Source organism: Hyperolius riggenbachi, chromosome 8, assembly GCF_040937935.1.
Source record: "Hyperolius riggenbachi isolate aHypRig1 chromosome 8, aHypRig1.pri, whole genome shotgun sequence".
Classification (NCBI taxonomy): domain Eukaryota; kingdom Metazoa; phylum Chordata; class Amphibia; order Anura; family Hyperoliidae; genus Hyperolius; species Hyperolius riggenbachi.
In genome coordinates this window covers 203,951,999-204,240,356 of record NC_090653.1, presented here as the reverse complement: position 1 = coordinate 204,240,356, position 288,358 = coordinate 203,951,999, and the positions used below count along the sequence as shown (strand labels likewise).

General features: G+C 44.6%; 1 protein-coding gene across 1 annotated transcript; it reads right to left on the bottom strand.

Moving 5' to 3' along the window:
* Positions 1-66,015: 66,015 nt before the first annotated feature.
* On the bottom strand, positions 66,016-202,112 carry TNFSF8 (TNF superfamily member 8). Its single transcript, XM_068247947.1, has 4 exons — positions 201,975-202,112; positions 160,036-160,084; positions 81,896-81,958; positions 66,016-66,458 (listed from the first exon to the last, which is right to left on the bottom strand). The coding sequence occupies exons 1-4, from the start codon at positions 202,110-202,112 to the stop codon at positions 66,058-66,060; spliced, it is 651 nt and encodes a 216-aa protein (XP_068104048.1). The 3' UTR covers positions 66,016-66,057.
* Between the last annotated feature and the right edge of the window lie 86,246 nt (positions 202,113-288,358).

The following is a 288,358-nucleotide window of genomic DNA, read 5'->3' as shown; positions in this document are numbered from 1 at the left end:
TTACGCATCGTAGTTTGCATCTACGCATCGTAGTTCGTAGGTGAAGTTGCAGAACTACGCTTACGAATTTACGCGTAGCGAAGTACCGCTACGCGTAGCTTACGCTTACTATGCGTAGTTAACATGTGTATTGCGTAGTGAACTACGTATGCGTTACTCGTGTCTATTTTTCCGCGTACGATTGTATGCTTACAAATTTACGCATTGGGAAGGGGAATGTACGCATAGAAGAGTTTCCAGGATAAGCATCTAAAGAGGAATTAATGCGTAACATTTTCTGCATAAAGGCATAAGCATCCGCATACAATACGCTTCGTAATTGCGTATTTTAACGCGTATTCTACGAAATGCATACAAAGCGAATATTTGATTTCGAAGCCGTAGTTTGGCGAAGCGTAATTGCGTAAAACTACGCGTAGTTCCAGCGTAGCGAAGTTGGCTGACTACGACCATCCCTGGGTCTGTCCACTATTTCTAACACAAAAAACCTAAGTTGATTGGCCATATGTCCAGCTTCAAAGAAATGTTGGGCTACCGGAGACTCAGCCTCACCATTACTATCCACTCTCTTCCTTAAGAGTACTTTAATCCTAGATTTGTGTTATCTTATCCTATCTTTAACAGGTCTGGTAGTTTGTCCTACATATAGTTTGCCACAAGGGCATTTAATGCCATAAAAAACATACGGGGTGGTACAAGTGGCAAAGTATTGAAAAGGTATCGTATACCCTTTCATTGGATGGTTGATAGTTTTACCTTTTAGGACTAGTTGACAGCAGCTGCAATGGAGACAAGGAAAAGTACCTTTTCTCCAAGGAGCCAACAATCTTTGTTGACTGGAGACTGATGGACCAATATCTGCTTTGACTAACTGATCGCAGACAGAGCGAGCTTTTTTAAAATGTCTTGAAGGATATAATATTGGCATTAGAAGATGCCAAAATATGCCAGTGTTTTCTAACAATTTCTGTAATTTGGGGTGAGAGGGTATTGAACGAGGTAGCAAACATCAAATGACCATCTGTTTTATTGGAACGGTCTGTCTTTGACACGCTAATTTTTCTCTTGGATTGATCATAATGGTACAAGCTAGGCTGGCTTCAGCATGTAGTGTTGGTGGAATAGTGGTTAAGTCAGTTACCTACCACACATTGAGACCTGGGTTCAATTCCCAGCCCAGCCTGGGTTCAATTCCCAGCCACGGTATGTAAGCTGGCTTTTTAAATACTACAATTCCCTGGAAGATGAGACCCTCCTCCCTCGGGGAGGAGGGAGAAAAATAGATAGGTGAGGAAATAAATTTGAATTCCGTAAAATTCTGCGTAATTAAAACATTTTCCGCGGAATTCCGTTTTAAAGCAATAGCAATTCCGTTCCGACCGGCGGAATTGGAATTGGCCCAATTCCGGCCGGAATCACGGAATTTAGAATTCCGCCGAATCCAGCGAGCATCCCTAATATCGATGCAGTATTTTCCCTCCAAGGTTTTTTTTCCCTGCAAATGTTTTATGAATAGAGCCCTAAGACTCACTTTTTCTCCCCCAAAGGTGGGGGAAAAAAGTCACTATGTCTTATAGTCTTAATGCAGGAAGTTCCTGACTTGTGAACGCCTGCCAATATGAACCTCCAACCCGCCCCAATGTCAGGGACTCCCAGTACTCTGCCCATGGAGAGGATGATACAGGGGGACACAAAAGGGCATAGAGGAGAATAAAAGGAAGACAAAGGGGCATGGAGGAGGACACATGGGGACAGAGGCGGGCACATAGGGGGCACAGGAGGACACAAGGGGGACTGAGGAGGACACAGAGATACAAGAGGAAAAAAGGGGGCATGAGGTACAAAAGGGGCATACTCCACAAGATGCTCCTTCACCATGGATGCACCAGGTTTAGTATATATTTTTCCCCCAGGTTTTTGTGCTCTAAATGTAGGTGCGTCTTATGGTCAGGAGCGTCTTATAATACGAAAAATATGGTACGTCAATTCTCACAGACAAGTAAAATAAGGAATTTGTAAACAATGTTTATTAAATTTCAGCTATTCAAAGCATGAGGAGGAGGAGTTACGCATGGAAATTACAGCCAATCAGAACCAGAGATTTAGGGAAATTACAAATTAGGCAGGGATATTGCATCCAATGACTATAAAAATAGGAGCTGAAGCTCATAGTACATCACATCCCGACCAGATCTCTTCTTAAAGACACCTACTCAGCTACAAGCCAGAAGCTACCTTCCCACATGTGGAGATAACAGAGCAAGGATAATATGTTTAAGATTCTGGTGATTTACTTTATTAATTTTTAAGCATTAAGTTCTGTTAAGACGTTAGCAAGAAGTTCTTTTAGAAGCAATTTTTATGTTATTTTTTTCAAGAAGATCACTACAAGTTTACACATCTACTATATATACACATCTATCAATACAGATGAGACTACTTTTGATCCTATTCTACATATCATAATTGTTATAATTTTTTTTGAATGCACTTAGAAGATTGATGATTGCTTAGCTATAAAGGCCTGATGGAATACTGTTAGAAGGAAACGCTACTTAGAACTGTTTATATTTTGTATATATGCTTTATGATAAGCAAATACATGTTTTTAAATAAAATCAAATACTGAGTGTAACAATTGTGGAACTTTCTCCGTGGTCAGCGCACAACGCGTGCGCTGATACGGCGGAAATCCTCCACAAGCGTATAATTGCAGGAACCCAGCAAAAGGTGCTAAGCACCCGTAGAGGGAAATTCCTGTCGGCAGATGGCGCTGAGGAGTGCAGAGAAACCAATCCTCTGTACCTCCACAAATGCCAGACAGGAATTGTACGAAGCGCAGAACGCAATCGCAAGAGAAGCGATTGCGAATGAGAACGAGCAAAGGGACAGGTTGTATGTGTGTGCGCCAATCTAGTCGCCACCCTGCGACAGCGCACACACAACAGCAGATACGAAACAGAAATGCAACCGCAAGAAAGGCGATTGCCAAAAGTGACACAAGGCAGATCAGAACAGAATACGAGGATAGCAAAGGCACAGCAAATCATACAATGAGGAGATATGGAAAATAACAAACGCTAACTGAACGCGAACACCGCACTCATTCGCAACAGTGCACGCGTTCATGTGCGGTCTCCACATGATAAGCACAATAGAGACAAGCACGCCTAACTAACCATCGACAGACAAACATGTAACAGAGGACACGAGCGCTTGCTTAACGGTTACCTCACCGAGCCTCCAGCAAGCGTTCGTAGCAGACAAGACAGACACACGAAAACAGGGACAAGTAAGAGAGAGGATCCACAGCACTAGCGAAAGTGGCTAGCGCGATCCAGGAAGACAGAACAGAAGGATCCACAGTACTAGCGCAGGATGCTAGTGCGATCCAGGTACAGAGTAGCAGAACAGAAGGATCCACAGCACTAGCGCTAGGCGAGTGCAATCCAGGCAGACAGAGTAGCAGAACAGAAGGATTCACAGCACTAGTGATAGTGGCTAGCACGATCCAGGTACAGAGTAGCAGAACAGAAGGATCCACAGCACTAGCGGAAAGTGGCTAGCGCGATCCAAGGAGACCGAACAGAAGGATCCACAGTGCTAGCGCAAGATGCTAGTGCGATCCAAGTGAGACAGATGAGAAGAGATAGCTGGTAGCAACCGCTGCACCAGCTATACTCCAAGAACAGAGATCAGAATGATTTCCTGTCGACCACCGCTGGGACAGGACAATCGCAACAGAACAAACAAAAACAGATAAGCAATCCTAACTGCACTAGGGGAACCTGCCTAGCGCAGTTTCAGAAATTACTCTAAGCTGAACTTCAAACAAAGAGTAAGGCTGACACTCCTCCAGGAGTGTTTCACAGGAAGGAATCCTTATGACCAGCCAAGCATTGTGGGAAACACATAGTACTTATAGTACACGCCTCCAATGAATGTGGCCAGGCAATTTGCATGACAACGTATGCAAATTCCTCAGCAAGCACAAGCTGCAAAACTGACAGAAGCTCTCCATTCCAGAGTCCTGCAGCATGCAAACCTAAACAATGGTCAAAAAGCTGCCTGCCTGCACAGGCAGCTGAGCAGATCATTACACTGAGTGCTCTGATTCATTTTAAGGTATACCGTCAATCTATAATTAATGTTACAGAGGGTTCAGACCCCTCTATGCTGGATTTATTTGATAGCAAATGACTTAATACTAAAGTCTAGACCTGATCCAATTCAAATCAAGCTACATGTTTAGGTACTTTTGACTGAATTAGGCCCCATTCACACTTGCGGTTCGAGTCCGCAAGTGTCCGGGGGCCGCAAAGAGACTGTACGGGTCTCTGCGGTGTCCACAAGTTGCCACCAGTTGCGGATCCGGAATGTATCAGTTCCAGCTACAATAAAGTAGCCGGAACTAGATACATTGCAGTGCCAGAAAGGCACCGCAAGCATGGGGGATACCGGCGTGTAGTCCGGGCCCCCCAAGTGGCATAGGACCTATGCTGGAAGCATCCGGTCCTATTGCCAGTGTGATGAGAAACATCCGTTTCTCATTGCACAGCATGGCCGCATGTTCGGGTCAGGATCCGGCCCGGGTCCGCAGCCACACCGGGACGGACTGAAAAATAGAGCATGTTGGAAAAAAAGCCGGATCGTCCTGGAGCTGTGTTCCCGGATCGGATACGGATCTGGACAGTCGCACGAGTGTGAATGGATACATTGATTAACAATGTATCCATTCACCATCCGCTGTGTACGGAGCGTTCCGGGTCCGGGGAGGCCGGACCTGGAACGCTAATGTGAACCGGGCCTAAACTGGATTTAGTGCAAAACAGAGCTTTAGAAAAATAGAACACTGTAACTGTCATTTTTATTTACTGCTTTTAATTAGGCAAAGAATAAAGAATAATCATAGTAATACATTCATTATTGTGTAGAATAGTTTTCCAGATTATATGACACACATTTCATAGCCTGGGGATATTGTAAGTAGTGAGAGCTGCAGTTTTACTGTCAAACATAAGTCAGATGACAAATCAGTATGGATCTGGCAAAGGGAGGACACACTCCTTCAACCTAATCCTTCAATAAATAATAGCTAGTGAAACAAAAACAGTATCACATAAAGCATTACATCCTCATTTGTTACCGTCAGGCTAAGAAGCACCAGATGATCTTTATCCTCTCAGCAGAATCTCCACTGTAGAAATCATTTCAGACACATTTTCTTTATGTTCAAGTAAGTGTTATAATTTCTGCTTCTGATTTCTTACTTCTAGACAGGCCATTACAAAGGTCACCATTCAATCTTGGGGTCAAAGCAGTCATATAAAGAAGTGAAGAGCAAACTGCAGTATTTAGCTTTTATAGCCAAGCTTGGGGTTTCCATGCTGTACTTTTCACAAGATGGAAATGAACAAAGGCGCCATAAGAATAAATGTAGCTAAAAATGTTTAAAAAAAACGGGGGAGGCAGTGGTGGACTTACCCCCTCCAAGCAGACACAAAAACAGGTTGATATTATATCAACAAGCAAATGTATTTATATATACACTCCAAAGGATCATGGCAGCGCATTTTGCAGCTGTGGCCCCGCTTCATCAGGCAATAGGGGATGGAGCATACAGCTGTGGGCCAGAGACAGAAGGCTCAGAAATAGGTTGCATCGGAACAATATATGTAAATATATGTAAAAGAAATACACATATACATAGTCAGACAGTAAAATTATTTCATTTACCAATATGACAAACATAACACAAATTAGAAAAATAAATATATAAAAAATATATATATAAAAAAATGGGCGGGGGGGGTATTTTGGGTGGGTACAGAGTAGAGGAAGGAAGTAGGGAACAAGTATGGTGTAAATTAAAGAAACAATGGTGGTAATAAAATAGTCACAACATTAAAGTGGACCCAAATTAAAAATACAAGATTTCAGAAACAAAATCTATTTTCTAAACTATAATAATAAATAGCAGCCTTTTTTCAGCTGCATGATGACAAATATAAAATATTTGACATTTATTGGAGGAACCCCCCCCTTCCTTTCATATTGCCGGGACAGAACCCGGCAAACTGGTGGAGTAGGTGGTGTCCAGCAAAGGAGAAATTGCTAATGGCTGCCCCCCTGTATAACCCTATTTATAAAAAGAGAAGGATGAAAAGCATGCACTGAAATGCTCATAGGCTTGAAGGAGTGTTTATTTATCTTTGTATGTGCCCGCTTTAAGTAGAATTATTGGTTTGGGTCCACTTTAAGTAGAATTATTAACAAGAAACAACACAGGGACTTACCAACAAGTGTCTATGTCTCAGCCTAGCGCCTCTGTGAGTGTCCTAGTGAACAGAGGAGCTTTATATACTGTGAGGGGGGTTAATTAATCAATGGGGTGTGGAAACATCATGAGCATGCTCAGTCTCATGCAGAGGCAATGACAGCCATTTTGGAAAGGAACAAATATAAGGGAAACATCATGAGCATGCTCAGTCGTATGTGGAGGCAGTGGCAGCCATTTTGGAAAAGGGCAAATGTAAGGGAAAGAGAAGCGAGTTGTAAAAAACGCATGGGAAGCATACTGCAGGGTTCAGTACGCATGTGAATGTGTGTGAATGGTGTTATGTATGTAATAAGAGGGTTGTGGATGACTTGCAATACGGTGCGCTACGATGCGCAACGCTCCTGGGAAGTGGTGTGTGAGTTAAGTGATGGATGAAAATGCCAAAATTCTTTTCGCATCAATTTCTGCAAAAAACATGTTAAATTGAGTTGTATTATTTTTCCAGTTTATCACAAATTTTTGTGATAAAATATTGTTTTCCACGTTTTTGCGAAAAAAATATACAAAAATATTGTTTTTTGGGTTTTGCCATTTTTGTGGTAAAGATTTTGTGGGGAAAAGCGAAAAATCAAGCCAATATTCATGAAAATCCTCTCAAATCGATGCAAAAATGACTGGCAAAAATTTGCAAGCAAGCATCGTGTGAGGTGAGTGAATGATCGGTTGGGGGAGAGGTGGAGCTAGGTGAATATAACCAAGTACAGTGAATATACACAGAAGTGTACACAATGTATATACATACACAAATAAACACATATACACTTATATATAGGGGAACATATACACACCTGTACACAGGGGCGTATCTAGGTAATATTGCGCCTATGCCAAACACTGAAATTGCGCCCCCCCCCCCCCCTTCTTCAGTCCTTCAGTCAGAGTCCCCTTCCCCTCTAAAAACAGCATATTTTCAAGTACAAGATACAGAGGCGCCAAAACTTATCCCCTCCAAACAGACTCAGGCAAGGACTGCGATTCAGACAGTCAACAATTTATTCGGAACTCCAAAAAACAATGCAACGCGTTTCACGGGCCATACATCCCGCTTCCTCAGGCAAAATACAGTAGGAGTCACAGCATCTGTATTACATCAGCGAGCTCAGCGCCTCTGTTTGGAGGGGGTAAGACCACCGCTGCCTTCTCTGTTTAACCAGTTGTTTTTTTAAGTTCATTTAATTACCTTTTATTCTTTTGGCGCCTCTGTATCTTGTACACTACATTAAGTCCACCCTGGGTGGAGGGTTGTTACCCTATTTTCCTGTCTACAGAGAGCGACTTTTTATTCCTGAGTGGGGTCAGGATTGTTCTCCCCACCTGCCTATACAGTGGTTGCCTATTGGTAACCCTGGTTTGTAAGTATCATTTTAACTTCTCATTTATTTGTTGTCCCCAAGACGCATTACACTATTGGGGCTCTTGGTGTCCCTCTGCTTTATTTTCACGCTTTGTACATGTGTTATGGTGGCCTGTATTTTTTTGGCTCTGGATTTTGCTGAGGTTTTTTTGGGGAAAATGTCTCTTCTTATTCCCTCTCTGTCCTCTTTTCTAACACGGTCTGAATGACAGGGAGGCATGAAGGCAGGCATGGCGGCACAGCGCAGTGGGCAGGCTTGGCGGGGCAGCACAAGGGTAGGAATGGCGCCCATGGTGCTGTGGTGTCCGTGGCACAAGCCATGCCTGCACCCCTCTGGATACGCCTCTGCCTGTACACATAGTATACCAATAGGACTCCGATACACCTATACATAAACAGTAGATAATGATGTCTAAAAAACGATCCCTGCAGGTGAATCTGCTCTGCTAAGTCAATAATAGATGGTATAGCACCATCTGCTAGCTGGCCATTTAAAAGTGCATAAGGTCTGACAACGTTGTTAACAATGTATCCCAAATCATGTAGATGTACAGTCATCATAACAATAGTAAACATAAAAATAAAATTAAAAGTTGAACCTCATAAAACGCATTGATAAAATGATTGATTTACAAGCTGAAGTTTGTTCATTCCACTTTGCTGAAGAAAAATACAGTTGGGGAGCAGGTGCTGATGCAAGTGTAAGCAGATCACTGTTTCCAAAAAATACCAATTTCCTCCTCAACTGAGGATCTATAGATCAGTGATGAGAGAAGCTAGAAAGCAATACTGTATTTAAAGTGTTAATTGAAATTAAGTTACTGGGGGAAGTTGTAAAACTATCCGGCGAGTCTCAATGATACTAGTCCATGGTGCAGAAGAAGTATGTATGAGTGCTCAGTCAGTCCCTCTGTGGCCCAATTTTATTGGACCCTATATACAGTGCACGGTGTATGCTCTTGAAGGAACAGGTACACCTTTCCCAATTTACACTGTAGTGACTGTCTACCCAGGAATTGTACAGGCACAGTCAATTAGCCTGTGCCTGCATGGTAGAGCAAGCCCCTAGAGGGTTAATACACTCGGTACTGGCTCTCCCCTCTTGATTATTGCAGGTGCGGGCCCCAGAGACTGGGGAAGAAGGAGAGGAGCTCCGCTGATTGGCTGCAGCTTCGTGGGCTTGCTAGGAGCAGCCTATAGGAGAGGAGGACCAGATATAAAAGAAGGAAGAAAAGAATCATACCTTTTTCCAGCATGGACGCAATTGTGTCAGCGGTTCTGCGCAGGGCTAGGGCGGATTACGGAGAGCAGTGGCTGCGCAATCTTATGGAGGCAGGCGAACCAGAGGTGGTGGCCGGCCCGTCGGCACCACCTGAAGAAGAAGCCGCATGTGTCTGTCCCCCAGCCTGTCCTCGAGGCTCTGTGAGAGGAAGGAGTTCAAGCCGACAGGAGGAGAAAGGGGCGGGCAGACGTGGATGGGCATACGAGAGGAGAGAGGAGGAGACCGAAGAGAGGGAGGGGGACGCAGGAGGAGCTCTTCGGCATGCTGGGCTAGGAAACGCCCATGGAAAGCTAGGAGAGTGTTCTCACCGCCCTCTCCTCGCTGAAGCACGGGAAAGAGGATTTCTAAGGGAAGCAGAGGCCAGAATACCATGCCTCGGGCAGCCCCTTCAGCCACACAAGCAGCAGCTGCAGCTGGAGATGGAGAGGATGTCACTGCAGGTCCCAGTCAGGAAACTGCACAGCCTTCAGACAGGGAGAACAGGAGCTCAGTTCTGCCCGGTGAGTTGCAAGATTCAGTTTCTGTTCATACCCTCAATGATCGTTTAAATGCATTATTTGAAATGTTTAGCTGCTTAGCTGAGTCTGTTAAAGGTGCACAGCAATTGACTCAGGGGTCAGGGCAACCTGTTGTTATCAGTGGGCCTGTGTCCCCTGCTTCAGTATGGACAACCCCGGTGGTACCCCGAGCTGCAGTAGCTGTACCATCTATTAAAGCCCCAGTTCTTAAAGCTGGTTTGCCAGAAACTCATTATAAAGAGGCCCTGCCATGCTCACTATCCCCCCTGGGATTTCATTTGAGCATGGCTATAAAAGAAAAGATTTGGAATAATGAATTTGTTGACATCCTTACCCTTCTTCCTTCTTACAGGGACTTCAAAGACAAGAAAGAGGGTGAGGAGGACAGAAAGCGCCCAATTGTGCGCACTTTCAGCAATTGGCTCCAAGCTTTTTGCATTTATGCCAGTGTGTTAGGGGAAAGAAAGCCTGAGTACGGGTTTGTTTCAGCATCTAGATATAATTAATGACGCGTATAAGCAGTTCGGAGGTTCCGCTTGGTTTAGTTATGATGAAGCTTTCAGGCAAAGAATGGCGGTACACTCATCTCTGTCTTGGGGTACAAAAGAGGTTGGCCTGTGGCTGGGTTATATGCTTCCGCAGCGCTCTGCAGCACCGAAGCAGGCTTCCACCATGGTAAGTGGTTCCTTTAAAAAGGGGCTATGTTTCGCCTTCAACGAAGGCCAGTGCAAATTTTTGAGTAATTGCCGTTACAAACATGAGTGCAATTTCTGTGGTGTCTCGCATGCGGCGGCTAGGTGTTTTAAAAAGCTGGGTCTGCAGGCGCAGGGTGAGCAAAAAGATCTTTTTCTTAAGGGCTCTGACCCCAGTGAAAATTCAAAAAATGTTACAGTGGCTAAAAAAGTACCCAAGAACGGAGATCAGTAAGCTGCTTATGGAAGGTTTTACTACTGGTTGTAGAATACCTTCTTTTAACAGTCAGGGTTGCGTTGTCGTACCCAACCTGAATTCCGTGGATCTATTTCCTGGCATAGCCTTTCAGAAAATATGCAAGGAAATTGAAGCGGGAAGGGTCGCTGGCCCTTTTGACTCCTCGCCATTTAAAAATTTTCGTATCTCCCCTCTGGGAGTGGTTCCAAAAAAGACCCCTAAAGAATTCCGTATGATCCACCACCTCTCATATCCAAAAGATAATTCCCTTAACGATGCTATCGACAAGGATTTAAGTTCAGTTTCATACGTCTCGTTTGATCACACCCTGACCGTTATTCGCAGTTTTGGTCGGAATGCGTTAATAGCTAAGGCATATATAAAATCTGCTTTTAGATTATTACCTATATGCCCGAAAGCCTTTAATTCCCTGGGTTTTTGTTTTGATGATAAGTTTTATTTCGATAAGTGCCTCCCTATGGGCTGCTCCCTTTCGTGTTTTTATTTTGAAGCCTTCTCTACCTTTTTGGACTGGGTGGTGGCAAGAAAGGTCCCTCAGGGAGCGGTCGTCCATTACTTAGCCGACTTCTTACTAGTGGGCCCAGCAAGCACTGGGATATGTCAAACATTACTAGAGGTTTTTGCTGCTACTATGGCAGACTTTGGTGTGCCAATAGCAGAAGATAAGAAAGTGTACCCAACAACATCGTTAGTTTTTGGGCATTACAATTGACATGTTTAGAATGGAGTTTAGATTGCCAGATGCAAAGGTTAATTCCCTGAAATCACTATTGCATGTCATAATGGCTAAAGAGAAGGCCTCGGTGAGGGAAATACAAACCCTGCTGGGCCATTTAGCTTTCGCATCCAGGGTTATGCCCATGGGGCGAGTTTTCTCTAGAAGAACAGCAAGGCTTATTGCGGGTAAAAAATCCCCAAGGGCGCATGTTCGCCTAGTAAGAGAAGTGAAAGATGATTTATCAGTTTGGTCAGATTTTCTTTCAAGTTATAACGGTAGGTCGATGTGGAACAGGAGTTTGTTTTGGACTCTGAAATGGAGTTTAGTACCGATGCAGCAGGTTCCATAGGTTATGGGGCCTTTTGGAAGGGACATTGGTCGGCTGAGCGTTGGCCCCCTTCTTGGATTAGTGTGGGAGTTACGAGAAACATACTTCTGCTTGAGCTGTTTCCGATGGTAGTGTCGTTAACTATTTGGGGATAGGAATTTGCGAACAAAAGGATTCAGCTTTAAACTGATAATAAGGGTGTGCTATATGCTATAAATTGTTTATCTGCAAAATCGGAGCTGGTGGTCAAGCTGCGTAGGCATGTAGTTCTGTTGTGTCTTAAATACAACATTTGGATAAAAGCTGTCTATTTGCCTGGCAAGGATAATGTTATAGCTGATTTGTTGTCTCGGCAAGAGCTGTTTTCTTTCAGAACGCTAGTTCCGGGAGCAGATATGACAGGAATTGGCTGCCCAGAGCGCTTGTGGAAACTGATATGGGCTTGATTAGAGAGTTTATTAAGAAGTCGGTGTCTTCTCGAACATGGTCGGGTTATGAAGCATCCTGGATCAGGTGGTGTTCATTTTCTGATGCCTATTCTGTTTCCCCTTTTGTTAACTCTCCTGATGTTTTCTTGTCTTTTATTTGTAAGGAGATTGAGGGCGGATCCTTGCGGTCCAAAATTTTGCAGCTTTTAGCCGGAATATCCTTTTATAGGCGCCTGGCAGATGCTCCAGGCCATAGTACCTATCCAGTTGTTAAGCAATCTCTAAAAGGTTTGTGTAGGGACAGCCGCACTCCTGATAGTAGGAGGCCTGTGTCTTTCCTAATGCTATTGGACTTATTCCGAATTTTGCCTGCTGTCTGTTTAGACCCCTATGAGTGTATGTTATTTAAAACTGCTTTCTCCTTAGCGTTCTTCGGAGCTCTTCGGATTTTTGAATTGGTAGCAGTTAATAAAGTAACTGAATCTTTCCTCAAATCGGAGCATGTGTCGGTATCAGACGATTTGTTGAATATTTATATTGCCAGATCCAAAACGGATCAAGGAGGTAAGGGTTCCCGGGTTCAGCTGGCCTCATTACCTGGGTCTGCTGGTTGTCCAGTTAATGCAGTTCGAGATTTCCTTAAGGTGAAGCTGTCTTCCCTTTCCTTTTTAGTGGGTAGGGACAGTTCCCCTTTATCAGCGCTTCAATTTAGAGCAGTTTTTCGAAAATGTTTGACACATCTAGGTCTTCAGCACCACAGGTTTACCTCTCATTCTTTCCGAATCGGAGCTGCTACGGAGGCTAAGTTGGGTCTCCCAGAATCGGCAATCCAGCGGATTAGCCGCTGGGAGTCCCAAAGGTTTTCGTTTATACATTAGACCTAATTTATCTTTATAATTTTTGTTTCAGGTTCGAGAACTGTTATTTGGGTGCTTGGACACTCGTTTGTCTACTGGGCACAAAAGAGAGCCCGTGATAGACCATACACTGAAAATGTATTTCTTAATTCCCACGATTTTCAGGTACATTGGAAAGGTATTAGAGGACTAGGATGGGATGGCTTTGTCCCTTTAATCTGTAAGCAACTCCAGGTCTGGCCGGTCCCAGATATCCTCGTCCTCCATCTAGGTGGCAACGATTTAGGAAAATTCAATACCATTCAACTAATGAGAAGGATGGAGAATGACATTGAACAGATAGCTGTACAGCTGCCTTGGGCAAAAATTATATTTTCATTGATAGTGCCAAGACATATATGGTTTTCTATTGGTTTCACATTCATTGAAAAGATTCGTAAGCGAATAAACAGATTCATGGTAAAAGTATTACAAAGAGTGGGCGGCTTCTCTATCCGCCACTTTGAACTTGAAGATGCTGTGTTTGGCCTTTACAGAAGGGACGGGGTTCACCTGTCAGCAATAGGATTGGGTATCTTCAATGCCATTTGCATACTGGCATTGAAAGGGCCGCGGTTTTGGGGGGCCAGTCCAGTTAAGCTGGCCTGGCTTTGGGTAATGTCACCCTGCGGGTGGACATTTGTTTGTATGCAATGGTATAATTTATTACATTTCTGTATGTTTGGGGTTAATAAACTTGATGACCATCTTTATTTTCAATTTCTGAATGTGGTAATTCAGATACTGGTGTTACCCCAATAAATGGCCGCTGCCTTTTTTGCCAAAGTTATGGTATATGATTTCTTATTAGCTGTTAAGTTATATATGTTATAAGTTCTGGTAAGTGCTTGTTCATAGTATGGGGATGTGCAATACCATGTACAGGCACAGTCAATTAGCCTGTGCCTGCATGGTAGAGCCAGCCCCTAGAGGGTTAATACACTCGGTACTGGCTCTCCCCTCTTGATTATTGCAGGTGCGGGCCCCAGAGACTGGGGAAGAAGGAGAGGAGCTCCGCTGATTGGCTGCAGCTTCGCGGGCTTGCTAGGAGCAGCCTATAGGAGAGGAGGACCAGATATAAAAGAGCCGGCCGCGAGACGCTAGCGCTAGCGGCCGGCTGAAGAAAGAAAAGAATCATACCTTTCCCCCCCCCCCCTTTTTTATTCCTGCGTCGTCCCGTCGTGGCCGTTAATGGGTGGACATTTGTTTGTATGCAATGGTATAATTTATTACATTTCTGTATGTTTGGGTTTAATAAACTTGATGATCATCTTTATTTTCAATTTATTAATGTGGTAATTCAGATACTGGTGTTAGCCCAATTAATGGCTGTGGCCTTTTTTGCCAAAGTAATGGTATATGATTTCTTATTAGCTGTTAAGTTATATATGTTATAAGTTCTGGTAAGTGCTTGTTCATAGTATGGGGATGTGCAATACCATGAGCACTGCATTACTAACCTGTTGTCTAGCCTGTATAGTGTATATGCGATCACAGATGTCCCTGGCTCTGTGCTTTACTTGGTGAGGTAAGGTTAGGGGATTGTAAAATATTGTTAACAATTACTGATATTCTACTACTGTAATTAGCCACCGCCCAATAATTTTACCAATATTCTACTGCAGACTTTTCCCAGTGTCCATATTACCGCAGCACAATTTTCACATGTACACCAGAGGAGAACTCTTCCCAAACTATGCTAGCAAAATAAAGTGTGCTAATGATTTTTCACATCTAGTTTTGAATTTGGTGAGAAAGATAATATATAATAGAAGGACAAATCCAAAAGATCTAGATGTTTTGGACTAAGGAATGAAAGCAGCATCTACCGTATTTAGGCTTAGCAAAATCGTCACCCTGCACGGTAAAGAAATAAGCCCCATAGAGATTATTTGCGTAGTGAAAACAGTTTATTTTATTGATTTGGAAGGAGGGAACTGAAATGAGAATGTTATTTTTTTTTTTATTTCAAGTTTACCTCATGGTACACCAATGAACACTTGAAAGGCTCACTCTGGAGATTACATAAAACTAATTGAGAAGGATATTTAATCTGAAACCTGAAGATAGTAAGATAGTGTAATGGAGTGTGTGTGTGTGTGTGTGTGTGTGGGGGGGGGGGGATGTTTGCCTTATATGGGTGCAATACGATCCTTTTAAACAAACAAAAAAAATATTATTTGTAATCAGACATTTTACTATTCTGAATTACTTATCGTGGTGATTTGAAAAAAAAAAAAGGGGGTCTCGTGTGAGCTGGCAGCAGCTATGCCTCTCTCTGCCTCCCCGGTACTGTCGCCCTGATCCGAGGTCTGATTAGCGGCAGCAGGGGTAGGAGAGGTGAGCAGGGCTTCCTGGCGGCGGTGGGCAGGACTTCAGGACTTGGCCGGCCATGTTAAGTCAACGCGTTCTGGCTGGCCAAAGTTCGAAATTCATAATCGTTTCTCACTTTGGCCACATGAGCCAGGCACTCGCATTCTGACCGGCCAGAACCCAAAGTGGCCAGACTTCGGGTTCTGGCCATAACATATATACTGTAAACCTGCTGAGGCAGAATCACACATTGCCTTACCAAAAAGAAAACGGCTTGATATGTCTGTTCCCCAACTAGATGCTCAGAGTGCGGACTCACAAAGGGTCCATCCTCTTCATGCTGTGCTATGTTCCCCCTTCACAATCAGTCTAATCATGTATTACATCAATGACATTATGGGTTTATGGCCTAGTCTTATGAGGATTAAATCATAACATACACTGCAGTAGATTCTCATAGGATAAAGCTAAGGGGGTCCCCACTCCAAACACTTGTATGCTTGCAAATGTATGGTGCTCTGCCTCAGAAAAATCACGTATGGAAGAAAAAAAAAGTTCAAATTAGAGTCAAGTAACATTGGAGGCCTTGGGCAGCATGGGGGTGTAGTGGAGCGCTGGGTCCCTGGTTCCAATACCACCCAGGGCACTGTCTGCACAGAGTTTGTATGTTTCCCCAGTGTCTGCGGAGGTTTCCTCCCGGAACTCCAGTTTCCTCTCACATCCCAAAAACATACAAATAAGTTAATTGGCTTCCTCCTAAATTGGCCCTAGACTACGATACATACACCACACGATACATACATAGACATATGACTATGGTAGGGAAGGGATTAAATTGTGAGTCCTTCTGAAAAGTAGTTAAGTGACAAAACAATATACTATGTGCAGCGCTGCAGAATAATAATAATAATAATTATAAGGTTATTAGCCTTGCTAGGGCATTAAAGAGACTCCGTAACAAAAATTGCATCCTGTTTTTTATCATCCTACAAGTTCCAAAAGCTATTGTAATGTGTTCTGGCTTACTGCAACACTTTGTACTATCACAGTCTCTGTAATAAATCAATGTATCTTTCCCCTGTCAGACTTGTCGGTCTGTGTCTGGAAGGCTGCCAAGTTCTTCAGTGTTGTGGTTCTGCTATGAAATTCCCCTTCCAGGGCCCTCTATGCACACTGCCTGTGTATTATTTACATTAGGGCAGCTACTCTCTTCTCTCTTATCTTTTACAAGCTGGATAAATCGTCCTCTGAGCTGGCTGGGCGTTCACATACTGAAGAATTACAGACAAGGGCAAAGCTGTTTGCAGGAAGAAAAGAGCAGCCTGAAACTTCAGTGCATGAGAACTGCAGGGGGAAAGAAACACATAAATGATCTCTTGAGATTCAAAAGGAAGGGTGTATATAGCCTGCTTGTGTATGGATGTATTTTCTATGTGTGGACATGCTGTACATCAACCTACTTCCTGTTTTGGTGGCCATTTTGTTTGTTTATAAACAAACTTTTTAAAACTGTTTTTAACCACTTTTAATGCGGCGAGGAGCAGCGAAATTGTGACAGAGGGTAATGGGAGATGTCCCCTAACGCACTGGTATGCTTACTTTTGTGCGATTTTAACAATACAGATTCTCTTTAAGGCATGCTTTACCCCCCTTTTTATAGCCCTAACTAACTTGGCTGAAAAGATTAGTGTCCTGCTGGTGATCATGGGTGCTGTGGAAGTCCAATGTGACCTCCTTCAAAATTTAGTCCCTGGCTTGCGGCCTACTTCAACTTTGCTGGAACGGAGCCTCAGAATTATAATAATGGTGAAGGAAGGTTGCTCAGTGCTCCCCAAAGAGGATGGAGGCTTTTAACAGTTTGGATGGCTATCTGGGAGTGTAGATAGAAGAGGATTGTCATTGTGCCCAAATTCCAAGAGCTCTCTGTAAACCCATCTTGTGGCCATGAAAGGCTTGTTTCTTTTTTAACAAAATAATGCCTAGTGAGGGTAGGTGGATGTCTAGGCTACCAAAAAATATGTTTGTGAACCTGGATGAAAATCCTGGTGTGAGGATGGTGGCAGATTATAATCCTGGAACCAGAGCTCCAGTAAAACAAGTCTGGCTTCACTAAGGCATAAGCCGTGTTTCTATTTAATGTAGAGTATTAAGTTGTTGTGTTTCTTTTTTATCATGACTTAATTTTTACGCTTGGAGAACTTCTGGACCTGTTCCTTATTCACGAACATGCCCATATAATATTTATCTGTGGCACCCAATATGACATCCAATATGACAGGCTGCTTGTAATTCCTCACATTATATTGTATTTTTGGAAAGATTACACCCACTTGCTTTGATTTTTGGTAAAAAAAAAATATGTATTTGTTTCCCAGACAACAAGACAGAGTCAGACTGAATTAGACATAATAATAGTCAGTGTTATGCTTGAATTTTCTAGTTGAATGCGGTCTGGTGTTAGTCATGTAGAACATCCATAGACATAAAAAAAAGTTGTTGCTTGCAAGGAAATCTTGTACAGTTAGTCATTAGAGTTGTTAACTAAACACCTTTTGTTGCTACGTCTTTGGCTTAAATTGGCAAAATAGACACTTTCTCTTTCCAAGACTTTCATTTACATTTTCATACATTGTTTTTACATGAACTGTACCTAATAGATAAGCAAGTGAAATCCAAAAGGAAAATGAAAATGTAAAACACAGAAAGATAGCAGAAAGCAAGAACCAAAACACAGAAAATTGCAGGCTTGGTCTATGAAACTTATCTATGTGACTTTATGAGACCACACCACAAGTTGACCCCCAATTGCTTTGATTTTTGGTAAAAAAAAAAATATGTACCTTATTTGTTTTCCAGAAAACAAGACAGAGTCAAACTGAATTAGATCTAATGAAAGTCAGTGTTATGCTTGAATTTTCTAGTTGTATGCAGTCTGGTGTTAGTCATGTAGAAATTCCAAAGACATAAAAAAAAGTTATTGCTTGCAAGGAAATCTTGTACAGTTAGTCATAACTAGTACAAGAGGCTTAACATAGTACATTAGGCTTAAATTGGCAAAATAGACACTTTCTCTTTCCAAGACTTTCATTTACATTTTCACACAATGTTTTTACATGAACTGTACCTAATAGATAAGCAAATGAAATCCAAAAGGAAAATGAAAATGTAAAATACAGAAAGATAGCAGAAAGCAAGGAGAACTAGAACACAGACAATTTCAGACTTTGTCTATTAAACTTATCTTTGTGACTAAAGGTGGCCACACACGATACAATAAAATGATCCAATTTTACAGTAATTCGTTAAAAACAATCGGATCTCCCGGAAAAATCGAAAGCTTTTTTATTCATTCGACTAAAAAATCCGATCGGACTTCTCCTTTCCTTCTATTTTAATCGATCCGGAAAGCCAGATATTTTTCTTCAATCTTTCTTAAGATTGTATGGTGTGTGTTAGATTGTCAATTTATTAATATACACACCCTAGCAATTTTGTCAGAGTTTCCAATCATTTTTATCATAATTGGGGAAACATTTTACATATGTGTGTGGTATATTGATCATATTTTTGAAATGTTACAATCAGTCAGAAAAATTGATTGCAATTCTTAAATTGAACATATATTTAAAACATTGCATGGTGTGTGCCACCTTTAGAAAGACCACACCAAAAGTTGACACAGTCTAAATAATATATCCGGGGGGGCCTCCACGTGGCGATCCTGGATAAGTGCTAAATGCTGCGCGAACTAATCCCCCGCAGGGCAAAAATGTTGCGGTGAGTTAGTTGGCAAAACCCTGCATATCCTGGCATGCGAAAGCGAATGCAGATTTGCTTGAGCCATGTCTCATGAATAAGCTAATTAGGCCTTATCTGCAAAGCCAGGTATATAAGAGTTCACTTGGTGTTTGATGTACACACCCTTTTTGCAATACGTTTTCAGTTTCTTTCTTCTGGAAACAGGTGGTGGATGACCCTCTTTACATGGACTGTCTGCAACCTGTTTCCTCATTGGGGTGTGGAGCTGTTGAGCTTTACTAGGCTTGGGGTGACCTATACCTTTACTCCCCCCCTCCTGTTGTAGTGCTCCCAAGTCGCACACATTTGGCCTGGCATAATAATGCACTTGGACGTAATACGAAATAAGGTAGGTCCTATCATTTGGGAGGTGGGTGCGAGCGGCCCTCCCTGGCGGTGGCAGCGCTTGGGGGGGCCGCCCCGCACTTCTTAACCTCCCTCCCAGAGGGGCGGCTACAGAGTCTCTGAGCAGTGAGAGTGATTGGAGTGCCCTGTTGGCCCCCCTTTTTACTGGGATCCTGGGGGGGGGGGGGGGGGCTCCACGTGGCGATCCTGGATAAGTGCTAAATGCTGCGCGAGCGCTAACTAATCCCCCGCAGGGCAAAAAATTTGCAGTGAGTTAGTTGGCAAAACCCTGCATATCCTGGCATGCGAACGCGAATGCAGATTTGCTTGAGCAGTGTCTCATGAATAAGCTAAATAGGCCTTATCTGCAAAGCCAGGTATATAAGGGTTCACTTGGTGTTTGATGTACACACCCTTTTTGCAATACGTTTTCAGTTTCTTTCTTCTGGAAACAGGTGGTGGATGACCCTCTTTACATGGGCTGTCTGCAACCTGTTTCCTCATTGGGGTGTGGAGCTGTTGAGCTTTACTAGGCTTGGGGTGACCTATACCTTTACTCCCCCCCTCCTGTTGTAGTGCTCCCAAGTCGCACACATTTGGCCTGGCATAATAATGCACTTGGACGTAATACGAAATAAGGTAGGTCCTATCATTTGGGAGGTGGATGCGAGCGGCCCTCCCTGGCGGTGGCAGCGCTTGGGGGGGCCGCCCCGCACTTCTTAACCTCCCTCCCAGAGGGGCGGCTACCGAGTCTCTGAGCAGTGAGAGTGATTGGAGTGCCCTGTTGGCCCCCCTTTTTACTGGGATCCTGGGGGGGGGGGGGGGCCTCCACGTGGCGATCCTGGATAAGTGCTAAATGCTGCGCGAGCGCTAACTAATCCCCCGCAGGGCAAAAAATTTGCAGTGAGTTAGTTGGCAAAACCCTGCATATCCTGGCATGCGAACGCGAATGCAGATTTGCTTGAGCAGTGTCTCATGAATAAGCTAAATAGGCCTTATCTGCAAAGCCAGGTATATAAGGGTTCACTTGGTGTTTGATGTACACACCCTTTTTGCAATACGTCTAAATAGTATATGTCCTCATTTTACCAGATTTTCCAGAGGCATAATTTACACTTTTTTTATGGCATATAAAATCAAATGCAGGCATGATTTATTAAAAAAAAAAAAGTGTTATTCATATCATTCCAACAATGTTATTATCTGCATGCCATTGATACATTGATACAGTGGCGGACACAGGCAGCAGTGGGCCCCTGTGCAAAATATCAATTGTGGGCCCCCATGACCTGCGGCGCGCAAAGCGCGCCGCGCCCAAAAATGGGCGTGGCTATAACCTACGACGCGCGAAGCACGCCGCAGCAAAAAATGGGTGTGGATAGAACCTGCGGCGCGTAGCGCCGCGGCAAAAAATGGGCGTGGCAATGACCGGATAAGGGCGGAGCTAACTGTAATTTAAAGTGATCCCGGGGTGAGAGTGATATGGAGGCTGCCATATTTATTTCCTTTTAAACAATACTAGTTGCCTGGCGGCCCTGCTGATCTATTTGGCTGCAGTAATAAACTGAATTACACCAGCAACAAGCATGCAGCTTAATCTTCTCAGTTCTGACAATATTGTCAGAAACCCCTGACCTGCTGCATGCTTGTTCAGGGTCTATGGTTGAAAGAATAAGAGGCAGAGGACCAGAACGGCAACCAGGCAACTGGTATTGCTTAAAAGGAGAGAAATATGGCAGCCTCAATATTATTCTCACCTCAGGTTCCCTTGAAAAAGTGCAACGCAAAGACAGTGGGCCCAGGTTTTGGTGACCCTTTCCCCAGAAAATTCACATAATTGTGCAGGTTTTCTCATGAAAATACACATAATGTGAGCAGATATGCCCAGAAAATACGCGCAATCATGTCGGCAGATATGCCCAGAAAATACGCGCAATCATGTCGGCAGATATGCCCAGAAAATACGCGCAATCATGTCGGCAGATATGCCCAGAAAATACGCGCAATCATGTCGGCAGATATGCCCAGAAAATACGCGCAATCATGTCGGCAGATATGCCCAGAAAATACGCGCAATCATGTCGGCAGATATGCCCAGAAAATACGCGCAATCATGTCGGCAGATTTGCCCAGAAAACACATGCAATCATGTAGCAAATTTGCCCAGAACATACATGCAATCATGTGGCAGACCTGCCCAGAACATACACGCAATCATGTGGCAGACCTGCCCAGAACATACACCTGCTAAAATAAATAATAAAAAAAACCATTTACTCACCTGCAGCAGCAGACCTCCTGTCCCAGCCTCCATCCAGCGCGCAGCTCCCATGGGTGGTTGGGTGGATAGGTAGCCTGGTGGGTAGGTAGGTAGGCAGCCCTTAGCCGGGTGGGTAAGTAGCCTGGTGGGTGGCTGGGTAGCCGGGAGGGTGGGTAGCCTGGTGGGTAGGTAGCCTGGTGGGTGGGTAGGTGGGTGGTTAGGTAGCTGGGTGGGTGGGTAGGTAGACTGGTGGGTCTTTAGGTAGGTAGCCTGGTGGGTTGGTAGGTAGCCGGGTGGGTAGGTAGGTAGGTAGCCTGGTGGGTGGGTAGGTAGCCGGGTGGGTGTGTAGGTAGCCGGGTGGGTGGTTAGGTAGCCGGGTAGGTAGCCGGGTGGGTGGTTAGGTAGCCGGGTGAGTGGTTGGGTAGCCGGGTGGGTGGGTAGCCAGGTGGGTAGGTAGCCGGGTGGGTAGGTAGCCGGGTGGGTGGTTAGGTAGCCGGGTGGGTAGGTAGCCGGGTGGGTGGGTAGGTAGCCGGCAGGGTGGTTAGGTAGCCGGGTAGGTAGCCGGGTGGGTGGGTGGGTAGGTAGCCGGCAGGGTGGTTAGGTAGCCAGGTAGGTAGCCGGGTGGGTAGGTAGCCGGGTGGGTGGTTAGGTAGCCGGGTAGGTAGCCGGGTGGGTGTGTGGGTATCCGGGTGGGTAGGTAGCCGGGTGGGTAGGTAGCCGGCAGGGTGGTTAGGTAGCCGGGTAGGTAGCTGGGTGGGTGGTTAGGTAGCCGGGTGGGTGTGTGGGTATCCGGGTGGGTAGGTAGCCGGGTGAGTGTGCGGGTATCCGGGTGGGTAGTTAGCCGGGTGGATGGGTGTGTAGCTATCCGGGTGGGGGGCCCGACTCCTATCCTCCCTCACTCACCTCGGGGCCCCCCTCCCGGTATGCGCGGCGACGGCGGCGGCGGGCGGGAGAGCAGAAAATCCAGGAAGTCTCCGCCGGGGCTGCAGCAGACACTAGAGGCTGCTGCCGCTTGGTCTCCCGTGTCTCCAACTTTGTACACTGCTCGCTACTAAACCAGGAAGTAGCGAGCAGTGTACAAAGTTGGAGACACGGGAGACCAAGCGGCAGCAGCCTCTAGTGTCTGCTGCAGCCCCGGCGGAGACTTCCTGGATTTTCTGCTCTCCCGCCGCATCGCATGAGGGGGAGGGGGGGGGGGGCGATGTGAGGGGGGAGGACAGGAGTCGGGGCCCCCCAGGTTAAAATAAAAGGTAAAATTAAAAAAAAAACCTGCAATACTTAATGGGCCCCTGAAGCAGCGGAACTTCAGGGGCCCTCGTGCGGCGGCACGGCCTGCACGGCCGTATGTCCGCCACTGCATTGATATCTGCCTGTTTCCGATAATATCTGCACATCAACAGAATTTTCATCTCGTGCTTCCTTTGGAAAGTATGTTTTTTTTCTCATTTACATTTATGCAAGTCTACATATTTTTCTTTAGGATCACATACATTTGATATCAGTGTCCAGCAAGCAACATGTTCAAACTAGCTTTAATACTTTTAAGTACTTTTTCACTTGTTTGTTGGAGAACATATTGCATAGCTGAGATAAAAAAAAAAAATCTCTTGAAGAAAAAACTAAGCAGACATTTTACTGAAACAGGGCCTAAATGTGAAAATCATTTCTTGTGGTTGTGGCAGTACAGCCTACATTAAAATCCTTAATGGAATCAATAGCATATGGATCAAGGGAAATGGTTGGGGTAGGAGGCATATGCAACAAAACCTACAGACCTGGAGGATGCCAAGCAGCTGCACCTGGTAGATATTAAAACTTGTGTAGCGGTCGCTCAACTCACTGCCGGAGCTCATGGCTAGGGGAGAGATCTCATGGCTAATAGACTTGGTGTAGCGTGGATCAAGCTAACAAGTAGAGTCCCATCCAAGCACAAATACCTCCGTCAGGGTAACAAGTCAGTGAGTGCCAGCCAACAAAAGCATGGTGTGCGGGAGAGGCCAGCGCAATGTGCGCTGGCGTCGGAGTTCCCTGGAGATCACTGCATCGGCACCAGCATGTGATGTCACAACAGCAGAGTAGAGAACGGTTCGCACGCGAACGTATTCACGCAAACCTAATACGTTATACTACATCATTAGGGTCAACTTTGACTCTTTACATCACAGTCAGCAGGCACAGGGTAGCCAAGCAGGCTACACTCCCTCCTGGAGCCTCCCCCCTTATAAAACGCAGGGAACATCAACCATTTCACTCATTCGTGAAATTAGAGAAGGGAGAGAACCTGGCTGCTGACATTGGGAAAGCTTAATTAGGCTCTTGTGTTAGGCTTGTTAGGTTGCTCCTTCTTGCTGATACTTATTGCTAAAAAGCACTCCTCATCCTCAACAGCTCTTTTATGCAATGTAGTAAACACAGTCAATATATTTTATTTATGAACTCCAAATATGCAACGCGTTTCGCAGGTTTGATCCCGCTTCATCAGGCAATAACAACGGAGCAATAGCATATGTGGTCAGTAGAAGAGCCAAGTACCTCTGTCCCTTCTCTTTTGAGAGCTAATGTTGTTCTTGTGATCTATTTTTTTTTTTGTGTGTGTGTCCCACAGACACTTGTGTTGCATATACAGCCCTGTCAGTCAGTCGCAGCTGCTGGTGGGACCTTGGCCCCTTGGTAATTCCTACTGTGAAACTGCCAGGCCCAGCACATTCAGTGACTACCTGTGTGTGTGTGACAGCTTCACATTTGCAATACCAATCACTGTATACCCACCTGTTCAGTGCACCTACCTACCTACGTGAGCGCACGCAGTTTTATATACCACCAGTCGCTGCACCTGTTCACGGTACCTGTGTGTGAGTATAAGAATATCATACCATAAGAGTTATGGTATGATATTCTACAATCAGTCTACAATCAGGCCTGCTAAGCATAGGCTTATCAGGCTTACTATATAAATGCAACTCTAAGTCGATTAGACCTTCGTCGATTTATGCACCGGTATTTCAAAGTACACCGGTTTCTAAGTACAAAGAGAACGACTGAATTACACCAGAATTAAGACATTCACCATGCTCCTCTACCCTCAATCTATTTCTCTGGACTGACATCATGTTTTTGTGTTACAGGTAGGATATGCGCTTATGTGAACTTTCGATTTTACTGCAATCCTTCTGTGAACGCAATCTAACTCTTATGGTATGATATGCGCCTATGTGAACTTTCGATTTTACTGCAATCCTTCTGTGAACGCAATCTAACTCTTATGGTATGATATGCGCTTATGTGAACTTTCGATTTTACTGCAATACTTCTGTGAATGCAATCTAACTCTTATGGTATGATATGCGCTTATGTGAACTTTTGATTTTACTGCAATCCTTCTGTGAACGCAATCTAACTCTTATGGTATGATATGCGCTTATGTGAACTTTCGATTTTACTGCAATCCTTCTGTGAACGCAATCTAACTCTTATGGTATGATATGCGCTTATGTGAACTTTCGATTTTACTGTAATCCTTCTGTGAACGCAATCTAACTCTTATGGTATGATATGCGCTTATGTGAACTTTCGATTTTTCTGCAATCCTTCTGTGAACGCAATCTAACTCTTATGGTATGATATGCGCTTATGTGAACTTTCGATTTTACTGCAATCTGTGAATATTCTGAAGTGCTGTAATACTTTGAATTTTACTATAGCTAAGTGACTGGCTTTGTATATTCCATGAGTTAGTCTGCTCTCCTCTGGCTCCATGCTAATTTGGCCCCAACACCTATAGACAATTAAGCAGCTTCCTGCTTAATTACCTGAGTTGTACTGTGATCTGCTACAGGCTGAGCTCATTCCCTCACCTGCATCAGTCAGTCTACAATCAGGCCTGCTAAGCATAGGCTTATCAGGCTTACTATATAAATGCAACTCTAAGGGCCCGTTTCCACTAGAGCGAATCCGCATGCGTTCTCTGCATGCGGATTCGCATAACCAATACAAGTGGATGGCCCCGTTTCCACTTGTCAGTTTTTTCCTGCGTTTTTCTGTGCAGGATTTTTCTGCACGGTAGAGCCTGCAGAATTCGCCTGCGTGAGGAATGCAGGCGATTCGCAGGCTATGTATTTAATAGGGAAACCGCGCATGCGTTTTTTGCCGCGATTTCGCGTGCGAATTCGCATGAAAACTAATGCAAATTGAACCAGGCAGTGACATGGTTAAAATCGCATGCGAAATCGCGGCAAAAAACACACGCGGAATCGCATCCGCATGCAATTTCGTCAGCGGTGGAATCCCGGTGATTTGCACCGCACTAGTGGAAACGAGCCCTTAGTCGATTAGACCTTGGTCGATTTATGCACCGGTATTTCAAAGTACACTGGTTTCTAAGTAGAAAGAGAACGACCGAATTACACCAGAATTAAGCCAGAAGAGATCAGAAGGAACAGACACAAGACTTTAGCAATCTGATTCACGGTTAGTGCAATAATGTTGTCTCTGCTCTTCATGATTAGCCTGCTTTCCCCTGCTATTCTCAAATCTGTACACTCACTGCATCCTCCTGCTGTCAGCAACACGCTCTACATTTCTCCCTCTCTTTTATCATCTCCACAGGTTGCTTCTCACGAAACTTTCTTATTCATACAACCGCGCTATACATTTCATACTCCAACTACCCATAAATCTAAATCCCACCCTATCCTCCGCTCTCTCTGCCTCCTATTACTCCTTGCTGCAGGTGACATTTCACCAAACCCCGGACCCTCTCTGCCGGCTCGCTCCTCACTCTTGCACACTAATCGCACTGCAAACAGCCAACCACATGCACACCGAAACTGCCACAACTTAATATTCCTCTTCTCCCCCCTCCTCCCCCACCTATCTCTGCTGCTCTCTGGAATGCCCGCTCAGTCTGCAACAAACTTCCGTTCATCCATGACCTTTTCAATTCCAACACCTTCACCTTCTTTGGGGTCACAGAAACATGGCTGACGCCTTCAGACACGGTCTCACCTGCCGCCCTCTCTTATGGGGGATTCCACTTTAGTCACACGCCTAGAAGTGGGAATAAACATGGCGGTGGTGTGGGCCTTCTTTTCTCTGATAGATGCTCCTTCAAGCCATTCACCCCCATTCCTTCTCTTTCTCTATCTTCCTTTGAAGTCCATGCAGTCCGTCTATACTCTCCCTCTAACCTCCAGATCGCAATAATCTACCGCCCTCCTGGCCCTGCTTCCTTCTTCCTAGATCACTTCTCTGCATGGCTCCTCCAGTTCCTGTCCTCCGATATCCCTACCATCATTATGGGTGACTTTAACATTCATGTTGACACCAACAATTCTGCCGCCACTAAACTTCTGTCACTTACTTCCTCCTACGGCCTGTCTCAGTTGTCCACTGCTCCAACTCACTCTAATGGTCATACACTTGACCTCATATTCACTCGTCTCTGTTCTATCACTGATTTCACTAATAATCCTCTCCCGCTCTCTGATCATAACTTACTAAACTTCTCTCTCTCCTCCTCTCTTCCTACCACCCTGCCTCAAGCACGCTCATATACACGCAGGAACTACCGCAACATAGACATGCAATCTGTCTCTGATGCCTTGGCACCTCACCTCAAACAACCATTCACTGACCCTGACTCAGCAGCTGCACACTATCACTGCTCAATCACGCAAGTCATGGATGAAATCGCACCCCTCACCAATGTCCGCCCACACCGTGTCAGTCGCCAACCCTGGCTGACCAAAGTTACTAAACAGCTAAAGGGGTGCTCTAGGGTAGCTGAACACCGTTGGAGAAAAACTAATACTAATGAGGATTTCATTACTTACAAAAAAGAGTTGAACAAGTTTAAAACCGCTCTCTCTTCTGCAAAACAATCATACTTCTCATCCCTCATATCCTCCCACTTGCACAATCCAAAGCGCCTGTTCAGTACTTTCAACTCCCTTCTCCGTCCACCCCCCCCCCTCCTCCTTCTTCATGCTTATCAGCAGAAGAATTTGCAACATACTTTACAGATAAAATTGCAAAAATCCGTAGTGTGTTTTCCACGCAGACATCATATTATATCTCGATTGGACTATTGCAATATATTGCTTGGTGGACTTCCAACTAACCGACTAACACCGCTCAATTCTGTACTGAACTCTGCTGCTCGACTCATTCATCTCTCCCCTCGCTCTTCCTCTGCTGACCCTCTCTGTCAAGCTCTTCACTGGCTACCAATTAATGAGAGGATTTAGTTCAAACTCTTAACCCTAACCTACAAAGCTCTCCACAATCTCTTTCCCCTGTACATCTCCTCACTAGTCTCCAGATACCAACCCAACCGCAATCTCAGATCTGCACACGAGCTTCTCCTATCCTCTTCTACAATTACCTCCTCACATTCACATGTACAAGACTTCTCACGTGCCTCACCCCTCCTCTGGAATGCCCTTCCACAATACATTCGCCACTCTCCCACCTTTGAAATTTTTAAACGCTCCCTCAAAACCCACCTTTTCCGACAAGCATATTCTCTAGCTTAGGCCATGCACCCACTAAATAACCTAATTGCGCACTGCCTGTACATATACTGTATACATCCCCACCTCTTGTTTCCACCCCATTCCTTTAGATTGTAAGCTCGCAAGGGCAGGGCTCTCATTCTTTTGTGTCATGGACTGTTATTAATTTAATTGCTTGCACACTGTTAGACATTTATACATTTTAGTCATCATGTTAAATCAAATTGTAATCAGCAGTGTTGTATTTTGTATCAGTGTTCATATTTGATGTTTATCATTGTCTGTATCATTATGTATCCCTTGTTTGTTTTCTTACATTGTACAGCGCCACGGAATATGTTGGCGCTTTATAAATAAATAATAATAATAATAAGAACCTTTGACATTACATTATATATTGAGCTTACCAGACAATATTGCACTATTGGGCTCTTGGTGTCCTCTGTTTTGTTTTTACAAATCCAATATGACAGGCTGCTTTTAATTCCTCACATTATATTGTATTTTTGGAAAGATTATCCCCAATTGCTTTGATTTTTGCTAAAACAAAATTTGTATTTGTTTCCCAGACAACAAGACAGAGTCAGACTGAATAAGACATAATAAAAGTCAGTGTTATGCTTGAATTTTCTAGCTGTATGTTGTCTGGTGTTAGTCATGTAGAACCTAGGTTCTCAACGTGTGGTACGCGTACCCCAGGGGGTACTTCTGATGGTTTCAGGGGGTACTCGGGCTTGATATACTTAACCAAGAATAACAAATGTATAGCTTTAGAAAATGATAAATCTTATTTAAAACACCACCAAATTAGTATTTTAGCTAATTCAATAGAAATAGTACATGCTTGGAATTTGTTTAGAACCAACTATAATTTACTATGATTAAATATATATTTGTCAAGGGGTACTTGTGATAATGGGTACTATGCTAGGGGGTACTTGGTGAATACAGGGTTTTAAAAGGGGTGCATACCAATAAAATGTTGAGAAACACTGATGTAGAACATCCAAAGACATAAAAAAAAGTTGTTGCTTGCAAGGAAATCTTGTACAGTTAGTCATTAGAGGTGTTAACTAAACAACTTTTGTTGCTACGTCTTTGGCTTAAATTGGCAAAATAGACACTTTCTCTTTCCAAGACTTTCATTTACATTTTCATACATTGTTTTTACATGAACTGTACCTAATAGATAAGCAAGTGAAATCCAAAAGGAAAATGAAAATGTAAAACACAGAAAGATAGCAGAAAGCAAGAACCAAAACACAGAAAATTGCAGGCTTGGTCTATGAAACTTATCTATGTGACTTAGTGAGACCACACCACAAGTTGACCCCCAATTGCTTTGATTTTTGGTAAAATATATGGTTCTTGTGATCCATTTTTTTGTGTGTGTCCCACAGACACTTGTTTTGCATATACAGCCCTGTCAGTCAGTCACAGCTGCTGGACCTTGGCCCCTTGGTAATCCCTACTGTGCCACTGCCAGGCCCAGCACATTCAGTGACTACCTGTGTGTGTGACAGCTCCACATTTGTAATACCAATCACTGCATACCCACCTATTCAGTGCACCTACCTACCTACCTACCTACGTGAGCGCACGCAGTCTCGCTGCACCTTTTCACGTTTCCTGTGTGGTGACAGTTGCACATTTGTAATACCAATCACTGCATACCCACCTGTTCAGTGCACCTACCTAACTACGTGAGCGCACACAGTGTCACTACACCTGTTCACGGTACCTGTGTGTGTGACAGCTGCACATTTTTAGTACCAATCACTGCATACCCACCTGTTAAGTGCACCTACCTACCTACGTGAGCGCATGCAGTCTCACTGCACCTGTTCACGTTACCTGTGTGTTTGACTGCTGCATATTTTTAATACCAATCACTGCATACCCACCTGTTCAGTGCACCTACCTACCTACATGAGCGCATGCAGTGTCACTGCACCTTTTCACGGTACCTGTGTGTGTGACAGCTGCACATTTGTAATACCAATCACTGCATACCCACCTGTTCAGTGTACCTACCTACGTGAGCGCACACATTGTTTTATACCACCAGTCACTGCACCTGTTCATGGTACCGGTGTGTGTGTGTGTGTGTGTGTGTGTGTGACAGCTGCATATTTGTAATACCAATCACTGCATACCCACCTGTTCAGTGCACCTACCTACCTACCTACGTGAGCGCACGCATTGTTATATACCACCAGTCACTGCACCTGTTCAAGGTACCTGTGTGTGTGACAGCTGCACATTTGTAATACTAGTCAATGCATAATTGTTCACAGTACCTGTGTGTCCGCACGCTGTGTAATATACCAGTCCGTGCATACCTGTTAACTGCACCTGTGTGACAGCTGCACATTGTATTGTTTGTAATACCAGTCACTGCATACCTTTCACTGCACCTGTGTGCCTGCACATTGTATTAGTCAAGTCAGTGCATACCTTTCACTTCACCCCCACCCCGATATGGACAAAACAACAGGCAGAAACAGAGCCAGAGGCAGACCCAGAGGCAGGCCACCTGGCAGGTCTGTTCGAGGTCGTGCTGATGTGATTTCGTGCAGCCCTGGCCCAAAGTATAGTGCTCAGAAGAAGGCACGTCCCATCAACTCCCAAGATTGTCAGGACATGGTTGACTATTTAACACAGAACACCTCATCTTCCGCAGCCACCAGTGCTACTACAAGCACCACATCCACTGCATTTGACACTTTGCAGGAGTTATTTGGTGGGGAATTGATTCACAGGCATTACTGTTACAACAAGATGAAGGCGCTAAGCATGTTACACCACCTCATATGTCTGAGTTAGGCGACACTATGGACGTAACGTGTGAGGAGGAGGATGATGAAGTACCTGCTGTTGGTGAAGTTTATGAGGTGTTTGAGGCAAGCAAAGCTGGGGAGGATGATTATGATGATACGGATGCCACGTGGGATCCTAAGAGACAAGATTACCAAGGGGACAGTTCAGAGGGGGAGTCAGAGAGGAGTAGGAGGAGACGAGTTGCTGAAAGAAGCAGGGGGAGCTTGTCTTCAGAAACAGCTGTTGGCAGTGTCCGGCACCATGTATCGCCACCTATGGACAGCCAGCCAACATGCCCTTCAACACCAGCTGCTGATGCCAACATAGTGCCATCACCTCAGGGGGATTTTTTTGTGTGTGTCTGCCTTAGATCAGAGCAATGCCATCCGTTCTCTCTGCTGCCAAAAATTGAGCCGTGGAAAGGCCAACAGCCGCGTAGGGACAACTGCCTTATGAAGGCACATGGAGAAAAGGCACAAACTTCAATGGGAAGAGCACCAGAGGAAAAGCAGCACACAAGAGCAAAGCCACCCTCCTTCTCCTCTTCCTTCTTCAGGTGCATCGTCTTTAGCCGCTTTCTCCCTTGCACCCTCATAATCACAGCCTCCCTCCTCCACTCCGCCTCTCACCTTGAGCGGTTCCTGCTCCTCTGCACACAGCAGCAGACAGGTGTCCGTAAGGGAAATCTTTGAGTGGAAGAAGCCAATGTATGCCAGTCTCCCCCTTGCCCGGCGTCTGACAGCTGGCTTGGCGGAACTGTTAGCTCACCAGCTGTTACCATACCAGCTGGTGGACTCTGATGCCTTCCAAAAATGTGTGGCCATTGGGACACCGCAGTGGAAGATACCAGGCCGCAATTATTTCTCAAAAAATGCGATACCCAAACTGTACTGTGAAGTTGAAAGGCAAGTGGTGTCATCTCTGGTTTACAGCGTTGGGTCAAGGGTCCATCTGACCATGGATGCCTGGTCTGCCAAGCACGGTCAGGGCAGGTACATTACTTACACAGCCCATTGGGTCAACCTGGTGACCGCTGGCAAGCAGGGAGTACTTGGCTGTGCAGCGGACCTAGTTGTGACACCTCCACAGCTTGCAGGCAGGCCTGCTGCCACCTCCTCTCATCCTGCTACATCCTCTTTGCTGATCCCATATGCTTTCTTCCTGGAGTGTGCCGTGCGTAGAGTGGTGGATCAAGCTGTGGAGGAGCGTGAACAGGAACAAGAACAGGAGGAAGAGTTGTGGGATCAATTCTCATCAGAACCAGATGTTTCCTCAACACCTGCGGCACCACAGAGGGGGGAGGAGAAGGAGGGAGAGTCGTGTGGGGAAGAGGAGTCAGATGATGAGGAAGGTGTTTCTTTGGAGGAGGAGGAGGTTGGAAGATCAACCACAGCAGGCATCGCAGGGGGCTTGTGCTTCTCAACTTTTCCGTGGTATTGTTCATGGCTAGGGGGGGAGGAGAACTTATCTGACATCACTGAGGAAGAGCAAGAGGAGATGGATAGTACGTCTGCATCCAACTTTGTGCAGATGGCGTCTTTCATGCTGTCCAGCCTGTTGAGGGACCCCCGTATAAAAGAACTCAAGGGGAATGAGCTGTACTGGGTCGCCATGCTACTAGACCCTCGGTATAAGCACAAAGTGGCGGAGATGTTTCCAAATCACCAGAAGGCAGAAAGGATGCAGCACTTGCAGAACAAGCTGGCAACAATGCTTTACAGTGTGTTTAAGGGTGATGTCACAGCACAACGGAATAAAGGTACCACTGCCAGTAATTCTTCTCCCATGTCCACGCAGGCAAGGACAGGACGCTCTAGCAATCTCATGGTGATGTCAGACATGCAGACATTCTTTAGTCCAACGCCTCACCTTAGCACTTCCGGATCCACCCTCCACCAACACCTTGATTGGCAGGTAGCCAACTACCTGGCCTTAAGTGTGGATGTAGACACTGTGAGCAGCGATGAACCCTTGGACTACTGGGTGCGCAGGCTTGACCTGTGGCCAGAGCTGTCAAGATTTGCCATCCAACTTCTGTCTTGCCCTGCCTCAAGCGTCCTGTCAGAAAAGACCTTTGCCTAAGTCAAAAAAGTGTTCAGTACCTCACCTTTACCAGAATGAATGAGCCATGGATCCTGGAGGGCTACTTCCCGCCCAAAGACTAAGTCAGTCCCCTCACACAGCATCTCTGCCTGCAGACTGCTTGACTGCCTTCTCTGCCACCACCAACACGGTCCAGGACTCCAGGCGGATTCCTGAATTTTTAAGGCCGCTGCCATCAGCGGCCGCTATAATAATTTTTCTGGTGCGTGTACATGCCTGCCTAATTTTTCTGGCTGCACTGCAGCTGCAACAACAAAACAAAAGGCATGTACATGTGTCAATTCCCCTTTGTGATCATTACCTTGCCGCGGTGAAGGGGCTTGCGTATCACAATGAAGCAATGACTGCCGGCTATATGAGTGTCTTGGGGGCACACCCAAGATAATGAGATCATTGCTTCATTGTGGACAGACAGAATACGATCAACTGGACAGTCCCTGTTGTTCTATCATTGAGCTACCTCAGCCCGGCGACCATATGGGCTTGAAAACCGCCATGGCCTGCACTCTCGCCATGGTGCGCACCAGTCCAGCACGGCCGTCACTACACAAACAGCTGTTTGCGGTGCGTTACACAGTGAGTTTGGTCTGTCAGTGTGAAGCAGTACTCTAATTACACTCCCTGATTGATGTCTGCACATGCAAGATGTTTTAAAGCACTTTAGGCGGAGGCCTAAATGCTGCTGTGCATCAAATCCAGATCTTTCCCCGGGACTTTTGGCGTGTATCCCACTCCTCCATGCAAAAACTCAGATGTTAGACCCCTTGAAACATCTTTTCCATCACTTTTGTGGCCGTAGTAGACGAGTAGTTACAGGCAGCACCCAACCATCTAGATGCGACGTGCTATTGGTCGTTGTCCCTCTGTCTCCAGGAACAGCAAGCAGAAACTCCAAGAGAAGAGACCCAGCACTCAAGTGAGGGCTTGTCAGCTTGAGAAAGAGAGGAGTCTCCTCTCGAAACGTTGCACAGACTTGCCCTTCTTGTCTTTTTGATGCTTTAAATAAATAAAAGAGCTTATAATACACTTGAAGACGGTGCTGGGTCTCTTCTCTTGGAGTTTCAATTTGTGGCCAGCATAAATGTTTTCTAGTTTTTAACTCGACATGTTTTGCCTGGTTCTACCGGCTTCTTCGAGGGGGCTTGGCTTAATGTAATTAAACCTGTGCCATCATTTCTCCCCAAACTTCCCAACACCCTGAGCCATGACCTCTCCACACTTATCCAGCACCCTAAGCCAGACCTGCTTAAACCAGCTCTTTTCTCTACTCACCCTGCGCCCTGTGCAAGTCATTCTCCACAGTCACACATGCACCTTTCCAGGACCCTCAACCAGCCTTTCTTTCACCCATACCACACAACAACATTGGTCAGGCTTTTCACCCACCCCACACCCTCAGCTAGCCTTTCTCGCCACCCACTGAGATTTTATCCCCACCCCTTCAGCATCTTTAGCTAGTCTTTCTCATCATATAGCTCCCCCAGCTAACCATACTCTTCTTCTGGCAACCCCAGCCAGCCTTTCTTCCCAGTCAACCAGCACCCTCAGCCAGCCTTTCTTTTTACCCAAGCACCATCATCCAGCACTTCTTCCAAACCATTCATAACTCTGAGTCAGCTTTCTCTCCACCCAGCACCCTGAGTCAGGAATTCTTCATATCCACCCACGCAACAAGCACCCTAAGTATGCCTGTCTGGAGTTGTTTCCTAACATGAGTAAATGAGTAGAACAGATGATTTTTCCCAATGGATGCCCAACTTCTACTAGGAATCAATGGTGTTTATTGATACAAAGAGTTGAGGGACAGGAATTGGAGTAAACAGGTTTAGATAGCAGAGAAAAAGGGAGTTAAAGTCTCCTATTGAATATGATGTAACAAATGACAGAGCATGGTGTATATACACAGACAAGAGAGAGAAGAGTGTATGAGTGTCTGAGGGAATGTTTATTGTCATGGCAAGATCGGGAAAAAAATGGTTACTTGGTGAGTTAGGAATGTGTGGTGTTTGAAAATGTGTAGACATGGGTGTTCGCATCTGGTTGGTGTTGTGAAGAGTGTGAGTGGAAGGGAGTGTGGCATACACTTAGAACTCTGTATAACAAGTTAACATACACTTGTTTTTTCAGTTAACACACAGTACATAATGGATTTAGTGTTTATTCTCTATTACATACTGTATAACTGTATATATTATTTTTTGTTAATTATATAAAATAAAAACCTCTACAGTTTAAAAAAAAATTCAAACTATGATGACAGCAATGCCCAATGCAGGAGTACAGCAACAAAGCTATTCATACTGTGGGCAATGCAAGAAAGGGGTGAGTTTAAAAACAAATCAAAAACAGATGATTTTTTTCCTCTGCTTCTCTGACAAAAGTATCAATACATTTAACAATAAATATAAATGAGTAGTGATGGCTGAACATCATGATTTTGCATTTGTGATTATGTTTGCATATTTTACAGCGATAGTGCGTGGAGCTGATATCCGGATATTCGCCCTATTAACTTTAATGGCCGTTCGAACTTCTAAAACCTTCAGAGCATCTCTGCAGCCACAATTTATTTTAAAAATGGTGTACAAAGTGTACCGAAACCCAGAAAGTGGCGTGGCCGAGGGGGATCAAGGGTGAATTGTTCCGCAAAAAATATGTATTTTACGCAGAGACATTTTTAATGCATAAATCGCAAAAATCGCATATTGAAGATTTTTCAAATAAAGGTCTTTAGAATGGCCAGCGTGGTTACCTGCCTAAAAGTTGTTATGTGTAGCCGCTTTCTGAGATGCCTGAAAATGTTATATTTATCTGCCTAAACATTTTAAATTGCAGCCACAGGCAGCATGTGAGGCCCGAAAAATGTGGCAATTATCTGCCAAATATTTGAATTTCAGCCTCTGTATGAGACAGAGGACATAACAATTGGGCAATTACCTGCCAAATAAATACTTGCATTCCAGCCTCTGTATGGGACAGAGACCAGAACCAACTAGCATTTGACAGGGTAATAATATTAATATATTTTTTGGGAGTAAAGCCAATATAAATAGGACAATATGGCATACTGGGAGGTGGCAGATGGTGTAGGATAGCTGTGCCTGTGGCCAGAGTGGACATGAGGCCTGGAATAACTGGAAAATGCCAGGGTAGTAACACAGAAAAAAATCCAATTAAAACAGGACTGTATTAATCATCCAGGCTGCAACGCTCTCGCAGGGCCAGTTTAAGGGGCTCTGGGGCCCTGGTGCAAACTGAAGTGGGGGCCCCCTGCCCAAACACCCCGGCCCCCCCTGCAGTGATTACCTCACTGCTCCCTGGGGCCCTTGCATGTGGAGCCTCAGCAGTAGCTATTCACCTGTCCCAGCGGGCGGTGGCTGCACAGTCCATGCACTCTAGCTGCGTTGTCTTCCTCCTTCTCTATAACCTGGCACATTTTTACACATAACATTTGCTGGGTCAAAGAGACGTAGGAGGACAGCGTGGCAAAAGTACCTGGACTGTGCAGCCACTGCCCGCTGGGACAGGTGAGTAACTACTGCTGAGGCTTCACACGCAAGGGCCTGGTGCGAGGTTGACTCAGGGGCCCTGGGGCAATTGCCCCCTTTGCCTCTATGGCAGTGCTGGCCATGCCCCCTCACATCCACGACTCATTCAATTTCATGAATATCAAGTTATCGATTCACCCTGCAGTTTGCTAAGCAACTTCGCTTGTCTGTCCCTCCCGCTGCACTGAATGTCCTTTCTCACAGGACACTTGAGGCAAGCCAAAAGCTCCGTGGCAAATTGTGCTAGCTCTGGCCACAGATCATGCCTGCACACCCAGAAGTCCCAAGGTTCCTCACTCATCAAAGTGTCCACAGTGATCATTAACCCAAGGTTGTCAGGGTGAATCCAGAAGCACCCTGTTGAGGCATTGTACAGAAGAAGGACCTCATGTCAGTCATGACTGGCACATCAAAACACAAGAAGAAACAGCTGAGTGTTTGCAGCACTCACAGATGTAGTAGTGGTGTGATTTGCCTTTTAAAAACAGAAGGTACTTGCGATAATTCAGCTTAAAGTGAATATCTGTGGTTACTCACAATGCAACACTACTGAATATGCAAATTATCTCTTTATACCCCTCTAGCCAGGCTTGCACTCAGAGCAACACCTACACCCTGTTTCAGATTTTCTTGGTCCTCCTCAGTTCATGGCAGGGATAGGGCTTGGCAGGGCCGGTCCGCCCATGAGGTGGGGTGAAACAAATGCCTCAGGCAACACTTCTGGGGGGGCGGCACCCGCCTGTCCGTGGGTGTAGGGGGCCGCCAAGCTGGACACGGTAGCGGGCAGGAAGGGGGTATGGACAAAGCGGGGGGAGGGGGTCGGACCCCCCCTCCCTCACCTGTGTCCCCCGATCTGCGCTCCCCCTCCAGCTTTGAAAAGTTAAGTAGCAGTCGCTACTTGTAAGAGGTAATGGGCAGGGATCACTTACCTCTTCCGAGTTCCAGCGTGCGTTCCACTGACGTCACTTCCTGCAATGCCGTCCACTTACAATACAGTGGGTGGCGTTGCAGGAAGTGACGTCAGTGGAACGCATGCTGGAACGCGGAAGAGGTAAGTGATCCCCGCCCGTTGCCTCTTACGAGCAGCGACTGCTACTTAACTTTTTAAAGCTGGAGGGGGAGCGCAAATCAGGGACCCAGACGAGGGAGGGGGGGCGACCCCCCTCCCCACCGCTTTGCCCATACCCCCTTCCTGTCTGCTACCCCCTCCAGCTCGGTGCCCCCTCACCTACGGCTTGGGGGGGGGGGGGGGCGGCAATTTTTTCAAAGTTTGCCTCAGGCGGCAAAAAGTCTAGGGCCGGCCCTGGGGCTTGGACCTGTACAACACAGTAAGCAAGCACCTCGGGGTGACCTAAAATCACAAGGGAAGTAAAGGGGACTAAAAGAGACCGAAAAGCCCTCCTACTAAAAAGCAATGCTTGGTGTGATTAGCCTTCTTAAAACAAAAGGTACTTGTGATAATTCAGCTTTAAGTGAATATCCATGATTACCCACAATGCACTGCTACTGAATATGCACATTATCTCTTCATGCCCCTGTAGCCTTGCATCTAAAACCACTGGTGTATAGCACGCCTATAGCTTTAAATTTTACAGAGCCACATCAACCCCACATGTAGACAGCCTGTTTCAGACTTTTTGTCTACTTTCCTTGTGGTTTTGGCTCACTCTGAGCTGCTTGGTTACCGTGTTGTATTGGTCTAAGCCATATTCCATAGAGCCATATCAATCCCTGCCATGTACTGAGGAGGACCAAAAGTCGAAAACAGGCTGTCTACATGTGGGGTAACCATTGTAGGTAACCATGGATATTCACTTAAAGCTGAATTATCACAAGTATCTTCTGTTTAAAGGGAATCTGAAGTGAAAATAAACTTATGATATAATGGTTTATATGTGTAGTACAGCAAAGAAATAAAACATTAGGAGCAGAGACATGAGTCTAATATTGTTTCCAGTACAGAAAGAGTTAAGAAACTCCAGTTGTTATCTATGCAAAAGAGCCAGTGATCTCGCCACGACTTTTAAAGTCACAGAAAGCCTTCTGAAGCGTATTATCTCAAGTGTCTTTTGCTGAATTTTTTTTCTGCAGAGGACAGTTCAAAAGTTCACTAGCCTGCTCTGTCAAAATCATTTAGAATGCTGAGTAGTGTGTAAGCTGCAAATATGATGCAATGTTATAAAAAAAAAAACCCCGATATAACTGAAAATAAAAATATGAGAATATTTTCTTTGCTACTAATGTTCTAGTAATTATCCGTACTACACAACTAATTCATTATATCATTTTTTTTTGTTTTGCTTTCGTGTCTCTTTAAGAAGGCAAAGAGCCCCAAGCTGCTTGATTTCTGTGTTGTACAGATGTAGTAGGAAAGTAAAGGAACAACCTCACCATGTTGGTTCTGTCCATGCTGTATGTCCCCCAATTGTGTGCTCCAGGTGTTTATAAAAAGGAAGTGACAAACCTGCAGGTCCTTCCAGTGCCTAGCACCCACCTCCACTCCTATGTATGTGGCACTGTGATATTGTTGTTTACGCATTGCTGACTAACATGCACTACTGTCTAGAAAATTGCTAGATTGTCCAATAAAATTTACTTTGCTGACAGATGGTGCCCGCTTCCTGTCTTTTTGCATGGCAGGATTGGCACATCACCAACAGCAGCAATTGTCCTGTTCTTGTAGGCTGGTGAGTGTTACTGGCACGTCTTTGGGTGGAAATGACTCTTCTTGTGCTACCACCACCCTGATAAGCAGAATACAGCATATGTTTCAGCTCGATATGGAAGTGCTGCATTTTGGCCACCCTTGTTGATTCTGGTAGCATCTCTGTCATGTTACACATGCATAGTTTGCCTTTTCAAGTGTGTCTCCTCTCTCTTCCCTTACCCTGCTCTGATCTCCTTGTCTCCTCCCACACTGCTCCTTCTAGCTCATTCTAGCTTCTACCCTGCATCTCAGCTACATGCTTCTGCTAGCTGCTCACACTATGATTTTTTGACCTATCCATTTGTTCATCGGTGTATGATCTGCACAGTTTGAATAAACTTCTTCACGATCTGCAAGGTGTCGTTTGGATCGAGTCACTGTCCGCCAATCTACCTAAGGCTGCGATTACACACATCTCAACACAACCGTGAGTTACAGAGATCACATTGTAGTGCTTAGACTGGAGAGGCAGAACAGTCAAAAAATCTGTGAAAGGATCTTAAAAGATCAGCTAAACATCTTTCTGAGGATTCTAGCCAGCTTGCATGTGTAGTGAGATGTATATGGACACTGGAATATAGCAGAATATATGTGCAAAGCCTGCATACTCCAGCCAGCCAGCAAATCTCAGCATAAGATTCATCAGTTTGCTGCACAGATTAATGAAGAAACTGTTCATGCAACTGTCATTAATGTGCTCCTAGAATAGACTGTCTGCATTAATTCTGTCTAAGAGTGAATCTAAGTTCTATATGCATTCAAAGTTAACTTTGCAAAGCCATTGCTAAACTGGACTCTTGCTCCCCCTCCCACTGGTTGCTTAGGAAACCAGCTCCCTGGGCCAGAAGATTGATACATTTCTATGCAAACACCACCTTGTGACTCACTCTACCCTCTGTCTAACATCACAATGCACCAGCAAAGCAATGTACAAGCTGAAGAACCTAATGCACAGCAAGAGCCTGAACTTCTTACAGCTCAGGAGTCAGATCCTCAAAGCCACATAACACTAAAACGTTCAGTGAAACCAACTTGGAAAGTTCAAGAGAACTATGAGGCTGACAAGGAGGAGCTGCTGTGTAACATCAGCCACTTATGGTCTAAGACAATTGAATGTATGTCAGCTCTGTCTCAACCAACTCATGAGGTATTGCACCTAGAGGGCGCTGTTAAGCAATTGAACACTGCTTATGAGAACTATCAAAGACTGTCTGACAAATATGCTGATCTCTTAAAGCGGTACAACACAGAAAATTCCTTACAAGAACTAAGGGAATTGAATGAGCTCAATCTTGAAAGAGATGATTTAGTAATGCAAACAAGGGCAAAAACAGATGTAAAAATTGCACGTCTCTATGAATCCAGATCCCATCTCTCCACAACTTCTAAGCACTCCACACGATCTTCAAAAATCCACACGATCTTCCAAATCTTTAAGATCGACATCTTCTACTCTCAGCCAACAACTGATCAAAGCCCGCGCTGATGCTGAAGCTTCTAAAATCCAGGCAGCCTTTGCCCAAGAAAAGGCACAGAAGAAGGCAGAGATGGAAGCTTTAGCTGCACAGAAGAAGGCAGAGATGGAAGCTTTAGCTGCACAGAAGAAGGCAGAGATGGAAGCCTTAGCTGCACAGAAGAAGGCAGAGATGGAAGCTGAGGCTGCATGGAAAAATGCACAGATGGAAGTTTTGGAAAAACAATGTGAGCACGCCAAAGACATGGCAAGACTAAGAGTCTTGGAGCAAGCTGTAAGTGACAATGAAAGAGATGTCGGTAGCAATCGCTCTGTTAAATCCTATGCATCAATTTCATCACAGACCTCGTCAAAACTCCATAGCTCTGTCATAGCAGCCAAAGCACTTAACCAAGGCGTTCTTTCTACATTTTCTGCTCCTACTCAAATGACAGAAACACGTACGGATAGAAAAGGCCTTCCACCTCACTATCCCATCGACCTGTCACCTACTAACCAACCCACTAATTTACAGCTGCAAACCAACACACCCTTGGATTGTACACCAGCTCCGGTGTTAAATGCCTTGGCACCATCTTATGTTCCCAATTCACTCAACATCACTGTACCTGCCATTACAACCAACCCTGTTCCGCCTGCAGTTGTATACCCAAAGTCTGAAAACACAGACATGTCGCAGTTTGCCAAGTACATCCTTCGCAGAGAACTCACTAGAACAGGCCTCACCATGTTTGATGATAAACCGGAAAATTACAGAGGCTGGAAATACACCTTTAAGGCCACGATCAGCGAGTTAGATATCACTGCTGCAGAGGAACTGGACCTACTCATCAGGTGGCTAGGTCCCCAGTCTGCTGAACGTATCAAGAGACTTAAAACAGTTTACACTTCCAATCCTGCTACAGGTCTCGACGCTGCATGGGACAGACTTGAACGCAGCTTTGGCAGTTCTGAAGCCATTGAAGATGCCTTACTCAAAAGGTTGCAAAGTTTTCCAGGGATTACAGCTAAAGACAATCTAAAGTTTCAAGAACTCAGTGATCTTCTACTAGAGCTCCAACTAGCTAAAGCTGACACCCGCCTACCTGGGCTTAGATACCTTGACACCCCTCGTGGCATCAACCCTATTGTCCTTAAGCTACCTTATGGCATCCAAGAAAAATGGGTTAGTCAGGGATCTACTTACAAGAAAAAGTATGGCGTTGCCTTTCCACCCTTCTCCTACTTCTGTAACTTCATAAAGGGAATTGCGGATACTAAGAATGATCCAAGTTTCTTCTACGGTGACTGTAATCCTCTCAGTCCACCATCTCCAGGACTTGCAAACACACGCACAACACACAGAGACCGCAGGGGCCCAGTGTCAGTAAAAAGGACAGATGTTCAACCTGCTCCTGCTACAGTTTTTCAAAAGACTGAACAAAACAAGAAACTTGAGGATCCGAATCGTCAATGCCCCATACATAAGAAGCCACATTCACTTAAGAAGTGCATCGGTTTCAGAAAGAAACCGCTACAGGAACGTAAGGAACTTTTAAAGGAATTTGGAGTTTGTTTCAGATGCTGTGCCTCCACAGAACACCTTGCAAAGGACTGTAAGGCCATCATTAAATGCAAGGATTGTGGTAGTGATAACCACGTACAAGCCCTTCATCTGTACCAAAACAGCACTACTCTGGCATCCACAGACATTCCCCCCAGGGCAAAGCATGGCGGGGAGCATGCTGAACAAACAGCTACCTCCACCCCAGTGTCCTCAACATGCACTGAAGTCTGTGGAGAAGGACTTTGTGAGAAATCCTGTGCTAAGATATGCTTGGTTCATGTATACACAAAGGGCCAACCTGAAAGAGCCATAAGACTATACACCATTCTTGACGATCAGAGCAACCGATCTCTTGCAAGTACAAGGTTCTTTGATCTCTTAGGCATTGCAGGAGAAGCTCTACCTTATACCCTAGGTACTTGTGCAGGAATTACAGAAGTCCTGGGTAGAAGAGCCAGTGACCTTGTAGTTACTCCTCTCAATAGCAATTTGGAAATACCCTTGCCTACCATCCTCGAGTGTAATCAGATCCCAACCAACAAGGATGAGATTCCCACTCCTGAAGCTGCCTTGCACCATGATCACTTGAAGGACATAGCTGATCAAATACCAGCCTTCGATGAAAATGCTGATATCCTGTTGCTACTCGGGAGAGACATCCTAAGGGTGCACAAGGTCCGCGATCAAATTGACAGTCCAAATGATGCACCTTATGCCCAACGTCTGGATCTAGGCTGGGTCATTATAGGCAACGTCTGCCTTAGCAATGGCAAGAAACATCTCTCGGTTTCTTCCTTTAAAACACACATCCTGCCCAATGGACGTACTACTTACTTTCCACGACAACAACATCACTATCATGTGAAAGAAAGGCTGTGTGCCAAAGGTAGACAAGAAAGCATCTTACTAGAGGATGGCAAAGCATTTATCTTTCGGGATGACAACATTGGTAACACAGTGTTTGAGGTAACCACAAAAGACAATGAGTTAGCGGCCACAATAGAAGACAAAGAATTCTTGAGAACCATGAGTAAAGAGTTCTACCAAGATGATTCTAACAGCTGGGTGGCACCGCTACCATTCCGCACTCCTAGGAAGAGAATGCCAAATAATAGACAACATGCAGATTTGCGGTTCAACTCTTTAGAGCGCAGCCTGAACCGGAAACCACAAATGAAGAAACATGTTGTTGACTTTATGCAGAAGGTGTTTGAGAGAGATCATGCTGAACCTGCACCCCCTCTTTCACAAGGAGAAGAATGCTGGTACCTTCCGTGTTTTGGGGTCTACCATCCTCGCAAGCCTGACCAGATTAGAGTGGTCTTTGACTCAAGTGCTCGTTATGAAGGCGTTTCTCTCAATGACAATCTTCTCTCTGGACCTAACCTAAACAACAACTTCCTAGGAGTCCTACTCCGCTTTAGACAAGAGCCAATTGCCATTATGGCAGACATTCAACAAATGTTTCATTGTTTCATCGTCCGTGAAGATAACAGAAACTTCCTCAGATTCCGATGGTATCGCAACAATGATGTCAACGATGAGGTCATTGACTATCGGATGAAGGTTCATGTTTTTGGGAATAGTCCTTCCCCCGCAGTTGCCATTTACGGACTGAGAAAAACTGCCCAAGAAGGCGAACAAGAGTTCGGAACTGATGCACGCCAGTTTGTTGAAAGGAATTTCTACGTGGATGACGGTCTCAAGTCTGTACCATCAGCAGAAGAGGCCATTGACCTTCTCACCAGAACTCAGAACATGCTCGCAACTGCCAACCTCCGACTACATAAAATCATCTCCAACAGCACTAAGGTAATGGAAGCATTTCCTTCTGATGATCATGCTGTTAGTGCTAAGGAATTCCAACCAGAATCTGACCTTTCCCTCACACAGCGCAGCCTTGGGTTGCTGTGGGATGTAAAACAAGACATGTTCACATTTCAAACATCAGTCTGCGAAAAGCCCTTCACAAAAAGAGGAGTACTGTCTGCAGTGAATAGTATCTACGATCCCTTGGGATTCATAGCACCCTTTACCATTCAGGGTAAGATATTACTCAGACAACTCACGACAGAGAACACCGACTGGGATACCCCTTTACCCAAAGAAAAAGAGCAAAGGTGGGAATCCTGGAAGCAGTCCCTCCAGGCATTGGAACAGTTTAAGATATCACGCTCTTACACTCCTGCATCCTTAAAGAATGCTACCAGACTGGAGATCCATGTCTTTTGTGATGCATCCATGGAAGCCATTGCTGCAGTAGCCTATCTCCGAGTTGTACACTCCAACGGTGAAATAGATGTAGGATTCATCATGGGTAAAACCAAGTTAACTCCAAAGCCTGCACATACCATTCCAAGGCTCAAACTCTGTGCAGCCATGTTAGCTGTTGAAATTGCTGAGCTTATTGAGCACGAAACAGACTTTGACATTGATTCATTTGACTTTTACACAGACAGCAAGATAGTGCTAGGATATCTACACAATCGAACAAGACAGTTTCATGTGTATGTTGGTAATCGTGTGGATCGTATTAGGAGATTCTCAACGCCAGAGCAATGGCACTATGTACCCACGGACCAGAACCCTGCTGACCTAGGCAGTCGCGCAGTACCTGCTGCCGCCTTTCTGAATACATCATGGATAAATCCACCAGTACTTTTGAACGAAGAATTCTTCTCAAATCCTGTAGAATCTACCTTTGAACTTATCCATCCAGAGTGTGATAAGGAAATCAAGGCCAGTGCAGTTACACTTAGCACCTCCGTGGAAGCAAAGACAAGACTGAAACCTCACCGATTTGAACGTTTTTCTAGGTGGTCTTCTGCTGTACGAGCGACTGCACGTCTTATTCACGTTGCTCATCACTTCGCAAGCAAAGATGACACTAATCAAGAGTGTCGTAAGTGGCACATCTGTAAAGGGCTTCCCACCATTGCAGAGGTTGCTCAAGCAGAAAGAGTCATCATTCAATGTGTCCAACATGAAGTATATTCGCAAGAGATCCACAACTTGTCAAAAGGACTAAATCTATCCAAAGATAGCCCTCTATACCAGTTGAATCCAACAATTGATCCAAACAAACTACTTCGAGTTGGTGGTCGCATTGCAAGGTCTAATGTGGTTAGCAAAGAGCAAAATCCTCTCATCATTCCAGGCCGTCACCACATTACTGCTCTGATAGTCAGACATTACCACGAGCAAGTTCAACACCAAGGCCGGCACTTCACAGAAGGAGCAGTGAGGGCTGCTGGTTTCTGGATAATCGGGATGAAAAGATGTATATCCTCCATACTTCATAAGTGTGTCAAGTGCCAAAGACTAAGAGGAAAGCATCTCAATCAACAGATGGCAGAGCTTCCAACAGACAGATTGAGTACCGAACCACCCTTCACCAATGTCGGTATTGACGTCTTTGGCCCCTGGAGCATAGTTACACGTAAGACTCGTGGCGGAGTTGTTAATAATAAACGTTGGGCTGTGCTATTCACCTGTTTGAGCATTCGTGCCGTGCACATTGAAGTTATAGAATCAATGGACTCTTCTTGCTTCATTAATGCCTTCCGAAGATTTGTTTCCATTCGTGGACCTGTTAAGTTACTCAGATCTGACTGCGGGACAAATTTTACTGGAGCAGAGAAGATAGAGAACTTCTTTAATACCAACAAGTGTAAATGGGAATTCAACCTGCCTCATTCTTCCCATATGGGAGGCTCTTGGGAACGCATGATTGGGATTTCGAGAAAAATCCTGGACTCTATGTTGCTGGACCACAAATCTTCTCATCTCACACATGAAGTCTTGATCACCTTCCTTGCCGAGGTGTCTGCCATAATCAATGCGAGACCTCTTGTTCCCGTTTCCTCTGACCCAGAGTCTCCAGTATTGCTAACTCCAGCCACCCTTTTAACTCAAAAGATCGGAGTAGATAATATTCCACCTCAGGCCTTTGATTGTACCAATGTTTACAAATACCAATGGAAAAGGGTTCAGCATCTTGCTAATGCATTTTGGAGCCGTTGGAAGATGGAGTACCTTTGCAACCTTCAAAGTCGCAGAAAATGGCAAGTCAGTAAACCCGACCTGCAAATCGGGGACGTTGTTCTCCTCAAGGAAAAAGACGCCCATCGTAACAATTGGCCTGTCGGTCTTGTTACAAAGACTGTTCCAAGTAATGATGGCAAAGTGCGGAAAGCAGAAGTCAAAGTAATGAAAGAAGGTTCTGCAAGACATTACTTCAGACCCATAAATGAACTGGTACTGCTTCTGCCTAAACAGAAAGACTCCTAACTCTGACTTCATAGTACAAAGGGAGGTAAGAAGGATTGGTGCTGTTGCTGCCTTCCCCTCTGAAGACAGACCTTCAAAGCAACTGTGTTAAAGGGAGGTAAGAAGGATTGGTGCTGTTGCTGCCTTCCCCTCTGAAGCCCATGTCTACACTTGAAAAAGTACTTCTACAAGTATTGTAGTAATGTTTTCCTGTTGCCTTTTTTGCTGTTTCTCTTGTGCAGGTGTTCCAAGCAGGAAAATAACTATTATTTGAACTTAAGTTACTATTGTTATTAGAAATCATAGATTTCGACGGGGAGTGTCATGTTACACATGCATAGTTTGCCTTTTCAAGTGTGTCTCCTCTCTCTTCCCTTACCCTGCTCTGATCTCCTTGTCTCCTCCCACACTGCTCCTTCTAGCTCATTCTAGCTTCTACCCTGCATCTCAGCTACATGCTTCTGCTAGCTGCTCACACTATGATTTTTTGACCTATCCATTTGTTCATCGGTGTATGATCTGCACAGTTTGAATAAACTTCTTCACGATCTGCAAGGTGTCGTTTGGATCGAGTCACTGTCCGCCAATCTACCTAAGGCTGCGATTACACACATCTCAACACAACCGTGAGTTACAGAGATCACATTGTAGTGCTTAGACTGGAGAGGCAGAACAATCTCCATCATTTTCTGTTTGTACCAAGAGTCTATTCGAATTAGCACCCCGTACAGACTCATGCAGGGATGGATTTAAAACTCAGAGGCACAGGTAGGCACAAGTGTTCTGGTGCCCTAAGCCTGCTCCTGAACACAGGCTACACCCCCAACTAAAAACATTCCGAACTCTTATTCCTGCTTCATATCACTAACTGTTCTTAGAACATTACACTCTAATCACACTCATCTCATATCATCCTTAGTGACATGAGACAAGAATAAGGGTGCAAGTGCCCGAGGTCAGTGATATGTGGCAGGGATTACACTGTAAATTCAGTGATCTGAGGAGGGGGGCTGCCTCTCCAACATAAGGAGTCTGAAGGCAGGTGCCTACAGTCGCTTACGGAAAATCCTGCCCTGGTCACATGGCACATTTCAGAAAAAAAGATGTAAGGCATGATGTCACTGATTGTGCCTTCATTGTGACTGACCAGATTAGTGGTCTCCTCGAAAGGACACATCAGTCTGCAGTAATTGCATATGAGCACTCATTGCCACAGGCAGGCACGTGCAGAGGGGGGTGCTCTGGGTGCCCAGGCACCCCCCCCCCCCTTTTCAAATACTTCAAAAAAGGCCCCTCTGGCCACGCAAAAGAAACCCCGCCCCCTTTTAAATTCTTCAAAAAAGGCTCCTCTGGCCACCCGCGGGAAGCCCCGCCTCCCCCTGGGCCATTTTGAAATGAAGTGTGGCTATTCCATCAGCTGCACCCACAATGACCTCTACCTCCCCCAAGACCCACAGTGGCCTCCCCCCAAGCACCCACAGTGACCTCCCTTTCCCCCAGCACTCATACTGACTTCTACCTTCCACAGAACCCACAGCTAATTCTCCCCCTCACCCCAGTACCCACAGTGACCTACCCTTCCCCCAGCACCCACACTGACCTCTACCTTCCCCAGCAACCACACTGACCTCTACCTCCCCTAGCAGCAACTATGCCATTCATAGCAGCAACCACAGTGACCTCCCACCCCCTGCACCTACAGCAATCCCACCAATATCCAGTTTGGAGTAAAGAGGCGCCATACAGGAATCCTAGTGTAACCAGCCCCACAGCTGTGTGGGAGCAGGTAAGATAGTGTCTCTCTGACAGCAGTGAACTCTCCCTCCCCCAGCATTCACAGTGACCTCTCCCTCCCCCAGCACCCACACTGACCCCTCTCCCTCCTCCAGCACCTACATTGACTTTTCCCTCCCTCCAGCAGCACCCTTCCTGTCCCCAGCAGTACCCTTCCTGTCTCCAGCAGCACCCACAGTGACCTCCTCCAGCACCTACCGGTACACTGACCTCTCCCTCCCCCAGCACCCCCAATGACCTTCATGCAACACCCACACTGACCTCTACTTCTCCCAACATCCACCCCTTTCCCCCCATAACTGGCACCTAGTACTCACACTCACATGACCTCAAGTACCTGCACCCAGGCCTGACATTGCACCCAGTACTCACACTTGCACACAGCCTCTACATGGCACCCATTGTCTGCACCAAACAACAACTTAACCAGTACCCACACCCAAATTATCTGCATTCAAAACCAATGTGACGCCCAAGGCCACCCATAGCCAGCACCCGGTACAGTATTCACACCAATGTCACATCCAGTACCTGCACTATGCACCCACATGACATCCAGTACATGCACCCAGATCTCACATGGCACTAAGTACTTGCAATCAACACCCGCATGACACTCGATACCCACCCAGAGCCAGAACCCACATGACACTCAGTACTTACACCCATAACCTACATGGCACCCAGCATCTGCATTCAGCACCCACATGACAACCAATACCCCCTAGTCATAAACGAGGAGGGGTGGGTGTGTGGAGGGGCAGAAATGGATCTAGACCGAGTTGCGCCTGGGGCAAGGTCAGGTTTTGTTGCCTAAACTGCCATTCCCCATCCAAATTTTGCTGCCTTTTTTAAGAATTCAACAAACTGAGCCTGGGGCAAGATACCTGCTTGCCCCCCCGATCCGTCCCTGCAGGGGGGGGGAGCGCATTGCAAGGACCCTTTTTTTAAATTTGAGCACCCCCCACTTAAGGACCCTCTGCACGGCCCTGGCCACAGGTATAAATAACCCATCTCTCCAGAGACTTTCCTACTAGTCAGTGCATATACAGATACTCACTCAGTGCATGTTGCTGCTGGTACAACCAATCCAACATACAGTAAGCAATGTCGAATTCCATCTGATTGGACTGTCACAAATGAGATGTCTCACAGGTATTTGTTTTACCACTGAATGTCAGCAAGGCCATCCATGGCTGTGCTGGATTGTTAGAAATGAGCAGCCACTTTCCTACAAATAGCGGCATTGCATGGCGCAATAGTGGCTTTGTGGAAATGCAAATCGTGGCATTGCATTGCAGAATAGCGGCATTGCATTGTGGAAATGCAATGCTGCTACAAAATTTGCATTTCCACAAGCCCCTACATATATTTTTTAAATCACTGCCGCTGATCGAGTGCCTCCAGGTGCCACAATTTACCTTGATTGACACATATCACGGCTAATTATAAAAAATTCCTATTCTAATAGGTGCCTATGACGGCTACATTTTTTCCAAAAGGGCTTCTGCACCCTTTTTCCTGCTTTGCTTTCCCTGGTCAGATAATTTATGGAGCCACTGTGAGGAGTTAGAGTTAAAGAGCAGAGCTACACTAAGCAGTACTAGTTTAGCTAATGTAGTTTTTATTATAGAATTTATAGGGTTGTCTTAGGCTTTAACTGTGTGTTGCACAAGCTCAAGCATAAGGGACAGGGATGTGGGTACTTCCTTCTGTTGTGATTTATTTGATGACTGCTACAGCAAATTTGAAATGGCCAGGGAACAAAAAGTTAGATACTTACCTAGGTAGAGGGAAGCCCCTGGATAGTCCATCCCTCAAAGTGATGGATTACCATATTTTTCTGCTGCCATCCACCGATCCCAGCCGACACGCTCCTCTTTGCCACAGTCACCCTCTGTAGGCTGCAGCCAGCGCATATCCTTCCTCCATCCAGGTCCCGCCGCCGTCCTCCCTGGTTACAGCATCCTGGCACTTCTAGTTACAGTTCCCTATACTGTGAGACATGCAGTGCATGTGCGGCACACATCATGCATGACACCAGCTCTTGTGCACTGTCACGTCACACAGTATAGAGAACTGTAACGTGGAAGTGCCAGAACGCTGTAACCAGGGAGGACGGCAGCAGCGTGTTTATTTCAGTAGGATGTACAGCGGCTGCAATGAGGGAGATTGTGGCGAAGAGGAACAGCTGTGATCATGAAGGACTGCGAATGACCATGAAGAAGAGGAGCGTGGCAGCTGGAAACATGAAGGACTGCGGATCACCGTGAAGAAGAGAAGCATGGAGGCTGGGATTGTGATTGAACAACCGCGGATGACTGGAGAAGAGGAGCGTGGCGGTTGGGATCCTGAAGGACTGCGGATGACTGTGGAGAAGAGGAGTGTGGCGGCTGAGATTGTGAAGGACAGCGGATGACCGGAGCTAGATGAAGGAGGAGAGGATCACGGTAGCAGGGTCAGGTGAGACCTACCCTGCGCACTCTGCCACACTATATTCTGAATGTTCTGCATATGACACACCTACTTTTTCCCCTGCAATTTTGAGGAAGAAAAAGTGTGTCTTATATGCAGAAAAATACAGTATATTAATTTATGATCAAAAGGATGTAAGCCTGCTGCCTCATCCTGTTGTATAACCTGGCTGGGTCTATAGACAATGGTAGAGATGGAGATCGTACGATAACTAAGGAGAAGAGCTTCAACTAGAAAAATTGCTAGAGATTATGGGGTATTCACAGGTCCACTCAATATTCGGGTGATTAAACCAAGCAAAAATGTATTGTAAATCCGAAGATACAAGCTTATGGTACATGGGCAGTGGTGTAGCAATAGGGGTTGCAAAGGTAGCGACTGCATCGCGGCCCTTAGGTCAGAAGGGTCCCGAGGGGCCTCCACTCAAGCACAATATTAGCTCTCTATTGGCCCTGTGCTGGTAATAATCACTTTTATAGATGCCTTTAAATAGTGGTAATCATTAACAAATTGTTTCCCATCCCCTACTTGCACCTCTGACACTGTGGATGTCCTTGGCAGGTTTTGGTACGCCGTATCAATTGTTATGTATAGAGTGCTTGGGGGACCCCATGTAAAACTTGCATCAGGGGCCCATTGCTCCTTATCTACGCCACTGTACATGGGCACAGCACAGTGTAACCCCCCACAAAAACTGTTGACATTTTTCTGAACCTTCTGTGTCCTTAGTCATAGCTATGCTTTTACAGCCTATTAATTTAATGAATTGAACTTGAATGGACGGATGTCTTTTTTTAACCAAACTATGTTACTATGAAATGAGAGTAGCATTAGAGATTGCTGTTCACCCCATTAATATATAGCTAAAGTACACTCTGTATATTTTCTAATTGCTGGCATTATATCATCAATATTTACTTTAGCAACAGCGAACAAATCTGCAGTACGTGGCAATAAAAAATTATGTACAGGAAGTTAAATAACAATTGGGGAGTAACACTAATGAGTACAATCAACAGACAGACGTCAGTACCTAAGGCTTCCTTTGCTCGTAGTTGCTCTGCCAACAGGAAGCTACAAGCAATATCTTTCTTGTAGCTGGATTACTGAGTAATTCCTTAAACATTGGTATGAGTGGGTGTCGATAACATACAGAAACAATCATGAAGGGTATCTCTTTTACTTAAGGTGTTATCCTAACAGTAACAATAATAAAAATATTAATAATGTAAAGTTTAAAAGTCTATAACTTGGTCTCAGCATGGAAAGCCTGTGAAAGTTCATAAGATGTATATACAGAAATGCATAATACATGTAGTTAAATCTGGTACATCTACACAGGATCACTTGTCCTTTCAGAATATATAGCACAAATGATCTGGTGAAAATTCTACATCTAAATATTAAACTGAACCTGAACAAGAATTCTGATACTTACCTAGGTGTATGGATCCCTCCTGTAGCGTGTTCTGTCCGTTGCAGTGGAGATGCAAACAGACAGTTCTGGCTTATCTGCTTGCATTCGGTTGTGCATTCGCAATAAGTCTCATTGTCATTTGCAATTGCTCTGCAGTTCTGGGCAGCTCAGGATGTGGTCATCATTCCACCAATTGCTTGTTGCAGCTGAGCTGCGGCCAGATAGCCCTGGATTTCCTGCATGCATGTTGTTACATAATTCTGCATGTATTTCTTATGGGAGTCCTTTGCATTCACAGCCAGCTTGCAAATGGTAATCATGCCAGCTCAGGATTGAATGATTACCATTCAGCTGTGTGGAAATGTGCATACTTGCATCCATTGGCTGATGCCGGTTTAAAAGTCTGCCTCCCATTTTAGACCCTGCCCATCATAGCGGTCAGTACGCTGGTCTGCTGGGCACCTTGTTACTCTGTATAGTTTTGTTATTGTAGTTCTATGTGACCTTATTACTGTTGTTTCTTGATAAATATATATGCATACTTGCTAATATATATTTATCCGTTAGTTGAGCCGTTTGTTATTTTTCTCATTGCGTATTGCCTAGTTCCATGCTTGATGGACGTTCGCTGCATCCGCGGTGGGTCAGTGAAATCCATTATCCAGATAGCTTGATTTCTGCCATCGCCACGTTGGTGACTGGTAGTATTCCTGCTATTCTAGTTTCTGGGAACGTAACTATAGGCTGCAGTTGCTATTAGTTACATTCTATCCTGTAGTCTTGCCTGGGTGGATGCTTGCTGGTGACAATTGTTAGCCTGCTTGCTCTGCTTCTGTGGACGTGACTGTGAGCTGTGGTTGCTACTAGTTACGCTCCAATCTCTAGTCCTGTCTTGCACCTGTCTGAATGCTTGCTATCGCTAAGGCAACGCAACATCACACTGCGCTGCCATTGTGTTTTATTTGTAGCGATATCGGAAGCCCAGAGCTGCAGTTGCTCTGGGAAGGCTGTGTAGCCTCTTCCATTATTCAGCTACCAGCCTTGTTGCACTGGGTGGTGAAAGTACAGTATAACCCCCAAGCATTACACTAGGTAAAAGGAAGCATCTTTATAGTCCAGAGGCTTCCTGTGTCCTCCTTGACCTTGTTGTTGAGGCACTTGGATCTTCTGATCTGAGGAGAGCTGATCAGATATGTTCTTGTGGTTATGCACCCCGCCATGTACAAGTGACTCCATACTACTGCACAGACACAACTGTACTCGCATAGGCACAGTATGACCACACTCGTTAACCAATGGGTGCAGGGCTGAAACTCCCAGAGAGTCTCTGCCAACAACGATGATGTAGAGTTTACACCTACCTAGTTAAGTCCATCATGACCCTTTCCATGCCGTTTAGATTTAAACACCGAATAACAGACAGAGCCTTCTATGCTACAAAGTACACGCACCATCTGTCTGAATTCACATATGAAGTCACATGAAGGACACTATCCCATAGGACTTGGTTCTAAAACATAAATTACATTTATTATTATCCAGCCAAATTTTCTAAATATTTGTTAAAGAGGAGCTGTTAGGTATAAGGTCTCAGAGAAAATAAACACATATATCAGTAGCTAAATATAGGCTGTACTTACATTACATATGCATTTCACTGTCCACGTTTGGATTTCACAGAATTTTTATATAGTATATGCAGAGAATGATGCTCCTGACAGCTCATGGCAGGTTCCATGTTTGTCTGTCTCCTATGAAGCCACATGTGTCGTCATGTCCTCCCTGCTTCCTGATCACAGAAAAGCTCGTACTGAATAACACTAGTGTGCAGTGAATATTAATTAGCCATGTGGCTAGGAACAATAGCGGACTCCTGCAGTGTACTCTGCCGGGAGATTTATCAGTGCTGTGCGCTGGACTGAGTTACATGCTATTGTTACTTGACCCTGTAACTTCTCATTAGCAGCCGAGGGGAGAGCCCGAGAATGCTTTGCAGTATGGTATGCGGCTTGCGTCTTCTCAAGAGCTTGGGAATAACAGCTTTGCTGATAAGCACACATCAAATGTAAGAGAGATTTTTATCTTCAGTAATGCCTTTTTGGCTTCCTTCTAAACTGTTTAACACAGGAGAATAGAGGTTTAAATTAGCTTTTGTAGCCTGACAGTTACTCTTTAATTTCTCAATAGAGTTGTAATGAACGGTGTAGCACAGAGAGGATCTGATTACTGGTGATCTGCAGTATCACTGGGAATACAGATATATACCAGATTATAGATGATCTGCAGTATCACCGATAATCCGATATACAAGCTAACCTCTGGACACCTGAGTAGAGTGTAGTGATTGGTGTAACTGTAACACTAAGAGGCCTAGGCCTCGAGGCAGTAAGGAGTACTGCACGGATTCCTTCCGAAGGCCTGAATTCTCCTAGGAGGGAGGATTTAAGCTAAGATAGGAAGGACTCTCTGATAGTGACACCCAGGAGGAGGTGTCACTAACAGGACTGGGAACCGCCTCTAACAGTAAGGTCGATTCTCGTGGTCGGACAAGCCAGGTCGTAAACACACAGACAGATAAAGTACAGATTCAGAAGGCAGATGCGGAGTCCGATAAACAGGCAGGGTTCGGCAACAGGGTATCAGAAATATCAAGGTACAGAATCAGGAGACAGAAGCAGAGTCTTAGGGCGAGCCGGGGTTCGGCAACAGAGTATCAGAAATATCGAGGTACAGAATCAGAGTTCAGGAGATAGTTAGGCAAGCCAAAAGGTCATAACAGATATCACAATCAAACTAGTACTTTAAGCTATCAACAGAATCTAGCTAAGTGTAGGATTACAGCTCCAGCTGGTCCCGGCACACTTTAGGATCTGACTAGGGTCTGAGTGCTAGCACGTTGTGTTCGCAACGCCAGACAACCAGCAACTGAACAGCCAGCAGTATATATACACAGGCATCTCTCCAGCACCTCCTCAAGTGCTGGACCAATGAGCTGTGGAGCCAGTGTCAGCTGACCAGCCTGGTCAGCTGACTACCTCTGGCTGTCATAAAATCCCTGCCCCAGTGCGCGCGCGTCACTCTAATCCTAGAGGGACTACGTGTCCCAGCCACACCAGCACCGCTCTGCGGTGCCTCAGCAATGGGGCCATGCGCGCTAACCGCCTCTTCCAACGCGGCGGTTTCTCCGCGCTCCGCAATGCCCCGTATGGAGACAGCCGCCTCACACTGAGTGGAGGCGGCTGCCTCTCCGTGCTCTGCCATGCCATGTACGGAAAGAGCCGCCTCCCGCCGACTCATGGCGGCGGCTCTTCCACGTTTCCTTACAAGAGTCTTATAGAATCGCTGCTCCTCTTTTGTTAATAATATAACAATCCCCTCAGATGTATAGATATCACAAGGGGTTTTCCATACATTATTATCAAATTTGTTGATCTGGTATTACCTGGATAGACAGTCACATACATAACTCAGCCTTCCTACACAGACTGTGATTATTGGGTGTGTCCGATGCTCCTCCAAAGCTGCAGTACTCTAAGAAACGTATGTAACTTTAAATGGGAAATGTGCTATATGTAATGCATGGGAAACATACTGTAAACACAAGTCTCAGGGTTCATACTTACCTGGGCCTTCATTAACCCCCTTGAGGCCGTTTGGTCACTCGTCATCTCTCCAGGTCGTTACTGTCACCCATTGGACACCCTGGCCTAGCCGAGTCATGCTTTGTCACTTTATCTTCCTCTTTGGCTTATGTTTTGCAGCAGTACGTGATTAATATCTTGTGATTACTAATATTCCTCCTTGTCTGTACTTTTTGACTTACTGTGGTATATTCTGTGTTATGCATATCTATATATGTATATTTATTTATCCTATTTCATATGCCTATTTGTATTTTTAATCATTGTAGGTATTCCTTTGTTGAACCATCTGGGGACCGGCTGCCTAACCCCCCTCAAGGACCAGCCAAATTTGCATGTGGGGGGTGCTCGTTTTGGGGGGTCAGGCAGCCGGACCCCCAGTGTTGCTTGCTGGGCTGTTCCCCCCCCCCCCCCCATAGCCAGATGTCCCCCCTGTAGCCAGCAGCCTTTACTCACCTTCCAGGCTCCAGAGATGAGCCACAATGGACCCCTCCACTCCGGCCGGCATCTATGCTCATACTGCTTCTCAGTTCTGGGTCGTGGCTTGATGACGTCATCAAGCCAGGACCCGGCACTGACGTCAGAGCGAGCAGGGATGCCGGCCAGAGCGGAGGGGAGCGCCGATCGCCGGGGGAATGGCAGGAAGGCGAATGGATCCTCTTCTTTCCCCCCTACCGCCGCAGCTCTTACTGGTGATCACTACGATCCGCCGGCGATCGTAGTGATCACGTGATCAGTAGCCATACGTGATGGCTTCTGATCACTGAGGGGAGATGTCAGCTGTCATATGACAGCTTAATCTCCCCTCTCGGGTGCGCACGATCGTGTCAGGAGCAGAAACAACAGGTGGCGTAAATCCTACGCAGCCACAAGTGCAGCGTAGGATTTACTTATGTCGGTCCAGAAAAGCTTAAGCTACTTTCCCTCCCCCCTTAAACAATCATTATAGGCATAAAAACATATTAGCTCTTGGGTGTTGGGATTCAGGCGTACATTAATAAAGGTTCCATTTTGCAACGGGAGTTATACAGAACCTCTCCACTTTTTCGCCAGTACACAAGCATTGTTTGTTAAATAGGCAAAATAATACTGCATATTCAATGTAGTAACTAATATACACAAAGTTAAACATAAAACTGCTATAAGTAGCAAAAATAACTAAAAAAAAAAACTATATCCCTTATCTACCATAGTTCCCTCTTTTATAATGCTTTATAATGCCCCCAGTGATAGTGTTCTCAATTACAGTGCCCACTGTTACTTTGCTCTGAACTAGATGTCCTTATTATAATATCCACAATTAGAGTGCCTTTTATCATTGTACTCTGCATCATAGTATTTCCCCTATTGATGTCACACTTACAATGGTCCCCACTCCAGAATAAGTGCCTCCCTTATAGTGCTTACCCATAAGTATCCCCAAATTGCTCTCACTTGCCACTTGTGCCCCTGCTATTGTGTTTCCTTATAGCATTGCTTCATTAGTGCCCCAATATTATGCTGTACTCCCTTTATAGTGCTACTACATTAGTAACACTCACTAATATGCAGTGTTCTCCTTTAGAGCACTCTTTTTTGCTCCCCAGGTGGGTTGTTATGCAAGAGATTCGGCCCTGCCCCTGAATCTCCGCCCATGGTGTCACATTTTACATAGCAGGCATCCACAGCATGTATGAAAAGGGCATATGAGTGGGCAGAGCATGCCCCCTCCACAGAAGAATGGGGGCCACAGAGCTTACTGGAGCATGCCCCGGGTATAGCAGTGTAAATTTTAATGCACAACATGTAATTTGGGCACAGATATTGCAGATAGTGGAATATAGGTATTGCTACACATATTCTACTAGTGCTTCCCCTAACTTAAAGCCAGCAAGAGAAAGTTTCAGAGAAATGAAACATGCTATGGAGCACAGCAGGCAGAGGCGGCAGCAAGGTTGAGTTAACCCCTCTACTATGGCCCACATATGTGAAGGTTCTGGTTCTATATAGAAGCATTCGGAACAATGTTCTGAGTACGATACGGCTCAGGATGGGGTGAGGGACACCATTGGAAAAAACACAGAGACAACGGGAGCCCAATATAGCAATATGTCACTCAGTTTTTATGTAGAAAAGTTAGGTAATAGGGAATATACCCACAAAGCTAGGTTGCATAGGGGGAAACGTACCACAGAGAGCAGATAGAGATTACAACCCTTTCTCTACTCAGGTACCTCCAGGGATGCAAAATAATAAGCAACGCTCAATGCACAAATATGTTATGTGGCTATCATAAACATTAAGTAACCAAAGTCCAAATGTGACTGTTAACACCCAATACACGGGCGATCGCTCTAGTGAGATATGTGTATATCTTCAAACAGCAATATTGTAATGTTCTAGCAGTGCTCAGTAACAGTTCATCAGATAAATGCTGGCTTAATACCACTTCACAAAACACCATGGGGTCTCCCCCCCTTGGTAGAGCAACTCACCAGAGGATGCGGCCGAACCGGCCCGATATCGCTTCTGTGGTATATGGCCATCCCACTGCCTCCGCCTGGCAACCTCCGCCAGCTCACTGTCATCTGGGGATGAAAAAAAGAGGCCTCCATAGCGTAAAAGTGTATTTTTATTCTTAAAAAAATCAGGCTTGTGCCTTTAAAATGGTCAAACCAATATTGCTACTGGATGACAATCTCTTAAAAAGAATAAGTTACATGTAATGCCCATACAAGTCTTTGCAGGGTTTGCGGAGTATGATCACGCTATGTCCGCACGGGAAAACAATAAAGTGTGCAGTACGCTAAGATACCGCCGCTCACCGCCCGCAATGCGGCGCATAGGTGACACCTCTGTGGACATAGCGTGATCCGGAAACCCTGCAAAGACTTGTATGGGCATTACATGTAACTTATTCTCTTTAAGTGATTGTCATCCAGTAGCAATATTGGTTTGACCATTTTAACAGCACAGGCCTGATTTTTTTAAGAATAAAAATACACTTTTACGCTGTGGAGGCCTCTTTTTTCCACCCCAGACGACAGTGAGCTGTTGGAGGTTGCCAGTTGGAGGCAGTGGGGTGGCCATATACCCCAGAAGCGATATTGGGCCGGTTCGGCTGCATCCTCTGGTGAGTTGCTCTACGAAGGGGGGGGGCAGACCCCATGGTGTTTGGTAAAGTGGTATTAAGCCAGCATTTATCTGATGAACTGTTACTGAGCGCTGCTAGTACATTACAATATTACCTCCAGCGATGACTGGATGCACTCTTGGAAAAAGAGGGACTAGTATAACCAATGGCTTAGCCACTGGACTCTGTCCCTCACTCCCGCTCCGAGTTTTGAGGCTAACTAATTGCAACATGTATTGGCCTAATGAAGTGGGCGAGCACCCACAAAGCACGTTGCCCGTGCAAATAAAATAGTTTAATAAAATAAAAGTTTGTCGTCACTGAGAGGTAATCCACCTCTATTTTTTTCTATTTTATGTGTTTTTAACTTAATTGTATGTGATCCTGGGGACCTCTTCAGTCCTTCTGTGTTCTGAGTGCAAAAGTATTTCCTTAGAATGAATTGTTCCCTTCCTGAGTACCTTGGAAGATTTTCTCTCTCTCACTTCTTGTATCTGAGACCGTTTTAGGGCACCATCTATCTCTATAAATGGTGCACTGAGAGGGTCTCAGATACAAGAAGAGAGAAAAAATACCCCAAGGTACTCAGGAAGGCAACACTTCCCACATACATCATCTACTAATATAGACATCAATGAGGAATGTAGCTATCCATCTTTTGCCCATAATTCAATCTGCAGTTTTATTACAGCCCATATTGCTTTGTTATCTTTACTGTACATAACCAGAATGACTATAAACACTTGAAGAGATGTGAGGCCATATATGTACAAAAGTGATTTCTTGAAAAGATAGAAGACCGAGAGCCCAATATAGTGTAGTATGTATTAGTGGGGGATGGGAATAATGAAAGTAAGTAATATACTCACAAGTCAGGGTTGCCGCAAAAGCAACCACTGAAAATGCAGGTGGGGAGAACAAGCCTGTCCCCACTCAGGAATAAAACGTCGCTCTCTGTGGATAGAAGAAAAGTAGGGCAGAACACCCTTCCACCAAGGGTGGATTTCTGGATACGTCAAGATGTACAGAGGCGCCGAAAGAGTAAAAATGGCTAAAAAGTTAAAATGTTTTGGTCGCGGTGGTGGACCGGCCGACCATCAACGGACAACAAGGCTGTTGTTTTTCAATAAATATATACAAAATTTATTTGGATAGCTCCCAACAAACAGTCGCAACGCGTTTCACGGGTAGCAACCCGCTTCTTCAGGCAATAGGGGGCAGGAGCAACAACACAGCGTGAAGTCTGGACGAAGCACCTCTGGGTGCCAAGCTTCGTCCAGACTTCACGCTGTGTTGTTGCTCCTGCCCCCTATTGCCTGAAGAAGCGGGTTGCTACCCGTGAAACGCGTTGCGACTGTTTGTTGGGAGCTATCCAAATAAATTTTGTATATATTTATTGAAAAACAACAGCCTTGTTGTCCGTTGATGGTCGGCCGGTCCACCACCACGACCAAAACATTTTAACTTTTTAGCCATTTTTACTCTTTCGGCGCCTCTGTACATCTTGACGTATCCAAAAGTGATTTCTTGGCATACGTCACAAATAGTGTACAATGTGTTATGCAAACAGCATGAGTGGATACATGTTTTTATTATCACATGTGATAGCTGACCCGCAAATTACAATGTTAGTGCTGTATGTACTACACTCTTGCACTATTTGTGTAACGCACACACAATTTGGATGAAATCTAAACTCTATGCACACTATCAACACAATGTAGAATTTTATGAATCAGTGCCAGTATCACTTTAACCACTTGATTACCAGCAGTCTCTGGCCTCCTAAGGACCAGAGACTGCTGGTTCAAAAATGTGGGCTCTCTGATGTTTTTGCTTCATGGACCCGTTGCTCTTGCTGTTCACGTCGCTCTCCCATCACTGAAGCCCATTCGCCCTGCCGTCACTACTATGACAATTTCTGATCCTGTAATCATTGTGAGTCAATGTGATCGGCTCACAGAGATCACAGGGTCAGCTCTGCTGTCATAGCGACAGCAGGGCGAGTGGGCTGCAGTGTCGGGAGAGCGGCACAATGTTTTAATCACTCCCGACAAGTTGAAATTCACAGCAACTCACTGTTGTAGTGTGAAAGATAAAATGAAAGTCTATGGACTTTCATGTTACCAAGTAAAACTCACACACCCATCAAAACTCACTGAAATTCACATAGTATGAATGAGCTCTAAGAAATTATTCCAAGAGAAAAACAAACAATGTAGAGTTGAAAGGCTCATGCGTATGACAAGGATATGCATAACATGTAACATTTATTACAAACGTAAAACAAATCTTGCAACATCAACGTATCAATCAGATGCAGTTCTATATTTGTGACATTAGTAGTTAAAATGTACCGTAATATCATAAGATAATACAAATCATGTTCCCCCAGATGCTTTAAGTATCCATTTCTAGTGATTATCCAATTGGATCAGTAGTTGTTCATAAAAATCTAAAGGTATAATTGCTCTAGTGTCTATGCAAATGTAACTGTTCTGTCAGTGTAAAGAGGTCCCCAGAATGAATGTGGCATAAATGGGTAGAAACAGTCTGTCTACCCATTCAGGCCATTTACACCACAATAATGCTGGGGATTCCTGAACACTACAATATACATAGTGTTGTCTACACACAAGGCTTTAAACCTAGCAATGCAGTGGTGTAACAATAGGGGATGCATAGGTTGTGACTGCACTGGGGTCCTTGGGCCAGAGGGTCCCCAGGGGACCTCCTTCAGTTCCAGTATTATCTTTTTATTGGTCCTTTGCACCTCTAATACTTTGGCTGTTCTTGGCAGGTATTGTTGAGCCATATCAGTTGTTGCATATAGAGTGCTTGGTGGACCAAAAGTAAAACTTGCACTTGGGCCCAAAGCTCCTTAGCTACACCACTGCTACAATGTTTGTTTTTCTCTTGGAGCTATCATAAGGATCTTTTGGGGGTGGCCATTTAAGTACTTAATGCAATCATAATATTACTTTAAGAAATTGACAACTGTTTTTAAAATTAGTTCTTTCTGAGCAATTGTTTATTATGGAAGTACTAGTAGGCCTAAGCTTGTTACAATAACGGGCTCTAGGCCTCCCTCACAACCCCCCTCCCCTCCTGCCCCATCACTGCCGCTATCCGCCGCATGTCAGCGCACTCACAAGCCGTGCTCCCCCTGCACCCGTCCTCCTTCTGTCCCAACAGCCGCTTGCGTGCCACATATGTGCAGTTGCGCAAAGGCACGGACATAGGGACAGGAGAGGACGCAGGGACACAGGGGGTTTATTGTATAGGATTTACATTTCCTGTATTTCCTGTAATGGATGCATAGTTCTCATGTGAAGATGACCTTTAGAGGGATCTGACTTCTTCAGTCAGTTTCTGCCATTTGTAGTGACAACTGCTTATTAGATAGCTTATGTTGAGGGTTCCTGTGGTTGTAACAGCCCCAGGCTCATCTAAAAGGACTCATGTAAGATTTGGAAAGCACCTCAACGATAGAGGTGATCATGCTTGCTACATAGCCATAGCTGTTACGGCACCTGTTTTTACACTGAACTGAGGAAGAGGGCAAGCACCCACGAAACACAAAGTCAATTTTATGTGCAAATTCTCTAATAGAAGTAAGATTACCTTTCTGCATATAAGATCAACAGCTTTATTAGCCTATATTTTATTCATTGGGCATCTCCACACCTGTTTTAGCTTCTTATTAGAGAAGCCCAACATAATAGAACAGGCTGGTGAATCAATGCTGCATGATTGTAGGGTTATGGAAGTTGGCCAGGACAATTTATTGATACAGGAGGCTTCACAGCCCGTCACTGTGAACATGAATGGCAGTTGCTGGTAGAGACTGAGGCTGTGCTCTGTTCCAGCAGAGTATCCTCTATTATGAAGTACTATAATGCACTCATTAGTAGTCCATTGTACCCCTGTAATGGTGCATTAAAATAAAAAATTCTTTACAAACTTTCATTTTCTAAAATGACAGCATTCTTTAAATGTCAATAAGTCACTATGAAGTTTTGGTAATTTTGACAAACATGCCTCAGTTTTCCTGAATGAGAAGAAAGTTGAATTTCCTGTTTTGGTCGTCATTGTGGGATGCTGAATCATTAACTCACACAATATATAATTGTGAGAAAAAGGCTTGACTTAACCACTTGGCAACCTCTGCCACGCTCATCTACGCCGCTTTAAAATTCACCTGAGTCACAGGGGCATAGATAAGCAACTCCTGTTTATTTTCCTGCTGTGCGCGATCGAGCACGCGCATGTGCGTACGCGTTGGGCACCCGCTGCTCTGTGATTGGCTGATGTGAACATGTGTTCACATCAGCCAATCAAAGTGCTTGCAAGTTTGAATGAGCACTGCCAAAGCCAATGACAGTGCTCATTCATTCAGAATGTGTATAAACATTGTATCAGTCACTATGCTGTTACAGTTACTGAGATCACTCGGGAGAGGATCTCAGATAACTAACACAGCATTAGTGAGTGAGTGATGAGCACCAGTGAGTTTTTTTTTAAATAAATTATACCCCCATTAAGCCCATTAACCCTTGCCTCCCTGAAATGTGAAAATTGCTGTGATTTTTAGCCGAAAAACCCTGTGGTTGAGAAGTGGTAAAATGATGGCAGACTGACAAAATGGAAGTTTCATTACTGTTCTGTTAAATGTTATTACACATGTTGAGCTGATTGCCATTCCGTACATTTATAAGGGTTAAAATACCAGCACTCTTCTCAGATCACAGCACTACAGACAGATGCTGTGTTTGAGTGATTTCTCCTATAGACTGAAGCACATCGAATAGAACACAAATTGAGAGTGAAAGTTAATCATGCGATTATATAAATGTATAAAACACATAACACAGATTTATATCACAGTTATATAGTGCTGACACATTTCACACATTGCTTTACAGGAAACATCAACAGTTTCACTCACTCACTTCAAGTGTGGCTCACCACCTAGTGACTAATGACTATTCCATATACTAAGGCCATTTTTAGTGGGAAAAAGCTAATCAAACCACCAGTATGTTTTCAGATTGAGGTAAGAAACTGAAGCACACAAAGGATACTCATGCATACATGGGGAGAACATGCAAACTCCATGCAGACATCCTGGCAAGTAATCTAATGCTCCAAGGTGACAGTGTTAGCCACCGTGCGGAAATACTCTTTAATATTTATTTGATAATTTAGGATTTCCTTATCTGAGGCTTCTTCTATCCCCCTGTAGTCATTCAGATTTCTCTCTGTCCTCCCCGTCTGCCACATGTGTCTCCTTAATTGTGCTTCCATGGCAAGCAGCATTCTGTGCATGCACAGTTCATAAAGCTTTCAACCAGGGATGGTTCTCTCATGAATTGTACTATGTTTACACTAACAGCATGCAGTCAGGGTAGGAGGAGAAGCGAGAGAAGAGCAAGGTAAAGAGGACATCATTGGGGAAAAGCAGCTTGTTGCGCTGTGTGAGGAGTCTGACAGTGAGTTAGGAGGGGGGAGGCAGAAGAGCAGCAGTGTTTCATTTGGCTTGCACAGAAGAAGGGAGGAGATGGCTCTGTTGCCCTGACTGAGGAGGAATGGAGGACAGCTGACTGGCTGAGGGTGAGCAGTTTGTTTGTCACAGAATCTCAGCCAGCCAATGTGCTATTGTGTTAATCTGCAGCATGTCATGTGAGAACATTAAATGAAGCAGAGTAAATTGTCGGGTGCTGTGCGATCATTCCAAATCAGGGGGGGGGGGGGGGGACGCATCTTCACAAGTTTGCCTCAGGCAGCAAACAGTCTAGTACCGGCCCTGCTTGCAGCTAGCACAGAATGCTCCCGGCTCTGGGAGCTTGACTGAAGGGGTGCATGGCTGGGCCTGCACACTTGCAGGATCGTGTGACAATTGTTAAGTGGACTTTAGTTGGGGGAACAGAGGCACAATGGTGAAGACTGGGAAGACAGCAAGGGGTCTGATATGGGGGCTGGACTGACCACATAGGATTTCCTTTAACCATTAGTAGTAAGCTAAAAGTGAAAGGCTCAAGATTTTATAATTATCGCTCTTACCAGGGCCAGGACAAGGTTCTCCAGCACTAGAGACTGAGATTCCAAAATACCCCCGCCAAACTGTGCTGCCCTAGTATAGGTAGAAAATGTAGCGCCTCCCCAGGTATATCCAGATGTTGCCAACTGTTTTAGGTAGCCTCCTCCCCTTTATTGGCAGATGTGCCCCTGTTTTAGGTAGTCCCCCCTAGTATAGTCAAATCTGCCCCCAGTATTAGGTAGGCACCCACCCCAGTTTTGATAGCCAGATGTGCTCCCTGTGTTAGGTATCTTCCCCAGTATAACAAGCTATACTACCTCTATTAGGTAGCCCCCTCCCCTGTATGGCCAGATGTGCTTCTAGCATTAGGCAGCTTCCCCCCATATGCAAAGTATGCAGTGTGAACAGAGCAAGATGCCTGCTCCAGCGGTGTATGTGATGAGAAGCACCACTAGAGGGGGTCATAAAGTGAAGGTGCTGCAATTCTGTGACAGCGTGAAGGCGGATCCCGCCGATGCTGATAAAAGTAAATATCCCAGCTCACTGCACTCGGGCTGCATACTCTGCTTATGGCCACGTTAGAGGAGGACACAGGGTTCACAGGCAAATGTGTGTGACTCAAAAACAACAAAAGCCAAGTGCTTAAAATGACAGCCAGGCAACTGCTATTATTTATAAGAGAATGAAGATGGCAGCCTTCATATTCCTTTCACTTCAAGTCCCCTTTAAGAATGACTACACTGTTGCAGGTCGCTTATGGAGATAAAATCCTCATCTGATCTTGCTGATTATTTCAACTCAGCTTTTCTATATCAAGCCAATGTATTATTATACACATTTTGTGATTGTAACAAATCAAGAATATTTTATACATAAAAAGGAGGCAATAAAAGCAAACCTGATACCTTTCTAGGTACTAAAGGTTTATTGAGTAAAAACATGTAACAATGTTCAAAAATATATTATTATTATTCAATACATTTTAAGTTTGTGTTTATTTGCAAAAAAAATGTAAAATTTTCATAATTAAATATTAAGTAAAAATAATATAATATTTCTAAAGTTTTCTTAAAGTTTTAATGCTTCAAACACATTGCTTCGAGCTATAGCATCAGTATTACTATTAAGCCAGAGGGCGTGGCTTGTTGTGATGGACACATTGTCAGCAACCTTAAGGTCAATATGTAAACTTAAGTACTGGTCTCTGTAGATTAAAATTGGTTGAGAACTGTTTAATACAGAATGCATCACCATGTGCTCAACTCTTCCGTTCACATTCAGCTCCGTCACTAAGTCTTCATTTTTCTTTAAGTATTCATTAATATAAAAATGGAGATGACAATGGATGAAATATAAGCCATCAGTTGAAATAGTAAGATTTCCATTGTTGTATTTAATTCCATGAATAGAATGCTTGTGCTTGCTTTCCCATAGAAGTGTTCTGGAGATGTTTCTTGTGTAAGTGTCCCCTAAAGAATACACAAAGTTTGTTAAAATCCTCTTCAATTGAATATGTTATGTAAATCATGTAAAACTTTTGGAGTGTTCAGAATAAAGACATTTCTACATGCTTTTGTATTCAGGCCCCAATCTATATACACATATACAGACAATTCAATGGGTGTATTCGCAAATGGTCCCAAAAAAATTGTGAACAGACAATGTATGTAAATGTTATTGGGTGTTTCGCAAACTGTGTAACGTACATTAAGAAGTTTGTGTAAGTCATACACACAATGCATACGCCCAGTGCAGTTTCTAGGCTAAAATGCACCCAGGGCGAGGGTGTAAAAATTGCGCCCCCCCCCCCCGCAAACAAGGTATGGGTGCCCGCAGTATAGGTTAGCCAGGTCTAGTTGCACTTAGTATAGGTCCCCCCAGTATAGGTAGCCAAGAATAGGTACCCCAGTATAGGTAGCCAGGCATAGGTGAGCCAGTATAGTTGCCCCCGCTATAGGTTAGCCAGGTAGGTGCCTCCAGTATAGGTAGCCAGTATAGTTGCCCCCCGTATAGGTTAGATAGGCAGGCGCCCCCGGTATAAGTTAGATAGGTAGGTGCCCCAGTACAGGTTATTTAGGTAGGTGCCTGCAATATAGGTAGCCAGTATAGTGGCCACCTGTATAGGCTAGCTAGGTAGGTGCCCCCAATACAGGTTAAATAAGTGCCCCCAGTATAGGTTAGATAGGTAGCTGCCCCCCAGTGTAGGTTAGATTAGGTAGCTGCCTCCCAGCGTAGGTTAGATAGGTAGCTGCCCCCCAGCGTAGGTTAGATTAGGTAGGTGCCCCCCAGTATAGGTTAGATAGGTAGCTGCCCCCCAGTATAGGTTAGATTAGGTAGGTGCCCCCCAGCGTAGGTTAGATTAGGTAGCTGCCCCCCAGTATAGGTTAGATTAGGTAGGTGCCCCCCAGTGTAGGTTAGATTAGGTAGGTGCCCCCCAGTATAGGTTAGATTAGTTAGGTGCCCCCCAGTGTATGTTAGATTAGGTAGGTGCCCCCCAGTGTATGTTAGATTAGGTAGGTGCCCCCCAGCGTAGGTTAGATTAGGTAGGTGCCCCCCAGTATAGGTTAGATAGGTAGCTGCCCCCCAGTATAGGTTAGATTAGGTAGGTGCCCCCCAGCGTAGGTTAGATTAGGTAGCTGCCCCCCAGTGTAGGTTAGATTAGGTAGGTGCCCCCCAGTGTAGGTTAGATTAGGTAGGTGCCCCCCAGTATAGGTTAGATTAGGTAGGTGCCCCCCAGTGTATGTTAGATTAGGTAGGTGCCCCCCCAGCGTAGGTTAGATTAGGTAGGTGCCCCCCAGTATAGGTTAGATAGGTAGCTGCCCCCCAGTATAGGTTAGATTAGGTAGGTGCCCCCCAGCGTAGGTTAGATTAGGTAGCTGCCCCCAGCGTAGGTTAGATTAGGTAGCTGCCCCCAGCGTAGGTTAGATGAGGTAGGTGCCCCCAGGATAGGTTAGATAGCTAGCTGTCCCCTATAGTGGAGGGGGGAGCCGGAGCCGCGGGGAGGGCAGCCCGACCTCTCCCTCCCTCTCCCGGGCGCCCTCCGTGCTCCCCCCTCAGATGCAGAGCGAGCAGCCGGGAAGCGCTGTTTGCAACTCACCTGCCTGGCTCCAAGCGCTGCTCTCTCGCCGCTGGTCTGTCTCTTCTCTCTGCATACTGCGGATACACGCGGCTTCCTGTTTAGCCCGAAGCCGCGTGTATCAGCATGTATGCAGAGAGAAGAGACAGACCAGCGGCGAGAGAGCAGCGCTTGGAGCCAGGCAGGTGAGTTGCAAACAGCGCTTCCCGGCTGCTCGCTCTGCATCTGAGGGGGGAGCACGGAGGGCGCCCGGGAGAGGGAGGGAGAGGTCGGGCTGCCCTCCCCGCGGCTCCGGCTCCCCCATCCATTATAGCGCCCCCCTCCTAACAGCGCCCCGGGCGGCGGCACGCCCCGCACGGGGGTAGAAACGGCCCTGCATACGCCGCTTGTATTATTTAGCTTCCTTGACAAGTTAAATAGTCGTATTCCATGTCAAGCAGCTGCAGCTAAAGCAAATAATAAAAAACTTGGGATGCTAGCATAATACTGCCCTGGGAATGGTCCCTTGCAATGCCGTATCTGGAAAATGGAATACAGTTTTGGGCACTGCATTTCAGGAGGGATATGACAGTTTTGGAGGTGCAGAGACAAGCCACAAAATTGATAACAGAAGGATGGAAGGTCTCCTGGCGTAGCCTGGCGATACCGTGGTAGAGGAAATCTAATTAACATGTATAAATACATCAGAGGGCAATATAAAATCTTGGCAGCTGATCTTTTGTTCCTTAGGGTTGTGCAAAAGACAAGGGCACACCACCTGCGTATAAAGGACAAGTGTTTCTGCCACCTATTCCGGCAGGGCTTCTTTACAGTAAGAGTGGTTAAATGTGGAGTGTATTAGCACAGGAAGTCGTTTTGGCTTTGATGCTTTCCTTGCATTAAAGCACATCCATGGCTATAATTACCAGGTAATTCCCATAAGCATTGATCCAGGGATTTTATCTGATTGCCATCTGTAGTTGGGAAGGAATATTTTTTACTTTTAGGACTAATTGGTCCAAGCCTTGCAGAGCTTTCACCTTCCTTAGGATAAACTGGCATATATAAGACTAGTGTTAGTATTAAGCTAGTACTATACTTCTTGTTGAACTCTTTGGATGAATGTCTTTTTTTTTCATCCCAGCTACCAATGTAAATATGTAAAGTGTGTTACACAATTTGCATAATGTGTGTCATATAGGCAACATTTGTGCTGTGTGTATAGTTATAAGTTATGCAAACTAAGTAATGTACATTATGTACTGTGAGTAACACCTGGTAAATGTACGCAGACTGTCTGTATATGTAAAGGTTACTGACCGTTTTGAATACACCCACTGCTTCTTCATTGGTACTCAAAGCATTTAAATGTGTGTATATCATTATCTTAGTGTAAACAACCTTATAACATGTTTGCAAATTGCAGTTTATTGAGCAGCCTTTGGGTGAAGCTGCTTAAAGTCTTGAAAATACATATACATCTGTAGCTCTTGATATAACCACAAGTGGCGTTATCTGAAGGCTGAGAACTGCTATGATAGTTCCTAGCTAGCCAGTTCTTAGAGCATTAACAGTGCTATAGAGTTTACATACTGACAGCCCAGCTGTAAGTCAGGGTTCCTTATTGCTAGGCTCTGTATCTGTAGCATCAGAATCAATTAAGAGGGCCAGCCAGGTATAGTCTGATCACGGAAGCAAGAAAAAAGGGCACCGGCGGCTAGTGGATGTAAAAAGGGAACCGCCATAGACTCTAATGCAATTATCGTTAATGCAGTGAAAAAAACAGAAAAAAAGGTGCCCGATAAATATCGTTAACAACATTAGAATATTAATGTTTTTTAAGTATGTTATAATTTTAGAAGCTTGCAACGTTATAGTTTTTGTCGTATTATTTCATTTGAATGTAAAGATTTTATGTTATCAAAAATATTAACGTTTCCATGTGTTAGGTTGGTTAGGGTTAGGCCCCACCCGGGGGTGGTTAGAGTTAGGCAACATTGGGGGGAGGGGCATGTGACTAAGAGCTAGACACCACCCGGGGTGGAAGGGCACCCCTGGGGTGGGTGGTTAGGAACCACTGGGGGGGGGGGGAGGGGTTAGGGTTAGGAACCACCAGGGGAGTGTTTAGTTTTAGGCACCATCAGGGGAGGGTTCTGTGTGAGAGTAGGATTGGGTTTGGGAATGGAAAGAAATATTCCTGGGTATGGAAGCCTGATCTTTATCCACATTCTGATCCTTAACCACTTAAGGACCAGGGGATTTTCTTCTGATCGGAGCAGCGCCGTATGATGTAAACAATTTACATTACGTGTGCGAGCTGCGATTGGCGGCTTGCACACTGTTCACGGAGACACCCTGCGTGAACTGGCATGGAAAGGCCGCTCGAACGAGCGGCCGTTTCCATGCAAAACCACTAACGACCCGCTGACACCTATCGGAGTGATGCATGCAGCCCTCACAGTGTTGCATCCAGCCTGCACAGTGTTGCATCCAGCCTGCAGAGTGTTGCATCCAGCCTGCAGAGTGTTGCATCCAGCCTGCAGAGTGTTGCACCAAGCCTGCAGAGTGTTGCATCCAGCCTGCAGAGTGTTGCACCAAGCCTGCAGAGTGTTGCATCCAGCCTGCAGAGCTTTGCATCCAACACTCAGAGGCTTGCATCCAGCCCACTGAGCTTTGTATCCAACCCTCAGAGGCTTGCATTCAGCCCACAGAACTTTGCATCCAAACCTCAGAGACTTGCATCCTGCCCGCAGAGCTTTGCATCCAGTCCACAGAGTGTTGCATCCAGCCCGCAGAGTGTTGCATCCAGCCTGCACAGGCTTCACTCCAGCCCACACAGGCTTCGCTCCAGCCCGCACAAGCTTCATTGGTATTTCAGCCAACGGCCCAGCCAACAGCCCAGCCAGGTGTTCAGCCAATGGTCCAGATCCCTGATGTTGTTCAGCCTGCTGCTTCCCTGTCTGAAGCTTACCAGCCTGCTGCCTCCCTGTCTGAAGCTCACCAGCCTGCTGCCTCCCTGTCTGAAGCTTACCAGCCTGCTGCCTCCCTGTCTGAAGTTCACCAGCCTGCTGCCTCCCTGTCTGAAGCTCACCAGCCTGCTGCATCCCTGTCTGAAGCTCATCAGCCTGCTGCTCCACTGTCTGAAGTTGCTCAACCTGCTGCTGTCCTGCCTGAAACTAAGCAGTATGTTTCTTAGCCTGCTGGTCTCCAGGTCATTGTCCAGCCTGATGTTCTGCCGGATGTTTTCCAGCCTCCTGCCATCCAGCTTCCTGATGCTCAGACTTGGATCCAGCCAGTTTCATGGTCCTCTGTTGACCCCCAGTTTATGCAAACTTTGGTTGACATGCATCCTCTAAAGACTTTTTAGGCACCCTGCTCCCGTAAGCTATTGCTGGCATCCTGTTTGCAAAGACTTTTGATGATGCTCAGTTACTACATGTTTGTGCTGGCATTCAGTTTCCTCCTGTTTATGCTGCTATCCAGTTGATACAGACTCTCCTGATGGCTTCCAGTCTGTTGTTCCTGTTCCTGATAACTTCCAGTTTGTTGTTCCTGATGACTTCCAGTCTGCTGTTCCTGCTCCTGATGACTTCCAGTCTGTTGTTCCTGCTCCTGATGACTTCCAGTCTGCTGTTTCTGCTCCTGATGATCTCCAGTCTGCTGCCCCTGCTCCTGATGACTTTCAGTCTGCTGTTCCTGCTCCTGGTGGCATCCAGTCTGCTGTTCCTGCTTCTGATGGCATCCTGTCTGCTGTTTCTACTCCTGATGGCATCCAGTCTGCTGTTCTTCCTAATAGTGCCCAATTCAGTGTTCTTCCTGGTGGTGCTCAAGTTGCTGCCCAGCCTGTGGTTCCATCTGATGATCTCCAGCCTGTTGCCAAGTCTACAGTCATGCCTGGTGGTTTGCAGTCTGATATGAAGGCCATTATTCTGCATGACTCTTTAAGTCACTTACTGTCCAGGTTATCCAGTGTCCAGCAGCAGGTTTTGTTTTAGAATTATATTCATCTCTGCCCACCCAGCATTGGCACCTGTTGCCTGTACTGCCATGATATTTGCTGCATACTGCTTTGCCTGATTATTGGGACCCAGGTGGGTGTAAGTTGGACGTCTGGTGGAGTGTCCAGAGGCCGCTCCTAAAGGTGGTGGTGGTGGTGGGGGGTAATGTCATGCCACTTGCTGTTTGAATTCCTGCTGGTGTCACACTATGGACTTTACATGAACTTCCGCTTTCCACCAGCAGAGGTCTCACCTCATCTCTGGAACTCTGTGAACAGTCAACTCACCATTGTGCAGTATTTAAGGCTACCTCTAGCAGAAGAACATTGCTAGATCATTTTGTGCTGTAGGCCTTGTGCTCTGGTCGCCCATCTTTGCTCCTAGATCCTTGCCTCCTGTATTTGTATTGATCTCCCGGTATTGACCTCTTGCTTTGTCTGACTATTCTCTTGCCCACTGTCTGTATACTTCTGATATTCTGATCATTGATCTTGGCCTGTACGACTTTTCTCCTGTGTGCTGATTCTGCTGATACGTGTCTGTATATATTGTATTATTGTATATATTGTGTGATCTGGGTTCCTGTGCGCTGCTATGAGACCCCCAGGCTTGACTGCCTTCCAAGACCAAGATGGCGCCCACGTAGGTTGCCTCGGTCACATGGCTCCCACTTTTAGGCAGTTTTTATTGTTTTTCTTTTATAGTTTTATTACTTTTATTACTTAGTTTAGTTTCTGTGCTTAGGGGTAGTGTAGGGATTGCTTAGGTTTCTCACATGTGCCTCCGACTGCCGCTCTGGCTCCCTGCCTCCGGACACTGCCTCCAGACACTCGGCAGCTCCCGTCCACAGCCCGGCAGCTCCCGTCCACAGCCCGTCGCCGCTCCCGGCATTGCACCCGGCTCTGCGCCCAGAGATACTTCCCGGCCGACTGCCGCTCTGGCTCCCTGCCTCCAGACACTGTCTTCAGACACTCGGCGGCTCCCCTCCGCAGCCCAGCAAACTTCCCGGCCGCAACTCTCCGGAACCTGGCCGCCGCTGCAACCCTGGCCTCCGGCACCCTTGATGTGGCCCCCGCTGCCCGTTACCCCCCTGGATCGCCCACTCACAGTCTGCCGCTGCATCGGGCGGACGGACCCCTGGCTACACTCTGCCGCCGAATCACCAGCTGGCATCCGGACGCTGCTCCTGGTCCCGGCATCCTGCCCGCTGTTCCCGGCTGCTTCTCGGAGCTACGAACAACTCTGCCGCCACATCACCAGCTTCCTGACGCTGCTCCTGGCATCCTGGTCGCTGCTCCCGGCGGCTTCTCAGCGATACAGTCACCTCCTTGGCCCGCTCTCCTATCCTCCCTTAGTACGCCTACCCTGCTGCACCCACGTGGCCGGGCCTGCATCCACGTGGTCCCGGCCGGCACATCAACAACCTGGTTTCCCGGGGGTAGCACCTCGCCTGTTGAGAAGGTCTCCGGTCTGCCCGGCCTGTATCCCACCAAACCTGGCCCTCCGGGCTGCACCTCGCCCTGAGTGCTCACCGCTGCTGCTGATGAGGATTCCGCTCTGCCTGGCCTGCACCCCACCAATGCTGCTGGAACAAAACAGGACCACTTCCAACTGCATAGCCTGTCCTGTGTCATCCTGGTGAGTTCTGCAGTTCTTCTCCCCACCTCCTACTGGGGATCCTCTGTTGTAAGCTGTGCTGTGCCTGCTCCATACCATCTTCTGTGCCTTAGCCTGTGCTGTGCCGCCATCTCCATGCATGCTCCATGCCATCTATCTGCCATTTGACTGTGCTGTGCTGCCGGCTCCATTCCATCTATCTATCTGTGTCATAGACTGTGCTGGGTTGTCGCTCCATACCATCTAGCCTGCTCCACACCTTCTTATCCGTGCCATTGCTTGACTGTGCTGTGCTGCCTGCTCCATATCATCTAACTGTGCCCTGGTCTGTGCTTTGCTGCCTGCCCCGCATCATCTATATTGGGCCTGTGTCCATGCTGGGCTGCCTGCTCCGCACCACACACCTGGACCACCGTCTGTGATGTGCTGCCTGCCCCAACATCACCTGTTCGGTCCACATTCTGTGCTGCGCTCACCGCACCATCCAATGTGCGACACACTGTGATGTGCCGCCTGCTCCAGTCCATCTATTTGTGCCCCATACCGTGACGTGCTCCCTGACCCTTACCATCTATCTGTGTCTGTCTGTGCTGCGCGCCTCCACACCAGTGCTCCACACCGCCTGCACCATATCTGAGTCACTGAATGCGCACACTGTGCTGCACACTGCACATACCGCGGTAGTTGTGCCATGGCCGGAGAATGGACTGCCACCCTCTCTAGAGAGGCCCTTCTTAGATGGGAACCCACGGACAGTCCCAATCATTCACCGGGTTCTCCCCTGTGGAACACTGTCACCGCTCACATCGAATATCATTCCACCAAGCGAGCCCCAAACAAACGCCACCACAGAGGAAGGAGGGTGGGGGCCCAGGTCCTACTCAAAAGGAAAGGCCTACGCTCCCCTGTCCCTGCCATCCTACTAGCAAACGTCTGCTCACTCCCCAACAAACTGGACGAGCTGCTCCTCCTACTCGGTAGCAAACCCCAGATCAGCAAGTATACCCCTGTTCTCTGTTTCACCGAAACCTGGCTGTGCGACAGCATCCCCGACAACTATCTGCATGTACCAGGCTACAGCCTCCTAAGAGCAGACCGTGACGCAGCCCTCTCTGGGAAAATGAGAGGGGGTGGTATCTGCTTTTACATAAACACCTCCTGGTGCTCCAACACCATCACTCTCCACAAGGCCTGCACCCCAGATGTTGAGATCCTTGCCATAAACTGCAGGCCTCGGTACTCCCTGAGGGAGTTCTCTTCACTTGTCCTCGTTGGGGTCTATATTCCTCCCGACGCATGCTCCAAGACTGCCCTGCAAGTAATCAGTGACTGTATCTCGCGCTGGTAAACAGCCCTCCCGGAGGCCCTGTTCATCATCTTGGGTGACTTCAATAAGGCGAACCTTCGGCACGTGTTGCCCCGTTACAAGCAGCACATCACCTGTCCTACCAGGAACTGTAACATCCTGGACCACTGCTACACGGTCCACAAGTGTGCTTATAAGGCCATCCAAGGAGCCCCCCTTGGGAACTCTGACCACAAAACAATACACCTGATCCCCACCTACAGGAGGCTCCTGGAGACCTCAAAGCCCATCATCAAAACCTCCAAAAAATGGACAGCAGATGTCAAACTGGAGCTCCAAGCTTGCTTTGAAACCATGACTGGTCGACTCTGGAGGCACCCACCCTTGATGAATGGGCCGAGAATGTCACCTCCTACATTAGCTTCTGCGAAGAAGCGTGTATTCCGTCTAAGTCCTTCAGAGTCTATCCCAAACAACAAGCCTTGGTTCAATGACAGGCTTTGCCGGCTTCGGAAACGCAAAGAGGAAGCGCACAGGTCGGGCTCCCCAGAGGAATTCAGAGAGGCCAGGCACGCCCTGAAAAGAGAACTGCATTTGGCAAAGAGGGCCTATGCCGAAAAGCTGGGGCTCTGCCTCCAGTCGACCAACACACGGGAGGTATGGAAGGGCCTGAGAGCAGCCACGAACTTCAAACCGGCACCCCTGTCGGTGACCCCTAGCCCTCGACTGGCGGAGGAGCTCAATGAGTTCTACTGCAGGTTCGAGCAACATCCCAACCAGCCCGTGAGCCACGCAGTTTCGCCCCCCCCCCCCCCCCCCACGGGTGAACTCGTTGTCCTGGCGCCTGGTGCTGTTCGGGAATCAGAGGTACTCCGGCACCTCCGCAAGCTGAACCCCAGGAAATCTTCCTGCCCGGATGGAGTGTCGTCTATCTGCCTGCGAACCTGTGCCGATCAGCTAGCCCCTGTGCTCACCTCCTTATTTGAGCAGTCTTTATCTGGTGGTACAGTCCCCTCCTTTTTAAGAGGTCTATAATTTTACCAGTCCCCAAAAAACCAGGCAGTACTGAGCAATATAACTTCTGACCAGTGGCCTTAACCTCTAATATCATGAAGCTCCTCGAGCGGCTGGTCCTTGCCCACCTGAAGAGGTCCACGGACGCCCTTTTTAGACCCGCTCCAATTTGCATATAGGTCTAATCAATGTCAGCATGGCTCACATCACTGAGCACCTGGACACGACAGCCCTGCCTCCTATGCTAGAATTCTGTTCCTAGACTTTAGCTCAGCGTTCAACACGATCTGCCCAGACATCCTGATCACCAATCTGACGCAGCTTGGAATTGATCCTTCTCTCCGAGCATGGATCAAAGACTTCTTGACTAACAGAACGCAGCGGCTGAAGCTTGGCAACTACTACTCCAGCGTCCGGACCACCAATACAGGGGCTCCTCAAGGCTGTGTTCTATCACCTCTACTGTTCTCCCTCTATACCAACAACTGCATCTCATCCACGGACTCTGTGAAGGTCGTCAAATTTGCAGACGACACCACCATCATCGGCCTTATTGGTAGCAACGGGGAGCATGAGTACCGCAGCGAAGTCGAGAGGATATTAGGGATGGTCGGAATGCCAATTTCCGATTCCGCGGTAAATCCGCATTCCGTCATGTACCGATTACCGATTCTGCTTTCCGCTACCAATTTCCGCATTCCAATGCGGAATTTCCGCCGGAAATCGCTGAAATTCCGCCCAACTTTAACATCGATTTTCTCAAAAACTATAAGGTCTTTTTGAAAACTTTTTTTTGCATCTTGTTCAGAAGATTATGTTTAATAAACCCTGAAAATTTGGTGTTTCTAGGACTTACGGGGGCTGTGCTATTACCCGCTAAATTCGGCGGATTTTTACTGTAATGTAAATGCAGAAAATAGGCAGATGCGGATTTCCTGCATTTTACATTGCAGTAAAAATCCGCCGATTTTAGTGGTTAATAGCAAAGCCCCCTTAAGTCCTAGAAACACCAAATTTTCAGGGTTTATTAAACCGAATCTTGTGAATAAGATGGAAAAAAAAGTTTTCAAAAATACCTTATAGTTTTTGAGAAAATCGATGTTAAAGTCGGGTGGAATTTCCGCGATTTCCGGCGGAAATGTACGCGATTTCCGGCGGAAATCCGCCTACAGCACTTGCATTACCGATTTTCGCATTCCGATGCGGAAATGCAATTTCCGATCGGAATTTCGGAAATTGCATTTCTGCGGAATCCGAATGAGCATCCCTAGAGGATATGCAACTGGTGCAGTGACAACAACCTAGTCCTCAACACAGCAAAGACTTTTGAACTAGTCGTAGACTTCAGGAGAAACCCTCCCCCCCTCCCACCTGTCCTCATTAGGGGGACTGAAGTCTCTAGGGTGTCATCGGTTTGGTTCCTCGGCACGACTCTCACTAACAACCTGAAATGGGGGCAAAACACCACCAAAATTCTGAAGAAATCCCAGCAGTGGTTGTTCTTTCTGCGCCAACTGAAGAGATTTGGCATGCCCAGGGAGCTGCTGACCAGCTTCTATACCGCCACCATAGAATCCATCCTCTGCTCCTCTGTAATTGTCTGGTATGCTGGCACAACGGCAAGCGACAAACACAAGCTGCAGAGAGTCATAACTGACGCGGAGAAGATCATCGGTTCTCTTCTTCCACCTCTTGATCTCCCCCACTCTGCTAGGATGAGGAAGAGGGCCACCATGATCTCCCATGACCCCTCTCACCCAGGCAGCCACCACTTCAGGCTCCTCCCATTGGGCCGCCGCTACAGGACTATACCATCCAAAACTACCAGGCGGAAAAACACCTTCTTCCCCCAAGCTGTTTGGCTACTGAACTCCAACCTTCCCCGGCCCGGCCTGCATTTCTAATTGCTGGGTTGGTCAGCCTGTTCCTGCCGCTGCCTGCCCTGGTTCTTTATCCGTAAATGGACTGGCCTTTTACCAGCACCTTTATATTATTCACCGGACTGTACTGCACAGCAGTGTAATGGCCGATACGAACTGACTACTGCATTTCTATTTTTGTATGTGTTTTGTGCGTCTGTCTATAATCTGTCTGTCTTTACTCTGCCTATGCCATGTGTACCACAAATAATTCCGATTACAGCTCTTGCTGTTTTTGGCGAAATAAATCTGATTCTGATTCTGATATTGTGTGATCCGGGTTCCTGTGTGCAGCTGTTGTGTATACAGTATATTGTGTGACCAGTGTCTGTGCATATTCATTGTAAATATTAGTTAGTTATTCAGGGTGAAATCGGGGCACGGTGGTCATAGTGTACGATTGCATGCACATTGTTTGTATGGGTATATATGTTAATTTGCACTTCTGTAAATAAACACGTTTATTCACCTTCAAATCCAACCTGTGCAGAACTCAGTATTTCCTTACAAGTGATCTCTAATTCTTGTTTTGCCTTGATAAACTTCAATGTTATTTGCCGCAAATGTCGGCTATGAGGTGGTGAAAATGGCACCCACTTTTTTTTCCGGCTATAAAAGGGCACTGGATATAGCCGCAATTTTTTTTTTAGGCTAGAAAAGGGTGCCGGATATAGCCAAGGGTTTTTGCAGCTATTTTGTTTTTCAACTACAAAAGGGCACCAGATATAGCCAAGATTTTTGGGGGGCTATAAAAGGGCACTGAATATACCCAAGATCTTTTCATAGCTATATAAATGCTGCTACAAGATCGGTTATAACAGCAGATGACTAAATTCGGTTATATCAGTTAATTGGGGATTACGATTAAGCATCACTCAGCAGGAGGGTTAGGGTTAGGCAATAGGCATCACAGAAGGGGGGGGGGGGGTTGTAGGTTAGGCACCACCAGGGGGGTCTTAGGGTTAGGCATCACCAGGAGACTCTTTGGGTTGGGCACCACTAGGGGAGGTCTTAGGCAGTGGCATAGCTAACTAGCTATGGGCCGCCGATGCAAATTTTACATGGGGCCCCCAAGCACTCTATACATAACAATTGAGACGGCGCACCAAAACCTGCCAAGGACAACCACAGTGTCAGAGGTGCAAGTAGGTGATGGGAAACAGTTTGTTAATGATTACCACTATTCAAAGCATCTATAGAAGTGATTATTACCAGCACAGGGCCAATAGAGAGCTAATATTGTGCTTGAGGGAAGGCCCCTCAGGGCCCCTCTGACCCAAGGGCCCTGATGCGGGAGCTACCTCTGCAACCCCTATTGCTACGCCACTGGTCTTAGAGTTAGGCACCACTGGGGGCGGCGGGGATCTTAGGGTTTGGCACCACCAGGGATGGGTTCTGCGTGAGAGTTGGGCGAATTTAGGTCATGGTAATTACTTTTCCTGGCTATATGATTTTTCTCATCTGTATCACTTTTCTTGGCTATAACTGGCACCATTTTAAAACTTCCCAAAATCTCGGCTATATCCAGTGATCTTTTATGGCCTAAAAAAAAATCTCAGCTATATCCAATACTCTTTTTTTTATAGCACCCCAAAATTCTCAGCTATATCCAGGGGCGTACCTAGAAATCCCCATGCCCCCTGCAAAAAAAAAAAATCCCCCCACCCCCTAGGGCCCGCTCAGGGACTTTTAGGGGGCAGGAGGGGTCGCAGCATAAGAGGAGAGTGTGGCAGATCGGTGGGAAGGGGGGAAATTCCCCCCTCCCTTACCTCGGGCTCTCCTCTCAGCGCTCCCCCTCCTGCAATCATTGGTGGCAGCGGGCAAGCAGCAGTGATGGCGGCAGGCTGAATACATTACCTCCTTCTCGCTGCAGGTCTTCCGTTCTCTAAGAGCAACTTCCTGTTTACACAGGAAGTTGCATGAAGCTCTTAAAGAACAGAAGAGCTCCGGTGAGAAGGAGGTAATGTATTCAGCCTGCCGCCGCCGCTGCTGCCTGCTGCCACCAATGATTACAGGAGGGGGGGCGCTGAGAGGAGAGCCCGAGGTGAGGGAGGGGGGGAATCTCCCCCCTCCCCACTGATCTGCCACACTTAAGCTCTTACGCTGTGTGACCCCTCCTGCCCCCCAGAAGTCCCTGAGTGGGTCCTAGGGGGGCCCCGGGCCCCCCCACGATGGCAGGGATCGCATCCCCTATTGTTACGCCAGTGGCTATATCCAGGGCCCTTTTATAGCTGAAAAAAACCTTGGCTAAATCCAGCAACCTTTTATACCCGAAAAAAGTCTTGGCTATATCCTGCACCCTTTCATAGCCCCCCCCCCAAAAAAAAATCTTGCTTATATGCGGCAACCTTTTTTCTGGGCGCCCTTTTCAAAGGAATGTGGTAAAAAGGGGATACACAGTGTCTACAGTATGTCTTTTTACAGGCCCTCAACATTTTTTTTTTATGAATACTGCTAATGGTAAGCCTGCATAGGTAAAATGAGCATTTGGATCTAAACTTTTGACTCCACTGACTTCAGCTCCACTGAGTTGTGTCATTCAGACTCTACTGAAGTCAAACTACTAACAACAGGGCAACTGACATATTTAAAAGGAAAAAAACAATGGCAGGCTTTATTTTGCTCTCATAACAGACTTCTTTTAAAGTCAGCTGGTCCAAAGTGCAAAGAGCCAAAGTGAGCCTGGCTGTGGCCATAAGCACTACAGGGTGGATGTGCAGAGGCCCCCAAACGTGGAGACAATGGCAAGGTAAGGAGATAATCAGTAAGAATTGTGCAGGAGATCTAAAGCCACATACACACATGGGGATCCCTGTCACCTGGAAGGGATCCGTACTAAATCCTTTGGGTGAAAGAACACAGCCAACACTGTACATACACATCATTAGCCTCCTCCCTTCTGGCTAGCTCTACATCTGCTGCTATGTGAGGGGGCAAAGGGAGAATGGGCAGCGTAAGGCAGAGAGAATTCACGTGGGAAGGGGAGCATGATAACATTGCGATTCTGCTGTGCTTGGGCATTGGGAATCACTAAAGATCCAGCATGCCGAATCCTTAACAGTCATTGTGTGGGTCATTGTACACATGCTGGTCTGACCCCCGATTCTCGGCCATGGTGATCTTTATCGTCCGCAACGGCCAAGTTCAGACCAGTGTGTGTAGCTTAAAGGAATACTATTGATTCACATATGTTTTTCAATTGACACAGGAATTGTTTGGGAAGTGCTGCTAAGTACTGGTGTATACATTTTAGTAGCAGCTTATTTGTTTACTGTTATCAATATACATTCAAACTTTACTGACGCCAAAACTGACGGCTGACTGAGCCATGAGGAGAGGGGAAATTCCCCTCACACTTGATCAGTTAACTCTATGTGTAGCTCTGTGTGTAGCTCTGTGTGTGACAGAGAAGAGAGCTCCCAACAGCTGCAGCTCCTGTGTCCTGTGTTTCTGACTGACTGTCTGAAGAGAGCAGAGGAAATGTAACTAATTGTCACAGCTTTTCATACTGTTTTTGCTTTCAGAGTTTGATATGTTTGATATTTGCTTTCTGTAGTCTGATATGCAACTCACTGTGCATTGAAGCAGACACCCCTTCTGCAATTGATTTGTCCCAATATAGCTAAATCCTACACTCAATAAATTACAGTTTTTGCCTCTGATATTTAACATGAAAAGTAGGAAAATGTTTACACAGCTACTTAGATATTATTTGTACATTGTCATTTTAGAACATTTGGGTATCGATAGTATTCCTTTAAGATGTCTCAGTTCTTGATATTTCAGGAGTAAGAATGTGTCAAAAAAGCTACTAAAGCCAATGGAAGTCACTGTAATGTAAAGGTCAGTATCATGCTTGAAATTAAATCTATGATTGGTTGGTGGAGAAAGGCAAAGAAATGTGGCAGTAGTCTGAAGACAAGAGACTTGAGTATGTCTGCAGTAGACTAGTAGGAGATTGCATGCTGGGAATATTTCACTGGAGTTCTATACTTACATTTTAAGCGTGCATAATCTGTACTATGAATGGGATAAGGTCTGTAGATCTGTGTTCCATTACCTAAAAAGTAAGAAGGATTTAATTATTAAGCAAATTAAAATTTATGAACACATATTATAAAGTAAAGCCTAGCCCTAGTCACTGTACTAAATATACCATCTGAAATCACATCAGAAATTTCAATGTCTGTTTTAAAATTTTGAATATGCAAGTAATTTAGCCAAAATAGATAATGACGGGTATAAAACCATTAGGCCCAGTTCACACTGATCCGTTTGATCAGTTCAAAAACTGATCCGTTTTAAAAACTGATCCGTTTTAAAAACTGATCCGTGAAATGGATCCATTTTTATTTGACATCAGTTTTTGCTCTGTTCCAGTAATGCGCAGTCAAATGCAACCCGTTTTTTGCTCTGTGATTATTGCAGCCTCCCCAAACTTGCGATCCATTTGGCGGAACATGCCAAATGGATCTGTTCTAATGGAGCAATGTGAATGGATCCTATTGATAAACAAAGGATCATAGAATCTGCTCACCTACGTTAGGATTCGAATGGACGTTTTCTGTGCCCATGTGAACCAGGCCTAACTGTACTGTTGTTGCTGTAGCATTAACTAATCATCACGGTAAAGATCATCATCTTTGAAAAATCATTAAAATGTTTTTCTCTGCAGTGGTCTGGCTTGTGGTTTGGACCTATTCTGACAGCATATTATAGAGCATCTCAGTACATGTGATCTACAATAGAGATAAGTGAAAATGTAAAATGAAGTTTTGCAACATTTCTGCAAAAATTTTGTCAATGCTGTACTTAGCCAAAGCCAATGACATAACAAATATATACACTTTAATGTGTTATAAAATAGTGCAGGTGCTACACCTCCATTTCAACTACAGTGGCTTGCAAATGTATTCGGCCCCCTTGAAGTTTTCCACATTTTGTCACATTACTGCTACAAACATGAATCAATTTGATTGGAATTCCACACGAAAGACCGATACAAAGTGGTGTACAAGTGAGAAATGGAATGAAAATCATACATGATTCCAGACATGTTTTACAAATAAATAACTGCAAAGTGGGGTGTGCGTAATTATTCGGCCCCCTGAGTCAATACTTTGTAGAACCACCTTTTGCTGCAATTACAGCTGTCAGTCTTTTAGGGTATGTCTCTACCAGCGTTGCACATCTAGATAATGAAATCATTGCCCATTCTTCTTTGCAAAACAGCTCCAGCTCAGTCAGATTAGATGGACAGCGTTTGTGAACAACAGTTTTCAGATCTTGCCACAGATTCTTAATTGGATTTAGATCTGGACTTTGACTGGGCCATTCTTACACATGGATATGTTTTGTTTTAAACTATTCCATTGTTGCCCTGGCTTTATGTTTAGGGTCGTTGTCCTGCTGGAAGGTGCACCTCCACCCCAGTCTCAAGTCTTTTGCAGACTCCAAGAAGGTTTCCTCCAAGATTGCCCTGTATTTGGCTCCATCCATCTTCCCATCAACTCTGATCAGCTTCCCTGTCCCTGCTGAAGAGAAGCACCCCCAGAGCATGATGCTGCCACCACCATATTTGACAGTGGGGATGGTGTGTTCAGAGTGATGTGCAGTTTTAGTTTTCCGCCATACATAGCATTTTGAATTTTGGCCAAAAAGTTCCATTTTGGTCCATTTTGGTCTCATCTGACCAGGGCACCTTCTGCTGTGTCCCCCACATGGCTTGTGGCAAACTGCAAACGGGATTTCTTATGCTTTTCTGTTAACAATGGCTTTCTTCTTGACACTCTTCCATAAAGGCCAACTTTGTGCAGTGTACGACTAATAGTTGTCCTATGGACCGATTCCCCCACCTGAGCTGTAGATCTCTGCAGCTCATTCAGAGTCACCATGAGCCTCTTGACTGCATCTCTGATCAGCACTCTCCTTGTTCGGCCTGTGAGTTTAGGTGGACGGCCTTGTCTTGGTAGGTTTACAGTTGTGCCATACTCCTTCTATTTCTGAATGATTGCTTGAACAGTGCTCCGTGGGATGTTCAAGGCTTTGGAAATCTTTTTGTAGCCTAAGCCTACTTTAAATTGCTCAATAACTTTATCCTTGACCTGTCTGGTGTGTTCTTTCGACTTCATGTTGTTGTTGCTCCCAAGATTCTCTTAGACAACCTCTGAGGTAGTCACACAGAGCAGCTGTATTTGTACTGACATTAGATTACACACAGGTGCACTCTATTTAGTCATTAGCACTCATCTGGCAATGTCTATGGGCAACTGACTGCACTCAGACCAAAGGTGGCTGAATAATTACACATACCCCACTTTGCAGTTATTGATTTGTAAAAAAATGTTTGGAATCATGTGTGATTTTCATTCCACTTCTCACGTGTACACCACTTTGTATTGGTCTTTCATGTACAATTCCAATAAAATCGATTCATGTTTGTTCCAGTAATGTGACAAAATGTGGAAAACTTCAAGGGGGCAGAATACTTTTGCAAGCCACTGTATATGAACAATGTTCATGGATAGCTTGGAAGGAAAACAATGGATTGAGATTTGCCCTCCATACTTTTTAGTTAACCACTTAAGTACCAACGGTCTCTCCCCCTTAAGGACCAGAGACTGCTGGTACAGAAATGGTGGAATCTTGAGGAATCGCCGCACATAGCCACTGTCACTGCCGCATGTTGGGAACCTGGTCAACCCACTCTGCCGTCTCTAACAGCAGAGTTCCTGGGAGCTGGTCAGGAGACGCTTTCATGGGCTCCCGACCCTATCTTTCAATGTAAGCCAATGGGAGTTGCTTACATTGAAAGACAGGGCCAGGTGCCAATGAAATTGGCTCCTAACCCGCTCACAGGGCTCTGCCGTCATAGAGACAGGCAGAGCAAGTGAGCTGCAATGGGAGACAGCGGCGAGATCGTCAGGAGTGACGAAAACGGCGGATGCGCGCAGTGGTGGTGAGTTGAACGCTACGCCCTGGCTGCCAGATAGCCATCAAAACAGGGCGTAGTATCAACTACGGCGGCCCTTAAGTAGTTAACAAGTACCACAACTGAAGCCTAATTTGACAGAATCCTGAGAGTTGATATGAGCTTATAGTCTCTCCTTGTAAACCTGTTTGATATTATTGTTCATTTGTTCATCCTCAAACGTGCATCTTATTTGCATTTTCGTGTCATACATGACAACCTCTGCGCAAGTAATTTCCTGTACATGTTGTTATTTTCTAAAAAATTTCAATAGAACTCTTTGAAAAAATATAAACAATGTTCAAATACATAGAATCTTGTAGATATGCACCCTGTCAGTAATTATCGTTGATGTGCCCAGCAATCAAATCACCACTCCATCATGCATAAGATAGATTACGCTGGCACCATCTGTATATAAGCTCTTTTTATTCAGTCATGTCACTTGTAGAAATCCTGACGTTTCGGAGTAACCTCCTTTATCAAGTGTATGACAGACTGACACATAAATTCATTCAAACTCTCAATTTATACCCTCACTCTAGCTAATACAGCCAATCATCTATCTACATTTGAATTATCCAATCATGTTCAATTCATACCTAAGCGGACTAGATGGGGAACTGATGCTGCAAGAGAGGAGCCAATCACTGTGTCTACCATAGCCTCGTGACAAACGAGGAAGTGTAGGAGAATAAGGCGTGACTGCTCCGTTAGGAGCGCACGCCCTTCTGCCGCTCGTCATATCCCTGTCTCCACCTCCAGGTGCGGACCTGATGGGAGACTGGAGAAACCAACACATCAACTCTGGCATTCTGCCAGAGAGAAGCGATCAATCACCGCAGTGCGCGCATACCAGCCACTGGCACGTCATCCGCCGAGGTCCCTCCCAGTTCCTTCGCCCAGCAAGCAGACTGAGCATCACTAGACCGCTTTGCCCGGTCTAACACATGGGATTTACGGATGAGTGAGCCGCAGCGGACAGCGGCATCACCCACAGCACACATCCCCAATTGGGCACTAGGCCACCCATCCCAACAGGGGGGGGGGCTATTCCCAGTGTCCCCAGGGGACACACTGCCGTGGATGATCGTGGAGGCAATTGCACAGCGCGGCGATTGGACAATAACTGACGGTAGTCAGCAGATGGAACATCTATGTTGGGACCAGAGGCAGGGAAGTCCCAAACAACCTGGAGTCACCTATGCTGGAGGAAATAAAGAGACAATAGATCAATCATAAGTCATTACAATAAAGGCAATAAATCATATTCACGATTAAGACCACATGGTTCTAATGCATCCAGTGTTTTTATCCAATATGCCTCATGTTCTAATAATTTCTTGTACCTGTCTCCTCTCCTTCTAAGGGGAGGTACCCCTTCAATGATCTGGCATCTAAGCTGGCTAACATTGTGATTATATAATTTTAAAATGGTTAGAAACTGCTTGTTCTGATAATTTTTTTCTAATAGCATGTTTATGAGAGGACAGACGCACCTTGAATTTGGTGGTCGTCTGTCCCACCTAAACAAGAACACATGGACATTTTAGTAAATATACTATATATTGTGAATCACATGTATAGCAGCCACGGATGTTAAATCGTTTCCCAGTTAAAGGGTGGACAAAATATGGGCTTCTAATTATCGAATTGCAGTGGACACAGTTTAAACATGAATACGTGCCTTTACGTGAGGACTCTGGTGGCCTTACCAGAGTTCTCATTTCTGAATGTGTCAATCGGTCTTATAATGTAGGTGGTCTCTTATACGACATAAGTGGAGGATTTTGCAGTTCAGCCACAGAGGGAAGAGACTGCACCAAAAGTGACCAATGTTTTTTAATACTGTAATTTTATGTATTTTTTCACTATATACATTATATTGTGAGACAAAAGGTAAATGGTTGGCACATCGTCTTCTCCCCCTCCGTCTGCCCTGTCTATGAATAGAAATCTCACATTTAGCTGTCTCTACCAACTTAGCAGGAAAAGCTCTTGCTAAAAAAAATTTGGGTCATTTCATCAAATCTAATCTGTTTGGTATTTATGTTACGGCCAGAACCCGAAGTGTGCCCAGATATAAAGGTAGAAGACCGAGAGCCCAATATAGTGTAGTATATATTAGAAAGGGAGGGGGTGTAATATGAAGTGTAAGTATTATACTCACAAACCAGGGTTACCTCCAAGGCAACCACTGTAAAGGCAGGTGGGGAGAACAAGCCTGTCCCCACTCAGGAATAAGACGTCGCTCTCTGTGGATAGGAGGAAATTGCAGGGTAGATCACCCTTCCACCAAGGGTGGACTTCTAGATGTGCAGAGATGTACAGAGTCTCGCTGCGGCAAAAGGTATTACAACATGGTAAATTTAGTTAAATATAGCCGGCGGCAATGTAATAGATGAAGCCGCCGCCTTTCGCACTGCCCCCTCTCCTCCTCTCCCCGATTCCCCCCCCCCCCCCGCCTCTCTCCTCTCCCTGCCTTCTATGCAATACGGAGCAGCCGGGGACAAGCGTGTCCCCGAGAGTTGTTCGTTGCGGCAGGGGAATCCTGCCGTTCCTGCAGAGCGGGTGCTGGCAGAAGCAATGTCTGCAGCCTCCCCGCTCTGCTTTCCCTGCCGCGACGAACGACCGGTTGCTCCGTATTGTATGGAAGGCAGGGAGAGGAGAGAGGCGGGGGGATCGGGGGGGGGGGGGGGGGGGAGGCAGTGCGAAAGCCAGCGGCTTCATCTATTACATTGCCGCCGGCTATATTTAATTAAATTAACCAAGTTGTAATACATTTGGCCGCAGCAAGACGGCCGTAAAATACATTGAGCTTAGTGTAATCATTACATTTCTAACATTGGCCGCTGCGCTGTGGCCACTTCGCACATTGGCCGGCCAGAACCCGAAGTGGCTGGCCAGAACGCGAAGTGGCCACACTTCGGGTTCTGGCCGTAACATTTACATCACCCACTATTCTATTAACTCTCTGGAACTGGCCCTTGGGGATTGCATCTTTAGTTTGATTTGGATGAAAACTATCATATGACAGTATAGCATTACGATCCAGGGGTTTAACATATAAATCAGATACCAATTTGCCCTCCTGCAAGGAGACCATAGTATCTAAAAAATTGATTTGTTTTGGATCGCAGTGTACTGTCAACTTTATAGAGCCACATTGGGTATGTACATCTGAAATTAACAAGTCAAGGGCCGAACGTGGCCCCGCCCATATGCAAAATATATCATCTATGTATCTCATCCAAGTGATGGCATATTTTTTGAAAAGCTCATTGCTATAGATGAATGTCTCTTCATAGCAGTTCATAAAGATATTTGCATAGGACGGGGCCACGTTCAACCCCATCGCCGTACCGCGGACCTGTAAGAAAAATTTGTCGTCAAGCATGAAATAGTTAGACGTAAGCACCATCTCCAATAGTTGTACCAAAATAGACACCTGTTGTACAGAAAAGTCTGAGCAGGTAATTAGTGTATGTTGTACCGCCTCTACACCCCCATCATGTGGGATGGAGCTATAGAGGCTTTCCACATCCAATGTAACTAAATAGCTATCACTTGGTATATCCTGTAAGGAAGAAATAGCGTTAAGAAACATATCAGTGTCCCTCAAGTATGATTTTTGCGCCACTACATAAGGTCTCAAATGGTAATCCAAATATTTCGCCAATGGAGCAGTCACGCCTTATTCTCCTACACTTCCTGGTTTGTCACGAGGCTTTTCCTATGTTGCTATCACTTACAGTAGGTAGTAGAAATCTGACAGAAGTGACAGGTTTTGGACTAGTCCATCTCTTCATAGAGGATTCTCAGCAAGGCTTTTATTCTTTATTAAGATATTCCCTAAAAAGGATTTAAACAATGATGCTGGCCAGCTTCCCTGCTCACTGCACAGTTTTTTGGCAGTTGGACAGAGAAACTACCATTCACTAAGTGCTTTTGAAAATACAGTGGCTTGCAAAAGTATTCGGCCCCCTTGAAGTTTTCCACATTTTGTCACATTACTGCCACAAACATGAATCAATTTTATTGGAATTTCATATGAAAGACCAATACAAAGTGGTGCACACGTGAGAAGTGGAACGAAAATCATACATGATTCCAAACATTTTTTTTACAAATCAATAACTGCAAAGTGAGGTGTGCGTAATTATTCAGCCCCCTTTGGTCTGAGTGCAGTCAATTGCCCATAGATATTGCCTGATGAGTGCTAATGACTAAATAGAGTGCACCTGTGTGTAATCTATTGTCAGTACAAATACAGCTGCGCTGTGACGACCTCAGAGGTTGTCTAAGAGAATCTTGGGAGCAACAACAACCCTAACAACCATGAAGTCCAAAGAACACAACAGACAGGTCAGGGATAAAGTTATGGAGAAATTTAAAGCAGGCTTAGGCTACAAAAAGATTTCCAAAGCCTTGAACATCCCACGGAGCACTGTTCAAGTGATCATTCAGAAATGGAAGGAGTATGGTACAACTGTACACCTACCAAGACAAGGCCGTCCACCTAAACTCACAGGCCAAACAAGGAGAGCGCTGATCAGAAATGCAGTCAAGAGGCTCATGGTGACTCTGGACGAACTGCAGAGATCTACAGCTCAGGTAAGACAACTATTAGTCGTGCACTGCACAAAATTGGCCTTTATGGAAGAGTGGCAAGGAGAAAGCCATTGTTAACAGAAAAGCATAAGAAGTCCAGTTTGCAGTTTGCCAAAAGCCATGTGGGGGACACAGCAAATATGTGGAAGAAGGTGCTCTCGTCAGATGAGACCAAAACTGAACTTTTTGGCCAAAATGCAAAACGCTATGTGTGACGGAAAACTAACACTGCACATCACTCTGAACACACCATCCCCACTGTCAAATATGGTGGTGGCAGCATCATGCTCTGGGGGTGCTTCTCTTCAGCAGGGACAGGGAAGCTGGTCAGACTTGATGGGAAGATGGATGGAGCCAAATACAGGGCAATCTTGAAAGAAAACCTCTTGGAGTCTGCAAAAGACTTGAGACTGGGGCGGAGGTTCACCTTCCAGCAGGACAACGACTCTAAACATAAAGCCAGGGCAACAATGGAAGGGTTTAAAACAAAACATATCCATGTGTTAGAATAGCCCAGTCAAAGTCCAGATCTAAATCCAATTGAGAATCTGTGGCAAGATCTGAAAACTGTTGTTCACAAACACTGTCCATCTAATCTGACTGAGCTGGAGCTGTTTTGCAAAGAAGAATGGGCAAGGATTTCAGTCTCTAGATGTGCAAAGCTGGTAGAGACACACCCTAAAAGACTGGCAGCTGTAATTGCAGCAAAAGGTGGTTCTACAAAGTATTGATTCAGGGGGCTGAATATTTACGCACACCCCACTTTGCAGTTATTCATTTGTAAAAAATGTTTGGAATGATGTATGATTTTCGTTCCACTTTTCACGTGTAAACCACTTTGTATCAGTCTTTCACGTGGAATTCCAACACAATTGATTCATGTTTGTGGCAGTAATGTGACAAAATGTGGAAAACTTCAAGGGGGCCGAATACTTTTGCAAGTCACTGTATATAAATACCTGAGAATCCCCTATGAAGAGACGGACTAGTCCAAAACCTGTCACTTCTGTCAGATTTCTACTACCTACTGTAAGTGACAGCAACATAGGAGAAAAGTAATTTATGGCTCTTTTTACTCTGGAAAAAACATACTTCTTATTTGTATATGTTTGCACAGATTTTAAATATTACATTTTTTTGCCATAGTGCCCCTTAAATGCCTCTTGCCATCACAGGTCCAGCAAAAACTTGTCTGTTGCTTAATATAGTTGTCTGCTGCTTACATAGGCAGTAGTGTTGTATATATATATATATATATATATATATACTGTATATATATACTAATAGACCTAAGCCCGTTTAAAAGCGGGCTCTAGGTCTGTGTTTAAACCCCACCTCTTTTCCCTCCCCTTCCCTCTCATCCTCCCATGCCCACCGCGCCGCACGCCCGGCTGCCGCCCAGCCACCCGGCCTCCTGCCTGTCCTGCTCCTGTCCAACGGCTGTCCCTGCGGCACATCAGCAGTAGCACGCAGACACACACACATGGACATTGGACGCAGAGACAAAGGGGTTTTATTATAGAGGATATATATATTATATATTGAATGTTGGACATGTTAATAAGATCAAACACATAAAATACACATACTGGCAGGAATAGGCTAGGACATCATGTCCCTTGCCAATGAGCTTATGACCATGCTAAAAGTAACTTTTCAACTGTTGACCTGAATTTAGGAAATCCAAAAGATATACAGTTTGAAGGTCTAAAAAATGCTGATTAAGAAAAATAATATTTAATTAAAAAAAAATAATAATTAGGTGTGTAAAGGAGCAGATACACTTAAAATCTGAAACGTTTGAAATCAGTAAAAATGTATGAAAAGAGATTGTGTGGGGACTGCACATAAGTGTGCTTTTAATCTTAATATAGATACCTTATATTTATATGGTTTGTTCTTGTTATTGATAGACTTGTAAAATGTACAGTTGCACAAGTATGCAGTTGTACAGTTATAATGTTGGTCTGACCCACTACATGCAATTAGGATGCAGGATTATTATGGATGAAACATTATAACACTACATGCCTGAGATATTTACACATTAAATTGGGATTGTTTTATTATTACACTATATAACGGAAGTAGCAAAGGTTGTTAGCATAGGTAGGTTGCTCATTTATATATTGGAAAAGTGTTGTTTTCATTGAAAATTAAACAAATGAAATTAGTTATTTACAAATTTAACACAGTTTCATCTCTTTTCTTAATTGGATTTTCAAGGATTACATACTGCGTTTATTGGAAATATGTAATGATTTAGGATATATTTAAAAAATATACTGTTTTGGCTAAAAGCTGCACAAACACTGCAAAAATGAATATTATTATTAATGCTGTATTTAACTTTTTGCTGGTCCACCTGCAGAAAAGGTTTGTACGCTATTTACCAAACTTAAGTGACAATCCCACTTAGAATTACCTTTGCTTTACTTTTATTTTTCATTGTTATAGTTACCGTAGTTAACCAGATATACAGTATAAATCTGAAGTTGGACAACAGCAGTGGATCTCCGTGGTAGCTAAATAGAGATTATTCAACTTCTGTATGGCTTAAAGTCTGTGATAAATGTTTTACTGCTTTATGTGAAAATACAAAAAAAACTATCAGTCTTTTTGACATTGAAAAATCCTCCTTGTAAGTTATCACTTATACTAAAATCTGTTTCAAAACATAACACGTGCTTCATATTTTTACTATTGCACAGTTTTATGCTTTACCTGTGTATTTACAAAATTGTTGCTACATTTATCCTGCACCAAGATTGGGGCTGATAATTTCAACTGAGACCAAAGCAAAACCTCTGAAGAAATTACCTACAAGCTTTTATGTGAAAACAAGTGTCTTTAACAATAATAAATATCTCCCTCTGCTGGACTGAAATAAGAAAACACAGTACGTCTTTTCTGTCTTTTTTTTTCCTTTCCAGAAATCATAATTGTTATTGTTCTCTTTTGTTCTTTTAGTTTATGAAAAGATTTACACAAAGAAGCCATTAGCTCTCAGAAATTTCAATGGTAGAAAGAAATGAATTGGTAATGTGAGCATGCAGCTGAGCTGAGAAATTGTGCAGCATCATGGGTGATCTTTTTCAAAGTATGATTATCACAGTAAAATTACCCCAATATTATTTCTGACAGACACATTATCAAGGTATGTTTGTAATTAATTGCACTCAATTGCTACTTTGTGCTTGAATGGGTGAAATGATGATTATTTGACAAAGTAATAGCGGTTAAAATGAGAAAGCTGTACAGTTTGAATAATGTGGACTCTTCTCAAACTTAAAACCTGGGTTGCTCTTTATAAAAAAGAAAAGTTACAATAGCTACATTTATATTGTTGCATTTGCTCAGCTTATTTTGTCACTGATCTTGTTTGTTTTCACTAGGGGTAACAGTTTAATATTTTGCTATATTTATTTATTATGTTCAACATTTTGTGAAATTTAAAAATCAGAGTTATGTTTAGAAGTGTATTTTGAAGCTAAAAATGTATGTTGCCTGGAATTAACAGAGGAACACTGCTCCAAAAAGTTTCATCAAGGTAACACAACTCTGAGAAAGTATCATTTAAGGCTTGGTTTAATATATGTGTAAGGAACAGAGAACAAAGGGAACAGAGAGAGGAACTAAGGGAACAGCAGAGGTAGCAGTGTGGAAGCCTTGACTGCAGGAAGATGTAGTCTGAATCTGAATAAATGAAGAAGATGAGAGGAGCAATCGGCTTTCTACTAAAATCTGAGCACGCAGATTGCATCCTAGCAGGAGAAAAGTGTGTGTGAACCCTGCCTGCACCATTCCAGTGTCAGCTATCCTGTGCTGCAGTGCCAACTATTTCCCCCCTCCTCTTGCTTACATGTGAATTTGAATAAAGAAAAGTCCTGGGCCCATATGCAATTAACTTTTTTCTCCTGAGTTTTCTTCCAAGTGACATTTTAAGCTTGTCAATAAAATGCCTTTTAAATTACTAGCAAGCAAGAAAATACTTAAAATAGTTTTGATTGTAGTTTTACATCTACTTGCTGGTACTTTTTCAATTGCAAAGTACTGAAAAGTTATTCTAAATAGAAGATACAAAATGATCTCCTAGGAAAAAACTCTGGAGAAAAAGTTAATTACATATGGGTCATGGGACCTTATTCAATTCACTTTTTCTCCTAAGGTTTCTCCTAGAAAATCATTTTTTTAATCTTATGTTTAAAGTAACTTTTGAGCACTCAGTAATTAAAAAAAGTATCAAAAAGTGGGTGGGAAAGTACTGTCAAAATTATTTTCTTGCTTGTTAGTGGCTGAAAAGGGCATTTTTTTATACATTGAGAAAATATCACCTAGGAGACAATTTAGGAAAAAAAGTGAATTCAGTAACTGACAGAGGCCCATATGCAATTAACTTTTTCACCCGAGTTATCTCCTAGGAGATCATTTTCATCTTCTCTTTAAATTAAATTTTCAGCATTTTACAATTGTAAAAGTACCTAAAAGTTAGTGAAAAAGTACTATCAAATTTATATTGAGTATTTTCTTGCTTGTTAGCGGCTTAAAATACATTTTATGACAATTTGTGAAAATATCACATAGGAGAAAACTTAGGTGAAAAAGGTAATTGCATATGGGCCAGAGTGCTGAAAAGTTTATTGTCAGTGTCATCAGTAATTTGATGCACCTTTGTGTGTTAATGCGGCAAAACACACCGTTTCCATCTTCGGAGGGTAAGACTGAGTTCTGGAACCCAATCTCCCAGTTGGTCTTTCCTGTTAGGTTGTTTCAATTTTAGGTAACATGCTAATGTTGGGGTATATCCCCTACCTGATGGTAGATTTTACAAGTGCAGGCACATAAAGTTTACTGGGATTAACGGAAATTACGAAATGTGTTATGCTATTTGCATAACTTGCTTTATACATGAAAAATCTACATAGTTACAGGTTAAGCTATTTGTGTAACACGCATTCTATAATTTGTGGCAATTACCTGAGTGGGGACAGATATCTTCGGGTGCCCTTATTGAAGTTAATTATGGAATTATGCCTAATGAGTTTATCAGCAGAAGTGAATTCCCAACATAAACAGCTCTACACCCCTAACATGCTCAAGTCAATTAGTTGATTATGCTGGCTAACAGGGATGCTCATTCAGATTCTGTCGAATTGAAACTTCTCCATTTTCGATTGGAAATCAGCAATTGGATTTCTGCGGAAATCAGATTTACTGCAACTCTGTATATATGATAAAGCTTCCTTTGTACGTTGGAATGTTCATGTGTTACAGTCCATTTCTGATTCAGATGATCTGACAAAGGATGTACTTTCAAAAGCTAATTCTACTTAATTTCCTCAAAAATTAGACTGGGTCTTATATTTATTATTGGGGCCATTGACAACTGGGGAGGTTCATGGTGGAACATCAAGTAAAATACAATAAAAAGTAGAATACCCTCCACTGTAGTCATTAAACAGAAACACTTGTAAACACAAAAGTTAGAGTTTTAAAAAAAAATACATAAATAGTAGCCTAAGAGACTCAGCTTTTTAATTTGTATTACATAAGCGTATATTATTGTTATTTTATCAAACAAGGGCGTGTAATTATTGGCAGGGTACAAAAACAAAAACACACAACAGGAAAAATACACCTTTTTTTCAAACAATATAAAGTCATCATACATTGTACAAGGAAAATCATATAAATGCTTTGATAGCCAGGACAAATGGACATCCATCTGTGGTAGCATCAGAAATAAAGTTATTACTGAAAACGAGTATCATCCACAAAAAGCATAATTTGTAGCAAAAAAACAAGATATAGATCATTTAGGTGAAATAAGCAGTTAGTTAAGGCCAAATGAATAGAAGCACTGACAGGTGACAATGTCTCTTGCTGGAAAGGCTAAAATAGCCTGTGGGGTTACGAGGTTAACAAAAAAAAAGCATTTTACTTATCGTAACTTTAAACTCTATTTTCTCAACAACTACAAGGTCTTTTTGAAAATGTGTTTCCTGCTGTTCTCACTGTTCTTCTTAACATACCCTGCCAATTTCGTGATTCTAGCATGTATAGGGGTTCTGCTATTAACCGCTAAAGCCACCGGCCATTGGCATTTCTTAAAAAAATTAAAAAAGCATTTACTGTATGTAAAATTCATATTTTTTAGTGACTATTTTGCCGTTGATTCCCCTATGCCATGGCACGGTCCGGGTTTTTGAACACTGTGTATACCTTTTTTTTAAGAAATTGTGGCTGCAGAAATGCCCTGATGGTTTTAGAAGTTCACCAACCATTAAAGTCAATGGAGCTCATTCGGAACGATCAGTTCACACATTTTCTTAACAAAATTTGTGAACCCTTTAACAAAATCGCAATGTTTGACCATCCCTAGTTAAGGGTCTATCTGCCCTGCTGCATTCTATTGCCAATTGTTTTTACCTTTTTACATGTAGCTGCCTGGACACTACAACTGACTTTTTTATGAACTATAACTATGGCTTATTTTTGAAGTAGGGCTTATTGGGCTTGATTAACTAAGACAAATAGCATGCCTTATCAGAGTAGCATAGCGAACTTATGCTTGCTAATTGGCAGTGACGAGAGCTCCACTCGTCCTGCCCTGAGCCCCTGCGGGTTCGTAGCGCTCGCTGTGCTACTCTGATAAGGCATGTTAACTTTGATAAGGCGCACTAACTGTGATAAGGCATGCTATTTGTCTTAATGAATCAAGCCCATATTTTGAGCATCCTAAAAAATCCTGAAAAAAAAATTAGACTTAAACTCTGCAGAGTACCAAATCTCAGCAAATCGCCCAATTGTACTAAATCCCAGTGAACTTACTTGTACTAAATCTCTTTAGGGTACCACACATCAGTTATTTTCTATTTTGTACAAAGCCACAATGACTCACAATAATGTATTAAATCACAGTAAATCTCTGTAGAGTGCCAAATCTCTGAGGATCTCAAAGTATCACAGTAAATCCCTGTAGAGCATCACATTTTAACCAATTCCCATAGCATTCCAAAACTGGATATGGTGGATTTAGCACAGGGGAATTTAATTTGTATTTCATAAAACACAGTGGATGATGATATATTTATGCATAAAGCATGAGATCTGTGCTCATAACAAATCTGTTCTGCATCCCATAGGATTGTCTATTTTCATGCATGAGTTAAGCCAGTTGCTTTTATCCATGCTGAGAAATAATAAGAATTGCAGAGTACGTCAACAGAAGCATAACATTATTTGCTCTTGTCTTGCAAATGAAAGGATTGCATTGTTTTAGGCTGAGTTAAAAAAAAAGGATCCCCTGTGTCTTTAGCACAAAAAAAGACACTTGATGTTTTAACGTTAAATATGGCAAATGTGTAAATGTATTTCAATTCATAATAAATGAATAAAAACCTACATCAACTGTGTGACATATATTCATTTGTAGTCAATTAGCGTTTGATGTTGCGAGGTTGCAAAAACAATGTAAATTAAGCAGTTGCGACAAATTCCAAACCTCAAAGGAGCGAGAGTGTAGGTCTGCCAATACTCTGTATGTTTTCCTTAACTACATTAGTGGTTTCTTTCCTCCATCGCAACACCACTGGAGATGTCATGAGCTACTCAGCTCAGAACAGACAGACTTTTCTGCAGCTGTCTTTTTATTTCCTTATTCTTATAGAGACAGCATATCAGGTAACGTTTGGGACTGTGATTTGTGACTGCTGGTGGGTCCCGCCCCTAAATGTCTTCAATGCTTTTACTATTTTAAAAGTGCACAGAATAAGTTATAACATTTATTAGGGGTTTCCTGTCTTTGTTAAAGGGACTCCAAGCACCTCTCATGGGCATGCCTTTAAGACAGACAACTTCCAACAAAGTCGTGCTATGACCCCTCTGGAGGAGCCTCTTGCAATGGCCATGCGTGTCACTTCCTCTTCCTGCTTTATTCAGTGATGCACTTCTCTAACTGAGAAGACAGGGGTGACTCGGAAGTTATAACATAGCCAAGATGGCAGTCGCGATTTTTAAATTGAAATCAAACAAAAACGATTTGGTGTAGAGCAGTAATTCAGGCATCAAATGAAAGAGGAGAGTACAAGCTACAGAAAGGTATGCATCTTTAAGTATTTTGCAGTACTGGTCGGAGTCTTAAAGGCATGCCCATGACAGGTGCTCCGAGTCTCTTTAAGACAAAGCTCATTTGTTTAAGTCAATATAAAGTTTTTGAGCTGGTAAGGAATACATACCTAAGGGTCCTTTCACACTTGTGTCACATCACACAAAAAAGTCCCTTGCAGAAGCAGTAAAAAAGATAAGAAAGAAGCACTCCTTGGGCCATATGCAATTCACTTTTTCACCTGAGTTTTCTCCTACGTGATATTTTCATAACTTGTAAATAAAGCACATTTTTATTCAGTGGCAAGCAAGAAAATACTCAAAATAATTTTTATAGTAGTTTTTCAACAATTTTTTGGTACTTTTTCAATTTTAAAATGCTGAAAAGTTATTTTACATATTATATAAGATGAAAAATTATCTCCTAGGAGAAGACTCAGGAGAAAAAGTGAATTGCCAATGGCCCTTTGTGTTTAAAAGTATAAAATAGATCCTCACCTCTGAATGCTGAGTGGTTCACCTTATTAGATGACTGAAAATGCCAGTATTGACAGTTCAGCATATAAGCGCATTATTGGATAAACCACTGTTGATCTTTCCCCCGATTGTCCCATCTGTGTGAAAGCACCGTCCAAGGCCAAGCAGGAAAAAAGGGTGCAGGAGCCCTTGTGGAAAAATCAGCGCAGGGATCCAATATGGAAGCTGTTGAGCTCTCCAGATGAGTCATTGGCTGGATCAGGATATTAGTGAATCACAGGCTATATGCACAAATAGGTAAGTAACAAACATTGAAGCATACTTCAATGAATGTGTCATTGAAAGGGCCGGGCCAAGGTAGAGGCAAGAGAGGCTCCAGCCTCAGGGTGCAGTGTATGAGGGGGGCGCACAACTCGCTCAGCTATCATTCCCCTATTATGTTTAAAGCAGAGAGAAATAAGAAAAGGGCATACATTGGCAGTGACTGCAAACCAGATAACTAGAGATTAAGGATTGAGGGCCCTGGGGTGCGTCTTAAGCCTCATACACACAGTCAACCAAAGTAGTTAGTAACAATTGACTATGCAAATTCTGATGACATTTGCCAAAAATAAAATATGTCTTAACGTTCAAACGACAAGTATACAAAAATAATGATTAGACGAGCGACATGTCGAAAGAGCTGCAATTAACATATCGCGAAAGACAAAAATGGATGGCTGTTACCGACATTCAAAAAGTGTGCACACGCGACAGTTCAACATCTGTACCGTGTGTCTACTTGATAACAAACGTATGAATGAGCTTTAAAGGCAGCTTCCGGAGAGGCAAAACGGCTGTAGTTGAACCAATATCGTTATAGATTTCTGTACACATTATCAAGATAGAAACAACTTCTCCACGTCGTTTCGAAAATCAATCTGACTAGCGGAACGATTCAACCTGTCCTTATCTGTTGTGTAAATGATGTTATCTACTTTCCTTGCTCAGCCGTCCGCACATCTACACATGAAGACTATCATTCGTTTTTTTAAAAATTGTTTGATGTTCGCCTGCTGTAAAAGACGACTGTTGAACATGTGTATGGGGCTTTAGTCTAGTAGCAATCAGTGTGTGATGGCTGGAGTGGGAGGGATGGAGGGGCGCATTTGTCTCAGCCTTGGGTGCTGGAGGATCTTATTCCGGCCCTGGTCATGGAGCAGAGACAATGAAACAGTAAAAACTGAAAAAACTAGATTTAAATATAAAATAAAACGGTGGGGTATCTAAAAAAGTCATTTTTAGGAGAAGGGTGATAAATACAATTGTTTTTCCCATCAGTTTATTTTCACCTCGTATGTCCCTTAACCTGTCCCACTCCACTGGCATCTTTCCGTCCCCATGCAAAAATGCTGTGGTGACACCACTACTTAAAAAACATCTCTAGATCCTACCACACTTACCAATTACTGCACACTGCACAGGGTTACTTTTCCCATTTGCATCCAAATTACTGGTTAAGGGAACTGCCTTTGACATGGAAGACCAGGGTTCGAATCCTGGCTAGGGTCAGTACCCATTCAGTAAGGAGTTCAAAACTCCCTAACACTGGAGAGTGGCCTCTTGGGCGCATCCTTAGTGGCTTCAGCTCTTGAGCGCTTTGAATCCATCAGGAGAAAAACGATATACAAATGTTCAGTTTGTGTTATTAAAAGCCGTAAACATGCTGAATTGAGCCATTATTTATTTGCTAACTCCCTGCTTGATCAGTTACAGTCTGGCTTTTGCTCTAACCACTGCACAAAAACAGCTCTTACTAAATTGGCCAATGAACTTCTTACAGCTAAATCCAAAGCAGGGATGGTCGTAGTCACCAAACTTCGCTACGCTGGAAATACGCGTAGTTTTACGCAATTGCGCTTTGCCAAACTGCGTCTTCAAAATCAAATATTTGCATGCATTTCGTAGACTATGTGTTAAAATACGCAATTACGCGTAGAGCGAAGCATAGTGGGAACTCTTCTATGCGTACATTCCCCTTTCCAATGCGTACATTTGTAAGCATACAATCATATGCGGAAAATTAGAATTGAGTAACGCATTCATAGTTCAGTACGCAATACACATGTTAACTATGCATAGTGGGCGTAAGCTACGCATAGCAGTACTACGCTACCCGTAAATTCGTAAGCGTAGTTTTGAAACTTCACTATGAACTACGATGCGTAGATGCAAACTACGATGCATAAATTTGCACTGGCGTAGTTCCTGCTCATCCCTGATCCAAAGGTCATTTTCCATACTCATCCTTCTTGATCTGTCATCAGCATGTGATACTGTTGACCACACCTTACTCCTACAGATAATTTTGTCTGCAGGAATAAGGGGCCCCACTCTCTCCTGGTTATCTTCCTATCTCTCTGGAAGGTCCTTCACAGTCTCTTACTCGGATCTGATCTCTTCTTCTCATTCTTTGGCCTCAATTCACTAAGCTTAACTCCTGTCTTTAATAACTCTTCTGAGCTGTTTTATAGTTATCACCATGGTGATATAATTGTGATAACTGTAAAACAGCTCTGAAGAGTTATTAAAGAGAACCCGAGGTGGGTTTGAAGAATATTATCTGCATACAGCGGCTGGATCTGCCTATACAGCCCAGCCTCTGTTGCTATCCCAAACCCCCCTAAGGTCCCCCTGCACTCTGCAACCCCTCATAAATCACAGCCACGCTGCTGACAAACAGCTTGTCAGAGCTGGCTGTGTTTATCTCTATAGTGTCTGTCTGCTGCTCTCCCCGCCTCCTGCAGAACTCTGGTCACCGCCTGCATCCCTTCAATCCCTGCTGATTGGAGGGAAGGGACGGGGGCAGGGTCCAGAGCTATGCAGGAGGCGGGGGAGCAGCTGAGACTGACACTACAGATGTAAATACAGCCTCACAGCACGGCTGTGATTTATGAGGGATTGCAGAGTGCAGGGGGACCTTAGTGGGGTTTGGGATAGCAACAGAGGCCGGGCTGTATAAGCAGATCCAGCCTCTGTATGCAGATAACATTCTTTAAACACACCTCGGGTTCTCTTTAAAGACAGGAGTTAAGCTTAGTGAATTGAGGCCCTTGTCTCTGTGGGTACCTCAAGGCTCTGTCCTTGGCAACCTCCTCTTTTCCATCTACATGCACGGTCTTAGCAACTTAATCAACTCATTTGGGTTTTAATACCACAGACCATACACAACTGTACCTCTCGGCCCCAGACCTTAACTCCCTCCTCACACACGTTCCTGACTGCTTGTCTGCTATATCCAACTGCTCCTTCACGACCGCCTTCAATGAGTCCTCATCCACCCCCAACCACCTCTCGGTTCGGTCCTTGGCCCCCTACTGTTCACCCTATACACATCCTCCATTGGCAAGGTTATCTCCTCCATGGGTTTTAACTATCATCTGTATGCAGATGACACCCAGATCTACCTCCACACCCCTGACATATCCACCACTACCATGGACAAGGTCTCCTCCTGTCTATCAGCCATCTCCTCCTGGATGTCCGCTAGGTTCCTGAAACTAAACCTAGACAAAACGGAATTTATGATCTTCCCACCCCGGACATCCATAAACCTCCCAGATGTGCATGTCACTGTTAACCACACTACCATTCACCCTACCTCTCAAGCCCGCTGTCTGAGTGTGACCCTGGACTCCACACTCTCCTTCACTCCCCACATCCAAAACCTCACAAAGTCCTGCAACTTCCACCTTCGTAACATCTGTAAAATTCGCCCTTTCCTGACCTCTGCCACCACCAAACTCCTCATCCATGCTCTCATAATTTCCCGCCTTGACTACTGCAATGCCCTGCTGTCTGGTCTCCCTATGACCCGAACAGCCCCACTGCAGTCCATCATGAATGCAGCAGCCAGAATTATCCACTGCTCCCATCGCTCCACCATGGCGGATCCCCTCCTTGAATCCCTCCACTGGCTTCCTATCCAGTCCAGAATCAGATTCAAGATACTGTGTCTGACCTACAAATCTGTCCACAAAACCTGTCCAACCTACATTTCCGATCTTACTCAGAGGTACACACCTAGCCGCTCACTCCGCTCTTCCAATGAACTTCGCCTAACCGCCCCCCGCATCACCCAGTCCCATGCACACCTCCAGGACTTCTCAAGAGCTGCTCCAACACTATGAAACTCCCTACATCCACCCATTAGGGCAGCCCCCTCCTTCAACATCTTCAAGAAAGCCCTCAAAACTCACCTTTTCACTCTGGCCTACTACCCCTCACAAGTGCTCTAAACCCACAGCCGAACTCCGGTCTCCTACCTCTCGTGTCCCTACCTCTCCCTTTAGATTGTAAGCCTTTGGGCAGGGTCCTCCTCCTTTTGTGTCCAACCTGATCATGCACCTCCATTACTGTGAACCCATGCTATGCATCTGAGTGAACCCGACTTGCCTAATCTCCATGCTCCATCCAGTGACTGACTAAGCATTACCTTGTACTCATACTGTGCTGCATGATCTGATCTTTCTTGTATTCAGGTATTGTCATCTTGCTGTATGTCACCCCTAAATATTGTATGTATCCCTATTTATTGTCCAGCGCTGCGTAATATGTTGGCGCTTTATAAATGCAATAAATAAATAAATAATAAATAAATATATCCTCCTTCATGTCCTCTCGCTTCTTAAAACTTAATATGAGTAAAACAGAACTAACCATTTTTGACCGTCTCTGTCCACCACTCTGCCTGAAATAACAATAAATGTTAATAACACTCCCATAACTTCAGATTGCAAAGCATGGTGCTTAGGGGTAATATTTGACTCATCTCTCTCTTTTATCCCTTACATTTACTCCCTAACCAGCTCCTGTCAACTCTAACTCAAAAACATATCCCGCAACCAACCTTTTCTCACCCAAGACACAACTAAAATGTTAATGTGTGCTCTTATAATATCTCGTCTGGACTATTGTAACATACTGCTTTGTGGATTACCAACCAACAGACTGGCACCGCTCCAATCTGTACTGAATTCAGCTGCTCATCTCATTCATCTTCTTTCTTCTCATTCTTCCTCTGTTGCCCCTCTCTGTCAAGCTCTTCATTGGCTACCAATTAACTAGTTCAAACTTTAACCCTAACCTACAAAGCTCTCCACAATCTCTCTCACCTATAAATCTTCTCCCTAGTTTCCAGATACCAACTCAATCACAATCTCAGATCTGCCTATGACCTTCTTTTGTCCTCCTCTAAAATTACATCCTCGCATTCACGTATAGAAGATTTTGTACGTGCTTCACCCCTTGTCTGTAATGCCCTCCCACAACACACTCTCCAACCTTTGTTACCTTTATGCTCTCTCAAAACTCACTTGTTCCCACAAGCATACACTCTACCTTGGGCCACTTCCCCTGTGTCCTTTGTCATAAGGCCAAGTTACACTCCTACTAGATATCTTATAGCAAACTGCCTACAGGTATGTTTATTGTATACTACCCCACCTCTTGTTTCCCCCTATTCCTTTAGATTGTTAGCTCACAAGGGCAGGGCTATCTGCCCCTTTTCTGTTTTGGAATTCATTATACATTTTATTCATCATGTTACTTTTGTTACTGTCATTACCAATTCTGTATTTTGTGTCAAGTCTGTATTTTGTCACCAATTACTGTATTTTTTGGACTATAAGACTCACTTTTTCTCTCTCTCAAAGTGGGGAAAAAAAGGTCACTGCATCTTATAGTCCGAATGTCCGACACAAAGGGGAATAGAGAAGGACACAAGGAGGACAGAGAAGAACACATGGGGGGCACAGGAGGATACAAAGGGGCATAGAGGAGGACACAAGGGGGCCAGATGAGGACACAGGGAGAAACAAGAGGTACAAGGGGGCATGATCCACAAGATGCCCCTTCACAATGGATGCACCAGGTTTAGTATATATATTTTTCCCCCTGGTTTTTGTCCTCTAAACCTAGGTGCGTCTTATGGTCGGGAGCATCTTATAGTCCGAAAAATATGGTATATATTTTGAATATTGGTGTATTCCATTTGTCTGTATTATTATGTACCCCATGATTGCTTCTTACTTTGTACAGTGCCACAAAATATGTTTGTGCCTTTAATAATAATAATAATAATAATAATAATAATAATAATAATAATAATAATAATAATAAAACATGCTACTACTAATAATAATATTATAGAATTTCGCACAGAAATGTGTCACTTTAAAGGTTATTTTAATCATTTAAAAACTTAAATAAATAAACTTTCCTGTGCTATTTTTTTTCCCAGACCTGCATAAATATGTTCCTGTGTTTAATTCAAGAAGCAAGTACCTTTCAGGAAATAGGTTAAATTATTAGAAATTTCCCCAGAACATAAGAAGATGTGTATAGTGACTATACATTCACTGAGTCCTATGGCATTTCTACTTCTAGGTTATCTTATTTTAACCAGTTAATGACAAAGTAACTTATAACAAAAAGAAAAATCAGTTAAAAAAATACATAAATAGTTGCCTTAGGGACTCAGATTTTTTAATCTATATTTTATGAGGGAAAATTACTACATAGGGGCTTGTAATTATGGACCGGACAAAAAACAAACAAAAAAAAACAGAAAAATAACACCTATATTTCAAAACAATATATTAGTCGCCATACATTGTGATAGGGACATCATTTAAATGGTTTAATAATCGGGCAAATAAAATGTGTTGGTTTTATCCACAGGAGAACGTTTAATTTTAAAACTATAATGGCCAAAAATTGAGAAATATTTTTTTTTTTCATTCTTTTCTTATTTTTCCTGTTAAAACACATTTAGAATAAAAAAATTCTTGGCAGAATGTACTACCCACAGAAAGCCTAATTGGTGGTGAAAACAATGAGGTATAGATCATTTTGTTGTGATAAGTAGTAATAAAGTTATTAGGGAATAAAAGGGAGGAGCACTGACAGGTGAAAATTGATCCGGTCCGTTATGGTAAAAACCCTTGGGGGTGAACTGGCTAATACACTTGCACAAAATGTATATGTGGGCTGCAAATATACCTAATAACATAGCAGAATGTCTACTTTTACTATAGACTAAAATCAGACCTTCTGTTACATTTGTCAATAGCCATGGAGAATTGAAGATACCAAATTTTAAAAGTCTTGGGGCATCCTAGAAAGTCCTTGGTCACTGTGTTCTGTGGCAAATGGGGCTTATTTAAACAATGGGTGTGGTTGTTGTGCAAGGAGGGGTGGAATTGTGACTGCCAGAAGAGTTGGAGTCCATGTGGTGACTGCTTGGAGGGGTGAATGGCTACTTATGGCTGCTGGCGGAGTGATGGGTGGGAATCTGTTGTTGCTAAGAGCCACTCATCAGGGGCGTAGCAATAGGGGGTGCAGAGGTAGCGACAGCATCGGGGCCCTTGGGCCAGAGGGCCCCGAAGGACCCTCCCTTAACTACAATATTGGCTCTCTATTGGTCCTGTGCTCATAATAATCACTTCTATAGATACTTTGAATTGTGGAAATCATTAACAAACTGCTCCCCTTCCCATTCTTGCATCTCTGTCACTGTAGTTGCCATTGGCATGTTTTGGTGAAACAGTATTAATTGTTATGTATACAGTGTTTGGGGGGGGGGGGCATTGTAAAACTTGCATCGGGGCCCACAGCTCCTTAGCTACACCACTGCCACTCGTGACTGCTGGGATAGATGAGAGGCAGCAAAAGTTGCTTGGGAAAAGACAAGGGAGTCATATGTGGCTTCTGAGAGGAATGGATGAGTTACCTGTGACTTTTTGTTGGAATATGATCTGTTACGACTGGTGGTGGGAGGGAATGGAAGGTATTGTTAGAGATGAGCGTAATGACGTAATTACGATTTCGCGAAATTTCGCATAATTAGTGTAATTACGATTATGGTCGTAAGTACATAATCGTAAAGAAGAAGGATTTCGCGAGCTTTCGCGTAAGCGTAATTTTCGCGTAATTTTCGCATTACAATGGGTATTTGTTCATGCCGTAATTTCGCATTAAACGCTACCGTAATTTTGCGTTAAACCGTAACGCTCCGTATAATATAAAAAAGCCGCCGACTTTAAGGGTTAATAGCAAAGCCCCCTTAAATGCTAAGAGCCTCAAATTTGGAGAATATATTAAGGAGATCAGGAGGAATAAGAGGAAAAAATTTTTTTTTTCAAAAAGACCTTATAGTTTTTGAGAAAATCGATTTTAAAGTTTCAAAGTAAAAATGTATACATTTTCAAGGAACCCCATTGGTCTGCTAAGGACCAATGGGGCTCCTTGGAGCCCAAATTCAAAGATGCTTAGAGAGCTCTGAGCTATATAGCTCAGAGCTCTGTCGGGTCTGTGCAGCGCAGACGCGTATGCGGCGGCTGAGCGGCGAGTGACGTCGGGTGCGGCGTACTTACAATGTAACAAAGATGTTACATTGTAATAACTTTGTTACATTGTAACTGATAGAACATTTCCGAGGCTATTTTGAGGGATCATTTATTTAAAGGGACAGGTAAGTATTAATGGTTAATTAAGAATATTAAAGAACTTTTTTCGTGGTTATGTTTTTTGTTCAATTAAAATACTTTTTCTAAGTGTTTGTGTGTTTATTTACGTTTAACTCTTAAAGGAAATGGGTAAGGGGTACAAGTACCTCTATACTCATTTCTCCTGGGAGGGGGGGTGGGCATCTGGGGGACCCCTTTTTAAAGGGGACTCCCAGATTCCACCATGACCCCCCCCCCCCAGGAAATCGCGGCCTCCACCTCCACCGCCCATCGGAGGTGGAGAAGAGCCCCTTGTCCTTGGATTGGACAAGGGCTCGGAGGGGGAGGGGAAAGCTTGGCTGCCCCTCCCCTTCCGAGACCCCCCAATCCATGGACCATGCGGGCTGGTATAGTCAGGGTGCGGAGCCCCACGCGGCCGGTGCTCCGCATTCTGGCTATCCCAGCCTGCATGGGGGACAAGGGGTTAAAGAGGTCTGGGAGGGGGGACCCCACGTCGTTTTTTTTTATATTTCCCACACTCAGAACGAAGTAAGTAAAACTCTTGAAACTTAAAAATCGATTTTCTCAAAAACTATAAGGTCTTTTTGAAAAAAAAAAATTTCCTCTTATTCCCACTGATCCCCTTAATATACCCTGGGAATTTGGTGTTCCTAAACTTTAAGCAGGCTTTGCTATTAACCGTTAAAGTCGGCGGGTTTTTAAATGTATACATTTTTACTTTGAAACTTTAACATCGATTTTCTCAAAAACTATAAGGTCTTTTTGAAAAAAAAAATTTCCTCTTATTCCTCCTGATCTCCTGCTATTAACCCTTAAAGTCGGCGGCTTTTTTACATTATACGGAGCGTTATGGTTTAACGCAAAATTACGGTAGCGTTTAATGCGAAATTACGGCATGAACGAAATGCGAAATTACGCGTTGAAAATTACGCTTACGGTATTTTCAATTACGATTTTAATGGCAATTACGCTACCGTAATTTCGCATCGTAATCGCAAATTTCGCATGCGTAATTATAGTAATGCGAAATTACGAAAATTTCGGCTCAACTCTAGGTATTGTTTTTTTGCTGGGTGGGATATAGATCTGCCTTTGTCAGCTGGGAGGTAGGAGAGAGGGATAAATAACTTATGATTACTGAATGAGATTCAGTTTGGCTCTTACTAATGGGAGGGATGGGGGCTGCTTAGGCTATTAGAGATATGAGGTGTGTGCTGTGACTACTGGTACTGGTGCACTTGAAATATGAGCCAATCAAAATGGGAGAGATGTAGGCTACCTATAACAGTTGGAAGCAATAAGGACGTCATGCTGGGAGGAATTGAAGGGTTCTCTGTGACTATTTGGGGGAATAGCACCACTTGTGACTCTTGAGAAGGATGTAAAGTCCTTTGCGATTGCTGAAAGAGATAGAGGCGCGCCCTTGACTACTAGCTGGGAAAGATTGAGAGGTAACTTATGACTGCAGTGCTGGGAGAGATGCAGGCTGCCTATGACTATAGAGAGGGATCACTGGATCAGGCAGTGCTTGACTGCGGGAAAAGGTGAGGTCCATGCTGTGACTGCTGGAACCAGATGTGACTAACAGGAAAGAGATAGAGGGTCACCTGGGATTGATCAAAAAAGTAGTGGCTCCCTGTGACGTTTGTGTGAGCGACCCTCTGTAACTGATGAGAAGTATTGGGGTACCTGTGACTAATGGGATGGTTGACCGATCACCTGGCTGTAAATGCTGTTGAGTAGAATGATCGGAAAGAACAAATTCTGCTCCGCCGGAATTGCGGAATTCCGCCAGCGCTAAATTCCGTCGCCATTACATTTCGGCGGAATTTTGCAAATTTCCGCGGAATTCTGTATTTCGGCTTAAAAATGTAAGTAATCGCAAATGAAACCTTGTTTATGCTAAATGGTAGCCTATGGGACCTAGTGGCTGTCCCTCCGGTCATTTTTCTGTTCCCCGCCATGGGACCTAGTGGTGGTTCCATGGTGGTCATTTTGACGCCACAGGAGGTGTCGCTTAAGCCATGGGGCCTAGCAGTGGTCCCATGGCGGTCATTTTGGCGGCACAGGAGGTGTCGCGTACGCTATGGGACTGGGCGGTGGTTCCATGGCGGTCATTTTGGCACTGCAGGAGGTGTCGCGTAAGCTATGGGACCTGGTGGTGGTTCCATGGCGGTGGTTTTTGTGCCGCAGGAGGTGTCGCATAAGCTTTGGGACCTGGCGGTGGTCCCATGGCGGTGGTTCTGGCGCCGCGGATGGTGTCGCGTAAGCTATGGGACCTAGCGGTGGTTCCATGGTGGTGGTTTTGGTGCCGCACGTGGTGTCCCGTAAGCTTTTGGACCTGGCAGTGGTCCCATGGCGGGGGTTTTTGTGCCGCAGGAGGTGTCGCCTAAGCTTTGGGACCTGGCGGTGGTCCCATGGCGGCGGTTTTGGCGCCGCAGTAGCTGTCGCGTAAGCTTTGGGACCTGGCGGTGGTTCTTGCGCCGCAGGAGGTGTCGCGTAAGCTTTGGGACCTAGCAGTGGTTCCATGGCAGTGGTTTTTGCGCCGCAGGAGGTGTCACGTAAGCTTTGGGACCTGGCGGTGGTCCCATGGCGGTGGTTTTGGCGCCGCAGGAGGTGTCGCGTAAGCTTTGGGACCTGGCGGTGGTTCTTGCACCGCAGAAGGTGCCGCGTAAGCTTTGGGACCTGGTAGTGGTTCCGTGGTGGTTTTTGCGCCGCAGGAGGTGTCGCGTAAGCTTTGGGACCTGGCGGTGGTTCCATGGCGGTGGTTTTTGCGCTGCAGGAGGTGTCACGTAAGCTATACAAAATGGTTGGGATAGGTGGGATAGCTAGGGAGCTGGTTGCTAACATCGGATTGATTGGTTTTTGTTAACACTGTAATTGGTGCTGAAATAATTCTGATTTTCATGCAGAAATCCGTTTGGGTGGTTTTTGTAAGCCTCTGATTGGTGCAGAAATTCCTATTTTCATGAAGAAATCCTGTTGTTTTCACTTTAAACTTCTTCTAGGGGCTTCCTTGTGATTGGCTTACAAAATTCCGCATTCCGAATTTCCGCTATAGCGCTAAGGCAATTTCGTTCCGATGCGACGGAACGAAATCACCACATTACGGCCGGAATCGCGGAAAAATTATCTCTCACTAGAAGGAAGCGCCTACACAACTAAAAAAGTCCATGCAATGGTTAAAGAGCAATGAAAAAGGTACAGTTCAGTACAGTGGATGTGATTTTCAGAACAAATGTCGTAGATAACTGATAGTCTCATTAATACATGGATCACCACCACCACACCGCAAGGTTCCGGACTCACCAGATGGTAGGACCTATACTAGGCCAAGTTGCACCTTGGGACACTTAGGGCCATCCCTCACCGCCTCTGGGTAGTCCACTTGCTCACGGATCAGTAGTCTTGAGCTTGCCACCATGCATATCAACAGAATTCCTCAAAGGAAGAGACTCCACATAGTGTAACACCATACAGTTTATTAAAATATAAAAAGCAATTGCACTTACAATCTGAAGACGAAATTATGGCACAGTGTTTTTTGGACGGGCTCTCCCCCGTTATGCTGGGCACCGGCTGCCGTCGTGCTCCTGGTGAGTCTTTATGACGATACATGTCGGGCGAGGGCCTAGGCATGGAAGTGAGAGAGTAACCATATTGTGGCAGGCGTTTGTACACGGAATGGCGTCCTGACCGGGCAGAGGTGACCGCAGCGCGCACGGACACAGCTCTCAGCACGGCAGGAGACACACGACTGCAGCCGGGGCCCAGCATAATGGGGGAGAGCCCGTCCAAAAAACTCTGTGCCATAATTTCGTCTTCAGATTTGTGTAGTATGCCCAATATGGTGTAGTATGTCAAAATTGATTGGATAAATGAAACAGTGAGATGGTAATACTCACAAACACGGGTTACCACCTAGGTAACCACTCATTAGGCAGGTGAGGAGATTAGACCTGTCCTCACTCAGGATTAAGAAGTCGCTCTCTGTAGATAGGAAAAAGGGGGTAGATCACCCCTCCACCGGGGGTGGACTCAAGTATATTGGTAGGTGAACAGAGGCGCCAGAAGGATAAAAGTACATAAAATTTTTAATAAAATTGCTGGGAGGAAGTGGTGGACTCGCCTCCGTTAAAGCAGACACCAAGGACTGTAAATATATAGATATACACATTTATTGAAAATACCCCAAAGATGCAACGCGTTTCGCGGGCACATCCCACTTCTTCAGGCAATAAGCAGGGGATAAAAAACTGCAATTCAGTTATAGCAATAATGACAGAGGTGCTCTGCTTGCTATAACTGAATTGCTGTTGTTTATCTCCTGCTTATTGCCTGAAGAAGTGGGCTGTGCCCGCGAAACGCGTTGCATCTTTGGGGCATTTTCAATAAATGTGTATATCTATATATTTACAGTCCTTGGTGTCTGCTTTAACGGAGGCGAGTCCACCACTTCCTCCCAGCAATTTTTTAAAAATGTACTTTTATCCTTCTGGCGCCTCTGTTCACCTACCAATATATTTACAGTAAAGTGGCTCATAGCAAAATGTACCCCCCCAAAAAAGCCAAATTGGTGGCGGAAAAAACGAGATATAGATCAGTTCATTGTGATAAGTAGTGATAAAGTTTTAGGCTAATGAATGGGAGGTGAACATTGCACGGATGCTTAAAGAGAATATGTATTGTTAAAATCGCACAAAAGTAAACATACCAGTGCGTTAGGGGACATCTCCTATTACCCTCTGTCACAATTTCGCCGCTCCTCGCCGCATTAAAAGTGGTTAAAAACAGTTTTAAAAAGTTTGTTTATAAACAAACAAAATGGCCACCAAAACAGGAAGTAGGTTGATGTACAGTATGTCCACACATAGAAAATACATCCATACACAAGCAGGCTGTATACAGCCTTCCTTTTTAATCTCAAGAGATCACTTGTGTGTTTCTTTCCCCCTGCAGCTATCTTCCACTGAAGTGTCAGGCTGTTTCTTCCTGCAGAGTGCAGACAGCTCTGCCTGTATGTAATTCCTCAGTATGTGAAAGCCCACCTAGCTCAGAGGACGATTTATCCAGCTTGTAAAAGATAAGAGAGAAGAGAGAAGCTGCTCTAATCTAAATAACACACAGGCAGTGTGCATAGAGGGGCCTGGAAGGGGGAGTTCATAGCAGAACCACAACACTGAAGAACTTGGCATCCTTCCAGACACAGGCTGACAAGTCTGACAGGGGAAAGATACATTGATTTATTACAGAGACTGTGATAGTACAAAGTGCTGCAGTAAGCCAGAACACATTAGAATAGCTTTTGGAACTTGTAGGATGATAAAAACAGGATGCAATTTTTGTTACGGAGTCTCTTTAAAAAGTGAAAACGACTAAAGGCTGAAATGGTTAAATTGAACCTGAACCGAGTAACATGTGTTGAAATGAACACATGATGTACCTGCAAATTAATATTGCATACTTACCTCGCCGTCAGTTCCTCTCAGTAGCAGAGATGGCCGAATCTCCGATTTTAGGTTCGCAAACCTCCGCAAACGTTCGTGAACCGCCATAGACTTCAATGGGGAGGCGAACTTTAAAAACTAGAAAAAATTATGCTAGCCACAAAAGTGATGGAAAAGATGTTTTAAGGGGTCTAACACTTGGAGGGGGGCATGGATGAGTGGGATAGATGCCAAAAATCCCGGGGGAAAATCTGGTTTTGACGCAAAGCAGCGTTTTAAAGGCAGAAATCACATTGAATGCTAAATTGCAGGACTAAAGTGCTTTCAAACATCTTGCATGTGTATACATCAATCAGGGAGTGTAATTAGAGTATTGCTTCACACTGACACACCAAACTCACTGTGTAATGCACCGCAAGCAGCTGTTTGCGTAGTGACGGCCGTGCTGGACTGGTGCGCACCATGGCGAGAGTGCAGGCCGTTGTCGCCGGGCTATGGTAGCTCAATGATAGAACAACAGTGACTGTTCAGCTGATCAAATTTGGTCTGTCCACAATGAAGCAACAACCTTATTATCTTTGGTGTGCCACCCCTCCCCGAGACACTCATATAGCCGACGGTCATTGCTTCATTGTGATACGCAAGCCCCTTCACCGTGGCAAGGTAATCAAGGATCATAAAGGGGAATGGGCACATGTAAATCCCTTTTGTTTTGTTGTTGCAGCCACAGTGCAGGCAGAAAAATTAGGCAGGCATGTACACGCACCAGAAAAATTATTATAGCAGCCGCTGCTAGCAGCGGCCTTAAAAATTCAGGAATCCGCCTGGAGTCTTGGACCATGTTGGTGGTGGCAGAGAAGGCAAGCGGCCTGCAGGCAGAGATGCGGTGTGTGGGGACTGACTTAGTCTTCGGGCGGGCAGTAGCCCTCCGGGATCCATGCCTCATTCATTTTGATAAAGGTGAGGTACTGAACACTTTTGTGACTTAGGCGACTTCTCTTCTCAGTGACAATGCCAACAGCTGCGCTGAAGGTCCTTTCTGACAGGAGGCTTGAGGCAGGGCAAGACAGTTGGATGGCAAATTGGGACAGCTCTGGCCACAGGTCAAGCTTGTGCACCAGTAGTCCAAGGGTTCATCATCGCTGCTCACAGTGTCTACATCCACACTCAATGCCAGGTAGTCTGGCGAGGCATTGTACTAAAGAATGTCCGCATATCTGACATCACCATGAGATCGCTGGAACGTCCTGTCCTTGCCTGCGTGGACTTGGGAGGAGGATTACTGGCAGTGGTACCTTTGCGTCGTGGTGTGACATCACCCTTAAATGCATTGTAAAGCATAGTTGCCAGCTTGCTCTGCATGTGCTGCATCCTTTCTGCCTTCTGGTGAGTTGGTAACATGTCCGCCACTTTGTGCCTATACCAAGGGTCTAGTAGCGTGGCCACCCAGTACAGCTCATTCCCCTTGAGTTTATTTATACAGGGGTCCCTCAACAGACTGGACAGCATGGAAGACGCCATCTGCACAAAGTTGGATCCAGACGTACTCTCCATCTCCTCTTGCTCTTCCTCAGTGACTTCAGGTAAGTCCTCCTCCCCCCAGCCACGAACAATACCACGAGGACATTGAGCAGCACAAGCCCCCTGCGACGCCTGATGCAGTTGCTCTTCTCCCGCTGCCTCCTCCTCCTCTACAGAAACACATTCCTCATCATCCGAGTTTCACTCCTCTTCCCCACACGACTCTTCGTCCTCCTCCCCACTCTGCAGGTGTTGAGGAAACATCTGGTTCTGATGAAAATTGCTCCCACAACTGTTCCTGCCATAACGGTTCCTCTTCACACTTCTCCACAGCTTGATCTACCACTCTACGCACGGCACGCTCCAGGAAGTAAGCGTAGGGGATCAAGTCACTGATGGTGCCTTCACTGCGACTCACCAGGTTGGTCACCTCCTCAAACGGCCACATAAGCCTGCATGCATTTCGCATCAGTGTCCAGTTCGGGTGCCAGAACATCCCCATCTCCCCAGATTGTGTCCTTCTACTGTAATTGTACAGGTACTGGGTGACGGCTTTCTCCTGTTCTAGCAGACGAGAGAGCATGAGTAGGGTCGAATTCCAGCGAGTCGGGATATCATATTTTAAGCGTCTCACCGGCAACTTGTTTCTCAGCTGAATGTCCGCAAAGCATGCCATGGCCGTGTAAGACCGCCTGAAATGCCCACACAACTTCCTGGCCTGCTTCAGGACGTCCTCTAAGCCTGGGTACTTTGACACAAATCTTTGAATGACTAGATTGAGAACATGTGCCATGCAGGGTACATGTGTCAGCTTTCCCAAATTCAAAGCGGAAAGGAGATTGCTGCCGTTTTCACACACCACGTTGCCGATCTCCAGCTGGTGCGGGGTCAGCCACTGATCCACCTGTTTGTTAAGAGCAGCCAGGAGAGCTGGTCCAGAGTGACTCTCCGTTTTGAGGCAAGACTTGTCTAAGATGGTGTGACACCGCCGTACCTGGAAGGCAGCATATACCCTGGGGAGTTGGGGCTCTGTAGCTGGAGAGGAGATCGGGGCACCAGCCAAGGAGGAGGAGGATGACGACAGCGAAGAGGATGTAGCAGGCGTAGAGGAGGTGGCAGGAGGCCTGCCTGCAAGCCGTGGAGGTGTCACAAGTTGGTCCGCTGCACAGCCACGTACTCCCTGCTTGCCATCGTTCACCAGGTTGACCCAATGGGCTGTGTAAGTAATGTAGCGGCCCTGACCATGCTTGGCAGACCAGGCATCCGTGGTCAGGTGGACCCTTGACCCAACGCTGTGTGCCAGAGATGACACCACTTGCCTCTACACTTCACGGTGCAGTTTGGGTATCGCCTTTTTAGAGAAATAATTGCGGCCTGGCATCTTCCACTGCGGTGTCCCAATGGCCACAAATTTACGGAAGGCCTCAGAGTCCACCAGCTTGTAGGGTAACAGCTGGCGAGCTAACAGTTCCGCCACGCCAGCTGTCAGACGCCGGGCAAGGGGGTGACTGGCAGAAATTGGCTTCTTCCGCTCAAAAATTTCCTTAACGGACACCTGGCTGCTGTGGGCAGAGGAGCAGGAACCGCTCAATGTCAGAGGCAGAGTGGAGGAGGGTGGCTGTGAAGGTGAAAGGGAGAAAGTGGCTGAAGACACTGCACCTGAAGGAGGAAGAGGAGAAGGAGGGTTACTTTTCTTTTGTGTGCTGCTTTTCCTCAGGTGCTCTTCCCATTGCAGTTTGTGCCTTTTCTCCAGGTGTATTCATAAGGCACTTGTCCCTACAGGGGTGTTGGCCTTTCCATGGCTCAATTTTTGCTGGCAGAAAGTACAGATGGCTTTGCTCCCATCTGAGGCACACACACTAAAAAATTTCCAAACCGCTGAGCCCCCTGGGGTGATGGCACTATGGTGGCCTCAGCAGCTGACATGTTGGCTGGCTGTACATAGGTGGCGATACATGGCACCGGACGCTGCCACCAGCTGTTTCTGACGTCGAGCTCCCCCTGCTTCTTTCAGCAACTCGTCTCCTCCTACTCCTCTCTGACTTCCCCTCTGAACTGTCCCCCTGTTCATCTCCTCTATTGGGAGCATACGGCGGATCCATATCATCGTCATCATCATAATCATCCTGCCCAGCTTCGCTTGCCTCAGACACCTCCAAAACTGCACCAACAGCAGGTACTTCATCATCCTCATCCTCACACCTTACGTCCATAGTGTCGTCTAACTCACACATATGAGGTGGTGTAACTTGCTTAGCGCCTTCATCTTGTTGTTGCAGTAGTGGCTGGGAATCAGTGATTTCACCACCAAATAACTCCTGCAAAGTGTCAAATGCAGCGGATGTGGGGCTTGTAGTAGCGCTGGTGACTGTTTTATACATACCTGGGGCTTCCTCCAGCCCCATGCGCTCAGATCGCTCCCACAATGCCGTCGTCCACTGCCTGCAGCTCCGGTATCGGGTCATGTTAGTTCAGCCAGTCACGGCGAGTCTGCGCAAGAGGAAGTGCGCTCTTTACGTATCTCTCCAGCGGCTGCCGAAGAGATACTTAGAGGGCACACTTCTCTTACACAGACTGGCAGAACTAACGGGACCCGATCCCGGAGCAGCAGACAGAAGAGGACAGCGGCGTGGGAGCGATCTGTGCACATGGGGTGGGAGGAAGCCCCAGGTATGTATAAAACGGTAAGTATCAATTATCTCTGGTACACTTTAAGACATTCTTAATAGGAGATCAGCAGCAGCTACAAATTATTAAATTAGGATACACAAAGCTCAAGAAGCTAGGACAAGCAATAAAAAGGGTTAATAAAAAAATCCAGGCTGGAGTGAGCAGAGCAGATGAAAGAGCAGAGGGCAGTGAGACTGAATAGGAAAAGGAAGGGGGATGAGCGATTACACAGAGTATTCCTGACCTCCGTGCAGATTGTTCCTGCGCTTCTTTGTTTCCCTGAGCTGCAGATTGGAGTCAGGGAGTAATAAAAGATTATCCCCTGCCCGCCAATCATCACAATAATGTGGGCGCAGGGTTGTTAGGTCAGTGGGGGAGGTCAGGGGACTCACCGTCTCACACTATAAACAAACATTGCATATACATAAACACATGCTCGGTCTGACACAGGCTGTGTCCTGTGTATGCAGAGAGCTGGGCAACTGGGAGTGGAGACATAAATCACTTGCCTTTTCCTTCACATGTCTCTCCAGCGTGCCCATTGCTTTCATTCATAGATACAAATGCTTGTAGCTGGCCGGGATCACATGGGGCCGGGCAGGCAGTGAGAGTAGAGTGTGCCCCACTCCTCTCTCACTGGCTGCCAGACCCCATGTGATACCCCATCAGGCTACAACTATCTTTATTTCCGCCCCCAGCACACAGCACAGAGGAGATAGAGGAGATGCAGCCATAGTAACAACGGCTGCGCATCTCCAGTCTTCAAGGTACTGCCGGTGGGTACACCGGGACCCCAGATTCCGGGCACCTTGGCCGAGGTTCGGGGCACTAGCCCCGAACCTAAGCCCCTAGCGACGCCGCTGCTTCTTAGGGTAGGAACACACTAGGAAGAATCATATATGCGTCTTCCATAGCACATAGTGGAAAACGCATATGCGAGTCTGCCTAGTGTATTTCTTCCCTCAGTCAGTCAGTGACACGAGTATGACCTTTAGGTGCTGTGATTAGTCTGGCAAGTGGCAATAATAGTTGCATGCTTGTTTCAGGTGTATTATTCAAGATTAACATGACTGCCACTGCCAGGCAATTTGCATTCTTACTCCTACAAACAGGCTAAATACCAGGCTGTCCTGCTGATTCCTTCTCTCCAATACTTTTAGTCAGTATGAGTTTTAGGTGCTGTGATTTAAGTCCGGTAATAATAGCTGCATGCTTGTTTCAGGTGTGTGGTTCAGAATTAACATGACTGCCAGGCAATTTGCACTCTTTAAAAGGAAATAAATATGGCAGCCTCCCTATCCCTCCCTCTACTGTTTCTGTTCCAGGACTGGTTTGCTTTGAGATAACTATAATTACAAAAATTACAGTAATTCTAAGGTAATAATGCAGTGTTAAGCTTTTGCAGATTGGTATTTATTTTACTATAGGAACGCAATAAACATTCTATGTTAGTTTAGGCTCCTGGTTACATAGTAATTCACTGTTTGGCAGATTGGTATTTAGCTTAACATTGGCCACAGACAAACAGATTTTAATGCGCTCACCGTAGGTGATCAGTTCGAAAATAATTGCAAAGGAATCTAATGTATTAATTCAGTGGCTTTATTCCATTAAATGTAATCAAATTATCCCAGCACGTCCTTTGAATACAATAATTACATTTCATTGAAAATTACCACAGTTAATTGTTGCATTCTTAATTCAATTTTCCATAGATTGCAGTTGTGTTAATCAAAACCTTCATCCCTTCATTGAATGATTGCAATCAAAACATGTGTGGCCAGCATTACAGTCATTTATGCATATTTGGGTGATAAAAACATACACAGCAGTTTATAAACTGAACTTTTATCTGCTGTATCTATGGGCCTTCTGCAGGGGGAAGCAGAAAGTTGTCATGCACAGGCAGCACACAGCAGTTTTACCAGTACTGATGTCACCACAATAGAGGTAATGCATGTTGCACTAATAGGTTAATGCTTTGTACCCCAGCTGTTAGTACTGGTAAAATTGTTGTACGCTGCCTGGACACTGCAACTTTACTGCAGCTTCGTTCATCAGGTCCAATGTCTTTAAAGTGTATGTCTTGGGACATTAGTGGTAGATAGTAGAATAAATTAAAAAGAAAAAAAGTGTGAGGCTAGTTCTTCCTGAAGAATGCATGGGCAGATGGTGTTAAAAGCCGAACTGAAGTCCAGGAGTAGTGTTCTGGCATACTTGTCTGGTCTGTCCAGGTGGTCATAGATAAACTCAAGGCAGATATTTACTGCATTGCCAGGGGAACCTGCTTGCCCTGTACGCAAACTGATAGGGGTCTAGAAGGGGTGAGGTGGAGAGCTTGAGGTTGGATAGGGCGGCTTGCTCCAGAGTTTTCATTATGATGGTTGTTAGTGCCACAGGCTTAAAGTTGTTAAGGTTGTAGACCCTCTGTTTCTTAGGGATAGGTATGATGACCTTGACCTTCCCTTACTGACTTGGTGAAGATGGCAGAGTGGATGGGAGCAAGGTGTCTGGTGCAGGTTTTCAGACAGGCTGGAGACATGCCATCAGGTCCAGGGGCTTTTCTGGTGTTTAAGGTTGACAGGAGTTGCAGGACTTCAGCCTCGCTCACCACCAAAGGAGAGGGTGGGCTTGTGATTCTCAGGGCGTGTGCTATTCCAGGTGCTCCCCCAGTTCTTCCTGGCTCTCAAACCTGCCATAGAGTTTGCTGAGTTCTTCGGCTAGTTCTGGGCTGGGCGATGCATGTTGGGGGGGGGGGGGGGAATGTTTGTAGTTGGTGGCAGCCCTAAGCCCCTTCCATATGGCTCATGGGTCGTTTCAGTGCAGGTTTTGTTTCATCCCCCTAGCATATTCCCTTTTGGCAACTCTCAGTTCCCGATTAAGGTCGTTTCTCCCCTCCTGTAGTCCTCCTGGTTACCGGACTTGTATGCGACTTTCATTTACTGCTGCAGTTGCCGTAGCTTGTTGGTGAGCCATGGCTTGTTGTTCGGTTAGACCTTGAAGGATTTGGTTGGTATACAAGAGTCCTCACAGAAACCGATGTACGAGGCAATGTTGTCTGCCCACTCGTCCAGGTTTGGTGCTTCCAGGAACTTCCAGCCGGTGAAGTCAAAACAGGCTTGAAGATGGAGCTTGCCCTTATCTGACCATACTTTGGTGGACTTAAGGGTCAGTTTTGCCGATTCTAGACGCCTTTTATAGGTGGGGAAAAGATGGACAAGACATTGATCAGAGGAGCCAAGAGCTACCCATGGGACTGCCTTGTAAACATCCTTCAGTGCTGTGTAGCAGTGGTCGAGGGTGTTCATGCCCCTGGCGGGGCAAGGTACATACTGGGGGTAATGTGGCATCTCCTGGGCTGGCAAAGATTGGCCTTATTGAAGTCGCCCATGATGATGAATAATGAGTCTAGTAGTACACTAGTATACTTTATAAATGCAGTATACTACAAGCATTACAACACATATTAAACACATAATGTAAAGCTAGCACAACCACATCCTGTGCAGAAATACACAACTATTGCTTTGTCTATTCTAATAAGAAACATTATCTAGTCCAACAGTCTTTTTAAAAGCAAACTCTCTCGCAATTCCAAGTCCTGCTTGACAGTAAATCCCTTCTACTGCATCATTTATACAACTGCAAAAATGTTTTGAAATAAGGGAACAAAATTAAAGTATTAGCGTAATATTTAAAGTCTTTGTGCTATTTAAATATTCATTTTTTTAGATTCATGTCTTCTTATTTATATATTGTGGTTAATATAAGCAACATAAGTACAATTTCATGCAATATCGTTCCTTAAAATGTATACAGCATGAATACTTTGAAGCTAGCTGTGGGATGTTTGTTTATTTTTATTCAAACACCATACTTTTATTGCTAATGATTGTAACATATCTTGCCTTATGTTGCAATGAACACATCATGCTAAAATCACCCCTAAAATTCCAATCCCTATAGTATTAAACATACTCTTGGTTTTGATACACAATAATGGCCATTGTTCCATAGTTTGTATCTGAACATAGCGTTTTTAAGCTTTCTGGTCATTTTGATGTCATGCAGGCCACTGACTGAAGGTCAACCAAATCATTTAACCTCCAAGAACATACATTAAACTATATGGATAGTCATACTCCTCCATGTGCATAATGGAATTAAAGTGAACCTTAAGCCTGTGAAAAAAAATAGATTAACTCACCTGGGGCTTCCCTCAGCCCCCTGCAGCCGATCGGTGCCCTCGCAGCTCCGGTCCGATGCCTCTGGACCCGCCGGCGACGACTTCCGGTTTCGCCGTCACCGGCCGACAGGCATGGGAACGCGAGTGATTGTTCGCGTTCCCAGCCTGTATATCGCCCCCTATGCTGCTATTGCGGCCAGTAGGTCATAGGGGGCGATATACAGGCTGGGAACGCGAACAATCACTCGCGTTCCCATGCCTGTCGGCCGGTGACGGCCAAACCGGAAGTGTTCGCCGGCGGGTCCAGAGGCATCGGACCGGAGCTGCGAAGGCACCGATCAGCTGCAGGGGGTTGAGGGAAGCCCCAGGTGAGTTAATCTCATTTTTTTTCACAGGCTTAAGGTTCACTTTAAGTAAGGAATGTTTACTGCTATACTGACACTCTGAATAGGAAGCATGAGGGTGGAAGGTATCAAGGAGTCCAAAATTTATGTGTACGTGCGTGTGTGCGTAGGGTTAGCAAGAACATAATGTGTTTGTGCACTCATAAATGTCCTCATTCTAGCTGGCTGAGTGACTGAGACGGATGGAGGAGACAGACAGAGGACACTGGATCACTAAAAGCATTTAGTTAGCTGGGAATGTAGTCAGTGTAGATTGCAATGTAGTTAGTGTAGCTAGAAGTGTAGTCAGTGTAGATGGCAGTGTAGCCAGTGTAGCTGGAAGTGTGGTCATTGTAGATGGCAGTGTAATCAGTGTAGCTGGGAGTGAAGTCATTGTAGCTGTGAGTGTAGTGAGACAAGCTGTAAGAGTAGTGAGAGTAACTGGCAGAGTAGCCAGTGTTGCTTTGAGTATAGTGATAGTAGCTGGGAATGTAGTCAGTGTAGCTGAAAGTGTAGTTAGTGTAGCTGGGCAATGCAGCTAGGTTAGAGACAGTTTGGAGGGGAGTGGAGAAGGTTCATAAGATGCTCCAGCGCCATAGACACAACAGGTTGAGTAATGTTCTTTTTTTCCCTGATTTTTGCCCTCTAAACCTAGGCCCATCTCATAGTCTGGAGCATCTTATAGTCTTAAAAATATGGTAAATTTAACCCTGTAGATGCAATAGGAAAAACAATTCAGACAAATAACTCAAGTAGAGATCAGAACACATTGTTTGTTTACTATAAGTATTAACGAAGAGCCACAACTAATACTGTACATGCCAGGATGGTCATGCATGTATGGCACAATCGGTATAAAAGAAATAATGCAAATATATAGCATTTTTAATCAAGATCTCATGTTAAGTAAAGTACATTTGAGTAAAGGGACATCAGCACTTTAACCACTGGTGACGTGCGCTGCCCCTGGCATCAGGCTCCGCCCACCTGCGACGCCATCCCGCCGGTAGTATGCGCCGGCGGGATGTAAACGCTCCATCGCCGCATACAAAGTGTATAATACACTTTGTAATGTATACAAAGTGTATTATACAGGCTGCCTCCTGCCCTGGTGGTCCCAGTGATCGAGGGACCACCAGGGCAGGCTGCAGCCACCCTAAGTCGCACCCAAACACACTGATCTGCCCCCCCCGCCCTCTGATCGCCCACAGCACACCTCAGACCCCCCCCTGCCAACCCCCCAGACCCGTGTTTGCACCCAATCACCCCCCTAATCACCCATCAATCACTCCCTGTCACTATCTGTCAGCGCTATTTTTTTATTAGGTCCTAATCTGCCCTCTGGGGTCTCCTGATCACCCCCCCACACCCTCAGATCCTCCCCAGACCCCCCCCCCCCCCCCGTGTACTGTTTACATCTATTCTCTCCACTAATCACCTGTCAATCACCCATCAATCACCTGTCAATCACCCATCAATCACCCCCTGTCACTAACACTGCCCCCTGGGGGCTCCTGATCACCCCCCCCCACACCCTCAGATTCTCCCCAGACCCCCCCCCCCCCTGTGTACTGTTTACAGGACAGTAAACGCACCCCACAAATGACCCCATTTTGGAAAGTAGACACTTCAAGGTATTCAGAGAGGGGCATGGTGAGTCCGTGGCAGATTTCATTTTTTTTTTTTTTGTCACAAGTTAGCAGAAATGGAAACTTTTTTTTTGTCTCAAAGTGTCATTTTCCGCTAAATTGTGACAAAAAATAAATTCTTCTATGAACTCACCATGCCTCTCAGTGAATACTTTGGGATGTCTTCTTTCCAAAATGGGGTCATTTGGGGGGTATTTATACTAGCCTGGAATTTTAGCACCTCATGAAACATGACAGGTGCTCAGAAAAGTCGGAGATGCTTCAAAATGGGAAAATTCACTTTTTGCACCATAGTTTGTAAACGCTATAACTTTTACCCAAACCAATAAATATACACTGAATGTTTTTTTTTTTTTATCAAAGACATGTAGCACAATAAATTTGGACAATAATGTATACAGAAATTTTACTTTATTTGACACATTTTATCACAGAAAGTTATAAAAATCATTTTTTGACAAAATTCATGTCTTTTTTGATGAATATAATAAAAACTAAAAATTGCAGCAGCAATCAAATAGCACCAAAAGAAAGCTGTATTAGTGACAAGAAAAGGAGGTAAAATTCATTTAGATAGTAGGTTGTATGACCGAGCAATAAACCGTTAAATCTGTAGTGGTCTGAATAGAAAAAAAGGCTCTGGTCCTTAAGGGGTAGAAAGACTGTGGTCCTCAAGTGGTTAAATTAAATTAACCAAAATAGCACTGAAACATTATTGGTGTTTTTTGTACCGACATGTTTTTCAATAATTTTTAAAATTTTTGTGAAGAAAATATCTGAGTAGAAATGGCCTGAACGGTTCGCCGGTGAACGGTTCCCAGCGAACTTCCATGGTTCGCATTCGCGGAGAGCCACAAACTTATCTGGAAGTTGGCTGGGGGGAGGATGGATAATAATGCGTTTAAGGCTCCCTGCACACTGCAAATCCGTTTTCCGATTCCGATTCCGTTTCCGATTCCGATTCCGATTCCGTTTCCGATTTTCCTTGAATACATTCAACAGAAAAACGGATCAAAAAACGCAGCATGCAGTTAAGATTAAAAATCGGAATCGGAATCGGATGTAAAAACAGATTAAAAAGCGGAATCGGAATCTGAAATGCATGCAGTGTGCAAGAGGCCTAATCCGTATCATCATAATCATCCTCCCCAGCTTCGTTTCTATCAAACACCATCAAAACTACACCAACAGCAGGTACTTCATCTCCCTCCTCCTCAAACGCTACGTCCATAGTGTCGCCTAACTCAGACATATGAGGTGGTGTAACTTGCTTAGCACCTTCATATTGTTGTAATAATAATGGCTGTGAATCAGTGATTTCCCCCCCAAATAACTCCTGCGAAGTGGCAAATGTAGCAGATGTGGTACTTGTAGTAGTGCTGGTGGCTGCGGAAGATGAGGTGTTCTGTGTTAAATAGTCAACCACGTCCTGACAATCTTGGGAGTTGATGGGATGTGCCTTCTTCTGAGCACTGTACTTTGGGCCAGGGCCGCACAAAATCACGTCATACGACTTTGAACAAACCTGCCGGGTGGCCTGCCTCTGGGTCTGCCCCTGGCTCTGCCTCTGCCTGTTGTTTTGTCCATATCGGGGGGGGATGAAGTGAAAGGTATGCACTGACTTGACTAATACAATGTGCAGTCACACAGGTGCAGTGAAAGGTATGCAGTGACTAGTATTACAATACAATGTGCAGAAGTCACACAGGTGCAGTTAACAGGTATGCACGGACTGGTATACTAAACAGCGTGCAGTCACACAGGTGCAGTGATCAGGTATGCAGGGATTGGTATTACAAATGTGCAGCTGTCACACACAGGTACCATGAACAGGTGCAGTGACTGGTGGTATATTACACTGTTTGTGCTCACGTAGGTGCACTGAACAGGTTACAGGTATGCACTGCAGTGATTGGTATTACAAATGTGCAGCTGCCTGTCTCTCACACACACACACACACACACACACAGTGCAGTTTCTAGGTTAAATTTCTCCCAGGGCGAGTGTCAAAAAATACGCCCCCCCCCTCTGCTTCCCCCCCCCCCCCCTTCTGGGGCTTATTTCTAGCGAACACGCTGAATCCAGCGAAGGAGATTTGGGCGCAGCCGGCGCCACCATAGGCCGTAATAGAAACTACGGCTACAGCAGAGCACAGGGAGTAACTTCAGCACCGTCAGAAGATGAAGCTTAAGTTACTTTTAAAACACAATAATTCAGCCTCCAGCAATTGCTGGAAGCCGAATTATTTAATTCCCCACCATCCATGGCGACCTGGAGGGGAATAGTATTTAACACGGCCGGGACTTGTGCAGCAGCAGAATCAGCCATACATCGGCTGTATCCTGCGCCCAAGTCTCCCGCGCCATTATCTTTCGTATGCCATCTCTAGGCCATAGGAGTATATAGAGCAGATTCATTATTGATAATGCGCTGCAAAAGTTAAATATTCTTACTTGTGCTAGTGAAGTAGCGTAACTTAATTATCATAGTAGCGGCCATGCTAGTGAAGTATCGTAGTAGTAATACGTTACTATTGCACAGCACTTACAACGATCGGTCGTTGCTAAGGTATGTACACTACGCTGACAGAAGCATGCCCGAGGGATAAATAGGTCACGCAACTTCACTAGCGCACGTAAGAACATTTAACTCACGCGTTAACAATAATGACTCTGCCCCTATATGTGCCAATACGAAACATTTAACTCATGTTAATCAATTGGCTGAGTGCCTGGTTTGAACCCCAGCCAGGACACTATCAGCATGGAGTTTGTATGTTCTCCCCATGTCAGTGTGGGTTTAAAAACATACAGATAAGTTATTGTCTTTCCTCGAAAAATTGGCCCTAGACTACGATACATACACTACACAATACATACATAGACATATGACTATGATAGGGATTAGATTGTGAGCTCCTCCGAGGGACAGTTAAGTGACAAGACAATGTACTAAGTACTGCGCTGCTGAAGATGTCGGCACTAAATAAATACTAAATAATCAATCATTTAAAAACATGTCAGTATTAACACAGTATTAATTTATAAACTATTTAGTCAGTGTTTGCCCATTGAAAAATATTTCCTCACACCAAATTTACAACCTAGAGTGCAAAGGAGGGAATTAGTGCACGACCAAGGGGGCTGGGGAGGAGCTGAGAGTGCGACCGAGGGGGCTGGGGAGAGGCTGAGAGTGCGACCGAGGGGGCTGGGGAGGAGCTGAGAGTGCGACCGAGGGGGCTGGGGAGCAGCTGAGAGTGCGACCGAGGGGGCTGGGGAGCAGCTGAGAGTGCGACCGAGGGGGCTGGGGAGGAGCTGAGAGTGCGACTGAGGGGGCTGGGGAGGAGCTGAGAATGCGACCGAGGGGGCTGGGGAGGAGCTGAGAGTGCAACCGAGGGGGCTGGGGAGGGAATGAGTGCATGACTGAGGGGGCTGGGGAGGGAATAAGTGCAGGACCGAGGAGGCTGGGGAGGAACTGAGGGCACATTAGGGGTGCTGGGAGGGGGAAGAATGAGGGCACATTGAGGGTACTTGGGAGGGGGGCATTCTGGATGCAGGAGGGGGTGAGGGAGAGACTGAGGGCACATTGAGGGTACTTGGGAGGGGGGCATGGATGCAGGAGGGGGTGAGGGAGAGACTGAGGGCACTTTGAGGGTACTTGGGAGGGGGGCATTCTGGATGCAGGAGGGGGTGAGGGAGAGACTCTTACCAGAGTCCCATGTCCAGCCAGGCCCCTGCATAACGTCTCCTACGACGCGGTCACGTGTTCCCGCGCCGGAGGACGACAGCACCATTCCTCTGCACTTTCAATCTCCCACAAGCTTTCTTTCTGTCGCTTGTCCGGGGGACAGGGCTAGTGCATACTTGCCAATCAGATGTGGATTCTTCCCCCTGGCACCAATCGGAAGCCTCCAATGGGGAGGGGCGGAGCTTAAGTTTTAACGTGTACTGCGGGGGAAGATGGAGCCATCAAAACAGCAAGGAGACTGGAGGCGGGGCAGGGAATGGAGCAGCTGGCTGCACCGCGTGTCACCTGTTCAGCTGCTCCCTAGCAGTGTCCTCCATCCTGCGCCCTCCTTCCTTAACCTGCCAGCCTGCGCTCAGTGCGATCGCACGGCCACACGGTGGTAGAAACACACACGCACGCACGCACGCACGCACGCACACACACACACACACACACACTATTAACAATGCGTGTGCTCATGTAGGTATAGGTAAGTAGGTGCATTGAACAGTGAACAGGTGCAGTGATTGGGATTACAAATGTGCAGCTGCCTGTCTTACTCACACACAGGTACCATGAACAGGTGCAATGACTTGTGGTATTAACTATGCGTGCGCTCACGTAGTTATAGGTAGGTAGGTGCACTGAACAGTGAACAGGTGCAGTGATTGGGATTACAAATGTGCAGCTGCCTGTCACACACACAGGTAGTCACTCACTGAATGTGCTGGGCCTGGCAGTGGCACAGTAGGAATCACCACCAAGGGGCCAAAGGTCAGCTGCGACTGACTGACAGGGCTGTATACAATGCAAGTGGGCCACAAAAAAAATAGATCACAAGAACAAGATTATCTCTCAAAAGAGCTGTTGAGGGGTGCTTTTTTAGCAATAAGAATCAGCAAGGAGCAAGCTAACAAGCCTACAAGGGCCTAACTAAGCTTTTCCTATAGCTTTCTCTGCAGCAGCAGCTCTCCCTTCTCTAATTACTGCAGGCACACAAGTGAGTCCAATGCCTGACGCTGCCTGCCTTTTATGAGGGGGTGGGGCTCCAGGAGGGAGTGTAGCCTGATTGGCTACAATGTGCCTGCTGACTGTGATGTAGAGGGTCAAAGCTGACCCTAATGATGCACTATGGGGGTGAATTGAACTTGCGGAAAAGTTTGCGGTTCTCCGCGATCACGAACCCCGGAAGTTCGCCAGTTCCCGTTCGCCGGCGAACCGTTCGGGCCATCTCTAGCCTCTAACAGACCTGGGATTTCCCCCTCTCTTGACAAATCTTTACTTCAAGAGTGAGGGCAGCACCAGTATCAACTACTAATAGAAGCTCATAAATCCAATGAATAATAATGTGTGTGCAGAAGAGGATAATATCTAACAACATGTACATACCACCAAGCAAAATCCTCATGAAACCGCACCACACAGAAGTATCAGAAATATACAATGAACTTTATTGGTTACACAAAAATCAATAAAACCAATTAAAAACAAAGGGTCCAGGTATCACACATGAATAAAAATAACTAAAAATAAATAAATAAAACAATTTTATATTACCTATTCACCTCCTCCACTTATGTGCACTTTACTGTTCATTTGCGCAGACTTTTTGACCCATTCACTTATCAATGAGCACATGTCACTTTTTTTTCTATATCTCACTGCTGCTATATTTATTGTGGGGAAGGGGTTGGGCTCATTGTTTAAATATATTTAATGTATTCATTTATTGTTTAGTGTGATACCTGGACCCTTTGTTTTCAGTTGGTTTTATTCATTTTTGTGTAACCAATAAAGTTCATTGTATATTTCTGATACTTATGTGTGGTGTGGTTTCATGAGGATTTTCTTGGTGGTATGTACCTCTCTTGACTAATGTTAAAGTGAACTTGCCCATTGAGATAGCGCTGATCACCAGTTCTGGTAAACAGACTTGCAACGCACAATATTTCAGGACCATAACATTCAGTTAGTTGGCAATGTCACACTGTCAGATTTATACAAAACGTATTAAACATATTGCTGCTCTATGTAAATCACCCTGACTAAAATCTTTGCTCGGGCTAGGTTAGGTACCAAAAAGACAGATCAGGATGCGGACCAGACAGTAAAGGAAAGTGACTTAATCAGTATGCGCACCTCAATGGAGACAATGATGTCTAAGATGCTTGCAGATTTCTCTTGCGAGATACAGACCTCTTTAAAAGTCTCCATAAAATAAGTAATTGCTGAGAAAAAACCTATAAAAGATGCCATACAAAACCTTACAACAAGGATTGAGGAATTAGAATTAGACTGTATGTGTAGATACGGACTGTAGAATCAAAAATTGTCGAATGAGCAGAGGGAATATAGGATTCTCTCCAATCTCACAAAAAGCAAATATGAGCAATCTGGAGCAAAGTTAATGATCCGGAGAATCGCAGCAGGTGCAGAACATTAAAATCAGAGGAATTCTGACTTCAATAGTCGTGAAACCTTGAAAACTGTGTGAAAGCAATTTTTGCACTACCGGTAATTACAAAAACAGTAAAACAAGAAGAATTTACTAGTGACAGAATTCACAGGATATGTAGAGCTAGAGAACTGCCCCAAGGACCTTGCCCAGATGTTCTCAGTTTTCTGTACCACTACATAAAAAAGGAGTAAATTATGTCTAAAGCAAGAAACTAAATGCATCTCAAGTACAATAATTTTACCACTGAGATATTTAATGACCTTTTGCAATGGACAATCAAGAGGCACATATTCTAAAACAGAAAGGGTGGAGATACAAATGGGGGTTCACACTACCGCTAACTATGCCTAAAGATGGTGAGGACCTACTTCCATTGACACAAAATGTGGACTTCCTAAGATAAAATATTGAGGGCTTGGAATAGTTTAGAGGCACAAAAATGGAATTAGTACAATGCACAGAGACTGTGGAGATACAAATGGGGGTTCACACTACCGCTAACTATGCCTAAAGATGGTGAGGACCTACTTCCATTGACACAAAATGTGGACTTCCTCAGATAAAATATTGAGGGCTTGGAATAGTTTAGAGGCACAAAAATGGAATTAGTACAATGCACAGAGACTGTGGAGATACAAATGGGGGTTCACACTACCGCTAACTATGCCTAAAGATGGTGAGGACCTACTTCCATTGACACAAAATGTGGACTTCCTCAGATAAAATATTGAGGGCTTGGAATAGTTTAGAGGCACAAAAATGGAATTAGTACAATGCACAGAGACTAAGGTCATTGATCATACAAGTTGTTGATCCTTGTAACAAATTGGTGTATTATTTGTAATCTCAAATGAAGAAGTACGTACTAACAAACACCAATGCAAAGACATGGCCATTGGATTCAGGAGCACAGCTATGAAGTTTGTTTTAAACCTTTGACCCCCCCCCCCCCATCTCATCAAAACTTTAAATTGGGATAACTTGGTCATCCTGATCTTTTGTGTCTAAATAGAAGTCAATATACCACTCAAAAAAGAACAGAGACAATGGGAGCCCAAATAGCGCAATATGTAAATAAAGGAGAATGTAGAATTGATAAAGAGTTACTACTCACAAAGGTAGGTTTCCTGAGGGGCAACTAACCGCTTGAGGCAGGTGGAGATGTATAACCTGACCCTATCGGGGTATTCAGCCTGGACTGGATGTGGTCGCTCTCTTGAAGTGAAAACACACTTTTCTGACCACACAGTGTGGGGTTTGGAAATACCCCTCCAACCCTAGGAGGTTGGGGGGGGTGAAGCAGCACAAAAGGGAAGAAAAGGTGCCCAGGGGTATATAAAACTGGGTTAGAATGACTAAATTTGAAAAAAAAAGTGAGGCAAGCCACCTACCTTTTCTTTTGAAAAGAGTCAACAGGAAGTTCTGTTGAACATGTGGAAGTATTAGGAAGATGGAGTGCAGCTTGCAGCGAGTCAATGAAAGGCAACAACATAGGTAAGTTAACACTCTCTGCATCACCTCACCAACATGCAAGTTCAGCTTTGCCACAGTTGAAAATAAATTTTGTAACCACCGGCTCATCTTTACTTGTGAAAGCTAGAAACTGAAAGTTAATTGTGATTAACGGTTTCCTTCCTGTTCAAATAAAGGAAAAGCGGTATCTTGAGAAATGCAAACCCTACTGAAAAGCCCAGTTTCAAGAGTAGTCCTACCCTCCCACCCCCAGTTGTCCCAGCATTCCAAAATCATGTCATGTTACTACTTAGTCTCCTTAAAAACATGTGACACCCATGCTAACCTAGACATTATATATATATATATATATATATATATATATATATATATATATATATTATTATTTATATAGCGCCAACATCTTCCGTAGCGCTATATACAGTGGTTTGCAAAAGTATGCGGCCCCCTTGAAGTTTTCCACATTTTGTCATATTACTACCACAAACGAATCAATTTTATTGGAATTCCACAAGAAAGACCAATACAAAGTGGTGTACACATGAGAAGTGGAACGAAAATCATACATGATTCCACGCATTTAAAAAAAAAATAACTGCAAAGTTGGGTGTGCATAATTATTCAGCCCCCTGAGTCAATACTTTGGAGAACCACCTTTTGCTGCAATTACAGCTGCCAGTCGTTTAGGGTATATCTCAGCTTTGTACATCTAGATACTGAAATCCTCGCCCATTCTTCTTTGCAAAACAGCTCCAGCTCAGTCAGTTTAGATGGACAGCATTTGTGAACAGCAGTTTTCAGATCTTGCCACAGATTCTCGATTGGATTTAGATCTGGACTTTGACTGGGCCATTCTAACACATGGATACTTTATGTTTTGTTTCTAACCATTCCATTGTTGCCCTGGCTTTATGTTTAGGGTTGTTGTCCTGCTGGAAGGTGAACCTCCGCCCCAGTCTCAAGTCTTTTGCAGACTCCAAGAGGTTTTCTTCCAAGATTGCCCTGTATTTGGCTCCATCCACCTTCCCATCAACTGTGACCAGTTTCCCTGTCCCTGCTGAAGAGAAGCACCCCCAGAGAATGATGCTGCCACCACCATATTTGTCAATGGGGATGGTGTGTTCAGAGTGATGAGCAGTGTTAGTTTTCCGCCACACATAGCGTTTTGCATTTTGGCCGAAAAGTTCAATTTTGGTCTCATCTGACCAGAGCCCCTTCTTCCACATGTTTGCTGTGCCCCCCACATGGCTTGTGGCAAACTACAAATGGGACTTCTTATGCTTTTCTGTTAACAATGGCTTTCTTCTTGCCACTCTTCCATAAAGGCCAACTTTATGCAGTGTATGACTAATAGTTGTCCTATGGACAGATTCCACCTGAGCTGTAGATCTCTGCAGCTCGTCCAGAGTCACCATGGGCCTCTTGACTGCATTTCTGATCAGGGCTCTCCTTGTTCGGGCCTGTGAGTTTAGGTGGACGGCCTTGTCTTAGTAGGTTTACGGTTGTGCCATACTTCTTCCATTTCTGAATGATCGCTTGAACAGTGCTCCGTGGGATGTTCAAGGCTTTGGAAATCTTTTTGTAGCCTAAGCCTGCTTTAAATTTCTCAATAACTTTATCCCTGACCTGTCTGGTGTGCTCTTTGGACTTCATGGTGTTGTTGCTCCCAATATTTTCTAAGACAACCTCTGAGGCCATCACAGAGCAGCTGTATTTGTAGTGACATTAGATTACACACAGGTGCACTCTATTTAGTCATTAGCACTCATCAGGCAATGTCTATGGGCCACTGGCTGCACTCAGACCAAAGGGGGCTGAATAATTACGCACACCCCACTTTGCAGTTATTTATTTGTAAAAAATGTTTGGAATCATGTATGATTTTCGTTCCACGTCTCACGTGTCCACCACTTTGTATTGGTGTTTCACGTGGAATTTCAATAAAATTGATTCATGTTTGTGGCAGTAATATGAGAAAATGTGGAAAAATTCAAGGGAGGCTGCATACTTTTGCAAACCACTGTATATATATTAATAGATACAGTGTAAATATATATATATATATATATATATATATATATATATATATATATATATATATATATATATATATATATATGTATATATATATACAAATATATATATATATAGATAGATAGATAGATAGATAGATAGATACTAGTTTTACTAGCATAACAGATGTATTGCACTTTCCACATTATGATTCCTGTGAATTTTATAAAGGAAAAGCAGAGAATCCTATTCTAGGCAGTTTCCATCTTTGTTACCGTTGACCTCCTGACATAATTTCCTCCCTCACTCGTTTTTCTTCTCTTGCTAATTGTGTATTCATTACCTGCCCTCCTCCCAGAGTCTTCAGACACTCCCACTGAGGTCTATCTTAAGAAGTGCACTGTTTTATGTCTTTGGAAGGAGGGGGAACTAAAGGGAAGAGGAGAAATATATTGTAGATAAAAATACCTCTAGCATGCAACTGTTTGGCAATGGAAATTAAAGGGCCAGTGCGCCAAACTCCAAACCATATCAGCAGAAATTTTTTTGAAAGTTTTGAAAGCAGGATTAGCATCTTTATCACTTAATAGATTCAGACCAGTTGGTTTTTTTGAAATTTGATTTTTATGGTGACAATCCTGCTTAAATATACAGGAAGAAGACTGCTGGAAAAGTTAGTATATATTTTCTGTATCTTTGCTCCATAGAAAATAAGGGCACCAATCCTGCCACAAAATGTCTTCTCTAGAGCTGAAACTCTTGAATCCGGATGATACCATTTATTGGCTAACTTAAATAAGAGTAAGCTTTCAGCTGTGCAGCCTTCTTCAGACTTCAATCCTGTTTGCTTACAAGCTGTTGGAACAGACAGCAATGTACAAGCAACATCAAAAGGGGATACATAGATGATTTGCAAGCATACATACATGTTATTAAGATGCCCAATAGGATACCTTTCCTGAGACCCAAAGCAAATTTATAAACAAAGGAGCAGGCATATGTAGTGGGCTCTCCTTATGCCCACCGCTCCCCCATTCTCCCCCGGCACCCTCCGTTACTCTGTACCAACTCACCGAAGCTACTTCTCGGTCAGGAGTGTCGATGAAGACTGCGCAGGTGCTGCCTGGTGACATGTGTCCTTGATCACCTGGCCAGGAGTGCTCTGCGTATGCACACTACATAGTTTTAACCTAGTGCGCATGCACAGAGCACTCTCAGTCGTGGGTGCGCAATCAATAATGTGCGTCGCTGGGCAGCGCCTGTGCAGGCTCACCCGACCCTACTGACCAGGAAGTAGCTTCGCAGGGTTGGTACAGAGTAACGGAGGGCGGCAAAGAATGGGGGGAGCGGTGGGCATGAGGAGAGCCCACTACACATGCCTGCTCCCCATTTTTAAATTTGCTATTTGGCTAAGGTAGCCTTTAAATGAAACCGCTAAATGTTGTGAGACGATGTTAGCTGATTTATGAGTAATGAATAAGACCCCTCTAGAGCTGATCATTAAAGTCATAGAGCTCTACCGGCATTTTAAGAGAACACAGTAAAGCAGACTTTCACATGGTCATAATGCTATATGATATAGCAGCTAGTTATGATGTTGGGATAATACAGAAGCCATATTTCACATTTTCTGTCTGCTGTGTATTATGTCAGATGTGTACTATTGTCACCTGGACTGGCTGCAGTGTGCTTTGATGCAAATCACACCAGCACAAGGAGCCGGAATTTACATATGACAGCCGGCTGGAATGTTAAAGAACTCTAGGCCAGCCAGGAAACCCTTATTCAGAAGTCTTTTTATGTGGGTGTTAAACTACAGTTTTACCTGTGGTCGGAATATTGGGATGGAAGTGTGTAAAGTGTATTGAACTCTATGTGTATAAACAGGATACTTGTTGTTATCCAAGTACAATTAGGACTAATTGAGTCTGCAAAGTTCAAGGTGGGACAGGAAAGCTTTGAAGTTGCATATCACAGCCAGAAAGGATATGACAAGCGTTCTGTGCGAACAATCTGGAAAATTGCATTAGTTTTGGGACTGAACATTAAATGCCCCAGGCCACAAATCTGGCTATAAAACCTCAGCTAGGAAGATTTAGAGTTGTAGTTCCCTGGAGATAGCAAAGACGTTAGAACTGCCCTGACTACTGGTCAGACTGCGTTCTCCCGCAAACAGTGTTCAACCGTCATGCTGGTAATGTTATTCCCATTTTATTTTTATTCAAACTATCTTGTGTGTATCTTTGTTTCTTGTACTTTGTAATTTTTACCTTGTTTTTGTCAATCCTTTTGTATATATTCTTGTCTGCACTGTTCCACTTTTTGGAATATTAAATATTTATTTAATAAGTTTGACTTCTGCTGTACTAAGCCAACGCTCATAGCCTAGAGAAGGTCTGCAGTGTAACTTGCGTTAAAAGTTCAGTGCCTGATTGTGCCTTGCTACTGTGTGTGTGTGTGCGTGGCGTTCCCGTATTTGGGCCTAAAGTGCAAAGCTGACCCAAATACAATAACATGGACTGCGTGCAGGTCACTCGACAGCAGAGTGGGAATTGTTGAAGTGTCTAGCAGCAGCTAGTGGTGGCAGTGAGAAGTGTTTTGAGGGGTTACAGCCTTGTGGTAGCTCGAATAAGGCTGCTTCCCCTCTCGATCTGGTCAAACCCGCAGTCGGGAACCGTATCTGCATGCGTGCCTTGGGGCCGGTTCCTGACACTATACATAATACTAATTAGGAAAAATGTATCACTTTTTTTTGTAGGGTTTGGGAGGTTGGGTGGGCTCATTGGATTAGGGATTATGGTAATAAAAGCAATAAGAAGTTTCATGACTTGTAAGTTTGTAAGATCATTTACTTTGTCCTCTGGTATGTATATGGGAGTATTACAATAATGGATTTTAGTGTTATGGATTTCCCTACTCTAAACTTTGGATTGTTTGGGCATCTTATTGATATTACATTCTTTGTTACTTAGTTTTAGTAGCATCTTTTTTTTTACAAGCTATTTTTTTGTATACTGTATTACAATTGTTTTGAATACACTATTCAGTGAGATTGACAGACAATATAGTTTGGGTAGGAAGCAGAAAACTGATGTGTAGCTATGGTGAATTCCAAAGCAAGTGCATTAAGAATAGGTGATTTTGGATCCACTTCAGAGATAAGACACAAAACAGTGTTAAAGAGAAGCTTAAGTACATGTGACAAGAATAGACATGTGTATATACAGTGCAAAGCAACAAATAAAGATGTTGTGATGCTTACATTTTAATATTCAGCTATGCAATTGACAGTTTTTCTCCAGCCGGGACTCAGTCAGACTATAGCATCCCTTACTGAAACGGAATTACAGCTATAAAATACTTTGCTTTCAGAATCACAGTCCTTTGCCAGGAGAGAATAGATAAAAAGGGTCAATTGTTCATACATTTGAGCAGGGACAGAATGTTTCATTGAGTTAAGACAACACAATAAATCTTTTTTTTAAAGTTTTTAAACATAACATGAAACTATGGGATATCTAAATGTTTTTAGAAGTAGGAGGATCAATACAATTAATCTCATCACTTTGTTTTCACTTAAATTTCACTTTAAGTTGAAGGGTCACATCATGCATCCGCTTAGCTAGGTAAGGGAATATTGTTAGTCATATTATAAGTATGGATATTTTTTCACGTTTGTAACAAAGACCTCTTTCCCTTATGTTCTGAAGCTGGCTAAATAATGATACCTCTCATAAAGGCTTTATTGGAGAGACGTTTCTAGCTTGTATTGAAGCTTTTAAATTGATTTTGTTCAAAGAATGGTTTGAGCTTGTCTAGCATTATATGTGTACTGTCTTGGTTACAGAGCAAGAGCAAGGATTTGTTTAATCGACATTGGGACATGGTATAAAATGTCCTTTAGAACCAGAAAACTCAAAGTACAGGATTTATGTTTTGAACGAATATTTGGAATATGGGAAAAGTAAACCACAAAAGGAGTTATGTTGGCTGGCAATATAATGTCAATTCTAAATATACAAGTTTTATGACAAGGAATACTCCATAATTGTGTAGGAATGTTTTCCAGACATTACTTAATGCTTTTCATTTTTTCAATACGTATTCAGGTTTGTTTCTGTATTAAATTTCACATCTTACTATGTCTAACTGTCATCAAACAGTTAAAGTCTCCTTTGAGCTCAATACAAGTACTCCCTGGTTAGCATGTACCATGCATTACCTACTATGCAGCATAATTCACTATAGCAGCTTCTAATACATCAGAGGTTGTTTAGAACATAAAGATGCCAAACAAACTGCAAATTGGCGATAACTTACAGTAGGTAGTAGAAATCTGACAGAAGTGACAGGTTTTGGACTAGTCCATCTCTTTATAGGGGATTCTCAGCAAGGCTTTTATTCTTTATAAAGATATTCCCTAAAACGGATTTAAACAATGATGCTGGTCAGCTTCCCTGCTCCCTACACAGTTTTTGGCACTTGGACAGAGCAACTTCCATTCACTAAGTGCTTTTGAAAATAAATATATCCCTGAGAATCCCCTATAAAGAGATGGAGTAGTCCAAAACCTGTCATTTCTGTCAGATTTCTACTACCTACTGTAAGTGACAGCAACATAGGAGAAAAGTAATTTATGGCCCATTTTACTCTGGAAAAAATGTACTTCTTATTTGTATATGTTTGCACATATTTTAAATTTTACAGTTTTTCGCTGTAGTGCCCCTTTAGTTATGCAGTTATCATTTTCTCCTGAATAGAAATGAGAAACCCACTGGCTATGGATCTGACTGCTAATCCAAAAGCTTCCCATTTCCCCCTGTTCTGGTTAGTGCCCCACCACCTCCCATTTCCCCACTGACATATGGTTGTGTGACCTTTGATCTGTTATCTGCTCATTAAGTCTAACTATAGGAGATCTGAGACCTGAGTTATTATTTTTTTTATTGCATGCTAACAGCACATGTAACAATTAGTGGTAAGTTACAAAAAGTGCATAACACATGTTACGCAAAGCAGGGAGCTTGTATTTTTGCAGACAAAGTAGCAGCTACTTACATAACTCCAGCTAATCTAATGTGCACTATCAGTGCACAATAAACACTGGTGAATCTAGGCTCTGGACATAAAATGTAGAGAAATGGACTATAAATTGCAATAGTCAGACCTAATATATAAACAACAGATCATAAATAAAATGTACAATATGAATGTCCACAGACTTTGATGGACACCAATAAAATAGGGAAAGTGATAGGTTGCATAGAGACGCAGAAGCATCCAAGCAGTAGGCAGATCCAAAGAAGTGCTAGTTTCCTGTGGCTTATCTTTTTATTTACTTTGTAACTACATTTATTTCTCGACTGGTTTTGATCTGCATAGTGTTACATAATAAGAGAAGACATTATTTCACTGATTTTTCCTAACCCTGTATTCTTTAAAGGACTTCTGAATCTGAGGTCACAAAATAAATGTCGTTTTACTTACCTGGGGAGCCCCAAGAAGTTATTTGTGTCCTTTGCTGCAGCTTCGGTCCTTGCCAGGGTCCTGGTGGTAGCCTCTAAGGATCGCCAACCGATGGGTCAGCATCTTCTGCGCATGTGTGTGCATGAACCCGCCCAGCACGAAACTGTACCCATGTCACTGCGAGGGTACTGCTGCTATGCAGTGGTGCTGCGCAGGTACAATACACTCTCGATGATGTGGGCACATTCGCACACAGGCGCTTGCATGTGTCCATGCATGCGTAAAAGATGCCGACCCATCGGAGTTGCCGATCCTTAGAGGCTACCAGCGGGACCCTGGAGAGGATTGGTCCTGTGGTGGGGGACACAAATAACCTCTAGATGATGGAAGAAGCCCCAAATAAGTAGATTTATTTTGTAGCCTCGGATGTCCTTTAAGTCCTAGAAAGATATACAATGCATCTGATGTTTAATATATAACATTAGTGAAGGTTTGAGGGGAAATAATTCCTGTTGCTTTATGAGATAGTGGTTTCCGCATGGTAATGGTTTGTGGTGGTGGGCTCTGATGAGTAATTGTAAAGTCATTACATGTATCAGGCATACAGCACAATATCAGATTTGTTGGATATGTGTCACAACTTTTCTTCACAAACCTAAATATTGTACTAACAGAACTTTAATATTTAACAAGATGAATAAGAAGGTATGTATAATATGAGAAGCTAGGAGAGTATCATAACAAAATCATCTTATTAAGCCTGTAGAGTCATTAGCCCTTATTCAATTTACTTTTTCTCCTAAATTTTCTTCTAGGAAACAATTTTTCATCTTCTGTTTAAAAGAACTTTTCAGCACTCTGAAATTGAAAAAGTACCACAAAGTAGGGGTATAAGTATTGTTCAAATTTTTATTTTCTTTCTTTCTAGTATTTTCTTGCTTGCTGGTGGATTAAAAGAGACTTTATTGATTAGGTGTGAAAATATCACTTAGGAGAAAAAGTGAATAGAATAAGCGTCACTGAATGATGTTAAGTAGCCATCATATGGTCTCACTATTTCTAGGTCTAACATTTCTCAAGGTCACAGGAAACTGCTCTTTGTATGACTGATCAAAAATGGCTTGGTACATCTGTTATGCCAACAATGGATATCATTTTTAAAGAGAGTCTGAAGCGAGAATAAATCTCGCTTCAGACCTCCTAAATAGCAGGGGCATTTGTGCCCCTGCTAAAACGTCGCTATCCCGCGGCTGCACAAGGGTCCCTGTCCCCCCAAATCCCCTCCGTAATGCGGGGGTGCGCTTCCGCATTGGGGCAGGGCTAACCGCCGCAGCCCTGCCCCACGTGCGTCTGTCAGCGCGTATCTCCGCCTCTCCCCAGCCCCTCTCAGTCTTCCTTCACTGAGAGGGGCGGGGGAGAGGCGGCGATGCGCCGCTGATAGACGCGACTGGAGGCAGGGCTGCAGCCGTTAGCCCTGCCTCCAGGAGCGACCAAATGCACGACCAAGTCGTGCTGGGGTGGGTTTGGGGGTGAAGGGACCCCCTTTGTGCGGCGCGATAGCGGCGATTTAGCAGGGGCACGCATGCCCCTGCTAACTTTGAGCTCTGAAGCGAGATTTATTCTCGCTTCAGAGTCTCTTTAAATGGAATTAAAATTCTACTCCTAACAAATGCTTGAGATTTGTTGCTTTTAATACATCTTTATTATATTAACAAATAACTTGCTTAAGGATAAACTGATCAACAAAATCTGTTAACATGTAGACTTCAAAGGTAGGGGTGAGCAATATCCTTCAATGCTGCCCTGTTGGAATGTCTGCAGAATTTGATGATTTGCAGAACACTCTTGGCAAGGACAGTTCAGAAGTTTTTACCATCTATTCCACCTAATAAGTGCCTCTCCCAGGGAAAATAAGCAGGCATGGCTGAACGTAGTGATTTCCTGCCCGTGAACGTGTTTGCAAATTTTACCATGACCATTCACTGGTGGCTGGATGGTGTAATGGTTAAGGGCTCTGCCTCTGACACAGGAGACCAGGGTTTGAATCTTGGCTCTGCCTGTTAAGTAAGCCAGCACCTATTCAGTAGAAGACCTTAGGCAAGTCTTCCTAACACTGCTACTGCCTATAGAGCGTGTCCTAGTGGCTACAGCTCTGGCGCTTTGAGTCCACCAGGAGAAAAGTCCAATATAAATGTTATTTGTCTTGTCAATCGTTTGCGGCCTACAAACATATTTCCAAATCCTAACAGAGAGTGAAAGGTTGCATTTTCTATCATGTGTAGGGATGGTCGGAAATGCCAATTCCCGATTCTGCGGAAAATCACCTGCAACGCGTATAAAGATACATGCTACCTACCACCCGTGATACCATCCTGCACCAGCGGGAACACCTGCAAAGGTACGCGTAGCAGCCCGCCGACTCCGAATTGGCAAAATCGAAACAGGTGTGTGTGTGTGTGTGGGGGGGGGGGGGCGGAGAAGACGTGACTGACGTTGAGGGCACAGGATGGCTGCAGGGGACTGGTAGATGCACCAGGTAAGTGAAACATATCTTTTTCGGGAGAGTTAAGGTTCCCTTTAATGGGAATAATAGGAAATAAATGGAAAAAAACATTATTTCTCAGTTTTTCGGCCATTATAGTTTTAAAATAAAACGTTCTACTGTGGATAAAACCCACACATTTTATTTGCTCATTCGTCACCAAGTTATTGCAATGTTTAAAATATTTCCCTAGTGCAATGTATGGCGACAATAATTTATTTGCAAATAAAGGTGCATTTTTTTTGTGTCCATCACTAATTACAAGCCCATAATTTAAAAATAATAGTAATATACCCTCTAGACATACATATTCAAAAAGTTCAGTCCCTAAGGTAACTATGTATACTTTTTTAAAAAAAATTATGTTTTTATATTTTATTGCTTTTATGAAAAACTTCTAATTTTAAATTATGTGTAAGTCTTTTTATTAAAATAAGTGTATGTAGGTGTAATGCTACTATTTGGCCGCAAGATGTCCTCACACATTTTTTTCCAGCCGCATACTAATAGTATGTAAACAGGAAGTAGTGTGTGTAAGTGTAACTAAATTTGTTAAGCCCCTTCTACACCATTCAATTCCAGGCACGATTGATCGAATTCGATTGGATCGAATTCGATTGGATCGAATGTGAGTGAGTGAGCCCCACCATCCTTCTCAGCGTGTTCCCCTGTTTCTGCACGAGCCTACAGAGCTCAGTGCACTCTTTCTCCCCTGGAGCCTCCCCCCTAGGGGCACCTCCTCTCTGTTCTCTCCCCTGGAGTCTGGACAGAACAAGCAGCTTTGCCTGTGTGTATCCGCTATCGGGGTACATACCAGGCAGCTTAAGTGTCAAAACGGGTGCCGGCATGGAGCCCGTGATGCTATTGGTGCCCATGGCATTAGCCATGCCTACACCACTCTACATACGCCTCTGCCCCACCCTACCCTGTTTTGCAGCTATTTATTTTGATAACCCCTCCTGTCCCTTCAAAATAGTGAGAGAGTGAGAGATGGTCGGAAATGCCATCCTCCTTATATTAAGGAGGAGAGTGGGAACAAGAGGTCTTTTTTTAAGAAAATTGATTTTTCGTGGAAATTTTTCTGTTTACTGTGAAAATCCGCTTATCGCACTAATATTACCTTTCCGCATCCCGTTGTGGAAATTCTATTTTCGATCAGAAATGCGAAAATTGCATTTCCGCGTATTCCGAATGAGCACCCCTAGCAAGGAGTAAGGTTGATCGAAACAGTCAAATTCCGTGTTCCAAAGGCATTTTCTACTAAAGTCAATGGCCTCAATTTTTGTGGTTAATACCAATGCACCCGTACATGCGATTGTCACCAAATTTACCACGTATATTAGGGAGATCAGTAGGAACATAATAAACATTTTTTTTTTAGAAAAGACCATGTTCTTTTTGAGAAAATACCCGCATGTTGGCAGATGCAAAGAAGAGGAGAGGAAGACGTATAGAAGTAGGACAGGAGCATAGGGGAGAGGAGCACGGCAGCAGAATTCAGTAAGAGATGACCTACTGAAGTGGCAGTATAGAATAATGTAGTTTGTAGTGTAGTGTGTAGCGTAGCTTCGTGGTGGGGGAAGCAGGGGTTAGTAAAGTGTGTAGTGTAGTGTTGTGTGGCTTAGCTGGAAGTGGCAGCAGAGGTTAGTGTAGCGCATTGTAGTGCAGTGTAACTGGTGGGGGCAGTGGGGGTTGGTGTAGAGTAGCTTAGATAGAGTAAGGCCTGGAACCCACTACAAAACGCTATCGCTAATCACAATCGCTAGAGTTTTGTATGAGCGGTTTGCAAGCGATTTCATGAGCACTTTCAGGAGCGATTTTAAAAAGTGTATTTAATTTGCCAGCGGTTGTTTAGCAATTAGCGTTTTCATTCTGATTGGTCCTTTCAATTAATTTTATTTTGTTACAGTGTGCAGTAACTCCAAAACGCTAGCAAAATTGCTCTGTGCAGGTTTTGATGAGCGATTACACCAGCGTTTATATACTTTACATTACAGAAACGCTAACCGCTAAAGCTAAAAATGCTGCATGTCCTGCACTTTGCGATTTGGAATTTGGCAGATCCATTAACATTAGCTGAGCATTTAGGGAAATCGCTAGCGGTTTGAATCGCTCCCTGTTAAGATTGGGGGTGTATTCTCCACAGTCAGCATGCAACACCTAAGCTGACGTGAAGGAGGTACACACACCAACACAAGGAATCAGGATATCCCCAGTTTAGTGGAGGAGAGGACTGACTCCAATAGGAGACTGTGGCGCACAGAGCCGGTGCAGATCCGAACAGCCACAAACAATACTTTCGTAATAACGTCTCAGCGCAAAGTAGCGCCGAGCGCATAAACCAGGACGGAGGAGATCAGGACAGGAGACAGAATGAACGCTTGCTTAACTAGCCACTACTTAGTGACAGCAAGCGTCCACAATAAAACAGACTGGAATGAGGTAGCCAATGCGTTTGCAGCGATGGCGTGCCTCACAAAGACAGGACAGGATAGTCAGGAAATAGCAGGATCAAGATAGATAAACGTAACACAGATAAATATACAATAAGTATGATTTCCTAGCGTATTACAATTACAGCTATCAATGAAACTATTTGTAACGTCTGACTAACATATGTATATATCGGCAATGAACCGATATATGACATAAGCAGGAACTCTGACTAAGACTGGAGTAATACAGGAAACAGGACTCAGAAGGATTCGCTATCTCTTCGCAGAGATGAACGCAATCCACAAACAGGACCAGGAACAGGATAACTAGCTCAGCGTGCTGGAACGCTGACTAACGGAACACAGGATATAAACAGTTCGTGTACGTATATATCAGCGACACTGATGTATCAACGTAACACGAATACAAGGAAAATAATAAACGTGCAAGTATGCGTATATATTGGCGATGAACCAATATATGACACAAGACAAGCAGAGTAACAAATTCTAGAACAAGAGCAGAACTAGGAGGACTCGCTGACCCCTTCGCAGGAGTCAGCGCAGTCCACACGGACTAGGAACGAGGTGGGGCACGAGCAGAGTAACAGACAGAATCTGAGACTATGGTAGCCCATGAGGCATTGCAGGAAGCAGTTCTTTATACTGAGGTCATCCAATGGGAGCAGACCTGCAGATTTCCACACAAGTGAATGGTAATTAATCACAGGCTGACAGCAGGAAAAGGCAGACAATGATATGCAGCCTGCAGGAAAGGGATTGCCCCTCCATTGCAGCAGACAATGTTTGTTTACACAAAAGCATATTAAACTGTCATTAACTTCAGAGCGACTGCAGATGGAATCAGCAACTAGTTTAAGTGCAAACCAAACTATGCAAGCAAATGCATGTAATGACATTAGAACTGCTTGGTTTGCAATACCACTGCAGTCAGCAGTAAACGCTGCAGAAGCGATCATAACACTCCCTAAACACTCATAAAATCGCTCTAGTGGGTTCCAGCCCCAACTTAGAGACAGCTTGGGGGGAAAAGGTACACAAGTCTCCCCTGCACTATATACGCACTAGGTTTATTATTTTTTTCACCCGGATTTTTGAGGTATAAACCTAGGTGTGTCTTATAGTCCGCAGCGTCTTATAGTCTGAAAAATGTGGTATACAAAACGTGTTTAGTTACGATCCCGTTTACAAAAAGATAAGATGCTGTGTTAATGTAAAAAAAAAAAAAATGACATGTCATTTAACCACTTCACCTCCAAGTGTTTTTTCCCTTAAAGTGAACTAGAGATAGAAATACCTAAAGATTTGATACTTACCCAGGGCTTCCTCCAGCCCCATAAGCTTTTCTAAATCCCGCGCCGTCCGAGGGAGGTCCGAGCATGCGTAGAAGACCCAGACTGGACACGATTGAGCTGTTACCAGGGCTGATCGCGGCTGAACGGCAGACCGTGGGAGGACAGCATGGGACTCAGATTAGCTTATGGGACCGGAGGAAGCCTTGGGTAAATATCAAATCTTTAGGTATTTTCATCTCTGGTACATTTTAAAAAAACAGGGCAATGTTCACCTGTCAGCGCTCCTTCCATTCATTCACCTATCCTATAACCTTACTACTACTTGCCAAAATGACAAAATCCATATCTTGTTTTTTTGCCACCAATTAGGCTTTCTTTGGGGGGGGGGGGGGTACTTTTTGCTATGAATTATTTGCATTTTATCGGGAAAAATAAGAAAAAAAATGAAAAAAATTTTTTTCTCAGTTTTCTAGTTTTAAAATAATACATGCTACCGTTATCAAAACCCACACATTTTATTTGCTCATTTGTCCTGGTTATTGCAACATTTAAAATATTTCCCTAGTACAATGTATGGCGCCAATAATTTATTTGGAAATAAAGGTGCATTTTTTTTGTTTAGCATCCATCACTAATTACAATCCCATAACTGTGAAAGTAACAGTAATATACCTTCTTCACAAACATATTAAAAAGTTCAGTCCTTAAATTAACTACTTATGTATTTTGTTTTATTGTATATTTTTTATTTTTTACAAAAAACGTTTTATGGTAACTATTGGGGAGTGTGGGAGGTAAGGGGTTAATTTCAAATGTAAAAAAAGTATTTTCATTAAAAAAAAAAAAAAAAGTTTGCAGATGTCATTTTACTATTAGGCCACAAGATGTCCTCACACATAACTTTCCTATGCGTAGTATTACTACACAAACAGGAAGTAATGCGTGGACATGTACGTATTGGTTTGTGTGAATCACTGTGCCATCTCATTGATGGCCGCGGACGCGGTCATTCACACGGGGACTTAGATCAATGAATAGGAACTGTGTTCCCATTCACTGATCTTCCATCTAGCGATTAGCGGTGGTAACAAGCACGGGGGCGAGCGGTAGTAGCTACTTCCCTGCGAAAAGATATGGTGAAATGCAAGCACGTAGTTGTAACGATTGGTGTCAGCTAAACAGATTTTCTGATTATTGGTGATCTGCAGTATCACCAATAATACAGACGCTATACCTAATTTTGTGGTGATCTGCAGAATCACCAATAATACTAGTATAGCCAGACACAGGACTACCAATGTGAGATAGTGTTTGGTGCAACAGTGTGATGATCCGCTCAGCTGGCTGCACTGGCAGACAACTGTTTGACCATTCCTTTAGTCTGTGGGCTGCAGGTCTCTGGAAGAGAGACCTGTTTTTCCATTGCAAGTTTCTGGTCTGTTCTGCTGCTGAGGAATTTGCATACATTCGTTATGCAAATCGCCTACCTGCCTCCTTTGATGACTGGCACTATAAGAGCTCTCTGCTCCCAGAATGCTTGGCTGGTCATTCCTTCAGGGTTTGTAGTAAACACTCCTAGAGTGTCAGCCATGCTACTTCTTGTTAAAGTTATCTTAGAGTAATTCTTTGGATTGCACTAGGCAGTTTCCCTAGTGCAGTTAGGATTGCATATCTGTTTGTTTGTCTGTTGCGATTGTCCTGTCCCAGCGGTTGTCGACAGGAAATCGTTCTGTTTGTCTGGGGTGCTAACCGGCACTGCGGTAGTTACTGGTAGCCCTTTCTGATCTGTCTTGTCTGGATCGCAGTAGCCTCTAGCGGTAGTGGCTGTGGATCCTTCTGATCCAGTTTCTGGAGTGTAAGCTGGAGCTGCGGTCGCGTCTAGCTACCTCGTCTAATCTGTCTTGCCTGGATCGCAATAGCCTCTAGCGTTAGTGGCTATGGATCCTTCTGATCTAGTTTCTGGAGTGTAAGCTGGAGCTGCGGTCGCTTCTAGCTACCTCGTCTAATCTGTCTTGCCTGGATCGCAATAGCCTCTAGCGTTAGTGGCTGTGGATCCTTCTGACCTAGTTTCTGGAGTGTAAGCTGGAGCTGCGGTTGCTTCCGGCTACCTCATCTGATATGTCTAGTTTAGATCGCACTAGCCGCTAGCGTTAGCGGCTGTGGATCTTTCTGATCTGTGTTCCTGCTTGGATCACACTTGCTCTGGCGGAAGAGCGGTGGATCCTTTCTGCCTAGTTCCTGTTTCTCGTTTGTCTGTCTTGTCTGATACGGGCGCTTGCTGTAGGCTCGGTGAGGTAACCGTTAAGCAAGTGTTCACGTTCTTTGTTTTGTGTTTGTCTGTCGGTGGTTAGTTAGACGTGCTTGTCTCTGTTGTGCTTAACACGCGGAGACCACGTTATAAACGCGTTCGCTGTTGCGAATGAGTGCGGTGTTCGCGTTTAGTTAGCGTTTGTTATTTTCTTTATCATTTTCATTGTATTATTTGCTGTGCCTTTGCTCCTCTTGTGTTCTGTTCTAGTCTGTCTTGTGTCACTTCTGGCGATCGCCTTTCTCGCGATCTCGTTCCTACTTTTGTTTCTGCTGATGTGTGTTCACCGTCGCAGGGTCGCGACTAGATTGGTGAACACACATTCATCCTGTCCCTGTGCTCTTTCTCTTTATGGGCTGTTCAGCCCCGCATTGTCTTGATCTGTACAATCCCCATTGGCATCTGTGGCCGTACAGCAATTGTACTCGTCTGCACTCCACAGCGCCATCTGCCGATGGGAATTGCCCTCTGCTGGTGCATTGCACCTAGCCTGGGTTCACCCAATTATACGCTTGTGGAAGGTTTTTGCTGTGTCAGTGCGCATCTCGTGCGCTGACCACGAAAACGATTCCGCAAACGTTACAAACAGTAATGAGGAATAGGAAGTCTTCCAAAGAGCGGGTGATTCAGACAATGCTGCAGCCAATGACCACCTGAGGAACAGGCGAGTCAGGCTGTACTGTAGTCGGTGGCCACCTGTGGAGCAGGTACCACCAACTGAGCTACAGAGAATGATCACCTGAGGAGCAGGTGATTAAGACTATACTGCAGCCAGTGGACACCTGAGGAGCAGGTGTTACAGACTGTGCTGCAAAGGATATTCACCTGAGGAGCAGGTGAATAAGACTACACTGCAGCCAAGGGACACCTGAGGAGCAGGTGTTACAGGCAGTGCTGCAGTTAGGCTTCACCTGAGGAGCAGGTGAAATGCCCCAGATCCCTCGCCAGTGGCTAGGCCCACTGGTGAGGTAGGAATGGTCAGACAAGCAGAGTAGGCAATGTACGGACAGATAAGGTACCAAGACAGAAGACTGATTCAGTGTTAGATACAGGCAGGGTCGGCAACATGAATCAGATGGGCAGAGGTACAGAGTCAGTAAGCAGGAGAATAGTCAACGGAAGCAGAATGTCATAACAGATAATACAGTGAACTAGTACTTTAAGCTATCAACAGAATCTGGCTAAGTGTAAATTCCCAGCTCCAGCTGGTTCTACCACACTTTGGGATCTGACTAGGTCTGAGCGCTCACACGTTAGCATTTGCAACAGCAGACACGGAGCAACTGACAGACTACCACTATATATACACAGCAGCTCCGCAGCTCCGCCCCAGTCATTCATCCAATCGAGATAGCGTTTGGAGTCAGCTGACCTGGCAGATCAGCTGACTCCCCTTCTATTCGCATAAATGGCCTGTCTCCTGGCGCGCGCGCGTAGCCCTCAATCTATGTACAATAGAAGGACCAGGCAGAGCACCAGCATGTAACTGCGCGGCCGAAGCCGCCGGCTGATACGCGGAGATAGCTGCCATGCCGCTGGTCTTCGCGGCGGCATCTCCGCTATCCATTACAGTAGTTACTCGTCCTGGGGGAGTAGAAGTGGTTAAACCCTTTATTGAACTAAAAATACTACAAATACAATATTTAAACCACTAAGGGCTAATTCACACTGCAAGAGCTTTTTAAGCGCTAGAGATTTTAAAAGCTCTTGCTAATGCAATGCTATGGGGGATTTTTACAAACTCACATCACTTCAGTGTGAACACTCACATAGGATAACATTTTCAAGAGCTTTTAAAATCACAAAGCGATTATAAAAGCTCTTGTAGTGTGAACGAGCCCTAAAAGCTTGTTTTAAGGATATTGGGACAAAACATTAAGAAGGCCCAGACTTTCAGAGCTAAGTATGCACCTTTGGCTGTTTTCTCACTCCATCTTGTGGCCTCAATGTGCTACTGCAGTTTTGTTAGATGAGCCACTGATAGGCCCTGTGCACGCGTACGTTAAAAAGGGGCGCTGGGAAAAAAGGGCGCGGGGTTTTAAACGATAAGCATGGATAACGTTTAAAAATGTATTGTACTGTTTTTCGTTTAAAATTAATGTTTTATAAAGTTATAAATCTTTAAATAATGTACAATAAATCGGCAATTGTAAAAACGTTAATCTTCCGTTTAAATATTGAAACATATAATAACGTTTAAAAAAAAAATTACTAAGTAACCCTCCCTGTACCTACCCCTAACCCCTAGACCCCCCTGTTGGTGCCTAAACCTAAGACCCCCCTGTTGGTGCCTAAACCTAAGACCCCCCTGTTGGTGCCTAAACCTAAGACCCCCCTGTTGGTGCCTAAACCTAAGACCCCCCTGTTGGTGCCTAAACCTAAGACCCCCCTGTTGGTGCCTAAACCTAAGACCCCCCTGTTGGTGCCTAAACCTAAGACCCCCCCTGTTGGTGCCTAAGTAACCCTCCCTGTACCTACCCCTAACCCCTAGACCCCCCTGTTGGAGCCTAAACCTAAGACCCCCCTATTGGTGCCTAAACCTAAGACCCCCCTGTTGGTGCCTAAACCTAAGACCCCCCTGGTGGTGCCTAAACCTAAGACCCCCCTGTTGATACCTAAACCTAAGACACCCCTGATGGTCCCTAAACCTTAGACCCTCCTTAGTGATCACTGTATTGTGTGTAAAATAATGTTTTAAAAACAGTAAGGGATAAAATATATTACAATTTACATTACGTACTGATCGCTTTGTTTCGTGAATAATAATGTTTTACAAACAGTAAGGGATAACATTTAAAATAATGCTTTATTGAAATAAGAAACGTAAATCATCACAAGCAGTTATAAAAACATAAAATCTTCGGGCGCCGTTGGAAAACGTTATTATTCTCGGGTGCCCTTTTTTCCTGTTCGGCGCCCAGTAAACGATAATTATTATGGGAGTCAATGGCAGCGCCCGATTTGTCCACTAGCCTCCTGCGCCCTTTTTTACGGTTACCCCTGTGCACACCAAAAACCTCAGATCTGCAAGACGCTAGAGGTTTTTGAAGCAGATTTCAGAGCGATTCTAGACATGTTTCTAAACATGCCTAGAGTTTTTCGAGGTGGTTTTCCACTTTCCTATACATTAACATTGAGGCAGAAACGCCTCAGAAATCTAAAAAATGCTGCAGCCCCTGAGTTTGAATTTGTGGAAAAAAAACAAACCACTCTGGTGTGCACCATCCCATTCACTTTCATTAGCCAAGCGGTTTTCCCCCTGCAAGCGTTTTATAAAAACGCTCCAGAACCGCTTCGGTGTGAACCAGCCCATAATCAGGGAAAGTCATCATCCCAATCTACACGGTCTGCTGGAAGGAAGATTGTGTCCTGCTACTATCTCTGCAGAACCAGTGCTCGTGATATTTCATTAGATTCAATTAGTTATTGTCACACCTGCTTTTTAAATGGGCTTAGGGCCATGTATGACAATTTTTTTTTTGGACCAATCACAATGTCTCTAGCAACCAATAGGAATGAGGTGAGCTCTGGGCCCACACCTCTCTTCATTACACAAACACCATTTTGGATTAATTCCTCGCTGCTACTCAGTACAGCATGAAGAGGTTGTGTTGGAGAGGGCAGTGCTGTATATTTGGAATTTGCAATTGATTTGTGCTAATTTGAGACTAAATGTACGGTACCTGTAATTGTTAGCTTTGTGATTCAGTTAAGGTGGCCATACATCAGGCGACTTGGTGGCCAATTTACCATCCGATTCGATGATTATAATCCAATCGGCTAAAAATCAGTATGCCCGAAGATGTGACCAATTTCAGGTCAAAATTGGTTGCCTGTATCTATCGGACAAACTGCAAAATCTCAGGCCAATGTGCTTGAACAAGTTCACAGCTGTAACAGGGTGCGATATCGGGCTGAGCGACAACAAACACGATGGAACCCTGGTGCTACCCCCCTAGTGTGAAATGTGCCCCCCTCCATGCACATGCATGCATACTTTACCTGTCAGTGTACGCCACTGTAATGTGACACACCCGCTCATGTGCAATACAACGACAACCCTGTCGGGGCGCGTGTGTGTGAGAAAGAGGATGGAGGCGTGGCAGACACTGACAGGTAAAGTATTCATCCACAGATTGGGGGGGGGGGGAATGTGCACAGGGGTGGGGATATATACACATTTTACACTAGGGGGACATCAGCAGGGACAACAAGGCCTTTGGTTTATGGCAGCCACAGACCTCTCTCCGATCAAAGAGAGATCTGTCTCTTGGTTGATCGGCCACTGAAGTTGCTAGATGTAGAGTTTTAGCTTACTAATTGTTTGCTTCGTGATTCAGTTACAGGGTTATCTTACTGCACTGGTGAAGTGATAGTGTGTAGTCAGTGGTAGTTTAGAGATAGGGATTTCATACAGCAGTAGTAGTAGTTATTAGATGTCCCTAATGCTGGGGATACACGGGCCGAAGCGCCCTTATCAATCGATCATATCCAACAGATCCGATGACCCGCCGGATAGATTTCCCGCTCGATCCCCGTGGGCGGACAATAGCGGGGAATCGAGCGGAAGATAAAGAGCGCCCGTGGGTACACACGGGAATCGATCCGGCCGCCCGCGGGGATGAGCGGGGACGCGGCGGGAGTCGATCCGGTGGCTAATCGAGCCGCCGGATCGACCCGTGCATCCCCAGCATAACAGAGTAGTTAGGGAGAGCTTGATATTTAACTGATCCAAATGCAGGGTCTCCTTTTCCACTACCAAGCAGCACTGTACAGTAATGCTGACATCCTCCTTTGGGTCCTGATCACATCTCAAATCATGATAGTGGAAGCGGAGACCCCTTCCTGTGTCTGAATCAAGTAAAAGTCAAATGCTCCCTGCGCCACTCTGCATTAGGCTGGTGGAGGCAGCCAGAGTATAGCCAGTTGCAGAAACCCTGCCCTGAGTTATCGTACACAAGATAACGCAGGCAGTGCTGCTAAAAGGTTAAATAGTATCATCAGGTGACCATGTGTGCATCCCAGGTAGTAGTATTATGTTTCAGTAAGGGAGAGGAAGGTGAGGGTCTTGGAGAGAAAGAGGCCATGGATGATGGAAATGAGGCTGGGGGGAGGATGCTTGTAGGTGTGTGTATGTGTGTGTGTGTGTGTGTGGGGGGGGGGGGGTTGGAGTGGGTGGTGCAGTGGGGACAGGGGCTAGGTTGGCGTTTTGGTTGTTGGGTGGGGGGGAGTTGGTACAGAGGTGTGCGCCTATGCGGGGGCCGAGGGACCTGGGGCTAAGAAGTGTAGTGGGAAGTGGGCAGGGGATGGAGCCAGAACACAAGGTAGAGGTGGGGGTGAGCGGGTAAGGAGGAGCGGATATGAGGAGGGGACGCATATTGACGTGTAGGGTGTACATGCCGTTACCCTGGGAGTAGTGATGAGCGTAATTACCTAATTACGATTACGCAAAAGTTTGATTACAACTGTAAATTTTGAGAATTTCATGAGGTTACGCAAATTACGCAATATTTTGTGTTGATTTCATAATTACGATAGTTTTTGTAATTACAATCGTTTACATAACACAAACAAATCAGAATTTTGTGTTTAACACAGTTCTGGAAATTGTGTTCCAGTCCAGAGCCTCCTGATACATTTAAAGTGACAGCACGTGCAGGGACCTTTGCATTGTCAGATACTGCAAGGCCCCAAAACCAAGTGTCTTAGCATGCATGACCGCTAAGTGAACCTCAAAAAGAGCACCCTTTTTAGAAGTGGCTGCAGGTAGAGCCTCCTGATACATTTAAAGTGACTGCACGTGCAGGAACCTTTGCATTATCAGACATTGCAAGGTCCAAAACCAAGTGTCTCAACATGACCGCTAAGTGCACCATGGCAAAGAGCATCTGTCTTAGAAATGGCTGCAGATAGAGCCTCCTGATACATTTAAAGTGACAGCATGTGCAGGGGCCTTTGCATTATCAATAATTGCAATCAGTAATTGCAATCAATGAGTGACTTTCCTGAGTTTATTCATTACTATTAGAAACAAAATTACGTCCATTTTCGTAATTAAAATATCTTTGTTGCTATAGAAAACACAAAAATTTGGAAATTTTGCGTTAAACACAAATTTGTGCTGAAAAGCAAAATTATGAAACCAACATTTTACTTCCGGAATTTTGAATTACGTTTTATATGGCAATTATGAAATTATGAATTCATGACGTAGCGGCAAAATTCGCATCCCTAATTAAGGAAATGCGAAATTACGAACATTTTGGCACAAACACTACCTGGGAGCGGTAGTGTGGCTAGTGGGGAAGACAGCAGTAGTGCAGCAGCTGGGGGATATGTGGTGGTGGGATTGACCAAAGCAACAGAGAGCAGCAGCCGGGTGGTCATCAGTGGGGTGGCCAGCAGACAGGGGTCACTTCTTCAGGCTGCGATGGTGTTCAGCAATATAGGTGAATTACAACTTAGAGAAAATTACCTTGGTGTAATGCTGGATTCTGCTGAATTCTGGTAAATTTTTTGTAAGATCCTTAAAAGTGATCCTTTAAATGAGAGCCGACAATCATCAGAGATGACTATAGATAGTTTCTAGGGAGTGTCTGCAACACCTTAACCAGATAACTGTGTGTGCTAGGGCTCAAAAAGAGCAATTATATGGTAGAGGAAAAAAGCCCTTAAAAAATAGCACCTCCCACAGCAAAATTTGAAAAGTATAACAAAAATCTTTATTCAACATTGGGTATATTAATAATCACAGTACTGATGATTCAATAAAGAATAAAACCATTTAAAAACCAAACAAATATTCCAACATGATCCCTGCTGCATATGAAACAATCACTCTGAATGCAATATATTGTATAATGACACAATGCTGCTGTCAGATATAAAACCCCACTGTGGGCTCAATATTGAGCCCAACAGGGGGAGAACCCGGGTTCAGTATACAACCTAATGTGATGCAGGACCAATAAACACCTGTGCAATGAGAAAAAAAAAACAAAAAACAAAAAAAACACACGAATAAATATCGCATATATAAGATTATGAAATAAAGTGCACAATTGCTATCCAAGTATACAGTATTACTAGTGATAAGATGCCTAGTAAAAAAATTAAGGCAAAGGAGCAGCCCATAGGAAAAAGAGCATAAAGTGGAGTAGTGCAAAAAATAGGAGATATTTAGCCCAGAAATGGTAAAGTCAATCTCAGCAGCACAGCAGGGAACAAGGAATCCCCTCAGAGGACAAGATCCTACTAGTTCCGCGAGAGTCACCTCGCTTTATCAAGGAGAGATGACTATAGAGCAACCCTATGGATGTTACAGCCGGAACCCGAAGTCTGGACAAAATGTGAAGCAGCTGTCTTACTGCGACCAATGTGAGGAATGAATTGATTCTGGCGGCTCCGTGCTCCTCTCCTCAGCTCTGGCTCCTCCCCCTGCCCCCTCCTATTTACCTCTGGCAGCTGGACACACACACACACATACAGAGTTGTTTGTCGCTGCAGGGATTCGTGCCATGTGTTCCTATAGGTGGGCACTGCAAAGCAGGTGTTGGTGGAACAAATGTCTGCAGCGTTCCCGCTGTGCTTCCCTGCAGTGACGAACAACTCTGTGTGTGTATGTGTGTGTGTGTGTGTGTGTGTGTGTGTGTGTGTGTGTGTGTGTGTGTGTGTGTGTGTGTGTGTGTGTGTGTGTGTGTGTGGACCTGGCTGCCAGAGGTAAATAGGAGGGGGCAGGGGGAGGAGCCAGAGCCAAGCAGAGGAGCACAGAATCAATTAATTCCTCACATTGGCCGTAGTAAGACGTCCACTTCACAGATTTCGGGTTCTGGCCATAACATATACACAAAGACCAAGTGTCTGGATAAATTGGCCTACACTAGAATCAGCTGTGAGACTATCAGTAAGTTGATATGTCTCTAGTCTCTGCAAGTCTATGCCAATAATCAGGGCAGTGAGGGTGATAACGTGTGAAGCAAACTAACAGATGGATAACAGTAGCAGTAATGGGGATATAAAGGGAAAAGTATGGGAACAAAAGCCTGTGGTTAATTAATCAAAAAGTGATTCGAATGTAAAAATTATACTTAATATTTAGCAGATAAGATGCTCTTTCTTGATTCTTTAATCTAAAATATGTAGTTTTGCCTTCATTCATTTTTGATGCGCTAAGTTGACTGTGAGGGTAATTTTATATTATATTATATATTATAATTTTATATGACTACTACTTTGATTAGATAATAAAATAATAAAGATATAAATACATGTTGTGAATTACTGAAATTGTGTTTTAAGTTCCCCTCAATGCCCAAGTCATTATTATTATTTATACTGTGCTGACATCTTCCGCAGCACTGTACAAAGTATACAGACTTGTCACTTAAAGTGGAATGAAACCCAGCATTTCTTCTTTGCTCTAATAGATTATTTACAGCATATTACTGTATATGCAAGCAGCATTTTTTTTTACTAGAACAGCATTCAAAAGGTTACACACACAGGACTTGAAAGTTCAGTGCAGAGAAATCTGGACGCAGCCGAAGTTGTAGATAATGTTATCTTGTGTTTAATTGTATCAAGTGAGGAATGCAAATAAACACTTCTCCTATACTGCCGGGTTCCCTGAACAAAGTCAGACAATTTAGAAAGCATTTCTGCTTGTTAGAACATGAATAAAGCAGTTATAAATAAAATGCAACGTCAGCTTTGAAAACAAAAAAAGTGCACTTTGGTAACGTATAATTTCTAAATGAATACTAATACTTTTGCACAAAAGCAAATATGATAATAACCGCATGGCATATAAAAAGTAGGAAAACAGTGCACTGATTGGCCAGGCAGCGCACAGGGTCTCGGGGGGGCACCCTCTAATGCGGCTGGTAGCGGCAAATCGGCACGGGGCAGCAGCGATCGTAGGTAACACGCAGCGAGCAAAATGCTAGCTGCGTGTATAAAAAAAAATTATGCAAATCGGCCCAGCGGGGCCTGAGAAATCCTCCGCAGCGGCTTAACCCGTGTCCAGCACGGGTTACCACTAAGGAGGTTAAATAGCTTGCTTGGGTAATTTTATCGACCAAAGAGTTCTTTACACCCTATTCAATTTTCATGCTGCCGGTAAGGGATCCTTTGCCAGTACCACTAGACCTGTCGGCCCCCACCACAGCACCGTTCCTTCCAGCAACCCAGCACTGCACCACTGCCACCTCAATAGTGCTCGCTGGAACTCAGTTACTCTGTAATACTATGGACCCCTGCAAAGTATTTTGAAGCTCCTGCCAGGGCTCTTCAAAGGTCTACGGTCTGGACAAATAAGAATTCTCTAGGTTTTTCATTAGTCTATTAAACTGACAGGGACAATTCTATTTGGTCCAAACCATGAACCAATGGGGATCCCCAGTGGAAAATTAAAAAAATGTTCACAGTATTACAAAGCAACGTAATGCCAGCAAATAGTGGTGAGGAGCGGAGGGTGTTCAGCAATGCTGAATGGTGAGTAGGGATGGGGCAGGGGGTTCCCGGTTGAGCTGCTGGGAGGAGCAGCGGACGGTGCTGAGACAGAGATCGATGGAGTGGTGGGTAGAAACAATCAGCAGCAGTAGTCCGACAAGGAGGTTGTCCAGGAGGAGATCCATTAATCAACATTAAAGGAGAAGACAGAAGAAAAAAGCAAGAACTAAAAGAAGAAAGAAGGGAGAGATGGAAATCAGAAGAATACAGAAAGTTTTTTTCCCAACTTTTAATAAAGTGTATTTTTAAAGTGTATTTTTTTCACTAAACACAGTGGGTATTGAGTCAAAAATACCGATACCTATTTACCTGGAAAGGGGCAGACATCCGGAGGCCTCCTTATTAAAGGGGGGCTCCCAAATTCAAACATAAGTCCCCCAGTACATATCCACCCCCACATCTTGCTTGGCACCTGAGTTGGGAAGAGCCTCTTAAACATAATATGGGCTCTGTAGGAGAGTGGGAGGCTTTATCGCCCCTCTCTAACTGAGACCCCCATATCATGTACCATGTGGGTTGGTATGGTTAGCATAGCAGAGCACTACGCAGAGCAGGTGCAGGGACGAGCAACAAAATTGATACGTGGGATGGAAGGTCTCACTTACCAAGAAAAGGTTAGATAAACTGGGTTTATTTAGTCTAGAGAAAAGACGCCTTAGAGGGGATCTAATTAACATGTATAAATACATCAGAGGGCAATATAATAGCTTGGCGGATGAGCTTTTTGTCCTTAGGCCTTCTCAAAGGACTAGAGGACATGATCTACGCATGGAGGAAAAACGTTTTAGCCATTTATTTAGGAAAGGGTTCTTTACAGTAAGAGTGATTAAGATGTGGAATGCATTGCCATCATTATGGCAAACTCTATACCTGCATTTCAAGGGGGCTTAGATGCTTTCCTTGCGTTGAAAGACATCCATGGCTACAATTACTAGGTAATGCATAATGATGTTGATCCAGGGATTTTATCTGATTGCCATCTGGAGTCGGGAAGGAATTTTTCCCTTTTGGGGCTAATTGGACCATGCCTTGTGAGGGTTTTTTCGCCTTCCTCTGGATCAACCGGGATATGTGAGGGAGCAGGCTGGAGTTGTACTTTATACTGGTTGAACTCGATGGACGTATGTCTTTTTTTCAACCAAAATAACTATGTAACTATGTAACTATGTAACTTGGCTTTACCAGCCTGCATGGGTGTGAAGGGGTGAAAGAAAACTTAAAGAGGGGGGCATGCCTAGGCTTTAATAAAACCATTTTCACCCATGTCATGCAGCATGATATAGGATTGGACGGCTGAGTCTCAGCCTATTCAGTACCTTTGTGCCAATGTTGCCCCAGGAGGCTGTGACTTCTGCAGGCATATACAGGATGTAGAGTCTAAAGAAGGTATTACAATGTACTAATGGCTTACTCCATTACATGCAGTGAAACTTTTTTTTCTTACAACAAAATGAGGAACCAAACTAAAAACAAAGTAACTCCCCCCCCCCCCCCCCCCCCCCCCACACACACACACACACACATAAACCAATGACCACATTGCAACCACAGCACTATTATGGGTAGAAAATAAATACAACTATACTACCTAGCGTTTAAAATATGGGGCAAATTGCCCAAATTCTTGCGTGCCTAATTAAATGTACCTTTAAAGTGTTGCTAGCTTACATTTGTTAGAATTATTCAGATCGGAGTGAGCTGTGGGGTACCTCAGAGTTCACTCTAACCTGAATAATGACAAATAGCTTCTGTTTTAAGAAGGGAAACTTCTGTTCTGCATAGCATTTTAGTTCGCCGACTCTTTGATCTCTTTCAGCACCTTACATACTCCTAGGAGTTATGGTTCACCATGAGCTTGCTGGACAACCTGTCAAAATATTTATTTGATACAATCTTTAAAGCATATCAGTTGACTGAACATTCAGTAAACAAAGATGCGTTTTCAGACACATGTAGTGCTACTGTGTAACGAGAAGCTGGGCAGAGTTTCACTACGTCATGAGGCTAAAGCTGAAGGAAGTGAAAGTGGAAACTGCTGTCTGACTAGTTGGGTAATATGAAACCAGTCAGGCTTTTAGCTATTGCTGATGTAAGAAAGGACCTACCCGAGAAGAGTAAAGATCTGAGACCATTGTTGAGGGCTCATGTTCCCTGTGAACTGCTTGTGTGCATGAGAATTACCAACCACCTCTTGTATGTTCAGCTGAGCACCTGAAGGATTGCCACTTCACTCCTCTAACTTGTTATAGAAACACTGAGCAAAAACCACTATCTCAAAATGTAATATTGACACCTCAGGCAAAAAATAGACTATCTAATTAAAGAAAAGACTGCCCACTAGTGGTGAAAGGTTGTAATAAATATATTGAATAATATTGAGTTTATTTTTTGAAAGATTTGTTTGGAATGATTAATTTATTAAATTTATTACAACCTTTCACCACTAGTGGGCAGTCTTTTCTTTAATTAGATAGTCACTCCTCTAACTTGACACAAGCTGGTTACGTAAAGTGAAATACCAATTTCATGAAATCAAGCGCTATAAACATGTATTATGCTCTATTTTAGTGTAATTTCACCACAGCAAAATTGGACTTCAATGAAAACATAAAAATCTTTACTCTGAATAAAATGTGGCCTATCTTAACCACTTTACCACTTTTCCCCAGAGGCTATTTAACCCTTCCCGCCAAGAGCCATTTTCATCTTTCAGCGTCCCTCCCTTTGGCCATAAGTTTATCAGTGCTTCTCACATCAAAATGATCTGATCTACCCCTGCTGGAGTAGGGAGAAGGCATTGTGGGCTCTGGGGGAGGGAGAGGGCACTGTTGACTCGGGGGGAGGGAGGGAACTGTGGGTGCTGCAGGAAGTAGAGATCAGTGTTGATGCTGGGGGAAGAATAGGTATAGGGTACTGTGAGTGCTGGGGGAGGTAGAGGTAAGTGTGGGTGCTAGGGGAGGGGAGGTCACTGTGGGTACTGGGGAAGGGAGAAGTCACTGTGTGTGCTGTGTGTTGCGTTGGTACAGGTCACTGTGCGTGCTGGCGATGGAAGAGGTCACTGTTGGTGCTGCTGGGGGGAGGTCCCTGTGGGTGCTTCTGGGGAGAGGAGAAGTGCTGCTAGGGTAGGAAGATGTCACTGTGGTGGCTGGGGGAGGTGGAGGTAAATGTGGGTGCTGGATGAAGGGGAGGTCACAGTGCGTGCTGGAGAAGGGGGAGAGCACTGTGAGAACTGGTGGAGGGAGAGGTCATTGTGGGTGTTGGCGGAAAGGGAGGGAGAGATCAGGTAGCGGGGGAGGTAGAGGTCAGTGTGGGTGCTGGGGGGGCATACATTTAAAAAAGCTAATTTAGGTGCAACTATTTAATTGTGGTAAATTTACCGATAATGTTGAACTATAACCTAACCTATCCCTACTCTCACACAGAACCCTTCCCTGGTGGTGCCTAACCCTAAGACCCACCTAGTGGTGCCTAACCTTAACACCCCTGATTCCAATAATACGATAAATTTCAATGTAATTGCAGCCACCCGCTAAATAATGCAACAACTTTCCATATTACGATAAATACCAATTGTGCCCACATATATTGATACATTACAATTGCGCCCATTTTTGGCTGCAACTTTTCCAACTGCTCCTGCTGGGGGAAGGGGAGGTCAATGTGGATGCTGGGGGGAGAGGGAAGTCACTGTGTGTGCTGGATGTTGGTAGGGGTCACTGTGAGTGCTGGCTAACTATCTAGGGAGCACACATGGCTACCTAATACAATCCGGGGGCTCCACATGGATGCCTTCTACTACTATTGGAGTCGGGGGGGGGGGGGGAGAACACATCACTGTGCCTAACACTACTATTTGGGGGGCCTCACATGGCTACCTAATACATCTATCTGGAGGTGGACACCCATGGCTACCTAATACCACTCTCTTGGGTACAGACAAAGCACCCTATACTGATATCTATGAGCACAATGGCTCCCTAATATTTATACCTGGAGTGTACACATAGTTACCTAATAATGATATCTAGAGGCACTATGGCTGCCTCATATTACTATCTAAGGAAACAGATAGCTATCTGGGGTGCAAGGCTACTTGATTTTAAAATCTGGAGGACATTAGGCTACTTAGTTTTTGTACCTGAGGGGCCCATGTCTATTGGGTTCTTTATCTGGGGGAACATGACTAATTTTCTGTTGTATCTGGAGTGTACTGGGCTGTTTGATAATTTTATTTGGGGGGTACTTGGCAGCCATCTTGATGTTAGATAAAAGCAAAAAAAACAAACAAACAAAAACAAAACCCTGTTTATTCTACAAAGGCTAGACAGATTCCTAATATGGTGAATACACTTTACTACTGACCTTGTGTTTGTGTTTGATGTTCTTTTCTCGTCTGTTCTTTAGAAGATTGCTGATGCGACAATGAAAATAATATATTAATCAATCAGTTCAGAATTTAAAGGAATAGAAAATTATTCAGAATCTGTGTAGTAAATCAATATAGCTCTACTTTTATAAGTCATGCTGTCATATACTGTACATGTTATATATCATATATATTATCATATAATTTTACAGTCCATTGAAAAGTCTTTTTTTCAGTGATCCAAACGTTTTAAAAAAAATGGAAAGTCTTACAGCACAGAGGTTAAGACATTAAGTAACTATAAAAACAAAAACAGGTACATACTTACCCATGTCAGAAGGAAAGCCTCCAGTTGCACACCACCACCGTTGTGTAGGACCCCTCCAAACATGACCGGATATGTACTCATGGCCGTGCTCTCCTCTGTCTATGTGTACCTCAATTGACATATGAAGTAAGCTGAGGCTGCTCATGAACCATACTCGTGCCTGGACAGTACGGCCATGCTATACAAGGAAGTGTGTGCTCAAAGTGGACACGGGAAGCCTCTGGACCATACAAGGAACATGGGTAAATATGTGGGTTTTTTTATGTTTTGTTTTTTATGTTACAGGTTTGCTTTAATATCTGGAGAATTAAGCATGCACTTTAGTTTTCTTTTGCACATTTTATTGTTTGTATGTGGGACTGCATAGTAAGTTTCCCAACTGTCTGGAGTTTGGTGTTATCCAGGGTGCTGAAACTCTGTTGTTTCTGATTGCAGAGGTTCAACTCCTAAAACTATTTCTTTAATCAACCTCCCTGGCAGTGCATTCCTGTCTGGAATTTTGAGTCAAAAGCAGTACATTTTTTTTCAAGATTTTTAGGCCTCCAATTCTTAAGTCATAACTCACCAAAATATATCAGAATAAAAGCCTGGTAGACATTCTGCATATAAATAAAACACTGGAACACAAAATTGTTGAAATAATTACATTTATGAATAAACTTAAAACATTGTGAATCTGTGCAAATAAGGTAGGCAGAGATTAGTCAAAATCCAGGCAGAGGTCGGTGCAGGCGGCAGACAGAGAGTAGTCAAAATCCAGGCAGAGACCGGTGCAGGCGGCAGGCTGAGAGTAGTCAAAACTCAAGCAGATGTCGGTACATGCGGCAGGCAATGGGTAGTCAAAATCCATGCAGATATATCGATACAGGCGGCAGGCAGAGAGTAGTCAAAACCTAGGCAGAGGTCGTTGCAGACAGCAGGCAGAGAGTAGTCAAAATCCAGGCAGACGGTGCAGGCGGCAGGCAGAGGGTAGTCAAAATCCAGGCAATAATTTGGTAACAGTAAGGGAGAAGCATATATAGAGTGGCTTGCAAAAGTATTCGGCCCCCTTGAAGTTTTCCACATTTTGTCACATACTGTCACAAACATTAATCAATTTTATTGGAATTCCACGTGAAAGACCAATACAAAGTGGTGTACACGTGAGAAATGGAACAAAAATCATACATTATTCCAAACATTTTTTACAATTCAATAACTGCAAAGTGGGGTGTGCGTAATTATTCAGCCCCCTGAGTCAATACTTTGTAGAACCACCTTTTGCTGCAATTACAGCTGCCAGTCTTTTAGGGTATGTCTCTACCAGCTTTGCACATCTAGAGACTGAAATCCTTGCCCATTCTTCTTTGCAAAACAGCTCCAGCTCAGTCAGATTAGATGGACAGCATTTGTGAACAGCAGTTTTCAGATGTTGCCACAGATTCTCGATTGGATTTAGATCTGGACTTTGACTGGGCCATTCTAACACATGGCTATGTTTTGTTTTAAACCATTCCATTTTTACCCTGGCTTTATCTTTATGGTTGTTGTCCTGCTGGAAGGTGACCCTCCGCCCCAGTCTCAAGTCTTTTGCAGATTCCAAGAGGTTTTTTTCCAAGATTGCCCTGGATTTGGCCCCATCCATCTTCCTATCAACTTTGACCAGCTTCCCTGTCCCTGCTGAAGAGAAGCAACCCAAGAGCATGATGCTGCCACCACCATATTTGATAGTCGGAATGGTGTGTTCTGAGTGATGTGCAATGTTAGTTTTCTGCCACACATAGCGTTTTGCATTTTGGCCAAAAAGTTCCATTTTGGTTTCATCCGATCAGAGCACCTTCTTTCACATGTTTGCTGTGTCCCCCACATGGCTTGTGGCAAACTGCAAACGGGACTTCTTATGCTTTTCTGTTAACAATGGCTTTCTTCTTGTCACTCTTCCATAAGAGCCAACTTTGTGCAGTGCATGACTAATAGTTGTCCTATGGACAGATTCCCCCACCTGAGCTGTAGATCTCTGCTCTGAGTCACCATGGGCCTCTTGACTGCATTTCTGATTAGCGCTCTCCTTGTTCGGCCTGTGAGTTTAGGTGGACGGCCTTGTCTTAGTAGGTTTACAGTTGTGCCATACTCCTTCCATTTCTGAATGATCACTTGAACAGTGCTCTGTGGGATGTTCAAGGCTTTGGAAATCTTTTTGTAGCCTAAGCCTGCTTTACATTTCTCAATAATTTTATTCCTGTGTTCTTTGGACTTCATGGTGTTGTTGCTCCCAATATTCTTTTAGACAACCCCTGAGGCCATCACAGAGCAGCTGTATTTGTACTGACATTAGATTACACACAGGCGCACTCTATTTAGTCATTAGCACTCATCAGGCAATGTCTATGGGCAACTGACTGCACTCAGACCAAAGGGGGCTGAAAAATTACGCACACCCCACTTTGCAGTTATTGATTTGTAAAAAAATGTTTGGAACCATGTATGATTTTCGTTCCACTTCTCACGTGTACACCACTTTGTATTGGTCTTTCACGTGAAATTTCAATAAAATTGATTCATGTTTGTGGCAGTAATGTGACAAAATGTGGAAAACTTCAAGGGGGCCGAATACTTTTGCAAGCCACTGTATATATGTATATATGTATATATGCTTCTCCCTTAAAGCGTAACCAAGAGCTCCTGTCACTGCTTTCCTGTTGTGTGCTGTAGCCCCTCTGTATTTATATATTTCTTATGGAGACTGGGGATCTCCAGGCTGCGTGCATGCTTTGCATATTATTGCATATAATTTGGTTTGTGCTGCTCATCCCTTGGTATTTATTTATAATTTTCCCCTGTGAGCGTGCATAACCACGCCCACCTCTAGCACAGTTAAGCATATCAATGAGCGGAGCTCATAGTTCAGTCAGTAGCTAGTATAAGGTGAGGTGTTTTTAATTTCCTCTCTCCCATCTAGTTGACCATTGGGCTTTTGGCATGTTCCCAGTAGAACGCTGATAAAAGAACTAGCATTTTTGCCTGGTTAGAGTAGGACTCACCAGATTGGGGACACTGACGCAGTTGGTGAGCTTAAACGCGTTAAAGCGTAACCAAGAGGCCCTGTCACTGCTTTCCTGTTGTGTGCTGTAGCCCCTCTGTATTTATATATATATATAATGTATATACGGTATATATATATATATATATATATATATATATATATATATACATGTTTTTCCTTTTCTCTGTAAAAAATTGTGGGGCACCGTAAAAATTTGTTCCGCCCCCTGCCCCTGAGGACTCACCCCACTCCTCTGCTGTCATTGGCCGCCGGCTCCTGGACGGAAGAAGAGAGGACATGGGGATCCCTGCGGCAATAGAGGATGCTGATAGCTGAGGGTAGATGGGAGAAGCCTGGTGGGTCCCCGCAATCAGAGCGGGGAGATGGGGATCCCAGGGGCCAAAGATGATGCAGGTAGAGGGGGGAGAAGGCTGGCCACCAGAGAGGAATAGAAACAACTTGGGAAAGAAGCCTGGGTCCTCCTGCACAGCGCTGATTGTGCGTGGGAACCAGGCAGCCAATAGGAGGGGCGTATTTGGCCAGCCCGACCTGAGCTCGGGCTTACCGCTTCCAGCTCCTAAAACTGAGCCCGAGCTCAGGTCGGGATTACCGCCAGGGAGGTTAAAATATTTATTAAAAGACAGTGCAACCCTTTTCACAGATACAAGCTGAAGCAAGCAACCTACAGTACTTAATAGGGAGAGAGTAACTAAGAGTTCACCTCACCTGCACTGATTCAACAGGTTTCTTTGTCTTTCAGCAAACATTGAAGTTGGTAGGGCATTGCACACATCACTGTATACATCTAGAAGCATGACATACATAGCTTCATGCCACAGCTGGATGCAAGGAGGAGAAAGGGGTCCCTAACAGATTGGCTTTTAAACTATATGCAATCCTTTTACTCCTACACTAGTGGAATATTATTGCGGAAGCTTATATACTAAAGAGGTTACTTAACCATAAAGCGCTTAATTTGTCTCTTTACAGTTCTCCTTTAAAGTACCCCAACTCTACACAATTATTTTCAATTACTCCACTTGGGATGTGGGGAAAGTCTATATTAGACAAAAATATGCTATATAGAAAAATTGAGGGTAACTAATACCTGGATTTACTATCTCATGGGTCAAATAATAGTTCATAATTTGCTATTATTATTAATAATAATAATAATAATAATAAGATTATTATATTATTTTTCTAACACAATGTACCACTACTGCATCATATACTCTAGTGTGATTTATAAAAGTTACAGAAAAGTACAACTATCCAATATTATAATCTCATTTCATTTAAAAATGTGGTTGCTATGAGCCATTCCACATATTACCATTTTCTTTGCTTTAGCTGCAGTTAACATGTGTAGTAATTTTGGTGTCAATAGCATGTATGGGAGCTTTGCTATTAACTGCTAAAGTTGGCAAGAAATTACGCGAAATTTCATGAAATTTTATGTGAAATTATGAATTACTACACTAAATCAATTGAATTTGCAAATCATAATTACGTATAAGCATAATTATGAAAATTTACACGAAATTTAGCGAAATCGTGATTTGTTGATTACGATCATCACTACCCTAGCATAACATTTACAAGAGCACTAAATTTGCTAATATCCTTGCACCCAGCCATCTACGCAACACCACCACCTATACAGACCCAGACCCAGATTTTTCACATCACCTTCATAGAAACAATCCAGAAATGTACTGGATACAGTTAGATAACACTCATTCCAAGCGGTTTAAATGAACAGCTGGAGAAAATGTATTAATCACTTAGTTTATAATATAGTTTTTATCTAGTCCTCGTCTTTATCAAGTTTCTTTTTATTATTTTTATCTTTGACTTCTATCATGTTACTATTATGGTCATGGTATTATTATTTTTATCCCTGATCATATATTTATTTAAGTATTTATATAGCGCCAACATATTACGCAGCCTTGCATAGAGTATATAGTCTTGTCACTAACTGACCCTCAAAGGGCTCACAATCAAGTCCATACCATAGTCATATGTCTATGTATGTATGTATCGTGTAGTGCATGTTTCATAGACTAAGGACAATTTTAGGGGGAAGCCAATTAACTTATCTGTATGTTTTTGGTATGTGGAAGGAAACCTGAGTGCTGGGGGGAAACCCACGTTGACATGCAGAGAATATACAAACTCCTTGCAGATGTTGACCTGGCTGAGATTCAAATAGATTACTTATCCACTAGGTGGCGACTTTCCAGCTGTTTCCCAATCCATTGTCCCAAGAATCCTTCAGTTTTTTTCCACTATATAGTGCACATACACAATACCATCAGCATTTTGTGGATTGCGGTACGAGGACCGCAACTCACCGCATAAGTATACTTATTCTCTTAGGGCCAGTTTCCACTAGCGCGAATAAGCATACATTTTCTGCATGCAGATTCGCATAACCAATACAAGTAAATGGGCCTGTTTCCACTTGTCAGGAAAACTGAGTGTTTTGCTGTGCAGGAAAAATCTGCACAGCAGTGCCATCAGAATTCGCACACCGCGCACACCACTTGCGATTCACATGTAATGTATTTAATAGGAATTCACATTGCGTTTTCTCTATGCGAATTCTCCATGCGAATTCGCATACGTTTTCGTGTAAAAACACAGGCACTGACATGGTTAAAATCGCATACTTACAAAAATACATGAAAACGCATGCAAATTTGCATGAAAATTCGCATAGAAATGCATACCAATTCGCATCCGCATGCAAATTCGTTTATGCGTTTTCCGCAAAGAAATCACACCGTACTAGTGCAAATGAGCACTTACTGTTTCCCTTATGTAAAATGGCTGCTGCCACCTCTAGCGTGCAGCCGCGCTTGACGTCATGAGGTGCGCCCCCCGCACTATAATGACAGATTGATTCTCCACCCCTCCTATTGGTTAATTAACGACCTAAGATGTATATAAAGTGCCCTCTGAAACTATGACAGTTACAGAGGTGCTTGGCTCCTAGATCTGCATTGGTAAATGTTTGTTTGTTCTACATACATTGCTATTTTGTTTATTTCGTCACTTTGACATACATTGTTATTTTGTTTATTTGGTCACTTTGATGTAATCATCTTTATCTTGCTCTCACATCCACTCTATCTTGTTCCTTTTAACTTGTTACCATTACTCCTGCATTTAAATACTTATTGCCCACCTCCCTGGTACATTGGAATAGTCCTCATCCACCACCATACTCTGGCGCATCATGGTGTAATATAATCTTTAATAGTACAGTTATAAAATAATTGCACTTTGTCATACAGCATTAATATGATCATATAACATACCAATTATATATGTATTTTATTTTTATCAACTAATTGTTTAAAACTCAAATCTAATGCTGGGAACATACAATACAACATTTCCTGTCCGATGACAGGTGATCAAACGGGAAGTTGTACTGTGTGTACATGTCCAAACTGCTCCCAATCAATAAAGGGATCCATTTTTTAATAACTTTGCAAAATTGATTCCTTTATCGATCTGAAACAGATTGGACATGTCAACAATAACTGCCCGATTCCCGTCGATTGGGTGGGAAATTGCATTGTGTGTTGCCAGCATAACATCTAGTAATTGAGTATAATGTATGCCCATCCTCGAAGTAGGAAAAACAAATCTGCATTACACCAAGTATAACGATAGTCGAATGATAGTGTTTTACTTAATTAGGTTTTTATTGCATCCACCGAAGAACTAATATTTTCAGTTTCTATGGCATCTGGGTGATGTCACAGTTTCAGTGGTTAGGGTCATAATACAGTCATCTTCTGCAATGTTGTGTTTGCAGTCTTGTGGTTTCCTTTGTTTTTACCTTTTTTTTAACTACTTACAAGGTGTAAAGTAAGTTAATGGAACAATTTATATACATGTCTGTACATGTAATTAGATTTGCGAGTGCTGCGTCTTGACATGAAATGCAATCTAAGGTCGGGAATTATGTAATCGATTATTATCAATAGTAAAGCTAAGTCATCACAAAGTACAAAGTTTCCTCACTAAAACAAGTCACATAAGGGAGAAAAGTAAATATGCATATCTGTGTAAACTGCAAATGTATGTTTCTGTATACCACATGAATGCAGTTCATGTTTTATTGTAACATTCATTTCAAGTTAACTAAAAGACTTGTGATTTGTTCAGCAATGGAATTACCGGGCAGGAAGTCCTTTACACATAGAAGAAACTCTCTTTCCACATACAGCGTGGAGGATTTTCCACACAATCTCTACTGTTGGTTTAGCAAACAAAGAACGACCAAAGAAAAAGCTGCAAAGTCACACTGTGGAGTTGTTTCAAAAGACTTATTTAAAGAACTATCTAAGCTTACTTACTTATCTCTCAGTCCTAAAGCGGTATAAAACTCTGACATAATATTCAATAAAAACATGTTTTCCTACTTTTTATATCCCATACAGTTATCATATTTGCTTTTGTGCATAAGTATTATTATTCATTTAAAAATTACAGGTTCCCGAAGTACATTTTTTTGCTCTGAGAACTGACATTGCATTTTATTCATAACTGGTGTATTCATACTGTAATGCATCCAGAAATGCTTTCTGAGTGTCTGTCTGTGTTCTGGAGTGTCTGCACAGTCAAAGAAGTGTTTACATTCCTCACTTGATGCAATTAAGTAAACACAAGATAATGTTATCTTCAGTTCGGTTGCATCCAGCTTTCCCTGCAGGGAGCTTGTAAGTCCTGTGTTTAACTAGTTGAATGCCGCTCTAGTAAAAAAAAAAAAAAATTGGCGGTAGTACATAATATGCTGTAAATAATCTTTTAAAGCAAAGAACAAATGCTGGGTTTCATACCACTTTAAATCAGGATGTATCTCTCCTTAGCTGTTTATCTTAAAATGTATCTTTCCTTTTGCTAGATTTGGGGGCTATCTTGCCTTAAAGGAAAGGTTCAGGGAGGGTGGGTAAAAAATAAAAATCAATTTCCACTTACCTGGGGCTTCCTCCAGCCCGTGGCAGGCAGGAGGTGCCCTCGCCGCCGCTCCGCAGGCTCCCGGTGGTCTCCGGTGGCCGACCCGACCTGGCCAGGCCGGCTGCCAGGTCGGGCTCTTCTGCGCTCCAAGGCCCGGAACTTCTGCGTCCCACGCCGGCGCGCTGACGTCATCGGACGTCCTCCGGGCTCTACTGCGCATGCGCAGTAGTTCTGCGCCTGCGCAGTAGAGCCCGGAGGACGTCCGATGACGTCAGAGCGCCGGCGTGGGACGCAGAAGTTCCGGGCCTTGGAGCGCAGAAGAGCCCGACCTGGCAGCCGGCCTGGCCAGGTCGGGTCGGCCACCGGAGACCACCGGGAGCCTGCGGAGCGGCGGCGAGGGCACCTCCTGCCTGCCACGGGCTGGAGGAAGCCCCAGGTAAGTGGAAATTGATTTTTATTTTTTACCCACCCTCCCTGAACCTTCCCTTTAAATATCAATACTTATGCCCCAATCTCCTCCACACACTTTACCCTATGTGACACGTCCTTGGGCAGTTGAGGGATGGCCAGTGCATTGTCCCAACACTCGGTTACACACAGGCATTTAAGTGTGCAAGATATATACACTGATGAAATAGAAGGCAGAAGTACCATGAAATAAAGCCAGACAACACAGCAGGCAACAAAACGACAGTCTGGGGTAAAACACAGAGAGTTTAGTTACCAATCCAGGGAATTATTACTATTATTTATTGTATTTATTAGGGATGGGACGAATCCACAATTTTTTCGAATCCGAATCCGAATCTGAAAAGGTTCTCGAATATCTCGAACCTTTCGAATCCCGAATCTAACGAATCCTGCACATAAGAATTGTGCGATCCGTGGTATAGTTGCCCGCAGTATAGGTAGCGAGGTAAAGGTGCCTTCAGTATAGCTAGCTAGGTATGGGTGCCTTCAATATTGGTAGCTTTCAGTATAGGTAGCAAGGTATAGGGGCCTGCAGCATAGGTAGAAAGGTATATGGGCCTTCAGTATAGGTAGCAGGGTATATAGGCCTTCAGTATAGGTAGCAGGGTATATAGGCCTTCAGTATAGGTAGCAGGGTATATGGGCCTTCAGTATAGGTAACAGGGTATATAAAGGCCTTAATTATAGGTAGGTATGTAGGTAGGTATAGGGGCCTTTAGGTAGGTAAAGGGACCTTCAGTATAGGTAGCAGGGTATAGGGCCTTAAGTATAGGTAGGTATGTAGGTAGGTATAGGGGCCTTTAGGTAGGTAGGTAGGTAGGTAGGTACGTATAGGGGGCCTTTAGGTAGGTATAGTGGCCTGTAGGTAGGTAGGTATAGTGGCCAGTAGGTAGGTATAGTGTCCTGTAGGTAGGTAGGTAGTTAAAGGGACCTTCAGTATAGGTAGCAGGGTATAGGGGCTTAAGTATAGGTAGGTTTGTAGTTAGGTAGGTATAGGGGCCTTTAGGTAGGTAGGTAGGTATAGGTGCCTTTAGGTAGGTAGGCACGTATAGGGGGCCTTTAGGTAGGTATAGGGGCCTTTAGGTAGGTAGGTAGGTACATATAGGGGGCCTTTAGGTAGGTATAGGGGCCTGTAGGTAGGTAGGTATAGTGGTAGGTAGGTAGGTAGGTAGGTAGGTACGTATCCTTTAGGTAGGTATAGGGGCCTGTAGGTAGGTAGGTATAGTGGTCGGTAGGTAGGTAGGTACGTATAGGGGGCCTTTAGGTAGGTATAGGGGCCGGTAGGTAGGTAGGTAGGTAGGTAGGTAGGTGTTGCTCCCCCTCCCCCCCCCCCCCCCCGTGCCTCCTCCGCTCACCCCCACGGCCTCCTCCGTCCCCCGTGCCTCCTCGCTCACCCCTGCATAAGTATCAACTCACCTGTCCAGTGGAGCGCAGAGCGGCAGACCTTGTCATTACTTCTCGGTTCCCTCTAGTGGCCGGACCGGCTTTTACTGATGACGTCATTGTAAAAGCCGTCACTAGAGGGAACCATGAAGTGAGCGAGAGGTCTGCCGCTCTGCGCTCCACTGGACAGGTGAGTTGATACAATGTATGCGGGCGGGCGGAGGAGGCGCGGGGCGGGCGGAGGAGACACGGGGGGGGGGGGGGGTCGGAGGAGGACGAGTGCGAGCGGCGGATGCGCGGCAATGCAGCGTCGGGATTCGGCGGATTCGTAAAGTGGAAAATGGCGTCGGGATTCGAATCCACGAATCTCGAATATTTCCCAATATTCGAGGGATTCGTGGATTCGCCGGATTCGTGGATTCGCCGGATTCGTCGTCCCATCCCTAGTATTTATAAAGAACCAACATATTACACAGCCCTAGACAATAAATAGGGATATATACAATGTAAACAAGGGGTGGCAGACAGAGAGGTAGCATACGGCTATACAACATAGCACAAGGTTATCCATGCTGGTGTTACAAGATCAAGAAGGACACACTGGGGGGGGGGGGACCCTGCCAAAGGCTTACAATCTAAAGGGATATCAGAAGAGTGTTAAATCAAGGCAAGGTTTTAGTCCAGGCAGCTATCCATAAGAGTAGTAATGTCCAGACAAGGGGTCGGTCCAGGCAGCAATCAAAGTGAAATAAATTCCAGGCAAAAGGGCCAGTCCAGGCAACAATCAAAAGATTAGTCGGAGAGTCCAAGCAAAAGTGTCACAACTGTAGATAAGATACAGCACACCCAGCAACTAGATAAGCTAACACTATCACAGGGATCACCTGCTGTCAGACCACGCGTAGCTGTAGCTCTGTCTGCCACCCAAATGCCACGGAAACGCCACTGGCATCGGCAACAGGTAAGTTCATGACATCTTATAGCGTAGGTCAAAAATAAGTAAGATAATACCATTCAAACAAAAAGCATTGTGTATCAACCCCAATATAATTGACTCTTATGTAACTGATATGTCTTCTTTGAGAAGATTAATTCCCCTCTTTGGGCGCATTTTAGAAAATGACCCATTTGGAAAGAAGAAAATACTCAATTCCCTAAGAAAGGCCCTCTCTGCTCTCCAATTCTTCGCCTCCAGATCTCCTCTCACATAGCATAGCAGGGAAATCTTCAGAAAAATGTTTGTACTCTGATTTTCAGCTGCTCCCAGTTAAGGGTGTGCTGCTATGTGGGCATACACCCTGTAAATCAACCCCACCCAATCAATTAAAATGGTGTCAAATATTGGAAGGAGCTTGACTAGTGGCCAATCTCATCTTGGAAAATGTAGTAGTGTTCACCTTTGTCACTAGAAGGGATCTACGGCAATAAGAAAAAGAGAACAAAAGACCATAGGGATCCTTCCTGGGAAGATGTATGTAACCTTTTCTCTTCCCAGGTACTTCTTTGAGAATGAGAATTGGGGTATGGCTTCAAATGTGTATGGAGCTGCAATATTTTACTATTGCAATAATTCACTTTAATATAATGTCAGAAAAGCAAAGTTTTCAAGATAGAAGAATAGATCCCTAGAGCAAAGGTAGAACAGTAGCTGACTGCCAACCAATTAGGTGATTACTGTAAAAAATATGCTGACTACTGGCCATGTGCAACTGCTCTGCTTTTCAGATAACTTTGCACTGTCTTAGCTAATGAGAATTTGACATTTTCTCTGACAAAAAGTGAAGCTCTGTGCTACATGATTTATGCTTACTACATACTACAGAGTTGCTTCTTAATGTGACATCGTTAGTTACTGCCAAGGTATTTGTATATGAGAAATTGGTCCATTGTGCCATTTTTTTATGACGATTTACTGATTAGCATCCGTTTTCTGAGGTAGGCCCCATCCCTCTTCCCCTCAGAGTTTCCCATGGCTCCTCCATTGATCAGGTGACACTCCACAAATCTATTGTAGTTTACTAGTTGAAGTGGTTAAAGAAGTCCATCAATTAAGATTGCAATACAAAATACCAAAATACATCAAAAGATGGGGCATGTAATTAAAATACAAAACTATTTAGTAAACAATAATCAAATAAAAATATAAAGTATTTTTCATTCTATTAAAAAGTAATAAATATTCCTAAGAATTCTACACTGATTGCACTTCAACAGGGAACCTATGACATCGTTTTCGTAAAGCTCTATTGCACTGCATGTGTTGAGATCAATGCTTCAGTGCAGAACAAATATTCATTTCCAATTCAAATTCAGGATTTTTGTAGTTCTGAGTACAAGGTTACTGTGAAAAATAATGAGTAGTCTGCTAATAATAACAGTCCTTAATAATACACTCTGAATGAGGATAAGATACATTGAATCTAATTAAAATTCTATCCGTAATTGTTATGGTAATTATAAAACAGTCATTGCAATAAAAGGTAAAAGCTTTTACTGATGGCTAACATGGTACAATACTCTACTGAAATAAAGGTAGAACAGACACATAGCCTACTATAGGCATATACCTGTAGGTCTTTTTGGTGTGAGTGATTTGCTCTTTTCCCTATTTATAATTTTTGACTATTACCTGTAAGCTTCTTTAACATCATGTAACCCTCAATTGTCTAACCTCAAGTATCCTTATTGAAGAAGCACAAATTTTACACATCACAAAGTGGCAACTTTCTAGATACAAGGTCAAAAAGCTCTTGAATCTAGTTGGTTATGAGCAATCTGAAATTACCACAATTCTCCAACTCTCCTAGGCAAAAATATTTCATGCTTTATAGTCCCAGAAACCACTAACTGGAAACACTGAGATGCATGAAACTTAATTCTGATAAAACATAAACACATTAATCACACAAGCACAGGATTGCTTTGTTAGAAGCATGTTATCAGGCATAGGTCCGGGCAACACACTACTCATGTCTTCCAAGGAGAAAATAATTATCTGCCTCTCAGACTCTGTTCAAACGTTTTCCCATAGCAGCCCACATTAATGGTTGCCCAGTACACCTGCATAACTTTAATATCAGCAGAGGTAGTTGTTCCTTGAAACAGAAAAAAAGGGTGCAGGAGCCCTTATGGAAGAAAGAGCCAAAACAGGAAAAAAGGGCATAGGAGCCTTACGAAACAAAGGGCACCCCATAGGCGCAATTGTTAAAAGCTGCGATTAGCGACAGGAAAGGGAAATTTGGGCGCATGGTGGAGGCCAATATCAGGTGCCTGCTGGCACTGAAATTTACACTTTCTGCTGCAAATCAAAGCTTTTACTTTAGGACAAAGCAACTAATTTTGGGCGCCGGAAGGTGACCTATTAGTGGCATTCATTAAAGATTTCCGCATCCGCAGGCGCCTGATGCAATTGTGGGTGCAGGGGGTTTGTGGAAATGCAAATTGCGGCATTGCATAGTAGGCAACTGGTAATTTGGGCGTGAACAGCCCTGTAGAAGTTTGAGAATTGGCATAGGGCCCACAGGAATTTCGGTTATAGAAGGAAATGTGGGTGCTTCCAGCACCCAATAAATAGCCCGCTATTTATTGGCCACTGAAATTTCCTTCTGTAACTAAAATCCCAATGGGTGCCTATGGCAGCTCCCAAAAAATTTCGTTTTTTGTGGTGAATAAAAGGAGGGGAAGGAGGTGGGGTCAGGGATCAGGGGAGACAGGTAAAGGTTACGTTTAGCCATCAGGAATGGGGGGGGGGGGGTTAAGGTTAGGCGTGGGGGGGGGGGTTAAGGTTAGGCATCAGGAATAGGAGTTTTAGGCATGGGAGGGGTGTATAAGGTTAGGCCAGAGCCGGGCCGAGGCTGAGGCGAGAGAGGCTCCAGCCTCAGGGTGCAGTGTAGGAGGGGGCACACAACTCAGTCAGCTATCGTTCCCCTATTGTGTTTGAAGCTTAGAGAAATAAGAAAAGAGGATAGATGGCGGTGACTGCAAGCCAGATAACTAGAGATTAAGGTGTGTGTGTGTGTGTGTGTGTGTGTGTGGGTGGGGTGGGGGGGGGGGGGGGGTTCATGACGCCACTTAGTCTAACAGCAATCAGTGTGTGGTGGCTGCCTGGGATGGGAGGGATGGGGGTGCACTTTGTTGCCTCAGCCTTGTGTGCTGGAGGACCTAATCCTGGCTCTGGGTTAGGCGGGGGGGATGGGATGTGTTAGGTGGGGAAGAGTTTTGTGTGAGAACTATAGTAAAATATTGGTAAAATTTACCGGTATTATTACTATCAGTTATTCTCGGGTGCCCAAATTTCATGGTGCCTTTATTTTGCATAAGCATTTCTGCTAGTATTTTGTGGCTGCATTTATGTTTGTGCTGAAAAAGATTCGTTTCTCTGACCTTCACAAGTGAGAAAGCATTATAGCCACAACTCTTTTTCTGCCTCATTAACAGTGAAACCAGCTGGGCATTTCTTCTTTCTGGGGTGTGCACTGTGGAGCATGGAATATGTCTGCAGAGGAGAGCTGCAGGATCATGTTTATATCAGATAGCTTAATACCTTATCAATAAAATGCCTTTTAAAGGGAACCAGAGGCCCCAGGAAAAAGATTCTATACATACCTGGGGCTTCCTCCAGCCCCATACGCACAGATCGCTCCCACACCGCCGTCATTTTCTGCCTGGATCCGCCGGTACCGGGTCCCGTCATGGCCGCCAGTCGGCCAGTCAGCCGGCAGACGCGGCCAATTGTCCGCATCACACGGGGCTCCCTCCATATACGTACGCGTGAGGCTGCTTACTGCGCAGCCGCATGCGTACGGGTATGGAGGGAGCCCCTGTGATGCGGACAATTGGCCGCGTCCGCTGGAAGTGACTGGACCCGGTACCGCCGATCCAGAAAGCGGAGGATGGCGGCGTGGGAGCGATCCAGGCGTATGGGGCTGGAAGTAGCCCCGGGTATGTATAAAAGCTTTTTCTTTTTTTTTTTTACTTTCCTCTCTGGTTCCCTTTAAGCCATGAGCAAGTTGAATATTTTTATAGTGCTTTTTCACTTACTTTTTATATCTTTTTCAATTGCAGTTTGCTGAAAAGATATTTTAGGCAAGACAAGATGAATATTATCTCCCAGGAGAAAACTTAGGGGGAGAGAAAGTGATTTGAAAAAGGACCAAGATGTTTTGTGGTTTAAAATGCTGGCAACAGAGGAAGGAGCTACATTTTTTGACACACACTGATTATCATTTATTGTCCTTTTCACCTAACTTTAATTCCTTGTTGGCATCTAACTATTATCATCACTGAATAAGAACCAATCTAGACATTAATGTTTCCTAGCCTTTGCTTTCCATTGTGCTTTAAACTTTCATTGCCTTGTTCCCTAATCCTAACCAGCTTCCATATTCCTTCTCATATACAGTATATCTTATATCTGTAAGGCAATAAGTTGTTGTTAAAGCGGATCCAAACCAAACATTTTTTTAATTCAAAATATTTAGTTGCAGCACTCTGACACATACAAATATAAATAAACACTCCTTCAAACCTATGAGCATTTCAGTGCATGCTTTTCACCCTTCTCTTTTCATCATAACTAGGGTTATACAGGTGGCAGCCATTAGCAATTCCTCCTTTGCTGGACAGTGGAAACCATCTACTTCACCAGTTTGCCGGATTATTTGCCGGCAATATGAAAGGAAGGGAGAGGTTTCTCCAATAAATGTAAAATATTGTATATTTGTCATCATGCAGCTGAAAAAGGCTGCTATTTATTATTATAATTTAGAAAATAGATTTTATTTCTGAAATCTTGTATTTTTAGTTCGGGTCCACTGTAAATATTATCTAGACCCAGCTACCTCAGTGCAGGGTATACCCAGGCCCAGGCTGAGGCTACATGTGACTTTCAGTGAGCGGCTGAAAGACTGTTTGGCACGCGAACTACTAAAGCTGCTCCAGCCTATATAATAAAATCCAAGTGTCTCTGCGTCCGTGTGTGTCCCTGTGTGTGTGTGTGTCCCTGCTCATAACGAACTGTAGAGACACTGAGGGGTAGAGACGTGCGGCTTCAAGGGGCGGACGGGGCCAACGGGCGGGAATGTGTGCGCGCAATGGGTATACACGCCGTGGGTGCACGCCACGGGTGCCATGCGGTGACAGACCTAGAGCCCGTTTTTAGGTAAGCTAGTATAGGAATAATTGGCTTGTATTGGATTGCATAATTTCTGTTGTCATTAAGAGATAGATAGGGACCCATGCAGGGCTGGGACTTATGTACAGACACCATCAATAGTATCTTACCAAGAAGGGACTAAGGTGATCTGATAACATTTTCCAAATGCTTGAGTAGAAAACCACCAGCCAATTTGGCAGAGATCCTGCAAAGATGAAATTGTTCTTTAACCACTTGAGGTCCACAGGTTTATACCCCCCTAGTGACCAGGCCATTTTTTTCAGAGGAGAGGGAAAAGGGGAGGTGATGGCCATGCATGACGGAGGACAGAGCAGTGGAAATAAGCTCTACCTCCTCCTAATAACATTATATTCGACCAAACTGGTGAAATATGTATAAATGAGATTTTGGGTGCCAGACTGCAGCAATTTATAAGAAAAGTGGACTAAGCAGCACAGGAGAGAGTGTCAAGGCTGTCTTCTGTACAGCGCTGCGCTAGATTGCAGCACTGTACACATATTTATTTATTTATTTATTTTTGTTGGATTACATCCTGCCAGCTCCGATTTTGGCTGGCAGGCTGTTTGCAGTGTCCTGCACTGTTTATTGCAGGGAATGCGCGTTTGTGCTTGTTCACTGTAAATCTAGGCTCTTGCAAGGTCACTTCATCTGGTGTGACTGAGGAACGAGAAAGCCACTCTACGGCCGCCATTCTGCGTCAGGACAGTCTCAGAGTAGTTAATATGGTAAAAAAACAAAAACAAATGGCCACACTGAGCAACTGTTGTCGATAGATACAATCACTAAGAGCAAAGCACCTTTTTAGAGATTTAGAATTCTATACTTTCTGTGAAAATTTGCAACGGTCAAAGCCAGTTAATAATTACATTGGTATCTATAGTTTTAGAAATGCTAGCCATATTTGTGTCACAAAGTTTAAACCAGTGAAATGCAGCTTATAATACATATGATTAGCGGTTAGCGGTGGCCAGAAATGGCACTTTCCGATTCTGCAGAAATTGCGATTTCCGCCAATGCCGATTAACAATTTCGTGAATTTCCGATAGTTTTCAAGTTCTGATTTCCGAGTAGTATTTTTTGTCATGTTCTGCATTCTCTGATTGGTCCAATGCTTCTGAGTTTTGTAATAGGGCTAAAATTACCGAGATGAGGTAATGTAGTATTTCCACAGAATTCGATTTCCGAGTTCTGTGTTCCGATTTCCAAGTTCTGATCAGAAAATACAGATTTCCGATCGTAAATGAAGACATTTCCATTCTGTGAAATCCGAATGAGCACGAGAAATGCAGATGTCCTGGTATAGCAAATAAATCCATTCTCTTGCGAATTGATGTAGTTCTGGACCTTATTCTTGCCCTTCTGCGCCTTTGAATCACTCTCAGCTGATACATAACCACTTCAAATGGCTCCATCTTCTCTGTCAGCAATGATCTGACAGGAATAACGACAGAGCAGTGAAGGAGATAACTAATCCTAAACTTAACGCTAAACCACTCCCACTTTCATTTTCATGAATTGCACTTTCTTCCGTTTTATCGCATCATTATGTCAAAAACCTGAGCGGTTTTTGCCTTTTTCATGATTGCTAACTCAGTAAAGGACCAGCCCTTAAAGCGTTGCTATCATATAAATCCGGCATAGTGGGGTCTGAACCCTCTATAACAGTAATTATAGATTGACGGTATACCTTGAAATGAATCAGAGCACTCAGTATATGATTTTATATAAAAAATTGTATTTGCTTATCATACAGCATATATACAAAATATGAACAGTTCCAAGTAGTGTTTCCTTATAACAGTATTCCATCTCATCAAGGCTTTATAGCCAAGCAATTATCAATCTTCTAAGTACATTCAAAAAAGAATATAACAGTTGTGTTATGTAGAATAAGATCAAAAGTAGTCTCATCTGTATCAATAGCTATGTATCTAGTAAAATGATTACAGAATGCTCGCTAACTGCTGTAGAAGACTTTGATGAATCCTAAAATCAACTTATTGAGTTCGGTATTTTACCGAGCTGTCAGTAATTGATTCAATAAGTCTTGATGAATCGAGGCCAAAGTGTTTTGTTGCATATGTGTTTGTGCGTTTTAGTGCGTTTCATGTGCATTTTCTGTGTGTTCACGTTTTTTCCCACTTTTCTTGTGTTTTGTGTGCGTTTTAATGCATTTGCGGTTTGCATATATAAATTGCATATGTGTTTTGTATGCACTTTGCATGCATTTTTTATGCGTTTTATACAAATTACTTAGAAGTCAACAGGAAGTGGAAATACATCATCAAACCTGTTTAAAAAAAAAAAAAGCATATAAAAATGCATGCAAAACGCATACAAAACGCACTAAAACGCAATACCTCTGTGTCTCTCTCTCTGTGTTTTTGAATAATGTGCAACAAAACTAGTGTTTTTAAAAAAACACATTACAGAACGCAAGCATATGCATTTTTTCATGTGGCCCATTGACTTGCAATATGTGTGTTTTCGCTGCGTTTTCCGCAACGCTAGCATTAAATTTCTGATTGGTGTGTTCCCAGCCTTCTGATAGCTTAGTAAGCAGAGTGCTCAAATTTGCCTTTTTCTGTTAAAAGTTGCTTATGGAAACAAAAATCCTAGTTTAAATATTTTACTAGGGGACAGTGACATAAAGCAGTACTGTACAACTAAAGGACATAAAAACAGGCTCTGTGGGGAAGATGTCTGCTACTGCTTTCCTTAGCATCGTCATGTTGTTCAAGGGGTGGTTAATTTGAGCTGTGTCAAAAATGAGTGAGGACCTCTGCCCTCGAAGGACTAGTTTGACATCCCTGGTCTAGGGTAAGGCTTATGCTATTTTAGCAGCTATGAAGTGGCATAAGCAATGCATATTTGTGATTACCTCGTCCATGCCTGCTGGTTTGTGTACCAATGATGATGACGTGAACCCTTTTCTCAACAGCATGATCAGTTTCATGTACATTTGCTAACTATGCATTGATGTGTGTTGGGAATCCCCTCTCATGAAAAATAGTAACAACCTGGAATTTGTCAGCTGGGAATTCCCGAAAGCATTCATACCTACAAGCTGAAAAAGCAGTAGATGAACCACAGATAACTTGCACGTTTCAGCATTAACGGTCCACACTTGTCAGGTTGCAGAACAAAATGTGTTTTAAACTGATCAGTTTCTCTAAAAACAGATCCGTTTTTCAAAATGTTGTGCTTTTGCAGCATACGTTTGCAGTCTGTTTAAACATATGTCAAAAACGTGTCCTTCCTTCCTGTGTGTTTCTATTGGCTAAAGATGTCTGCAAAGACGACGCTGAGGGGAGGAGCAGGCAGTAGACAATCTACTTTGTGCGCAAAAGTTCTCTGTGTAGAGGGAAATCCATTGTTGTATTGCCTTTCATTGCCTACGCAGATATCTGGGCTCCGTGAAAATGTGGCAAATCTGGACTCTCCATTCAGTTTTTTTAAAACAGAGCCCACAGGTACGTTTTTTGAAGTGTGAAGATGGCCACTATTTTTATAACATTAGTATCCGTAGCTCTGTTTTTGTTCAGGGCAAAAAAACAGGGCCAAGGATCCAGTTTTGAAACAAGTGTGAACCGACCCTTCGGCTTGGTTCACACAAAAATCTGCACATTTCATTTCCAGTCCAGTCCTGTTTTGTCAGTTTTGCATCAGTTTTCTATCAGTTTTACCTGACAAGAATGGAACTGTACACCTTTGTTGTGTGAACACACCCACTGAACACTAATACAAAACTGACAGGACAGGATAGGACTGGTCCGGAAATGTACACCTTTTTACAGTATGTGTGAACCCAGTAGAAACGCATACAAAACTGACAGGAAAGGACTGGATCAAAAATGTACAGTTTTATGTGTTAACACAACCACAGAAACACAGTCAAAACTGATGCCAACTGTCAAAAACAAACAAGACTCGACACCTTTTTATGTGTAAACCCAGCTTTAATGTATGGAAATGAGGGCGGTTGCCTCTTTGATACCACTTGCATGATGGTTAGCTGGCGTGGCAGCCTAATTCTAACATTTTTCTGACTACCATTACATCTCCTAGTTAGAGATGTCGCAAACATAGAATTTTCTGTTCGGGACCAGCGAATGTCCGCAAAATGTTCGCGAACAGGTGAATCTGACGAACCGCCATAAACTTCAATGGGCAGGCGAATTTTAAAACTAACAAAGACTGTTTCTGGCCACAAAAGTGATGAAAAAGTTGTTTCAAGGGGTCTAACACCTGGACTGTGGTATGCCAGAGTGGGAGCCATGCCAAAAGTCTCACCAAAAAATATGGAGTTGACGCAGTCTGGTTTTAACCACTTCGCATCCAGACCTTGTTTTCCCCTTATTGACCAGAGCAGTTTTGACGCTTTAGCGGTGTCCCTATTTAATCACCTATAACTTCATTTGTACTCGTGCCACATAAATGATCTATATATCTTTTTTTCAAGACAAACTAAGCTTTCATTGGGGGGTATTTGGTCCCAAGTAAAATGTTCCTCTATATGCATGTTAATGGGAAAAAGGGGGGAAAAATAAAAAAAAAATCACTATTTCTCAATTTTGAACAATTTCTGTTTAAAAATTAAAAGTGCGATTGACATAAAAACTGTGCCACCAGTTAAGGTCGCCCCAGTATAGATATCCAGATGTGTCCCCAGTATCACCCCACCCCCCCAGTATAGCCAGATGTGTCCCCAATATCAGCCCCCCAGCATAGCCAGATGAGTGCCCTGTGTTTGCCACCCCCAGAATAGATTGACAGATGCACCCCCAGGAATAGTGCCCCTCTTTATATCCAGAGGTGTCCCCAGATCAGGATTACCCCCATTATGGCCAGATGTACACCCAGGATTAGCGCTGCCGCCCCATTATAGCCAAATGTGCCCCCAGTATTAAGGTATGCCCCCCCCCCCCCAGGTGGCCAGATGCGCAAAATTTGTAAACTCCCCCTCCCCTTGGTTACTCATATGTCCCCCAGTAAGCATGTATGACCCCCTTTGCATATCCCCCTCCCCTCCCCCCAAGAATCTATAGCCAGATGTCCCCCCCCATCAGGCAGCCCCCTCCATGCAGAGATAGTTTAAAAAAATGCACAAGCAAGCAGCCACACTCACCTACCTCGGTCCTGCGACTATCCTGAAGCCTGTTCCTCCGATCACCGCTCTGCAGTCAGCCGCATATTGCCGGTAACCCGGGTCCCGGCTTGATGACATCATCAAGCCGGGACCCGGATTACCGGCAATATGCGGCTGACTTCAGCGCAGTGATCGGAGGATCAGGCTTCAGGATCGTCGCAGGAACGAGGTTGGTGAGTGTGGCTGCTTGCTTGTGCATTTTTATTAACTATTTGTGCGCCGAGGGGGACAGATGAAGGATCGCTGCAGTTCACTACTGCAGCGATCATTCATGGGAGGGAGGTGGACTAATTGGCCAAAAGGGAACATGTTCCCTTCCACCAATTAGTATTGCAGCTGACAGTGCCGGAGGGTGCACTCTAAAGAGCACCCGACCGTGCACAGCAGGGCTGCAGCCAGGTCAGTATATCTACGTCGCTGTGGCTTGGAGGGTGCCACAGCTGACGTAGATATACTGTAGTGGAGGGGAAAGTGGTTAAACCCTAATGGGCAGAAATCACATTATGCACAGCTCTGGGTGTCAGTGGGCTGTGGAGTGTCACACAGAGAAATGCAATAGTGCTATCAGAATACAGTGAAATAATAATGCATTGGAGTGGTTCTGCGCCTGGCAAATTAATGAGGCAACAGCAGTAGTGTGCCCACAGCTCTTTGTGTCAGTAGGCTGTGGAGTGTCACACACACAAAAAAAACACAGGCGACCGATGTGCTAGCCCTCAATAGGGCTGTTTGGAGTACTTTGACAGAAAGTAAGGAACAAGAACACAGACCTAGCTAATATATATTTTCCCTACCTATCTGCAGCTAGTCTGACCCTGCTCTCACTAACAGTCAACAGCCAGCAGAGAATTGATCCAATATAGTCCAACGCAACTGCTTTTTGATAGGTGGGTGAAGTGGTGCTAGCTGATTGGCTGACATGTGTCTGCTGACCTGTGAGGTAAGGGGTCAAAGTTTAGCTCAATGATGATGTATAGGGCGCGAATTGAACACGCCAAATGTTCCCTGTTAGCCGCGAATGCGAACAGACGATGTTTGCAGATTACTGCTCGCCGGCGAACTGTTCAAGCCATCTCTACTCTTAGCCCCCTAACTCTTGTCAGTAGAGTTAGGTAAGTAGTGTGACTACTTGACTAGTATTAGCTGGTACAGCTAGGGAAGTAGATATTTAACCCACCTGGCGTTAATCCTGAACTGAGCTCGGGCTCCATTCTAGGAGCTGAGAGCAGTAAGCCCGAGCTCAGTTTGGGCTGGCCTCTATCCCCACGCGCAGTATTCTCCCCCACAGCCGCCGGGATCCCATTACCTTTATTCTTTTTCCAGGGATCCCGGCGATCAATCAGGGCGGCCGAGCAGTGGTGTGTGGCAGTGCGGCATGAGATCGGTTGGCATGACATCATCGTGGGGCGGGACAAAAATTAAAGTGGACCTGGACCCAGATCTGTATATATATATAGTGGGATGCGAAGGTTTGGGCAACCTTGTTAATCGCCATGATTTTCCTGAATAAATCGTTGGTTGTCACGATAAAAAGTGTCAGTTAAATATATCATGTAGGAGACACACAGTGATATTTGAGAAGTGGAATTAAGTTTATTGGATTTACAGAAAGTGTGCAATATTTGTTTAAACAAAATTAGGCAGGTGCATTAATTTGGGCACCACAAAAAAGAAATGAAATCAATATTTCGTAGATCCTCCTTTTGCAGAAATTACAGCCCCTAAATGCTTCTTGTAGGTTCCAATGAGAGTCTGGATTCTGGTTGAAGGTATTTTGGACCATTCCTCTTTACAATACATCTCTAGTTCATTCAGGTTTGATGGCCTCCAAGCATGGACAGCTCTCTTTAACTCACACCACAGATTTTCAATTATCTTCAAGTCTGGGGACTGAGATGAATGGCCATTCCAGAACATTGTACTTGTTCTTCTGCATGAATGCCTTAGCGGATTTTGAGCAGTGTTATGGGCGTTGTCTAGTTGAAAGATCCAGCCCCGGTGCTGCTTCAGCTTTGTCACTGATTCCTGGACATTGGTCTCTAGAATCTGCTGATACTGAAGGAATCCATGTGCCCCTCAACTTTGACAAGATTCCCAGTCCCTGCACTGGCCAAACAGCCCCACAGCATGATGGAACCACCACCATATTTTACTGTATGTAGCAGGTGTTTTTCTTGGAATGCTGTGTTGTTTTTACTCCATGCTTTACGCTCCTTGTTACGCCCAAATAACTCAATTTTAGTTTCATCACTCCACAGCACCTTATTCCAAAATGATATGCAGGAGAGCAGAGGCGCCAAAAGGATAAAAGGAAGCTAAATGAGCTTAACAACCAAATTCTTGGTAAATAGAGGAGGTAGTGGTGGACTTACCTCCTCCAAGTAGACACACAACGACTGTAGTAAACACAGTCAATATATTTTATTTATGAACTCCAAATATGCAACGCATTTCGCAGGTTTGATCCCGCTTCATCAGGCAATAACAACGGAGCAATAGCATATGTGGTCAGTAGAAGAGCCAGAGGTGCCTGGCTCTTCTACTGACCACATATGCTATTGCTGACATTTTTTATCGTAACAACCAACGATTTATACAGGAAAATCATGATGATTAACAAGGCTGCCCAAACTTTTGCATCCCACTGTATGTATAGATATAGAGAGAGAGAAAGAGAGAGTTTAGCTTGTCCAATTCCCCCATCTGGACCCGATCTGCTGCACATATGTATATATATATATATATATATATATATATATATATACATACATATATATATATATATATATATATATATATATATATATATATATATATATATATATATATATATATGTGCACACACACACATGTAAAGTTTAGCCTGCCTGATCTACCCATCTGGACCCGATCTGCTGCACGGGACAGAAGGTAAACAGAGAAACTCTGCCTGCATGTATATAGAGAGTTTAGCATGCCAATTCCTCCTCATTTATCTCTAATCACAAATTGTAATTTAATCTCTCCCCTGTCACCTGACTGCCATGGCAGATAAGCTAATTTGAAAGCACAGGATGTTAACAATATATAGCCATTTGGTTCCCAACTGCTTCTGAGCTAACTGCTTCTGCCCTACTGTTACATATTTTTGCCTGGATTTTGACTACTCTCTACCTGCCACCTGTACTGACCTCTGCGTGGATTTTGTCTACTCTCTGCTTGCCACCTGTACCAACCTCTGCCTGTATTTTGACTGTTCTCTGCCGGCCGCCTGCACCAACTTCTCCTGGGGTTTTGAGTACTCCCCTGCCTGCCGCCTTCACCGATCTCTGCCTAGATTTTGACTACTCTCTGACGGCCGCCTGCACTGACCTCTGCCTGTATTTTGACTACTTTCTGCCTGCTGCCTAAGACTGATAAAGGGAATAAAGTCCGAAAAGAATCACGCTTCTACTGCCCCGATTGTAATGTCACCCTCTGTGCCATTCCCTGTTTCAAAATGTACCACACACGGGAGGTGTATTAGGTACATATGTACCTGTACACACTGTATAATAATCTGCTGCCTTATTTGTAGCCAGTTTTGTTATTTTTTCAGTTAAATGATACATTTAATTATTTCAACAATTTTGCGTTCCAGACTTTTATTTATTGCAGGATGTCTACCAGGCCTTTATTATTGATTTTGGTGAGTTAAGACTTAGGCCTCGTTCACATCATTTAGCGCAGATGGCTGTGCGATTGGAACGCAACGCGTCCGATCGCACGCCATCTGCGCTCCTATGCGCTGCGCTGCAGATCCCATTCATTACAATGAATGGGATCTGCGCTGCGATTCCCAAAAATGCGTGCAGCACGCGATAGCGCAATCGCGCTGCCACGCAGCGCATATAATGGGAACGGTAGAAGGGCTGTCTATGCCCTTCTACCGTTCTTGCATGTCACACACTATACGCGCTGCCAAAATGCGCACGGCAGCGCGTATAGTCTGAACGAGGCCTTAAGAATTGGAGGCCTAAAATTCTTGAAAAAAATGTACCGCTTAGATTCATAATTCTAGACAGAAATGCATCGCCAGGGAGGTTAACAGATGTCACTTTCTGCGGCTTGTTAGGTCTGGGTTATATAAATTTGAGGAGGACAAGGATGTCCTATTCCCTTTCAGCTTTATACCATTCCCACTGCAAACTATGGTAGTATTTCATGCGATAAGACCTCTCCTCCATGAATGACTTCCCTGTTCCCTTCAACCATTTGCTGATTTACAGGCAACTCAGAAAACATCCAGTCTGAGATTCATTCTCAGCATGACTGCTAAATAAAGGCTTGTATGTGATAGGTGTGTGCACCAACCTAGTTTTGCTGATACATGATGACTGCTGCAACAGATGGGCTCCTCCACTTTTCATGCCTAAAGGAATGTCTTCCTGGGAGCAGTAAAAAAGGCGCCGGCATCTAGTGGACGAAAAGGGCGCTGCCGTTCACTCCCATAATAAATATTGTTTAATGGGAGCTGAACAGGAAAAAAGGGCGCCGGAGATTATTAGCGTTTTATAACTGTAAAGATTTAGGGAAAAACCGGTGCACAGGCCCATTTAAATAACGCAGAGATCACCCCAGAGTTCTGGGGGAAGGCAGGTTGAAAATTGAATACTGCATACATATATAAAAATACAACCGCCACTCAATGATCATTTGCTGCAAAACATATTTATTCAATATAGAAAAAACGTGGAAACCACCCTATAAAACCAAGAACCCCCATAAAAACACGATGTGGGCATCATTTTAGGAGTACTCCTGGAAAACACGCACGCCTCCTCTTCAACTCACACGCACACACACACAGATAGGTCGGCCGACCCTTTTAACTGCTAGCTATGTTTGAATCGGGGGTGCATTCGTGAGCTTGCTTTGTGAAGGAAGAAACTTCCACGTCAGGAACAGTTCTTTTGGTAAAATCCCTAAACGTGCGAACAACAGTTCAATCTTCAGACAAGAAGCCTCACCAGATCATGAGCCAGGAAACGTCACTATGAATCCTGCGTCATACAACTGACATGGATGATATTGCACAAAGTCTCTGTGAGCCACACTTAACTGCTCATTACAAGGTTCAGAACATTCTTGATACCTCTCAGAGTTCTTCTTTTCTCTTCCGCGGCGTCCCGCGGGTGGCAGGTACCTGCTCCGTTATCCGGCTCGCAATAGCGCCTCCCGGCTCACCACGTGTTCAGCGGGAGTGCGTCATGTCTCTACTCCAAGTAGTTCCTCCAGCCCATCATCCTCAAGCCTCGCCCACATACGTTACGCCCACATCACGTGGGCTTCGTCAGTGTGATGCTGCGATGGTGGCTTGCTGGGACAGGTTTCCTCCCTTTTGAGTTCAGCATCAAGCCTCGTTCTAGTGCTACTTCCTGGTTATGCGTTTCAGCAGACAATCCGCTGCTCCTCATCTTCATAGTGGTGTAAACTAGTATGACACTGTCCATTTCTATCAGCATTCACTTAAGAACTTATGGATTTTATGAGACCAAGAAATTCTTCATTTTGATTAATAATCATTTCTTATTTGTAACACCCTTCTTTCTCCGATCATTTAAAGGGGAACCCCAACCCACCCACAGTACATGCAACAAAATCCTGCGATTCCCACGGTAGATGTATCCATATTCCTAATATTATTTGATCAGAATACTTTAATCAGGATCTCCCAGTAGACAAAGGCTAGGATAGCAAGGGTAACATTCATCCCACAGGCGATCATGGATACTCATTCAGGACCCCTGGTTCATCACGTCCATGCATACTGATGCCCAGATCTTTTGCATACATGGTGCTCACACACCCTAGAACAGAGGACCCTGATTTTAAGCAACCTTAAAGAAGGGAGGGGCAACCCAAGCTAACCAAATTATCTTAAAATAGCTGTAAATGTATAAAGAGATCAATGGGCTACCCTGGCCAGGACATAATACCCTAAGGGAGGACCAGAGTTCTCAAAGTTGAGAAGGGGAGTGATCCAAACTTGGACCAATGGAGAGGTAGTCCTTCTCCCCTATTACACCCTTAATATTCCCTTAAAAAATGGACCAAGTTCAAATCAGTATTTAGCCCATTTGGTATGAGCATTCCTAAATTGTAGATCCACCTGTTTTCAATCTGATACAGGAGCTTTTCATGATCTCCTCCCCTATTACTCCTTTTAGGCCTAATAATTCCCTTGAATCTCATACATTCTGGGTCACTATCATGAAAGAGAGCGAAGTGTGTCCCTAGTGGGCTCTTTTCGTCCGCTGTGTTAATGTTCGTCACATGCTCCCCTATACGTTCCTTTAAGGGTCTTTTTGTCTTGCCCACATATTTTAAACCACAAGGGCATGTGATCATATAGATCACTCCCTCAGTGTTACAGTTCACATAATTTCTGATTTCAAATTCTCTTGTCCTTTTGGCATTCTCAAACTTCTTTGTTTTTTCTACTAATCTGCAGTATCTGCATGACCCACATGGGTACATACCTGTAGGAAATGGGCCAAGAAAGCCCCTCCCTTTATCTTTACTTCTTGTTTCAGAATACACCTCTGCTCTAACTAACGAATCCCTTAAATTTGGCGCTCTCCTGGGTGTCAACAACGGGCATGGGCCAACTATTTTCAAAATCTCTGGGTCCATTCTCAAAATGTGCCAGTGCCGCTCAAGCACTTTTCTCAACTGAGGCCAATGAGAACCGTAAGTTGTGATCAACCTTACTTTTTCATTTGCCATTTTGTTGTCCCTCTTTTTCTTTTTGGATTCTAAACACGTTTTCCGTTCTAAACCCGACACTCTTTCCATTGCATCATGGAGGACATCCTCTGGATATCCCCTTTTGCGGAAACGTTCACACATTTTGGCCGCCTCCTGCTCAAAATCATCCTCCTCAGAGCAATTCCGTCGAACCCTAACTAGTTGCCCATATGGTATACCACGTTTTTGACACCCAGGGTGAAAACTGGAATTATGCAAATACGTATTTCCTGCTGTGGCCTTTCTGTATACTGAAGTTTCAAGTTTGTGATCCTTTTTGCGGATCATCACATCCAGAAATGCCATTTGTGTCGATTCTACTGTATATGTGACTCTAAGATTTTTACTGATGTTATTTAGACCCATCAAGAACACATCCAGGGTTTCTCTTGGTCCCCTCCAGACGAGGAAGACGTCGTCAATGTAACGAAGCCAGAGGGCCGCGTGCGCGCCAAATGCCTCCTGGGTGTAGACGTCCTGTCTCTCCCACGCACCCAAATGCAAACATGCATAGGATGGCGCGCACGCTGCCCCCATCGACGTCCCCCTCGTCTGTCGGTACAATTCCCCGTCTGCCATGAAACAGTTGTTAAACAACACCAACTCCAGCAAATCAACCACCACCTGGTTTCTTTTCTCCTTCCATCCCCTGTATTCTCGCAGGAAATATTTTGTAGCTTCTACTCCAACCTCATGAGGTATGGAGGTGTATAATGACTCTATGTCAATACTGACCAACAAGTCATCTTCCTCCACTTTAAACTCCTGTATCAGATTGAGCAACTCTCTCGTATCTTTGATAAATGATGGCAATTCCTCTACCAAGCCCTTTAGGTTTTCATCAACGAAAATCCCTATTTTTTCCAAGGGCCCATCAATGGCCGCTACAATGGGCCGCCCTGGGGGGCTAACACTGATCTTATGAATCTTTGGAATGAGATAAAGGACTGGTTTCCTATAATGTTCAGACTTCATGTATTTTAACTCTGCGGCAGAAATTGCTCCCTCAGCATATGCTTTTTCAATAATTTTATCTCTCCTTGAAACTATGTCTGGGAAGGGGTCCCGCACAAGTCTTTTGTAAGTGTCCTGCATCTCCAACTGTCTCTTCATTTCTGTGAAATATGCCCCTCTGCTCCATAGGACGACATTTCCACCTTTGTCACTCCCACGTATGATGACCTCCTCGGCTTCTTTCAACTCAAGCACTGCCTGTCTCTCTTGGGGGGACAGGTTATCAAACCCCGGTCCCCATCGTATTTTTTCCAAGTCCCGACTTACCAAGTCGGAAAACACTTGTATGTTCTTATCCATAGAGAGAGAAGGCATGTACCGGGAGAATCGCCTGAGGTCAGAGTAAACAACCCCGGTTTTTCTGCCATCCCACGAAGCAGAGGGGCCCCCCTCATCCAACAAACCCTCCAGTTCTCTCAACAACCTCCTCTCTTCTAATGATCTCACCCCCTGTGTCTGTTGCATTTCACTTTCAGGGGAATTGGAGGGTGAATCATGCTTGTCCGAGTACATCTTTTTAAGTAGAACTTTACGCAGGAAAATTGCACATCTTTGTAAGTGTCGAAGGGATCCCCCCCAACCACCGGGGAAAATGACAACCCCTTGTTCAGAACTGATATATGGTGCTCATTTAATACAAAATCCGTCAAATTAAAAATATTGTTTCTATCCTCTGAGTCTCCTTTTTCAGGGTCCTCCTCTAATTCCTGTTGTTTTTCCCTTTCCGGGGGAGAGTCCGGGGGGGCTGGACTCTCTTCTTCAAAATGGACTGTGTTTCTTTCTTTGAGTTGTATCTGGTCTGTTTTCTCTGATGTTTGGACCTCTCTATTTCTTGCCTGTCGCCACCCCTTCTGCTTACTATGGGGGCCTCTTCTTCTTCTTCTTCTTCCCCTTCTGTGTCCCCGCCATCTCCTAAAAAAGAGACCGGTCCTGCAGAAGAGGAAGGAGATCCCCTTAGGTCTTCCTCTTCATCAGAGTCCTTATCTCTCCGCCCTCTGGAGCGAGACCTCGCTCGTCCCTGAAGACAATTATAATATTCCCCTTGGTTCCATTCTTTAACATCTATTTGAAATTTGTTTTGTTTCACCAATTTGATTTTCTTCTGCGTAATCTCTACCTCGCGTTTTACCATCTCATTGAGTCTTACAAACTCACTGTTTGAGCGGTATCCCTAGTCTCGCTATGCTCTCCTTAATTTCTGTCTTAAGTTCCTCCAGCTGTATAGTCTCCTCTTCTATGGTAATGCGCATGACATTTAAGTCATATGCAATAGCCATAGCTTTCCATCTTGGGATGAAACGAGGATTTCTCAGATGACCTGCTGGGACAAACCTATTTCTCATTCCCCAGGGGACAACTCCTTTGTCTACATAGGACTGCATAGTAGAAATACTCCATTTGCGTCTGAGATGTCTCAGTGTTAGTTTCTTATGAACTCTGAACAGTTTCTTTAAATCATTCAAGTCCTCCCGATCAACAATATTAGTCTCATTAATTGTTTGCTGAAACGCATAACCAGGAAGTGGCACTAGAACGAGGCTTGATGCTGAACTCAAAAGGGAGGAAACCTGTCCCAGCAAGCCACCATCGCAGCATCACACTGACGAAGCCCACGTGATGTGGGCGTAACGTATGTGAGCGAGGCTTGAGGATGATGGGCTGGAGGAACTACTTGGAGTAGAGACATGACGCACGCCCGCTGAACACGCGGTGAGCCGGGAGGCGCTGTTGCGAGCCGGATCACGGAGCAGGTACCTGCCACCCGCGGGACGCCGCGGAAGAGAAAAGAAGAACTCTGAGAGGTATCAAGAATGTTCTGAACCTTGTAATGAGCAGTTAAGTGTGGCTCACAGAGACTTTGTGCAATATCATCCATGTCAGTTGTATGACGCAGGATTCATAGTGGCGTTTCCTGGCTCATGATCTGGTGAGGCTTCTTGTCTGAAGATTGAACTGTTGTTCGCACGTTTAGGGATTTTACCAAAAGAACTGTTCCTGACGTGGAAGTTTCTTCCTTCACAAAGCAAGCTCACTAATGCACCCCCGATTCAAACATAGCTAGCAGTTAAAAGGGTCGGCCGACCTATCTGTGTGTGTGTGCGTGTGAGTTGAAGAGGAGGCGTGCGTGTTTTCCAGGAGTACTCCTAAAATGATGCCCACATCGTGTTTTTATGGGGGTTCTTGGTTTTATAGGGTGGTTTCCACGTTTTTTCTATATTGAATAAATATGTTTTGCAGCAAATGATCATTTGAGTGGCGGTTGTATTTTTATATATGTATGCACGTTTTATAACTGTGCCTGGAGATTATTAACGTTTTATAACTGCGCCTGTGACAAATCACGTTTACAAATATACTAAACATATCTATCGTATTTAACTAAACCGTTATTTAAAATGTTATCACTTACTGTTTGTAAAACATTATTATCCACACAATAAAGCGATCATTAAGGGGGGTCTTAGGGTTAGGCACCACCAGGGTGGATTTAGGGTTGGGCACCTCCAGGGGGGTCTTAGGGTTAGGCACCACCAGGGGGGGTGGTTAGGGTTAGGCACCATCAGGGGGGGTCTTAGGGTTGGGCACCACCAGGGGGGGTCTAAGGGTTAGGGATAGGTAGAGGGAGGGTTCTGTGTGAGAGTAGAGTTAGGTTTAGTTGTAGAAAAATGTTAGTAATATTTACTAATGTTTTACTACAGTTATTTTTCATTGTTACAAACAATATTTTCAGATTTGATTATATGAAGAAACGATAAATGAAGGTACACAATATTATACAAGTATAATGATTATACATATATTATCATTTTTTAACAAACGTAATTATAAGTTTCACTTTCAAAACAGGGAAGATTATCGTATTCACAATTTGCGATTTCATAGACATTATTAAATGTTTTCAATTTGTAAAACATTATTGTAAACGAAATACAACAATATTTTTTATAAACGTTATTGACAACTTATCGTTTACACCCCGTGCTCTTTCTTCCCGACGCCCTTTTTGCATGGACGCTGTGTTTCTTTTGGCTGCTATCATACCTGCTGTGATAACTGGTATCTTATCTGCTGATGTTCTGGGGATGGCAGTCAAGGTCTATCCTTGTCATTTTATGTCAAGGATGAAAAGTCTGGCCCCATATCAACATAATCAGCAACTTTTATGCTGGGTACACACGATGCGTTTTTTCGGTCGATTTTCCGTACGATCGATTTTTTATTCTATTTTCCGGTCGATTTCCCACTCGATTCTCTTATCTATTTCCATTCACTTCTATGAGAAATCGATCCGAAATAAGACTGGACATGTCGGAAATTATCTATCAAACTGTAACGATTGTGGAATTCTCTCCGTGATCAGCGCACAGGGCGTGCGCTGACACTGCGGAAATCCTCCACAAGCGTATAATTTGAGGGAACCCAGCAAAAGGTGCAATGCACCTGTAGAGGGAAATTCCTGTCGACAGGTGGAGCTGTGGAGTGCAGAGGAACAGCTCCTCTGCCCTGCCACAGACGCCAGACAGGAATTGTACGAAGGGAAGAAATGCAGGGCAAGATAGCCCTGAAAGAGAGAGATCAAAGCGACAAAGGGTATGTGTGTCCACCAATCTAGTCGCCACCCTGCGACGATGAACACACAACCATGAAGATAAAGTGAGAAGGCAATCGCCAGAGATGGCGATTGCTAACAGCGACACAAGACCGAATAAGCACAGATGAGGAATGTATGTATGTCCACCAATCTAGCCGCCAACCTGCGACGGTGGACACGCAACAGAAGAAGCCAAGTGAGAACGCAATCGCAAGAGAAGCAATTGCGGAAGAGAATGAGCACAGGGACAGAATGTATGTATGTGCCCCAATCTAGTCTCCAACCCGAGACGGTGCACATACAACAGCAGATATGAAGTAGGAACGCAATCGCGCGAGAGGCGATTGCCAGAGGTGACACAAGGCTACAGCAAGGCAGAGCCCGAGAGTAGCAAAGGCACAGCAAATCATACAAAGAGAAGATAAGGAAAATAACAAACGCTAACTAAACGCGAACACCGCACTCATTCGCAACAGTGCACGCGTTTATGCGCGGTCTCCGCGTGTTAAGCACAACAGAGACAAGCACGCCTAACTAACCACCGACAGACAAACATGAAACAGAGGACGCGAGCGCTTGCTTAACGGTTACCTCACCGAGCCTCCAGCAAGCGTTCGTAGCAGACAAGACAGATACACGAAAACAGGAATAAGTGAGAGAGAAGGATCCACAGCACTAGCGCAAGGCGAGTGCGATCCAGGCAAGACAGATTAGATGAGATAGCTGGTAGCAACCGCTGCTCCAGCTATACTCCAAGAACAAAGATCAGAACGACTTCCTGTCGACCACCGCTGGGACAGAACAATCGCAACAGACAAACAAAACAGATATGCAATCCTAACTGCACTAGGGAATCTGCCTAGTGCAGTCCCAGGAATTACTCTAAGCTAATCTTTAAACAATGAGCAAGGCTGACACTCCAGGAGTGTTTCACAGGACTAACCCTTATGACCAGCACAGGTCTGTGATATCACATGGTATTTGTAGTACAAACCTCCAGAGGATATGGCTAGGCAATTTGCATTACAAACGCATGCAAATTCCTCAGCAGCAAGCTGCAAAACTGACAAAAGGTCTCTCTTCCAGAGACCTGCAGAATGCAGACCTGAACAGTGGTCAAAAAGCTGCCTGCCTGCGCAGGCAGCCGAGCAGATCCTCACACGAACCATCTATCTGCGGAAAAAATGTATGGTGTATTACACCTACTGTGCATTACACCTACTGACTTCTGCTCAAGACTTTGCTTTTTTTCAGGAATCAGGATTTTTAAACGAGGCAGTTGTACCTCCCTTTTCATCCACAGGTCTACATCATCTTGGAACAGTACTCTTGAGGAGTACTGTTCTGGGTCTGAGAATCTGTTATGGAGACCGTCTCAGTAGAGATCATTATTGTTTAGATGGAGGTGGTAGTAGTGCCTTGCTACTTTGCAGAAGTTAGTTACTAAGATTTTTGAGTTTGTTGAATTGCAAGTAAATGGCTAAGGATTTATGTTGTAGCTAATTATGTAAATGTTTAGGTAGCTTGGACTGTTTCCATGTAAAGCAACATTTTGGAGGAAGGTGGAGATCTTAACCACTAGGCGACCATATATATGTGATCTCCTGAAATACTCTTGCCTCAAATGTAAAAAAAAGGCCAGGCACACACTTGCATGTGCAATTCTCTTTCAAAAGGCTGAAAGTTATTTTGCAATTTGATTTTGCAGAGATTTCAAGAGCAGTATAAAGGAAAGCAATTTTGAGCCCTGCTCTTCTCTATTAAATCATTACAATAATGTTGAAGGGCCCATAATTGCAATTTTAGCAAACTGAAATCGCTTCTGTGAGCTCATCTCCATTCACTTCCATTAGCCTAGTATTTCAGAATCACTGTGGCAACTTCGTAATTCGGCTAAAAATGCTCTAGCGGGCAATAGGTCTTAGGATGTTTCTGCATTTTTATTCCATTTTTTCACTATTTGTGATTCTGCATTTTTAGATTTTTCACATTTAATTCTCTTATTTTTTGTGAGTTTTTGATGCGAATCTTTACTTTCCGATTTTTCCTTGTATCAATGAAATTAATTTACGTAAATTTGTATGTAATCATTTGCATGGATATGCAAGTTTTTTGCATTTGGGATGCGAAAGTTCAGATTTTCATTCACATGCATTGTTTAAGATGTGCACATCCATTCTGAAGAAAAAAAAAGCACACGTGTGAAACATGTTGGGTTGTATGGGGGAGTGATGTGTGTTTAGGTAAGACACGCCTGGGAAAGAGGGGTTACCTATGGTGTGAGGATTTAGGCCTCTTGCACACTGCACGTGATTCCGATTCCGCTTTTAAATCAGTTTTTACATCCGATTCAAATTCTGATTTGCAGTTTTCTCCCTGCACACTGCAAATCGGAATCTGAATCGGATGTAAAAACTGATTAAAAAGCGGAATCTGAATCGGAATCGCGCGCAGTGTGCAAGAGGCCCTATACAGCCTCACTGACAGCGCTCTGTGAATTTCCTCCCCGTATCTCATTTACTTTTGGAAGGCGATCGGAGGCGCTCGGAGACTGTTAGATGGCAAAATCGCCATCTAGTATACATGTACAGTGCTGCGATCTAAGGCAACGCTGTACTGGGGACACCCATGTGACACAGCTGTCCCCCTGGGGGACAAAGAAGCAATCAGCGGTGATAGGCTGAAGCCTATCACAGCCGATCACAGTGATTGGCTGGCCAGGGGAGGGAAGATGTGGGGAGAGTAAAAAAGATTTAAAAATAAATAAATAACATAAATATGTATTTTAGAAAATAAACACCGGGGGGGGGGGGGGGGGGGTAATCAGACCCCACCAACAGAGAGCTCTGTTGGTGGGGAGAAAAGGGGGGGGGGAAATCACTTTTGTGCCGAGCTGTGCAGCCCTGCAGCTAGGCCTTAAAGTGAACCTTAAGTCATGCCAAAAAAAGGGGAGGCCGCAATAGCAGCATAGCGGGCGATATTTTGGCTGGGAACGCGAAGAATCACTCGCGTTCCCATGCCTGTCAGGTCCTGACGGTGAAACCGGAAGTGGTCGCCGGCGGGGACGGGAGGATCAGAGAGACACGGCGAGGGCACCGATCGGCTGCAGGGGGCTGAGGGAAGCCCCAGGTGAGTAAAACTCATTTTTTTTTTGGCATGACTTAAGTGCCTCTTTAAAGCTGCAGTTGCATGTGAAAATTCACATTAAAATGCACAAGTGTGATGCCATTCATTTGCATTAGATGTGCGGTGAAAGCGAGTTCGGAAAAAGCACAATTCACATACAAATTGTGTTGGCAAGATTTTATTACACCTTTTATGTTGTACCTTACATTATTTTAGGAGCTGAGTCATGAAACAGATGGCAGCCTCAGATGTCACAAGCATCAGCCAGCGTGACCTTCTGAGTGCACAAAAGATATTAAGCATCCATGGCCCAACAATAATCTGTGGAATTAGTACTGGTTCCACTTTTTTGTGATCACAATTTTGAATTGTGATGTCTGGCAGATTGGCCAGTACCTGTCTTTTTGGATCTGAAAGTCTCACAGGACCTTAGCCCTTATATTCTCTACAGCCTTCTGTGGAATGTCCCATCAAGATTTCAGAGGTTCTAGCCCATACACTGTGCAGATGTCCCCATACATGATGCCAGCTATTTGGCTGTGTTGTTCATTGTATGCTATTAATGCTTGTATGTTGCCACTACTGCTGCTGTATTCTGTGGCTGAATACATCTTATCCCTTGCTTAATTTAGGGTCTGTTTTCACTATATCATGTACATTGTACGGTGCACAAAGTATGACTGAATGACTGTGCTGTGTGACTGGATATCAGAAAACAAAGAACTGGCTAGAAAAAAAATGCTAGTCATTTGACAAGTGTTATATTTCATGTGTATTATATTACAAAAATGCACTATACCGTCTGTGTAGAGTTACTATCCTTAGTGACCTCATTACGCGCTGATTAACTGCAGTGCCGATGTGGATAGATAAACAAAGTAACTTGACTCATAAAAAATATAGTAGGGAAGGACAAGGAGAATGAAGATGAATGAGTTAACTCATGGTGAATCCACATTGACCATGGTGCAACAATTATAGCAAATTACGAACTCCTTAACCACTTCACAACTGAGGGGCTTTACCCCTTGAGCACCAGAGCAACTTTCACCTTTTAGCGCTCCTTCCATTCATTCGCCGATAACTTTATCACTAATTATCACAATGAAATGAACTATATCTTGGTTTTTTTTCGCCACCAATTAGGCTTTCTTTGAGTGGTACATTATGCCAAGAATTATTTTATTAATGGGAAAATAAAAAAAAAAATCAGTTTACAGCCATTATTGTTTTTAAATAATTCAAGCTACCGCAATTAAAATCCATGTAATGTATTTGCTTATTTGTCCCGGTTATTACACATTTTATATTTTGTCCCTATCATAATGTATGGTGCCAATATTTTATTTGATGCATCTTTTTCAGTTTTGCATCCATCACTATTTACAAGCCCATGATTTTAAAAATAACACTTATATACCCTTTTGACATACATATTTAAAAAGTTTAGTCCCTAAGATAACTATTTATGTATTTTTTTTTATTGTCAATTATTTTTTATTACAATAAAAAAAGTTGATTACCTTGGGGAGAGAGAGAGAGAGAGAGAGAGAGAGAGAGAGAGAGAGAGAGAGAGAGAGAGAGAGAGTGTGTGTGTGTGTGTGTGTGTGTGTGTGTGGGGGGGGCAATAATTAATTTTAAATATAAAAAATGCTTGTAATTCTTAAAAAAGTATATTGATCTAATTTTACTATTTGGCCACAAGATAGCCTCAGTCATTTTTTTTAATGCGTCCTGTAAGCGTACATAGTATGCTTACAGCAAGTGCACTGTAAATGGGAAACTTTTTTTTCACAATGATCACATGGCTTTTCATAGAAGCCGCAGATCATTGCTTAGGGGACATAGATCAATGAATTCCAATTCATTGATCTCCGGGCGAATGGGTGGCGATGTGACCGAGCACAGGAGTGCACCCACGAGTGAGCGGGAGCACGGACAGCAGCATTAGCAGCGAGGGTGCGTGTATCTATGCTCCGGACAGGGAAGTAAAGTTAAAAGGCGTGTAGATATACTGTACCCGGGTGGGGAAGTGGTTAAATATAGCATATTTTCTCGGCCATATCCTATTAAAAAACTCACCAGCAATAAGCGCTAGTGAGTTCTTAAATTAGGCGATGGGAGTATCTCCTAATCTAATCAAATTTAACACCCCCCGGGCAGTAAAGAACTCGCTTGGGAGATATAATATCTAGCAAGTTCTTTACACCCTATCCAATTGTTTTCATGCTGCTGGGAATGTCAGACATGAGCGTTAGCTTAGACCTGCAAAAAAGCAGGTCTAAACATGCTAACGCACGTCTTCACTGTTGCATCTGGGCATCTCCTTAAATAAAGGAGACTCTGAGAGCTCCCCGCCGGTCCATCCAATGTTGCCCAAAGCCCCCCACAGCTGAGGCAGGCACCCCTGATCAATATACCTGCATGCTGCATCTCCACAACGCACACCTGCCGCAAGTCCTGTCGCTGTAGGCCCTGGCAAAGCATCTTTGAAGCTCCCGCCGGGGTTCCCCATTTATCCACTGTGTGAACCATTTTCAAATGGGGGACAGCAGGTGTTTGGTGCGCAGATACAGCGTGCAGGTATTTTTTTTTCCCCAACAATACATTTTTATTGTTAGCGTTCAGGTAAATTGTTCTTGCTGCAGCAGGATTCGGGCAATGAAGGATGGACCGACGGGGAGCTCTGGGGGTCTCCTTACTAAAGGAGATCCCCAGATGCAGCGGCATTTGGGGAGCGAGGTAGCAGTGCTGTGTTGCTGAAAGACAGCTGTTTTCAATGTAGACAAAGTGTTTGCAAAGTGGCACTCCCCATGTGTGCGTATATATATGACAATATGCAGGTAGCGTGAGGGAAAGAAACGAACAAGGCAAACAGTTTCTCACCCTTCCTCCAGTAACCCTTAAGGCTTGTTCGCACAGGCGTGTGCTCAACGGATCCATTACAGAAAGAGGAATCGCATATGTGATCAAGAAGAAAAAGATTGTATCCGGGCACCTTCCGTCTTATTCTTTATTGCGTTACTCATGCCAAAAGTGGGTAACATACCAAGGGTGTGTTCACCTGTAGGTTCACGTTGGTGGTGGTGAGTTGGAGGTGGGGGTGTCGGGCATCAGTTGGGGCTTGCTACTTGCCCCAACTGATGCCCGACACCCCCACCTCCAACTCACCACCACCAACGTGAACCTACAGGTGAACACACCCTTGGTATGTAATCCACTTTTGGCATGAGTAACGCAATAAAGAATAAGACGGAAGGTGCCCGGATACAATCTTTTTCTTCTTGATCACATTGCTGAAGGACAGCACCACAGCGCAAAACCTCAGCACAAAACTTTGCTCCCTATCGCCCGAAATATGGGAGCATTGCTCAGGCTTTTTATTGCTTCTCCCTTCTATGATATACAGTACCCCATTCTTTTTCTAAATGCATCAGCTCCCTTCTTCAATGTGCAACATGAGTTTCACATCTGTGAGCTGCTCCCCTCTACCTGAAACAGAAATACCCATCCCTATTCCATATGCTGTAGACCCCCATGAGTAACCAGCCTAACGTATTTACATTCCCCACCTTTCATGAGCAACAATTTTAGCCTTACATGTTCAGCATAACATCAGGCTATGTGGCCTCTGCAGAAATGCCTTGCACATCACTTGACAGTGCAAAATAGTGGTTGTGCACTACAGCTCCACTTATCTCAGCACAAATATATGAAGCAGGTATTAATATGAGTTATAAGTTATTGCGCCACTCTGAATCTTGCCCTAAATTAAGTTTCCAATTGCAAAGTCATACACACTATTAAGAATTGATTTTATGATGCAGATCACTTAGTATAGAGTACTATTATACATGTTTTGTTACAATGGTAACAGTGGTTTAGTTTGCCAGTAATACATTAGTCCCTATTCAATTAACTTTTCTCCTGAGTTTTCTCCCAGCAGATGTTTTCACACCTTGGGTCATATGCAATTCGAAGTAATAAGAAGCTCAAAATGTGCAAGCTTCTTATCACCTCACATCACTCAGGATTTACCAGCAAATTCAATTGCCGGTTTTACCTGCTCAGAGAAGGTGAAAAGTTTACACCTATTTTGCTTCCCGGGGGGGAAGGGGGGGGAGGGGCAAGGAACTCGCTGGGCAATTATATCGCCCAATTGAGTTCTTCATCGCCACGGGGGTTGTTAAGTTCAATTGCATTAGGCTTATCACTGTTGAGTTTGTTAATTGCATAGGGCCCCTTAGATCAATAAAACACCTCTTAAAGTGTACCTGAGACAAAAACTGTCTTACCTATACTTACTTACATACTTACCTAGGGCTTCCTTAAGCCCCCTTGAGAGACCGCTCGGTCAGGGAGACGGCGAGGGACCGAGCGGCCTTAACCACTTCACCACTGAGGGGTTTTACCCCCTGACCACCAGAGCAATTTTCACCTTTCAGCGCTCCTTCCATTCATTCGTCTATAACTTTATCATTACTTATCGCAATGAAATGAACTATATCTTGTTTTTTCCGCCACCAATTAGGCTTTCTTTAGGTGGGACATTATGCCAAGAATTATTTTTTTCTAAATGTGTTTTAATGGGAAAATAGGAAAAATGTGGGGAAAAAAAAAATTATTTTTCAGTTTTCGGCCATTATAGTTTTTAAATAATGCATGCTACTGTAATTAAAACCCATGAAATGTATGTGCCCTTTTGTCCCGGTTATAAAACCGTTTAAATTATGTCCCTATCACAATGTTTGGCGCCAATATTTCATTTGGAAATAAAGGTGCATTTTTTTCAGTTTTGCGTCCATCCCTAATTACAAGCCCATAGTTTATAAAGTAACAGTGTTATACCTTCTTGACTTAAATATTTAAAAAGTTCAGTCCCTAAGGTAACTAATTATGTATTTTTTTTAATTGTAAATTTTTGAATTTTTTTTTAATTACAAAAAAAAAAAAAATGGGGAGTGTGGGAGGTAATGAGTTAATTTTTTGTGTAAAAGTCATTTATTTGTATGTGAAAAATGTGTAGGGTGTAGTTTACTATTTGGCCACAAGATGGCCACAGTAACTTTTTGCTTTATTGCGACCTCCAAGCCTCCTTCCGGAAGCTTGGAGGAAGAATAAGGAGGCTGGACACGTGAGTTTCTTCTCACAATGATCGCGCTGCCCATAGGAGAGCAGCGGGTCATTGTGGGGCTTAGATCAACGAACGGGAATGGATTTTCCCGTTCATTGATCTCCGGGCGAGCGGGCGGCGGCGGTTTTACTAGCGGCGGGCGGCGTGTTTACGAGCGGGAGCGCGGACAGCGTCGGGAACGCGGAAAGTACGTGTTTCTCCGTCCCTGGTTTTTAAAGGATGGAAAAAGGGGCGGAGAAATACGTACGCGCGGGGGTAAAGTGGTTAAGGGGGCTTAAGGAAGATCCAGGTAAGTATGGTACCTGAGACTTCTTTCGTCTCTTCTCTTCATCTTTTCATGATTTTTCTGAGATAGTATGGCTCACAGCTCCTCTTTAAACCACCAGCAAGCAAATAAATGCACACAATTAGCTTGGCATAACTTTTTTTTAACCTACTTTTAAATGTCATTCACATTATATATGAATTTCTTTTTAGGATAAGAACACCTTTCACATATTTAAAGAAAGCTATACCTATTACTTTTAGTATCCATTGTTATAGCATTCCTACATAGAATTTAGTGCAGTAGGTCAAATGATTAGAGGGTATAGATAAAATTATTCTCAAAAATTCTATCTATCTATCTATCTATCTATCTACCTACCTGTCTGTCTGTCTGTCTGTCTGTCCATCGATCGTTCACATAAATTAACAGTATGGCAACACAATTTACTGCAGTTTTACACTTATGTTGAAACTCGCCAGTGAACAAACAATGAAAATGACATAAGGTAATGGGGAAATATCTTACCGTTTGATTGCTTAGTACAAGCACCAAAGTTGTAGCTGTACAGACTAGACAGAGTGCACAGGCAGTGCAGCTGATATAGCACAATTGTTTCTTGATGGCACGCAGCTCACTGCTAGCGAGATCTTGTGGTTCCATCATTTTCAGCTTCTGAAGGTTTTCTGTGTCGCAGGAACTGTTTTGCAATACATACAGCTATTCTTGTCTCACCATATAAACTCCCACACTGTACGTTATCTACTCTAGATCTTTTCAGTGCTAGGAAGAAATCAAAGTATCTTTTCCCTCTGCTTCGCACTGTTTATCAAAATTTGTACAAAAAAAAAAAAAAAAAAGGTTTAAACCCAATTTAAAAAGTACCCGACTTACGGATCCAATGACTAAACATACCACAAAAGGAGGAGCTCTTCATGACCAATAAAGTATATATGTTCACAAATAAGTCATCAAAAGTATTTCTTTTTTTATAGTTTAACTGTAGGAAGTTTCTTTTCTGGCTTCTTTAGCATCTGCATTTTTAAAGTTTATCTCCAAGGCACAGCCTATATAAACCACCAGATAGCTTAGTAAGAATATGCCCAAATGTAATGTTTTGTGTCAAATTAGGCACTCAATCTGAATGACTTAACACGCTCTGGGGAAGGGGAACTTTTGCATCATTAGAATCCTGGTCAGATTGTAAGGGGTGGAGTAAAAAAAAAACACCACACTGTTACCTTGCTTTCAAGATGGCAACCTGCAGTTCTAGAGTTTCATGGTGCAGAAAGTGTTAAGTGGAAGAGTTTTGACAAGACACTTTAAAGAGACACTGAAGCGAAAAAAAAAATATGATATAGTGAATTGGTTGTGTACTATGAATAATTACTAGAACATTAGCAGCAAAGAAAATATTCTCATACTTTTATTTTCAGGTATATAGTGTTTTTTCTAACATTGCATCATTCTATAATATGTGCAGATTACACAACACTCAGCATTCAAAATGAGTCTTTCAGAGCAGTCTGTGAAGTAATGACCTCTCCTCTAGCAGAGGAAAAGTAAATAGTCCAGGAACAGTTGAGATAATAAAAGTCAGATAACAGCCCTCTCCAGGACTAACTTAGTCGGAGAGCTTAATGGCTTGTTTGCATAGAGATAACAACTGGAGTTTCTCAACTCTTCCTGTACTGGAAACAATTACACTGATGTATCTGATCTTAATGTTTGATTTCTTAGCTGTGCTACACATACAAATCATATCATCATCATTTTTTTTCGCTTCAGTGTCTCTTTAAAGTGGTTATTTTTAACATGTAATAACAAAATATAGTAAAATAAAAACAAATTCTACTTTGATGTGTCTACAAAGCAATAGGATATGAATTTGTATTAAAATGATGAACACACTTGTAAAACACAGTGCAGTTATTCATTTGTGTATAGGCACTCTGTTTCCAATAGGTTGTTGTAAGTATGGCGAAGGGGCTTAGTATTAAACTGTATGGCCACCCCCAGCCTCCACACTAAGGATGAGTGAGAACATTTTCTCAAAAAGCAAAATGGTCCTGGTGATCACCCACTGTTATGAACTACCAACCCGTTGCAGCGTCGGGCACTCCCTGTTTTGTCCCCCTGTGAGGTCATCTTCCCTTGCCTGTTGCCTCCACTCCATTGTGTAAAATAAATTAGGCTCAGTGCGGCTTACGTCACAAGTGATTCCAGTGGTGATCAGTAGAGATGGCTTGAACCTCCAATTTTCGGTTCGCGAACCTCGCAAGCGAACTTCCGCAAAAGTTCGGTTCGCGCAAACTTTTGCGAACCGCAATAGACTTCAATGGGGATGCAAACTTTGAAAACTAGAAACATTTATGCTGGGCAGAAAAGTGATGGAAAAGCTGTTTCAAGGGGCCTAACATATGAGTTTTTGCATGGATGAGTGGGATAGACGCCAAAAGTCCCGGGGAAAAATCTGAATTTGACACACAGCAGCATTTTAAGCATTTTAAGAGCAGAAATCAGAGTGCATGCTAAATTGGAGGCCTAAAGTGCTTAAAAACATCTTGCATGTGTATACATCAATCAGGGAGTGTAATTAGAGTTCTGTTTCACACTGACACACCAAACTCACTGTGTAACGCACCGCACACAGCTGTTTGTGTAGTGATGGCCGTGCTGGACTGGTGCGCACCATAGCGTGCAGGTCATGGCGTTTTTAAAGCCCATATGGTCGCCGGGCTGAGGTAGCTTAATGACAGAACAACAGTGACTGTCCAGCTGATCGAATTTGGTCTGTCCACAATGAAGCAATGACCTTATTATCTTGGGTTTGACCCCCCCCCCCTGAGACACTCATATAGCCGGTGGTCATTGCTTCATTGTGATACGCAAGCCCCTTGACTGCGGCAAGGTAATGATCACGAAGGGGAATGGCCACATGTACATACCTTTTGTTTAGTTGTTGCAGCTGCAGTGCAGCCAGAAAAATTAGGCAGGCATGTACACGCACCAGAAAAATTATTATAGCGGCCTAAAATTCAGGAGTTCGCCTGGAGTCCTGGACCCTGTTGGTGGTGGAGGCGGAGAAGGCAGTCAGGCGGCCTGCAGGCAGAGATGCTGTATATGGGGACTGACTTAGTCCAGTTGTGCCTGGATGAGTAAATCTGTGAATGCATTTGTTTGAACATTTGCATGCGTGAGTGTGAGGGGTTAATAGATTTTTTGCTGTTTTCTAGCCACACCCCCTTCAGCACCTCCCTTTCCTTAATAACTTATATAATGTCCTAACTAGAGGCGATGTGCCTGGATATATGTATTTTTTCTTGTTACTGACCCCTGTGGCTAGGGTCTAATTTAGTGCACTCCCTCCTTCCCCTGTATGTGTTTGTCAGCATGCACACAGCTTATGCTGGTGTATGTGCATGGTGCACATGGATACATTACGTTAGCTCCCTTGTGCGATTGGTAAGATGCACTATCTGTCCCAGGAGAGGACGTCAGGATGTGTGCTCCAAATCCATTGATAGGTTTGATGCAATGAATGTGTTTGCATGTCTACACTATGCATGTTACAGGGCCAGAGTTAGGACACCTATGTTTACCTGGGTATTTCTGCGCAGTATAGGTGACTAAGCATAAGAATGCATTCTTTTGTGAACTAAGACCCGGCTTTTAACTTAGCTGTAGGGATAACAGTTGTACCTGGATGAGTGAATCTGTGAATGCATTTGTTTGAACATTTGCATGCGTGAGTGCAAGGGGTTAATAGATTTTTTGCTGTTTTCTAGCCACATCCCCTTCAGCACCTACCTTTCCCTAATAACTTATATAATGTCCTAACTAGAGGCGATGTGCCTGGATATATGTATTTTTTTTATATTTTGCCTTAGTCTTCGGGCGGGCAGTAGTCCTCCGGGATCCATGCCTTAAACCATTTTGATAAAGGTGAGGTACTGAACACGTTTGTGACTTAGGCGACTTCTCTTCTCAGTGACAATGCCTCCAGCTGCGCTGAAGGTCCTTTCTGACAGGACGCTTGAGGCAGGGCAAGACAGAAGTTGGATGGCAAGTTGTGACAGCTCTTGCCACAGGTCAAGCCTGTGCACCCAGTAGTCCAAGGGTTCATCGCTGCTCACAGTGTCTACATCCACACTTAAGGCCAGGTAGTCGGCTACCTGCCGGTCGAGGCATTGGTGGAGGGTGGATCCGGAAGGGCTAAGGCGAAGCGTTGGACTAAATAATGTCCGACATCACCATGAGGTCGCTAGAGCATCCTGTCCTTGCCTGCATGGACATTGGAGAAGGATTACTGGCAGTGGTTCCTTTATTCCGTTGTGCTGTGACATCACCCTTAAATGCAGTGTAAAGCATAGTTGCCAGCTTGTTCTGCAAGTGCTGCATCCTTTCTGCCTTCAGGTGAGTTGGTAACATCTCCACCACTTTGTGCCTATACCGAGGATCTAGTAGCATGGCCACTCAGTACAGCTCATTCCCCATGAGTTTTTTTATGCGGGGGTCCCTCAACAGGCCGGACAGCATAAAAGATGCCATCTGCACAAATTTGGATCCAGATGTACTATCCATCTCCTCTTGCTCTTCCTCAGTGACGTCAGGTAAGTTCTCCTCCCCCCACCCAGCCATGAACAATACCACGGGAAAGTTGAGCAGCACAAGCCCCCTGCGACGCCTGCTGCGTTTTTTCTTCTGCCGCTTCCTCCTACTCCTCCAAAAAAAAACCTTCCTCATCATCTGACTCCTCTTCCCCACACGACTCTTCCTCCTCCCCCTCTGTGCTGCCGCAGGTGTTGAGTAAACATCTGGTTCTGAGGAGAATTGATCCCACAACTCTTCCTCCTGTAACTGTACCTGTTCACGCTCCTCCACAGCTTGATCCACCACTCTACGCACGGCACACTCCAGGAAGAAAGCATATGGGATCAAGTCGCTGATGGCGCCTTCACTGCGACTCACCATGTTTGTCACCTCCTCAAACGGCCGCATGAGCCTGCAGGCATTTCAAATAAGTGGCCAGTTCTTCGGTCAGAACATCCCCATCTCCCCAGAGTGTGTCCTTCTACTGTAGTTGTAGAGATACTGGGTGATGGCTTTCTCCTGTTGTAGCAGGCGGTCGACCATCAGGAGGGTCGAATTCCAGCGAGTTGGGATATCGCAAATCAAGCGTCTCACCGGCAAGTTGTTTCTCTGCTGAATATCGGCAAAGCGTGCCATGGCCGTGTAAGACCGCTCGAAACGCCCATACACCTTCCTGGCCTGCTTCAGGACATCCTGTAAGCCTGGGTACTTAGACACAAATTTCTGAATTATGAGATTCAGCAAATGTGCCATGCAGGGTACATGTGTCAACTCTCCCAAATTCAAAGCCGAAATGAGATTGCTGCCGTTGTCACACACCATGTTGCCAATCTCCAGTTGGTGCGGGGTCAGCCACTGATCCACCTGTTTGTTAAGAGCAGCCAGGAGAGCTGCTCCAGTGTGACTCTCTGCTTTGAGGCAAGACATGTCTAAGATGGCGTGACACCGTCGTACCTGGCATGCAGCATAGGCCCTGGGGAGCTAGGGCTGTGTAGCTGGAGAGGAAATCGCAGCACCAGTAGAGTTGAACTGCCACTCAGCCAAGGAGGAGGAGGAGGACGACAGCGAAGAGGATGTAGCAGGAGGAGTAGTAGGAGGAGAAGGAGAGAAGATGGCTGCAGGCCTGCCTGCAAGCCGTGGAGGTGTCACAAGTAGGTCCGCTGCACAGCCAGATACTCCCTACTTGCCAGTGGTCACCATGTTGACCCAATGGGCTGTGTAAGTAATGTAACTGCCCTGACCGTGCTTGGCAGACCAGGCATCCGTGGTCAGATGGACCCTAGACCCAACGCTGTGTGTCAGAGATGACACCACTTGCCTTTCAACTTCACGGTACAGTTTGGGTATCGCCTTTTTTGAGAAATAATTGTGGCCTGGTATCTTCCACTGAGGTGTCCCAATGGCCACAAATTTTCGGAAGGCCTCAGAGTCCAACAGCTGGTATGGCAACAGCTGGCGAGCTAACGGTTCCACCAAGCCAGCTGTCAGACGCCGGGCAAGGGGGTGTCCCCTTGGTCATCTTGTCTCTTAGAAACCCACGTGGCATCCGTATCATCATAATCATCCTCCCCAGCTTTGCTTCCCTCAGACACCTCAGAAACTGCACCAACAGCAGGTACTTCATCATCTTCCTCCTCACACGTTACGTTCATAGTGTCACCTAACTCAGACATATGAGGTGGTGTAACTTGCTTAGCCCTTTCATCTGTTTCTAACAATAATGTCTGTGAATAAGTTAATACCCCACCAAATAACTCCTGCGAAGTGTCAAATGCAGCGGATGTGGTGCTTGTAGTAGCGCTGGTGGCTGCGTAAGATGAGGTGTTCTGTGTTAAATAGTCAACCACGTCCTGACAATCATGGGAGTTGATGGGACATGCATTCTTCTGAGCACTGTACTTTGGTCCAGCACCGCACGAGATCACGTCAGCACAACCTCAAACAGACCTGCCGGGTGGCCTGCCTCTGGGTCTGCCTCTGCCTCTACCTGTTTTGTCCATATCGGGGGGGGGGGGGGGGGGTGATGAAGTGAAAGGTATGCACTGACTTGACTAATACAATGTGCAGGCACACAGGTGCAGTGAAAGGTATGCAGTGACTGGTATTACAATACAATGTGCAGCTGTCACACAGGTGCAGTTAACAGGTATGCACGGACTGGTATATTACACAGCGTGCGGTCACACAGGTACTTTGAACAATTATGCAATGACTGGTATTACAAATTTTCAGCTGTCACACACACAGGTACCGTGAACAGGTGCAGTGACACTGCGTGCGGTCATGTAGTTAGGTAGGTGCACTGAACAACAACAGGTGGATATGCAGTGATTGGTATTACAAATGTGCACCTGTCTCACACACACACACACAGGTACCGTGAACATGTGCAGTGACACTGCGTGTGATAACGTAGGTAGGTAGGTAGGTGCACTGAACAACAACAGGTGGATATGCAGTGATTGGTATTAGAAATGTGCACCTGTCTCACACACACACACACACACAGGTACCGTGAACAGGTGCAGTGACACTGCGTGCAGTCACGTAGGTAGGTAGGTGCACTGAACAACAACAGGTGGGTATGCAGTGATTGGTATTACAAATGTGCACCTGTCACACACACACACACACACACACACACACACACACACACACACACACACACACACACACACACACACACACACACACGTACCATGAACAGGTGCAGTGACACTGCGTGCGGTCACATAGGTAGGTACATAGGTAGGTGCACTGAACAACAACAGATGGGTATGCAGTGATTGGTATTACAAATGTGCAGTTGCCTGTCACACACACAGGTAGTCACTGAAAGTGCTGGGACTGGCAGTGGCACAGTAGGAATTAACAAGGCTGTATATGCAACACAAGTGTCTGTGGGACACACACACACAAAAATAAAAAATAGATCACAAGTACAACATTAGCTCTCAAAAGAGCTGTTGAGTATGAGGGGTGCTTTTTAGCAATAAGATCAGCAAGAAGGAGCAAGCTAACAAGCCAAACAGAAGAGCCTAACTAAGCTTTCCCTATGTCAGCAGCAGAGTGAGTGAAATGGCTGACGCTGCCTGCGTTTTATAAGGAGGGGGTGGTGGTGGCTTCAGGAGGGAGTGTAGCCTGATTAGCTACCCTGTGCCTGCTGACTGTGATGTAGAGGGTCAAAGTTGACCCTAATGATGTAATATAGGGGGCTGATCAAACCGCCATAAAGTTCGCGTTCGATCGCAAACCACCAAAGTTCGCGTGAATAAGTTCGCGGGCGAACCGTTGGGCCATCTTTAGCGATCAGCAGACCTTTTCTTTTCCACACGTCTCCCCCTAGTGAAGACTTATGCTGATGACTAGTGATGACTGATCACTAGGGGGAGCCGCCAGGAGTGGACACAGGGGGCCAGGCAGGGATACAGGGAGACCGGAAGGAACACAGGGGGAACAGGAGGGGACACAGGGGCAACCAGAGGAGACATGTGGGGACCATGAGGGGACACAGGGGATACAGGATGGGACATGGGGAACAGGAGGGGACACAGGGGGAGAGGAGGGGACATGGGGCAGCAGGAGGAGACATGTGGGGGCCATGAGGGGATACAGGGGGAATAGGAGGGGACACAGAGAATACAGGATGGGACATGGGGGAACAGGAGGGGACACAAGCGGAATAGGAGGGGTTACAGAATGGGACACGGGGGACCAAGAGGGAACACAGAGGGAACAGGAGCGGACACAGGGGCAACGGGAGGGGACACATGGGTAACAGGAGTGGACACATGGGTAACAGGAGGGAACACAAGGGGAACGAGAGGAGACATAGGGGCAACAGGAGGGGACACAGCGGGAACAGGAGCAGACACAGGGACAACAGGAGAGGACATAAAGGGAACAGGAGGGGACACAGGGGGGCAGGAATGGACACAGGGATACACAGGAGAACAGAAGGGCACACAAGGGGACATAAGTTAAGTGGGCAAAGAAGCACACAGTGGGGTACACAGGACACCTTTGAGACCATTGCTCCTCTGTGCACCAAATATCTTATTTCACACCATCATGCACAGTGGTTTGATAACGCTATAAAAGAGCTGAAAAGACAAGGCCGAAAACTTGAGAGACTGTGGCGCAAATCTCAGTCCCCAGAAGACAAACATGCCTTAATCCTCCAATTGAAGAACTACCAAAAGGTAATCACGGGAAAAAAATCATCCTTTCGATCACAAGAGATTGCAAATGCAGTTAACAACCCAGCCCAACTGTTCCGCACAGTGGAAAAACTCTGCAACCCGGCATGTCAAAAACTTAATATCGAGTCTTCAAAGGACCTCTGTGACCAATTTGCCCATTTCTTCACAGACAAAGTCTCCGCTATAAGGTCCGCCATCCAACTTATAGCATCTGAGCCTAATATATCGCCCAAGACCATTAGCAGAGACAACGTAACACCTTGGTCAAACTTCAAAGAAATTGATGAAGAAGTCACATCAAGCATCCCCCTTCACCTCCGCCTAACTACCTGTGACCTGGATCCTGGCCCAACACAGTTCATGTTGAACTGCCCCGACCTGTTCGTACCGGTATTCCTCAAAATTGTTAACTGTTCCTTACAATCAGGGATATTTCCTGCTTTACTGAAGGAAGCAATCATCAGGCCTCTCCTCCAAAAACCCTCCCTGGACCCAGATGCAATGACCAGCTACAGACCTGTCTCTAACCTCCCCTTTCTGGGAAAGCTAATTGAAAAAGCTGTTTACCTCCAGCTAGAAGCCAAAATCCTACAAAACAACAGTTATGACCCATTCCAGTCTGGCTTCAGGAAACACCACAGCACTGAAACTGCCCTCATCCAAATATGCAACCACCTGCTCATGGCAAGAGACAGAGGAAAGTGCTCGATCCTCATACTGCTAGACCTTTCTGCAGCCTTTGATACAGTTGACCATGACATCTTGATAAACAGGCTACAGGAATACTGTGGCATTGATGGCATAGTTCTTCAGTGGTTCCAATCCTTCTTGAGTGGCAGAACCCACAAAGTATCTATGGGGCCCTTCCTGTCCACCCCTGTATCACTTAAGTATGGGGTGCCCCAGGTAGGGTTGCCACCCAGCCGGTATCTGGCCGGCCCAGCCGTTAATTCTGCTACAAAGCCGGCGCCGGAATTTTTTTTTTACCTGCAAGTCATTTGCCGGTAAAAGGCTAAACTGACTCCTGCCCTCCTTACTGTGCAGTGGCCGGGCTACGCATTGTACCAGCCTGCTCCGCCCCTTCTCCCTGTCACCTGTGAAGATTCGGACACGCTTAAGCTCCGCCTCCCAGCAAGTTTTGAATGGAGCGTGTTCTTGCTGGGGCTGATGGGGAGCAGAAGCTGCCGCCAAGACTTCAAGGAGAGGGCTGCGGGACCTGGCACTTCACCGCACTGAAGAGGACTCGGAGCGATGGAGCAGAACAGCAAACTGAGGAAGGGGAGAAGAAAGCCAGAGCCAGCAGCAGCGTAATGAAGAATGCATGTCGGGGAGGAGGTCGTATACGCTGTCTGGCTTTCAGTCTGGCTTGTTTACTTTTTGTGTCTCCTCCCCTCCTCTCCCTCCTGAATGTTGTGTGTGGTGTGGGCAGAAAAGGTGTGTATGTGTCTGTGTGTACAGTGTGTGTGTGTACAGTGTGTGTGTGTGTGTGTGTGTGTGTACAGTGTGTGTGTGTACAGTGTGTGTGTGTGTGTGTGTGTGTGTACAGTGTGTGTGTAAATTGTGTACAGTGTGTGTGTGTGTGTGTGTACAGTGTGTGTGTGTGTGTGTGTGTACAGTGTGTGTGTGTGTGTGTGTGTACAGTGTGTGTGTGTGTGTGTGTGTGTGTACAGTGTGTGTGTGTGTGTACAGTGTGTGTGTGTGTGTGGTGTGGGCAGAAAAGGGTGAAGACAGAGATCTGTGTGTCTGTGTGCGTTCGTGCGTGTGTGTTTTTGAGTGGTGTATGTTCGTGTTCTAAATTGGGGTAGTGTTTTGTGTCTCTCTGTTTGTGTCTGTCCTGTGTGTGTCTGTGCCACATCCTCTGCGTGTTTATCTCTCTGTGCCCCTTCCTCTGTGTGTGCGCCTCTCTCTGTCGCCCGTCCTCTGTCCATCTCTCTGTGTGCCCATTCATGTGGCACTGACATTGTCGGCAGCACTTTATAGAGTATATAGTCATGTCACTGACTGTCCCCAGAGGAGCTCACACTCTAATCCTACCATAGTCATAGTCTAATGTCCTACCATATTATTATTATGATGTATTTATATAGCACTGACATCTCCTGCAGCACATTACAGAGTACATAGTCATGTCACTGACTGTCCTCAGAGGAGCTCACAACCTAATCCTACCATAGCCATAGTCTAATGCCCTACCATATTATTAGTATGTATTTATATAGCACTGACATCTCCTGCAGCACATTACAGAGTACAAAGTCATGTCACTGACTGTCCTCAGAGGAGCTCACAATCTAATCCTACCATAGCCATAGTCTAATGCCCTACCATATTATTATTATTATTATTATGTATTTATATAGCACTGACATCTCCTGCAGCACATTACAGAGTACATAGTCATGTCACTGACTGTCCTCAGAGGAGCTCACACTTTAATTCTACCATAGTCATAGTCTAATGCACTACCATATTATTATTATTACTATTATTATTATGTATTTATACAGCACTGGCATCTTCTGCAGCACATTACATAGTACATAGTCATGTCAGGGTCTGTCCTCAGAGGAGCTCACAATCTAATCCTGCCATAGTCCTAGTCTAATGTCCTAACATTATTATATGTATTAATATAGCACTGACCTCTTCTGCAGCACTTTACAGAGTACATTCATGTCACTGACTGTCCTCAGAGGAGCTCACACTCTAATCCTACCATAGTCATAGCCTAATGTCCGACCATATTATTATTATGTATTTATATAGCCCTGACATCTTCTGCAGCACATTACAGAGTACATAGTCATGTCACTGACTGTCCACAGAGGAGCTCACACTCTAATCCTACCATAGTCATAGCCTAATGTCTGACCATATTATTATGTACTTATATAGCACTGACATCTTCTGCAGCACTTTATAGAGTACATAGTCATGTCGCTGATTGTTCACAGAGGAGCTCATAACCCTACCATAGTCATAGTCTAATGTCCTACCATATTATTATTATTGTGTATTTATATAGCACTGACATCTTCCGCAGCACATTACAGAGAACATAGTCACGTCACTGACTGTCCACAGAGGAGCCCACACTCTAATCCTACCATAGTCTAATGTCCTACCATATTATTATTATGTATTTATATAGCACTGACATCTTCTGCAGCACGTTACAGAGTACATAGTCATGTCACTGACTGTCCTCAGAGGGGCTCACAATCTAATCTTACGATAGTCATAGTCTAATGTCCTACCATATTATCATTATGTATTTAAATAGCACTGACATCTGCTGCAGCACATTACAAACTACATAGTCATGTCACTGACTGTCCTCAGAGGAGACCACAATTTAATCTGTATTATAGTGTACCATAAGTCCTAGACTTTTTTTTCCCACTGCATTTTGTTACTTAGCTTCCACTGCACCCTAGCACCTACTGTATGTCTGTCACCCACTACTTGTTAGCATCTTCTCATGCTGGATCCACACCATACAATTTTTTGGCAGATTTACCTGCCAGATCGATTATTTACAGCATGTCCAATCTGAGCATCAATCTTTTTTTTTTAGCAATTTTCTGATCGATTTCTTTTCGTTTCTATGGAAATCTATCAGAAAATGGCTAAAAAAAAATCGATCCTCAGATCGGACATGCTGGAAATAATCGATCTGGTTGGTAAATCTGCCAAAAAATTGAGAATGAGAAGATGCTAACAAGTTGTGGGTGACAGACATGCATGGTGTGCATCCAGCATTACTACTGTCACTTGTCTCCTGCTGCCTGCCTATCACTACCTGCTTTCCACTAAAATATATTAATTAATATCTACCTTTAACTAGAATCTACTGATCACCACAAGCCTCTCATGTGAATCGACCAATCACTACCAACCTGCCACTATCGTCCGATCACTACCAGCCTGCCACTAGAATAGTTGATTAATTAAGGTAATCAAGACGGGTAAGTGTACCTTTCTGAATTTGATTTGCCCCATCCAAAGAAGTGATATAGCCCCTGCGAAAGCTTATACTCTGTGACTGTACTGATAGTAAACTCACTGAAGTGTTGCCTGATCTTTACTCCCTCCAGTATGAACAGTGTAAGCGGTTACTCTGTGCATGTACTGATAGTAAACTAGCCGCAGTGTGTGCTGATCTCTGCTACCCCCAGTATGTACAGTATAAGCTGTTTCTCTGTGCATGTACTTATAGTAAACTAGCTGCAGTGTGTTCTAACCTCTGCTACTTCCAGTATGTACAGTATAAGCTATTACTCTGTGTCTGTACTGAGAGTAAACTAGCTTCAGTGTGTGCTGATCTCTTCTGCCTCCAGTATGTACAGTATAAGCTGTTACTCTGTGCCTGTACTGATAGTAAACTAGTTGCAGTGTGTGCTGATCTCTGCTACCTCCAGTATGTACAGTATAATCTGTTACTCTGTGCATGTACTGATTGTAAACCAGCAGTATTGTATGTACAGCATTAGCTGTAAAGCCTGATTCACACATACAATTTTGATTAGCCAATTTTACTACTTCTAGGTATTATGAGAGCTCAGCTCTGTTCATAGTACTGTATATAAAGTCTGTTGGCTCTCATACTACATGGGGGTGGTAAAATTGGTCAGTGATTGATCAATCAAAATTGAATGTGTGTATGCATCTTTACTCTACGCCTATACTGATAGTAAAATATCTAATTAAAGGATAGGGGCTCCATCCAGCATTTTGCTGGGCAGGCCCTTCATCTTTAGGTTACACGCTGCTAAGTTCATGTACATTTGGCCACGCCCACTCTCTGAATTACCACACCCATTTTTTCCGCTGGTTCTCCCTGCCTGGTGCCCGGATCTCCTGGGATCCTAGCAACGCCCCTGCCTTTCACCCCTCTTCTAAGATTGGCATCAATTCCAGCCAATCACCAGCGAGTGTTGCCGCGCCCCCTGGCTGTGTTATTCACTCGCACAGGCTGGGGTAGGAGGAGGAGTCGGCAGCTGACAGTTCTTGTTGCCTTTGTGAGCTGCACATGTGCCCGGTCTCTGTGCTGGCATGCTCCACTTTACGCAACAATAATGGCTGGCTGTATAATAGATAGGACCTTTTAATTTCTCTTCACCGGCTGGGAGTCCCATCTAAGGGATACCATAAATAGGTCTCTATATTTTAATGTTATGCCTATTATCAACCATAATCTGTTGTAATCATGCCCTCTTCTTACTGTTCTTGTTCAATTTTGGCAGCCATCTTGTGCAATCTTGAAAAAAAGGGCGTAACAGACCACACCCACTTTTAGGCCACACCCCACAGACCACACCCCCAAGCCGGTATTTTTTTACCCAAAAGGTGGCAACCCTAGCCCCAGGGCTCAATCCACTCTCCCCTGCTTTTCACAATTTACATGTTACCGCTTGGAAAACTAATCCAAAAACATGGCCTGACATACTACTGCTATGCAGACGACACCCAACTATATCTTTCCTTCAAGCCTGGTGTGACAGACCCAACTCTAACTATAAACGCCTGCTTACGTGAACTACAGCAATGGATGAATGACAACTGGCTGAAACTAAATGCAGACAAAACTGAAGTCCTTCTGATTGGAGGGCAGAGCATGATAACAAAACAACTTAACTTGCAGTCTTCATCACTGGGAATAGGAGGCACGGATCTACGCAGCTCTGATCATGTGCGTAGCCTGGGAGTTCTAATTGAATTTAAACTTCAGAACTCAAATCTCTGCTGTGGTGATATCATCCTATTTTCACCTGAAGAACATTGCAAAAATCAAGCAACTCATCCCCCCAGATGATCTGCCAACCTTAGTCCATGCCTTCATCACATCCTGACTGGACTACTGTAATGCTCTCTACACTGGCCTTCCAAAAAAGGTCTTGTACCGCCTACAGCTGATACAGAACACTGCTGCCAGACTGCTAACCAACCAACCCCGTCACTGCCACATAACGCCAGTCCTGCACTCCCTTCACTGGCTACCTATAGAATTGAGGGTCCTATTTAAGATCGGCCTACTGACATTTAAATCCCTACATAATCTGGGCCCTGGATACATGAAAGATATGTTGCAGCTGCGTAGCAATCCCCGCATTCTCAGATCCACAGGTTCTAATAATCTAGTCATACCCAGAGTCCACTTGGAAAGTTTGGGTCCCAGAGCCTTCTGTCATGCTGCCCCTACGTTTTGGAACTCCCTACCTCAACAGATCAGGACAGCTCCATCCCTGGCCGTGTTTAAATCCAAACTGAAAACCCAACTGTTCAGTTTGGCATTTGCAGAATTATAACTTTTGTGTGAATACTTCATCCTACTACCAATTACTGAATCTGAGAGAGCCTAAGCGCTTTGAGTCCTATGGGAGAAAAGCGCTATAGAAATGTTATTGTATTGTATTACTGGGGAAAGAAGGGGACACACAAGGGGAGTAAAGGAGGATGCAGTGGGACGCAGGAGGACAAGAGGACAATTATTGGAGGAGAACATCTACAAGACACTCCTGGAACATGGATGCACCAAGTTTAATATACTTTTTTTACCCTGGTTTTTGCCCTCTAAACCTAGGTGCTACTTATATCCCGGAGCATCTTATATTGCAAAAAATGTGGTAACTTTTTCTCCTGAGTTGTCTCCCAGGAGATCATTTTTATATTCTCATCAAAATACGGTAACTTTTAAGCATTTTACAATTGAGAAGGTACCTAAAAGTATGTGAAAAAAGTACTGTCAACATTATTTTGAGTATTTTCTTGCTTGCTTGTGGTTTAACCACTTCACCTCCAAGGGTTTTCCTATTAAGAAACCAGAGCAATTTTCACCTGTCACGGCTCCTTCCATTCATTTGCCAATAACTTTGTTACTACTTATCACAGCGAAACAATCTATATCTTGGGTTTTTTTTTGCTTTCTTTGAGGGGTACTTTTTGCTAAGAATTGTTTTATTCTAACAACATTTTAACAGGAAAAAGAAAAAAGTTTTCTACCATTATAGTTTTAAAATAATACATGCTACGGTAACTAAAACACATTTTATTTGTCCATTTGTTATTGCAACATTTACAATTTTTCCCTAGTGCAATATATGGTGCCAATATTTTATTTGGAATAAAGGTGCATTTTTTCAGTTTTGCATCCATTCCTAATTACAAGCCCCTAATTTATAAATTAACAGTAATATACCCTCTTGACATACATATTAAAAAAAGTTCAGTCCCTAAGGTAACTATTTATGTATTTTGTTTTTGTTTTTCTTAACAACAACATTTTTTGGGTAACTATTGGGGAGTGTGGGAGGTAAGGGGTTAATTTTAGATGTTAAAATATGTCTTTTAATGAAAAAAAGTATGTAGATGTAATTTTACTGTTTGGCCACAAGAAGTCCTCACGCATAACTTCTCTATGCATAGTATTACTGTGCAAAGAGGAAGTAATGTGTGGATGTGTAAGTATTGTTTTTTGTGAATGACGGCGCTGTCTGATAGACAGCTGCAGTCATTCACACGGGGACTTAGGTCAATGAATGGGAGCTATGTTCCCATTCATTGATCTCCCGGCTAATGATTTACAGCGGTAATGATCGCGGGAGCGCGGGGAGGTGAGCAGGGGGTGAGCAGGAAGGGACGTAGTAGCTATGTCCCTGCATGCAAATATGGGATTTTTCAGGGACATAGTTTCTGGTCCCAGGGGAGGGGAAGTGGTTAAAAGGCATTTTATGAAAAGGGCTCATATGCAATTAGCTTTTTCTCCTTTAGTTTTCTCCACCATGATATCTTTTCAACTTGTTAAAAAATCCCTTTTAAACCACCAGAGAACAATATAATATTAAAAATTATTTTGGTAATACCCTTTCACCTACTTTTGATAATTTTTTTTATTGAAAAGTGCTGAAAAGGTATTTAAAACAGAAGATGAAAAAGTATCTCCTAGGAGAAAACTTAAGAGAAAAAGTGAACTGCATAGGCCCCTTTTCAATTCCCTTTTTTTCTCCCTGGTGATATTTGTACACCTTATTAATAAAATGCCTTTTAAGCTACAAGCAATAATTTTTCAGTTGCTAAGTGCAAAACCGATATTGAATAGAGAAGATAAAAAATATCTACCAGGAGAAAAAAAAACATGAGAAAAGGTGAATTGAATAAGGGCCAAAGGACCATACGCAATTCACTTTTTCTCCTCAATTTTCTCCTAGGTGATCATTTTTCATTCTCTATTCGGAATAACTTTCAGCATTTTTCAATTGAAAAAGTACCAAAAAGTAGGTGAAAAAGTACTGTCAACACTATTTTAAGTATTGTATTGCTTGCTGAGGATTTAAAATGCATTCTACAGATGAGTTTGAAAATAACACTTCTCAAGAGAAAAAGTTAATTGCATATGGGCCCGTGGTCTTTTTAAACAATTATTTTGACTTATTCCCTCTATTCCTCTTAACATTTGTAGCAATTTTGCTAAAGTTGGTGAGAAATTACACACAATTATGCACAATTATGGATCCTGATTATGGTTACAAACTAAATTAATAAAGTATTTTTCCCAAAGTTTTGTATTATGATTTTGAATCGGAATTGTGCATTACAATGCAAAATGACATGAAATTATGCAAAATTCATGCTCATAACTATTCCTCATCATCTGTGATATATGATTATCTCACCAGGGCATCCATGTGTTCATAATGGGGCTATCCCAGGGGCTATGACCTGATAACTACTTGTAGCAAAGTAATTCCATGTCAGGTTAACCACCTCTTCCTTATGATTAGAGATGGACCGAACAGTTCGCCGGCGGACAGTTCCCGGCAAACTTGGGCTGTTCGCCTTTCGCGTTTAACGCAATTTTTTAAAAGAAAATTGCATTTGCATTTTACATTTAAGTCAATGGCCGCCAACTTTAGTGGTAGCAAAGCCCTCTTATGTGTTCAGAGTGTGAGGAGGATCTCCATTGGTCTGTTAAGGAACCAATGGGGAGCATTGGAGGGAAATTCAAAGATGCTTTTGCTCTCAGCTATATTTAGTATAGCTTAGAGCTCCGTCCTATGTGGATGCTTCTCTGCCGGGGTCTCACTGTCCTCTCCACCTGCCCACACCTATCACCCTCACCCATGCTGGCATCCAGTGCACCCATAGGTGGTCAAGATTCCAGCATGGGTGGGGGTGACAGGTGGAGTGTTGGGAGGGACAGGGCTCTCAGCTATACGTAGTATAGCTGAGAGCTGTGGTGGAGAACGACGTGTGTGGCGGCGGCCAGTGAAGATCTTTTATTAAGTTCATTAGAGGATATTGGCGTGGTACTTTTCCAAAGATATTGGTGTGGGAACTTTTTTTTAAAGGAGTAGTGAAGTATTTATGGTTAATTAAGAATATTAGAGGACTTTTTTGTTGTTGTGTTTTTATTTCATTTAACCTTTTATTGAAATGGGTAAGCGGTAGGGAGGGGGTGGGTATCTGGGGGTCTCCCAGATGCCACCATGAACACCCCCCCCCAGGACATTGGCGGCCCCCACCTTCTCCTGGGGCACTGGAGGTAAGGAAGAGAACCTTGTCCATGGATTGGACAAGGGCTCTGGGGAGAGGGGGAAGTTTGGCCATCCCCTCTCCCCATTGCCCCCCATACCATGGACCTTGCAGGCTGGCATAGCTAATGGTGGGAAGCCCCATGCGATCAGGGCTCCGCATTCTTGCTATCCCAGCCTGTATGGGGGAAAAGGGGTTAAAGAATCTCGGGAGGGGGACCCCACGTCATTTTTTTAAATATTTCCCACACTCTGAACATATATATAATAAAAAAATAAATACATTTACAGTGGGTTGCAAAAGTATTCGGCCCCCTTGAAGTTTTCCACATTTTGTCACATTACTGCCACAAACATGCATCAATTTTATTGGAATTCCACATGAAAGACCAATACAAAGTGGTGTTCACGTGAGAAGTGGAAAGAAACTCATACATGATTCCAAACATTTTTTACAAATCAATAACTGCAAAGTGGGGTGTGCGTAATTATTCGGCCCCCTGAGTCAATACTTTGTAGAACCACCTTTTGCTGCAATTACAGCTGCCAGTCTTTTAGGGTGTGTCTCTACCAGCTTTGCACATCTAAAGACTGAAATCCTTGCCCATTCTTCTTTGTAAAACAGCTCCAGCTCAGTCAGATTAGATGGACAGCGTTTGTGAACAGCAGTTTTCAGATCTTGCCACAGATTCTCGATTGGATTTAGATCTGGACTTTGACTGGGCCATTCTAACACATAGATATGTTTTGTTTTAAACCATTCCATTGTTGCCCTGGCTTTATGTTTAGGGTCAGTGTCCTGCTGGAAGGTGAACCTCCGCCCCAGTCTCGAGTCTTTTGCAGTCTCCAAGAGAGTTTATGCCAAGTTTGCCCTTTATTTGGCTCCATCCATCTTCCCATCAACTCTGACCAGCTTCCCTGTCCCTAGCCTAAGCCTGCTTTAAATTTCTCAATAACTTGATCCCTGACCTGTCTTGTGTGTTCTTTGGACTTCACGGTGTTGTTGCTCCCAATATTCTCTTAGACAACCTCTGAGGCCCTCACAGAGCAGCTGTATTTGTACTGACATTAGATTACACATAGGTGCACTCTATTTAGTCATTAGCACTCATCAGGCAATGTCTATAGGCAACTGACTGCACTCAGATCAAAGGGGGCCGAATAATTATGCACACACCACTTTGCCGTTATTTATTTGTAAATATGTTTGGAATCATGTATGATTTTCGTTCCACTTCTCATGTGTACACCACTTTGTGTTGGTCTTTCATGTTAAATCCCAATAAAATTGATTCATGTTTGTGGCAGTAATATGACAAAATGTGGAAAACTTCAAGGGGGCCGAATACTTTTGTAACCCACTGTATATACATGTCGATACATTATCTCTCATTTTACAGCAGTAAGTTTGCTACTTTTTTCTTCTAACTTTAACTTTGATTTTCTCAAAAACTATGAGGTCTTTTGGAAAAATGTTTTTGTACTCATTGTCCTCCTCCACATACCCTGCAAATTTGGTTTTCATATCAGGTAAGGGGGCTTTGCTATTAACCGTCTATATTCAGTTTAACAGGAAAGATCTATACCCACAACACAATTTTTCAGGAGACGTTTTCAAGGCATAAAAATGCTTTCACGATATCTCGTAACCACTTAAGCCTTTAGTGTTTTTTCAGCACATCCTCCCATTCATTAGCCAATAACTGTATCACTAATTATCACAACTAAATGATCTATATTTTGTTTTTTTCTGGCACCAATTAGGCTTTCTTTGGGAGGTACATTTTGCTAAGATTTTTGTTTCTCAAATGCATTTTAATGGGAATATTAAGAAAAAAAAATGGAAAAATTCATAATTTTTCAGTTTTCAGGCATTATAGTTTTAAAATAATACATGATACCATGATTAAACCCCACATATTTTATAATAACCAATTTGTCCCAGTTATTACACCATTTTATCACAATAAATAACGCCAATATTTGGCAATAAAGGTGCATTTTTTAAGTTTTGCATCCATCACCATTTATAAACCCCAAATTAAAAAAAAATAACAAATAAATACATTTTTATTGTCATTTTTTTTATTATGCCCAAAATGTTTGGGGGGTACCATGGGAGAGTGTGGGAGGGAAGAAGTTAATTTTATATGTAATTGTGGCTTTTTTTTTTTTATTTATAAATTTATGTACCTGTAATTTTACTATTTGGCCACAAGATGTCCTTAGAATTTTTTTTCTTTTCCTGGATACAGAGATGGCGGCATACTCTTGGGTTAGGCTCCGCCCACTGACCCCCCCCCCCACCCCCCCACCCCCCGGCCTTTCTCTTTTTTTTCTGTCCTCGCATGGACAGGTTTGCTTTTTTTTTTCTCTCTTTTTATCTGCCACTTTTTGTACCGTTTTTTTTTATAAGGCAGTCTTGGGCGGGTTCAGCCTCTCCTGCCCTGCGGGCCGCGGCGAGCATTGCGGCCTCTAAAGGGGGCTTACAGATGCAGGGAGGACCTTCCCTTAGAGCCGCTCCCTGGTGCTGGAAGCAGATTCTTCTGCTTGTAATGGCGGATTCTTCCGCCCTCGCTCCCTCTCGCTACATCCCTCCTGCAGAGTGACGTCACAGGTCTTGCGAGACTTTGGCTGCTTTTTTCTATGGACGGACACCAGAGGAGTCAGAGCATTCCCGGAAGCAGCCAGAGCGGGTGTCAGCGTGTCAGCTGCGGTACCGCTCCGTGAAGCAGTGCAGGAGTCGTGGTGGTCGTTGGCAGCCTGTTCTTCTGTCCACTGTGCCTGGTCCTAGCTGTAGTCTGGTGTATGAAGGTAGGGGGGCACGCAGAGGTCTCTTCAAGACAGGTAATATGCATTATTCTTAGTTATTTATGCCAGTATATGTGTTTTTCTTTTTAAGATGGAGGATTCTCAGGATATTCCTAATGCGCAGGAGAGGTATTTGAGCAAGGTTTTTTCTATTTGTTATTTTCTGGCACCAGGGTGTTTTTATGTAGTGTATATTTGTGCACATGGGAAAAAGAGAGCTATCTCCCTTAGGATATGAGGTGGATGTTTTTAGTGGAAACATATTTTTTTGTGTCTCCACAGTCCGCAAGAGGGAGGAATGAGGAGCGTGGGGTCTAAAAGTCGCCAATCCTCTGATGTGCCTCGTTCTCGGTCAAAGTCTAGAAGAGCGGAGAGAGCATCAAGAAAGAATTCTCCAAGGAAATATGACAAGAAGTCTGATAAGAAAAGACAATCGCCCCAGAGGCGTTACTCTAATAGACGATCTCCAAGTAGGAGCAGGTCTCCTAGGAGATATTATTCTAGTAGACATTATGGTTCCCGCAGGAGCTGTTCACCAAGACGTGGACATTATTATAGAAGATCTCCTTCAAGGGATTATTCTCCAAATTATAGATCTCACAGATATAGATCAAGTAGACATTCACCTAGTCCTTATCAGAGGCATAGGTCTCCAGTAGAGCAAGACCAAGCTACTAGATATGTCCAGCCTGAAAAATCGGCTTGCTGGTCATGTGGTCAACCGGCCATGCCGGATAAAATGGTGTGTGAGTCCTGTTTTATGGAATTAGAAAGGGAGAAGGAATCTGACAAGCAGATAATGTCCTTTATCCAGCAAGCAGTGCAGGAGTCATTTAATAAGTTATCGGCTGCTCAAGCAACTTCTGTAGCACAACAGGCTCAATCTGAAGAAGCGTCAACCTCAGCAGTACCATCGCCAGTGGGGTTTGACTTCGCTTTAATTCCCGCTTTTGTGTCTGAAATTAAATCAGCAATAGGTTGGGAGGAAGACAAAGCAACGCTACAGGAGCCTGATAAATACTATCCTCATTTGGATAGGCAGCCAAGTAACTTTCCCTTTATGAAAGTAATTAAAGAAATCTTTACGAAGGAATGGAGTAAAGTTGATAAGAAGCAATCGCTATCAAATCGCTTTGCAAAATTATATCCATTAAGTGATGAGGACGCAAAAGTAATGGAATCTGCACCAGTGGTGGATGCATCCATCATGAGGCTGGCACGTCATGTAACTCTCCCCATGGATGACGCTGTATCCTTCAGCAACCCTCTTGACAGGAAAGTTGACACAGGTATCAAGAAAGCGTTTCTGGCGGCAGGGGCAGCTTGCAGGCCGGCGGTAGCTTTAACCTCGCTGGCAAAGGCTGCCAAAGTATGCATAGAGAATATCGAATCAGCTTTAAATTCTGGTGCTGACACGCAGGATATAGTGAAGGCATTGGATGAATTAAAATTAACCAGTGACTTTATGGGAGAAGCAGCCATAGACACCATTAGGTCATCGGCTAGAGCAATGCTTCATAATGTGACGGCAAGAAGAGCTCTTTGGCTAAAACCATGGTCAGCAGATCAGTCGTCTAGAAACAATTGGTGCAGGATCCCTTTTGATGGGAAGCATCTCTTTGGCCCAGAAATGGATGAAGCAATATCAAAAGTGACGGGGGGAAAGTCGGGGTTACTACCCCAGGATAGGAAAACCCGTCCTTTTCGTCAGCAAACTTCCAGAAAACAAACCTCAGCAAGATTTCAGCAAGCAAAATCTTATAGGCCAGGAAAGCAGTTTAACAAGAACTGGAAAGGGTCGCAATCATCATTTCTCAAAACAGGAAAACCAAAGTCTACCCTCAGTTCAGGAAATTAGAAGGCATTCTGAAGGTGCGCCCACCCAGTCACCCCCGGTAGGAGCAAGATTGCGCTACTTTTGGAAGAACTGGGTGGAATCAGTAGACGATCCCTGGGTTCTAAGGACCTTGGAAAAGGGGCATTCTTAGAAATTCAAGAAGACTCCTCCGCGAGCAAGGTTTGTGGAAACAAGATTGCCAAGAAATATGCAGAAACATCTGGTTTTGGAGGAGAATGTCGACTCCCTAGTACAAGTGGGGGCAGTACTACGGGTGTCCGCCAGAGACAGGTCCAGAGGAATTTACTCTCCCTTATTCTTAGTGCCAAAAACATCAGGGGGTTTGAGACCGGTCCTAGACCTAAAATTCATGAACAAGTATATAAGAATCCGACATTTCAGGAAGGAGTCTTTGCAAACCATTATAAAAATGGTGAATATAGGAGATTGGATGTCAACGGTCGATCTCTCGGATGCATACCTCCACATACTAATCAGACGCAGCTTTCAGAAGTAGCTGAGATTCTCAATCAACAACAAGCATTGGCAGTTCCAGAGTTTGCCATTCGGTCTCTCGACGGCCCCCAGAACCTTTTCCAAGGTTCTTCTTCCTGTAATAGCATCCTTGAGACAGAGAGGTCTAAGAGTTTTCCACTACCTAGACGACATCCTGCTTGTCAATCAGAGTCGGTCAGTGTTACTGTAACATCAACAGCTGCTTCTAGAGGAATTACAGAGATTAGGATGGTTGGTGAACTTCCAAAAGAGCCAGCTGACTCCTTCACAGGACATGATATTCTTGGGGGCCAGGTTCATCACGAAAGAGAACAAAGTGTGTTTGCCCAAACAGAAGATCATGATGATTCAGCAGAAGGTGAGGGCTAGTGTTGACACAACGCACCATTCTAGCAAAGCAATGCCTACGTCTTTTGGGGACGTTTTCTTTTGTGATCCCGATGGTAAAGTGGGCCCATTGGAATTTGAGGCTGTTCCAGAACTTTTTTCTCAGGGCATGGAACAAGAGGAATCTATTGCAGAAGCTCATCCTGCCTTTGTCAGTAAGGAACTCTCTTTATTGGTGGACTTGCGAACACCATCTGCAGTTATGCCATCAGATTCAGCAGGAAGAAGCTGTGGTAATCACAACAGATGCGAGTTTCAAAAGATGGGGGGCACACTGCAAGGATGTGTGTGTCCTGGAGAAGTGGAGAATCTTTCCTCATCAGATTCCATCAAACATTTTGGAGCTCAGAGCAGCCTTCTTAGCACTCAGAGCCTTCCGCCACTTGATATTAGGCAGGTCAGTTCTACTCCAGATAGACAACACAACAGCGGTCTCCTATGTCAGAAGGCAAGGGGGGACAAGGAGTCAGGCTATGCTACGAGAAGCTACGCACATCATGAATTGGGCACAGAACAATCTTTCCAATCTATCAGCAACTTACCTTCCAGGATGCCGCAATACCCTAGCAGATCAACTCAGCAGTAGTGTTGGGCGAACACCTAGATGTTCGGGTTCGCGAACGTTCGCCGAACATCGCCGCGATGTTCGGGTGTTCGCGCCGAACTCCGAACATAATGGAAGTCAATGGGGACCCGAACTTTCGTGCTTTGTAAAGCTTCCTTACATGCTACATACCCCAAATTTGCAGGGTATGTGCACCTTGGGAGTGGGTACAAGAGGGAAAAAAATATTTGAAAAAGAGCTTATAGTTTTTGAGAAAATTGATTGTAAAGTTTCAAAGGAAAAACTGTCTTTTAAATGTGGAAAATGTCATGTTTCTTTGCACAGGTAACATGCTTTTTGTCGCCATGCAGTCATAAATGTAATACAGAGAAGAGGTTCCAGGAAAAGGGACCGGTAACGCTAACCCAGCACCAGCAGCAGCACACGTGATGGAACAGGAGGAGGAGGCGCAGGAGGAGAAGGCCACGCTTTTTGAGACACCAACAACCCAGGCCTTGCATGAGGACAAGAAGCGTGCGGATAGCATGCTTTTTACCGCCATGCAGTCATAAATGTAATAAAGATGAGAGGTTCCATAAACAGGGACCGGCAACGCTAACCCAGCAGCAGCACACGTGATGGAACAGGAGGAGGCGCAGGAGGAGAAGGCCACGCTTTGAGACACAACAACCCAGGCCTTGCATGAGGACAAGAAGCGTGCGGATAGCATGCTTTTTACCGCTATGCAGTCATAAATGTAATAAAGATGAGAGGTTCCATAAACAGGGACCGGCAACACTAACCCAGCAGCAGCAGCAGCAGCACACGTGATGGAACAGGAGGCGGCGCAGGAGGAGAAGGCCACGCTTTCAGGCGCAACTCAGGCCTTGCATGAGGACAAGAAGCGTGCGGATAGCATGCTTTGTCCAGCCATGCAGTCATAAATGTAAAAAAGATAAGATGTTCAATAAACAGGGACCAGGCGGCAACGCTAACCCAGCAGCAGCAGACGTGATGGAACAGGAGGAGGCGCAGGAGGAGAAGGCCACGCTTTCATGCGCAACTCAGGCCTTGCATGAGGACAAAAAAATGCGTGCGCAAAGCAATGCAATGAGTAGTTTTCAGGACACAATGGGCTATTCGGAGGAGCTATTCCCACCCCCACAATCTTCTACCTGTGAAAGGTCAATGGAACAGCCACAAATGTTGTGCCCGGATTCACAACCTTTTTCTGTGGAAAATGCACCTCGCACTGAAATGCAAGGCGAGGCCGAGGATGAACATGACGTCAACAACTCAACATGACGCAAAATGGGGGCGGAACAGAAAGCTGCTTTTAATGTTTTGAAGGCCTTAATTGCCTCCGGTGGCCAGTTAGATGCATCATTCATCACACCCAAATCCCAGAGCAAAGTGTGCAGGAATTTGAATCGCAGGAGGTGTACCGAGATCATCTGGACAAGTGACCAAGTGACCAAGTGACAAGTGACAAAGTGAAAAGTGACAAAGTGACCAGTGACAAAGTGACAAAGTGACTGACAAAGTGACAAAATGACAAAGTGACAAAATGTCAAAGTGACAAAGTGACAAGTGACAAAGTGACAAGTGACAAAGTGACAAAATGACAAAGTGACCAGTGACAAAGTGACAAGTAAGAGGTTGTTCTGGGGAGCTCTACTCCACTGCACACAGTCACATATGAGGAGAGGTCTCGTCGGGACTGCTGATCCTCCTCAGCTTGCTCAAAGCCTTGAGGGTTCCTGAAGATCCTCTGCTTGGAGTTCGCCGGGGTTCAGCTTGGTGTCGGGGTCGGCGGCGTCCTCCTCACTCCAACGTGGCAGATCTTCTGTTGAAGGAAAAAAAAAATCATTTTTTAAAGTCCAGTACCACTTCTGAAGGACTCACCAAGAGATGCAGGAGCGCTTCAATGTAGCGCACCATCGCTCGCTGGGTGATGTCCCTCCCTACGCGCTGGAATTCTACGCTGCACATGCTAGCACGCTTTTCCGCAGTGCCGAGGCGCATTCCAGCAGCTAGCTACCAAGCTTCTGTGGATCTGATTGTTCCACCATGTTGGATCTCTGCCAAGTCCTACAAAATTTTGAGCAATCCACATTGCTTGTGACTGAGCAGTGACAACTCTACAGTCAGCATTACAATACCACTGCTGTGTTTACTGAAGAAATCAATGTTGAAGATGGAAACCGCTGGCATGATGCAAGTGGGGGATTCTGAAGATGAGAACGATCAGCGTGATGATACCAACATCAGGCAACCTGCCTCAGGAAACGCTGGTCCCAGCTATGACAAAGAACAGGACGAGGAACAGCTGGAGTTGGAGCAGGAATTGGATGCCCCCACTGCCGAGGGACAGAGCGGTGCACGTTGGACTTCCACAATTTAGCGGGAATGGACAGCAGAAGAGGAAGAAAGTGATGCTGGTGACGAATATGGTGCATCACAACAATCACAACGCTCACAAGAACATGAAGACAGAGGAGTCTGACAGGATTCTCTGGCACACATGGCTCAATTCATGCTAGACTGCATTGAACGCGGCCCGCGCATTATTCACTATTCATTATTATTCATTATTCTGGACAACACCAATTACTGGGTTTATACCCAGTTTATACAAACACAATGTTAAAAAACTGATTGAAGAAAGTGTCAGACAGGTCAAAAATGGAACAATTCCAGCAGGCCCTTGAGGATGGAGACTTTAGAGAGGAGATTGACATCCTCCTCCTTCTCTAGCCAGTTGTACGCCGACAGACTGACTTCAGCAAACCCAGGAGGACCAAGAGGGCAGCAAAGAACACAAGCTGCTGCTAGTGCCCAAAAGGGAATGGTATTGGCAGTGTCCTTGGAGTGGTAACATTTTCTGACACCCATGCAGCAGCCCACAGAACAGCAATCGGGCAGTTCCACATCCTCCAACACCAATCGCCTGGAGAAGATGGTCAAGGACTACATGTCAGATGGCGTAGCTGTGTTGAACAATCCATCTGCAGACAGACGGTGAGTGTGACAGCACAGAAGGACCATGGCAACTCACTCATAGTACCACAGTTTGATAGTGCTGCCCAAAAAATTATATGGATCCGTGGACCCGGGCAGTACTGGGAAGTGGGAACGCAGATTTTAGTACCTAAACACACGATACAACATGTTTTCCGGGGTCGGACTCTGAGGCACATACAGATGGTCCCGATCATCATCCTCATCATACAACTCTTCTCCTGAGTCTGACCCACCCACCACCTCTGCCACCCCAACATCCCCAGACACAGACCCCTCATCGTCCTCAACATTAATTTGGGATGCTGGCCTGAGCCCGACCTCCTCCTCCACATCAGGCCCCATCATCTCCTCAATGGCAGCCCTCAATAATCGCTCTGGCGCTGGACCGATGGACACAACGTTCTCCTCCGGGGAGGGCTGCTGCTGACCACTGGCTGCTGGGGTGGATGTTATAGCTTGCGTGGGGCGTTGGCTGTTGCTGTTGTTGGGAGTGCTGCTCACAGCGGAGGTCTCTGAGGAACTCATGGTGAGCTCATATAGTGGTTGACGTTGAGTGGAGTATTACTGATCCCAGCAATATACACACTGACTGGCAGTGTACGGCAGTACGGCAGTGACTGAGTGAGCGGCAGTGTACTACTGTTCCCAGCAGACACAGAGTGGCAGTAAACACAATGCTATATAGTGTGGCTGAGCGAGGTACACAGAGTGGCAGTAAACACAATGCTATATAGTGTGGCTGAGCGAGGTACACAGAGTGGCAGTAAACACAATGCTATATAGTGTGGCTGAGCGAGCAGTGTAGTACTGTTCCCAGCAGACACAGAGTGGCAGTAAACACAATGCTATATAGTGTGGCTGAGCGAGGTACACAGAGTGGCAGTAAACAGAATGCTATATAGTGTGGCTGAGCGAGCGGTGTACTACTATTCCCAGCAGACACAGAGTGGCAGTAAACAGAATGCTATATAGTGTGGCTGAGCGAGGTACACAGATTGGCAGTAAACACAATGCTATATAGTGTGGCTGAGCGAGCGGTGTAGTACTGTTCCCAGCAGACACAGAGTGGCAGTAAACACAATGCTATATAGTGTGGCTGAGCGAGGTACACAGAGTGGCAGTAAACACAATGCTATATAGTGTGGCTGAGCGAGCGGTGTACTACTATTCCCAGCAGACACAAAGTGGCAGTAAACACAATGCTATATAGTGTGGCTGAGCGAGGTACACAGAGTGGCAGTAAACAGAATGCTATATAGTGTGGCTGAGCGAGCGGTGTACTACTATTCCCAGCAGACACAGAGTGGCAGTAAACACAATGCTATATAGTGTGGCTGAGCGAGCAGTGTACTACTATTCCCAGCAGACACAAAGTGGCAGTAAACACAATGCTATATAGTGTGGCTGAGCGAGGTACACAGAGTGGCAGTAAACAGAATGCTATATAGTGTGGCTGAGCGAGCGGTGTACTACTATTCCCAGCAGACACAGAGTGGCAGTAAACACAATGCTATATAGTGTGGCTGAGCAAGGTACACAGAGTGGCAGTAAACAGAATGCTATATAGTGTGGCTGAGCGAGCGGTGTACTACTATTCCCAGCAGACACAGAGTGGCAGTAAACAGAATGCTATATAGTGTGGCTGAGCGAGGTACACAGAGTGGCAGTAAACACAATGCTATATAGTGTGGCTGAGCGAGCGGTGTAGTACTGTTCCCAGCAGACACAGAGTGGCAGTAAACACAATGCTATATAGTGTGGCTGAGCGAGGTACACAGAGTGGCAGTAAACACAATGCTATATAGTGTGGCTGAGCGAGCGGTGTACTACTATTCCCAGCAGACACAAAGTGGCAGTAAACACAATGCTATATAGTGTGGCTGAGCGAGGTACACAGAGTGGAACATGGAATGGTGTCCGCACACTTGAAAGGAAAAGTGTGCTAGGGCTCAAAAAAGCATAACTAGTGACCAAGGAAAAGAAAGCCCATATAACTAGCACCACTTATTTGAAGTCTATTATCATTTATTCAAAACATATTTAGAAATGGTTATATACATCTATGACATATTGGAGTATCAAAAAAGTGTACATAAAAACAATTAAAACCGACCATGTGGTCACAAATGGTAACAGCTGCAAACAATCATGTCCATATAAGTGATCAAAAACGGTTATAATAACACTATATAAATCACAAGAAGTAGCAATATATGCTCAAATAAACACCCCAGTGTGCATCAAAATAGAGCACACTCAAGGTTGAACCCGGGTTCAGTAAAGTGCAAAGCATATAAGTGAAAACATGCATCAATGAATAAAAATATATATAAGTAAAACATACAAATAGCCAAAAATGTTCGTGCAGAAGATATATATATATAAAAAGAACTGCTGTATGCACAATAATCTAGGAGCAGCCTATACCTGGAGTGCACAGTGAAAGAAGAGGTGCAAAAAATATGGAGAATACTTAGCCCGGGAAGACCAAGGAGGCAAGGACAGTGCAGCTGAAGATATAAGGGAGTCCCTTCAAGACAGTCCCGCAAGCTCCGCGGGCGTCACCCCGCTTTGGAAGGAGAGGAGAGGGATACCTATTGCCCCACGCCAGATCGGCGTTTAAATAACAAAGATGGAGAGTGAGCAGGAACGCCCCAGAGATCGCCGCGCGTCCACCGGATGTGACGTCACGGAAGAGGAAGTAGAGCGAAGTGAATAGTCAGGAAGAAAGAGCCACGCTGGAGCGCAAGCCGGAAGGTGAGTAGATACAAGTCAAACCAATACGGAAGAGTGCGCCTGGAGATCAAGAGAGAACAAGCAGCCCAGAGACAGAGAAATGACCACCAGAGGGAGCCAGACCCTACTTTACTGATAATAGCATAATATATCAATGCATTATACCGCATAAGCCTACATAAATACATACACAATCTATCTAACATAATATTGTCATATACCCATAAATGACTTTGAACTGGTAATATTAAGGGTAAAGAGGGGGTTCAGATATATATTACTGGGGTCCAAAAAGGGGGGAACAGTCCAAAGTTCTCTAATGTTCATACAATGACATGTTTAAAGGGGCAGGCAGTCCAAAAAGGAGGAGAAACTGGGGCACAAAAGTTCTCTGTAATCCATGTAAGTCTCATATTCCTCATGTTCAAAAGGTAAGCAATGCAACAGAAATGGATGGTCCACAAACAGAGCCATTTTACAGGAACGATAATCCAAAGGATGTCCACAAACAAACAAACTTGGGTCCATCTCATGGCCATAGGGTCCCAATATACGTAGATGGATAATAGCACAAACAGAAATCCTGGGCAGTGTCCATAGAGTCCATACATCAGATAAGCATATTACAGATATCAAAATGATCTATGTGAAAATATATAAGAAAGGAAAAAATTAAACATTGGTCATTAATCACAGATACATATAATGCCCATAGGAGTACACATACATCTGCACATCCATGCAGAACATCAAAAAACATTTCACATAGTGCATATGACCAAGTCCTAAAGAAACCAAACTCCAAGGTGGCTTCCCTATATGTATATTATTATTGATGGAACAGGATCAGAGGCCAAAAAATATATTAAGGAGGAAGAAAATGATGATGATAATAATGATGGTAAAAATCCAAACCAAAAACGCATATGTAAACATAACTCTTAAGCCAAAAATCCCGTCCAATCAATCTCCTCATTCAGTCCTTGTGGGGCCATACTATTAAGTTGGTAAATCCATCTGGCCTCATGTTTGAGTAGGGTGGCCACCAGGTCACCACCCCTTAAGCCTAATCTGATTTGGTCAATACCACAGACTCGTAAGCCTGCTGTGCTCCCACCATGTTCTAAAAGGAAATGTGATGCCACCGATGTTAATGTTTGATTGTTCTCTAGGTCACGTTTAGCCAATCTGATTTTAGACAAATGCTGCTGGATCCGCGTTTTCAACATATTTTTGGTTTGCCCAACATATATCTTCCCACAGGGACAAGTCAAAGTGTATATCACCCCCCTCGTTTTGCAGTTGATATAACCATATAATTGAAATTGTCTGGTCCCACTGGTGTCATGGATGACTTGTTCAGGATGCATGTGAACACATACATTGCATCCGCCACATGGATAGCTACCTTTTAACGGTCCTCTGCATTTCTTCTTCCCTTCAACAAAATGGCTTGAGCATAATTTATCTTTTAAGCTAGGACATCTCTTGGCTGTAATAGAGGCATTAGGAGTAATAAATCTAGCAATAGTTGTATCAGACAACAAAACAGACCAGGATTTTTTGAGGATCCTGTAAAGGTCTCTCCATTGGTTATTAAAGGTGGTACTCAATCTTACCAGCTGATCCGAAGGTTTGAATGTCTGGTGAAGTAATGATGCTCTGTCCACCACTTTGGCTCTCTGATATGCCTGGGAGATCACTCTCTTAGGATATCCTCTATCCTTGAAACGCTCAGTCAGCCCACGTGCCTGTGTAGAGAAGTCATTAGTATTTGAGCAAACACGGCGTACACGCAAAAATTGACCAGTTGGTATATTATCACGAAGGGATTTGGTATGCGCACTTTGATAATGTAATAGAGAATTCACTGATGTAGGCTTGCGGAAAAGGTCCGTGCTGAGTTGACCCTCCGCACTAATCCTGATCTTGATGTCCAGGAAGTCGATTTCTGTAGATGAAATATGGCTGGTTAGGTGAATATTCATCATATTTGTATTTAAAGCGGCTAGAAATCTAGTACAGTCCTCCTGGGAACCTCCCCACAACATGAATATGTCGTCGATAAATCTGTGCCATCCCAAAATATGGGGCTGGAACTCTTCCAGAGAGGGCCCAAATACTACTTCACGTTCCCAGAATCCTAGGAACAGGTTAGCTATGGACGGAGCACATTTCGCGCCCATAGCTACACCGCATGTCTGTTTAAAGAACTGTCCATTGAAAAGAAAATAATTGTGGCGCAGAACAAAATCTGCTAGACTCACAAGCAAACGTTTCAAATCGCCTTGTTGATTGCTTTCCATATCAAGGAAATATGTCATTGTTTTAAGAGCCCATTGATGTGAGATGTTGGTGTATAGGGACTCAACATCAAATGAGACCAAAAGAGTACCAGGGGCCACTGTTAAGTCCTCTAAAGTCCTTAGAAGGTCAGAACTGTCCTTCAAGTATGAGTCCAGGCTAACCACATGTCTCTGTAAAAAGAAGTCTATAAATTCGCAGGATGGAGCTGTCAAACCCCCAATCCCAGCCACAATTGGCCTGCCAGGTGGACAGGAGGCATTTTTATGAATTTTTGGTAATAAGTAAAAAGTGGGGATCACCGGGTGTTTTACAGATAAAAATTCAAACTCCTTTTTAGTGATTGTACCTGCATACCTAGCCGAGGCTAGGAGTAGTGTTGGGCGAACAGTGTTCGCCACTGTTCGGGTTCTGCAGAACATCACCCTGTTCGGGTGATGTTCGAGTTCGGCCGAACACCTGACGGTGCTCGGCCAAACCGTTCGGCCATATGGCCGAACTAAGAGCGCATGGCCGAACGTTCCCCGAACGTTCGGCTAGCGCTGTGATTGGCCGAACGGGTCACGTGGTTCGGACCCAAACGCGCTCTGATTGGCCGAACGGTCACGTGGTTCGGGTAAATAAATACCCGAACCACGTCATATCTCCGCCATTTGTCTGTGGGTTTAGCTTTGGGTAGGCAGGCAGGGTAGTTCGCGCTCCAGCCACGCTAGCCAGGGTCCCCCCTGTCATTGTGTCACTGCTGGGAACAGTAGTACACCGCTTGCTCAGCCACACTATATAGCATTCTGTTTACTGCCACTCTGTGTACCTCGCTCAGCCACACTATATAGCATTCTGTTTACTGCCACTCTGTGTCTGCTGGGAATAGTAGCACACCGCTTGCTCAGCCACACTATATAGCATTCTGTTTACTGCCACTCTGTGTACCTCGCTCAGCCACACTATATAGCATTCTGTTTACTGCCACTCTGTGTCTGCTGGGAATAGTGGTACACCGCTCGCTCAGCCACACTATATAGCATTCTGTTCACTGTTCTGTGTCTGCTTGGAATAGTGGTACACCGCTCGCTCAGCCACACTATATAGCATTCTGTTTACTGTTCTGTGTCTGCTGGGAATAGTGGTACACCGCTCGCTCAGCCACACTATATAGCATTCTGTTTACTGTTCTGTGTCTGCTGGGAATAGTGGTACACCGCTCGCTCAGCCACACTATATAGCATTCTGTGCACTGTTCTGTGTCTGCTGGGAATAGTGGTACACCGCTCGCTCAGCCACACTATATAGCATTCTGTTCACTGTTCTGTGTCTGCTGGGAATAGTGGTACACCGCTCGCTCAGCCACACTATATAGCATTCTGTTTACTGTTCTGTGTCTGCTGGGAATAGTGGTACACCGCTCGCTCATCCACACTATATAGCATTCTGTTCACTGTTCTGTGTCTGCTGGGAATAGTGGTACACCGCCCGCTCAGCCACACTATATAGCATTCTGTTCACTGTTCTGTGTCTGCTGGGAATAGTGGTACACCGCTCGCTCAGCCACACTATATAGCATTCTGTTCACTGTTCTGTGTCTGCTGGGAACAGTAGTACACCGCTCGCTCAGCCAGAGTATATAGCATTGTGTTTACTGCCACTCTGTGTACACCGCTCAGCCAGACTATATACCATTGTTTACTGACACTCTGTGTACACCGCTCAGCCAGACTATATACCATTGTTTACTGACACTCTGTGTACACCGCTCAGCCAGACTATATACCATTGTTTACTGCCACTCTGATTCTGCTGGGAACAGTAGTACACCGCTCGCTCAGCCAGACTATATAGCATTGTGTTTACTGCCACTCTGTGTACACCGCTCAGCCAGACTATATACCATTGTTTACTGACACTCTGTGTACACCGCTCAGCCAGACTATATACCATTGTTTACTGCCACTCTGATTCTGCTGGGAACAGTAGTACACCGCTCGCTCAGCCAGACTATATACCATTGTTTACTGACACTATATAGCAGACTATATAGCATTGTGTGTACACCGCTCAGCCAGACTATATACCATTGTTTACTGACACTCTGTGTACACCGCTCAGCCAGACTATATACCATTGTTTACTGCCACTCTGATTCTGCTGGGAACAGTAGTACACCGCTCGCTCAGCCAGACTATATACCATTGTTTACTGACACTCTGTGTACACCGCTCAGCCAGACTATATACCATTGTTTACTGCCACTCTGATTCTGCTGGGAACAGTAGTACACCGCTCGCTCAGCCAGACTATATAGCATTGTGTTTACTGCCACTCTGTGTACACCGCTCAGCCACACTATATAGCATTGCGTACTCTGCCAGTCAGTGTGTATATTGCTGGGATCAGTAATACTCCACTCACCGTCAACCACTATATGAGCTCAACATGAGTTCCCCAGAGACCTCCGCTGTGAGCAGCACTCCCAACAACAGCAACAGCCAACGCCCCACGCAAGCTATAACATCCACCCCAGCAGCCAGTGGTCAGCAGCAGCCCTCCCCGGAGGAGAACGTTGTGTCCATCAGTCCGTCGCCAGAGCGATTAATGAGGGCTGCCATTGAGGAGATGATGGGGCCTGATGTGGAGGAGGAGGTCTGGCTCAGGCCAGCATCCCAAGTTAATGTTGAGGACGATGAGGGGTCTGTGTCTGGGGATGTTGGGGTGGCAGAGGTGGTGGGTGGGTCAGACTCAGGAGAAGAGTTGTATGATGAGGATGATGATCGGGACCATCTGTATGTGCCTCAGAGTCCGACCCCGGAAAACATGTTGTATCGTGTGTTTAGGTACTAAAATCTGCGTTCCCTCCCAGTAGTGTTGGGCGAACAGTGTTTGCCACTGTTCGGGTTCTGCAGAACATCACCCTGTTCGGGGTGACTATATAGCAGACTATATAGCATTGTGTTTAATGCCACTCTGTGTACACGGCTCAGCCACACTATATAGCATTGTGTTTACTTCCACTCTGTGTCTGCTGGGAACAGTAGTACACCGCTCACCCGCCACTGTATAGCATTGTGCTCTGTGTCACTGCTGACAATAGTGGTACACCGCTCACCCACCACTGTATAGCATTTCTGTACTGCCACTGTACTGCTGCCAGTCAGCGTGTACTTTAAGGATAAGTGAAATGAGGAAGAAATCCGGTGAAAGAGGGAGGGGCAAGGGAAGAGGTGTTTCCCCTGACGGTTCACGTACAGGCCACAGGGGAGCACCCAAGAAAACCCACTCAATACTGCCCATGTTGTCCAGGACAACAACCCTCACAGATCCAAAAGAACAGGACCAGATAATTACTTGGATGACCTCTCAAGCGTCCAGCAGTGGGTTAAGCAGCACCAGCACATCACGCACGAGGTCCGAGTCCTCAGCCAGTTAAAGTCTGGGCTTTCTTTGAAGACTGCACTGAGGATGTTACCATGGCGATTTGCAAGGTGTGCAAGACCCGCCTGAGCAGGGGGAAAAGTATTAACAACCTCTCCACCACCAGCATGAGCCGCCACATTCTATCCAAACATCCCACTCTGTGGGCAAACGCGGCAGGACAGGGTACCACCAGCAACACTGCCTCCCTTGGGTTCACCAGACTCACCACCAGACCCGCCTCAGCAGCAGCAGTAGCCCAGCCATTGCGTGGTTCACAACATTCACAAACATCAGACGATGCTGACACTGTCACTTTCCGGACTAGTGCTCTTGAGGTCTCCCAGTGTTCATCAAACACAACAACCAACAGCCCTTCGGTGTGCAGCGCTACGGTTGAGTTGTCTGTCTCTGAGATGTTTGAGCACAAGAGGAAATTGCCAGCAAATGACCCCCGGGCCGTGGCAGTAACAGCCAGCCAGCATAGCCAAGCTTCTGGCCTGCGAAATGCTGCCATATCGAGTGGTGGAGACAAACAGCTTCAAGGGCATGATGTCAGTGGCCATCCCACGTTACGTTGTTCCCAGCCGCTACCACTTTGCGCGCTCTGCAGTGCCTGAGTTGCATGAGCACGTGGTCAGCTAAATAACCCGAAGCTTGAAGAATGCCGTTGCCTGCAAGGTTCACCTCACCACTGACACCTGGACGAGTGCGTTCGGCCAGGGTCGATACATCTCCCTTACCGCGCACTGGGTGAACCTTGTGGAGCCTGGCAGCGATTCCTCACCTGCTACGGCGCGGGTGTTGCCCACGCCGCAAACAGCTGGATAACAACAGCAGCACCTACCTCTCTGACTCCTTCTCCTCCAACGCATCTCAAAGCTGTACCTCATCCGGAAATGCTAACCCAGCACCAGCAGCAGTAGGATCGTGGAAGCAGTGCAGCACAGCTGTTGGCATGCGTCAGCAAGCGTTGCTGAAGCTGATCTGCCTTGGGGATAAGCAGCACACAGGGGAGGAAATTTGGAGGGGAATAAAGGAACAGACGGATTTGTGGCTGGCACCGCTGGACCTGAAACCGGGCATGAAGCTAGACACCTGGCACGAACTGGCAATGTACGCAATAGAGGTGCTGGCTTGCCCGGCAGCCAGCGTTATGTCGGAACGCTGTTTCAGTGCTGCCGGAGGCATCATCACAGATCGGCGTATCCGCCTCTCCACAGAAAATGCAGACCGTCTGACTCAAATTAAAATGAATCAATCCTGGATTGGAAACGACTACGCAACACTCCTGGACCCCAACCAAGTAACATGACCGATGAACATCTGGGATGGTTTAGCGTTTCCGGTCCCTGTTTATTGAACCTCTCATCTGTATTACATTTATGACTGCATGGCGGCAAAAAGCATTGCTGCTATATCCGCACGCTTTTTGTCCTCATGCAAGGCCTGGGTTGTTGTGTCTCACAAAGCGTGGCCTTCTCCTCCTGCGCCTCCTCCTGTTCCATCACGTGTGCTGCTGCTGCTGCTGCTGCTGCTGCTGCTGGGTTACCGTTGCCGGTCCCTGTTTATTGAACCTCTTATCTTTATTACATTTATGACTACATGGCGGTACAAAGCATGCTATCCGCACGCTTTTTGTCCTCATGCAAGGCCTGGGTTGTTGTGTCTCACAAAGCGTGGCCTTCTCCTCCTGCGCCTCCTCCTGTTCCATCACGTGTGCTGCTGCTGGGTTAGCGTTGCCGCGTGGTCCCTGTTTATTGAACCACTTATCTTTATTACATTTATGACTGCATGGTGGTACAAAGCATGCTATCCGCACGCTTCTTGTCCTCATGCAAGGCCTGGGTTGTTGTGTCTCAAAGCGTGGCCTTCTCCTCCTGCGCCACCCTCCTCCTGTTCCATCACGTGTGCTGCTGCTGGGTTAGCATTACCGGTCCCTTTTCCTGGAACCTCTTATATGTATTACATTTATGACTGCATGCCGACAAAAAGCATGTTACCTGTGCAAAGAAAACAGACATTTCCCGCATTTAAAAGACAGTTTTCCCTTTGAAACTTTAAAATCGATTTTCTCAAAAACTATAAGCTCTTTTTGCTAAATTTTTTTTTCCTCTTGTACCCACTCCCAAGGTGCACATACCCTGTAAATTTGGGGTATGTAGCATGTAAGGAGGCTTTACAAACCACAAAAGTTCGGGTCCCCATTGACTTCCATTATGTTCGGAGTTCGGGTCGAACACCCGAACATCGCGGCCATGTTCGGCCTGTTCGGCCCGAACCCGAACATCTAGATGTTCGCCCAACACTAGCTAGGAGATCATCAAGCAGAGCTTTATAGTATTCTGTTGGATTGCCTGGCAACAGTACATAGTTGTTTGTGTTTTTCAAAAGGGCTAAGTATTCTCCATATTTTTTGCACCTCTTCTTTCACTGTGCACTCCAGGTATAGGCTGCTCCTAGATTATTGTGCATACAGCAGTTTTTTTTATATATATATATCTTCTGCACGAACATTTTTGGCTATTTGTATGTTTTACTTATATATATTTTTATTCATTGATGCATGTTTTCACTTATATGCTTTGCACTTTACTGAACCCGGGTTCAACCTTGAGTGTGCTCTATTTTGATGCACACTGGGGTGTTTATTTGAGCATATATTGCTACTTCTTGTGATTTATATAGTGTTATTATAACCGTTTTTGATCACTTATATGGACATGATTGTTTGCAGCTGTTACCATTTGTGACCACATGGTCGGTTTTAATTGTTTTTATGTACACTTTTTTGATACTCCAATATGTCATAGATGTATATAACCATTTCTAAATATGTTTTGAATAAATGATAATAGACTTCAAATAAGTGGTGCTAGTTATATAGAGGTACACAGAGTGGCAGTAAACAGAATGCTATATAGTGTGGCTGAGCGAGCGGTGTACTACTATTCCCAGCAGACACAGAGTGGCAGTAAACACAATGCTATATAGTGTGGCTGAGCGAGCGGTGTACTACTATTCCCAGCAGACACAAAGTGGCAGTAAACACAATGCTATATAGTGTGGCTGAGCGAGGTACACAGAGTGGCAGTAAACAGAATGCTATATAGTGTGGCTGAGCGAGCGGTGTACTACTATTCCCAGCAGACACAGAGTGGCAGTAAACACAATGCTATATAGTGTGGCTGAGCAAGGTACACAGAGTGGCAGTAAACAGAATGCTATATAGTGTGGCTGAGCGAGCGGTGTACTACTATTCCCAGCAGACACAGAGTGGCAGTAAACAGAATGCTATATAGTGTGGCTGAGCGAGGTACACAGAGTGGCAGTAAACACAATGCTATATAGTGTGGCTGAGCGAGCGGTGTACTACTATTCCTAGCAGCGACACAATGACTGGGGGGACCTTGGCTAGCGTGGCTGGAGCCTGCCTACCCAAAGCTAAACCCACAGACAAATGGCGGAGATATGACGTGGTTCGGGTATTTATTTACCCGAACCACGTGACAGTTCAGCCAATCAGAGCGCGTTCGGGTCCGAACCACGTGACCCGTTCAGCCAATCACAGCGCTAGCCGAACGTTCGGGGAACGTTCGGCCATGCGCTCTTAGTTCGGCCATGTGGCCGAACGGTTTGGCCGAACACCATCAGGTGTTCGGCCGAACTCGAACATCACCCGAACAGGGTGATGTTCTGCAGAACCCGAACAGTGGCGAACACTGTTCGCCCAACACTACTCAGCAGGCACTTCTCCAATGCTCACGAGTGGGCACTGAGTCCGACTGTGTTTCAGAGGATTGTGCAGAAATGGGGTCTCCCGCAGGTAGACCTCTTTGTGTCTCACGAGAATGCGAAGTTGAAGAACTTTTTTTCTCGGTATTACCACCCAGCTGCTCTAGGGACGGATTGTCTAGCGCACCCTTGGACATTCAAGCTGGGATATGCCTTCCCTCCATTTCCAGTAATTACGAAGTTCCTCCAAAAGCTATTGAAAGAGTCATGCATGATTATAGCTATATTACCTTATTGGCCAAGGAGGCCGTGGTTTACGCTTCTAAGGGAAATTAGTGTGGAGGAACCATGGCAGCTTCCAGCAATACCGGATCTGCTTTGTCAAGGGAATCTGCTATACCCCAACAGCAGCAACCTCAGTTTAATGGCTTGGAGGTTGAGAGGAGGAAATATAGAGACCTAGGGTGTTCAGACGATGTGACCACTACTTTATTGAAGGCAAGGAAAACATTTACCAATACTACGTATCACAGAATATGGGAGAAGTTTGCTTCCTTTGCTATTTTGGGAAACTTTGATATGCTTAAACCAAGGGTACAGGATGTCCTTAACTTCCTTCAAACAGGTGTCGAGAAGCAATTAAGCCTATCAGCCATTAAAGTGCAGATATCGGCCTTGTCGGCATTGACTAGCGAAAAATGGGCCTTTAACCCACTGGTAATGCAGTTTGTTCAGGAAGTACAGAAGATTAGGCCTCCCAGGAAACCTTTTTTCCCGCAGTGGGATTTATGTGTGGTCTTGGACGTGCTGAAGAGTCCTCCCTTTCATCCAGTAGAGTCTGCTTCTTTATTGAATATAACTCTTAAAACAATCTTCCTGGTGGCCATAGCATCTGCGAAGAGGGTTTCGGATTTACAGGCTCTGGGATGTTCTCAGAACCTTCTGCAGTTCTATCCGGATAGACTTGTAATCAGACCAGTTCTTCAATACATCCCGAAAGTAGCATCATCTTTTCACATAAATCAGGAATTAACATTACCAACTTTCCCAGTGGACCATGAGTGTTAACCATTGGATGTGGGAAGAAGTGTGAGAGCTTATCTAGACAAAACGAGGGAATTTAGGGCCTCAGATCGTCTCTTTGTAAATGTGCAGGGCCCTAGGAAAGGGTATCCAGTAACATCTAGAACCATTGCTAACTGGCTTGTAAAGATGATTCAGCAGAGTTACAGAATGAAAGGTTTGGATGTACCAGAGCAAATCCATGCCCATTCAACCAGAGGAATGGCTGCCTCATGGGCATCCTTTGCAAAAGTATCAGTAGAAACCATTTGTAGGGCAGCTAGCTGGTCTTCTTCTCATACTTTCTTAATGCATTATCATGTCGATCCTGCTTCGCTCACTACGCTTGATTTTGGAAAAGCTGTATTGTCTGCAGTTGATAAATAAATTGTTTTCTTTTGCATTCCCTCCCTCTTGTGTGATATTTTATGTCCCAAGAGTATGCTGCCATCTCTGTATCCAGGAAACAGGAAAATTGAATACTCACCTTTCGGTAATTTTCCTTTCCTGGAACAGAAGATGGCGGCATACGAATCCCTCCCTCCTGTCCATTCGAGGACTGATTTTCACGAGAATGGTGGGGGGAGGGGCGGGGTTGTTTAATTTATGCAAATCTGTCCTATGGGGTCAGGGGGCGGAGCCTAACCCAAGAGTATGCCGCCATCTTCTGTTCCAGGAAAGGAAAATTACCGAAAGGTGAGTATTCAATATTCCTGTTTAGTGTCCTGTAAGCTAAGCTTACAGGAAGTGAAGAGAGGACATGTAACTTTTTTTCTGAGTGATTGCAGCTCATTGAAGCCGCTGATTATTGCAACGGGGACTTACAGTGGGTTGCAAAAGTATTCAGCCCCCTTGAAGTTTTCCACATTTTGTCACATTACTGCCACAAACATGCATCAATTTCATTGGAATTCCACGTGAAAGACCAATAGAAAGTGGTGTGCATGTGAGAAGTGGATTGAAAATCATACATCATTCCAAACATTTTTTACAAATAAATAACTGCAAAGTGGGGTGTGCGTAATTATTCGGCCCCCTGAGTCAATACTTTGTAGAACCACCTTTTACTGCAATTACAGCTGCCAGTCTTTTAGGGTATGTCTCTACCAGCTTTGCACATCTAGAGACTGAAATCCTTGCCCATTCTTCTTTGCAAAACAGCTCCAGCTCAGTCAGATTAGATGGACAGTGTTTGTGAACAGCAGTTTTCAGATCTTGCCACAGATTCTCAATTGGATTTAGATCTGGACTTTGACTGGGCCATTCTAACACATAGATATGTTTTGTTTTAAACCATTCCATTGTTGCCCTGGCTTTATGTTTAGGGTTATTGTCCTGCTGGAAGGTGAACCTCCGCCCCAGTCTCAAGTCTTTTGCAGTCTCCAAGAGGTTTTCTTCCAAGTTTGCCCTGTATTTGGCTCCATCCATCTTCCCATCAACTCTGACCAGCTTCCATGTCCCTGCTAAAGAGATGCACCCCCCCCCCCCCCCCCCCCCCGAGCATGATGCTGCCACCACCATATTTGACAGTGGGGATGGTGTGTTCAGAGTGATTGGCAGTGTTAGTTTTCCGCCACACATAGCGTTTTGCATTTTGGCCAAAAAGTTCCATTTTGGTCTCATCTGACCAGAGCACCTTCTTCCACATGGTTGCTGTGTCCCCCACATGGCTTGTGGCAAACTGCAGACGGGACTTCTTATGTTTTTCTGTTAACAATGGCTTTCTTCTTGCCACTCTTCCATAAAGGCCAACTTTGTACAGTGCATGACTAATAGTTGTCCTATGGACAGAGTCTCCCACCTGAGCTGTAGATCTCTGCAGCTCGTCCAGAGTCACCATGGGCCTCTTGACTGCATTTCTGATCAGCGCTCTCCTTGCTCGGCCTGTGAGTTTAGGTGGATGGCCTTGTCTTGGTAGGTTTACAGTTGTGCCATACTCCTTCCATTTCTGAATGATCGCTTGAACAGTGCTCCGTGGGATGTTCAAGGCTTTGGAAATCTTTTTGTAGCCTAAGCCTGCTTTAAATTTCTCATTAACTTGATCCCTGACCTGTCTTGTGTGTTCTTTGGACTTCACAGTGTTGTTGCTCCCAATATTCTCTTAGACAACCTCTGAGGCCCTCACAGAGCAGCTGTATTTGTACTGACATTAGATTACACACAGGTGCACTCTATTTAGTCATTAGCACTCATCAGGCAATGTCTATAGGCAACTGACTGCACTCAGATCAAAGGGGCCGAATAATTAGGGACACACCACTTTGCAGTTATTTATTTGTAAAAAATGTTTGGAATCATGTAGGATTTTTGTTCCACTTGTCACGTGTACACCACTTTGTGTTGGTCTTTCATGTGGAATTCCAATAAAATTGATTCATGTTTGTGGCAGTAATATGACAAAATGTGGAAAACTTCAAGGGGGCCGAATACTTTTGCAACCCACTGTAGATCAATTAATGGGGATTGCATTCCCATTCACTGATCTCCGGGCTAATGAGCAGCAACAAATGCCCCAGCGGGTGAATGTGTGATCGGCCACGGCAACGGGTTTTTTTCATGGACATATCTCCTACGTCCAGCAGGCATTTTTGGATATAGGAGATGCATCCAAAAAGCTAAAAGTACTGCTGACCCGGTTCCCCCCTCTTGTTAAACTTTTATTATTGTTTTATTACTGATGCTGCGACTAGGACACAGCATCATCCTCCCCCTCCTGTGCCCCCTGTAAACCTCGTTCTGCTCCGTCATAGCCTTCGACTGAGGCAGAACGTCAATTATTATGAGCGGGGAGAAAGTAACAGTTCTTCCTCCCCGCTGTGCATCCATAACTCCGCCCCCTCCACCTTCCACTTCAGTTCCTATCTGATTCATTACACACAGTGCGCAGGGGAGCTGCGCTGTGTGCGAGCATGTAGTAACTGAGGTCGGAAGGATATCCGACTTGTGGCTGTTCTAGCCTGATGTGGCGTAGGATCTACACCACCCGATGTTACCGCTCCCCGATGCGATCGAGTGCACCCAAGAGGGGAGATTAAGCTGTCATATGACGGCTTACATCTCCCCTCAGTGATCAGAAGCCATCGCATATGGTTTCTGATCATGTGAACACTATGATCGCCGGCTTACAGAGCTGCGGCGGTAGGGAGAGAAGAAGAGGATCCACTCACCTCCCTGCCGTTCCCCCGACAATTGGCGCTCCCCACTGCTCTGGCCGGCATCTCTGCTCGCTGTGACGTAAGTCCCGGGCCACAGCTTAACGACGACATCAAGCCGTGACCCGGGACTTAGCGTCAGACTGAGAGGGGATGTTGGCGAGAGCGGAGGTGTCCTGTCCACAGCGGCTCATTGCTGGAGCCTGGAAGGTGAGTGAAGGCTACTGGTGAAAAGGGGGACATCTGGCTTCAGGGGGACATCTGGCCCAGCAAGCCCTAACAGGATCCGGCTGCCTGACCCCCCAGACCCCGCAGGCGGCCGGTCCTGAAAGGGTTAAAGACATAAATAAAGAAAGTGAGGCAGTATGCCAGGTGATTACTGCATCTAAAAGGATACCTTCTACCACAAGCCTGTTTTTAAATCACTATGCTCAGCCTTTTTAGCTGATTAGACTGCGTGGGAGGAAGTGCCCCAATTATATAAATATAGTAAATTTGGTTGTACAATAACTGAGGAAAAGTCTTATCTCAGTTTGGAGGGTTTGAAGGTTTAATAGACATTAAAAACAGGTGTTTTGCTGGACTCGTTGCTTCTTTAGGTCAATAACAAGAAGTTTTAAATCAGGAAGATACCATTTATTGGCTAACTAAAAAGAATAAGAAAAAGCGAGCTTTTAGCTTCGCAGCCTTCGTCGGGCTTAAATCCTGTTTGCTTGCAGGCTGATGGTACAGACAGCTTTATACATGCCTTTTGATGTTGCATGTATAAAGCTGTCTGTACCATCAGCCTGCAAGCAAACAGGATTTAAGCCAGACGAAGGCTGCAAAGCCGAAAGCTCGCTTATTCTTATTCTTTTTAGTTAGCCAATAAATGGTATCATCCTGATTTAAAACTTCTTGCTTTTACAGATGGCTAACATGGTACAATACCCTACTGCTACTACTTAGGTCAATAACAAACAGTTTCTGCACTGCTTGAGGTAAGACTGCGTAATATGTTGGCGCTTAATAAATACAATAAATAATAATTAGTCATTGTACAACCAAATTCAATATATCCATACAATTGTGATGCCTCCTCCCACCCAGTCTAGTTCCATCCCTTAAAGAGAACCAGAGACTAAGCACCCTCATGTATTGTATTACATTTATCAGTGGGAACATGACAGTAAACACCTATGTTTGTGACTGTAGAAAAAGACCCAATGGGAGTGGCACTCCCTATTCAATGTACAAGCAGTGGGTTATAAAAGCAAGTAATGATCTCACCATACCATCAGCGGTGACCCCTGTCTCTTGCTGGGACGTGTGCTCTGCGGTCAATTGAAGAAAGCTTGAGTACCGTTATCCAATATGGAGAAAAAGGAGAGGACTCCGGGCACCTTCCGTCCAATGCTTTATTGACAAGTGATGACAGACAGTGTTCTGGGTACCATGTCACAGAGATACCTGCTTCTTGTGGTCCTCAATGGTAATGGTGCCAGTAAACACCTACCCTGCTTTTAGTTTTATTCTTCTCAGTCTAATCTATCTGTTATCAACTGTGATAAGAATCTACCGACTGATTCAGTCTATGTTTGACCTGGAATCATTATAGCTGAGTCACTCTTCTGTGGAGTCTTTTCAAGCCCAAGCCTGCCCCCTCCTGGCTCAGATTTCATACTCAGAGCTGTTGACATGGGAGGGGCTGCTGCTGCCGAGAAAGAAGCTCTGACACACACAAGTGTATCTGTGTGCATTGTGCAGCAAGTCATTATCTACTGTATGCAGTTTAATTTCTATGAGAGACACTTCCTACAGGCAGCCACACAGCATTCCAGAATAATAGTTGAAAGCAGACAGATGAAAGGCTGCAGCAGCCCTGCTTGTCTATAGTCTCATATAGCCTAGACAGCACATCCAGAACAACTCATAACCCGGAAGCAGAACAGGTATGAGCCGGCGGCCATATTGGATATTTCCTGGAGCAATAATGGATAAAAAACACGCAAAAAGGCACACCAGAGTGGCGAAATTATCAGGTAGAGCATTTATTCTTTACAATCTATCAACTGATATGTTTATTTTGTGTAAATCGTTCATCTCTGGTTCCTTTTAATCCTGGGGCAAACCCTGAGATATTGCATCCAGTGGTCCTTTAATTTAATTTTTTGGAACACAACCCACCAGCCTCTTCATATCCATGTGGAGATGTGTTTTTCCTGATGCTTGATTCTGTGGTTGCCTGTAGCAACCGACACTTATAAGTAGTAGCTGTTTCTTTTGTATATCTTAATACCAATGCTACACTATTGGCGCTCCTGGTGCTCTCTCTGTTTTTTCTTTTTCACTGGTTCCTGGAGTTTTTCCACAAATGTCACCCACTTTGATATAAAATAATGGGCGTGCTTTTCACTGCTTATAGCTGCTAATCAAGGCAAAGAACATTTAAGTCTAGTGTAGCACCATTTTTCAACTCATACCACATGGTGGGGGCAAAAGCCACAGTGGCTAGAGCCAGGGGCGTAGCAATAGGGGTTGCAGAGGTAGCGACCGCATCGGGGCCCTTGGGCCAGAGGGGCCCTCCCTCAACTGCAGTATTAGCTCTCTATTGGTCCTGTGCTCATCACTTCTATAGATACTTTAAACAGTGGTAATCATTAACAAACTGTTCCCCATCCCCTTCGCCTCTGACACTGTAGTTGCCATTGGCAGGTGTTGGTGCGTCGTATCAATTGTTATTTATAAAGTGCTTGGGGGGCCCCCAAGTAAAACTTGCACCGGGGCCCACAGCTCCTTAGCTACGCCACTGGCTAGAGCTCATTGTTTTTCCCACTTATTTGTGCTGCAAAAGCCTCAGAAGATGTGCTGGGCGTGAAACAATCACCCAGGTGGTACTTTCCCACATAGGCCCACAGCTTTCCTGTATAAAGCAGGTAAAAAGGGTGCATATAGCCAGAGGTTAAAAAGTGCACCACATAGAGCACAATGTTATTAGTGGCTTTTGCGGTACCAGCAGTATAATAAGCACACATAATGTTTTTTTAACGGCAATAGGAAATCTCAATATGAAAATCATATAGTGGAAGTCTCAACACGAAAAACATAGTGAAATTTATACAGCGCCAACAGGAAGTCTAAATACCAAAATTATATAGTGGAAGTCTCACTACAAAAAAAATTGGGAGATTCATAAAACGACAATAGGAAGTCTCAATACAAAAATTATATAGCGGAAGTCTCAAGACGAAAATCACATAGTGGAAGCTTCAGGGCAACAAAGTTTCCCGGTAATGCCACTAATCACAGCTTTGTGGTGGGGGAGAGGGGCTAAGAGTTAGGAACCACCAGGGGAGAGTTAAGGGTTAGGCACCACCTGGGAGGGGGATAAAGGTTTAACATTGGTTAATAGGTTAATATGTACTAAAGATGTCCAAGGAAAAAGATTTTATATTCGGGAGGACGGCGAGAGACTTCTTACTTGGACATCTCAGGTTTCCTTCAAGGCTTAGGAGTCGGTAGAGGGAAGGTTAAGGGTTACGCATCAGTAGAGGGAGGGTTCTGTGTGAAAATAGGGTTTGGTTAGGTCACAATAAAATGTTGGTAAAGATTATCAATATTTTACTACTGGAATTAAGTAGCATAATATCAATCATTTTACTGATATTCTACTAGCGGCTATTCTACTAGCGGCTATTCTACTAGCGTATATTCTACTAGATTGTGAGCTCCTTTGAGGGACAGTTAGTGACAAGATATATATATACACTGTACAGTGCTGCGTAATATGTCGGCGCTATATAAATACTAAATAATAATAATAATAATAATAGCGGCAATATCCATTGCCTTTTTTTGTAGGTGCCTTTATTACATGTATGCCAGTGGTGATGACGAGTATGTGCAGTTTGTGTTTTACCATGAGTGCCATGTAAAGCTGTATGAAGAGCTGGATCCATTAAAGCTTTAATACATTATTAACAAATGTTTAATTGTACCTACTTGTGTAAATACAGTTATCCTTTAACTCACATTTCCTTTTACAGCAAAAATAGTAATATTGTATTTTTGTTGAAAAGTGTGATGATGAAACTGGTTAGGGTTTGAGCTTTACACAACTGCTCTTGTAATTTCCCTTTTAATGGTTAAGAAATCAACAGATCACTACTTGAGAAAAGGAACTGAAACACTGAATTAATACATTCTCTGGCTCTCTGCCTTACTTTTGTTGACTTTTATTTGATTTTGGAAACATACGTATGTCTGTTTATTTTGTAAACAGTGTCATGAAGCATTTGTCATTTTCCTTTGAAGATATTCTATTAGGTTATATTTTGACGGGGTGCTTAGAGACATTTTGTCACCCCAGGAGAGAAAACCTGTGACCCCCCAACCCCCGCCCCCCGTGGAGCCCCCACATGTAAATAAACTTAATGCGGCAGTGTTTCACCAGAAAATAAATGTAATGCCGCAATGGTCACTAGAAAATAATTGTCATGTGTGCAGCATTTCACCAGAAAATAATCATAATGTAATACCGCCGCAACAGCAAGCTGCATGGCGGCTATCTCCGCGTCACAGCCGGCGGTTTCCGCCGTGCAGTTACACACTGGTGCTTTGACTAGTCCTTCTATTGCTCATAGACTAAGGGCTACGACAGGACCTTTATGCATCTAGAAGGGGAGTCAGCTGATCTGGCGATCAGCTGACTCCAGCTATACTCTGGATTGGCTGAGTGACTGGGGCGGCGCTGTGGAGCGCTTACAGTATATATAGGACAGGTCATTCAGTTGCTCTGCGTCTGCTGTTGCAAATGCTACGTGTTAGCACTCTGACCTAGTCAGATCCCAAAGTGTGCTAGAACCAGCTGGAGCTGGGGATCCACACTTAGCCAGATTCTGTTGATAGCTTAAAGTACTAATTGAATTGTATTATTTGTTATGACCTTCTGCTAGCCTGACTATTCTTCTGTTTACTGATCCTGTGCCTTTGCCTATCTGATATAGTTTCCGACTCTGCCTGAAATACTACTCTTATCTAGCTTTCTGTCTCTGTACTGTATCTGTCCGCTCGTTGCCAAACCTGCTTGTCTGACTCTCCTATCCTCACCAGTGAGCCTAGTCACTGGTGAGGGATTCTCTGCCAGTATCTCCTGCTTCTCAGGAGATCATCAGCTGCAGTACTATTTGAATCACCTGCTCCTCAGGTGGTCAGTAGCTGCAGTATAGTCTGAATCAACTGCTTCTTAGGAGATTACCAGCTGCAGTACTATCTGAATCACTTGCTCCTCAGGTGGTCAGTAGCTGCAGTACAGTCTGAATCACCTGCTCCTCAGGTGAATAGCCACTACTATACTATCCTCTCTACCTGCCCCTCAGGTAATAGTGGCTTCAGTACAGTCTGAATCACCCATTCCTCGGGTGATCAGTACACTTGTTGTACATAGTTCCACCCGCTCCTCGGGTGAACTATCTCACTATTTTCTGTATCTCCATCTTGCTGGAGTCTGTATTCCTGTGTTACTATCTCACTATTTTCTGTATCTCCATCTTGCTGGAGTCTGTATTCCTGTGTTACTTAGAGATAATCCTATCTCCCTGCTCCTCTGGGAATAGCGAGTATCTCTATCATTACTGTTGCACCAAACACATACCCTCACATTGGTTGTCCTGGTCCTGGCTATACCAGTATTATTGGTGATTCTGCAGATCACACATAATCAGGTATAGCGTCTGTATTATTGGTGATACTGCAGATCACCAATAATCAGAGAAATCTGTTCTTGCTGACACCAATCGTTACACATAATATGGGCATCGTTTCACCTGAACATAATCGTAATGCAGAAATTTTTCACTAGAAAATAATCGTAATGTGTGCAGCGTTTCACCAGAAAATATTTGTAATGCAGCAATGTTTCACTGGAAAATAATCATAATGCAGCAATGTTCACTAGAAAATAACCGTAATGTCTGCAGCGTTTGACCAGAAAATAATCGTAATGTGGGTGGCGTTAACTAGAAAATAATCATAATGCAGCAATGTTTCACTAGAAAATAATCATAATGGACTTGATTCACTAAACCGTGATAAGACCAATATCACACCTTATCAAAGTTATCACACGTTATCAAAAGTTATCACACGTTATCAAAGTTATCACACGTTATCAAAATGTATCACACGTTATCAAGGTTAACATGCCATCTCAGAGAGGCATAGCGAGCGCTACCAACTTATGCCTGCTAATTGGCAATGGCACTCGTCCTGCCCTGAGCCCCTGCATGTTCGTAGCGCTTGCTATGCAACTCTGAAAAAAAAAAAACATTTACTCACCTGCAGAAGACTCCTCTCCAGGCATGCAGCTCCCCTAATCATCTTCATAACTCTCACGCAGACACTACAGAGTAGGGCTTCAGGAAGATGCCTTATCTCTGGCTAATCAGCAAATGTAATCATTGCCAGCCAGGACACACACACTACCCATGTCTTCACTCTGCCCCTCCCCCCCTCCTTTTATACTAAAGTGACTCCGCTGTTGGCAGGGTGATGTGTCTATTCAGCAGAGAGAGGGAGGAGGGAGCAGTGGCATAACTAGAAATCACTGGGCCCTCCTGCAAAACTTTGGATGCCCCCCACACACCTCTGTGTGCCCGCGTCTTGTGTGTCTCCAATGCTGCTGACAGGAAGTAGAGTCAGCGGTGTTGGAGACATAGAAGACATAGGCACACAGAGCTCAGTCACCATCTGGAATGTGGAAGTCAGAGGTGAGTTCCCCACCCGCTGTCCCCACCCGCTGCCATCATTTCAGGAAGGGGGAGTCGGGAGGGCTGAAAGGGGGGGCCGAGGTGGGGAGGGGGAAGTTAAGCCCCCCTCCCCACTGCTGTGTGCCCATTGCCCCCTCCCTGTGCTGTGCTCCACCTCCTGCTACTGAAAACTGCCCTAGGTGGGCCCCCACCAGGCTCGGGGCCCCCTGCACCTGCATCCCTTGCAGTGGCTATTGCTATGCCCCTGGGAGGGAGAAGAATCTAGACACAGGCAGATTGTGTCTCCTGGCCGGCAACGATTACATGTTGCCAGGCAAAAGCAAGCCTGCACTGCTCTCTGAAGTGAAAGTAAAAGTTTTTACACATAAGGAATGCTTGGGAAAACTTTCAAATGTTCATTTATGTATGTAAAATTATCTGCTGAAATGTTAGTATTGGGAGTATAATCCCACTTTAAAGGACACCTGAACTGAGAGGGATTTTGAGCCCAGTTGCCTGGCAGTCCTGGTGATCTCTTTGGCTGTAGAAGTGTCTGGATCACACACCTGAAACAAGCATGTGGAGAATCTAGCCGGACTTCCATCAGAAAGATCTGATCTACACGTTTGTTCAGGGTCTGTGCCTAAAAGTATTAGGGGCAAAGGATTAGCAGGACAGCAGGTATTGTTCAAGAGGAAATAAAAATGGCAGCCTTCATATCCCTCTCAGTTCAGGTGTACTTAAAAAGCCTAAACTACTCAAATACGTGTTGGAACAACAATTTGAATATTGACATAAAAAGTATAAAAATGTTATTTAAAATGCAAATTTTCATAAAATCCATTAAAGTCAATGGTAAAGTCAAGGGGTTTATAGAGATTATAAAACGGAATTTATCTTGTAAGAAGCCCAGATCTAAGGCCCAATCACACTTACAATTTCAAAACGCTAGCAATTAGCGCTAGCGTTTTGTGTCTGCGATCTTTTTCAAGTTAATCATGTTTTTTTCTCAGTACTTTTTTACTATTTTTGAGCAACTGCGATTTGCATTCCTTTAACATTAGAAGAATCGCAATTGCTCAAATATCGTCAAAAAGCACTGCATGCACTGCAATTGCATTTACTGATAAGGGTGATTCACCGGGAATCGCAGCAGTGAGATCACTGCCATATACTTTTAATTGCACTAGTGCTCCTGAGATTAGCGGTACATGTCTGATAATTGCCGGAGTGTAAATGGGCCCTTGTAGGGAACCCTGACTGACCTGTGCTCTTACCTCAAAATTAGTTTGTAATGTGTTTTTCCCTTGAAAGGTTAGAGGTAGTCAACTTATACTTTCGTTAGAATGCACTACTTTCATTAGAGTTTATTTTGAATTTTATTATTGTGTGAAACAGAGAAGGTTTAAAATCTAAAGATCAGCAACTGCACTTATTTTTTAACATGTTTCCTTGCAAAGGCTATTTTAAAGCTATTTGTATTGAATTTGCATATAATTAGGATGTATAGAAGGAAACTGACAGATCTTGCTTAATCGTATAGCCTGTGTGTGCTGACAGCTGACATGTCCAGAATTAGTATTATTATTATTCAATTTATCCCTTTGATTTCTAGGAAACTATGACTGACCTGTGCTCTTACCTCAATATTTGAAAAATTATTACATATACTGTGATATAATATGTTTTTTTTTTTACGTCGTTTTTCTCTATACTTTCATTTGTAAAACAGAATTTTGCCTTCTTAGCCTCACTGGTGTTCAATTTATGCAACATTTTTGTACCAAAAGAGGTATGATTTTTTTTATAAGCGTCTCTTCATATCACAAGCATTTGGATGACTGCTTGCAAATTGCGGTCTTGCAAGCTGTCCGCAAGCATGCATACAATATAAAAAAGGGTATATATATAATATATTTATTTATTTTTTTACTTAAATTTTTGCTGCAGTGGTGCTGTCCATAGCTTTTTTTATTTTTTTATTTTTTTTACACTTTTTTATATTGGATCCAATACAGATGTTTGACGTTCCTAGCTAGTTTTTTTATGGACGAGTCAGGCTCGTCCATACCACTAGGAAGGTTATTGTATCCAATACAGATGTTTGACCTTCCTAGCTAGTTTTTTTATGGACGAGTCATGCTCGTCCATACCACTAGGAAGGTTAAAACAAAAGGTATTGGCAATTATGCAGGTTGCAGTGAGCATGAGGTGTCCCACAGTGCTTCACTGCTAAATAGACCGTTTGGTGTCCCCAAAAACTAAACACACCTCCAGAACCACTGGAATGCAATGATGTGGCAGCCTGTTAATATTACAGAGCCATGCTATTCCAGCATGTATACAGACTGCTTTGGACTGGTTGATCCTCATCAGTGCATGGCATAAATTAATATGGTTCTGTGAGGTAGAATTTGAAACACCCAGAGTTACAGATTGCCCAGCAAACTCATGGTGATCCAGAACTCCTAGGAGTGTGTAAGACGCTAAAAAGAACCAAAAAGCCCCCTTACTAAAAATGCTATGTAAAACAGAAGTTTGCCATCTTAAAACGGAAGGTATTTGTGCTTATTGAGGTTGGAGTGAGCATATGAGACATCCCACAGTGCATCACTGCTGAATATTTAATTCATCCATTTGTTGTCCCTGACAGCTAAACACACCTCCAGAACAAGCCTTCTTTGTACACTATAATGTGATACAGTAGAATCCCTTTATAATAAACTCCAAGGGACTGGGCAAAGTAATTTAATATATCAGAAGTGTACTATATCGGAAATGGTCATACTCAAGCTCATAGAGTATAATATAGTACTGTATCTTAATTCATTTGAGTTGCATGCAATAATCATTCAATAGCTTGCACAGGAAGCATAGGTCTCACCAGTTAATGCAGATACAATTCTGATAGTGTGCTCCTCTGTCCCCATGTCTGTTCAGCCTGGATGATACTGTAGCATTGCAGCCATGCACAAGCAAGTTAAAGATGACATGCAATTCCTCAGTAATCAGGAAACAGCTTACACAGGAAGGATAGGTCTGACCAATAGATGCAGCTTGTGGTTGTCAGCCCATGCAACAAGTGACTGCCAGTCCGCCCACCTACCATGGCTCATTTTTCCCCGACTGACGTATGAGGCATGTGCCCGCCCACTTTTCACTATACAGAATACCGCTGGGGTAAAAAAAAAACAGGTATGTTTACTATAACAGAAGTTCTATTATATCAGGATTTACAGTACCAGGTGCTATTCCCATATAATGGTGCTTGGCTGGGCACTGAACATTTAGTTTACTATACACGAATGTTTACTATATCAGAGTATACTATAACACGATTATACTGTATAATACTGTATGTTTTTTCCTTGAAAGGGTGGAGGTAGTCACTATTTTTCTCTCTTTATACTTTCATTAGAATACACTAGTTTCATTAGAGTTTATTTTGAGTTTCATTACTGTGTGAAATAGAGAAGGCTGAAAAATGTTAAGATCAGCAGCAGCAGCACTTTTTTTTTCAACAATTTCCCTCACAAAGGCTATTTTAAAACTATTTGTACTAAATTTGCATATGAATAGGAAGTATAGAACAAAACTTGCTTAACTTTTATAGCCTGTGTGTTCTGACAGGTGACATGTCCAGAATTAGTAGTATTATTATTCAGTTTATTCCTTTGAAAGTTTTGGGTGAATACAATGTCATTATAATGAAGTACTTTTTTATATGCTTTGTCTTTTCTTAGCCTGTGCTTAAATTATATGAATGTGAATGTTTTATTTTTTCTTTAACTCTTAGTGGCCTTTCACACTGGTACAGTGCAGTGGGCCATTTTACTGCACCTCACCGCTATGCCAAAAAAAGCCTATGGGTGCTTTCATATAGTACGTGGTGCGTTGCGCCGGAAGTCGTCGATCTAGGGCAAGCACATACCTACATTGCCAATTGACATATGTGGTGGACTGGAAGTCATATAAATCTATGGCGACGCAGGGGTTTTAAAAAAAAATTTGGTGGCGGCGGCGCACATGCGGTGCGTATTTTTACAATTTTTAAAAACAGGAAGAGAGCGCAAGTGAGCATCACTTCGTGTTTGGAAGTCGGCCAAAGGGGGATTATAGCGTATTAACATGGTAATCTCCAAATACCTGTTTTTGGCGGTGTGGTGCGCTGCCAACAATCCGCAGTCTGACACCGGCCTAAGTCTGTCACTGCCAGTATATTTTTTTAAGTTACACGCCAGCACCAGCTATGTCTTTCCAAAATCTACATGTACCAAAGTATCAAAACAAATCTGAGGGGATTAAGAATTATGCCACTTATTATAATGCAAAAGTATGCTTATTTTTAAGAAACATGTGAAATGTGAGTGGACTAATCAAATCTTGCAGTGGAAGCATTTGATCTATTTTCAAGCTGCATAGATTTGCAGTAACATTTACATTATACTGCATCACCTTGGAATTATTTGCATCTCTCAAACCAAGTACAAACTTTGTAATAATTGCTGTTAGAAGTGTGTAGCACAGGAATATTGGGAAACATAAATGTCTATTCACATCTGCAGCAGGCGGAAATAGTTTTGTACTAAAATGCCTTTAAACATCCACAGTGTATAAATGCGGAAACACAGAAATACCTATAGATGTCTGCGGCAGTCTAAGGGCTCTTTCACACTACAAAATGAGTACACAAATGTGATTTCATACATAAGATCCTGATGCACTGCATACATGTCCCGATACGTTATAGCGTGGATGTTGACAAGAGCAGCACTTGATGGAAAACTGTGTGTGTCTTGCAATAAAATGTTCCTGGCCATGTTGCATCGCAAAGCCCCAGAACGCACAGCTGTGAATGGTAACATGACAGTCTATGGACCGTCATGTTACCAGGCAGATTGGACACTATGTGTAGTGTGTCAAAACTGACAGTGCAGCACATAGTGTGAAAGGGCCATAAGGGTTAACTTTATATAAACAAGAGCATATACTATTTTGCCCTTCCAGGCACTAGCTTTGCTTTTAAATCTTATAGCTCTGCTTTCTGTGGTCCTAGGGTGCTTGTGCAGTCTTGAACTTGCAGGCAACGCAAGCTGTTATCTCATGACCTTGGCTGGTGGTGAGTGCACTCCTTGCGTAATGTCAAGTTTTGTGCTTGCATGGGAGCTAGTGCATTAGCATGAGATCTCACACCAAAGGTAATGATGGCTATTGTTAACACTAGGGATGCTGACCGCATTCCGCGGAATTCCGTTTTCCGCAATTCTGGACGGAATTTGGTGGTTCTGTTCCGTTGCATCGGAACTGAATTGCTATAGCGCTATAGCAGAAATTCCGCAGAACGATGAGTAATTCCGGCGGAATGCGGATTTTTGTAAGCCAATCACAAGAAAGCCCCTAGAAGAAGCTTAAAGTGAAAACAACAGGATTTCTTCATGAAAATAGGAACTTCTGCACCAATCAGAGGCTTACAAAAACCACCCAAACTGATTTATGCATGAAAATAGGAATTATTTCAGCAGCAATTACAGTCTTAACAAAAAACAATCAATCCTTTGGGACCCGCCAGGTCCCAAATCTTACGATACACCTCCTGCGGCACCAAAACCACCTCCATGGGACCACCGCCAGGTCCCAAAGCTTACGCGACACCTCCTGCGGTGCCAAAATGACCGCCAAGGGACCACCGCTAGGTCCCATAGCTTAAGTGACACCTCATGCAGTGACAAAATGACCACCATGAGATCACATCTAGGTCCCACGGCTTAAGTGACACCTCCTGCTGCTGCTGCAAAAAAAAAAAAAAAAATGACCGGGGGAACAGCCACTAGGTCCCATGGGCTACCATTTAGCATAAACAAGGTTTCATTTGCGATTACTTTAATTTTTCTGCCGGAATGCGGATTTCTGCGGAATTCCGCAAAATTCCGCGGAAATGTAATGGCGGCGGAATTCAGCGCTGGTGGAATTCTGGCGGAATGGAATTAGCTCTTTCCAATCGCCCCTAGTTAACACTTGCTTACAGCAGTCAGTACTTTTGTTTCTAAGCAGTTTTGTATTCTTGTTGTAATCTTACCCTATCTGACTACTCCTGGTGTCTGTCTCCTGTTAGAGACCTTGATTAAATGACTACTTATGATATCCTGCTCCTGCTTTAGACCTAACTATTTTTGACCTTCTGCTTCAGTTACTGATCCAGCTTGTCTGACTACTCTCAGTTTGCTACTTGAACACTAAACTTGGCCTGTATTCTCATTGTGCACTATTTGTAGCCTATCTGTATTGTGTCTTCAGCCTGCCTGTCTTCTGCTAACCCATATCTAAGCCAACAACCTGACTTTGGTTTTCCCTATTACGGTAAAGAATTCCATGATCTAGAGGTCACTGATAGCAAAGAATCCATTTGTTCATCAGGAATGATGATCCATTGTCCCTTGTGGGACACTCTGATGAAGATTGGGTGGCCACTTAGACTCTGTGCTTTGAGAGAGGACCAGGCCAACCACTGGTGGCACAGTAAACATAATTGTAACAGCCCTGTTGAGTTAGTGTATATGGCTGTGGATGATTGCTCATTACATCTTTACCTATACCAAGTACTATATTGCTATAATCCAGACTTAGCCACCATGGCCAATACATAGCTTACCAGGGTGGATCTGTGTCCAAATCTGACTGCTCAATTTACCTTGCTGTGAGTGCTCAGTAATGTGTGGCCCTCAGGTGATGCCAAGGGGCTTTATTAAGACCCTCTACATCTAGTGCATTACTTAGCCACCACTGACAAAGCTAGATCTGTATGCTATTTGAATTATCTGATTAGTATTACAGTTATGACACACACAAGCAATAGAACACAGCAATACATGCATGCAGCTACATTTAAGTCGTCAGCAGGTGCTCGTCAGCCAATCAGGATGCACTGTCATACACCCTTTACCTGCCATACCACATCTAGCAGCCATTAGCATTCAGGTGGGAGGCTTCAGTTGGTGGGCCTGGACCTCTCACACCCAGGCTCTGGACCTCTCACATCCAGAAAACCCACCAACACTGCCTCCATACTGAATGCATACTGGGTGTGAGAGGTCCAGGCCCACCTGCACTCCCCTCCAGGTATCGCGCATTGGCCTTGGGGCCCCGGCCAGTGAGAGAGGTCCGGGTCCCCTGGCCATCGTGCGAACCAATCGTGTGTGTTTTTTTTTTTAGTATTACAGTTATGACCTGTATAGCACACCAATGGTCTGGTAGGATGCTAATAATGCTTTTTCTGGTAGACATCTCTGGATCCCAGCTCTGGATCAGCTGAGCTGGATCTACATTTCAATTGTTCAGATGACAAGAATAATTTAGAAAAAGTGCAAAATCAATTTTTTTTCAGACCTTATAATCTGTTAGAAGTAGATTTTCAAAGTTTTAGCTAATTGTTCGATTAGCATAAGGGGTGGGAGTTGGGCACAGACAATGGTTGTTTCACTCATCACTAGTGTTGGGCGAACAGTGTTCGCCACTGTTCGGGTTCTGCAGAACATCACCCTGTTCGGGTGATGTTCGAGTTCGACCGAACACCTAATGGTGTTCGGCCAAACCGTTCGTCCATATGGCCGAACTAAGAGCGCATGGCCGAACGTTCGGCTAGCGCTGTGATTGGCCGAACGGGTCACGTGGTTCAGAACCGAACGCGCTCTGATTGGCCGAACGGGTCACGTGGTTTGGGTAAATAAATACCCGATCCACGTCATTTCTCCGCCATTTGTCTGTGGGTGTAGCTTTGGGTAGGCAGGCAGGGTAGTTCTCTCTCCAGCCAGGCTAGCCAGGGTCCCCATAGTCATTGTGTCGCTGCTGGGAACAGTAGTACATCGCTCACCCACACTATATAGCATTGTGTTTACTGCCACTCTGTGTACACCGCTCACCCACCACTGTATAGCATTGTGTTTACTGCCACTCTGTGTCTCTGCTGGGAACAGTAGTACACCGCTCACCCGCCACTGTATAGCATTGTGCTCTGTGTCGCTGCTGGGAACAGTACTACACCGCTCACCCACCACTGTATAGCATTGTGCTCTGTGTCGCTGCTGGGAATAGTAGTACACCGCTCACCCACCACTATATAGCATTGTGCTCTGTGTCGCTGCTGGGAATAGTAGTACACCGCTCATCCACCATTGTATAGCATTGTGCTCTGTGTCGCTGCTGGGAACAGTAGTACACCGCTCACCCACCACTATATAGCATTGTGCTCTGTGTCGCTGCTGGGAATAGTAGTACACCGCTCATCCACCATTGTATAGCATTGTGCTCTGTGTCGCTGCTGGGAACAGTAGTACACCGCTCACCCACCACTGTATAGCATTGTGCTCTGTGTCGCTGCTGGGAATAGTAGTACACCGCTCACCCACCACTGTATAGCATTGTGCTCTGTGTCGCTGCTGGCAATAGTAGTACACCGCTCACCCACCACTGTATAGCATTGTGCTCTGTGTCGCTGCTGGGAACAGTAGTACACCGCTCACCCACCACTGTATAGCATTGTGCTCTGTGTCGCTGCTGGGAATAGTAGTACACCGCTCACCCACCACTATATAGCATTTCTGTACTGCCACTGTACTGCTGCCAGTCAGCGTGTACTTTAAGGATAAGTGAAATGAAGAAAAAATCCTGTGAAAGAGGGAGGGGCAAGGGAAGAGGTGTTTCCCCTGACGGTTCACGTACAGGCCACAGTGGAGCACCGAAGAAAACCCACTCAATACCGCCCATGTTGTCCAGGAAATCAACCCTCACAAATCCAAAAGAACAGGACCAGATAATTAATTGGATGACCTCTCAAGCATCCAGCAGTGGGTTAAGCAGCACCAGCACATCACGCACGAGGTCCGAGTCCTCAGCCAGTTACAAGGAGCCAGTGGGCACAAAGCTGACACAACCGGCAGCGACACCACGCACACAACTGCCAAATAACCAGTCCGAAGAATTTCCTCAGGACACAATGGGGTATTCGCAGGAGCTATTCCCAGCCCAACAAACTTCCACCTTTCAAAGGTCAATGGAACAGCCAGAAATGTTGTGCCCGGATTCACAACCATTTACTGTGGGAAATGCACCGCGCACTGAAATGCAAGGCGAGTCCGAGGACTTTGAAACCCAAATCCCAGAGCAAGTTGGGCAGGAGGGGTTTCAATTGCAGGAGGTCGGCCGAGAAGATCTGGAAGACGACGTTGGAGTGAGCTGCGCAGAAGTTGTTCTGGGGAGCTCTACTCCACGGCGGCAGCCCACATCACATATGACGAGTTTGAGGAGATGGAAGAGGAGGGTTTGGACAATGTGGACACAGACCCAGATTTTGTATGTGAAGGAGAACATCGCCGTCGTAGAAGCACAGATGAGTCTGTTGAAGAACCCACTGCTGCACGAGGTCGCCTTGTGCCACAAGGTAGGCGGCGCGAAATTTCAGGCACCACAAGCGTGGAAGTTCAAGTGAGACGCAAAAGAGGTGCAAACAGAAATCGCCAGCAAGGCAGGTGCTCCAAAGTCTGGCCTTTCTTTGAAGACTGCAGTGAGGATGGTACCATGGTGATTTGCAAGGTGTGCAAGACCCGCCTGAGCAGGGGGAAAAATATTAACAACCTCTCCACCACCAGCATGACCCGCCACATGGTATCCAAACATCCCACTCTGTGGGCAAACGCGGCAGGACAGGGTACCAGCAACATTGCCTCCCTTGGGGTCACCAGACTCACCACCAGACCCTCCTCAGCAGCAGCAGTAGCCCAGCCATTGCGTGGTTCACAACAACATTCACAAACATCAGACGATGCTGACACTGTCACTTTCCGGAATAGTGCTCTTGAGGTCTCCCAGTCTTCATCAAACACAACAACCAACAGCCCTTCAGTGTGCAGCCCTACGGTTCAGTTGTCTGTCTCGGAGATGTTTGAGCGCAAGAAGAAATTGCCAGCAAATGACCCCCGGGCCGTGGCAGTAACAGCCAGCATAGCCAAGCTTCTGGCCTGCGAAATGCTGCCATATCGAGTGGTGGAGACAAACAGCTTCAAGGGCATGATGTCAGTGGCCATCCCACGTTACGTGGTTCCCAGCCGCTACCACTTTGCGCGCTCTGCAGTGCCTGAGTTGCATGAGCACGTGGTCAGCAAAATAACCCGAAGCTTGAAGAATGCCATTGCCTGCAAGGTTCACCTCACCACTGACACCTGGACGAGTGCGTTCGGCCAGGGTCGATACATCTCCCTTACCGCGCACTGGGTGAACCTTGTGGAGCCTGGCAGCGATTCCTCACCTGCTACGGCGTGGGTGTTGACCACGCCGCAAACAGCTGCACCGCCGTCCCTCCCACTGGATAACAACAGCAGCACCTACCTCTCTGACTCCTTCTCCTCCAACGCATCTCAAAGCTGTACCTCATCCGGAAACGCAAACCCAGCAGCAGTAGGATCGTGGAAGCAGTGCATCACAGCAGGTGGCATGCGTCAGCAAGCGTTGCTGAAGCTGATCTGCCTTGGGGATAAGCAGCACACAGGGGAGGAAATTTGGAGGGGAATAAAGGAACAGACGGATTTGTGGCTGGCACCGCTGGACCTGAAACCGGGCATGGTTGTGTGTGATAATGGGAGTAATCTCATTTGCGCTTTAAGGTTGGCTAAGTTGACACACATCCCTTGCCTGGCGCACGTGATGAACCTAGTAGTTCAGCGGTTCCTGAGGACATACCCAGGTGTGGCCGATCTTCTGTTGAAGGTGCGATGAGTGGCCAAACATTGTAGAAATTCCAGTACTGCTTCGGGGGCACTCGCCAAGATGCAGGAGCGCTTCAATCTCCCCCACCATCACTTGCTGTGTGATGTCCCTACGCGCTGGCATTCTACGCTGCACATGCTAGCCCGCTTTTCCGAGCAGAAGAGTGCAGTGGTTCAGTACATGACGGCGCAGTACCGAGGCGCATCCGGCCAGCTGCCAAGCTTCTGTGGATCCGATTGGGCCAACATGTTGGACCTCTGCCAAGTCCTCCAAAATTTTGAGCAATCCACGTTGCTTGTGAGCAGTGACAACTCTTCAGTCAGCATTACCATACCACTGCTGTGTTTCCTGAAGAAGTCAATGTTGAAAATCAAGGAAACAGCTGTCATGATGCAACTGGGGGAATCTTAAGGAGAAAACGATCAGCGTGATGATACCAACATCAGGCCATCTGCTTTAGGAAACGCTGGCCCCAGCAGCTATGATGAAGAAGAGGAGGAGGAACAGCTGGAGTTGGAGCAGGAATTTCATACCACCACTGACGAGGGCCAGAGCGGTGCACGTTGGACTTCCACAATTCAGCGCGAATGGTCAGCAGAAGCAGACCAGGAAGAAGGTGACGACTATCATGATGCATCACAACTACCACAACGCTCACAAGAGGATGATGAGGATTCTGGTAGGACTCTGGCACATATGGCTCAATTCATGCTAGACTGCATTGAACGCGACCCACGCATTGTGCGCATTCTGGACAACACCAATTACTGGGTTTATACCCTTCTGGATCCACGATACAAACACAATGTTCCAAAACTGCTTGAAGAAAGAGTCAGACAGGTCAAAATGGAAGAATACCAGCAGGCCCTTGTGGAGACTTTAAAGAGGAGATTGACATCCTCCCCCTCCTCTAGCCAGTTGTACGCCGACAGACTGACTTCCGCAAACCCAGGACGACCAGGAGGGCTGCAAACAACACAAGCCGCAGCTAGTGCCCAAAAGGGAATGGTATCGGCAGTGTCCTTGGAGTGGGAAAATTTTTTGACACCCATGCAGCAGCCCACAGAACAGCAAGCGTGCAGATCCACCTCCAACACCGATCGCCTGGAGAAGATGGTCAAGGACTACATGTCAGATGGCGTAGCTGTGTTGAACAATCCATCTGCACCCTTCAACTATTGGGTATCGAAGCTAGACACCTGGCACGAACTGGCAATGTACGCAATAGAGGTGCTGGCTTGCCCGGCAGCCAGCGTTATGTCGGAACGCTGTTTCAGTGCTGCCGGAGGCATCGTCACAGATCGGCGTATCCGCCTCTCCACAGAAAATGCAGTCCGTCTGACTCAAATTAAAATGAATCAATCCTGGATTGGAAACGACTACGCAACACTCCCGGACCCCAACCAAGTAACATGAACAATGAACATCTGTGATGGGTTAGCGTTTCCGGTCCCTGTGTATTGAACCTCTCATCTGTATTACATTTATGATTGCATGGTGACAAAATGCATTGCTATCCGCACGCTTCTTGTCCTCATGCAAGGCCTGGTTTGCGCCTGAAAGCGTGGCCTTCTCCTCCTGCGCCTCCTCCTGTTCCATCACGTGTGCTGCTGCTGGGTTAGCGTTGCCGGTCCCTTTTTACGGAACCTCTTATCTGTATTACATTTATGACTGCATGGCGACAAAATGCATTGCTATCCGCACGCTTCTTGTCCTCATGCAAGGCCTGGGTTGTTGTGTCTCAAAGCGTGGCCTTCTCCTCCTGCGCCGCCCTCCTCCTGTTCCATCACGTGTGCTGCTGCTGGGTTAGCATTACCGGTCCCTTTTCCTGGAACCTCTTATCTGTATTACATTTATGACTGCATGGCGACAAAAAGCATGTTACCTGTGCAAAGAAAAATGACATTTTCCGCATTTAAAAGACATTTTTCCTTTGAAACTTTACAATCAATTTTCTCAAAAACTATAAGCTCTTTTTCAAATATTTTTTTCCTCTTGTACCCACTCCCAAGGTGCACATACCCTGCAAATTTGGGGTATGTAGCATGTAAGGAAGCTTTACAAAGCATGAAAGTTTGGGTCCCCATTGACTTCCATTATGTTCGGAGTTCGGCGCGAACACGCGAACGTTCGCGAACCCGAACATCCAGGTGTTCGCCCAACACTACTCATCACACCATATTATCAGAAATATCCCTTGTACTGAATAGTACAGTGTCTTCCCCAAAACACTTGTCAAGAGACCACGGACCTAATGCCTTATACTGCGGTAAAGTTGCAGTACGGCACACAGCAATTTTATTGTTATTAACGCCGGGGAAGCCACACACATTAACCTTTAGTGCAGTAGCTGTTACTGAGTTAACACATACATTGCTATGGAAATGCACACGTAACACTCTCGGCACTAAAGTGTAAACGTGGTGTGCTCTTCCAACATTAGTAACGGTAAAATTGCTATTCACTTACTGCGTACTGCAACTTTATTGCAGTGTAGTAAATTAGGCCCCATATGAGGTCATGGTATTTCCAATAGTATATTTAGGAGACATGGGGCCTGATGCCTGAAAGAGTGGGCCTAATAATGTAACAGGTAGTGTTTCCCGGTGTTAGTACTGGTAAAATTGCCCAGCGCTACCTGCACATGGCAAATTTACCTGCAGCTTGTGCATGAGGCCCCCGCTCTTCAACACAGCTTTCCTGTAGGCTCTATAATGAACTGCCCCTTATATATGACTGCATGTAACAGATCCACTCATATCCATTGCTCGATTATTTCTATGGCTGGGGAACCCTTATGATTTGTACATCTATGTTACAAGTATTCTGTTTTGCATGAAAAATCTGGTAAAATGTTCTCTTCTACAGGACAGGACTAAAAACCAAAGTAAAATTGTCAAAGTACAAATCAGGAATGATGTCTTCTGAAAGCAGCTCCTCTTATCTGTTGTGCTGGCAGTATCACATCCCACCTATAATTGCAAGCAGGATTAATGGGCTGTAAGGATCGAACAGTAAGCCTGTAAGACATTTCCCCTGTTAATCGGAGCAATTGAGACAAATCATGTCCTTTATGAGAGGGAAAAGTATCGTGTTTAGACCCTTTATAAAACAATTTGCTAGGTTTGAGCATTTTTGATAATTAACTGTTATTGAAGTGATTTTCTGACAGCAAGAATATATAGTTTAGAATGTCTTAAGCAATAATCTTAGCTTAGAAAACTCTGAGCTTTTTCCTAAGCATTAATTTTCCTTCGTTTTCTTCCACCAGACAGAAAATGAATATTATTTAACTTGCAGTTAAAAACAATAAGAAAATTAATACGATACAAATTACGATAATATAAAGTAGTCACATTATTGGTGAATTACCAAATGTCTGCTGTTAAAAAAAATGCTGTGTCATCACTAACATTTACATTGCACTGGTAGTGCACGTGTAGTTTAGCACAAGTTATGTAAGCATAAACAATGTATGCATTACTCTTATTACATCCAGAGAAATCAAGTCTGGACTGGATCTGAATTCAGTAACGTGCTTTATTGCATCCAACATAAGTATCTTTGTTCATCCATACATTAGAAGTTAATGTGGTAGTGGTACGCAGGGTGCAGTAGGTTACCCACATGAGGTATGTGTTACACCAGCCAGTAAATCCCACAATATGGGCAACGCATACATTGTATGTAGAGATGTCGTGAACATAGAATTTTCTGTTCGTGAAGGCGAACACGAACTTCTGCAAATGTTTGCGAACAGACGAATCTGGAGAACTGTCATAGACTTCAATGGGCAGGCGAATTTTAATACCTACAAAGACTGTTTCTGGCCACAAAAGTGATGAAAATGTTGTTTCATGGAGTCAAACACCTGGACAGGGGCATGCCAGAGGGGGATCCATGGCAAAAGTCTAAAAATTACGGAGTCGACGCAAAGTCGGGTTTTAATCCCCAAAGGGCAGGAATCTCATTATGCACAGCTCTGGGTGTCAGTGGGCTGTGGAGTGTCACAATCAGAGAAATGCAATAGTACTATCAGAAGGCAGTAAAATGATAATGCACAGGAGTGGTTCTGTGCCTTAAAGTTAATGAGGCAACACCAGTAGTGTGCACACAGCTCTGGGTGTCAGTGGGCTGTGGAGTGTCACACGCAAAAAAAAAAAACCACAGGAGACCGAAGTGCTAGCCCTCAATAGGGTTGTTTGAAGTGCCTTACCAGCAAGTGAGGAACAAGAACACAGGCCTAGCTAATGCTTTCCCTACCTATCTACAGCAAGTCTGTCCCTGCTCTAATTAACAGTCAGCAACCAGCAGACAATTAATCCAATATGTCCACCGCAACTGCTTTTTGATAGGGGGGTGGGGGGTCCAGGAAAGGGTGCTAGCTGATTGGCTGGCATGTGTCTGCTAACTGTGAGGTAAGGAGTCAAAGTTTAGCTCAATGATGATGTATGGGGCGAATCGAACACGCCAAATGTTCGCTATTCACCGCAAATGCGAACAGCCAATGTTCACACAATACTGCTTGCCGGCGAATTGTTCGGGCAATCTCTAATTGTATGTATAACGTTCCTACACTGTATGTGTAATGCATGTTACACAATGGGCAAAACCCAAATCACTTTTTCTCCCAAGTTTTCTCCCAGGAGATAATTTCTCATCTTCTGTTTAAAATAACTTTTCAGCACTCTGCAATTCAAAAAGTAGGTGAAAAAGTAGGTGAAAAAGTACTGTTCAAATTAAATTATTTTGAGCATTTTCTAGCTTGCTTGTGGCTTTAAAGGCAAGATGTGAAAATATCATCTGGGAGAAAACAATGGAGAAAAAGTGAATTGGATCGGGGTCAATGGACTCAATTCAATTTTCTCCTGAGTTTTCTCTAGAAATGGCCCGAACCTCCGATTTTCAGGTTGCGAACCTCCGCAAACGTTCGCAAATATGCGAACTTTTGCAAACCGCAATAGACTTCAATGGGGAGGCGAACTTTGAAAACTAGAAACATTTATGCTGGCCACAAAAGTGATGGAAAAGATGTTTAAGAGGTCTAACATCTGAGTTTTTGCATGGCGGAGTGGGATACACGGCAAAAGTGCCGGGGAAAAATCTGGATTTGACGCAAAGTAGCATTTTAAGGGCAGAAATCAGATTGCATGCTAAATTGGAGGCCTAAAGTGCTTTAAAACATCTTGCATGTGTATACATCAATCAGGGAGTGTAATTAGAGTACTGCTTCACACTGACAGACCAAACTCACTCTGTAACGCACCGCAAACAGCTGTTTGTTTTGTGACGTCCGTGCTGGACTGGTGTGCACCATGGCGAGAGTGCAGGCGATAGAGGTTTTCAAGCCCATACGGTCGCCAGGCTGAGGTAGCTCAATGACAGAACAATAGTGACTGTCCAGCTGATCGAATTTGGTCTTGTAACGATCGGTGCCAGCACACAGAGAGAATCTGATTATTGGTGATCTGCAGTATCACCAAGAATACAGATATATACCTGATTATTAATAATCTGCAGAATCACCAATAATACAGATATAGCTAACCTCTGGACACCTATGTAATGTGAGTGTTTGGTGCAACAGTAATGACTTTGAGTGGGACCACCCGAGGAGCAGGTGGCCTTAGGCCGTATGGGAGTACCTCCCTCAGATAAGTGCAAAAGACCTTTCAGCAGCCTGAGACGTGCAAAGGGGTGGAGCCCCAGGCCGAAACGCAGAAAGGCCCTAAGGCTGAGTGACACCTAGAAGATGGGCGTCACAAGCAGGTCTGAAGACTAATCTCTCAACGGAGAGGGATAGCTCTCGAGGTCGGGCTAGCCAGGTCGGCAACAAACGGGCAGCTAAGGTACAGAGACAGAAGGCTGATTTGGTAACCAGGAACAGGCAGGATTGGCAACAGGATATCAGATATGCGTAGGTACCGAATCAGAAAGCAGAGGGATAGTCAAGAATGCAATAGGTCATAACAGATATCAAACAATGTCTAGTCTTGGGTGTGAGGTCCGTGGTCTCTACACCCTGGAACTAGTCTGAAGTATAATATGATGGTAACACAGTATCCCTAGTCTTGGGTGTGAGGTCTGTGGTCTCGACACCGTGGAACTAGTCTGGAGTATAACACAATGATAACACAGAATCCCTAGTCTTGGGTGTGAGGTCCGCGGTCTCGACACCCTGGAACTAGTCTGGAGTATAATACAATGAATAATACAGAAGTAATCTGGCTCAGCGTGAATTCCCAGGTCCTCCTGGTTCAAACACACTGTGGGATTTGACTATGGTCTGAGTGCTTTCACGTAAGTGTTCGCAACGGCAAACAACCGGAGACTGACCAGCAATAGGTATATATAGAGCGACGCTCTCTGGCGCCACCCACCGCTGATCAACTAATGGCCACTGGTTCTGGGATCAGCTGACAAACCTGGTCAGCTGATCCCTCCTCGTTTGGCATAAAGGTTCTGCCTCTCAGCGCGCAGTCTGTGTGCACTAACAGGCCCAGCCACCTCAGACGTACGCTGCTGCGTGCAAACCACTGCGCTGGACGCGGAATCAGCCGCCTCACCGCCAGACCACGCGGCGGCTTCTCCGCAATCTCTTACAGGTCTGTCCACAATGAAGCAATGACCTTATCTTTGGTGTTCCACTCTCCGAGACACTCATATAGCCGTCGGTCATTGCTTCATTGTGACACGCAAGCCCCTTCACCGCGGCAAGGTAATGATCACGAAAGGGAATTGACACATGTACATGCCTTTTGTTTTGTTGTTGCAGCCACAGTGCAGCCAGACAAATTAGGCAGGTATGTACATGCACCAGAAAAATTATTATAGCGGCCGCTGCTAGCAGCGGCCTTAAAAATGTAGGAATCCGCCTGGAGTTCAGGACCTTGGTGGTGGTGGCGGAGAAGGCAGTCAAGCGGCCTGCAGGCAGAGATGCTGTGTGGGGAGCGACTTAGTCATGGGACAGGCAGTGGCGTTCCTACTGTAGTGCGCAAGGGGGCGTGGCGCCCTGGGTGACAGACTGCTAGGAGGGTGTCGCCACGACCCCCCACAGCAGCAGAGCAGGAGGGGGAAGCAGCGCTAGAAGGAGGGGCAGTGGGCCAGTGGCGGCAGCGGTGGGGAGGGGGGAAATATCCCCCCCTCCCTCACCTGGGACCCCTCCTTCTGCCTCTCTCCCCCTCCATAGAGTAGCGGTGGCAAGTGCGGGCTCGGTGGCGGGGAGACATGCACAGAATTACTCACCACTTCCGCGTTCCAAGCACCGGCAGCGTCATGTCGTCACAGATCTCCGCCTTCAAAGCCGCCCACTGTGCTTCCTCATTAGCGGAAGCACAGTGGGCGGCATTGAAGGCAGAGATCTGTGATGACATGACGCTGTCGGCGCTTGGAACGTGGCGTGGTAAGTAATTCTGCGCATGTCTCCTCACCGCCGAGCCCGCAATTGCCACCGCTACTCTATGCAGGGGTAGAGAGGCAGAAGGAGGGGTCCCAGGTGAGGGAGGGGGGGATATTTCCCCCCTCCCCACCGCTGCCGCCACTGCCCCTCCTTCTAGCGCTGCTTCTCCTCTCCTGGGGCATCTATACTGGGGGCAACTATACCAGCTATACTGGGGGCAACTATACTGGGGGCAACTAAACTAGCTATACTGGGGGCAACTATACCAGGTATACTGGGGGCAACTATACCAGCTATACTGGGGGCAGCTATACTGGGGGCAACTATACTGGGGTAGCTATACTAGCTATACTGGGGGCAACTAAACTAGCTATACTGGGGGCAACTAACTAGCTATACTGGGGGGCAGCTATACCAGGCCAGCTATACTGGGGGCAACTAAACTAGCTATACTGGGGGGCAGCTATACTAGCTATACTGGGGGCAACTAAACTAGCTATACTGGGGGCAACTAAACTAGCTATATTGGGGGGTAGCTATACTGAGGGCAACTATACCAGCTATACTGGGGCAACTATACCAGCTATACTGGGGGCAGCTATACCAGCTATACTGGGGGCAGCTATACCAGCTATACTGGGGGGCAGCTATACCAGCTATACTGGGGGCAACTATACCAGCTATACTGGGGGCAACTAAACTAGCTATACTGGGGGGCAGCTATACTAGCTATACCGGGGGCAGCTATACTAGCTATACTGGGGGTAACTATACTAGCTATACTGGGTGCAACTATACTAGCTATACTGGGGGCAACTATACTAACTTCATTGAGGCAACTAGTTTCACTGGGGGCAACTATACTAGCTTCACTGGGGGTAGATATACTGGGGGAAACTACTAGCTATACTGGGGCAACTATACTAGCTATACTGGGGTAACTATACTAGCTAATACTTTCAATTACAGTTAGCTCTGCCCTCATCTGGGCATGACCACGCCCATTTTTGCCGCGAAGCACGCCGCAGGTTGTGGCCACGCCCATTTTTTTTAGGGGGGGGGTGCCTTTGTTACCCAGCACCGGGTGCCAAATGCCCTAGGTACGCCACTGGGGACAGGCAGTCTCACGGTGTGCAGGCAGAGATTCTGTGTGCGGGGACTGACTTCGGGCGGGCAGTAGCCCTCCGGGATCCATGCCTCATTCATTTTGATAAAGGTGAGGTACTGAACACTTTTTTGACTTAGGCGACTTCTCTTCCAAGTTCTCACTGACAATGCCTCCAGCTGCACTGAAGGTCCTTTCTGACAGGATGCTTGAGGCGGGGCAAGACAGAAGTTGGATGGCAAATTGTGACAGCTCTGGCCACAGGTCAAGACTGCGCACCAAGTAGTCCAAGGGTTCATCATCGCTGCTCACAGTGTCTACATCCACACTTAAGGCCAGGTAGTCGGCTACCTGCCGGTCCAGGCGTTGGTGGAGGGTGGATACGGAAGTGCTAAGGTAAGGCGTTGGACTAAAAAATGTCCACATGTCCAACATCACCATGAGATTGCTGGAGCGTCCTGTCCTTGCCTGCGTGGACATGGGAGAAGGATTACTGGCAGTGGTACCTTTATTCCGTTGTGCTGTGACATTACCCTTAAACACATTGTAAAGCATAGTAGCCATCTTGTTCTGCAAGTGCTGCATCCTTTCTGCCTTCTGGTGATTTGGAAACATCTCCACCACTTTGTGCCTATACTGAGGGTCTAGTAGCGTGGCCACCCAGTACAGCTCATTCCCCTTGAGTTTTTTTATACGGGGGTCCCTCGACAGGCTGGACAGCATGAAAGACACCATCTGCACAAAGTTGGATGCAGACGTACTATCCATCTCCTCTTGCTTTTCCTCAGTGATGTCAGCTAAATTCTTCTACCCTCAGCCATGAACAATACCACGGGAAAGTTGAGCAGCACAAGCTCCCTGCGACACCTGCTGCGGTTGTTCTTCCGCCTCATCCTCCTCCTCCAAAACGACACCTTCCTCATCATCTGACTCCTCTTCCCCACACGACTCTTCCTCTTCCTCCTCCTCCTCCCCCCTCTGTGCTGCCGCAGGTGTTGAGGAATCATCTGCTTCTGCTGAGAATTGATCCCACAACTCTTCCTCCTGTTCACGCTCCTCCACAGCTTGATCCACCACTCTATGCACGGCACGCTTAGATTAGATTAGCCGCGTTCCCGGCCGCAATAGCGCCCTCTATAATGCTATTGCGGCCGGGAACGCGGCTAATAAGCCGCGTTCCCAGCCTGTCGGCCGGTGACGGCCGAACCGGAAGTGCCCGCTGGCGAGTCCAGGCGCATCGGAGGGACACGGCAAGGGCACCGTTCAGCTGCAGGGGGCTGAGGAGAGCCCCGGGTGAGTAGAAGTCATTTTTTTTGCTGACTTAAGTATTCCTTTAACTGTAGTTGTAGAGATACTGTTTGACTGCTTTCTTCTGTTGTAGCAGGCGGTCGAACATCAGGAGGGTCGAATTCCAGCGGGTCGGGCTAACCCAAATCAAGCGTCTCACCAGCAGGTCGTTTCTCCGCTGAATATTGGCCAAGCGTGCCATGGCCGTGTAAGACCACCTGAAATGCCCACACACCTTCCTGGACTGCTTTAGGACATCCTGTAAGCCTGGTTACGTAGACACAAATCTCTGAATTACGAGATTGAGCACATGTGCCATGCAGGGTACATGTGTCAACTTTCCCAAATTCAAAGCTGAAATGAGATTGCTGCCGTTGTCACACCCTACGTTACCAATCTCCAGTTGGTGCGGGGTCAGCCACTGATCCCCCTGTTTGTTCAGAGCAGCCAGGAGAGCTGCTCCAGTGTGACTCTCCGCTTTGAGGCATGACACCGTCGTACCTGGCATGCAGCATAGGCCCTGGGGAGCTGAGGCTTTGTAGCTGGAGAGGAGATCGCAGCACCAGTAGAGTTGAACTGCCACTCAGCCAAGGAGGAAGAGGAGGACAACAGTGAAGAGGATGTAGCAGGAGGAGAGGAGGTGGCAGCAGGCCTGCTTGCAAGCGGTGGAGGTGTCACTGGGTCCCCTGCACAGCCACATACTCCCTGCTTGCCAGCAGTCACCAGGTTGACCCAATGGGCTGTGAATGTAATGTACCTGCCCTGACCGTGCTTGGCAGACCAGGCATCCGTGGTCAGATGGACCCTTGACCCAACACTGTGTGCCAGAGAGGACACCACTTGCCTCTCAACTTCATAGTACAGTTTGGGTATCGCCTTTTTGGAGAAATAATTGCGGCCTGGTATCTTCCACTGCAGTGTCACAATGGCCACAAATTTACATAGGGCCTCAGAGTCCACCAGCTGGTATGCTAACAGCTGGCAGGATAACAGTTCTGCCAAGCCAGCTGTCAGATGCTGGGCAAGGGGGTGACTGGCAGACATTGGCTTCTTCTGCTCAAAGATTTCCCTCACGGACACCTAGCTACTGCTGTGGGCAGAGGAGCAGGAGCCGCTGAAGGTGAGAGGTGGAGTGGAGGAGGTTGGCTGTGATTGTGAAGGTGCAAGGGAGAAAGCGGCTGAAGAAGAGTATGCACCTGAAGGAGGAAGAGGAAAAGGAGGGTGGCTCTGCTTTTGTGTGCTGTTTTTGCTCAGGTGGTCTTCCCATTGCAGTTTGTGCCTTTTCAGCATTTGCCTTCGTAAGGCAGTTGTCCCTACGTGGGTGTTGGCCTTTCCAAGGCTCAATTATTGGTGGCAGAGAGTACAGATGGCATTGCTCTGATCTTTGGCATACACACTAAAAAATATCCACACTGCTGAGCCATCCTGGGGTGTGGGCACTATGGTGGCGTCAGCAGCTGACATTGAAGGGAATGTTGGCTGGCTGTCCATAGGTGGCCATAAATGGCGCCGGACACTGCTACCAGCTGTTTCTGATGACAGACTCCCCCTGCTTCTTTCAGCAACTCGTCTCCTCCTACTCCTCTCTGACTCCCCCTCTGAACTGTCCCCTTGGTCATCGTGTCTCTTAGGATCCCATGTGGCATCCATGGCACTATCATCATCATAATCATCCTCCAAAGCTTTGCTTGTATCAGACACCTCCAAAACTGCACCAACAGCAGGTACTTCATCCTCCTCCTTCTCACACCTTACGTCCATAGTGTCACCTAACTCAGACATATGAGATGGTGTAACTTGCTTAGCGCCTTCATCTTGTTGTAACAATAATGGCTGTGAATCAGTGAATTGCCCACCAAATAATTCCTGCGAAGTTTCAAATGTAGTGGTTGTGGTACTTGGAGTAGCGCTGGTGGATGTGGAAGATGAGGTGTTCTGTGTTAAATAGTCAACCACGTCCTGACAATCTTGGGAGTTGATGGGACGTGCCTTCTTCTGAGCACTGTACTTTGGGCCAGGGACGCACAAAATCGCGTCAGCACAGCCTCTGCCTCTACCTGTTTTGTCCATATCGGGGGGATGAAGTGAAAGGTATGCACTGACTTGACTAATACAATGTGCAGTCACACAGGTGCAGTGAACAGGTAGAGGTGACTGGTATTACAATACAATGTGCAGCTGTCACACAGGTGTAGTTAACAGGTATGCACGGACTGGTATACCAAACAGTGTGCGGTCACACAGGTGCAGTGAACAGGTATGCAGAGACTGGTATTACAATACAATGTGCAGCTGTCACACAGGTGCAGTTAACAGGTATGCACAGACTGGTATACTAAACAGCATGCGGTCACACAGGTGGAGTGAACAGGTATGCAGCGATTGGTATTACAAATGTGCACCTGTCACACACAGGTACCGTGAACAGGTGCAGTGACTGGTGGTATATTACACTGCTTGTAGGTATAGGTAGGTAGGTGAACTGAACAGTGAACAGGTGCAGTGATTGGGATTACAAATGTGCAGCTGCCTGTCACACACACAGGTAGTCACTGAATGTGCTGGGCCTGGCAGTAGCACAGTAGGAATTACCAAGGCTGTCTATGCAACACAAGTGTCTGTGGGACACACACACAAAAAAAATAGATCACAAGAACAAGATTAGCTCTCAAAAGAGCTGTTGAGGGGTGCTTTTTTAGCAATAAGAATCAGCAAGGAGCAAGCTAACAAGCCTACAAGAGCCTAACAAAGCTTTCCCTATAGCTCTCTCTGCAGCAGCAGCAGCAGCTCTCCCTTCTCTAATTACTGCAGGCACATGAGTAAGTCCAATGCCTGACGCCGCCTGCCTTTTATAAGGGGGGGTGGGGCTCCAGTAGGGAGTGTAGCCTGAATGGCTACCATGTGCCTGCTGACTGTGATGTAGAGGGTCAAAGTTGACCCTAGATGTAGAGGGTCAAAGTTGACCCTAATGATGCACTATGGGGGCAAATTGAACTTCCGGAAAAGTTTGCGGTTCTCTGCGATCGTGAACACCGGAAGTTTGCCGGTTCCCAAATCCTGTTCGCCGGCGAACAGTTCAGGCCATCTCCAGTTTTCTCCCAGCAGACAGTTTTTTTTATCTTATCTAAAAATAACTTTTTCAGCACCTGGCAATTGAAACAGGATTAAAAAGTAGGTAAAAAATGAATATCAAACTTATTTTGAGTATTTTCTCACGTGGTGGTAACTTTAAAGGTAGTGCAGTGCTACTTGAATGTCTAATTATTGCTGGGATTAAATTAGGCTCATGGTATGTTTTATCTGGGCATGGTATGTTTTTACCATGGCATAGGAAAGCCTTTGGATCCTCCTCAAGGCTTCCCTATTCTCCTTATCCTCACTGTTTCAGTGCTAGGGCCCTTTGAAGCCTGTCTACAAGGGCTTGTTGATGGAGCTCGACCACATTGCCCAGGTGCAGCTGGCTAATGGCTTGATTGTGAACTGTTTAATGGCTCTGCCTCTGACACAGCAATCCTAGTTCGGCTGGCACACCAGTAATAATAATCAAGCAGTTTTATTGTATGCACAACATGACAATTGTTTCGGGGCCACGGCGGGTCCCCTTCATCAGATAAAGTGCAGACATACGTATGTCTGCATTTTATCTGATGAAGGGGACCCGCCGTGGCCCCAAAACAATTGTCATGTTGTGCATACAATAAAACTGCTTGATTATTATTACTGGTGTGCCAGCCGAACTAGGATTGCTGTTATTGGATCGATGTTGCTTCTGCATCAAGGCTGAGCACCCAACATCCACGGCAAGGTGTGCCTATCCACAACTAGATACTGCTGCCTCTGACACAGGATACCAGGGTTTGAATCTCAGCTCTTTCTGTTCAGTAAGCCAGCACCTATTCAGTAAGGAGTTCTTGGGCAAGACTCTCTAACACTGCTACTACCTACAGTATAGGGCATGCCCTAGGGGCTGCAGCTCTGGTGCTTTGAGTTTTCCAGGATAAAAGCACAATATAAATGTTCTACATCTTGTATAATGTGTGTGCAGTTAGTACCATGAAACCAAATGGGCTTAGCTTCTTCCACCAAACCTGAGTGGTGGCTGCTGGCTACTGCACAGGTGTGAACCATCCTGTGCCTGCACAGTGGAGACGCGTTCTCATACAAGAGTGCAGCTGTGGACTTTGGGGATTCCAGTCAGTGATGAGCAAAAATGCCAATATTCCTTTTGTGTTATTTTCGGGTTTCGGTATTTTGTGTTTTGTGTTTTTCAAAAAGTGAAAATACACTTGAATAATTTAGCGTTTTATCTCTTAAAAACTAAAACATCTAGTTTAGCGTTTTTTTGCTTTGATTTTTTTACTTTCTGTAAGGCCTAATATGGGGAGAGAAAAAAACTACTTCCTATAAATTTTCACGTTTTCGCACAAAGCACATTTCGAATATGGCGGTTATTTTCTAAAATAGCTATTTGGTCAAAAGTTTTTTAAATTCACTAGTTAGGGGAAAACGCTAAAAATGTATTGTATTTTCACAGACGAAAATGGCATTTTTGATGCGAAAATTACTTCGGTGAAAATTTGCAAGCAACACTGGTCCCAGTGTTTTAAGAGTGAGATGGAGTGGGACAGAGGAAGACTCTGGGACAGGTTTGCTTTACAAGAAAACCAATACCTAGAGCAAAATAGGGTCTGTTATCTTGCTGCTTGTCATCTATATCATTATAAGTAGCTGACAGATGCCTGAAACTCAGCTTGGAAAAAAGGAACTACCAGTAATCATCTTACACGCTTAACCTTCAACACCTGGCCTTGACATCTCTGGCCTTGATCTGTTAATCACACATTCACTTCACCCCATATTTTTTGGTGTAACCTTGTTACCAAACTCCTAGTACACATTCACATTATACGGTTGTGTCATTAAAATCCAATAAAATTGTTGGGTGCAGACAGCAAGCTCCAGGGAGGGACTGCTATTGACATGACTACCGTATATACTCAAATATATAACGTATATATTCAACCCTCTGAAGCTGGAATTTTTTTTATTGACTCAAGTATAGGTTAAGTCTATCCAGCAAAGTTAGGTACAGATTACAAAGGGTCATTAAGTCTGCGGAAAGGATCATCGGTACTCCCCTTCCACCACTCGACCTCCTCTACTTCTCCAGACTGCGCTCTAGGGCCGCCAGGATAGCAAGAGACCCCACTCACCCTGGCAACTGCTACTTCAATCTTCTCCCCCTAGGCCGTCGCTACAGGTCCTTACTCACCAGGACCACTAGACACAGAAACACCTTCTTCCCCCAAGCTATTGATCTCCTCAACCTTCCCTCCCAATCACACTCCCTTGCTCCAGCGTTCACACCTGGGTAGACACCCGCCGACGGTACATCTCCTTAGGCGGTCTCGACCTACTATGCTGCTATTAACCTACGATGCACTCTATCGTCTTCCTGTACTACTATTGCATGTATGTTAGCCAACATTACTGTATATCTTGTCTTGTGTACTACTTGAGCTTATCCGTGCTAAAAACAATTCCATGTACAAACCCTTGTACTTGGCCATTAAACTTGATTCTGATTCTGATTCTGAAGTTAATGGCTGCACTTGTGGTTCAGGAGGGGTTAATGACTGCACTGCATACAGTATTGCGGCCATTAACCCCCCTATCCATTAAGTGCAGCCAATACCTCCTCCAGGCCCCCAAGTGCTGCAACTATTCACTCCTTTTTATGGGAGCACTTGGCACATGTCACGTGGCAAGTGCCACGTGGCAAGTGACATGTGGCAAGTGCAAAGTGACACATGGCAAGTGACACGTGATACGTGCCAAGTGACACGTGCCAAGTGCCACATGACACGTGCTAAGTGCCAATTGCAATGTGCCACGTCCGGCATGCTCCTGGCACACATTACACCTGCTGCTGCTGCATTGCCCTACTCCTGCTGCCTGTGCAGCTCCCAACGCCAGGCCAGGGTGCCACAGGCCACTGATACCACCTATATTTAACCCTAAACACAATTGCTGCGTAATTTTTTAGAGGTGTCTTGGCTGAAAACTGTCATGTCCCAGTTGTGCGGTTGGACTTTGGACACAATGTAGGCTGCACGACTACTGTTAGGAATCTAGGCCTAATGTTAATTGACAGCCATTTTTTTTTTGGGGGGGGGGGGAGTTTAAGTCCCCACATCATCAATTAGATTTCCACTTTACAAAATAATGATGCTCCATGCCTCATATACCCGAAAAAAAACATTTTAAAGCAATTTAAAGGCCATTTCCGGTTTTCTATCCGGATATCCGTATCCGCCGGATACTAGGGTCGGATATCCGATTCGGATCGGAAAATTTTGAAATTTTGAACTTGGGTATCCGACCCGGATCGGATATCTGGGTATCCGGATCCGAATCGGATCCGGATTTTGAAAAGGGGTATCCGAGCCGCACTAGTGGTTAGTAATTGTGAAATTGGTAGTGACAAATGACAAACCAGGTCCATTTGTAACATGTGCCTTATTCATCTTACTGGTGTTGCTGTAGCCAAAACAGCAGCACAGGAACTAAAAAAAAAAAACTTGAAAAACAACATATCAGTTGCCTGGCTGTGCGAAAAAAAAAAAAGTCAGGGAATTGAGGATGGATGAAATATCCAGCCATACCTTTCCTACTATTTGTTCTGTGTTATATAAGAGAGAACAGAGGCGCCAAAAGGATAAAAGGGGTTTTAAAGGAGCTTAAAAGCCAAAACTTGGTAATTAGAGGAGGCAGTGGTGGACTTACCCCCTCCAAGCAGACACAACACGACTGTACATTCAGTCTATTTATTAACGAACTCCAGATCAAACAAAGCAACGCGTTTCACGGGTCAGCGCCCGCTTCCTCAGGCAATAGAAAAAGGAGTTACAGCTGCAAATGACAGAGATCAGAGGGTATATTGTTTCTGCTATAATACATCCTACATTTAAAACTTCAATCATTGAGTGACAAACATGTGCAAAATAATATAGTACATTGACAGTAAAGGTACAGTATTTTGTATTATAGAATTGTTATGTTGGTGGGCTGTGTTGGTGGGGGGGGGGGGGGGGGTTAAAGAATTTGGTAGAGATAGAGAGAGAGGGAGGGGAGGGGGGGAGAACCACACAGGGGTGGGGGTTGGGAGAAACCTAGGGGGGGGGGGGGACCAAGGGAAGGGTGTGTGTCAGGAGGAGGGAGGCGGGGGGGGGAAAGAGGGGGGAAAAAGAAAAGGAAGGGGTTTGTCTATTGTGGCCATGGGACGTGCAAGTTACAGAGCAAGTAGCATCAGAGGTGACTGTAGGTCAAAGATAGTAAAAAGAGTGTGAATAGCAGCAAAACAAGCAAAACAGTGGCAGCAAAACCGACATACCCCAGTATGGGGTTAGAAGATATGGATGGCAGCAGTAAATACAAGATGTAAGTGGATAAACCCACCAGGACTTACCATCTAGCAAAACAAACGACACTCAGCGCCTCTGCAATGGCAGAGAGTGTCTGAGCATGCTAAATAGTGTGCAGGATGTGACATCAATTAGAGAGAGGAAGTGCATCATCAGTGGGCGGAGCCTGCAAGGACTTACCCTTTTAAAGAGGAGTCAGGCCGCCATCTTGGAAGAGGCATGCCTGGTCCTCAGTACTGATGGGCCGCCATGTTGGAGGTGGCCCAGATACACAGCAGTAACTTCAACATTTGCCAAAAAGATATATAAAAAAAGGGCATAATAAATAGCAGAGATTAACCAGGTCTTGATAAAAAGCATACACATAAATATACATACAACATATAGCTTATAATAGTAAAAGAACAAAGCAAAAGGTCCATGTCACATTTGTATTAAAAGAAAAGTGGTCTGATGTTGGTTGAAAATTCACTATTAAACTTATGGTAGATCCATGGTATGCTTAAATTTTTTTTTTTTTTGGGAACATTGCCGGATGTAATTTGGGGGGGGGGGGGGGGGGTTCTGTTTTCAACATAGATTAACATTGTCTTAATTTTATAAGTCCAACAATCAAAGCAGCATATAGCCAACAGTATTAAAAAGTGTGGAATAAAACGTTAATGAAAAGTAGGTATGACGTTTTGGTTAAAAAAACACTATTGTACTTATGGTAGAACAACGGTATGCTGAAGTGTCGTTGAAGTTGGCAGATATGATTTTCGGGGAGGGGGGGGGGAGAAGAGAAAGGGAGAGGGTTTGGGGTTGGGGGAGTTTTTTCTGTTTACAACATAGATTAGCAGGTGTGAAATAAAACTTTTATGAAAAATAGGTCTGAAGTTTGGTTAAAAAACACACTATTGTACTTATGGTAGATCAACGGTAAGCTGAAGTATTATTAAAGTTGCCAGATATGATTTTCGGAGGGGGGGATGAAAAGGGGGAGGGAGTGAAAAAGGGGTTGATGGGTGTTTTTAACCAGAAATGTTTGTAACCAGTCGTTCAGACAAAATTTAAGAAATAACATTAACATAAACATAAAACTGGTACAACATAAAATTCTTATTTGCAATCTGCATAAAAGTAAGGATAAAAAATCATAATACTATAAAATTATAAAAAGAGAGGACTAATTAAAAATCAACGGAACAAAAGGGATGCATCATATGAAATTAGAGAATTTAGTATATTTTTTCCAGGACCTCGTTCAGACCCCCTGGGACCAGTGTCCTCAGGGTCTGGATCCAGTACATTTCGAGCTTTTTCAATTTTTCGAATGCCGCTGGTTCGTTATCGTAGGTACTGTCGATAAGGGTGACGGAAAGTGTTTCAGGATTATTTTGGTGAGCTTGGTGAAAGTGCCGTGAAACGCTGTGCATAGGGAATTTATTCAGAATGTTTCTTCTATGCTGGCCAATTCGGCTCCGGGCTTCTTGTGTGGTTCTACCCACATACTGAAGATGGCAGGGACATGAAATGACATAGATAACGAATCGGGACTGGCAGGACAGATGTTTTTTGATATTGTATTGGATGTTGGTAACGGTGGACGTAAAGGTGGTAACATTGGCTACAAAGGTGCAGGCTAGGCATCTGGAACGTTGGCAGGGTCGTGAACCAGGTGTCAAAGGAACTGAACTGTGTGTAAGTTCAGTCTTGGGGCAGCGAAGTTTACTGGGGGCTAGTAAATTACGGAGACTGGGGGCTCTGCGATAGGTGATAAGTGGCTTGGTGGGGAGGAGGGGTCTCAAGAATGGGTCCTGGAGTAGAATTTCCCAACGCTTGTTCATTATTTTCCTAATAGTTTGGTGTTCTCTACAATATTAAGTGATGAATCTGGGGGGTGGGTTATTGCTTTCTGCGGTTGATGATTTGGGGTTGTATGGTAGTTGTGCTTTATGACGTGCGTCCCGGATAAGTTTTTTTGGGTATTTCCTCGCGTTTGTAACATGTGCCTTATTCATCTTACTGGTGTTGCTGTAGCCAAAACAGCAGCACAGGAACTAAAAAAAAAAACTTGCAAAACAACATATCAGTTGCCTGGCTGTGCGAAAAAAAAAAAAGTCAGGGAATTGAGGATGGATGAAATATCCAGCCATACCTTTCCTACTATTTGTTCTGTGTTGTACATTGTCTGCCTTATGTTTAAAAGAAATGGCAAACCCTGTGTTGTGGGGTGCTTTCAATAAATTGTGGCTGTGTCAGTCCTCATCTCCTTTATTGACTGGCTGCTGCAAAGGTTGGGCAGATGAAAAGGAAGCTTTTGAGCGCATGCAAAGGACCACTGGGAGACTGCTGAATGTCACAATGCTGTATATGTGAACCTGAAATTCAGCAGACAGCCTCAAGCAAATCTGTAAGATCTGGCCCAATCTGGGTTAAAATGAATGCTCACCTCTAATAACTACCATAAATAAGTTTTTGTAGACTATTCTCTTTTGAACTAAATTGGGATTTAAAAGATTATTCTGTGTACTCTGCATTATTTCCAACCCTATTTAAAACTAATGTGCTGGTTTGTATACTTGCCCATACCATAAACCCCAGGCCTCATAAATCAAGCCTCAAGCGCTGCTGCAGGCTGATGGAATTTTGCTGATTTCATTTATCAAGAGAGACCGTTTGTCAGTCATGAAGGCAAATATAGCCCTCCTAGCTCCACGGATAGCACGGCTGTCACAATGATTCACATCAGAGTGCTAACTGTAAGTTCTGAATAATAGCAGCTACAGCAGATAACAGTTTTCTCTCTACTCATTCACATCACTTATTGTTTGGAGTTTTGAGACAAGAATCTTATGCCTTTCTACACATTCTATTTTTATTACATTTTGGATTTTAACTTACAGCTGTGCGGGCCATAAGCGTTAGTGTGTATCGATAAGAAAAAGAAGAGTAAAACAAAGTGCTGGTAAACAAAGATGTCTATCTCATAGCAAAAGAGCTAACATAAAGGGAATATCAAGTATTACGGTAAGTGTCTACTCCATTCAAGAAGAAAACAGGTAGATGGATATATTGTCAGTGTCTTCAGTCTGCTAGTAGTACACGTTCTCACTTATCTGAACATTTATCTTGTTACTATATCTAATTTAAGGGTTGGAAACAAACTTGGCCAGCAGCAGCAGGCTATAATACCAAGAAGGAAATAATAATTGTCATGTATACAGGAGAGTAAGAAACACACAAAGAAATGGTAGAGGAAAAAGAGAAATGAATTGAAAGAGAATTTACAAGAAAAAGACATGTATATATATATATATATAAGCTGGAAGAAGACTGAGATGTTCGACGAGAAACTAACTATTTAAAATTTGAAAGAAACCTTTTTTTTTTGTGGTCTACTCTACACTGTGGAATAATTACTATGATTTATTTTTATAGAGTTTCTAGGAGTGTTTTGTAGGAGTGAGAGAGCGATAGCTTTTTTCTTGATCTCACTGCAAATTGAACCTTTCTTACTTGCTGTGAATTTTTGTGACAATGGCGTACTTTCCTGTTCAGTTTTGTCTTTCTTTTCTAGGAATTCACAGGCAATTGTGGGGGTAAAATCGTATCAAAGAAAATTGCCGCTTTGAATGGCAAAGCACCCATAAATGCTAGAATCACTCAATTTTCTAGATATGTTAAGGAGAACAGTGGAAGCAAAGGAGGACAAAACATTGTGTAGTTTTTGAAAAAAATGATTTTTAAAGTTATGATAGGAAAAATGTTTTCTTTCCCCCAGGGTGAGGGTGTTAAAATGTCACCCTCCATCCGAAAATGTTATTTGCAATGAGATATTTAGCCCCCCTCCCACCCCCCCCCCACCCCCAGTATAGCTAGCCAGCCATAGGTGCCCCAGTGTAGCTTAGTCAGCAATAGGTGGCCCAGTGTAGGTTAGCAAGCCATAAGTGCCCCCAGTATAGGTTAGCTAGCCATAGGTGTCCGCAGTATAGGTTATGCAGCCATAGGCGCCCCCCAGTATAGGTTAGGCAGCCATAGGAGTCTCCAGTAAAGGTTAGCCAGCCATAGGTTTACTCCAGTATAGGTAAGCCATCCTTAGGAGTCTTCAGTGTAGGTTAAGCAACCATAGGAGCCTTCAGAATATGTTAGGCAGCCATAGATGACTCTACTATAGGTTAGCCAGCCATAGGTCCTTCAGTATAGGTTAGGCAGCTATAGGTGCCTCCAGTATAGGTTAGCCAGCCATAGGTACCCCCAGGATAGGTTAACCATCCCTAGGTGCCTTTAGTATAGGTTAGTCTGCCATAGGTTGCCACAGGCCGTGTAGAGCAAGCAACAGGCTGTATAGAGCAGGAGGGAGGAGCAGCAGCTGCACATAGGACTTAGCCGCAGGGAGAGGGACCCAACCCCTCTCTCCCTCTCCTTGGGTCATCCTCCGTGCTCCCCCTCCATTGAAGGCAAGTGCAGCAGCAGAGGCGGAACAGAGTTAGCAATTACTCACCTTCTGGGCTCCAGGCACATCCATGTGTCCCCGGGCTGCTCTCTTTCTCTCTGAACATTGTTGCTGGAAGTAGTAGTTACACTACTTGGACATACCTGAAGGTGAGTAATTGTTAACTCCCCACCGCCATTGCCGCATTTGCCTTTAATGGAAGGGGGAGCACAGAGGGTGATCCAAGGAGAGGGAGGGAGGAGTCAGAACCCTTTCCCTACAGCTGAGTCCTACGTGGAGCTCCTGCTCCCCCCTCCTTTACTGCGTCCCCCTACCTCACAGCGTCCCAGAAGGCCCCTCGGGCTGCACAGCCATACAAACAGGCTGTATCTATCAGTAGTGATGAACCTTTACATATACAGTATCAACAGAAAGAGCAGTGCATTTTCTACGGGGATTTCTAGTAACTCGGTGGAAGTGCCAACACTTTGGCTAGGGACCGCTGTGCAGCTTAAATACTGCTGCATAAGGATCCCTGGCAAGTGGCAAATATACCTATTGTTTCCATTGTTGAAATTAAAAAAAAATGCTGACTGGTATAGCTAGAATGCAGAGCCCAGACTCCATGATGTGGGGGAGCTCTGGAAAAGAGGGGTGGCAAAGGGAGGGGTACATTCCCACCTCTGTCACCAAGGATGAGGGGGGTAACTACCCCCATGCCTGTGGATGTAGGCCCTGAGGGGGTTCACGGTGGGATCTTGGGGTCCCCTTTAACAAGGTGGACCCCAGAGTCCTGCCCCCCAGGTTAAATGGTTGTAGGGGTACTAAAGTACCTTTCCCATTTCCACAAAAAGAAGTAAAAAAAATAAATAAATAATGATGAAAAATGAAAAAGTCCTAAATATCCTCTTTAAATTTGTCTTTAACGATTTTATACAAGACAGTAAAACAATAAACTTTACATAACGTTGGCAGTAAAAGTGTTAAATGTCACCATGTAGTGGCACCGTGCAAAATCACATGACTAATTCTCAATTAACCTGAAGTACTTTGGTTAATCCCACGCCAATATACTGGGATTTGTCCTCTGCCAGTATCCTCTAGTTACCTTGATTGAAGATCCCCACTCAGCGAAGGTCAGCAGCCAATGCCGGCACTTGCTATACTAAAATACCGTATTTTTCACCAAAAAATGGGGTGAAAAAGTCCCTGCGTCTTATACGGCAAAGGCAGGGAATCCCTGACTTATGATGAATGCCCGCCGATACGAACCGTGACCCGCCGTCATCGGGGATTCCCTGCCTGTGTGTTCTGCTGTGGCCTTCTAATCCCCCCACTGCTGCCGCTTGCCTCTACCCCCTTGTCCTGGTGTGGTCAGGTCCCCCGCACGAGCAGCGGCAGCAGCTTACCTCCTCCATCTTGCCCGCGGCGATTGAAGAATTCCGGCTTCTGTGGGCGGCTTCCTCTAGTGTCGGCCTGTAATGACACGTCATTGATGACAAGGGGGTAGAGGCAAGTGGCAGCAGCGGGGGAGGGGGGGGATAAGATGGCCACAGCGGGACACACATGGAGAAGACCAGAGGTCACATGTTGGTGACAGTAGACACATGGGGGTGACAGCAGACACATGGGGTGACAGCAGACCATGAGGGCAGACAGCAGGACGCATGGAGGCAGACAGCAGGTAACTGGAGGCACACAGCAGGACACTGGGGGCAGAAAGCAGGACACTTGGGGGCAAACAGCAGGACACTTGGGGGCAAACAGCAGGACACTTGGGGCAGACCGCAGGATAATGGGGGCAGACAGCAGGACACTTGGGGGCAGACAGCAGGACACTGTAGTGAAGACAGAAGGACACTGGGGGCAGACAGCAGGACACTTGGGGGCAGACAGCAGGGCACTTGGGGGTGACAGCCGGACACATGGAGATGACAGGACACTTGGGGATGACAGGAGGACACTTGGGGATGACAGGAGGACACATGGGGGAGACATGGGGACATAGGAAGACACATTGGGACACAGGAGGACACCATTTGGGGTAGGTCATGTACAAGATGCACCTGAAATATGGACACACCAGGTTAAGGTTTTTGTTTTTTTTCCTTGGTTTTTGGCCTCTAAACCTTGGTGCATCTTATATTCCGGAGCGTCTTATACGGCGAAAAATATGGTGTATAGCAAGTAATTTATACTAAAGTATAGTAAGCCACCAAAAAAAAAAGCATCTTTAAAAGTGCCTCTAGGAGTTCCCATTGGTCCTTTAAAAGTAAGTGGGAATCCTCCCTGACAGGGATAGTCGGAAATGCCAATTTACAATTCTATGGAAATTCAGATTTCTGCCGTTGCTAATTACTGGTTCTGCAAATTTATGATTTCCATTTTCCAATTTCCATGGAGTTTTTTTATGGTCATTTTTTTGCATTCTCTAATGCTATAGAGTTCTGTGATTGGGCTAAAATTATCTAGTTGCGGTAATGCGCTATTTCCCTCAGAGATCCGATTTCCAATACGGGGAGGAGGATTCCCATTAGTCTGTTAAGGAACCAATGGGAAGCCTCAGCGGTACTTTCAAAGATGCCCTGCTGGGGCTTGCGATAAATTACTTGCTATATACTTGTGTATAGAAAGCCTTGGTCCTATGCCATTGGCACCCATGCTCACCCCCCCCCCCCATCTGAAACAGATAGCACCCAGCTCCACCAGCACCCATTTCTGAAATGTAACCCTTTGTGGAAATAGGTAACAAACAAATACTTAGGGGATCTAGGACAATTTAGGGGATGTACAGATTCCATACTGATTTACTGTATATCTGTTATTCCCATTGTCTTCTCAAATAGAACAGGTGGGAAAAAAGGTAAAGAGCCTATGTTCAGCCTTGGAACAAGAACATTTTGTCAACCACTTCCCCTTTTTGCCAGCTACCGTAATGCTGAATAACATTGCTCAGTATGGTATAGGACAGGGCCAGGAATTTCAAAAGCTGACTAGAGATGCCCCGAACCTCCAATTTCGGTTCGCGAACTTCCGCGGAAGGTTCGGTTCGCGCAAACTTTCTCGAACCGCAATAGACTTTAATGGGGAGGTGAACTTTGAAAACTAGAAACACTTATGCTGGCCACAAAAGTGATGGAAAAGATGTTTCAAGGGGTCAAACATCTGAGTTTTTGCATGGATGAGAGGGATAGATGGCAAAAGTCCCAGGGAAAAATCTGGATTTGACGCAAAGCAGCGTTTTAAGGGCAGAAATCCCATTGCTAAATTGCAGGCCTAAAGTGCTTTAAAACATCTTGTATGTGTATACATCAATCAGGGAGTGTAATTAGAGTACTGCTTCACACTGACACACCAAATGCACTGTGTAACGCACCGCAAACAACTGTTTGCGTAGTGACGGCCATGCTGGACTGGTTAGCACCGCGGCGAGAGTGCAGGCCGTGGCGGTTTTCAAGCCCATATGGTCGCCGGGCTATGGTAGCTCAATGATAGAACAACAGTGACTGTCCAGCTGTTCAAATTTGGTCTCTCCACAATGAAGCAACGACCTTATTATCTTCTTGTATGTAGGCATAGGTAGGTGCCCCAGTATAGGTAAGTAGGCATAGGTAGGTGTCCCAGTATAGGTAGATAGGCATAGGTAGGTGCCCCAGTAGTTAGCTAGGCATAGGTAGGTGCCCCAGTAGTTAGCTAGGCAAAGGTAGAAGTCCCAGTATAGGTAGGTAGGCATAGGTAGGTGTCCCAGTATAGGTAGATAGGCATAGGTAGGTGCCCCAGTAGTTAGCTAGGCATAGGTAGAAGTCCCAGTATAGGTAGGTAGGCATAGGTAGGTGTCCCAGTATAGGTAGATAGGCATAGGTAGGTGCCCCAGTAGTTAGCTAGGCATAGGTAGGAGTCCCAGTATAGGTAGGTAGGCATAGGTAGGTGCCCCAGTAGTTAGCTAGGCATAGGTAGAAGGC

What these genes read in the sequence shown, in the direction of transcription:
- TNFSF8 (XM_068247947.1), bottom strand. Translation starts at nt 202,112, where the DNA reads ATGATGGAACCACAAGATCTCGCTAGCAGTGAGCTGCGTGCCATCAAG. An exon ending in TTGTACTAAGCAATCAAACG is followed by an intron (nt 160,085 to 201,974) that starts GTAAGATATTTC and finishes TTGTCGCATCAG; the next exon opens with CAATCTTCTAAAGAACAGAC. An exon ending in AGATTATGCACGCTTAAAAT is followed by an intron (nt 66,459 to 81,895) that starts GTAAGTATAGAA and finishes TGTATTCTTTAG; the next exon opens with GGGACACTTACACAAGAAAC.